The following is a 288,358-nucleotide window of genomic DNA, read 5'->3' as shown; positions in this document are numbered from 1 at the left end:
CTCTCAATTCCAGATGGTGCTTTTCTCTCCAGCTGTCTCTGCCACATCAGCCTTAATGAAGGCCAACGGCCAAATTACAGCTCTCCTTCTCCTGTCTATTTTTTGCTCTTCCTCTCTCTCGCTCGTCTCAGACTTGCGCCTTGTTATCCTCTCATATTTGACGTTTGCTAAATTTGCCTGTTAACACCTTTTACAGCAGAGAATAATACCTATTCTCTGGTCATCTCTTTAGTTCTTCTCTTTAACAATTGCTCTGCCCGTCTTTGTTTGGTACATCTTAACCTGCACTGCAAAAATCTTTATTAATCTGTATTTTTGGCTTGTTTTCTAGTTAAAAAAATACACAGTACTTAAAATAAGATTAATTAATTCAAGACGTTTATGGCAATGTTTCTAGAATTACATTTATTTGGTAACACTTCAGCTAGCATGAGCTAACAATGAACTATACTTTCACAGCATTTATTAATCTTAGTTCATGTTGATTTCAGCATTTACTGATACGTATTTATATGACAAGTTTTAACGGTTAACTATACACTGTGGCATTAAAGTGATAGTTCACCCCAAAATTAAAATTCTGTAAATTATTTACTCACCCTCTTGTCATTTCAAACCTTTATGACTCTGCAGAATACAAAAGAAGATATTTTGAGGAAAGTTGCTAACCGAACAGCACTGGACCCCATTCACCTCTATTGTATTGACACAAAACCATTGCAAGGGAATGTGGTCTAGTTAACAATAACATTCTTCAAAATATCTTATTTTGTTTTCTGTGGAAGAAAGAAAATCATACAGGTTTGAAATGACAAAGTTGAGTAAATGATGATAAACTTTTTATTTTTAGGTGAACTATCCCTATAACTAAACATTAACAAAGATGAATAAAAAAACTATAAAAATAACTATATTGTACATTGTTAGTTTATTTTAGCAAATTGCAGTTACTGTTAACAAATACAGTACAACCTTTAACTAAAGTGTTACAATTTATTATTCTTAACCTATATACTCTGTACTGTAAAAATCTTGTTTAATGCATAAATCAAATTCAACTTTGAGGGATTCTCTAAAAACTTAAATTGTAACAAAGTTTTGTGTCTCAATTATTAAATCAAATTTTCTGTTTTGTTTTGACCGCCTTTCTGTCTGGATTTCTGGATCTGTATTTATGGATTTAGTAACCAATAAGTAGCATGATGTGTTTGGAGAGTAAGGATGTTGATTGTACTGTACGCTCTTCAATTGTTGCTGGGCATGTTTCTGTTTCTATAGCTGTACAACCATGAATTATTCAAAACTAATGAACACATAAATAAATAACCTCCTAGTCTGCATTTCATAGGGATTGATTCACTAGAAGGTAAAACAATAAAACTCATCCACTATCCAATAACCCTTTATCTTTTCTCATAAACCTCTCTTTCTCTCTCTCTCTTTTCTCCACCTGGATCTTTAGAGGCACCATTTTAGAACAAGCTCATGGCTCAGAAATAGATTCTGCCCTGTTTTTATGGATTGTATGAATCGGGGGACAGCATATTAAATTTCATTTTATGTAGGACTGCTTAAAATATAAGAGGTATCGTTTAAAAAGCAGTATAGCCAGTGCTCGAGGTCGTGATCAGTTTTTTTTTGCAAATTCTACAGATTTAAATATGCTAGCATGGTATAGTTAGTTGAATAATGTATGTGAGGTTTGTTGAAATTGCAAAGAATGATTTCTCAGAAGAATCCGTTAGAATGTTTTGAAAATTAGTTTTTTTAACAAATATGTGCTTATGAATTTAAACCAAAAAGTGGCAAAAAAACAACAAAGAAATAAACAAAGACGAACTATACTGTCCAATCCAGACCACCAAAAAATGTATATTGTTGACTTCTGCAAACTATTAAATAATACAAACTGAAAATACAAGCACAAGTGTAAAGTTTTGCTTCAATGACCACGTTTACATGGACGTCAGTAATCAATTTATTTGTCTTATTCTGAGTAAGCTAATGTAACGATTAAGGTGTTTACATGAGTGGCTTTAAGAATATATCTTTTTGGTTCCTGTTTTACATGTTACATAGTTTTATTAATGGCATACATCATTATGTCCCTAAGCGACGCCGTTCAACGTTCTCTCCATAATTTCATGTATCAACAAACAGTTCGTCTTTACTATGGTACCACATTCAGTTTTTGGTGTTTCATTTATTTTCAAGAATTGTTGGCATCTTTGTTGTTTCCCGTTCGGACCAACAATGTGCTTTCTAGATCGAAGTCATGTTGTTTGCCGTAAAACAAAACTGTTCACTGCCATGTGTGTGTGTAACCTGTCGCAAATCTGAGGTATCACCATGACTCACACGTACACCACTGGGCTGGAACTTTGTAATTTCTTGAGCGTTACAGAATTTAGCTCCACCCACATTCACTGCACGCTGTGATGTCAGAGCAGACATGTAGGGTATGAAAGGTCAGAAGGTTGAATTGCTGTAAAATGTGCAGCTGCTAATAGATTATGGGGCAGCTGGCTCAAAAACAACTCTAAATCTATCAACGGAAAAAAAAATCCCATTCATTTTCTCTCTCTCTTCTCAGCTATTTGTGTACAGTACTTTTCAATACTCTGCTGCTTCTCGTGATGACAGGCCTGTAATAACTTTGGGTAAATGTTGGTAAACACTTCTGACAAATGAAATTCACCTTGCAGCGGGGCGCTTGGCCTCCTGCCGGCACAGGGGGAGGTCCCACACCCCCGGACTGAGGAAAGAAGCCGCATTTCAGTTCAATCTGAAGAAAATGCTCATTCCATCAGAAAACTATATCCCATCACAGCTATATACCGTAATAAACATTAAGTTGTCTCATTCTCTCTTCCACTCCGTCCTATAGAAAACACACACGCATCATGAGCCAGAGAGCAGTTTATCTGAATTTGATTCTGGGTAAATCGGCACGTTGGCGGTGAGGCCAGAAGAACAAGCAGCTTCCAGCCTGCTGTTTAATTTCAGTCGTACCCCCTCCTGCACTTTCTCTCCACAGGATTCCACTCACTGCTGAGCTCCTAAAGATACTCATTCTGTTTGAACCTGCTCTTGAGTGTCCCTCATTTTTAAGACCACCCCCTTAAAATTGTTGGGCAATAATCATTGTATTTTAAAGTAATCCTCCAGATCATTTCTGCAAAAGACATCCTAATCATGATGTCCAAATATATAAAGTGGTGGTGGAGACCCAATGGCTAACTATTTGGGCTGCTTACACTGAAGAGATCAATGAAGTTGTAATATCGTAATTATATCTTATTACGATTGCACCCTTGAGCAAAATACTTAATCCCGATTTACTCCATGAGAATTAACATTTCAAGCAAAATAGCTGTTTAACTGTGAATCTTGGCTAATCTGACGTGGCTTATCTCATTCTCATTCTCAATGTTTATAAAGATTAAACCTACAGTTAATAATTGAGTTAATGCTGTCTGCGTTAGTCGATCCATAGGATTAGGAAAGGTAAGATCTCACCAGGCTGAAAGCTCTAATGAAGTAGAAAAACCTGTCAAGAACTCAGGTCTGATTTATATTGGAAAGCTTCAGCACGCTCTCTCCTCCTTCCTTCCTGTCTCCCTTCTCCTCGCACTTCTCAGCACCATCAAACTCATTTAGTGGAATTCTGTCTCGCTGTTCTCCATGCATGACCATATCACTCTATTTGAATATTTGCTGCAGATATGTTGTATAGGGAGTTGGTTGGTGTGGGTGATTCTTGTGAGAGGTGATCCATCAACAATCTGCATACATGTCTGATGTTTATATTAAATAATATTCTAAATAACCTGCTAAATTTGATCAAGTGATTTATGCCTATAGTGTTGGTAGTATAGTGTTGAAAGTCGGGAAGTTATTGTAAAACAGCCAGCAAAATGCTTTTAAAGGGATAGTTCACCCAAAAATGAAAATCCGGTCATCATTTACTGGCCCTCTTGTCATTTCAAACCTCTTTGACTTTTTCTTCTCCAGAACACAAAAGAAGATATTTTGAAGAATGTTGGTAAACGAGAAACGGTTCTACCCATTCACTTCTTTTGTTTGGACACCAAACCAATGCAAATCAATGGGTACCGCCGTCCTTCTTTAAAATATCTTCTTGTGTTCTGAAGAAAAATGGCACGCAGGTTTGACAAGAGGGCGAGTAAATAATGAAAGAATTTTCATTTTTGGGTGAAATCTCTTTAATAAAATTTGCGTCAATCTCTACAAAGAAGCTTCACCCAAAACTGAACATTATGTCATCAGTAGCTCACCCCCATGTGATTTAAAACCTTTATTTTAGTCTGGAACACACTGAAATATATATTTTGAGAAATGTCTCTGTGGTTTATTCAGTGGAATATGGGAATCAATGGAGGCCAATGATGTTAAGTTATATATTTGCTCTGCAAAGGAAAGAAATTCGCAAAGGTTTTGACTAACATGAGGGTGAATAAATGATGCAATAAAAAAAATATTTGGTAAACCACCCCTTTAAGTACATAGTTAAGTAGAAGTTAATCTCACATTCAAGAAAATGTTTTAAGGTTTATTCTATTAAGACTGAACTGCTTATAGGCCAGAGTGTATACTTTTAACAAAAATGTGATGTATACAGTAAGTGTTTACAGTCGTTCTTCTGAAGGCCCTGTTCCAAAAGCTATTATTTTATCATCTCTATGTCCAATTTATAAAAGGATATGAATTACACACAGGGTCTATTAAATAAACAGTGACCGACATTACAGTAAATAAGAAATAAATAGTCTCTGGCAGAGTAATCACTGAGTTTATTTTGTCATGACTGAGTGCAGCGGCATTGCCGGATAAATCCTCCCGAGACTCAATCGTTCATGGGACTTGAATCTCAGGTTTACATTTTTAGACTCAGATAGACTACCGCTGTCTTGTATATTAGAGAGGACATCTTGCATTTTCAGAGATAACCACTTGGTAAGATTAAGCCACGGCAAGCATTTCTGCTTTTCTTTTTAAATGATTTGCTCCCGACAAATCTCCAGTGTTCCGTAGGCTGCTGCATCTAACAAGGATTTAAATGAGAGAGCTCTATTTAAATGTAATATCAATGGATGGGTCACCTGTCTGTGTGATGCAACCACCTGACAGACCTGTCTTTCTCATTACTTCAGCAGAACATGACCTAGCCGAGTTAAGGACTCGCAAAATGCTTGCAGAACAACCCTCCGACATCCCAAATCCAATTTTTATGGATTCCAGAAATGCTCCCAGAACAGCTATAACACAGTGTAACAAATTTTTGTTTCGCCCGACCTTTTTATAGTTCGGTGGTGCTTATCATCCGGTAATATTTATTTTCATGTAGCATCAATGTTTTATTGTATATTAAGCTCAAATATTGTTTTTGGTTCATTGGTATATTGCAAATAAACAAAAACTGCACAGATTTTCACATATAAAAAAAATTTTTCTACAAATGTTGCTGTCAGAAATTCTTGAATATGCCAGTACCTTATAATTTCTCCCTTCGAGTAATAATACCGAAATGTATAAATGTTTGTGAGTACCGTTGATTGTAAAAAAATAGATTGTCGTATTCAGCATGTTAAACTATAAACAGTAAACATTTAGAACTAAAAAAAATTGTTACATTATGTAATGCAATTTGCATATGTAATACAGCTACAAATTAAGTTTTGCAAATCTATGGGTGAACCTAGTTTCCCTTGTCTTAACAATGCCAAGTGTTTCAATCACACTCCATATAACATTTCAACAAAACGCCTGTTCTTCTGTAGAACAACCACCTCTGGTATAATGCTCATGTAACGTTACACCAACAATCCTGTAAAATTGCACAACATTCTTTTAACACTCCCATAATGCTCTCGAAACGCTCCCGTAATCCCGTAATCCTCGCAGAGCACTTCAGTAGCATCTGTCGAGCAGCACGGGCATATCAATCACGCCAAAATGGCCTCTCGCAGGCGGCATCCAACCGCAAAACATGGAGCTCCTGCTGAGAAACACTGACCTGAGGTCAGAGAGATAGAATCGGTGCTCAATGACATCTCTTTACTGACCGACAAAATTATGGTTTAAATTCAGTGCAGCAGAAGGCGAATATATATATTAATATTAGTTAATTTACAAATAGATGATTTGTGATATGATATGTTAATAAAAGGCTATTTCAACACTGGAGGTAAAGAATCATTTTGATACATCAAACCCAAGAAAGGACAGTCACTGATTGACGGGAGAGAGAGAGAGGCTATCTGTCATATTGTCACTCTGTTTACTCTCGGTATCCTTATGTGGCTCTTTTCTGTTTCCATTGGTGCAATTAAGGAGTGTTTCCTTCACTTACTTTTATTTGAAAGACAAGAGTTTCTTTGTCTACTGAAGTGAATCAGTCTCTGTAAACAATCAGGAGGAAGACAGAGAACAGGAGACTGATTTGTTTGTATGTGTGCATTGATATGCATTTGTTCAAATATTTAGCATTTAAATATGTGGGCTTTGCTTATGCTGACTGATGCCATATAGTGTGAGATCACTTGGATGCTGTATAAAAATTACAGGAAGTACTAAATGCTTGTATATGTGTTGGTCGCATCAGTATTCACTTCAATAGTTTCCTCATTTTTAAAGTTGAAAAAAAATAAAAATATAGTAAATTAAATGGATTTAATGAGTCGTGTCTTTACAGTTTACAACTGCAAAAATAATTCTGGAAACTGCGATGTAGATGCCTCCTGGTGTTTTTCAGGTTTGAGAGAACTTTGCCAACATTGGAGTTGCAAAAGTTGATTTCCTTAAAGAACAGCTTTAAGGGACAGTTCACCCCAAAATAAAAATTCTGTCATCATTTACTCACCCTCGAGTTGTTCCAAATCTGTATACATTTCTTTGTTCTGATGAACACCGAGAAAGATACTGTTTGGTTACAACCATTCTTTCAAATATCTTTCTCTGTGTTCGTCAGAACAAAGAAAGTTGACGGTTTTCTTCCTAGAAAAGCTCAACAAATCTATTTACGTGGTCCATGGAAAGAAGTTCATGAGAAGAAATCCTCAAGGGAAAAAAGTAAAGTAAGAACTTATGGATCCTTGAGGCAAATTTGTTCTGCTTGTGTAGAGGGACGCTGTGTGAAAATTTAGCTCCAGGGGTTAATGTTTTGAATATTGCAATTGTAAGCGCTAGTTGCTAGGCAACCATACATCCCATCCATACTAGAATTACGTAAAATGCAATTAGTCACATACTATTTTTTTATGCAAAGTTTGGTGAGTTTTTACTATAGGGATAAGATGTTAACTAGTACTGTAGCTGTTTACTGTGAGAGAATCAGTGAAAGAAACACAAAAGTATTCTGTGTATATACTTTCTTTGAGTGGTAGTATTTATAGGTCCTTTGGGCATTAATCATAAAAATCGAGTTCAGCTTCACTAGTCTAAAGGTCATGATTTATATCATGAGGTGCCAAAACCCAGTCAATGCCAGTCTCCGCCCCATACATACGGGTATAAAAGGAAGATGGCGTGCCCATTCATTCACCTTTGGGCTGAGGAAGGCTGTTCACCTTGTAAGGGAAACTCACCTATACTGGGCTTGGAATACGAGCCGCTCCGCCCGGCTTGTAGGCTCGAAAGTGCATAGTGATGGATGGAATCGTATTCTTCATCCAATGGAGGAAGTAGGGAAGCTGGAACAGCGCACTAACTCACCTGATGAAGGGGAGAAGGCGCTTCACAGGTGTACGCCTAGCTGGCCGTTGGTCTTACCTGGTGTGCAAGGCTCGGGCAGACAACGGCTCTACATTTAGTTTGTAGAATCAAGGTGATGGCGTCCACGATCCAGTGCGCCAATCTCTGTTTGGAGACAGCTTTCCCCTTCTGCTGTCCTCCAAAAATGACAAAGAGCTGCTTGGAGATTCTGAAGTTCCCAGTGCATTCCAAGTAGAGGCGCAGGGCGGATACTGGATACAACACTGAAGGGGTTGGGTCTTCTTCCCCAGGGGGGAGCTCCTGCAAGTTCACCACCTGGTCCCTAAAGGGATTGGTCGGAACTTTGGGCATGTAGGCAGGCCAGGGTCTCAGCACCACGTGGGCGTCGCCCGACCCGAACTCTATGCACTCGTTCGACACCGAGAGTGCATGCCGATCCCCTTACCCTCTTGACGGAAGTGAGCACCACTAGGAGAACCGCCTTCATCGTGAGATGAGGTAGAGCGGCTTCCACTTGAGGCTCAAACGGGGCCCCTAGGCCCACAAGGACCACATCAAGGGCCCAAGAGGGTATGGAGCATGGTTGGGGAGGATTCACCCTCCTCGCACCCCCAGGAATCTGATGACCAGGTCATGCTGCCCCAGAGTCTTACCTGCCACAAGAGTGTGATGTGCAGCAATGGCGGCGGAGACAGGTTAGGTGAGCGTAACAGAGCCTGGACGGTCCGCATCATTGCTGCGATGGGTTAACGTCAATGGGAACCCCCATATCACCGTCGCTGCTCACCGCTGCTGAGGGCTTGGCAGCCACTGCAGAATAGGAAGCAGACGATTTTGTGGCTGTGTCCAAAAAGAACACAGCCAACCGCGACCGCTTAACCTTGATTGACATGTCTCGCAATGCGACATGCCGTATCCACGAATGCTACTTCAGCATGCTGGTGACACAGACATGTGATGAAGGTATCGTGCCTGTCAGACTCAAGGACCAGGTGGTCACATCCAAGATTAAAGCAGCGAGACATGCCTGGCTATAAGTACACGCTGTGAGAAATTTTGCTCTTTTTTGGAAATTTGTTCTAATAAACACCTTCGACTTGCTACTGAAATGCCCAGGGGAAATCATGCACAACAGGACGAATCCTGCTGCTCTGCGTCATAGAATCCAGTAGATAATCAGGAGATAATGCGTTCAATAGTAATTCGCTAACCATCATCTTCCTTTTATACCCGTATGTATGGGGCGGAGACTGGCATGCCATACCATTCGTCAAGTTAGTTTTTTATTTAATTTCTTTATACCTCCTGTTTTCTCCGGGTGGTATAAGAAGCCCAATGTGAAAATGCCTTGTTAAATTGGACAGTCAGTGGTTATTGAAGACCAAACACATAGTGAGTGCTGCTCAATGGTGCTGAAAGGCATCATTTACAATATTATTAAATGTAACAATTATCAGTCCAAAAGAGCATTCACTTTCATTACCCATGATTCATTGCGGCAGTTTCAATCGGTATGAAAGGGATGTTATTGATGAGGTAATATACAGCTGATCATCATTAACCTCAGCCAGAGGCAAGGTCAAGACACACTCATACACAATACAGAAAATGCTGCAGGCCTTATTTCCAGCTCTGAATATATTGTTCAAAACATGAACATCACTGCACACACTCACAAACAATATTTTGATCCGATGAGATGTGAATTTTCTATTATAAATGTTCACTTTCTGTTTCTGAGGGTCTGAATATGACGGTCACGTGTAATTAGAAATACTCTCTTCTGTAGGATTCATACGTGCTGTACCAGGTGTCCTTGAGTCTCTCTCTATCTTTTTCTTTCTCCCTCCGTATTCATTGAATACATTTTTTATGGGGATACCTAGACAGTTATGTGGAAATTTTTTACAATTTGCTTTGTTGAAAATCTTAGAGGGATGTAAGAAGATGAGAGTGAATGCAATCATGACACGTGTGGATGATACAGAACGGTCTGTTTCCGAAACGGCTTTAGTTTGAAGGAAAACAACCTTTTCTGCCAACAGAAATGACTGTTTTTTGTTTAAATGGGATTGCCGCTATAACATAGAGTTGAAAAAAAACACATTTCAAAGGTGGTTTGCTGTTTTGGGGTACTTAAGCCACTACCAATGGGGACTCTAGAGGTACAAATACCCTTGGTCTGTGTAATTCAAAAAAGAAAGCAAGCATTTGTTCAGGATTCACTCTGTTGAGGTGATTTCTGTGGTGATTGTACAAACTGTTCAAGCCTGAGCCTGAGTTATTCCAGTTTATAATCTCCACAGCTGTCGCACAAACACACAAACACACGCACACACATCTGTGCGACTGTCTCCTCTATTATGATCAGAAAAAGGACAACAGAACACTATCACACACACAGACGGGTTTCTACATCATGATGTATTCATTATCTCAGCCCTCACTGCAGAGAAAGGAAGAACAAAGATACAAAGAATAAATAGAGGGAGTGAGGGCGAGGGAGAATAAAAATAACAAGGGGGAAATGCCAACTATTCCTAACTGTACCTAACATTAATATCTCTCTCTTTCTCATGATGAAAGAGTCCAGTTTAGAGAGAAAGACATTTTAAAATGACCTCTGTTCTTACAAAAACTACTAAGACAGGGTCATTTTTGTATAGTTTTGGGTGGTCGCCAGGGGCAGTTCTGGCTCACTCTGTGCCCCAGGCAAGATAACACATGACCAAAAATGATTTTTAACAACTGAGTTTATTATTTATGTGCGTGACATGTTAGTCTAGTGGAAAAGTTTTTGATTTGAGAGCAAGGGGACATTGTGCATCCAGGGAAAAAAGTAATATGAGCTTGCGAATATGAGTATGAAGTAATGGTGGAGAGATGACGACAGAATTGATTTTGGAAAGTGAATGGGGTACAAAATACAAGGGTTCTTCTGCAGAACACTAAAGAAGATATTTTCAAGAATTTCAGTGACCGAACAATGGTGATAACCATTTACTTCTATCTTATAGACACAAAACCAATGCATGTCAATGGGTACCGAATACCAACATTCTTCGGAATATCTTATAGTGTTTTGCAAAAGAAAGTCATACAGGTTTGAAATGACAAGAGGTTGAGGAAATCATGACACAACTTTCATTTTTGGGGGAACTATCACTTTAAAGGTTCTGTGTGTAAGTTTCAGAGGCCACTATTGGGGATGTAGGAAATTGCAACCTACAGCTCCGATATCCCCCTCTCCCTCCCATTAGAGAAGCCGTCACAGGAAAAAAGGGTTCCGTAAATGATAGCGGCCATTATCGGTGGTGTTGATAATTGCAATCTACGTCTCATAGGCGAACAACAGACCGAAGCTACGGACACAGGACAGAGATGTCGTCGTTTGAGACAGCAGAGAGTAACTTTTATAATTCAAGTGACGAGGTTTATTTACAAAGAAAAATAAATAAATTAAATTGAATTAATTCATTATTTACTCTAATCGTTATAGTGAATATTATTGTTACTTGTTTAACATTGTGTCAGTGATGTATTCGCTTATTTTGCATAGCATTTTTTGGCACGGTAACTTGGTTCGTAACTTACTGCCTATTGAAACCGCTTGCTAATGCTAAAGCCGTGTAATCTAACCGCGAAAGTCTCAGCAGACGTTTGCCATTACCTCAATTGATCAATTGTATCTTCTCAAATCTTCGTTGACACTGTATTGCTGATAAACTATGCAACTTGGAAGTTTGGATTTTCAAATTATTAAATTACACATTTGTATGCGCAGAAGCTAAGCAGTATTATACTATAATTTACACCCGATTTATGCAAATTATGATTGTAAAAATGATTTTTAACTTGATTTGCACACTGCCATGCAAAAAGGAATTATAGTACAATTACAAAGTGCTAAAAACAAGGAAAAACTCAGTTGACGCTCATGCTCATCTATTAGCTAAAGCTATCAAACAAACAGTTCACTTATACTGCGGAAATTAGACAAATTTACCGGTCCAGCAGAAAGCTGGCAACTTCGGAGTCGCTTAGCAAACCCTTGTCCTGCTTCAGTGCCCTCCATTTGGGAAACGTCACGCGGGTTTATTCAGGTTTTCTGACGTTTTTTTGTCTCGACTTCGCCTTGCTGCATCGTATTTTCTCTTTTGACCGAACAGAATGGCGCTCTATCGGCTCTTGTGCAGAGTATGTGTGTTCCGCCATTTTCGCAAATTTTGCTTCTTACTGCAACAAAGAATCGTTTATATTTCTAATAAAAAACACGACAAGTAAATGCTGTTATTGTTCTTCATCTTCTTCTGCTAATCCTTCTATGTAGTCACTTTGCAAGCTGCCTCAAAACACAGCCGAAGAAGAAGAAATAGTCCCGCATATCCTTCGTTTTACGAAACACGCTTAGTTTGTCTATGTAGTGCTACTATAGAAACATGGCTGTGCACATTGATAAATTACATGTAAGGGTGTGCCCGCGTTGTATATACATATAATGGCTCATTGTAAGGTAATATAAACATTTCGGTACATTTTGTATTTCTTCACCACTCACAACATAGTTTTGATTTATATATTACATTTTGGTGAATAAATCATTCAAAATCCTACACACTGTACCTTTAATCGTAAGACCTGTTAATAGTGTTTTATGGATGATTCCTGCCACAGCATAAAAGCAACACATTTATCTTCCTATTATGATCAATAATATAATCAAACATATCAACTGATGTTAGTCCTTAACAAAAATTCTGAGGAGAGGTGTGCCAGAACTCCCATCATGGACAGACACTCCCGCATTAAATATATACTAGCCAAACATAAACTCCAAAGGGTGGAAATGGCATCGAGAAACAGATGAGATGACAGAAACAAATGGGAGGTTTGAGATTCTCCCGTGGAGAGAACATTACTGTCAACCAGCTGTAATCTTTCAGATTACAGGAACTCACTCATGCTAACTCACACAGACACAGTCTCCAAACCACATTTTCACTCTGCGGCCTTTAATGATTCAGCAGTCGTACAAACTTCTACTGTCTGTGTGTGCGCTTCATGTATTGTGACATTAGTTAATATCCATACGATGAAGGAAAAAACAAACAAAGGCAATTATAAGTCACCCTGTCAGACACACACATGGTGCAGTCACATAACCCTACCCATAAATCTCTGCGTCTGCTCGCCAGTTAATGATTATAAATGAGAAGCTGAGGTGGTTTAATTACCGTCACGCTGACTAATTCACAAGATTAATAAAGATATCTGCATCTCAGTTTCCCGTTCGTATTTAATCAGCAAACAACTTGACTTTTCTGTTAGTGTCGCGTGTCATATTTCAAATTGGGCCACGTGTAAAATGTAGGGCTGTAAAATATCCAGTCACATGACAAATGATGTTTGGTGAAATTAGGAGTGAACCGGAGGATAAACAAGACTCCCCGTCACGCAACTATTCAGAGTGCTCCGGCAGGCTCTTGAAAAATTAAACACCATCAGTGTTTAATTCAGTATTTTGATGGAATACCTGATGATACTCGGCTTTTGAATTCTTCATAACTGTTTTTATTATGTTTTTTGCTGAAATATTTATGTTTACACACTGACTGCCTGACTTATATGTTCAGTATTCTTTTTCAAATATTCTCTTCTTAGTGACTTTAAAGGTGGACACAGAAATCAATTGGCATCGTGTCTTAGATTCTCTGTTAAAAGGCTGGGGTTGTTTTTTGTGCCTAAGACTTTGCTAAATCCAAAGGCCGAATGTCCTCATTAACGTAGTTAAATATCATGACTTGACCTATTTGTCAGGACATTTTCCTGTTCTTCCCTAAAATCATGTTTTTCTTGGAATCTTAACCCATGCACTTTTCTGAGAGGTTTGGGATTAGGGGTAAGACATAGAAAAGGGCTGATAAAAAAAATCAATGAAAGTCTATTAAAGCAAGCGTAGCGTCAATTCTGGCAGGTCACGTGAGTCGAGCTTGCATCAGCTGATCACATCAGGTGCAGCTTATCAAGGTTAACCGATAGTCATACAACACACACTTGACGCGTCCTATTTAAGTTGCCTTTCTTTGCTCCTTATCAGCTGCTTAATGGTGCCGCACTCAAAACCCACCTCCATCCCCATCTCCTCCATATCTGCCAGTATCTGTCGGATCGTTTAAATCGATTCCTGTTACGCATCATGAACAGTTCTGGTTCCCCAGGTGGGGGGAGATGTATTGCTGCACTCACGCTCTATCCATGCAAGGCTGCAAGGACAGACGGAGAGTTTGCACAGAACAGTTTCATTCTGCCAACCTTAGATATGGCTATTGTTTAAATATTGGATGACAGTGCTCCTGACAGAAATGAAATAAAAGTGTGTCTAAAACTGACTTCTCAGAATCAGAACGAGCTTTATTACCAAGCGTGTTTACTCTAACAAGGAATTTGACTTGGCGACAGGAGCTTAGTGCAGAAGAAAGTGTAAACATGGTGCAAACATACAAATATACATTAAGATAGATGAAATTAGACTTAAATAAAAACAATAATTCACTAAATACAAAAAAAGAAAAAACTATAGACAAAAGACAACATATAATTTTTAAAAGAGTGTACAGATGTGATATTTATAGGTTTAACCTATTGTTTCTAACAATCTACAGTTTGGTTCTGAGGACATTTGTAGTGATTCAGACTTGTGAATCATCCAAATGTAATTTTGATACAGTAAGCACATTTCTGTGAGGTAATGTTTTAGAGGTAGGGTATGGTGAATATTATCTTTGTATCTATTATGAAAACCATTGCATTTTGGAGCGGTCTTCACTAATATAGTTTCTAAGGCGTGTTTTTGGATGAACTGTATCGGTCCAAGTCGATGCATTTAAGATGACAATCAATAAGCTGTTCAGGATGGACTATGATTGAATAGAGTTATGGAATTGCAGTAGTGCAGTGAATCTCATTCTAATGGTCAATCCAATCCCAAATAAAACCAACTTATTGCCAAACAAGTCTACTGTATTGATTGTAAAGACACCGTTCCGTCAGTCTTTCTCATCTGCTTTGAAACAATAACTTATTTGACCATCGATTCATTATTTGCACTGATTTAATTATGACGTGCTTCATCAACAAACCAATTGACAGACCTGCTAAACTGAATAAACGCATGTGTTGTGCTGGAGATTGTGGTCGTAACAGTTCTAATAATTGTATTCTTTTGTGGCATGAAATTAGGCCGATATAAAAGAACAGAACTGTTTTTTTGTGGCAAGGCTTGGTCGGACAGTTTTATCTAAGATCTTCGATGCTGATTTACATACCATATGTCCAGCCAATCGGCCGGTGAGTCATAGCTGTTGAACACCGCCCATCCCCTAAAACCACCAATAAAGCTGATTGTGCTGTTTATGATCTGACTGAGATATGGTCTTTAATAAGCCTCAGACAAAAGGCACAGCCACGCTCTGAGTTAAGGGCGCGTGTGTTGAATCCTGGGTAGTAAAATTGTCACCAGCCTTATAGAATCGGCCACAATTTATTTGTGCTATAAGCGGAGAAACTTGAAAGTTTCCCCTGACATTTAAGAGCAGCGTCAGGGCCGGGGCGGGATGGAGACAGGATCCCCAGTCCTGGTGATCGTCTCCGTGGATTTGTTTTGAAATACATCCGTCATTTGTTTTTGCTGTTGTTGAATTTTGAGTGTTGTTTGTAAATTAGAGTTTAAATAAGAATGTTTTTTGTGTGTGTGTGAGTTTGAATGTAGCTGAATACCTTGTTTTGTTAAATGTATGGATTCAAGGTTTTGTTTTTTTATTTGTAAGTTTTTTTATTTTAAATCATGTCCTGATATTGAAGAGCCTTAAAAACGTGATCAGAATCAATAAACTGCACCTGAGTTATCACACCTCAATGTGCATCAGGCCTGTTGTCTGCTTCTTGTTGCTCTGCATGTTGTGAGCAAAACTTGCAACCGAATTCCAAAAAACAATCATATTTACCAAATCAAATTAGCCTACAACAACATGATAAAATGACAAAATAAAACTATCCACTAATAGTTTGCATATTGTATTGTGTTAACTTGGTAGAATAGTAGACACTTACACTTATATAAATTTGTAACGGTATTCAAGAAGAATAGTTATTTTATTCAATTTAAATCTGAAATGGTCTCAGTGGTAGCTGAAGAATTATACATTAAACGCAAATGTAATTGTACAGAATGTCATCAAAGTTCCTCATTTTGTGGCATTTAAAGCCTCTAAAACAAATTTGCATTGACAGTCCGTTGTTTTAATTCTCTTGTGGAAACCCGACCAGTTCAAAATTGCCAGTAAGATATTGTTTCGACCAACTCTGTTGGAGCCATTCTGTCATGTTGTCAAATTATTTAGTTTGTTTCATCTATACTGTAAAAAACAATCCACATGCCCATGGAAACACAAACCTTTCAGCAGTCTTCTATACTGCAGTGACGGGCAGAGGGAGTCTTTTAATTTTACACAGACTTTACACCCAGCTGAGAAAGCACCTCAAAACATCTGTACTAGACGAAAAAACCTATTTCTGTACTCTTATTCCATCTGTCCTGCTCTCTCTGCTTTTGGGAACTTGAATCCCCTCTAGTGCTGATTACAAACAAACCTCATTAAAAGCTTATTTTGATTGCCTGTACATTTCTGCAGATTGATTTGACTGCATGTTATTTTAAAACAGATAAGGAATCAGTCATGAGACTTCTCTCAATTCTTTTTTCAGAGAGCTTTTGCGGTTCCGAGGGTCAGTGAAGCAATTGTGCGACCAAAATGGACCCAATGAAATCTTATCAAGGGTTCACAAACACATAATTCAGTGAACACCCCTAATGGGTTATTTAAACAGATCCAGATATAGTAAAGCTAAACTTAGGTCGACGTCACTATATATGAGTAAGGACCAAAAAAGTCTGCAAGCTGTTTATGAAAACTGAGGGTTTTTTTTAGTTTTTTTTCTACTTCTGTTATTGAAACTTGACTTTTAAAACTGTTGAAACTTTTTTAAACACCAAATAAGCTTTAGTTATATCACAGCCTGAAAGCGTTGTAGTCTACTGAAATTACACTAACATTTAAATGGAAAAAGTACTAATATAGGTGTATACTTGCATGCAAAATGCCTCAAATCTAAAAGAAACGCGATAAAAGCCCCAAAACTCTTTACATTTTGATTTCACGGGGTCTATAAACAGTTCTGCTCTTGTTCCACTGCTGCGCCTGAAAGACTCAGAGACCGCTCGTGTTAACCCCCCACCTGCTCTTGCGCTGTGTTTTTCAACCGCAGTAGCCTGCAGCTGTATAGAACCTGGAGGCAAATTAATCTCAGTGAAAGAAAAATGGGCCCGTCCAAATCAATCATTTTAAAAATAGGATACCCCGAACCCCTCTCCCTCTCCTATAATCGCATGGGTCAGTGCTTAGTCACTTATTTCATGCCCCGCTGAAGCGCAGACAACAAGAGTGTGTGTCTGAGGGTTTGTGTGTGTAAGAGAGAAAGTAGGAGAGACAGCCTTATAAATTTTTCAAGACCAGTCTATTATTAGTGTGAAACAGCGGCAAAGAACAAGCACTCTAATCAGTGAGCACTGCAGGGTGATGTTTGGTGCGGTTGGGTGGTGCAGTGGATGCTGGGATGGTCTGTTATGAAAACATGGGACATATATTGTACTGAATCTTTATTAGTGCATAGTTCTGACATCAGATCTGTCATGTTCACAACTTACCCTTTCACCAAAGAAAGAACTGGTGTAACAACAGAAATGACACTTGTAATTGCCATTATAAATGAATGTGTTGCATACTTGTCTCTATTTGTGTCTCCCTGTAGCCTTTCTTTTCCTTGTGATTCTCTAGCTTTTCTTAAGATATGATTTATACCTTTCTTTCTTTTAACAGCAGGGTCTGAAAATCTCAGGCTGGGTTTTAATACCTAAGGCAGGTGTCTCACTGTCCAGCCAATAACTTCACAGCAGTATTTTGTACGAAGACACGTCTAAAGGCAACTAGTTTTAGACGAGCTTGCAAGATCTGAAAGAAATTAAAGTAAGCTTTAAAGATACCTATATATTCAGTGACTACAATCCTTATTTTGTGTTAGAAATAGCCATTAAAGGGTTAGTTTATCCAAGAATGAATATTCTTTCATCATTTACACTCCTTGTCATTTTAAACCTCTTGACTTTCTTTCTTCTGCAGAACACAATTTTATTTTTTTTAGGAATGTTGGTAACCAAACAACGGCTGTACCCATTGAATTCTATTGTATGGACACAAAAGCAATGCAGGTCGATGGGCACCGCCGTTGTTCAGTTACCAAGATTCTTCTCAATATTTTTTGTGCTCTGCGAAAGAAAGAAAGTTATACAGGTTCGAAATTACAAGAGGGAATCTTAATTTTTATGAAAAAAATATATATATTCTATCCCTATATTCTATCTAAAAATATTCTATCTCTTTTGATTAGATGCCATTTTGTGACCCATACAAATCTGGGCATGTTTGGACAAAAACTGGCTCTTGTTTTTTTTATGAGGATTTTTACATATTAATAACATATTTTAAAATAAAAAAATAAAAATGTGTAGTTAAATAAATATGCCAGTAAAGCATTCCTTAATAAAAGTACAGATTACTCATGTGCTTGAGTTAAAGACCGAAATGGACGAAACAATACAGCAGAGAGACAGAGCCCACCACTCTTAACACCTGAGACAGTCCAGCGATTTTAAAATATGACACGCTCCAAAGAGTAGAGATAATCCCTGTGTTATTGTGACTTTGAATTAGTCCCGACGCCTTGGTTTTAAAATCGCAAAGGAGCTTGTGCCATTAATAAAATCCCAATCTAAACTGGCCATCCAGAACGCGCCTCAGCCTGGGGACGAGTTATCTCCTGTAATGTTCTTGTTCAGCCGGCTTTCTTTTATGACGGATTTCCACCACCTTAACATTTTTCCCCCTCAACTCTGGCCTCACAGATTCTCCGCGAAACCACTTTCTTTGATTGACGGGTTACTTTTTAAATGTATGTTTATGTGCAGAGGATGAGGAGGCATTATAGCTGAGATCAACACAAGTCAACTGCATATATTTTACTGCTGACATGGCATCAGTTGTTCTATGCACTTATAAGTAAGTGTGAGAAAGAGAGAGAGAGAGAGAGAGAGAGAGGAGGAGCGAGAGGGAGTGAGAGGGAGCGAGACCTCAGAGGTTAATGAGGATGGACAGGTTTGGCATTTGAGTGGAGGAAGAGGAGGATACTTATCATCTTCACGCTCCTGTTGCCATGGAAACATGACCTTGTAGCCCCTGATTCTTTCTGCTTTTTCTAGAAGGTGTCTCATGTAAACGTCAGTTCATATTCAGACGACTGGAGCAATGGAGAAGCACAGTGGCATCTTCACACTTCATCCCGTTGTTTCAAACATGGTGTCAAAGGTTATTGGAGAAGCCTCCTTTTTTCTTTTGTGCAATATCTTAAACCAAAACTTCACGCACCTCAAGCATTTACATTTTTTAGATTGTGTTTAATAGGTTATTTATCTTGTAAGGGATGTTGAGTGGTCCCCACAATATCACCGATTTGACTTTTATTGTCTTTGTGAACACAACAATATAATCCAAATTTACACGTATATCCAAACAGCCCAGCATTTCTCGGATAGCAGTTCATGTAAGATTGCATCAATGTCCACCTGACCACTTATGAACTTACCATCCTTCTCATCATTTTCTCTTTCTCTCTCGAGATCCTAGTAAGCAGTCACCCAGCTTCCCAAGGAAGCGCACAAGAGTTTTCAGAATGATTTTGAGGGCGGAAGTGTGATAGCTGGATTCAGAGCAGACAGCATGTGGGAGTTCGGTTCTAGGAGAGAGTTTGACTAGTTGTAATGCGAATATCTCGCCTGGCCAGACCCTGTTTCCTGTCTTCTCATCCGGAGCTTATAAACGAGATGGTACGGCTATCTGGACAATCAGACAGTAGGCAGAAAGAGCACATCTCTCAGTAACGCACACACACACTGCTAGGAGACTGCATATCTTGGTAACTGGTTTAGGATCATTTGTTCTTGTATTTTTAGTCTCAAATTAATTGAACATTTTTGGCATATCCTCACTAAACTTATTTGGCAAAATCGTTATTTATAGCATATGTTATACACATATGTTAACATTTCCTAAACCATACATATGAGAACATATGTTATCATTTATGCATTTGGCAAGCCTTAAAAATTTATCTCAAATCCATGACCTGCACTGCTAACACAATGTTCTGCCAGTTGAGCCGTACGAACAGCTCACCTCATCCAGAAATATTTATTTTGATTTACAAAGGTAACTATAATCTTGCATCTTTTTCTATAAATTGGGGGTCAACATTTTTAACACCAACCATATTTGTTAAATATGAGCAAAATGAGCTGTAATAACACATCTGCATTTTTTTATCATTTCATGTTTTATGGAAAAAGTCACAAAATATAATAATGCTTTTCTTCAAGCGAGGGCAAAGTCACATTCTGAAATTAATGTTTTATCTTAAATCTGTTGGACCAGTTATTGCTCAATCATTCTTTCGTATATAATCTCAATATCCTCCAGTTTTCAGTGTTATGTTCGCTTTAGCTACTTTACTTGACTTTGACAGCCCTGGTCAAAGTGTTTTAATTTTGGACTGAACAAACAATTTTACCTAAATCCGATGTTTACTGTAATCTTCAAAACAGAATTCAGTTCAATAAATATTAAGTATACTGTACATAACGCAGAAATAACCCAAACTTGACAATTCTTAATAGCCTATTGTGTAATGTTACCTGGATGATTAAAACCATTCCATACTGTACATCATGTTTTGTTTTGCCTTCTCATTAATCCTCCTTAAAACACATACAAGTGTTTGGGGTCTTTCTGAAGTATTTAAGGTATCAGTACTTTGTGTCTATATATATGTGTGGAAACGTGAGCGTGGGCATTGCTGTTGATGCGATAGAAAGCTCTATGACCTTCTTACAAGGTTCAGGACATTTATCTACACACTCTCACACACAAGTACACAAACAGCAAGGTCAGTTGATGCCATCACTGATATTTCTTCATTATTGTTGAAGCTTCACGTGTCACAGCTCATGCTTAAAGCGCACACACAGAGCACACACGATACAATTATAAATGTCCTAAATGAAATCTCTGGATCACAGACTGAATGTTTGTCATTTGAGTGAAAACTAGTTTGTCACAACAATATTCAGAGGCAATGAAAGCTTTGCGTGAAGATACTCAAAAGCTGGGTTAGAGTCTGAATGTTAAAGTGTGAATTACCAAAAGACGATTAACTTTTATGTAATATAGTGATTTTAATCCGGAGCTTTAGGTTTCAATTATTAGACTTGAATCCATCGCGGTGGACAATCAAGAGTTTTCATCAGAGAGAAGATGAATGAGAGGGATCCTGCTAGGACTCTTAATGAATCAAGGAGAATGATCTGCCCAGATGAGTCTGCCGAGGACTTTGAATGTGTGTGTGCATTGTGATGTGTGTAACTTTTTAGACATCAGTGATTGTTGTTGTTTGTTGTGGCTCAGTGCACACAGAAGCCAAACTAATCAATAACAGTAAAACATCTCGGACCAAGCAGGCATAAATGAGCTTTCCACCGAGCTGTTTTTAACATCTTATTAAGATCTTTAAAAGGATCTTGGCTTTCGACTGATTGATTTCTGCTCTCTCTCTCTCTCTCTCTCTCTCTCTCTCTCTCTCTCTTTCAGCTGGCTGAGCTCTTATCAAATTATCATAAATTCCTGCAAAGGAAACTTTTTGTAGTTATCTATCACACACCATTTGCATTCCCTCTGTTCAGTTTTTTTCCAAAGGCTCTATGGTATTAGCTAACTGGGTCATTCTACTAAACGGGTGCCATTTGTGCATTTCATATATGTAAAAATGACTTTAATAATAAATGGCTTCTATCAGCCTTTAAAAGGTGTTCTCCTAAACAATTCTAAATGTATCCCCTAAATAAATTTTTTATGTATGTTTCTGGCTTTTGTTTTGCAATATTTGCAGTGTTTTGCAATAGGACACAATCTGAAAATGTCAGCCCTGTTGCTATTATTTTCTATAGAAAACAAGCAATGGTTAAAAGAAGCACCTTGTATATTCACAATCTTGAACACTAGGCTTATAATGTCAAATTCAAAACTGTGGAATATTTAAATGAGAAATATTTGAAAGCCCAGAAACTGTGCTCCGTGCATTTCATTAGTCTTCTTTACACTTTAGGACCTCCTTAGATACCTAAACAAGATACCTGCTTTAAAGTCCCATACAGACCATTTTTCAACCTGCCACCATCCCGTCTATCTCCGTCTGCTCTGATCTGAGAACACACACACATAGTCAGGACAAAGATGCAAGACCATATTCTCTGATTGAAAGTAATTTATTCATGCCAGCACACTGATTTTGGCATCTATTAATTCCCCTTTATTAAATTTCACACCTTCACCCTTGAAGTTAATTAAAAGAGTGAGAGAAGGGGGCGCTGTATCACTCTACCTGACATCTCTCTCTCTCTCTCTCTCTCTCTCTCTCTCTCTTATACATTCACCCTTCTCTTCATTCTCTTTTCTTTTAGTTTAAACAATCTCCTAATCATATTTAAACCAAACCTACACTTGCACTGAGAGAAGCTCTCATTTCTAAGTCATGTCTACGGACAAACTGTATTTCCCTGTTAGAGTTTAACCACAGGCTTTCTAAAAGACTCATTTCCATAAACCCTAATCTGTCTTTCTTTCCTCTATTCCCCAGATTGCAGTCTCGGTCTACTGTTGTGCCGTGATGTCTGAAGTCTGTTCGGGTGCTGACGTTTGCTCCACACCTGAGACAGGCTCAGAGAGGCCAAAAGAAAGTGGATTTGGGTAGAATTGTTGCGGTAATCTGCAGACAAGGACCCTCAGGTGTATTATGTTGTGAGAACTATGGCATTCACATCGACTCCTCTGGCCTGAATGTGACGGCTGTTATCCACAAAGTTCTTCTATTACAGATTAGTGCATTGTTGGTTGTTCACTTATAGCATTATCAAAAATGTAAAACAAAATCAATTGTCCCATGCAATACATTAATGTATATTATGTGTTGAAATATATTTCCTAGGAGTTCAAAAATCATCCAGTAGTGTTAAACATAATTCTATGCAGATGCCTGGGAAAATCCGATGTCAGACTTCGGTGATTTTCAGCAAGTGAATAGCATCATAACACATCTGCAAAACCAATGAAGGGGAGAATAGAGACTAAGAATAGAGACTCTTCTACCCACGATGCCCTTTTTCTGCTGCCCATCTGCCTCCAACCGGGGTAATGGAGTGTTATAGGCCAATGGTGGTCATTAATTCTGCATGGGCAATTTAACATCCAAACCGAAGCAGGCGATCTGAATGGAGAATCTGTGGAGGGATTCTGCCCTATAAAAGAAATGACAGGTGGAAAATACCTCTCAGCTCCCTTTTATGGAATTGTGTGTGCTCTTGTCTGTAAGCAAATGTGATAAAGACTGGGGCTAGTTGTCACACATCCTTTATCTCAATCAATGCAATAAAAAATCTAACTACAGGAATGTTAGCGATATATGATGTTTGATTTTGCTTGTTTTAAACATCTTTAAAACAATCTTTAATGAGACAAACTCTGTAAACCCAAAAAAACTGTTTTTTGTTTCAATTTCACAATGGCCAGTGTGACAACTTACCCCATGTAGTGTTAAACCTGCCGCTATGGGTTTTAACAGTGGAGATTCACCCATCTTGAGTTTTTATTGACAAGATCTGTGGACCCCTGATAAACTTATGTGACATTCATACACTTACACAGTGCGATTCATCAAAACCCCTCAAGAGTCCTCAAGATAACATCATCCTTTTCTCTTTCCACCTCTCTGTGTTTCTCCTGATCCAGGTGTGATAAATCATCTCTCTGATCTCTGTAACCTCTTGACTCCTGCAGTCTGGATCGTGGCAGGAGATTATGATTTAGAAAAGGTGAAAACAAGCTATTTACATACAACACACATTACACCAGAGATGCAAATGTAATCATGTGGCTAATTGATAATTACTGTGACATCTTTATGTTATCGATGTGTTTTCTCTGAGATGTTTTATTGCGGTAGGCTAACTGTCAGTGAAGACTTAGACAGCTTGATCAAACTCAGACTCTGGTATTCCAGAGAGAGCGAGCGTGAGCACCCGGGATTCTTTGATATCAGAGCTGGGTAATCCACCTTTTTTTATTCCTCTGTCATGTCTTCATCCCTCCACCAATGTGCCCTTTCATTAACCTATGACTCCCTTTGCCTTGGCGTTTGAAGTACTTGGTCTTAAGTGGGCTTATCACTGAAGTCTTTGTTTTTCTTGTCTCTCTCTCTCTTGCTCTTTCTCACCTTGTTTTTTTCTGAAAGTATCACTTTTCACGGGTCTGTTAAAGGGCACAGGTTAGAAAAATTCTCATGACTCATCTAAACCAGTGCAGTCAGAAATCTCTTATATAACTGTTCCTTTCTTTATATTATTATAGCAATGCTTAAAGGGAAAATAAGGGGTTTCTAAATCTGATGGTACAAAAAGAAAATGAATTATAAGTAATATTACCGACCACATTCATGTGAACCACAGTTACTGTAGCTGGTAATCTGAAGTATGTTATACCACAATATTGAAAAAGTTTTAAAATAACTAAAATAATTGTATTTTAGTCTCCATTAAAAGTAAATAAAAAAACGTTTATGTAATATAACTTGTTTAGAGAATTTTCCAGACATCATTTTGTGCACTGCAATATAGAATGAATTTCTTATTATTTTATTTTTTAAGTTTCTAAAATTCTTGAATCAAGATGTATTTAAATGAGAAGTTACACGACTTAATATTTAGTCTTGTTTTTCTGAAAACATTATAAAAATTAAGTTTGATGTTGAAAACAAGCAAACATTTCTTAAATTAAGTTAGTTGTTTAACCTATTTCCATATATTTTTGCTTGTTTTAACTACAAACTCACTTTAAGGGACAGTTCATTTACTTTCGCTCAAGTTGTTCCAAACCAGTATATATTTTGTTGTTTTGCTGAACATAAAGGAAGATCATTGAGAATGTCGGCAACCGATATTTCTGGGACATCATTAACCAGTAGAAAAAATTTTAATGGTAGTCAAATGGGCCGCAGAACGGTTTGCTTTCCTAAATTATTCAAAACATCAAATTAAATGTTTTCTTTTACTAGTGTACGATGTCACAAAACTGAAAATTGCTAACATTCCTAGTATCTTTGTGCTCAACCAAACAAAGAAATGTATACAGGTTTGAAACACCTTGAGTAAATGATGACAGATTTTAAATACTGGGTGAACTATCGTCTTGGTTACGTATGTAACCTCAGTTCCCTGATGGAGGGAACGAGACGTTGTGTCGAGAACGACAGATGGGGTTCGCCCTTGAGAACCAATCAACTCTGACTACTATAGAAAAGGCCAATGAAATTTGGCGAATGCAATTTGCATGCCGGGCTCCGCCCCCGGAAATCCGGTATAAAAGGAGGCCGGCGTGCAGCATTCACTTACCTTTGTTCTGAAGAGCCTGAGACCTCTCAAACTGCAGCAGAATACGATACGTGTTCGTGGCATAAGGGACACAACGTCTCGTTCCCTCCATCAGGGAACTGAGGTTACATACGTAACCAAGACGTTCCCTTTCTGTCGGTCTCTCGACGTTGTGTCGAGAACGACAGATGGGGTTGCCTATGGAAAACGCCACAACGCTGTATCGCGTCACAATCTCTAGCGAAGCGACGGTAACAAGCCTGGGCGTGTCATCTCGAAGCTTTCGTGAGACTGTAACCTTCCAGTGTGGTGGTCGGGGGGTTCCAGAGCTTTCTTGGAGAAAGATGGGTACAGCCCTGACCGGTAACTTTCACGGACGGGGCCTTAGCTCTCTATAGGCGAGAGGCCGTCCAGATCAGTTTACACCGGGTAAGCGCGACTCTTAATCAGAGAAGCGCTACAGAGGCCACCTCCTACCCGTGGGGAGGAATATGGTGGATATAGGTATGGTCTCGTCCTTGGAGGAGAACGCATGGAACGTGCGGACTGAGTAGTTAACCGCGAGGTGGAGGCCCACCTGGGGAAGCTCATGGGTTACCAGGAGTGGGAACCATTCTCATGAGGATACATCAGACGGAACAGCCCACGGAGGGGGTGTTACAGACGTCCGGTAGCACTAGGTCCGGTTAGAGCTATCTGTGATAGCTCACATGGTATCCCGGCCTAAGGGGGAAGGCTGCTCTGCCCAGCCAGCCCCCAGGGGGTGCTTGTTTGGTGATGGATGGAATGCCTATTCTTAACCAGTGTCTGGGTAAGAAGGGAGGCTGGTGAGGTACCAGTTTCTTAGCGATGTGTTCGGGTAAGAAGAAAAGGTAAATAGCACACTGACCCAACCTGTTAGAGGGTGGAAAGGTGCTTTCGCAGGCATACGCCCCCCCGGATGCCAGTCCTACATGTCGCCACGCAGGACGTGGGCTGACACCGGGTTTACGCGAAGGTTGTTAACCCTTGCGAAGGTGTTTGGGCATAGCCCAACCCGCAGCTCTACAGATGTCTGCTAGAGAGGCGCTTCTGCCAGTGTCCAGGAGGTGGCTAAACTCCGTGTGGAGTGAGCCCTCACTGCCAATGGGCATGGGAGATTCTGAGATCGGAATGCCGTCGTAACGGCGTCCACGACCCAGTGCGCCAGCCTCTGTTTGGAGACAGCCTTCCCCTTCTGCTGTCCTCCAACAGACACGGAGCTGGTCAGAGCTTCAGAGCTCTGCGTGCGGTCCAGTACGTACTGGACACAACACTAATCGGGTTGGGTCTTCCTCCCCTATGGGGAGCGCCTGCAAGTTCACCACTTGGCCCCGGAGGGAGTAGTGGGAACTTCTTGGGCACGCATCCGGGCCTGGGTCTCAAGATAACGTGAGAGTTTCCAGGGCCGAGTTTAAGGCAATCCAGGGACACGGAGGATGCTCGGTGGTCCCCTACCCTCTTGAAGGAAGTGAGCGCCGTCAGGAGGGCCGTCTTACTCTATGAGGAAGATCGGAACCTCCGAGGGGCTCTTTGGGGGGCCCTGAGGCTCCCCAGGACCACTTAGGGTCCCAAGAGGGTATGGAGCGGAGATGAGGCGGATTCCGCCCTCTCGCTGCTTAGGAACCTGGTGACCAGGTCGTGTTGCCCTAGAAACTTTCCACCGACTGAGTCGTGATGAGTGGCAATAGCGACTACATACACTTTCAGTGTGGAAGGGAGATGTTAGTCTCCAGTCTCGTGAGGAGGGGAACACAATCCTGATCAAGCACCTCAGTGGGTCTTTCTCGTTGAGAAAGACACCAGGACGAGAAGAGGCACCGTCTAGAGGCGTGTAACCGCCTAGTAGATGGGGCCCTAGCCTGGGTGATGGTCTCAGCCGTATAGGGGGAGTAGCCATCTTAGGATCTTCTCGTCCCGTCTAGAGACCAGACATGGGTGTTCCAGAGGTCTGATCTGGGATGCCAGAACGTGTCCTTCCCCTGAGAGAGCAGGTCCTCTGTCAGGGGAATGGTTCAGGGGGAGTCGCTGTCCAGAGCATCGGCTCTGAGGCCAAGTGCGGTTAGACCGGTGTGGTGTAACCAATAACACTTGGTGCTCCTGCTCCCTGACCTTGCACAGAGTCTGTACAAGAAGGCTCCTGGGGGGGGAAGGTGTGCTTCCGCCCATCCCGCGGCCAGCTGTGCGCAAGGATATCCGTGCCGAGGGCAGGGACTATCAAGCGGGCAAATGGTGGTGTTACGGGAGGTGAACAGGTTTTACCTGGGCCTACCCGAACAGCCTCCAAATGAGCTGGACTGCACGGGGGTGGAGTCGCCACTCTCCACGAGGCATAAACTGGCGAGAAAGCACGTCGGCTGTCTAGTTCAGTTTGCCCGGGGTGTGTGGCCTGCAGGGAACGAGTCACCTGTTGACTCCACCGGAGGAGGCGTCGAGCAAGTTGTGTTTAGCTGCTGTGTGCGAACGCCACCCTGACGATCTGTATTCGCTACAGCTATAGTGCTGTCCTCGGAACAGCACGTGTATGTCTCGCACGAGAGGCCGTAGCCTGCTCAGTGCAAGTAGCATAGCCCACAACTCTTGGCAATTGATATGCCAGCGCAGGCGGGGGTTCGTCCAACACCCCACCTGCGTGCCCGTTGCACACTACACCGCACCCCTGCAGGGAGACTTCAGTCGTCACCACGACCTGCCTCATAACCTGCTCAGAGGGACCTGAGTCCGTCGAAAAAGTCATAAAGACTAGGGGTTATGGTGCGTCGGCAGCAGGGCGGCATCACCATGCGCCTGCTGCCGGTGTGCCACGCTCTCCTCGGAACTCGACTCTGAAACCAGTGTTGGAGCGGTGTCATGTGCATCAACTCGAGGGGTATTAGCCCGCGAGGACGCCATGTGTCCCAGGAGCCTCTGAATTGTTTCAGGGGGACCGCTGTCTGCCTAAAATGTTCATTTCAGACAGTTCAACACTGGTTGGGCACAACTGCGGACAGGTGTGCCGACATGGTGACAGAGTTGAGTTCCATACCGAGAAAGAGGATGCTCTGCACTGGGGAGAGCTTGCCCCTCTCTTGGTTGACCTGGAGTCCCAATCGACCTAGGTGCCGGAGCACCAGGTCCCTTTGTGTACATAACAGATCTCGCGAGTGTGCCAAGATAGGCCAGTCGCTGAGATAGTTTAGTACCCGCTCGCCTTCCTCCTCTCAGGGAGAAAGGGCGGTCAGGGACAGACCGAAAGGGAGGACTCCGTACTGATATGCCCGCCTCTCGCACGCGAACCGTGGGAACGGCCGGTGTCGAGGAGGATCGAGACATGAAAGTAAGCGTCCTTCAGGTCGATTGCCACGAACCAATCCTGACACCTCATAGATGTCAGGACGCGCCTCTGTGTGAGCACCCTGAATGGCAGCTTGTGAAGGTGCTCTGTTCAGGGTACGCAGCCTTTGGGGGCAACCCGCCGTCTTTCTTGGGAACGATGAAGTGCGGGTGGTGACCCACTGAACATCTTGGTTTTGAGGGACGAACTCGATGCCTGTTTTGCCAGAAGGGTGGTGACCTCTACCCGAAGTACGGAGGCGTCCCTGCCTCTGACAGAGGGAGAGATGATGCCCCGAAACTTGGGTGAGTCTCTGGCGAACTGGATCGAGTAACCAAGACGGACCGCCCTCATTAGCCAGCGAGACAGTGTGGGCAGCTCTCGAGCTCCCAGGGACTGTGACAGGGTGACCAAGGGGACGGTCTGCTTCATCATTCCCACGGGGGGTGGTTCGTCGGCTGGCGGAGCTAACCATGTCGCGGGGAGTCCCCGGAGGGAAGGTTTTTGCTCCGCCTGCTTACCTGCCTGGCGGGACAACGGCACGCACTGTCGGTTTGAGAGTGGTGACGGCTGTCGTATGTGTACGACCTCACGCCTCGCCAGGGTGTGAGGTCGGTTCGCCGAGCACAGTCCAGTGGAGTGTGCGATCGGCTGCAAGTAAACCCGGGGAGAACAGAAAACTCAGTGAGTAAGTGGGCGCCAAGCCCTAACAAGGGCCCGGCTTTGGTGACGAGGCAGGAGTCGTCCCGTACCGACCGATCAGAGCCGTGGCTGTGAAGGTTCGGGCCCGATGTTGTTCTCCCTGGGGTCTTCCCGTCAGTGTCCCTTCTCGCGAGGAGGTTGCTGACGGGGTGGAGGTTTCCCCCTCGACCTCTGCTTCCGGGGTGCCGCCTGTGGGGGCACAGGAACCGGAGCCGATGTCGAAAGGGTCCTGGGTTGCAGGGAAGCAGACGTCACGTGAGATCTCGGAGGCCTGTAGGCGGCCGAGTCGCGGCGTGAAAAAAATGTGGTTAATTGCCACTGTCTGCTTCGCCGTCAAAAAACTGCTGAGCGCAGTCCTCGACGGTGTTACCAACAACCCACCCTGCGAGATGAGTGCATCAAGAAAGCGGACTTCCTTGCTGTCACTCTTCTGCACAAGGTATAGCCGGGGGTGTCTCTCCTGGACCACTACCGTGGACATCGTCCGACCCAGGGCCCGTGCCGCCGCCTTAGTCGCCCGTAGAGCGCTGTCAGCGGTGGCACGGAGATCCTGCATTATACCCGGGTCGGCCTTACCCTCGTGGAGCCCTCTCAACGCCCTGGCCTGGCGGACCTGCAGGATGGCCAAGGCATAGAGAGAGGAGGCAGCCTGGCCCGCAACATCGCAAGCTTTCGACACCAGTGATGCCGAAGTCTTACGTGCTTTGGACGGTAGGAGTGGTCGATCCCCCCCCAGGTGGTAGCCGTCCGCGGCACAGGTGCACCGCAGGCGGACGTTCCACCCGGGGGATCTCGACGCAGTCCTTGGCTGCCTCACCATCGAGGGAAGTAAGGGAGCCGGAGCTGGTTTCACTGGAACGGTCCGTGAGTGGAGCGTTCCAAGTTTTACACAGCTCCTCATGCACCTCCGGGAAAAACATGGCACCCGGGGTGGGCGCGGTTTGCACCGCGCACCGACCTCGGGAACCACGTATCCCCGGGTTAGCACGGATGACATCACTTCTGCTTCCTCCTGAACTCGACCGCTGGGGGTGGAGTTTGGATTCGGCAGAGTCGGATGCCAGTCTCCCTCCGATGCTGCGAGCGACATCTCATCTACGTCACACATCGTTTCCGAGTGTGTGCGTGAGGATCCGGACGGTATGCCACCGCCGGTTGGGGAACGTTCAGAAGAGCGAATCGGGGTGCGATCGGCCCGTGAGCACTTGGCTGGCGGGTTTACGTTCGCAGAGTTCCCCGTATCACTAACGCTGCTAACGTGGGTGGTCATCGGGGCCGTAGCCAAGAGAACAGATGTGTCAACGAACGCTGCTTCAGTGTGCTGGACGCCCAGACACCTAATGCAGCGATCGTGTCCATCCCCCTCCTCGATGAGGGTGCCGCACCCAAGAGAACAGCGGGACATGCCGCGCTGGAGAATGCTCAGTCAGTCCTGAAAAGGACTTTTAGAAAAAATCTCTAACACCTCCGGAACCGCCGAGACGCCCAGGGGAAGGTCGCTGCAGGAAGGGACGATCCGCTGTAACACGTCGTAGCACCAGCGTGTAGTTGTAGAGGATTGAATCCTGAGTTGTACTCATGAGCGATGGCTCTGAAGAACAAAAGGTAAGTGAATGCTGCACGCCGGCCTCCTTTTATACCGGATTTCCGGGGGCGGAGCCCGGCATGCAAATTGCATTCGCCAAATTTCATTGGCCTTTTCTATAGTAGTCAGAGTTGATTGGTTCTCAAGGGCGAACCCCATCTGTCGTTCTCGACACAACGTCGAGAGACCGACAGAAAGGGAACCCTTTAATTTTGTAGATCTTTATACTTAAAAACAAGACAAAAATACCCTTTATGTAAATATCTCTTGATTCAGATATCTTAAGGTTTGTAAAAAAAGAGAAAAATATTAAGTAAGAATTTGTTTTGTTGTTGCAGTACTTCAATAAAAAATATTCATTGTATCGCCCAGGACTCCAAACGGTTTCCTTTCAGACTGATGGTCTGTTCTTACTTGCTTTTAAATCTTAAATCCAGCCAATTCTCATAAAACTGGTGCTGGTGTTTTCTAGTTGAATGTGTCAGACTGTTAGTAAACAGATTGTGGGAGTGCTGTCTGAGGATAAAATAACCTGTACTCTATTAATCAACAATGGTGCAAGGCCAAAAGAAAATCAGATACATTAAAAACACCTTGTCAGAGTACAGAGTCATATGCACCTGCACATGAGCGCAGATTTTAATTTCAGCCCAGAAGAAAATGACCTTTTAGACATTTATTAGCAGAGCATTCATTTCTCGTGGGAGGACACGCAACTCCGTAATCACAGTACCATCAAAAAGCAGCACAGCGGAACAGAGACTATGAATAGAGAGAAGAATCTGTCAAATTGTAGAGACGAGAAGAGGCGGAGCCTTAGGTGGAGGGAGGGGCTGGATTAAGAAGGTGAAGAAAACAGGAAAGGTTCTTAAGAAAGAGATGTTTTCTGTTTGAATTTTGGGAGAAAATGCTGTTTTTGTGTGTTTGTTTAGATGTGTTTGGGTACAAGTTCACATGCATGAGACTTCTGAGATCAACACGCTTTGCCACATCATGTGAAGCATGTACACTTAGTTTGCTCAGTTGCTGTTCCTTCTCCAAATAACAAGCATTCAGTTAGATTTTATAATGGAATTATAGATGGTTTCATCTTAAAAACATAAACAAACAGTACTGCGCATGCACACTTTTGTGACCCCAACTTAACTTCCAGTACACATTCAAAAAGAATAGAGTGCCTGAGAAACCGAGAAGAACCTTTAATTGGCTAAACTTGTCTCTCCAATATTTTGAATTTAGACTCCGATACCAAGCTCAACCGCTAGATGTCAGTGTACCACACGGTTTGTTTAAAGTCCCGGTGAAATTCCATCCATCCATTTTCTACCGCTTATCCGAACTACCTCGGGTCACGGGGAGCCTGCGCCTATCTCAGGAGTCATCGGGCATCAAGGCAGGATACACCCTGGATGGAGTGCCAACCCATCGCAGGGCACACACACTCACTCACTCATTCACTCACGCACTCACTCACGCACTCACTCACACCCTACGGACAATTTTTCCAGAGATGCCAATCAACCTACCATGCATGTCTTTGGACCAGGGGAGGAAACCGGAGTACCCGGAGGAAACCCCCGAGGCACGGGGAGAACATGCAAACTCCACACACACAAGTCGGAAGTGGGAATCGAACCCCCAACCCTGGAGGTGTGAGGCGAACGTGCTAACCACTAAGCCCCCGGTGAAATTAAAAATGGGAATTCTTATTTTTTCATGAAATATTGCAGCATTTATAATAAATAGCTCATCAATGTGGGTCATTTTCTTTTTAAAATTCATGTACCCTCATAATTTTCAGTCAAAATCTGAAAATGCACTTCTGCCCTGAAATGACTTTCTATCTCAAATGACGTAAATAAGACAAAAATTTATCAAAATAAATGCAACAGCTGTTTTACACATCAAATCAATTCGCAGTGAATAACGCAACCCACGCCCACAAACTTTCTTTTTAAAATTCCTTTTCACTCGGAAATGTGTCAGAATACGGAAGTAAAAACGATGGTAACTTCCAGTTCACAGACACTTTAAATGCTACCAGACTGCAGGACCAATTCAATAAATTGTTTATTTAATCAAATGAACATAGGCCTACAACGAAATTTAACAAATTGTTTATTTAATATTTTTTTTACAATAAAATAATAGTATTAAGTAATATTAACATAAATTAAATTAAATATAAATAGGTATATTATTAGACACTAGCCAAACACAAACTAGAGGTTAACTGGGGGTCAGGCCACCACGTCCGTTGAAACGGTCTATATATTTGTAGTCATGAAATCAGGGACGTTCCTTAAATGTCTGATCATGAGTGGTCACAGGAGACGCATTTGAGATGCGAGTTGCTACCAGAGTTATACGGTTCACCCTGCCACTTGATCATCCAAGGCGGATGGTAAAACACGGTGTAAATGGGGCCACAGTGTGTGAAATATGTTACGCCTTTGGGAGACATTTGTACCCATATAACCATCGTTGATGAGCCACAGGTGTCATCTTTAAGAATTTACACCTGCCTTATGCACGTGGATCAGAGGTGAGCAGCAGAACTACATTTCATAGCATTGGTTCTACACACATTATATAACAAAGTAAATATCTGTATCAAATAAATACAGTGTGAACATAGTTTGAATGCTTGTTAGGGATCATTTCCTGTCCTCGCAAGACACGAAAATCAGACTTCAACGGGAAAAGATATTAACTGAAAATGAATTGTCGTTTCAGAATTTCGCTGCAATGTTACATTCGCTTCAAAAATAAGAGGAAAGGGACTAGAGCATGAAATGATCCATGTCTCCACACATAATAACATGATTCATTTCAGGAGATTAGCTGTGAGTGGAGGGGTAATTGTAGGCTTGTGCGTTTCCCAGCAGGTGGGGATCGGTAAAATGGTGATTCACACTCTCAGGTTCTCATAAGACCAAAAGGCTCCAAACTAAAATCCTAAACGCACTGTGTTTTTTTATCCCCCGTCTTTTTTACAGCTTTTTTTCAACAACAGTTTACACTTTTCAGTGCTTAAAGAATGTGGGGTTATTGTCAATACCTGCTCAAAAAACATCCATCCAGCAACACTTAAAGTGAGCACAAGGCTGTGTTCTCATTAAGACAGATGCAATTAGTTTTTTAGATTCGGTCATTACTTTTGATTGTTTGTGTTGTTTATCCAAGGGATTAAATTGGACCATTGTTTTCTAGGAGAATAGTACTTTGCTTCTTATAACGACATTGATTGCATCTACACATCCACTGCTTTTAAAAAACACCTGCTTTTTATCAACTCTAAAATAGTATATACACACATATTTAAGAAGTACATAAATATTTTACTAAGAAAAATGTCACTGCAAATTACATTTTTTTCAGCTCTCATAGGGTTCCTGTGAGAAATGTAATCCTGTCAGAATGCGAATGTTGGCAATATTGTGTTTCCACAATGCTTTTCCTCATGTGTTTTGGCTTCCGTGAGCATCAGTAGAAATGCTGTTGCAAGAGGTTTTAGATGTGAGGTTATTGCATCTGTTTGCATTATCTAGTTTGCTAACACCCTCACCCAGAAATATAATGCAATACTCTTCTTCGTCAAATCTGTGTTTTGCTTATTCTGCCATAGTGTAAATGTTAAAGGATAGTTCACCCAAAAATGAAAATTCTATTTCACCCTCAAGTTGATCCAAACCTGTATAAAGGTTCATATTTGATATTTGGAAGAATGTAAAAACGGACAGTTCCGAGGTACCATTGACTACCATAGTAGGATTTTGGAAAGCAAATGGTTAGCAAAATGTATGTAAAACATTCTTCCAAATATCTTTCTTTGTGTTCAACCGAACAAAGAAATGTATACAGGTTTATACAATATAATTCATAACAAATTTTCCCTTTTTGGGTGAACTAACCCTTTAATATATGCATCTTTGTAGTGCTTTGTCTTTTAACATAAGACTCACATGGACGTCAAGAATGCATTTTTTTTTGTTGAAAAACATTTATTTTATTCGTATGCACATGTAAAATGACTACACAACAGATTTGCATGAATATTATTTTATGGGTGAAGGTGACCGCAGTGAGGGGTGATTTTACAATTCCGTTGACAGGAGCAGCCCACTTTGAGTCATAGATCCAATTTTGGGACAAACAAATTCCATTCATATTCATTTGACCCCCTCCCTCACAAAAGAAATCAGTGCTTTCATTATTAACAGCACGTCACTTTAATCAATTTTAATCTGTCCTTTAAAAATATGATTCATACGTCTCCACCTCAACCTGACAGCTGTGGGTGCAGGTAGATGTAATTTAAAGTCGACCAGATTCGAAAGACGGGGCTTGCTCACCAACTCACTCAACCATCAGCCACACTTTCTCTTTATTGCCTGCCATTCTTTCTCCTTTCTGCGTTTTATTTCCATCGTTCAGTTTTTCATTTACTTCCTCATTCACGTCAACAAGAGACAGAAGGAGAACAGAGAGGGGAAAGATATAAAGAGAGATGCAAGGAAGCATGTCAGGTCTCTGCATTCTAATAACAATGATTAGATTGAGCAGCAATGATGTGCTTCACTTTTAAGTCGTGTTTTAGAATCCATGCCTTTGTGGTATTCAAACGTTGTACAGTGTGTGTGTGCTTTGTTGTGTTGCACTGGGTCTGTTAGTACACTGTCATTAATCTCTGGAAAGCTGCTCTTGATCACCCCAGCAGGTGCAGGACAGTGAGATGTATATGTATAGTCCAAAGGCAGCTCTGAGACTCTGGCTGGGAGGAAGAAGCAATGATACTGTCTTTCCATAATGCCCCTGTGCTTTCGCTGTAACATATGAACTCTGACTACAGTGCAGAAAGACGCTACTCTGCAAAAATCTGTTCACGCTATGAAAAAGTGTTGAAATAAACCCTCTTTTTCAGCAGTATATATGAAATATGGGGTCTGTTGTACAGAAAGTATAATGTCAGATTTATACAGGAGCAAAAATTGGAGGGGGAAACTTGACACTCAGTTTTCTCGCCGGTTTGTTTAGGGTCTGTGTTGGTTGTGCACACGGTTTAGACTCAAACGACACACAAACGGAGCCCCAAACACACATTCACACACCCGCAGTCTATTCACCGACCGTCTGATGCACATCTGATGAAATCACCAGTTCCAATCAGTGAGTCAGGGCACACAGATTTTTAACACTCTGCCTGGAAACAAGATCGTGTTTGCACAGATACCAGCTAAATACAACAGGCACTTTTGAGAAGCTTTCCAAATTGGTCGCATTCAATTTTTGAAATATATTCAGAGTTTAGTTTTAGGGCTTTTTGCACCGATGCCATAGACCATCATAGACATAAACAATGTGGTCTAGAAGCCCTTCCTGTCAGTTTTAACACTACACAAACTTTAGAGAAAAACACAAACAATAGAACATTTAAAGCTAAATGAAAAAAATTAACAAACATAATTAATGTGAAATAAATAAACAGCAATGGCTTTCGAACCAGCGTTGTTTACGGCTTTCAAAATGGTTTAGAAAAAAACTGTTTTGGTTCCCAAGGAATCTTTCAGAAAAAGGTTTCGTAAATGTATTTTTATAGTGTTCAAATAATTTTCCACTAGACAAAAACTTGAGTGCAACAAATGGATGTTAAATGTTCTTTATTGGCCAATACAACCCTATAAAGATTTTTATTTTACACTTTTAGTATTAAGAATGTATAGTACACATTCTAAAACAAATGCTGGGTTGTTTAAAAAATTGACAAACCCAACCGTTGGGTTGAATTTCTGTTGGGTTTTTGACCCAAGCATGGCTTGAAACTTGGGGTGTAAATCAGACAGCTCTTGATGATACGATACAATGTCGATTTCCTCCGCCAGCGATGCAATATTTGGCAATACTCAGAAATTTCTGCAATGCGAAGATCTGTTTATTAATTTACCGATTTTTACTTGTCTACAAGCAGTAACATTTTTTATAACTCACAAATGCATCCAAAATATATAAAATGATTTAAAAGTTGAATTAAACTAATGAAGCAATATTCTTAGACCAACGTTACGTGAGGAATGATGACGTGTGAAAATTAAACCAAAATAAAGTGACCTCATACCTATATTTTACATGTGGCATTGATGCAAGATGCGTATAAATTCTGTCTCTAATACAATCAGTATTTTTATTTAGATGTACAAAAATTTGGATTAGACATCATACAGTCTATACACATTTTCAGATTGCACTTTATTTGTCTATTTTCCTTTTACGCACACTTTACATAAACATAATTAACTAATAAAGCAATAACTGATGTAGCAGTTTACTTAGAGGGAACAAAGCATAGTGACCGTGAGTTGATGGCCATAAACACCATCTAAAAAGCATCTCTATAACGTTATCTTACTGCTTGACACATCATTATATGACAGGTAAACTTGTATAAATACATTTTCTGTCAAACTCATTATATTTCCTGCTAGTCTGCCAATTACATCCAGCCAGTTGAGTTTGCTCAAAATAACCATTCTGCCAGCGACGCTCACCTCAGCAACACTTCATTAATTCCAGTCTTAACACTAATAAACATGGTTTTATTAGACCAGTTTAAGCTTTAATGTGGCCTTCGAGTAATGAAGCTTTGCCAGACAAAGTGTTTTGATTAGTTCTTTAGTTTAAAAATATCTTAATTCTCTTTTTATCAGTCTCAGGCCGTGACACTGCCTCTGTAATCATACCTATAAATTTAAGGCTGTGTTTCTATTTTAAGCAGTATACAGGCTGCTCTCTATGCATTGCGGCAGGGAATGAAGACACACAATCGCTGGAGAGTAATGCATTTTAAGGGTATAGGACTGTCGTGGAGAGGTTTGCTGGAGGAGCTGGAGTCTTGTCACTGTCCGGTTCTGATGGGAATGTTGTTGTGGGGCCAGACGGCCTAGTCTGATCCTTCATTCAGTGTCTGTTTGAGGGAAACCAACAAAAACAACCGAAGCTCTTGGCCTTGTGCATGCTTTACAAAATGAGCCAGTGAAGTGTTTATCTATGTGAGGCTTCGAGTGGACCACCAGACGTGTGCTGTCATGAGTCCAGCAGTGCATGACTCTTTGGGGTGTAAGACGAAACAGGGGATCATTGTCCTTCCAGCCTGCTCTTGGCATACATCAAACAGTGCAACAATTTATGCAATTTCATTGGCTGCATGTATATCCAAACCCCAGACACTGCAGAATACAATTATTTTCTGTTTAATTGTCTGAAGAGTTTGTTTACTTTTTAACAAACTCTCACCCAAAAACATATTGCTCAGAGGTTGCTCTTTCTCCGCTCGCACTCCCAAAGTTCATTCAATGATCCACAAAACACTAAAAAGTCATAATAAAAGAATAAAAGAAGTAACTTGGGTGATTTATTGTGTAGAAATGTATGTGTAGGATGTTTTATGTTCCATTCTTTATGACCTACTGTAACATATTTTATAAAATTTGCAGGTAAAAATTGCAACAACTAAACGGTGAGTACCCAAGATAAATTTAAGTCTGTGACCTTCAACAAAACAAAACATTCAGTGGCTTCATAATTTCGTCAATAGCAAGATTTGTTTGGGATTAGCCAAAATAGAACAAACTTGTCTAAAACTTAAGTCACTTAATAACTAATTGATTTTTTATAATTATTCAATAAACCTTATCAAATCAGATGTTATCAAATAAAAAAACAAGATCTCATGCAAGGCCCTTTTTTGCAATCACATCTCGGATATTGTGGGCCTTTGTGTGTATTCATTTTGTTGATAGATTTCTTAAAGACAATTCCCCAATCTTCACTTACCAACAGTAAGAGTAACAAAAGTAACAGAAGAATAAAATACGTAACAAGTGGTGAATGCTTTAAAGCCGGAAGTTTTACATCCAATCACATAAATGATATAAACACATAAATCAGACAATGCACCAGCAATTTAGTGTTATACCCACAGTTGTGGTCTAGACCGGTCTTGAAATAAAATCCCGAGACCACTAAGTCTCAGACCAAGACAAGACCAAGACCAAAGACAGTCGATTGAAATGGTTTTGAGACCGGTCTCGAGTACGACAACACTACAATTCGTAGTCTTGGAATTAAAAGGTTCTATCTGCATTCTGAGCAGTTTTGAGAAATGAGCTTCAAAGTTTTGGCATTCCATTTGCCCCAGTGGATAGAACATAATGTAAATAAATTCTCATAGATTAAGAATATGTGAATAACTACATTTTGACAAAAAAATCAGATTGAGTTTAATAATCCCAAATCAATTGATTATTGTAATATGAAGAGTGGAGGTGTAAAATGACTTTATTTGGTCAATTTGATATGAAACGTTTGAGTTCATATAAACCAATCTACGCTCAGTTTATGACATTGTCGAGATCTCACAGGTTGCGCTGACCATGTAAGTGCTGCACAGACGTTCGGAGAGGGATGTTTGTGCGGTTAATGATCCGTGGATGACAGTTGAAGATGCTTGTGATTGAGAAGCACCTATTCCCTCATCGACCTCGGGTGAGCATCTGGACAGGTCACGCCACCTCTTCAGCTGTGGGTTTGTTTTAATGAGAATTATGAGTTTGTCTCTCTCCCATGTGCCATGAGCATTATTTATCTCAGCGTCTAAGCAAAAAAGATGCTTACAAACATTTAGTTTTTTTTTTGTTATTTGTTATAATTACTTTTTGGGGTCAGAATGAATCATGTTTTATGTATCTTGAAAGTATCGTGAACAATAACCATGTATTATGTGCTAACGTGCATTGCTTTGTGGATGAAAGCTTTACAGTAATTATAAATAGGAGCCTAATCGAGTTAGACAACATGAAATGGATAGCAATTAGCAAAAGAATCAAATCTCAAAAAAGTTGTGAGATCTGCGTGGATAAAAGCTTAGTCAGTAGGAAATGTTGTGTAAAAGCGCATCACCCAGTGAAGCGTAAATAATTTTTTTCGTGAGACAATCAACCTTCGCCATTTGTTATATGAAAATGCGATGATGCAGACGTAAACGGAGCAAATAAGTGGATAGGTTTAGTTGAGATATATTGTGATGTGTTATGCATTCAATTCTAGTGAATGAAAAGTTTTAGCAAAAAGTGAAGACCTGCATAAAACTCAACGCAGGTGTGAAAAGCTCAATTGTCGTAAGTTTGTATTTGACATGAGTGTGCATGCAGCTTTACTGTATAGCTTCCAGGCTGCCATTGGAAAGCATAGGCAATGAATATTTAAACCTAGAGGGTTCATGAATACATATCAATGCACAGAGAGTCTTAGTGAGCTCAGAAGTGTCTTGAGGTATTAGCTTCACTGCTGCACCCTTAGTTACAGTGCTTTTCCATAGCAATATACTGCAAATCAGCTTAAACAGCTTTGTATTGTATAGCAGAAATCATTAGAATGGCGCTTAGCTGTGATATCCAAATGTAAAAATAATTGCAAATCTTTTACTTTATTTTTCTGGTATTGTGTTTTTGATGTCTATTGAACCAGCTGGTTTAACACTGCAAAGATAGTGTCACATTGTAAAAGCTGTAAGCAAAAATCCTTTACCTAAAACTTTTTTTCTGTCCTGTAAGCTCTGATTTTCCTTAAGGAATTGCAAATTTAGTTTTCTTTCTAATCCGTATAAGTCTGTGTGAATGTCACTGAACATTGTGATTTAATGATGTTTTGGTGCATGTCGTTTAGAAACAGATATTGGATTTTTATTCAATATTAGCACATGCACACACACCTGGCAGGTTTTATATTTTTTACTGTGCATAGACAATGCTTTTCATACTTTACAGACTATATATCTTGTATAGCTTAACAATATTTCAGCATTTTTATTAGATATCAAATAAACATAATTTAGTTTGAGTTATAAGCTGTTGTCCTCATAGGGACCAAAAAATGTCCTTACACGGTAGGTTTAACAATATCACACATACACAAACATTGAAGTGTCTGATGGGTTCTTATAGTCCAAATCATCCATTTAACATGCATTAATGTAAAAATCTTAATATTTTATATTGTTAAGGGTGGTCTTTAAAGCTGGGACTTTTGTTTGATTATTCTGTTTAAAGTAATATATTAAAGATCGTGAATCACAGGCAGTTTCTATTATTTATAAAAGAGAGATACAGCTGTACGATTATTTCCTTAAAAGCACAAGCTGCTAGAGATGGGACTAGTGAGGAGAGTGGGATGGAACTATGGCACGAGAAAGCAACACATCAACTTTAATCCCTTCGTGTTTTGGACATTATGCACGTACACGCCGATTGCCAACAAAACACAGAAGCATTACTTAGTTTGACTTACTGCGTGCAGTTCATTACCGGCATCTTTTAGCACTGGGACCGCGCCATCTATCAGTTTCAAATTTTCTCCAAATCCTGCGTTAGATCCACCGTTTATATAACATCCATCACTGAAAGGTCGTGAACAAACAGACACACCTAAACTTCACTATCGCAAGAGGAACGAGCTGAACGAGCCCATTTTGACAAACCAGCTTGATGGTAAGTGGGTCTCGCCTGTCGGTTGGCTTGTGAACAGGCTCTTTCTTTTGCCTTGCCGTGCTTTTCCAGGAGAATGGCCAATAAAAGAAATAGGATTCCTTTGACGACATAGGGATCCAGAATTATAAAAAAAAACTTTCAGAAACAAGTTGGTGTGCTGGGGGCGCTTATCAAGTACAGAAATACTACGTCATACGTCCAACTTGTTTTTTTACAAGTTAAGCATGAGAAGCCAGCACGTTTAATAGTGTAAAGAAGTCAGAATGCATGACATAGCATGATACCCGATCTGTAAGAAATTTATAAGATGTGAACTCAGATGTTATGCATGCAACTGAACACCACAAGCACACATGCGACTTTTAACATAAACGGTGCCTGTGTTTCTCCAAGTCTGCATTTTGTTTTGGTATTCTAAAACTCTATGCATGAACCAACGACATTAAAACTTCGGACTGCCTGGTTTTGTGTGTGTGTGTGTATGGTGAAGTCACTGTAATTGTGGGTTGCTTGTCTCAGTGAGTAACTGCAACATAAAGCCGGACGTAGGCTGTTGCCTCAAGCATGAAATTACAAATGAAATTTAATTTGCTTCACATCCACTGTCTACAGAGATCATGGACAGAACAGCACCAAAGTAGTTTAAGGTGCACGTGTGTATGCACATGAGCTGGTAAAGGTGAGTTATACTTGTGAGGGCCGAACATCTGAAAATACGACAATTATAATGAACACTTAAAGCAGACTTGTGTGGACAGTCTTCAATATTGAAAAATATCAATAATTAAAACATTATCATAACAAAGTATTAGGAATGAAGGTTATGGAAGGGTAAAGAAATTATCATTTTTAGTAAAGCTTTATTTTGTAAAGATGTACGTGTGTGTCTGAAAAGTTTGACTTGAGGGTGGACTTCTTGAAAATGTGTGAGTGTGTGTTTGTGTGTTTATTTGACCACACTTGTGTTTAAAGATTATTCTCCCCTGTAGCTGTGGTGGTCTTGGCATTGCGCTCGCACAATCTTTAATGAATTAAGGGGACATTGAACCTGACATTGATTTGTTTGCTGGGGTTTAAACAGTAACGGCAGACGGACAGGGACACGGCTCCTTGTTCAATTCAATTGAATTCAATGGTTTTGTATAAAGATTTTAAATATAGCCATTGTCACAAAGCAGCTTTGTATGGTAGCAGCGTAGTGTTTAAGGATTCGGGCTTGTGACCCACATTCACACCCAATAGCGACGATTTATATCCTGAGAGTAACTGACATCGCCTGGCGCTATTGTGCCCCAAGCTATAGCGCTAACCCACAAAAAAAAACATAATGATACAATTACATAATGGCCTTAAACCCTATTGAGCAAGGAAAAAATCCCAGTTTGCAGTGAATTACTCAATGGAGGAATTGTGACTGGAGAGGAAAACAATGTACTGTGATCATCTTGTGAAGAATAAGAAAATAACTTATCATTTAGGTGCAGAATTGATGTCTAATAAGGCTACATTGAGAATTCAAATCAGATTATTGTGCTTTTTATTTATTGATGCATGTGTTTTTATAAAAATATGTTTTTACATATTATTAAGACTGTACTTTTTATTTTGCGTAAATAAATACTTTCAGATTAAAATTTTATGTCATTTTAAACTCTCGAAAGAACATCTTTTTCACATTTTTTTGTTCTGACAGAAATTTAGAGCATTGCAGCTTTGTAAAATGGTTACATGGTGCATATCTGTGGGTCTCCTCCACCCGCTGTCACATTCAAGGTGTTTTGATGACATGTCTAAATGAAACCCGGTGTACAGCAGGTGTCAGTGGAGCAATCCCGGCTTTCACATACAAGATCAATTTCACAATACGGAGGGATACAGACTAATGCCCCGCGCTGATGGGATTCAGGTCTATACCTCACTTCAAGGCTGCTTCTTGTAATGTGTAATCTGTGTGAAAATATGAGATTATTGATAATCTTGTTTTCACCGGGAGAACAGAGGTGTGACACAAAGATTAATTTCTTTGGAATTATCCCAAATGTTTTGGTAGAATGAGACATACATTTTTTAACATGGCAGGGCGGCAGATAAGGCCAAACAGCATGTTCTCATCACGCAGTGTGTGGTCAGAGGATCCCGTGAAGGTTTTTTGGGAGAGATGGAACACAGATATCCTGTCAGCGTCTTGTGTGTCCCTTATCCTGGTTTAGGGGTTGGGGAAGTTTAAACCGAGCAGTGATGCTTTGAATTAAACAGGTTTTAGCCCAAGGGACGTAGTTCAAAGATAGTAATTTATTAATTGGAATGGTAAAATCAAGCAGTATTTTCATTCTTGATAGATAGCTAAATATTTAATATATTCAGAAAAGATTAAAAGGAATAGTTCACCCAAAAATGAAAATTATTTTATTTACTAACTCTCATGTCATATGACTTTCTATGTTACCAAACAACCTGGGACCTGACTTCCATTTCCATTACATATACATTTAGTTATTTCATTTACCCAAAGCAACTTACAAGAAGAGTACAATGAAAGCAATTGGGTCAACATTAGGACAACAAAAAGAGCAATAAAACATGTCTGACAAAGCCTACTACAGTGTACAGAGAGTATATATAGATATGTATAGATATACATACATAGATAGAGTAGAAAAGATATAGAAGAAATGATCGGTCAGGTGCTGACGGAAAAGATGTGTTTTCAGCCGATTCTTAAAGATGGCCACAGAATCTGCTGGCAGATCATTCCACAAATCTGGCACCGATCCAGAGAAGGTTTGCGAGAGCGACTTCCATTGTACAGACACAAAACCATTGAGACATTTCTCCAAATATCTTCTTTTGTGTTCAAGGGTGAATGATTGATAACAGAATTTAAATTGATGGTTGACTGTCTCTATAAAATGCTTTTGTTGCAGAGATATATTATCACTTTTGATCAAATCAAATTCATATCTAACTGCTGTATTATGATCCAAATAAAAACCAGAAGAGTAGTTTTTATGCCTATTTTTAAACCCTATGCTAAAATGTTATCTCAGTCATTTACAGAAATTAATAAAAATTTAAATCTCACTGCAAAAATGTTTTTTTCGTCTTGGTTTCTAGTACAAATGTCTTTTTTTTTAAATCAATTAAGGAAAGTGATCTAAGATATTAGTCTTGTTTTATGAAAGAAAATTCAAGAATCAGGTAAGATTATGTTTAAAACAAGAAAAATAAACTTCCAAACTGAAACCTTATTTCTGACTTGTTTGTTTGCATAAATATAAATAAATCGAAAAACAATATCTTAGTTCAATTTCCTTGTCATGTAAATGTGTCTTGAATTAAGAATTATTAGATGTTTGTACTAGAAAAGAAGACAAAAAAAGTTTTTTAAAAAACTCAACAACCAAGACCACCAAAAACATACTCTTAATTGATATATCGCATACAGATGTACCTTAGACATGTCGATGTGTCTCTCTCTCTCTCTCTCCTTCAGATCTATCTCTCTCAAGGATAATCACATTGATTAACTGCCTGGCTGATGGGTTAAGAGAGGCGTGGATCTGTGTAGATGGAGCGAGAAAGGGAGCGGATCGGCCTATTCGTCAACTGTCACATTTAGCAGTTCAGTAACCTGTTAATCCTCACCATCCACAACAGTCCTAGGCAACTAATTATCACCTTGTGCGCCGCTTGTGTGCGTTTTTTACGCCGTTAGCAGCTTTCCTTTGAACTTGAACCTTCAACTTGACGGTCTTAACTGTGAATTTAAAAAATCATAATTATAACCGGTTCTTCAAAACTGATTTAAGTTAATATCTGCAAAATAAGGAACCAGCTAAGCAGTTTCACTGCTGCAAGTCCAAATTCCTCAGCAAATGTATTTGCAGTAGACGACTTGCAATCCCTAAATACGCAGAGGAAAGCAAAAATATATGAGTTGAATGAGCTCTCCCACTTAGGATAGCCAGTGTATTGGCCCCTTCAGCCATGTAGATTTAAGGTCGATAAGCTTTATCAGCACGACACTGAATAATACTTCTTCCTATATTATTATAGCGTGTTTAGCATTTGTTTTCTGCTTTTCTCTACCCGCACACACACAGTATAACAATCGCATAAGAGGCCTGCAGCTATAGTTTGATGTGTCTGAAATTCAGTCATCATACGGAGTTTAGGATAGCAGGCTGCCCTCTCAGAATGCATTTACCCCTTCCATTAAAAATGCCACACAAATTATTCCTCTCAGACCCCGCAGGTGTCCTTCTTCTTCTGGTCTTACCCAAGGGAGCGGGACCTCTGTAGAACACATTCAAGGTGAAAGAAAAGAATGTGCGGTGTGCCATGTGTGTTTGTCTTCGGAAAAGTATGGAAAGCGAGACCTTTCCAACGTGAGAAAATATGACCTGTGAGCTCTTGTGGTTCTACAGTGATATGATTCTGTTATGGATGTTAAGGGGTCAAAGGTTAGATGGAGTCTTGACAGAAATGTCACAAAAAAATCAGACACATCCATATAATCCACTCTGTGTATGTGTGCAAGAATGTTGTTGAATATTACACACTGAATATAAATTTAAAACACGTCTTCCTTGTTTATCACCGTTGTTTTTCAGGACAGACGACACAATGATGTAGTCTGTTTTATTCCGCCCATCCCTCTCTCTCAATGCTATTAAATTCACGCTTGCTTTCTCTTTCATAAGCGTGACCATCTCTCTCTGTCTGGATTTATGGATTCTGCCTCAAATTGTAAGGACAAAAATTGATTGTGCAAAAAATATACTCCTTCAGTAATATAACCTTTCCTTTCACCATTCTCTCTTTTTCCTGCAAAATAACAATACAAATATCTACACATATACAGTATGTCATGCCTCTCGGGCTAAAGAGTGATTACAGTTATAAAGTACTGTGGCAATGTTCTCATGCAGCACAAGAAAATAAGTATCTCAATGTGCATACACATTAAGCAGTTATTAGTCATTCGTGCATACTCTGCACATCCTCACTGTCTATTCTTGCTCTGTCTTTAATTGGTTTAAGCACCTGCAACCACTTGGTTTTAAGAACGTCTGTATACCTGGAGAGAGCTGTTCGTATGCTATCAAGGCTATTACTATTATAAAGTGTTATTACTTTATTGTATGGAACCCAACACCGTTATCTAACAAAATGTCCAAACTGTTTCTTGTGTACACACAATAAAAAATAGAGACTAGGGAGCTTGGGCTTTTTGCTACAGTTCTCCTATGTGTTCCAAGCACTAATGTAATACAGATTTAGATCAAAATGAGTCTGATTAAATGATAACACAAAAGTAATTTTTTAGGTGAACTATCCCTTTAACTAAAGCTCTCAGTACATATTTTGTTCTCTGCTGGAGTGCATCTCCCCCATATAATTCATAAACTCATTAGAGACCGCAGGCCTAAACTCACAGTAAATGCTGAATAGGTGCAAAACAGATCTTTCCTTTTTCAATTTCCCCACCGTCTCGTTCTTTCATCTGTTACCCTGCAGGAGAAGAATGTATGTTCTGCACCAATAAACGAAGTTGAGCTACAGGAATCAGATACATTGAACCCTTAAAAACACTGAGCCTGTATTCATGAATAGCACAGAACAGCAGCCACACATCGCGATCAGGTTACTCATTTGCCGGGAAGTCTTAATTATCGCGTGATATATCTCTTAGCATATAGAAAAGGTTATGGCCCTAAGGCCCAGGAAATCAATTTGTATGCTAAGACTAAAACATTGCAGAAATGATTTTCTTGGAAAAGAAAATGATGTATTAACAGTACACTAGTCACAAGTTTGGAAAAACTCATTATATTTATTCACCTTGTAGAATATCCGTAAACTGACACAAGAATAGTTGTAACCGTGCAAATAAAAAACATATAAAATAATCGTGACATTTTATTAAATAAATTTGTCTACAAAAGTTATTGTCTTAAAAATGGAAACTTAAACGTAGGTTTATATTGTTTATAACCCCTCTTTATATATTTATGTAAAGAACATTTTTCAAATTTACAGAAACCCCCATATATTGTTGCTGTCCTTCTGAAACCACATATGTCCTGTTTTTCAGGAAATGTAAACTTTTTCAGTGATTACAGACTATGTTACTAAAGTTGACAGGAAGTTTTTAATTATTTTTATTGGTGACAAACATAAAGGGTGACTTAAGGCTTGTCCACACCGGGACGATGGTGCATACCGGGACGGGTTTTATTGGCTGACCAATGAGATTAACGCTTTTGTTTACGTGCCTGGAGCTTCTTGAGTTACAGTAAAACACAACTTGGTGGCCAGTGTTGGATAAGTTACTCTCAAAAAGTAATTAATTTTAGTTACTAATTACATATTCAATAGTGTAATTAGATTACTGTAAAGATTACTCTCTCCAAAAAGTATTTAATTACTCATTAATAATTACTTTCTATATCCTACATAAACCTTGATTTATTAAGTGATTCAAGGATAGACATGAAACGGCTTATTTAATTCATTCAAATAACTAATGTTAAACTACATAAAGTAGTATTATAAACTGAGCAAAATATTACAAATATAAGAATTATACATTGAAGCACAGATTTTAAATTTTCAATTCCACTAATGCACACGCATATATTACACAAGAATTTTGGTTTAATTACTTAAAAAGTAACTGTAATTTAATTACAGTAAAAACAAGAGTAATCCCTTACTTTACTTTTTCAAGGGAAAAGTAATTAAATTACAGGAACTAATTACTTAGTAACTAGTTACACCCAACACTGGTGGTGGCGCTCAAGCACAAAATGGTCTTGCCGAGCACAATTTGACGAAGAGGAAGCAAGCTAAATTCTTCTTCTGTGTGACAAGCGAGTGTCAGAAGCATAAATTTGTCAGGGTGTGAATTTGCCGGTTCACTCGGCTAATCGGCAGTGAAAATCGTTTGGGTATAAACGCCTAAAAACTTCTCGAAAAACGCTGCCGATATGGGCGTGCAATAAGCGTCCTGGTGTGTACGAGATTTAATAACAATGATTTACCGCAAATCAAAATCACGAGATATGGCGATACAAGGTATCAGAAGGACAGCAGCGATATCCATCAGTCACGGCTGACTTTGCGGTGGTTTATATATCAAAGCAAAGAGATCACATTTACTGGGTACTCAAAGCGCTTTACATCGAAGGGTGGAATCTCTTTAACCACCAACAATTTGCAGCATCCACCTGGATGATATGACGGCAGCCATATTCTGCCAGAACGCCTATCACTTACCAGCTTATTGGTGGAGAGGAGACAGAGTTACGAAGCCAATTACTACATATGGAGTCCATGATGTATAGAGGTGAATTGGCGAATTTTGGATTTTTAATGACAACAGAGAGTCAGGACCTCGGTTTAACGTCTCATCCGAAGGATGATTTGTTTTTACATTATAGTGTGCCCTTCACTATACTGTGGCATTAGGACCCACACAGACCACAGGGTGAGAGCCCCCTGCTGGCTTCACTAACACCTCAACAACCTACTGTAGTTTTCCCAGGAAGTCTTCCATCCTGGTACTGACCAGGTTCAACCCAGTCTTGGGCTACACTCTGATATGGCTGCTGGCCATATCACCTTATAGGCCAAAAAAATAATTTTCTTTAAATAACTCAAGATACACAACTGTATGTAAGTTAGTTTAGCATCATTTGTCTCCAATGCACCTGCATGTGCTCTAACTGAGACATGAGAAAGGATGCTACACAATGTGCCAAATGAGTGCCTTCTGCGTGAGTCAACTTTAAGAATACATTTTGAATATCAAAGCCGCTTCTGGCCCTGAGCGTAAAGAATGACTGACTGAAAGACACAGCCCTTCACAACATTCATTATGAATTATCCTGACAGAAATTCAATTAACGCTGCACATCAAGCACATTACATTATTCTTTTGCTGAGAGTTAATGCTGAGCTTTTTTTGGCGTTGATTTTGTGAGGCATCTGTTAAAAACAGATTCACGTGCTGCTTTTCTTGTAAATTTCTGCAGCTGTTCTGTCAAATCCTGAGTGCAGAGATAGGATCTACACATACATTTACACTTGTCCAATTTCCAGATGCTTTTATTCAAAGCACCTTACATTAACTCTAGAATGTCATCCTAAGATTTGGCCTAGTACGATAAAGCTGTATTGTAAAGTGCTGAAAATGCTTTGACATGTAGCTAGTTCAGTGATGTAATTGTGACATGGTGAATAAAGTAAAGTAGCCGAAAATCATCTCCGAATATACTTTGAAAAGGCCAATGTACTTGGCGAATGGGATGGCACGCCAGTCCCCAGCCCGTACATACGGGTATAATAGTGAAGATGGCATGCTCATTTATTAACCTTTTTGTTCTTCGGAAGCTGCGAGGCTTATGCTGAGCGGTCTTCAATTCTTCCTACTGGATCTACGATGCAGAGCAGTGGAACTCGTCCTGGTGTTTGCGACTTTCCCAATGCGTTTCAGTAGCTGATCAGAGGTGTCATATTTTTAAAAGAGCAAATTCTCCTACAGTGTGCACATGTCATGCATGTCTCGCCGCTGTAGTCTTGGGTGCGACCGCCCCATCCTCGAGCCGGACAGGCACGATATCTGTGTCAAATGTTTGGGTCCCCAGCATGCTGAGGTATTCTACGTGGTAACGGTCACGGCTGGCCGTGTTCGCCCTGTCTTCCTTCGACTCTTGACCACCTAAGGGCTATGTCGGTACCCCAGGTAGTGCATGCTCTCGTGGTACAAGTCCACCTTGAGGGATCGTCCGAGGCTTCCTTCCAAAGCTCATTAGTCTATGCCATCACTGATGTCGAGTGCTTACACTGCGGCAGGTCAAGCCGCGTCCGCCCTCCAAGCCACGACCATCCTGCAGATCCACAAGGCTATGGCGTTGAAGCAGTTAGAGAGACGAGAGACCGACAAAAAGACAAACGTCTTGGTAACGGTTCTATCCTCGGTTCCGTGATGGAGGGTACGAGACGTTGTGTCCATCATGCCACAATCGCTGCGCCGGCCCTCTGCATTGAACGAGAGTGCTCAGTTTGCTCAGCCCAAAAATGTAAATGAATGATCACTGTCCCATTTGCCAAGTTCAGTGGCCTTTTCAAAGTATAATCAGAGATGATAAGTTCTCAACTCAAACCCCATTCTGTCAGTCTCGACACAACGTGTCGTTCCCTCCGTCAGGGAACCTAGGTTACATCCGTAACCAAGACGAAATACCATGCAAAGGGACATGAGGTGTTTGTAGATTGAAATAGCTCATTCTAATGGAAGAAAAACCAAACGCTGCATTATGAAATGTCTTCATACACCACTAAAGGCATAGTTATCTATATTACATTGCATTTCTTTCAATAGATCCTTCACATATTACACAATGTACCTTTGAATATATTGTATCATAAAGAGTAAGAAACATGCCACATTTGCACAATAGCCTTATTTACGGTCATCCTATTAGCGCATGTGTATAGGTAAGTCTGGCTGATAGATTCCATTCAGAAAGGCATATGATGGAAATGGTTATGAGTTATAAGGTTTAATATCTTTATTATTAACCCCTGCACACACAGTAGAACTCCAGTCTGAAAATGAATTTTCATCTGCCCCATAACCCAATCTGCTCAAAGAGGAAGTCAAAGCTTCAGGGGATTAGATGACAATTACTCTACCTGCACTTCTGAAAGAGTCTGTTTTAGCATGAACCTAATCACAGTACTATCAAACTGTAAATGGCATTAAAAAACTGCTCTCAGACCAGTTTAAATAAACCACTAGCATTCTCTGTGTCTACACCGGACATGACTGGCGTGATGCATCACAACAAAATACATTAGAAACACATTAGCACCTATTATTATTAAAAATGTTGTCCACACTGGATGTTGTGCGGCTGTAGCGCCTGGTGACACAGTGTTAGGAAGAACTGCCATTAAACACATATGTGTTTGAAAGAGAGACAGAGGAGGAGGTTCTATAGTGTGTGTATGTGTGTGTGTGTGTGTGTGTGTGTGCGTGTGTGTGTGTGTGTGTGTGTGTGTGTGTAAGCGCAATAAATGGATCAGAATGCAAACAGAAGTCTGCATGGTCCTTCAGGACCTCAGATAGTAAATATTTAAACACCCCTCTCAGGGGCTGCCATGGAGACAACCTGACACGACAACACTTCTGTGTGTGTTTAGTGTTTCAATTCTGTTCACCTGAGCTGGGGAAACACAAAGAGCTTTGAGTCACTTTCATTATTGAAGGTATCAAAAACCTTTAAGTGGAATTGTCAGAAGGTGCTCTGTGGGATCTAAAACTCAACCGGTCTGCCTAAAGAGAAAGAATTTTGACCGGAGCCCATTTAAGCAAAACTGGCATTTTCTTCAACCAGACACTGTTACAACTGTGCTAAAACCACAATATTGTGTTCTTACTACAGAAAACACTTTCTGTCCAGACTTTACCTCAACCCTCTCTGAACTCTTGCTTTTTGCAAAGCAAAAGTGGCTCAGGTGACTTTGTAGCTTCTTAGGCTTACTGTGCGTTCACACCGCCATCGTCGAGAGCGTCTAAGTGGCCGGAAGTCATTCATTTTCAATGTGAGCCGGCAGCGGGCAGCGGCACCTCGCGTCTTGGCCGTTGAGGAGAGTTGAAATCAGGTCAACTTTATGGTTATGACATTTGACACGGCTCGGCGACAACCAATCTGAAGGAAGTCCACCGCTTGAGAGGATTCAAGAGAACGCTCCCCTGTAAACTTTGGTCTACGTCAGTTTGCCCACAAAACTTTCTTAAGCGTTTCTGCAGGGTGGCCAGAGCGATTTATTGATTTTCTCAACGGCGGAGGTGCGAACGTACAGATAGTGTGAATAATATGGTAAATAGAGTTGAAAATACAAATAGTTCCTTTGTGGTTCAAACTTGGGAGTCTTTATTGGCTGGGAACCTTGAGAAACACTTTGTCTGTATTTCTCTTAGACTCATATGCTAGTTGGTCTTGGACTGAAACTCACTGTTAGGGCTGAGCAGATTTGCAGAGCTAGCTCCACACAACGTTACGTTAACGCTAACTCAGAGAGACACCGCGGAAGAGAACAGGTTGAGTGTGACTGAATCCAGTCTTAATACACCAAACTCACTCTGACAACATCAACTTAACAAAGAGCCAATCCATATATAACGTACATTAGGACTTTTTTTAAACTTTAGTAAACTGTGAGATAGAGTCGTGGCGTTTTCAACTACTTTTGCACAGAAATAGTTTAAATGAGGTCATTTTTTATATTAAGTTTATTTTAATGACTCTGTTAGAACGGCATACATTGCTTATGTTGTTTAGTACTAAGTTTATTGCTTTGCATATGTTTATAAGTCATTATTACTGAACTCTAATGCTAAGAAATGCTAATAAATATGAGCTGTTAAAGGAACAGTTTTGTTTTGATGAACGATTAAAAATAATCGCAATATTAGTCAAAAGTACCCCACAACTCTTTGCTTTCCTACATTTTTCAAAATATCCTCTACGGTATTCAACAAAACAAAGAAATTTCTAAAGCAATTTTTCCTGCCATAATAGTCAATGGGCTCCGAGAACTGTTTGGTTACAAGCATTCTTCCAAATATCTTTCTCTGTGTTCATCATTTGTACAGATTTGGAACTACTTGAGAGTGAGTACATATAGACAGAATTTTCATTGTTGGGGAAACTGTCCCTATAAATTGGCTAATATTTATGCGTTTGTACTTACATAACTTACATAAAAATAATAAAAGGCTGAATATTGGTCTTTAGTTTTATTCTATTTTTCATTCTTACTCTTTGAAAGGCTCGTAAATCAGCCAGATAATGTTGTGCTTTAAATCTAATAATGTCAACAAGTTTAAGTTAAGATACAAGTTTAAAGGCTGGGTGAAGTAAATAATATTATCTTTGCACCGTCTGTGTCTGTCATACAAATGCAATGTATATAACTCACAAGCATAACTTTGTATTTGTGTGTCTGGGAATTAATAAGTTCATTCAGGCCAATTAGGCCTCAGCTCGGTTCTCTTTACATTGATTTATGAGGACTCTTTCACTGCGCCATTTGCTATAAAGTGCCACGCGCACATGCTCGTATATAAATATACATGACTGACATGTACCACTGCGGTTCTAAATGACCACTATTGTCTTTCATATCAGTGAATGACAGACTGATGTATGTGGCCGTTCAGCTCTCTGAGGCTTCGGTGGCAGTGAGCAGAGGGCTGTACTTGATTGTATTGAATTCCCCTGGTAATCGTTACCATGAGCTGCACTTCCACTGCGCCAATTCTCAAATCACACTGACAGCCAATTCATCAGTCTGCCATCAGGACAGATCGCTGAATGTCTGCACAGCCTCACCCACATCACAGGTGGGTGACAGTGGGGGCCTTGTGCACCCATCTATTTTGAGGGGCTCCCGGTTGCAGTTTTGGACAGTGTAAGATGGGTATCATTTCAAGAAAAGGCATAAGCAAAGGATTTTTTTTTTTTTTGTTTTCTTTAATATAATAGGCCTATTTTTATATATTGAAACCTAAAATGTAATATATGATTTGTTCTTTCGTTTAATTGAATTGTTACACTAGGTAACAATTCCACTAGGTACAAATGGGAGGTAGTAAAGATCAACTAAATTGAAGAACACTACATAGGGGGATTTATTAAAGGAACAGTTCACCCAAAAATGATTTATTCACCCTCAACTTGTTCTAAATCTATATAGATTAATTTGTTCTATATAACACAGAAAAGGTCACCAATGACTACCATAGTAGTTTTTCCCACTATTAGTCAATAGTGCCCAGAACTGTTTGGTTACAAACATTCTAGGAAAAGTTGTTACTTTTCTTCTACTAAGATACGAACAAAGGTTTGTATCAAGTTGTGGTCGAGTAAATGATGACAGAATTGTACATTTTGGTTGAACTATCCCTTTAAACCTCTTCTTTATATTTCACTGTGGTAAGCCAATAGTTGTTTAAAGAATATCTGGTTTGTATTTGTATTACAGGCTCAGACAGGTCTAGGATTTACTCTGCTCCTTCACGACAAGCCTCTCAGCCAACAGCTCAGTAAACAACACGAGACCCAATAATCCATTCGCACCGTCCTCTTCAACTATTGACATGTGGCTGTGAAATGAGTTCAAACTGCTAGTGGGCTGTTAGACAGAATTACACGCATGCACACATCCATTTCTGTCAGGGCACATCTGTGCATTACCAGCATCAGAAAAAAAACGGCCTTCAAATTATCTTCAAAACATTCCTAATGCGCCGTGGTTAGATGACATAACCGTTTGCGAGATATATATGAATTCTATCTGCAATCTTCTTGCATTTATTCATAAAGTCACTTAGTGCAATTATCATATGAATTTGCTTGGTCCCCAACGCAGATTTCTGCTATACCGCACTGTGGGCAAAAAGCAGAATAATTCAGATTAAATATTTTTGCAGAGTTGAACTTTGTGTGTGTGTGTGCGCACGCTTATTAAAAGTTCTGTGTTGTGTGACAGCACTTTTGTGGGTGAGGGAAAGCAAATTTAATGTGTTTGCCCCTTTCAGTGTGTGTGCGTGTGTGCACGCAGAGAGCATGGCAGAAATCAATTACTCTCCTGCAGGTGTGAGTGAGGGACACACATTCAGTGTGTCAGTGATGTTTTTCTACTTTGAAGTCAGAAAAATTGTTTCTTTGTCTCCTTTTATTAAGGATTTAAACAAGTAGTTTGTTGACTAAAACTATTTAGACACACACTAAATTACTGCACACTTACAAGTTATTATTCATAATCAAACCAGCAGCTGTGATTATTGGAATTACTGGGACTCACTCACATACACACACATACTCAGAATGGAGGAACTGGTGGCTATTTCTCATGGTTAATGGATCTGTACCTCACAAACACACCTGAGCCACCGGACGCTCACAGGTGCTTCGTTACTCGCAATAGTTAGTGTGTGTGTGTTTGTGGGAAGGGTAACCCCTACGGTATGGGGACAAAATGTCCCCACGAAGTTGCGATATCCAAAATCCTTGTCCTATTGGGGACATTTTTGGGTCCCTATGAAGGAACAAGCTTATGAATCAAATAGAATTATGTTTATTGAAAATCTGTTAGAGCAGAAAATTTGTGTTATTGTTAGGTTTATGGGTAGGTGTAGGGAATATTATATACACTTTGTAAATCAAGAGAACCTGTATGTCAGAGCAAATGATGGCATCTGTCATATCTGTAAATTTAATTTGTAGTGTTATATTAGACCACAGCATTTTTCAAGACAACCAGATATTGTGTGTGTGTGTGTGTGTGTGTGTGCAGACAATCAGATGTGTTACATGTTCAATTAGAAATGCCTTTAACTGGGTGTCAAGTACATCCGTCATTTGAGCTATGACAGGTCAATTCGGTGTTGATGCAGGGATTAGCCGGCACGTGAGCTATAGCTTTACAGAGCGGTCACCATCATTTTCTAAAGCACCTCATTTAACCCACAGCAGAAAGCACAAACCAAGAAGGCCAAAGGTTTTCAGAGGGCAAGGCTATTGAGAAACACCGCAGCCAATAAACATTTATCTTAGAGTGATCTCATTTAGTCTCACGATAGCTCTGAAATCCACGCTCGGCAAAACTCGATTTCGAGGGATTGCGTAAGCCGTGAATTGGCGACAGATTTCAATTGACTTGAAATGCATTCCGTTTGCTTGAAACAATACGCCATAAGTGACCGTGCGGTTTGGAAGGTTTCAAGTGAAGAAACAGGTTTAACTTTAATAATAACCAACTAGATTTATTGTATCGCAATAGCTGCCATTTTACTTTATTGCATTTGCCGTTTAGAGGTCATCAGGGAGGAGGAGAAAGGAGGCAAGAAGGAGGGGATGGTGTGCGGAGGAAAAGAGTGGAGCGGACTGTAGCATCTGTTGTGCATTTTACACCATAACTGTCTATGGAAGAATCTAATATCGGCCCACTGCATCAGAGCGCATTATATTCATCTCTATAAAGCTCAGCACTGGGCTGCGGATAGCGTGCAAATTCCCATGGAGGTACTAAAGGGAACCAGCTTCGAAATCCCATAAACAGCTCACTCATAAAACACATTCTATTTTAAAAGCACCATTTCAGTAATGCACCATTAGTAAGAGCCGTAATCAGGCCACTGCATTTCCTATCTTCTGTGTGTGGGGGTAATCTACATCACGGCAACACTCTATCAAAGGCCAGATTTGTTTTTACCCACAAATCACACAGGAAGAAAGCGGTGGCTAATGCAATAACTGAATCGGAGTAGTTAGGGGGGAGCAAGAGAGAGAGAGAGAGAGAGAGAGAGAGAGAGAGAGAGAGAGAGAGAGAGAGAGAAAGGGAAAGACAGGATATTGTGTAAACGATTTTACGGCATTGAGAAGAAGAAGGACATTTTCATTAGTCATAGTTTCGTTTTTGGGTCTATTTGTCTTTTTATCTTGCTCGTACCCTTCCTCCAGTTGTGTGTTGTTGTGTGTGTAGTCTTGCACAAAATGATGCTTGAAACCTTGCCTCACAATGTTGGACACACTTTTAAAAAAATCCTGTTAAATGTACATTTTAAAAATGGTAGCTCTAGATGACAGACATGCACTGTAATGGAAATAGAGTGGAAATAAAAGCTTAAAACTGACTACTAGTTTTGAATAGTTGAAATTCCAATATTTAATTACAAAAGGCATCATTTAAACATTTGTTTACTTGAGCATTTTTGCCAAATTTTTCCATGAAACCTTTCAAAGTGTAAATTATTGAGACAGTATTTAGGTTACAAGCATTTATAGAATGTTTAGTTTAGATGTGTCATAATATACTGGAATTGACAGTTATCATGTTATTAATAATTGTGATAAATAATATTGTGTTATACACATATGAAAATATTTTATATAATTCAATGTTTAGTTGATGGTTCAACATAGTTGGTGGTGGTGTTGCACCCAATTATAAAATTGCCTTAAAGGGACGGTTCACTTAAAATAAAAATCATGTCATTGTTCCTACCATTCAGTAGTAGTCAATGGTGATCAAGAACTGTTTGGTTGCAAGTATTCTTCCAAATATATTACTCTGTGTTCAGCAGAACAATACAATTTAAACTGATTTGTGTATACTTGAGGGTGTGTACATAAATGAATTTCAGAATTTCATTTCCGTTTTTTGGGTGAACTGTTCCTTTAAGAGCCATGATTGTTACAGGCTCTCTGCCTCTCTACATTCATATTTTGAGCGATTCATTGGACAAAAAAAAGAGAAAACCAAAATTAAAAAAAATAAGAAATGAATTTGACTGATAGCACTATTAATCAATATTGGCATTACTAACCTTAGGAATATGAATTATTTCATTTAATCGGATATTGCCATCTTTTGGCCGCGTTTATCGTGTACTGAGCTTACACTTTATTTTGATAATCTACTTTATAAATACTACTGACTTTAAGTAACTTTGGAACTTCATATCAACTAAATGACAGAGTGATAATAATGGTTATTAATAAGACTCGGACTTGTTGCCCATATGTTGCCGGTTCGAGCCTCAATACCAGCAGGTGGAGGGAGTGATTGATCAGCGCAATCTCCACCTTCAAAACCTGTGGAACACAATACTTGGCCTCACTTCACATCACTTTTTTATTAGCAGACAGTTAGATTAAGGTTAGGTTTAGGGAAATGAAGGGCTTCACAGGCTGGCACTGGCATACTAAGAAACTTAGGGTTAGGGGAATCACAGATACAGGCAAGCCCTGGCGTGCTAAAAACATTACGGCTTGGATGTATAAACAAGTTTAAATATCAAAACACTTCAAAAGGAAACATGCCTCAATTTAAACTCTTCAATACTATCCTTGTCATCTAAGTTGACATATAATTGCAAGGTTTTTAAAGGACTGCCATAACAAAGTGTTAGCAGATATTAAAGAGAAAGTGTACTAACACCTTACTGATTGGTAGTTGAAAAGAAAATGTCAAAGTGTACCATATTGTAACAGCCCTTGTCTAGAGGTTTGATAGTTCATCTAAACTGTAAATTAACAGTTTTCTTATAATTTTCTTACCAGTCATTAAGCTTGTGTGAACACATAATACACCCCATAATAGCCCTTCTGTTCAGAGAAAAGACAGACAGCAGAGAGATCGCATTAAATCCCATACATAACCGGATATCGGCTGAATTTTCTCTGGGGATCTGTTGAGAGAGTGCTGCAGAGTTTCAGGGTGTGGGAAGGATATTGAAAACATTCGCCCCACTGTAGCGATGAATGGCTCAACTTTCATCATAATAAACAATTTCACATGCAAAGCTGCTGAAAAATGTTTTGGGTAAAAGCGCTGAAAAATGGATGACGTGTCAGACCCTGGGAGGTGTAATTCTTCACGGATATTAGCATTAGGATGTTTGTGCCTGAATCAGTGGAACATCAGCTGTGCGGCGTGATTGATAACTTGGCATTCAGCATTAATCCTGCGGTCCGTGTTTAAACCTCTACACTAGTGTCATGTTGCTTTTCAGTTTAATAGAAAGAGCAAACAGCAAAATACAATAGCAGCTGTCGCTTTGGACTCCTCATCGTTTTCTTTGGTCGTGTAGTTCTCTAAACAATTATTTCAACACATTCTTTGAGAAAAAAACACATCTGTGAAATAATAAAAAGGGCATTTATACAACCTGAACCAGTTTACAAACTGAGTGTAAACAGGTGCGCAGAGTAAGACAAGTTTTCTACTGTAGAATTGTCATGTATTGCAGTTTGAGTAAAAAAAAAGAAGCCAGGCCGGGACTCTAGACACACTTTGCTCCCCTAAGCCGTGTTGATTTCCCGCCTGTTCCATCCACTACGGTAACATAAACGTGGATCTGGGATCAGCCTCCCACGCTCTCACACTTCTCCAACCAACAGTAGGAGGAAATGGTACGCTGTTCTGGGACCAGCAGACAGGTGAGTGCTGAACTGAAGCGAATGCAGGGTTCAGAGGTGTGAAATAGAGATGGGCTTCTCTCACTGGGCTGGAAATTGGCTCTCGCTGCGTACACCCCAATCCCACGGTCCACTCATCTATCTCATCTCTCCTTCTTTTGTTTCGCTTTCTTCATCCTTATTTGTGTGCGGACTAGAGATCAAGGCTATTTCCCAGCAGTCATCTTGTTTTGCCTCCTTTAGATTTGGTTCCGTGTCCTCTTAAACTGTGAGCCAAACCAACCACAAAACTCAAGCTTCACTTTACAGTGGCAAAGATAAATGGATCGCAAGTAGAGAAGGAATCTGTCTAACACTGTTAATTGAGGAGATTTGTTTAGTTGCAGAAAAAACACTTCCCCTTTCTGTAGATGTCAGATGAGAAAGCGAACGAGAAAGCAGATGAAAATAACGCTCTCGTGGGTTATCAGTAGATGTGTTGGCTGTGGAGGCGCTCTGGTACGCTCGGTTATCCTGAGCGGTAATCACATTTAGTAGATTGACCTGAGGTGGAACGCAGAACTCAGGAGAACGTTCCTGAACTCAGCGCGGGGGCATCTGTCACTTTTTCTGAGTGATGTGCCATTGGCTGCCGCATAGTTGGAAGAGATATATTGGGCTTTGAGCGGGGAAGGCAGTCTGCTTTTATAAAACACTAGAAGACATTTATCCAGTGCTGCTTCCACTCGCAAACCCGCATACCAGAGCATTTCTGTGCACATCTATATTTAATAGGCATATTTGCATCATATGCCCGTTTTATTAAGTCCATTAAATAAAAACGCTGATGTGTTTGCGCTTGTCTGACAGAGTCTTTTTATTCAACAATTTCTAATGACATCTTATGACAATAACATGCTAATTCGTTCACTCATGTTATGGCCTCATATTAGCCATTCCTGAATACTCTGTGGCCATTTTGGCACTGGAAGGGATATTGAATCATTTTTCCGTGCTGAGATTATTTATTTAAACCTGCAGTTTATTTACAGCTAATTTTATTGTCATTTCAATCAATTGTCTGATATAGTTTTTTAACATCTTATATTGGATGAACATAAAAACAGATATATTGCATGCCGAAATAGCAACTTTTTCTCAAATGTATGCCATTTTTAAACCTAAAATTCAGTCTTATTGACTTTTTCCTCTGTTTACCTGTGCTCTTATTGATCGAGACTAAACCTCATGATATTCCCAGAAAATTCACAGCATAAAACTCTTTTCCTTTAAATGATAAGAGTTCATCTCTCACATTTCCCGCTCGCTGTGGACAGCAAGAGGAAAGAACATGCTCGATATAACCTCAGCCACCACACATCATTTATTACAGATATGCATGAAGCTACATAAATATATTTCATGAAAAGTCTGTGTTTTTAACCCACACGTGTACACATATATGTGCACACACCATTTATCCAACACAATCTCACCGCAAACACAATTTTCAAGGCTACTTTGCACAAATGTGAGCAATCTCGAGAAATCATGAGATTAGGCTTCATTTGTCACAGATATACAAATATCTGTGTATGTACAGTTAACCTACAGTACACTGTGAATGAAGTATTCGTATTCTCATTTGCATTAACATGCATATTGAAAAAAAACTAATATTGAGAGTTTTCTTAAATTACTTGAGACATCCGGGAGAGCTCATTTTTCCATATAGGAAATAAAAACAGTAACAGTATGTAAGAAATTTACATACATAATACATAAAGTTGATGTATTACAGCTCGTTGGCCTTGAAATAATCTTTAAATTCAGTTTGAGATATTGTCTAGAGGAGAAACATGACATAGCTGGAGTCTTTTTCTCAGGTATACCATCTCTTTGACAAAAGTTTTTATTTGCCCATTTATCTCTGTGCTGTTTAGGAGAAACAATGAGACATTAAAGAGGTCTCATTTGTGAATTTTCTATCCTACGGGTCTCCCTCCCTCTCGTGCACGCTCGAGCGTACACGTTTAAGTCGGCCTCCCTCGCACAAACACATGGGCTCTTATGAGGATGAATCTACTGCCATTCTTTTCAGTGAGTGCAGTGAAATTAGATAGTTGCCCCCCCGAGGACAAGAGTTTCTTTCAGCGTCTAAGAGTTTGTGTGGGAGTCTTGAGAGTTTTATGTTAGTGACTGAAAGTCTCTTTTTAATATCCGTGAGGGAAGAATGAAATTGGGGGGAATGAGAGAAAATAAAGCATGCAGAATGGTTTGATGGTGAGCATGGATTACATTTATATATTTGATGCTCCAACCTATCTCTCTTTGTCTGTCTAGCCTTGAGGTCAGACTTTTGTCTGCTATGTTGACCTCTTCATGCACTGGGATTCTGAGATGTGTTTTCTCCTTTCACTAATCATTTCCTCCAAGGCAGATAGAATTATAACATCCCAGCGGAGCATTTTAGACTTGTTACAAAACTTCACAGCTGGTGAAATGTTTATGTAGAAAGACAGACTTTTTGAGCTCTATAAGGGGAAATTATGAATAAAATAGCCATGCACATACATAGTATAATGCTCTAAACAATGTGTTAAACTTGAAATGATATGTTATCAGTGTTTTAGACCCTATAAATATAAAAATTGTTAGTAATATCACAATTACAGAAACAGGACCGGGTCTCTCCACATAGGTTTTCTTACTACAGCCTCTATTAAACTAAAAACTATGGGAGTGAGGCCGTTTTCATGTATTGCTCCAATGTTGTGGAATTTTCTTGTAATGCTTATTGTTTGTTATTTTATTGCTATTGTGATTATTTTCTAGGTAGTATTGTTTAATTGTGATTTTATGTTGTGTCATGTTGTAGTGCCTTGAGTGTAATAAAATAATAATATTTTTTGTTGTTGTTGAATTTGTGTGGATGTGTATTTAAAATATGTGCAAATAGATTTAAACATAATATTAATAATAACATATAAAATATGAGTGAAAAGGAACACGAGTTAAAAGGAGACGTTGTGTCATAAAGAGGGGAATAAAAAAAACTTTGTGAGAGATTATACAATGTTATTCAAAATAATTTAACCTACAGTACACTATTTTTACATAGCGCTTTTCACACTGCGCTTTACCCCGGGTAGACAAACGTTTTACACTTGTAATTTTGTTATCCCTACATTTTACCCGGGGTTATGAAACCCTGCAGTGTGAAACAGATACTGTAACCCAGGATTCTGTTTACATGGGGTTTAGAATAACCAGGGTTAATGATTTAAAGTGTGAAAAAAGTCTTAAAAATAAAGGTGCTTCAAAGGGTTCTTCAATGCCAGAGAAGAACCTTTTTTGTCTAAATGGTTCCATAAAGAACCGGCTGCTTGAACATCATCCTGCTTGTAACACAGCTACTTGCCACATGAGAAAAACACTGGACAAAAAATGTGAATTTGAAATATACATTTTTACCGAATGCAGACCTTCCACGAGGAAAAGCCGTTTAGTTTTGGTTTTAGGGTAAAAAAACAATGTTTAAACGTCACGAACAGGCAAATTGGTTTTATCATTTGTACATATAATGTTATATATATAATTAAAAGACATATTGTTGTGATCGTTCCGGAAATAGAACCCAATTGCAGGACAGTAGAGTGCAAAAAAACTCAAAACTTTAATGGTCAAAACAAAGGCCCAAAATGGAGAAAAAATAACTGAACAATGTAAAAGACAAAAACAAAAACTTCCCACAAGGGGGCAAAAAAAGGAGTCAGGATAACGAAACTAACACTACACAAGACTAGACATTGCTAGAATATACCAGGCTTCAAAACACAAGGTAAGAGTTTCAATACTGCAAGGCAGCGAAGCTAACCGAGCAAACACAGTAACAACCGCAGACACAGGGGTATTATATATGGGAACTGAGAAGGCATGATAACAATAGGCATGTGTGGGTAATGAAACACTGGGGGGAAGCTTAACGAGGAAACGAGGGGGCGGGGACAAAGACGAGAATGCATGGCCATCAAAACAAAGCAATGCCATGCTCCTCCTCTCCACATTAAACATGTGGGTCCGTCATAACCCTGCCACAAGACTCGAAAATCATGACAAGAAGAGGCAGGATCATGACACATATTTATAATACATTTTAGTGTAATATTAAACTGCCCCTTTAAAATGATTTGCAGAATCCGGGTTACAGGGTGTTTTTAGTTTTGAGCGGTTGTTAATTGAATATAACAACCCTTGGAAGATTATGAATGGCCAATCAGAATCAAGCATTCAAAGGAGCCTGGTAGAAAGGTTATTTAAAGTACTTTTGACTAAATGGTTCTTTGTGGAACCAAAAAAGGTTCTTCTATGGCATCAGGGTGAAGAACCTTCATTTAAAAGTGTAGCTGTTGAGTTTGACCCTGTTATGGATTAAAAATGACTAAATAGTAAAAAAATATTTTTTAACATACAACCTGTTGTATATTCTTTCAAATGAACAGCCAAGATGAACAATTAATTGTAATGAAAATCTGTTAATACTGATAAATCTGCGATGCCAAGCTGTCCAGTGGACTGTGCGCCGATATAATGTCCAGCATCACTTCCTGCGACCCAAGTTCGAATTCTGGCTTGTGGTCCTTTCCCGGCTTCCAACTCCCTCTCTCTCATCCCATAATTTCCTGTTTCATCCATACAAAGATGCAAAAGGGCAAAAAAATAATACTGTTAATATGTTAATTTCCACCCTTCAAGGTTAAAGCTTTTGAACAGAACTAATGAACTCTTTAACATCTATTTATGAAAGCCAATGGTGTATTTCACTCCTAATTACAGTCTGTATATGAATATGTCAAACACGTGTGACTTGTTGCCAGCTGATTGACTCTGTGTTCAGTGTTTTTCTCTGTAATGGAGATGTAAAATTCAGTGTGTGTGTGTGAGCATGCGTGCGTGTGTGTCCCATGGGTCTGCAGGTCTATTTATAAACGCTGTTCTCTTTACCTAAATAGAAATAATCATGTTTAAATCTATATTCTTCTAGATCATCTTTTTGACATTTCCAAAAATATAACTGATTTAAGTCAGATAATTATTCAATGTTTAGCTATTTTATATTATCTTATTTGAAAAAGAAAAAAATCACTGAATCAATTTTGTTTTATTGGTCCAGCCTCGGTGACTTTAAATCACTCTCTGGATTATGGCGTGATGATGATAGTAATGATCCTCCATAAATATCACACATTTAAAACCGCTTGCACACATATTGAAATGAGCTGTACTTGCTGTCACTTTTCACAGTCGTTTTTCATCATTTGGAGAGAGAGATTGTGAGAGGTGAAGCTGAGGTTATATCTATGGCTAATTTAACAGCAAATTTCTTAAAGTGGAACGTTAAATTGCAGATAAGACACGGCTGCTGATCCTCGGTACCAAATGAGAATAAAACACTTTTCTAAGCGTCCCATTATTAAGCAGCGCTGGTGTGGAGGACTTAAAATGTTTTTCCAGCTATTGCGTTTATTTAGCTCCCGTTGGAATCAACGAATTCAGAGTGACATGATTCATCTGAATAATAAATCTCTCATTTGGTGTAAAGTAATGAGACTCTGACAGGAGAAAAGAACTTCCTATTAGACTTATGAGACAGACTCAGAGTGAGAACACATATTTGAGTGGCTCTGGGCGGTTTTGCAGCCTGATTGGTCAATCGCTGGACTTTGTTGTTAGATATTTTTGTAATGATCTCTAAATTGTGAAGTTGACATCCTTTGTTCTTGTTTTTTAAAAGTAAAACACATCCAATTAAAATGTTGAGCCAAACATCTGCTTCATAATTTCCAAAACGTAACCGTCTTTACAGTGTTACTTCTGAATTATTTTTTAATTAAGGATGTGAAAGCACATTTCTCCTAAATATATATATATATATTTTAAAAAGGACAAAATATTACTTTTTAGGAACAACAAGACCCTGTTAGGTTTTAAGTCGTCCCTCATCCTGGAAGAAAGTGCTGCACCAAGAAAATAATTAGCAGCTTTAGATAGTCAACAAGCTTAACAAGAGCCTCTGCGGTTGAGTCCCACGGTTGTTTTCCTGAAGCAGAAACAGGATTATTTAGTAACATTATTAGTATGAGGGACTCTAGCATGACTGAAGATAAAACGTAATGGATTTTTCTTTCGATGGTATTGCTCAGAGGTTGCTTTTCAAAGCAAAGTAGACCTAGGCCTGGTTTCACAGACAAGGCTTAAGGCTAGTCCCTGACTAAAATGTTTTAACTGAATATAACTTGCCCATAAAGATCTTTAAATATATTGTGTCAAGATGCACAACAGTAATGTATTAAGGCATTTTCATAAAAGCGACATAAATATCAAATAAGGCATAGTCCTGGGTTAAGTTAAACTGTGTCTGTGAATCCGGGCACTAATGTTCGAAGTTCTAATATTTTACTGAAGTATCAACTATGCCTCAGATGTTTCTCCTTAAAATCCTTTCTTGGATGAAAACACTGACTTTCGTATTTTGGCAAATGTTAAAAGTTAAAAAGTGTTTTAGAAGTTCTAAATTACCAAATGGTCTTGATCGATGATTCGTCTGGATGAAGACCTGAGTGTGCGAGACAGATCGATGCAGGTGTGGATAATGTAACTGTAATTAATATAAAGCTTTGTGTGATTGCATTTGTGCTTTGCCTGTTTAAGTGACTACATTGATTATTCAGACTATGAACGATATAGACGAGTTAATAATACTCTAAATTCTAAAAGGGAAAACACAAAAGCTACAAGATACCATAAACCAGGGAAAGTCAATAAACACAGGTTAATAATGGTCCTTTTTTTAACTCAGTTGTCTTATAAAAACAAAACTTTTCATTGAGCTCAAGAAAACAGAAACCATACAGGCCTAGGACAAACATGGGGATTATTCCTTGTTGCCATGGAAATATACATCATTATATCTAATAGCTTGTTGTACAAAGGCCTACACTATGCAAGTGGAAACATATGCTTCCATAATTCATCTTTTAGTAAAGATGGGAGGTGCCTTCTAATAGTCTTAAAGAAAATTTCAGAGTGAGAGTCATCAAAACTTTCTTCACTTAATTCACTTAAACTGTTAAAACGAGGTCTTTTAATTGAAATTTGGGTTCTCATTCTGACACACTTATGTACACAAGATATGTTATTTCTATTTTTCTGTTATGGTGAGGTGTGGGGTTTAAAAAAACACCAGCAACTCTTTGCCACCTCAAACTGAGTAGCCGTTCCCTTGAGAAATGACATCCACAGGGATGTTGAAATGCTGTGTGAAACTTGCCTTTAAACTTTTCTGAGAATTTTTAAGCCACCATATGTAAACAGGTGACAGCTACTTCAATTTGGAGGCAGTAAATTATGCTGCTTCATAGGATTCCTCTTTTTTGACTAAATTTGAGGCAGCATCATGTGACTCCTGTGTGGTTAAGGTAATCCTAAAGTGTCAGCAGAAAAAAATACACCTACAGTATGTAGTGTAAAGAGGTGAGGGAAATGCTGTTTATCGATATAAGTAGTTCTATATTTAATACCGAGTCAGAAGGAAATGGTAACTGAAAGTTAATGTAAGATAACTTGTTATACTCCAAACCAATAAATTATTGGTTGGTGCAATAAAATCGTAGAAACCTTTAATGTTTCCAAAACATATTTGGGATATGAAAGCTCTTTCACGTAGTTCCATGAGTTCGGTTTAAGCTGTGAGGGAAAGAAGTTATAAGAAAAGTTATACAAATATTAGATTTTATATCATAAATTCAACATAAATGCATTTTCTCAAGAAGTTGTTATCTGCACTCTTAAAACAAGGTGCTGTATAAAAGTTTTTTCACTGTGATGTCATTTAGGAACCATTTTCATTCCCCAAAGAACATTTACCTTTAATTTTTCCTTTTTCTACTACTTTTCTGAAACAGAAAGGTTCTTCAGATGTTTAAGATTCTTCATGGAAGCATTCATACAAAAATGATTCTCCTATGGCATCATGAAGCACCTTTATTAAGAATGTACATGTTGGTTTCAACATATCTGTAGAAGAGTAGGCGGGGCGAGACCGTGGTTCGAGTCCGGTGAGTAGTTGTGAATTAGCGCCAGCTGTGCGCACACCGGGCTCAAATCACGTAGGAGATAGGGAGCATATAAAAGGAACGAGCGACCGGACAGTCGATGAGAGAGGTCCGGGCCCGAAGTTATGTTAAGTTTGTATTTATGTTCTTGTGATTTGTATTTATATTTTGTTCGCCGGCATTCGTCCGTGAGGGGCCGCCGGCTGTTTTTATTTCTTTTATTAAATGTTTTGAATGTCTTCCGGTTCCCGACTCCTTCCTTCCATTTTATGGAGATTTATTAGAATCTATCTAACAAAGCTCATTTAAAATTAATGGATAAATTGTTCAAATTGCTGTTAAATGGTTTGTTCTGTATTCATAATACTAAAGGTAAATACTATACAAACAAATAAAAGTTTTAATAAAAGGCATATTTCAGGAAAGGTTGCAATAAAGACACAATTATGGATAATATATAAAAATTTAATGAAATTCATATACTGACATTTATTGCGATCATACACCTTAACACAATTAAACCCAACAGAAAATAATATATTTGGATACTATTAAAGTTCACACAAAAATGAAAATTCTGTCATCATTTACTCATTTATGACACAAAATTAAATATTTTGATGAATGTTGTTCGAACATTGACGGCACTCATTCACTTACATTAGTTTTGTGCCCATACCATTGAACTGAATGAGGGCCGGCGGTGTTCGGTTACCAGCTTTCTTCAAAATATCTTCTTTTGTGTTCTGCAGAAGAAAGAAAGTCATACAGGCTAGAAATGACAAGAGGGCGAGTAAATGAAGTCGGAATATTTTTTGGGGGGTGAACTATCCCTTCAAGGAGTTTTTTACTTCACAACCATGATGCTCCTAAATCAGAAAAGCTGCAGGTATATAATTGGGTGTGTCTTTAGAGTGTGTCATCCAATAATGAGCCTATTGATTTAATTGACCTGCATTAGTGGATGTTACTGGATTTAAGGGTTTTATGATTAATTAGAGAGAAAATCACCTTGTGAAGCCAAAAAAAAGAGAAAGAGAGAGAGAGTAAACGAGACATTTAATGGACTTGGGACAGGATTATTGATTAACCACCCAGCAGCTAAATTAATTTTTCCAATCTAACATTAATTAACAGAAATTCCCCAGTGAGAGCAGCGTGTAAGTCGAGTGGGCGAAACGTTCAACAGAACAGTGGATTTCACATCCACAATGATTAGATAAGGTTATGCGATTCTAGTCTTCTCACCCTGCTTCAAAGCAAAGAGATTATAGATGAGTGTAAATGATGTCAGTGTACTTCGACTGTATTGCCTCTTTCATTTTATGGTTGATTATGCTGAAGTAACTGTATCACGATGTGCAAAAAGGAAATATCGATTATGAAAAGTACGTCCCCGTTAACTCTGACTAATTGAAACTTCTGTCATGAATTACTCACCCTAAAGTTGTTCCAACTCTGTTTCTGTTGAACACAAGATATTTGAAAGAATGTTAGCAACTACACTGAAAAAAGTGAGACTTTGGATCAACTTGAAAAATTACTTTTACTTTGGAAAACTTAAACAATTATGGCAACTTGTTGCAAGCATTTTATTAGTTTCTCTCAAATGATATTTATGGCTTGGTTCAAATCAAAATGTTTACATTTCAACAAACCACCACCGTGTTTGCTTTAGATGGGCTCTTGATTCTTATACTTAATAAGTTTTAATTGTCTGTTGTAACAGTGTATTAGAATACATTTGTTGAGGCAATAAAACTAAGATCCATTGGGATCAAGTTATTCGTGACTGAAATCATTGCGAGAAACCTTATGGAGGAATATAAACCCATGTGTCCACATTTATAACAATGTTTCTCTCATGGCAAGAGTTTGTTAAAAAAATTAAATTCTGTCATTATTTACTCACCCTCATTTCAAACCTGTATTACTTTCTTTCTTCCGTGTATTAAATGTATAACATTTTTTAATGTTTTAAACGTTTTTACCGTTTTTAACGTGTTTAATGTTTTTAAGATTTTTAACGTTTTTAACGTTTTTAACGTTTTTAAATGAAATGAAATTAAATGAAATTAAATTAAATTAAATTAAATAGAAATATTGAATTTATAAAGAAGCATATTTTTATTTAATAATAAAATATAAAAAATATTACAAACATTAAATATATTTAAGATAATTTTTCCAAGGTAAATAATTATATAATGTCCGACAAGAGCTTTTGGTAACAGCTCTTGCTTGTACGATAATCCTCAAATATTTATGAAATCTGCATATTATCTATTAACTAATCAAATTCCTTGTAACAAATTGACATAATTCGTTTAAGTTTTCCAAAGTAAAAGTATTTTTTTGTAAATTGATCCAAAGTCTCACTTTTTTCAGTGTACAGTTCTGGGGCACCATTCACTACCATAGTAGGAAAAATTGCAATGGTATTCAGTGGTTCCCCAGAACTGTCTGCTTTCCTACATTCTTCAAAAGATCTGCTTTTGTGTACCGCAGAAAAAAGTACACGGTCATCATTCCTCATTGGTTCCCCGGAATTGATAGTTGCCAACATTTTTCCAAATATCTTGTGTTTAACAGAAACAGGTTTGGAAAAACTTGAGGGAAAGTAATTCATGATGTTATTTAATTTTTTTGTTGAATTTTCCATTTAAAATACTTTATAAGTAAGGGTTAGTAGAGTATAATAGTGACGTGCCCTCATTGACAATAGACATGAATTGCAATCATTTACTTCATTTCTGTAAAAAGGAAGAAAATCAACTAAGGCTTTCAGTGCAGAAAAAACCCACAAGATCAATTATTTGAACCTTTAGACAGTCACGTTATTTATAACTGTTAATTTCTCCTTCATGTTTCAAAGCCCAACTGACATTGCTGTTAAAAAAAGAGCAAAATGAAGAGGAACAATAAAAGCACACTTAACACCCGAGCACAAGACACACTACAGTATTGCGATGTCATCGAGAGTTCATCTCTGTCGTCGCGGCCCAGTTACGCCCCGCACTGTGTTCATCAATAGCCTTTAATTAGTGAGAATGATTAGAATACGTCCGAGCGAGAAAGAGGGTGAAGCTACTAATTTATCACGCTAGCATACAGATCAATCACTGCGAGAGTGATTAGTGTTCCTGTCATCGTTCATTATTCTGTGGCGAATTCCTCATTAATCGATCACGGCTCCCCTAAAAAACCCTCTACAAAGGAGGTCAGATCTAACGCCTGGAGCTCGACCCGTAGAAGAGGAGGAATGGAGAGAGAAAGAGAAGAAAATGAGATAATCAGTGTGTCTTTTGTGTTTGAAATGAGATGTAACGTTCGGCTGCAGTAAGCAGGAGATTGAGTGGTGTGTGTCTGATTCAACCTGTGATTCATCGCTGCAGTGATCGGTGTGTCTCTGGAGCATCAGTGTTGACTAAAACTGATTCATTTTATTTGAAATGAGCTTTAAATGTCACCAGATATGACATAGAGTTTGTGAGGCGCTTGCTTTTATACTTATACGAACACAAACATCAACAAATAAATATTTTGGGTGCCTGGATGAGTCTTAGAATAGGTGAAATCTAACATAATGTACCTTAATAAAGGAGAATGGTTTCTGATCTGTAGCAGCCGATCTCTGTCTTGGTAGCGACTTTTGTCCATACACACAGAGCTGTTCTCTTTTACTCTGTGTCTCCACATCTTCAGAACGCTGCTCTTCAACTGCAAAATAGAATTCTGGGTAGGTGAGAAATGCAGGTCTGATTGGATATCGATCCAGCTTGGAACATCATTGTTTGACAGCAAACAGCAAATACACTGTAGCCCGACTCTCTCCCCACACGAACGCACATATACACAGTCCTAGCTACATATACGTGACATATGACATGAGATGTAGTTTCATTCTGAAACCGAGACCTTAAACTAGACAGAAATCCCTCCCCCAAAAATAAAAACCTGAAACCTATGATTTGATGTTAATCCATGTGTAAATGATTTGGGGTTAGTTTAATAATTAAAAGTGAGCGTACAGGCCTCTCAGGCTTTCTATAGAAGAGACATTTGTCTTTTTATTTCAATTGTTGTGTTTCTTTTTTTTTTAAGTGAGGTTAGTTTGACGGAGATCTGTCTATAGTCTATCAGTAGTGCTGCCCCACTATGCTATTAGTATGTTGATAGCAGCTGTCTCTGCTTATCATCAAGTGATATTTCCTTCAAACTCATTTAGATTTAATTTTTTTACGAAATAAAAATAGTTTCTTGACTAAACGCGCGTTGGCATAATAGCTCAATGTGTCTGGAGAATGTGTTATAACTGTGAGGCCACAGCTTTTGGATTCAGCGGGATCACTAAGTATTGTTTGTGTCTGCTGATAGCATATATTTGTATGCACTGTTTGGGTTGTTTTAGCACCTGAAGGAATTATGCAAATGTGATATCTACGCAAACATGGCAAAAGTGATATCTGCTGAATGGTGTAATTCTTTGATCTTCGCTGACTGTGTTAGAAAAAACACTGCGGCAGTAGTGTAGTGTGGTTTACAAATGACTAAACTGTTTTATGACACAAAAATGATTTTTTCAGAGTGGTTGCTGGATTCAGTCATGACACAGAAATCAAGCATGAAAGATTTGTGTCCTTAAAGGTCATTTTTTGGAGGATCCCCTGTTGAAAACAACAGCATATGCTGGGTTAGGTATGTTTTGATTCTGGTTTGACCAGCTTAAACCAGCTAAGGACCAGCACATGACCAGTTTAAACCAGCACATGGTTAAACCAGCACCGACCGGCAAACCACACCAACATATGCTGGTCTTTTTCAACAGGTTCCCCTTGCCCTTGCCATGTGGTTGGTACAGTAGCCCTGAAGGCACAATACGTTATCTCCTTCAGCAAAGAAGCGAAAACATATTGACATCTTAGTCCTATGTCAGCCACCGTAGTGCTTTGAAAAGGCTGTTTGTCACAATTCGCAACCTAACCACTAGATGCCGCTAAATTTCGTACACTGGTCCTTTAAACTTCATGAAAATTAAAGCAGCATTATAACTGACTGAAAACCTTTTGTGAATATGTATGATTAATTGCAGTTTTAGGAATTTTCAAAAGCATTCATTAAAACAATACAATTCTGACAGGAGGAGCAAGGGATGGCCCAGGCTGGGTCAGATGGGAGATTCCCACTGGCCATCACTTCATTAAATAAATAAAAAGATCAAAGCAATAGAAGTGCTTTTTATAGTGAAAGAAGCTTTTATGCTAATCTAATAACCCTCCTAGGATGCCTGTTGCCCACAGAGATGGGAGTATGGAGATGTGTTTCCATAGCAATTGCAAGGCATTCACATGCAGACATTTGTTGCCTTGGTATTCTCCTCAACTCACAGCCTGGAGCAAGTTTGGTCCCAAACTTACTGTGAATCAACACATAATATAAACTACCCCAATCATTAGAACTGAGCTCCTGCCAGCAGTCCTCTCTCTCTTGGTTCTCATAAGTGTGTGTGTGTATGTGTGTGGGTAAATTGTGCTCAGTGGAAGATCTTTGTCCTGATCTGTGCTGTTATTAAGAGAACATTGATCTCGGCCCGCGCCTCCGCTTCCTGCTGACATTATCCTGACTAGAAAAACGTCTTATAAATTGACCAAATTAAGCCTTACTTTAAATCTAATAATGGCAATAGGTTAGGGTTATGTTTAGAGTTAAGGGATAAAAATATGATTATACATATCATTATACATCTTTATACATTATACATCAAACATATGATCTGGTAAGCAATGGAACTGTATAGATGTTGTCATCAAGTGAAAGTGAAATGTGTGTGTGTGCGTGTCAGTAAGGGTTAAAATGTCAATTGGGACTTTGGGTCGTCTACACTCTAAAAGCGATCGTGTTAAGACAACACATCTTGTGTTATTTCACCTTTTTGGGGGCATTTTTGCCTTTATTGGACAGACAGTGATTTTAGGAGAGGACAGGAAGCGAAGTGGATGAGAGAGAGGGGGTGGGGTCAGGGAAAGGACCACGAGTCAGGATTTGAACTCGGGTCGCCCGGGACGCAACAGCACCATATGTCGGACCACGAACCACTCGGCCATCAGCTCTGTACTATTTCTGGAACTTTTAGCACAACTTGTGTTGTCCCTTTCATTAATTTCACACAAAATCAACACAAAATGTAATTGTAATTAACACATCCCTTAATGTGTGGAATGAAAGCTAGTAAGACATTTTCAACATCTTCCCTTATAGAGGGTCCTGCAATCTGGAGGAAATCTTTTTTAAATGGTTATCTTGGTTTTGCTTAAGTTAACAACTTTAGTTCAATAAAAGAAAGCAGGCTCAATGCAGTAAACTAAGAAAGAACAGTTCAGCATATTCTACTTAAGTTATTTTTAGAGATAAGTAATGCTCACTAGAGAGCTTCGAAGTGGTACAGTCACCAAGGGAATTATTTATTCTTTACCAATCTGCAGAAATACTAAAAAACATTTCCTTAACTTTCATTGTCATTCATTTTAATTTATGTTATTTAACTATAAAATATATCAGATCTCATAGTCTGTATCTAAAGTGTAGTGTATTTCTCTAGTGTGTATATTAGTGATTATTACTTGCTGTTTTAAAGATAATTGGTCAATACCACACTTACACCTTAAAACCTGGTGTAAATTAGTGTAATTTTGTGTTTCGCTTCAGATGAATGGTTCAAAAAATGGATGTGAAACTAAGCACAAGTGAGCAAAGATGGCAAATTTTAAATGATGTTGCGTTCTGCATTGGCCAAGCAACTGCCATTAAGATGAATTGGCAACTTCCAGACAGTTTTCAGTCTAAGTCTTGTCTCATTTTGTTTCTTCCTCTGTCTCTATTCTTGTCCAGCTCTCTGTATCTTTCTCTCATGGGCGATGAAAATTACTTTGCTAATCTACTGCCATAAATTACGTTCCTGATCTAATTAATATTTCACGGGTGAGATCAGTCTGACATTGCACCTTTATCAAACATTAATTATTTAATTGACTGTTAAGGAGAGATGAATGGGGAGTAATTAGCCAGCAGACTTGAGAGACCCCCTATAGAGTGATCTAAGTAGCCCTTACTAACCTGCATGAGCTAATAAGCCCCCGTTAACCCCCGTTTGCCAACAAGGCCTCAGTTTTCACAATCAGACGAAGGATTCCCTTTTTTACGAATGTCATACAGTATGCAGTTTAAGCTAGCAATAGCAAGCCAGCTTTAAAGTTTTATTCACTGCTGAGACAACAAAACAAACCAAATAAAAATAATAACTCGTTTTTTATTTTAACAACTTCTTGTTATGGCCTACAGTGATTTAATAAGCTTCTCAAACGGGGTGCGTAAAGTTATAAGTCGACAAACACATATGTAAAAAAAAATCAAATGTTTAGTATTAAAGCTATGAAGTGTTATTTTTTATGGTCCTAAAACTTCCACAGAACATTCACTTTAATTATTGTGAAAGTGAGTATGTAAAAAACGTTTAGCCAGTATAATTAAAAATAATTATGTTCATTAAATATCATGACATAATAAAAGCTTTGCCTACCTTAATACTGGCTTCAATACTGAATATTATAAAATGGTGTTATTTAAAAGTATTATGTTTCTCAATATATATGTAATTTTACACACATTAGAGCAGGGCTATCACACTGGTAGTTTTTTTATCCAAATCAATGAGCTAAATGTAGGGTCACTACCATATGTAAACCATTGCAAATTGGTTACACAATAATTAAAATCTGCCAAATTCACCTACATATATGTGAGAGAAAGTTTCCATAAATGCCCTCTGAACATTTGAGTTGTATTTGTTTTAAAAAAGTAATTTGTATCTTTAAAATCTCTTCTGTCGTGTTGTGATGCACAATTGGGTTTGTCCTGCTGTCATGCTAACTCACTAAAGGAGAAACAGATTGCTAACAGTTTAGAAGCAGACGTTTACTCAGTCAGTCACAAAGGAGTTTTAAAAAACACACACACACACCCCAACACGTCTATTTTGGTACTGAGCTGCTATTAAAGAATCTTCATCTAATGTAGACAGTCTGTTAGTGCATCTCTTTGAATGTAAAACACTGTCTGTCTGTCTATCTATCTGTCCATTAGCTTCCAAATGATGTCTAAAAATCTTTTTTAAATTACAGTTAACCATTGTAAGAATGGGGTAAGCAATGAATTATACACGCCCATTCGAGCATTTTGATTGGTTGGATTAATGAACAAGCTCCGCCTTCCATTTGTCTCTGATCATTCAGTTTCAGAGACCAAAATGGATGGAAGAGAGCCTGTATCACCGATGAGTTGTGGTTAATATTGCAGACCTCTGAGGCCACAGATAGCACTTTAAACAACGACCTGATATCCGAGATCTCACCCCCCCCACATACACTGATGATGTGAAGACAGGTCACAGGACACTTTCAGACACAGACTAAAGACAAAAATGGAGACTTAGAAATGAGGGATTGAAGGGCAGTGATGAAAAGAGATGCAATGAGATGACCGTTCTTCGTGTGACACACAAATAAGTCAATTAAACAGTCATATACTTGCAATGCACATTAATAATTTAATTAATCTATTTTAATTTAATAATCAATTTATTTATTTAGTTGTGTCAATATGTTTTCTCTTGATATAACTATACATCAAAAATATATATTTGTTTGTATTATTATAAAATTGCAGTCTTTTCTGTAATTTGACTTGAAAATCAGTAAAAAAAATAGCAAAACTAAAAAAATGTACACATGAAAATCTGTTGAAAATTGATTTTATATTTAGTTTTTAACTTGAATATTGAGAAAAAACAGAAATACAGATTACGAAATATTTTTTTTTTGGTATTATTTTAGAAAATTGCAGTCTTTTCTGTAATTTGACGTGAAAATCATTAAAAATAAAATAAAAAAAATGACACATGAAAATCTGTTGAGAAATTATTTTACATTTAGTTTTTTAACTTGAAAATTGAGAGATAACTGAAATACAGATTACGAAAATCACAGCTTTTCACTAGTCTGGACATAACTTTCACAACATGTGTGTATTGTCTGTTTGTGGTGGTGTTTTAACGCATTGCTCCTGTAACAGTGAACGTTAATAGCAATAATGTACATTTCCCCCTGCCACACGCAGCCTTAATCAGATTACAATGGTGAATTATGGAGATGAATGTAGACACTGGGCAGCTGAGCAGAACATCCCTGCTGAGAGTTTCTCTTAAATAAAATGTCATTCATTATAATTCATTATCTCTGAAATATGTTTTTGAGTCACGAGGAGCCATTTTATCAACGTCAGACAGAAACCCTCTTGCATGCTTTTATTATTTTTTTATTCAATTACACACACACACACACTCTCTCCCTTTCAAAGGTCAATTTACCTGTCTCTTTTTAGTCCTGTGATCTCCTCTCCTTCTCTCTGTTCCACACACAGACACACACGGGGTTAATTTCCTACTCTCACCTGTCTGTCTCTGTGGGGCTGCAATAATGCCCTTGTCCACTTATCTTAATTACGTGTCAGTGAGCGTATCTGTGTGACAGTGGAGAGTGTGTTTGTAAGTCTGTGTGTGCGCTTGTGTGAAATGTGTGTTGCATTTATTGAATTTGGGACCTTTAATCTCCTCATCAGGATGGACTGAGAGTCGAATATGTGGAAGAAAAGACCGTTCTGTTCCGACACACACACCCACACGTTTTTTCTATCATAATGGGGACTATTTATTGATATCTTCTGTTTTTTTAATTATACTAAGATTATTTTCCCCTATTCCTACCACTGAAGTTTATCAATCCCAACATCACCAAAAAATAAAAATAAATGTAAAATATGTACTGTATGTTCTCCATCCATTTTATACTGGCCCGTCCCGCCGGCCAATTTTTAAAAGTCATTGCCGCCCTAAACGTTAGACCTACTTCATTTTTACATATTTGTGTTTTGTTGTTTTAAAACTAATCTATACATACAGCACATTTTATTGGTACTGAAATAGTGCATGATATTGTTAAACTCATGATGTCATAAACTCATGATCAAGGCCAACTTGTCCTATGGGCATATATAACATATCTGTTATTATGTGGCGTATCTGTATTTGCCCCCATATGGAATTTTGATATGTAACAGACGTGTAGTGGAAGATTCAGCCTTTAGAGTTTCCAAATCCACTGTTATTCCAAAAGTATAAAGTAGAAAACAGGAAACAGATTGAAATAAACAGCAATATTGGAGAAAAATATTAAATGGATGATTATTTGTGCAATGAGGAAAATCTTAGTGTGTTCTCTTTCGAAAATGCAAGTGAGCTAGATTTATTTCAAGAGAAAATACTGGCCATAAATGATCAGTATATTTTATGCTAAATCCTTATTGATCTCGTAGTCAGAGAGACGAAAATGATGCTGAATTATTGCTTTTAGCATCTATCTCACAGTACTCTCTTCGCTAATCCTTATAATCTTGTCTAATCTAATCTATTCTAATCTAATCCACCATCAGATCTAAAGTCAAAACTCTGACCTGACTCTGCCAGCAGACTTGATCAGTGTTTTTATGTTGTGGTGGTGGAAAAGCGATTAGTGATGATTATTCCGAACACTCAAACTTAAAACTCAAAATTAAATTTGATATTGATTTTTAGGATAATAATGATAATGACATTAAGGTATAGTTCACATTATAAATGAATATTCCAACATCATTTACTCACCCTCTTGTCATTGCAAACCTGTATGACTTTCTTTCTTCCGCATAACACAAAAGAAGATATTTTGGAGAATGTTGTTAAAAGCCTCCCATTCACTTGCATTGGTTAGAATATAAGTAAATGGGGGGCTGTGCGGTCCTGTTGCCAATTTTTTTTTTCAAAATATATAGTTTTATGTTCTGCAGAAGAGAGAAAGTCATACAGGTTTGTAAATAATTGACAGAATTTTCATTTTGGGGTGAACTATCACTTTAATGCAACAGTGTAACATTAAACGTTACAACATGTCATATAAAAATGATGACAGAATTTTTGAAGCTGAACAACAATTGTGAGTTTTCATGCAATTCTGATTTCATAACTTGGAGCTGCAAATCTTTTTATTTTATTTAGTTTTCGAAACAGGTTTCTATGAAACACAATGCATTCAGAGAAGGGGTTGAAAATGTTAAACATGATGATGTGTAAAGATTTTTTATTTTGTTTATAGATAATATTCTTTTGCCCTGCGATGGGTTGGCACTCCATCCAGGGTGTATCCTGCCTTGATGCCCGATGACTCCTGAGATAGGCACAGGCTCCCCGTGACCCGAGGTAGTTCGGATAAGCGGTAGAAAATGGAATGGAATGGAATAATATTCTTTTCATTTTGTTCTGCCCTTCACATTAACCATGTATAACCATGTTTCCCAGAAGACAAAATAAGTACATTTTGTCTCTAATTAAAAAACTTTACCCAGCCCAGCTCTAAATGAATTATACATTTTATTTTTTCAAAAATTTTGTTCTGTTTTTGCTTTAAGATATATTGTGGAAAACTAATGTTGTTTAAAATAAAATGCAGATCCAAGTCCTGTTAGGTGATCCAATTGTGTTACGTACTGTACCTTTTCAGTATTCCAAAATACTCCAAAGTATTTGGATTAAGTTACAGAATTTGTGTAATCTCACAAAATTACTTAAAAAAATACTTTTTAAAGCATGTATTTTGTAGTCTTTGGTGAAAAACGTTTTAAAAGTAACCTTCCCAGCCCTGCAATAAAATTAGTCTGAGACTAGGCCTAATCTCAGCCCATATGTGTTTGTATGTGGAAAGGCTTTCATTGATTAGATGATTAGATTCAACTTTATTGTCATTACACATATACAAGTACAGTGTAACGAAATGTAGTTTAGGTCTAACCAGAAGTGCAATTAGCAAGTGCAGGATATACAGTGTGAATAAATACAGAATACAATATTGGGAAAATACTATACAATGGGCATGTACTATGAAAATATGACAGTCGGTATGTACTATGAACAATATAAACAGAAGGCTATATACTGTGAACATTAATGTACAGGTGGTTATGAACAGATAACAATATAGACTATACAATAGTGCAAGTGACTTGAGTGCATTAGTTACAGACATTAGCTATTAAAGTTACAGTGCAGTAGATGAGTTGATGCGGTTATTAAAGGTACAGTGCAGTACATGAGTTAATGCAGTTATTGAAGTTATAGTGCAATACATGAGTAGATGCAGTTATACATTTACAGTGCAGTAGATGAGTTGATGCGGTTATTAAAGGTACAGTGCAGTACATGAGTTATTGAAGTTATAGTGCAATACATGAGTAGATGCAGTTATACATTTACAGTGCAGTAGATGAGTTTGTGCAGTTATTGAAGTTACAGTGCAGTAGATGAGTTAATGCAGTTATTGAAGTTATAGTGCAATAGACGAGTAGATGCATCTATTGCACTATTGTACTTTCTTTCCTGATCAAAGAAGACAAAAGTGTTTGTGAAAAAGATTTGATTACTAAAATATTGTGTTGTGTTCCTTGTTCTTACGTGCTGCCCCTGAATGTATTCACACAAATTTCTTACCAACCCCAATGACTCACTTTGACCGCTAGAGGGGGCTCTTATTCTACCAAACTGGTTTGACTGTCATTCTGGATTCATTAAATCAGGTACCGAAATGATCCTGATAACCAATTTTTTTGTTTTATTTCATTACGCTTTCGTCCGATTTTAGTATACAGATTTTTGCAGAAAATTATTCAAATAAGTGGCGCATGATCAGCAAAGAAATTTTATCAATACACAAAAATTTAAAAATGATACCTCCCATGCTTGATACCAAAATAAAGAGAGAGAATGTGTGTTTGTCACTGTTGTTTAGTAAGAATATGAATCATCATCTCTCTGTGTTGCACCTGGAGTGAACACCTGATGCTGACTAATGAGTGTGAATCATTCAGAAAGAAACAGCAGCTTCAGACATTTCATGTTTTAATATTCTCTAGGGGAAAATGCACGAGGGTTTTGGCATCTGTTTACTGGCTGTCATTCTTCTCCTGGTGAGAGAACCACATGAATATATTTTATTTAAATGTGAACATGTTATTACAAGCAGTCTCTCAAAGAAATCTTCCACGAAATAGTTTATGTCCACCGTTTACGCTGCATTTTGGGAAACAAAATTGTACAACAATCGAATTGATATTGGTTATATATATAAATATCGAGTTCACTCACAGTCTTGAGCACAATCATATCTCTGCCTGCGTTACTCTTAATCTCCACTAGATGTCGCCATTGTAACATAAACCTAATCGGCGTGGTTCAGGCGATCCTGTGCTGTGTCTTCAATATATCTTTGGCAAAAGTGCATTCCTATTGTTTTGGGAACTCTGATTCACGACAACCTGCTCACTGTCATCTGTCAACCTTCCATGTTAAGTTCCACTCAGCTATTTAGATTTGGCCTAGAGAACACAATGAAATGAGATGCATTTTATTTTCTAATAGGAACCTCATATCATTTCAAACCTGTATGACTTTCTTTCTACTGCAGAACACAAAAGAGGATATTTTGAAGAACGGTGGTAGCCAAAAAATATTATCCCCATTGACTTTTAAGAATTTCATCATTCCGCTCTATACATTTATCTCAAGACAGTTCCCCGAGCAGGGTACCAGCGTATCGTTTTAGTGAAAAAGAGATAGACATGATGACTTGTGCTCTGTCTGGTTGTGCTTGTCATCATGCTGGACACATATAGAAGCTCTGCTATAATTAGCATATTAGCATCTATCAAAATGTTAAACACACATTTTTCTATCATGACTGCAGCCTGTTGGGTTTGAACTTCATTCGACCCAGTGAAAGAGTTCATACACATAAACGTGCAAATTCATAATGGACACATGATTTGTGTATATACATATAAACATTAGGCCTATTTACGGGTATATGTTAATGGAAATTATTAGAGGTAACATATAACAATTCTGAGTATGACGGGGGAGCTAAATCCTTGCTCATTTAGAGATACCATCTGAAAGTAGGCCTCAAAAATGTTCTCTCAAACCATGTCTACATATTGTGACAGAGAATTTTTGTAATATTTGTAATGAAAAGCTTGACATTTATATCTAAGAAATTGAAAAGCCATGCTTTCTCCCCAAGTCAAAGAGAACTACACACGTAGTCACACATACACGCTCACTTAAAAACACTGAAGGTCAAAGTCAGGAACTAAGCTCTCTATTTTCCTTCACTTGCTTTGTGAATAAAGAACACCCCCTATACTTCCTTTTCAACCCTCTGAAATCAAAACCAGATGGTCTCACGCCCACCACCTTTGCACCAATCACATGAGAGGTGGGCGGAGAATGCTATAGGGTGACAGGGTGCATGTGGAGATGAAACAGCTCCTCTGTGCTGTAAATGTGGCACACATGACAGTTATAACAAACATACACACCTATGCACACATTAGAGAGGTCAGCAATATGGATTCAAGTACTCACCGATACAAGAATTTTTTTGTGATATCGGTTGCATTTCCGCTACTAGTATTGGTATCGGAAAAACACACCTAAAATGACATTATTTTACTTGAAATAAATTGTGCTAGATCATTAAGACTTAACAAAAATATTTAAAAAAAAATAGAGATCATTTTCTTACCCTGTTTGGGTTGATTTTTCTTACATTTACAATTATTCTTTTAGTAAAAATTGTATCCATTTTATTTTTAAATAAAACAGCGTTTGGTATTTTATCAATGAGCAGCAATAAATCATGTCTACATGCACTAGAGTTGAGGCTAGGGAAGGATAAAGAAAAATCATAAAGAAGATAAAGATATTTTATTAGGAGTTTGTATAAACTTCACTTTAAAGGGATAGGTCACCCAAAAATGAATATTCTGTCATCATTTACTCCCTCTCTTGCCATTTCAAACCTGTATGACTTACTTTCTTCTGCAGAACACAAAAGAAGATATTTTTTAACCAATCAATGGCGGAACCCAATAACTTGCATTGATTTTGTGTCCATACAATAGAAGTGAATGGGTACCGCTGTCGTTCAGTTACTGACATTATTCAAAATATCTTATTGTGCTCTTGTGTTCTGCAGAAGAAAGAAACTCATACAGGTTTGAAATGAGAAGAGGGTGAGTAAATGATGTCAGAATGTTTGGGTGAACTATCCCTTTAAACACACCTTTCGTTAAATCTTGTTACATTTATGAAAAATATTTTCAATTTGTATATACAAATAAATGTACAGTACATATATATATACCTAACTTAACTAAAAAAATCAAGTAACTAAACTAAATTAAGTAATCAAAATTAGGAAAGAAGCTGTTGATTGTCTTGGAAGTATACACTTAGAACACAATATAATACTTCTGAAAGCTGTGAAACAAACTGAGGTTTCTTTAGACATAAAGCACACAATGAATTGCAGAGACACTCATTGCATATCACTCATGAAATGTTTAGACCCATAAAACCTGTTATTTAATCATTATTATATGTAATCCGTGTTGGAAAGCATGTGGTCATGGTTGTTTGAAAGTCATGAAGGACAAAGCTGACTTAACATGGGGGAATGTGTGAGCGCAATGAATAAGGGATTGAATGTGTGTATGCGTGTTCGTATGTGTAATACTGCATTCTGTTCTATCTAGAGAGGTACATTCTGATCACATGCTTCTCGCTCTACATGCCTTCCCTTAGTAACAGAAAAAAGAGCACAGTCTCTCTCTATACAGTATGAGGAGTCAAGTTCAAAGTTTATTCGTCACATACAAAACCATACATAAAGGACATGCAGTGAAATGCTTTTTCCACTGTCCGAATAGGATAGAATAGAGATAGGAAAGGTCTCAAACGTGAGACAGAAAGGTCAAATAGTGATCGTGCTTTACATGAAACGTCCAGCATGTCTCTGGCTATCGTCATGGTGATGGTTGATTGTCTGTGTGTTGCTGTAAATTCTTGACTTACATACTAAGTGTAAAGCACATAATGGTGTTGCTGAAATGAAGTTCTCGTGGTCCACATGTATGCGTTTCATCACTCCTGTCGATGTGTGATTTGACCTGAACTAAATGATGATGAAAACAAATCTATAATGTAAATACATAAGAGACTTTTCAATTCTAACCAATTAAACATTTGGAATAAAAACTCTCAGATGAACAGTGGAAGAGATGTTAGTGTGTAAAAATATAAATGTAACCATGGCAAATAAAACAAGAAAAAATGAAACAGAGAGTTTTTTCAGATTTATGAGCATGCCCATGGCAATTGCTTAAATTTAAGAGCCCCGAAACGACATTTTTATGGGTGAGTCCCCTCCTCCTTTGACTAATGAGTAGCTTTACTGTTGAAGGGTAATGTTGTTCATTTTAAATCATATTAACTTGTAAAAATATTGCTCGGTGCTCATCTTAGCGCTCAAGTAAATATTTGGTTTGTTTGCAGTCTTCTGTTGATCATAATGGTCAGAGAAACAGGAGCAGATGCAGGCAGCTTTCCTCGTGGTGGGAGCCGTAGGGAATGTTTTCAGAGACTTCAGCGTGAATAAACAGGCCTGCGGGCCAGTTTGCTTTTGTTGTTGGGTGTGGGTTAAAGTCCCAAACTCTGAACTGTTCAAACAGAGACAGGTCATACTACATATGCAGAGGTCGAGAATCAATACTAGAGTATGTTGTTTCTTTAGTGTAGGAATAATACAGCTTTAGGGTTGATAAACTCTCGACTTGATCGACCCGACACTGATCCACCTGCACTTGCTGTATGACTTTTACGTGCATCCAATTTCTTTAGTAAATTATTTGCATCTGTGTACTAATACAACCCTTTATTTATATCTCTATTTGATAGTGCCTTGAAACTTTTTTTTTTTAAATCAGTTCATACAGACAAAATTAGCAAGTACTGTTTTTAAAGCAAATTTAACACTTTTAACATCTTTCTTCACTTTGTTGGCACATCTAAGCTTTGACGCTTATTGTTTGCTATCACAATAAATGTGTTTAATTTCTAGCCTTTTTTGTAACAGGTGTTTTGCAAATTATTGTTAGTATAAATGTTAGACTGAGACAAATATGATGGGGCGATGGGCAAACAACTTTTACATTTACATTACATAATTACATAACTTTTCTGAGCTTTTAATGAAGATGCTGATGGGTGTATCTTTTCTGTTCATAACCAATGAACCATATGATCAGATCAGGATATATGCCAAAATTCTTTAAAATACGTTTAAGAATAATGGGTTTACATATTAATATTGCATGCAATAATGTAAACCTAAGCATTAAAGCATTTTTGAAGAGTAATTATTTCACATTTGAATTGAAGGTTTTGGGATGGATAAGGATGGATCCTTATACAATGTTTTCAGACAAATATTATGAAAAGCACATGAGCTGAGATCTAAGAGATTCCACCTATATTGATAACCGCCCTGTTTAAAGCTGTTATGCCTATGGGTGTTTCTTAGAGTTTGAACGTTTTTCCATCACTCCTGTAAATTAAAGATTCCTTCAAATGAAATGCCAATAAACACATTATAAAAATGTTTTTCATATCATAAGCAGTAAAATATGTATACAAATATGAATGACTTATCTAAGTGCAAAAAAATGTGAATACAAAATTATGAATGAATAAATATGATTTGAATATTAATAAATAAAATGAATTTGAAAAAATGTCTGAAACCAACAAATATCCTATGAAGATAGCATTTCTTAAAATAATATAACATGTTATAACCATTTTTACAAAAAAAAATATTGTATTATCTTGGACATCTTTTTTGCAATTGACCGTAAAAACGTAGTGAATGGGAACGGCAATTATGTAGAAATAACCCATCTCTGTAAACTGCAGGTCCTATTTATAAATACATATTACTATTGTAGACAGGGGCGCAGATGGGATTTTGGGATTCATGGGACAGCTATTCATCACAGGAATCAAATGGCTGTTCATTAATGTTCAACATGTTACACACCAAACATTACATTGGTTGAAAAGTGTATATTTTACTATGGTAAAATAATATTGTTAAAGGCAATGTAGCGAATGTTGCGACAGGCAGGACTCAGTTACGGCATTATCATATATTTAATAGTGATATTGGACGATGGCTTTCAGGTTTCAGCAGTTGTGAGAACTTAAACTGCAATAACTAAAACTGCATGTAGCATATGGCGATGATGCAATTATATGAAAGAAAAGGAATGTAAAATACAGTATTACATTGTATATTTTGAAAATTAAATGTTTCAATAAATACAATTGAAATGTAATGACTTGACTGTTGCGTTGATAATGATAATGACAATGCAATTTAATGTAAAATAAATAAATAAATATAAAGATACGGTTTCTCAGACTGCTAGATTTAAACAAATGCATTTCATTTACAATTATGCGGTCTAATTTAATCGATAAAGATATCAGAATAACCAACACAATCCATTTTCTTGTGCAATATTTTTTGACAATATGAACAAACAAATCCACGCAAAACTGTGCAACGTCAACTGTTACCAACTGACGTAAAACTGAACTCGGCCACTGACACAACTGCCATTATATGATTGGTTGAGGGCGCCTCACGTGATCCAGGGTAGCCATTACGCATTTTCCTATGGCAAGTATTACAGACCCTTCCATCTCCCTATGTAAGAGTATCTCTACCACAGCTCCTCATAGGACCCCAGGGGCGGGGTCAGGAGTCATAGCAGGCTAGCAGCAGCACCATCGCATGTGTTTATTGACAATAGAACAGCGTGGAGTGAGAATGTGGGTACAAAGTAATGGTGACGGGTAGAATATTATTGTGGTTTAACATTAGAAAGGTTAGACCTATCTTTCTGAGCATGCGGCACAACTCCTTGTCCAGGCCCTTGTGATCTCAAGGTTGGACTACTGCAATGCTCTCCTTGCTAGTCTTCCAGCAAAGGCTATCAAACCGCCCCAACTGGTTCAGAATGCAGCAGCACGCCTCATCTTGCAACAGCCCAAAAGGTCTCATGTGACACCCCTTTCATTTCTCTCCACTGGGTACCGGTTAAAGCCGTATCAGATTTAAGTCACTAATGCTTGCCTACAGGACCATCACTGGATCTGTCCCGTCATACTTTCACACCCTCCTACACCTCTTCAAGACCCCTGCGATCTTAAAAAAGGTGTAAATGTGCCCGACCCTATTCTGAAGCGGCAAAATACAGTATAGGAGCGGCTGGACTGTCCGCCAATAGGCTAATAGCACAAATCCTGATTAAATCCTCAATTTTATCGATGTTTGTCGCCTTACGTAGGGGCAGTGAGGGGGACGGATCCGGTCACTATGATGAGGGGGTCATGTTCCCCCGTCCCTATACCATCGGAGTGTGCGCCTGATTATAGAAAACAATCACAATGTGAAACGTTGCAGTAGTTTTTGTAACTAAATCTTGTGATATACTGTGACGAGAAAAAAATATTTTCAAATGTCATGTTAAGATAGATTGAGCCAGTGGTTACTGTGTATTTGTATGCTTGCGTTCCCAGATAAATACATATAAACACGAGAAGTGGTTTACCAAGAATAGTTGTTATATCCTTCTTTCATTTTTGTTTCGTCAGAAGAATTGTTCTTTCAGGTGTCACTTGGTGATTCAGCATTAAGGAACTTGTTCCTCGTGCCCTTTTATTTAAAGCTAATTCTTGTTAACAGAGATAATAAAAATGTTTGCTGCCACAGTTGTTTGTTTATGCTGTCAACAGACGATTTAGGGAATTGAAAGGGAAATTTCTATACAGTTCTTAGAAAAATTGGGTTTTAAAATCTGAAAGGCCTATTAACATAGACATGCAATGCTGCTTTTTTAACGATTCGGCGTATAAAATGAAATCGTAAATATTTTATTGAAGGCCTTAACATCACGGTCAAATTCTTCGAGTAAGTCGTGACGCCCTTGTAACCTTTTTTTGATGCCCTTGTAACTGGAGAGAGTTTTACAACACCGCCGTTCATCCTGCAATACTGCGCATGCGCCGTAGCCTCACTATTTCAATCGAGCTAATACAAAACTCTCACAGTAAAGCCACGAGTCCACGGAGCCATTCAGAGCCCTCGATGCTGCTCGCCGAACCGGGACCGCAAATCACAAACGGGTAGAGCATTTTTAACACCAGAGGAGACGAATGAAACGCGAAGGTAGGTGTTGAAACGACGCGCACAGCCGTATTGTGTGAACCACATGGTACCGCTGGAGGACAGAGAGAGGTCCAGTTAGCTAAGTTAGACAAAGTGAAATAAATGCAAATTTGGACAGTGTGCTAAACCTTTGTCATTCGTTTTGTTTGTTGTGTCGTTCGGTGATATCTCGGTGCGAATTGACTTGCACATCGAGAGACTGAACCCTAAACTGGTCGGTGTCAAAGCACCATGAAATCTTTTATCTGAGATCAAGAAGCTCGTGTTCATTAAAGACCCCGTTAGCTTATTTCCGCGCGCGTGTCGGGCTCTCACGTGCACAATTGAGGAGGAAACGGATTTATTTAGTATAAATCATATTCGTGATCATTTTAATAGCCAGGAAAATATTATCTTTTAATTGGACGTTATATCATCACAGGGCCTCGAGACCCCTTCCTAGACAGCATAATAGGAGATGAGTGTGCATTTAGGGCAAATGATGCTTGAAAATGAACGTGGTCTTCGAAGCCTTCCTAGGATTCTCTCCACTGAAGAGCAAGACGAATAAAGACTTTTTCTAGGTGTTCCTTTGTTGTTGGGCTGAGCTCTCATAAACATTATCTGACTTAATATATCAGGTAGAAGTTGCATTATGAGCTCATTTACACGTGCTGGTAAAACAGTGGCCTTTACTTTTATAATGAGGTTAAATGTAGGTCGCTCTGGTTCAATTAAACGGGGCTCCAGTTTGCTGGCGTGAAACGATTTGGAAGATAACTAGACATGAAAACATGGATGTTAGAAACCTGATATTTCCTTGTGTCACTTGTGTAGAAAGTGAATTCAGGCAGTGCAACACTGACAAAACAGTCATCTCTAAATCAATATCAGTAGTGACGTATTCCAGTGTGTCTCTGATGCAATTGCATCTTTGACTTCTGCTCCTACTTAAAGTTGTTATCTCCCATCATTCGTCTTTCTGTGAGTTTAGTTTGTCCTTCTTGATCTTTTAGTGTTTAATAATGTGCGAGTTGTTCTTTGCTAGAAGAGAGTTTAAAGTGGCTTATTTTGGTCTAGTTGGATAGACGTGTGATTTGGCTTAAAGGTTCAGCGATCAAAACTGATTTGTGACTGATCAAAGCTTTACAAAGGAAAATTGTGAGTTTGTGTAGTAAGGGTATTCGGGTTGATAATCCTAACGGCTGTGCTGAGGTCAATCAAGGTACTTGAATGTTTGCATAAATTAAATTTGGTTTCTTGCCAAACTGCCACCATCTAGTTACTGGTACATGGTGCTTATTAGTTTTTTACACATATTAAATGGTTTAATATCATAACAATTATAGTAAATATGGTTGGCAGGTTTATGTATACTTGCTTGTTGAGTTCTCCGTAGCCATGCCAAGTAGGTTGTGTGCTATGTTTCCATGAGGTGGTAGTTGAATTGTTGAGAGGTCATTCTATTGTTGGCTTCGTATGAATGCTAAAAGTTCATTGTTGCCTGTCTGAGATAATGACTGCGGACACTTGGATGCTGTAGTTTGGACTGTGAATATACTTCAGACTTGGGTAAAAAGTGTAAAACACGCATTGCAGACAAAAATATAAAATATGTCATTAGGGATGCACGATAATTTATCGTGATACCACTAAATCCTTTTGAAATCAAGCTTGCTGCGATATGCAATGTGTCTATATTTTTATGCATATCTTGTGTGTAAAGCACGGCTCTGGGATCAGTAGGAAATGCTGCTCGATCTAAAAGCAGTGCGGGTTTGAGTCGCTTATAATGCGTATTTGAAAAGCAACACCCGTCAAACATGATCAATATAAATATACTTTATTCTAAGTAAATATACTTTACTTCATAAAAATACCTGATGAGGCTTGAGTAACGGTGATAAAAAGATGTTCGTAGGCATTTCCTAGATTGTAGAACATGTTATGGTCTTCTTCTGCAGTTTGTTTTTGGAGTTTCCGCATGAGAGCGCCCGCTGGCTTTCGGATGCAGCAGCATTTTCCAGTACTTCACTCAAAAGCGGTGCTTGGATCACGTGACATTTATCGTCGGTTTATCGTGATAGCCCTATATGTCATCATGTACAGATTCTTATGTTTACTTCTTGAGGAAAATGGAAGACTGACTTTGTACTAGATACTCTTTTTAATGCAATTACAGTGAATGGTTTTGTCATTGAAGTTGGCATGACCTGAAACACAATGTATACAATGAATAGGTGCGGAGGTGTTCAAGCTTGAAATGGAAGAACAATGGTGGCATTTATGACGGTCTGAAGGCTTATGCTAAATTGTAGGTGTTGGTAAGCCATGATGATAGCTTTGAGGGACACTCAGACCTAAATTTGTCATTTCATCACTGCCCGATGTCCACTCTATTGTTCGTAATATCTGATTCTTTCTTTCGTGTGAGAGATTTTCAGTCAATTCAGTATTTGGTAGAAGCACTATAAAAGATTCAGCAGTCACACAGAATTTGAGAACCAGATCAACTGCTCGCTGAATTATCTTGTCATGAGTTAACAGCTCCACTGGAGGAAGGATTATAAATGATTATAGGCTAGAATTCATCAGAAGACAAAGCATGCAGCTGCAAAACTACTTTTTAATAAATAAATAAAAACTACTCCTTATGATACTTTTATTTTCTTTATGGGAGCTTTAGCCATCAGCATTTGTCTTTGTGTTTCATGGAAGAAGTCATATAATTTTACAATGACTTGAGAATGAATAAATATGGCAGGATTATCTATTCTACATTTTAAAAGGATAGATGCGAGGCATTTTATTCAGATAATCTGAATAAGAATGGAGTGTGAATTGGCCGGGGCCCGTCTGTCTGGCTCTTGACTTGTAAATATGTCCTTTATTCAATAACATCCTTTGTTATTGACATTATTCAAGTCATCCTTAACTTTGAGCTGCAGAGAAGTCTTTCACCAAGTCGTTTCTCACATGTAAGTGTTTAGCGCACATTAGTCAACGGTTTGGTCCTAAGAACCTTGAGGAAAGCTTTGTGATGCATCATTGAGAGACCAATGAGTGATGGGGGAGTGTTTGACCCACCTCTTGGGGCTTAGTTTGCACAGTTTGGCATTTGCAACTTAGTAACTTTTGGTATTGTTTGTGATGTGTATGACCATCTTAATCGTTAGGGTTATAATTACTTTCCTCTTTCTAATGGTTTTGATTACTGTTTTAGATGTTTCATCAGGTTTTGAATATGAGTTCAACCTGGAACTGAGCATAAAATGATTGCAAAAGCAAATAACTTGTTGGGTGTGTGTACTTTTGTATCGTGTGTTTGCAAGCATTGCAGTACCAGGGTTCATGCTGGGAGGGAAGGAATCCCACAGATTTGATTTATGCTTCATTGAATTAAAAACGTTATAGCTCACAGATTGGAAAATGCAAGTTAGCTTCCATCTGAAGTAAAGTTACTGACCAGTAAAGATGCTTTCATTCAGAAATTTACATGCGTGCGGTTAAGTCTGGTGCTGTGTCTTTCTCTGACACTTTAAAATGCTCCACACACACACATAGCTTTTTCATTTTCGAATAATTATTGTGGATAGAATATTCAAACATTCGTGCACAACCCTAAGTCATATGTCTGGGTTTTGTAGGCAATCAACACGTACGTGCATAATGTAAACAACACTAAGGGATAATGCAATGATATTGTGTACTCATGCTGTAATTCTGTCCCCCCTGCCTGCCTCCAGCAGCTCTTCTTTTTCCGGAAATAATCGTACAGCTTTAGCTCTCTTTTATAAATTTGATCAAACTAAATACTCTTCGAAGATATGACGTAAACAAGTCTACTCAGTGTTTCCCCCAGTCCAGTTACCAGTCCACACAGCTTATCCTTTGTTCCATCCGGACCGCAAGACATAATGAACCATTCCAAAAATCTGACTATTTTTGTGGTTTAAAGGCGCAGTTTTTGATTTCCAGCGGCCACTAGCGTTGTATTATAGATTTGCCATGTATCACCGTAGTACAAAAATATGTTGTTCTCATGTTGACGCAGGGAAGAGAGATGATCTTTAAAAAAAGATGATCTTTTTGAGTATAAAAAACCAATACATGTGATATGCATTAATATTTTAAAGACTTTCCAGCAGAGACGCGTTAGGACCCGCGGTACTACAGCTTTTAGCAAAGATACTCAAAGATATCTATGGAGATACTTACCAGCAGAGAGTTGTTGGAGAGAAAGATTGTGTTAAAACTTCCATGAGGAGGTTGCTTTGATTCGGAAACGTATGCGAGTAACTTTGGTTGTTCTGTTAGTTAGAACCAAGTGTTAGACATATGTTGTTGTTTTTGTTCGAATATCAGCTGTATGACGGAGCTGTTTTCAGCGTCATTGTTTATTTGGAACTGCGTTAATATTGTACTAGAGAGAGCGAGAGCGCATTGGGGCTTAAACTGTAGAGAGAGCACGTTTTACTCTCTGACTCATCGATGAATAAACTTTTTTCCATTTCTCTTCTATACCGAAGAGGAAAGGGAGAGGAAACGCGCGTTGTAGAGTTGTTTGTCCGTTTAGAGCTGCTGTACAAAACATGGTGGCGAATTCAATGTATGTAGGGCCGCTCTGTATGTAGATATAAACAGCTTATTCTAAGGTATTAGAAACATAACGGTTCATTATGTAAGGTCTTTATACACCTTCGAAGAAATAGCTTTGTATGTAGTGTTACATTTCTGTAAATAGATCCTCCTAAAAACCCAGTATTGTTCCTTTAAATTGAGCAGCGCGTCTACAAAACGTACACATCACGCGCACTCATGGACATTTATGTTAAATATATTTTTCCGCTATATCTTTGAATATCTTTATTCAGCTCCAAACGTGCTTCATTTGAACTCTTTCCGCTCCATGAGCGCTGCTTCTCCTGCCAAAGACATGTGACATATAAATGCCTGCAGACCCCAAGAGCAGGGTAAATAAATTGACACTTTTTCCTTCATGCTTAAGTAAATGAAAATACAGCAGTAATAAATTATTTTTAACTGTCAGTCAGTTTACTGTTTGCTATATACTGTAGGTTTGTGACAGATTATAAACCATAACGTATATCGTATAGTCGTATAGAATATAAATTAAATGGCCTGATAAAACATTAGATTGATTGATTAAACATTATTTATGTAAAAGAGTATTGTCCGGACCTCCGCCGCAGAAAATATAGAGACCATCCTCCCAAAGCCGTTAACCTGGGGAAAACACTGCTACTTTATAGGTACTCAAGATTAATATGAGATTGGCAGAAACTGCGTGTGCTATCCCACCTTTAAGAACTGAACAAGATGTAAGGCAGTGGTTTGATCCGTCACATAGATGTTGGCCAATCTCTAGTTTTCTAAGAAGTAAAATTGAGAATTTCTTAAGAGCTGTTGCAAAAGTGTCTCAAACAGGAATTATTAAATTACTGCATTGATGTCGACGTGGCTAGTATTACATTGTGATTAGGAAATATTTGAATTTATTGCAATGTTTGTCTTACCAGAGGATATTTCTGCAACTTCCTTTGAGAAAATTAAGGCCGTTTGCTTGGGTCCGATGCCGAGTGCAATTGGTTTTGGTTTGGATCCTGCTGTGTTGGTTTGATTTCACAGGTTTAACCATTTAAGGAAACTCTAAGCTGATCATTAGTTGCAAAGTTAAAAATATCATAAATATCTTTAAAAGAAAAATTCTTGTCACGCTTAAATGCAAAACGGTGCATTTTGTGTTCTCTTGCTTTTGCTGTTTAAACACCAAGGCAAGAGATGGCAGGAAACATTTATTTCCTGCTTTTGAGATGCTATGCTCTGCCATGTTTTCTGTTTCGAAATACGCTGTGTGATCTTAATCTTAGCTTTGTTGTACATTCGGTCAAAAAAGATGGATTACTGCTTAACGAATACTACACAATATGCACTTTACACCTGACGCTAAGGGAAACGGCATGTTATCATTCAGTGTTTAAATGGTAGTATGCTTCTTTGTGCTACATTTTACCTTTTCAATTTTATTGTTTCTTATGTTTCATGTTAATTTAGTAATTTTGCAATGGTTATTCTGTTGTATTGAATTGTGGCATACTTTATGCCACAGTGAATAAGAATGTTCACTGCACATCTGTGCAGATATAAACAAATGTAGCAGGGCAATAAAATGCAGAGCATACATAGATGCTAATAGTGTACGTACTAAATTTTAGGTATTTTTTTATTTTCTGTTTATTCTCATCGATATTGTAGATCATGATTTGTAGTATACTAATCTAAACTAAGAATGAATTAAAGGTTTATTTGAAACACTAGGTTTGTTTAACAACTGTTGGTGTTCATTCAGATGTCAAGTATGTTAGAAATAAAGCACACATGTAACTTTTGGTTTGATGATGGCTTACTAGGTTAACGGAAGGTCCAGTTCTGCAAAATTATATATAACTTTTGGTTATTTTGATGGTAGCTAATGTGATCTACGTGATGCATTACGGTTACATATCAGAGACAGTATAGTATATTTGTGTGCCTGATTTACTGTCATCACTTGTGTACTTTGTCTGACACCAACTTGAAAGGAAAGGTAGTAAAGGGTGTTCTAGTTAGTTGAGCAATAAAATGCATCTCTAGTGCCATAATGAATAAATTATCAGTGAATATCCAGATGGATCGTAGGGTCTGACATCTTGGCATCGGATATATATTTAGCAATGTTTGATTCCAGTCTTTTTGACTTATAGTTGCATAAATTGCTAATCTATTGTAACACACACTTGTGTCAAAAGAAAAAAAGGCAGCCAGCATCATCTTCTAACCCTGAGCTAGCTGATTTTATGCAGGCCCAGACAAATATAAGCCCGTAACCTTTACTTCTGTGAGTCTGGCTGATGCACAACCACGTTTATATTGGAGAGCAGATCATAACATCTGCACATTCTCGGGAGACTGTACCAGTAGCCTGTCAAACACTGGCTTGTTTGGGACATACTAAAGTAGGGCTGCACGATATATCGGAAAATACTGTTATCGCGATAATAGTACATGTGATATCCATATCGAGAGTTGCGATAAATTCAATTTGTTTCATGTGTCAATCATTTGTGTGTTTGTCCAAATTGGACCAATCAGAATTGGCCTTACTATCTTTATACCCGCCAAGTAGGTGCTGTTATACTATTGGCTAGATCGCAGGCCCAAGGGTGAACCTAGCGGATCAAAGCAGAGAGCAGAAAATAAAAATGGCAGGAGTAGAGACAAGCGAGGAAAATGACAGCGACGAACTTGTGGCTATGTATGTGCCAGTATGTCTGAAATATGGCAATATTTTGCAGGGCTCGACATTAACATTTGTCCGGGACACTTGTATGTTTTGTATGGGCATCAATAGTGCACTGTAACGTACGTTAACTAGATGCGGACCCGGAATCCTGTCATTTAAATAACATCTGGCTGTTCTACGTGTCTGAGTGAATTATTTGCGTAGTTTAACATTTAGGCACGGTTGATGGTCGAGGATTTATCTGCGTCAGCATTATGTGAGGATATGAACACATGAACTTCATCTCCAGAGTTGCTCTGAGAGTTTATTTTACGAGTGTTTTACTGTTTTAGGGAAGCTGTTTACAAACACGCAAAAATTTGAGTCTTCCCCAAAGAGCCGACAAAATAAATGTCCTGTTAAATTGAACACTCAAAAGTGTTACGTCTAAATGTTTGCCTTTTTTAGCCTGAATTAGATTTAATTACATCAGAAAAATTGCTATTACCTGTTAATTTCAGTATGATAATTACATATATAAATGTTTAAAAAAAAAGCGAATAAAAATAGCATTTCTCTAGGAAATGTTATATCACAAGAAATATCGTTATCGCAACATTCAACAACAAAATTGCAAATTTTCTCAATATCATGCAGAAATGAAATGACATGAGGGTGAGCAAATGATGACATAATTATAATTTTAGGTGAACTATCACTTTAATATTAGTCTGGAATCTATAGAACTGATTTCAGTGAGATGGGCATTTTGTGAACATTGTGGACACACGGTGACATAATAATTCCGTATTTTACAACACAAGTTCTTCAATAACCCGATGCATTAATCTTTAGTAATATGTTTTTGCAAGCTTGTCATTCACTTTATAAATGATTCACTAAAGAATGCACACCGGTTAATATTCAGTGTTTCTATGTGGCTAAAGCCAAAGTCAGCGGAAAACAAAAGCGCTTATTTGAGATATCTTGAGGTCAGTCCCACATGCTTTAGTTTTTCTTGTCACAGACTTCAGTTAGATTAAATGCACACATTGCAACATTATTAAAAAGGCAGCAGGGAGTAGTGCATATATGGCCCCAGTTGACCTTGTGCTTGGGTTTAGTACCTGCCCTATAGGTCCTTTTTCCAGTGTATAAGGAACGGGGTCATTGCTTTGATGTTGAGTTAATATTTGAATACCCAAAGATTCTGTCACTTCCACTATAGGCGTCCCAATTTAATGATCTACGTCCTTATTACACAGGCTGTTCCTCTGGGTTTTATAAATGTTCCTCAAGCTCTTAATATTGTTTCATCTTCAGTGATCAGTCTGATATGTCTCACAGGAAGCTGGCGTAAGTCCTACACACAATCTAAACATCCCCTAAAGAGGTGTAAGCACCTCTTTTGCTAAAAAAAATAAAGAGTTGTTGTAAAGCCTGGTTTCACAGTCACGACTTTCTGTTGCCTCATTTTTTCTGAACAGTTCAGCTAGTGTGTGTGAGCTTGTGTATTTAAGTGTGTAGTTTAGGATTTGAAAAGGCAAACAATATTGTTTATTTCACGTGTTAACTTTGGAAGTGGGATGTGATAGGATGTTATCTTGTTTGCCAGGAACTTTGTGGTCAAGTATGAGTTTTTTCCACATTGATTTCAGTATTATACGTGATGAAATGCATTTCTCAATACTTGATTTAGAGAGCCGAGGTCAAGAACGTGCAGCTGTTTAGATTTTTTAGTGTCCCTTAATTTATTATCTGTTTAGCCTTTTATGTCTGAACATAATGTTGTTGCTGTACTAAGAACAATATAGACTTTAAGCAACAGCTGCGGATGATACGGCAACAGAGTTCTGTCATTGTATTGCACGTGTCAACACGCTACTCTGTGGCGTTGTACTGTCTACAACAAGAGGATAGAGGGTTTGCCGTAGTGGTTACTACTTGACAAATTAGGCAAATAAAGGTTATGTTTAATGGCACATGACACTGTATTTTTAATAGTATATCATTCTATCATTGGTCTTTTAACTCTGACAGTTTTTAATATCTCGTGTTAATCTTGAGTATTTACAGAATAGTATCTCACCCTTCAAATATCCGTGCAGTCTTTAGTTTGATCACATTTATAAAAGACAGCGGTACGATTATTTCCTAAAACGCAAGCTAACTGTAAGAGAAAATTATGACAGGAATTTTATTTTTGGGTGAACCTTCGATAACATACAATCTTTAAAAGCAATTGAGGCACTTAAAGGAACAATTCACATAAAAGGAAAATTCTTCATTTATTCACCTTCAAGTTGTTCCAAACCTGTATACATTTCTTAGTTCAGAGAAAAATATTTGAAAGAATACCTGTAAGCATACAACTTTTGGCCACCATTGACTACCATAGTAGGATTAATTGCTTTATAAATGTCTTTGTTTTGTTGAACACAAAAGGAGATATTTACAGAAGGCAGAAATTTAATGAAATTTGGAACAACCTGAGGGGGAAGACAGAGTAAATGAAGACAGAATTTAAATTTATGGATGTACTGTCCTTTTGAGAAGCACGGAGACCGGAATTCTGATTACAAAACGCACATTATTTGAATACATGCTTCCGGAGTTGACCACTTCACATGTTTATCAGTTTCATTGATTCATAGAAATGATGTGTCGACCAGTTTAAAATGGGAACATGCCTTTAAGCAGTTTCTCTATGTTATGTAAAGATCTTTTCTGCAGTAGCAGCATTGGTGTCCGTTTATGCCACTTACACTATAAGCTCTTGACCTTTTAGCAGTTAAGTCTCTACACACCGGTTAATACTAACAGTTAGCTTGATAAATAACCTTGATAAACAACTGCCCCACCCTGCACACATCTGTACATATGTTGCTTTTGAAAACGACATTTGTGACGCTGTATGTCAACTGTTAGAGCATGGAGCTAGCAGCGTAGAAGTCATAGGTTTGCATTATCATAAATAATGGTGCACTAAGCTCTGGACACACCTTATGCACTCTTTGAATGGCAGGAATGACAAGACCGTCATGTGCATCAGCTGTGTGACTGTTGTCTGTATATTGTTATCGTTCCACGTATACAAATGACATCATATCATAAACAACATTACATGACAGAATGAAACCTTGTTGACCCAGTCTCATTCCTCTGATACATGACCCTGCTTTCACAGCGGCCCTGCAAGTGATTTAGCTTTGACCCCGCAACACGCATGTCAGCCTGAGAGCACAATCTTCACACTCGAAAAAGACTTGAAAGTTCTAGGAACTCCGGTTTACAATAACACCTCAATTACCTTGCAGATCTGAAACATCATGTTGAAAACCGGTGTCAAATGTGAGAAAAGTTTTGTTTTATATGTAAAGTTTTCTATTCCGGTTAACTTAAAGGGTACTGTATAGGGGTGTGCGATATGACGATATTTGATCGCGAGCGATTAAAATGACTGCACGATCCCCTTTTTCGGAATAATCGTTACATCGTCCTATAGTGCAAGACATATTCTATCCGTTGCTGTTCTATTGAATTCGTCAACATCCACGGTCATTCCACAGCTTTACTCCGAGTGCCGCAACAAGATGCAAAACAAAATTCAAAATGTAAAGTTTTTTTTCTAAAAGCTGATTTATGGTCTTTCACTTGCATTAAATATTAACTTGATTAAAATATTCTTCAAAATATAAATGGTAAAGGCTATATTTATATATGGGGATATAGTTTGGCTGTATTGTAGCTAGGGCTGCAAGTAACGATTATTTTAATAATCGATTAATCTATAAATTATTTTTAGATGAATCGGATAAAAACATAAACCAAGAAAAGCATTCATTTCCAACCCTTTATGCAAAAACAGAAATAAAATCTTTAGAAACTGCACAAACATGTTGCTCCTTGAACATCCCTGAGCTGTTATAATAATAATAAAATAAAAATGGACTAACATAAAAAACATAGACATGTATGTTTTACATCTGCCAAATATATAGACTTTTTTAAATAAAAGTACCACCTGAGCTGCCAGAACAATAAATAATTTATAAAAAATAAAGAACAATACAAATCAGAAAATTTGACAGGATTCGTTTGAATGTAAGAACTTGTTCTCTACACTAAACTGCAGACAGACACTCGCAGATGCACACACTCGCAGACGCACACAGTTTTGCAGACGCACACACTCACAATCTCTCACACTGACACACACACACTCTTTTAAATTCACTTGAAGCTTATTCATTAAATTATTACCATTATTGTAGTAAGTGCAAGCTTCATGTATACACCACATTTTAACAAAGCTTAAGATGACCGAGTGCTATAAAAGAACTTTAAAATTAAATTAAAAAGTACAAGACACACACATATATTTGTCACTAATAACCTATATGGGACAAAGCACAGAATATACACTGCAAAAATTGCTTTTCTAACTTAGTAGTTTTGTCCTGTTGTCAGTCCAAATAAATCTTATAAAATCTTATATCAAGATACATTTATAGACACATGAAATAGCATAAGAAATGATGTCTTGTTTTCTGAAAAAACACCTCAAAATTAAGTGATTGTTTGCTTAAAACAAGCAAAATTATCTGCCAATGGGGTACCGTAAATAATCTTAATGAGATATAATTTCAAACAGAAGTTATAAGCATCAATTAATTTTCTCATGCCATTTTTCTTGTCGAGTAATCTTGATTTTTTTTTTTAGATACTTGGACTGGAAACGAGAAATAAATTACTAAGTAAGAAAAGCTTTCTTTGCAGTGTAGCTATACATGACAACAGATTGATAAATGAATGGTTCAAAAAAGGCTAGAGAGAAAAAACATGTTTTTATTCTTGCAGTGCAAAGTAACTATACCACCCCTACTTTATACTGTTATTAAGGAGCTAATACTAACTTGTCATGCTTGTCAAGCTGGATAATGAGTACACACCCGCACCAGGGACATTACGTTCCTCACTTCAAAACGGAACAATATATGATTCTGAAATGACTTAACCTGCTGTTGAACTCCTCATCAAAGAGTCCAACATGCGTTTCAGGTGCTGGATCATTGCCGTGTTGCTCCCGTGCCATGTCGCTTTTGCATATTTTGCAGTTAACACACTTTTTCTGTTTTTTTATTATAATCAAACGTCTCCGTGTTGCGCGACACAACGAATCGATTATGAAATTCGTTGCCAACTCTTTTAGTAATCGATTTTTATCGATTAAATCGATTCGTTGTTGCAGCCCTAATTGTAGCCCCTTTAATTTGCAAAATAGTCTTAAAACCAACTTGAAGAAGAATCGGGATAAAATCGTGAATCGTGATCTATCTAGAAAAAAATCGTGATTTGAATTTTTTTCTAGATCGCCCACCCCTAGTACTGTATAGTAAATATTACTATAGTATAAAAAGCAGCTCTGAATGTGTCCGTAAGAGAACCGTATGTATAACATGTCTGTTTGTTGAATTATGGAAAGGACATTGGATTTGTTTGACATTACGTCACAAGTTGTCTGTTTGTGTTTGTGGTAGTATTATCTTGTGTTCGTGTGTTTTGACATCACATCAGTTAAAGTGTAACTGACTATAGCTGATCCGTTGAAGCTTCAAAGCGTTTACGCCATGTATTTTTGCATGCTTCACCCTTACATGCTGTACTCTGACCCATGTTGCCCTGTTTGCGTGGATAAGTTCCCAGCCAGGGCTGAAGTGTTGACCCCCGAGAGACTTGAGGCCAGATGCCAGTAATGAGGAACTACTGTGTGAATCTGTTTTTCTTTAATGGGTCTCATCATCTCTCTTTTTCTCTCCCCACAGACTGACACTTGGTGCTTGAAGCTCATCTGATCATTTTCTCCTCATCATCATCATCACTGTGTGTGTGTAGAGATGCCTCCAGCGACAGGAGGGCCGGTAGGGTACACGCCTCCGGAGGGCGGATGGGGCTGGGCGGTGGTCGTGGGGGCCTTCATCAGCATCGGGTTCTCCTACGCCTTCCCCAAGTCCATCACAGTCTTCTTCAAAGAGATTGAGGTGATCTTCAATGCTACCAGCAGTCAGGTGTCATGGATCTCATCAATCATGCTGGCTGTCATGTATGCAGGAGGTCAGTGTCATTTACTATTTTCACAACTAACTTGCGCTTTTTTGTCTGGTAAAATAACCTTAGATCCAAAACCCGGTTGTTTGGTCAAGCTCTGACCTGCTGTTCGATGTGTCTGCGCTCCTAATGAGCACAGCAGTACATCACATCGGTATGTCTGCATGTAGTTTACCTGGTTTTTGTACAGTTGGAGAAGATAGTGTTGCACCATTCAACGGTGCTAGAAAAGTACTGCGATTCCCTTCTGTTTAAACAATAACAATTTCTCATTTAGTCGGTACTTTAATGCACACATTTCAGAGAAAACGCATCCTGAGATGCATCCATTTGCATTGAAGAATGCAGATGCATTGACGTAAAAGAATTGGTATGGTGACAACACTAGTGAAGTTGTAAAGAAAAGAAAGTAGTTAACTTGTCTGAGCTAATATTCCTTCAGGCAGTTAGGAGTCATATTTTTGGAGCGCTTCCATGACCTGATGTTGAATTGTAAGTGAACTACACTGTTTTGTTTGTTTATGTTAGTAAGCATGGTAAAAGGAATGACAGTTATAAAGTACTTAAGTCAACCACCACGTCATAAAAGGTGCGTGGGTGAGGGCGGGGTTGATCATTGATGTCACTTCCTGGAGTTAAACTGGGTCTGTAGTTTCCCACACACACACTATGTATAGTATGCACACATGAACCTCTCCTCGTATTGTGAATTAATTTTATGCAGTGTTTGCATTAGTATATTTGTTCTTGTCACGCTAGGTTGAAGTTGTAGTCTGTAACATTTTGGGGTAAAATAACCTCAATCACTTATTGATCTTATTGCCTTGAAAAAAAAATCTGTATAAATATATCACCTTTCCCCATTTCACAACAGTAAGCTTATAGTAATGATTCATAATTTCAGTGCTTGGGGTGGATCTTGCGGGAAATGTCAGGTGTCCTTGAACAGGTGTGGTTAGAAGAGGAGCCGGCTTTCAGACTGTTGCCAAGTCCATGTTCTTTCCCAGCATGTTTTGAATGGCTGTTGCACTGGTTTTCTTACACAGATTTGGCAACCCGTAGGCTATTCATCCATGCCAAAGCACAACCCATATAAAGAAAACGGCATGTAACCTACAATTTTAGTTTCTAACGAAGATGGTGCAAAAGAAACAAAAGGTGGTGCAGATATTATGTATTTTTGATGGATCGTAAATTAGCGCCTCACTAGTTCCTCCACCGAAACCTATACATTTCTCCCATACGCTTTTGGACGATCGCAAAAAATAGGATCTGTGATTAGCAAGGGTTTTATGATGTTCACACGTCATAAATGTGTTCATAAATGATGTTTGCACAATCATTTAAATGACTTTAGGGCAATGGAACCAGAAGTGCTAAAATGCTAACTCGCGTCCAGGGTTTGCACACAAAAATGTGTCATCCCTGCAGTTCTCTATTACTTCCGATCTTACGGACAAAAGGCCAACAGGATATGGTGTCACAACCCACAATTGCTTTTTGAAAAACTATATATATATATATATATATAAATGGTTTATAGCGTCTGCTAAATGACTAAATGTAATAAAAATAATGAAACCTTTTTTTTCTCGTATGATTGTAATACATGTAATAGTTAACCAGCATACGTGTATTTCTGCTCTTCACTGATCAGGTGAGCATGAACACATGAGTGGAAAACAAAATCTTGTTTGGTCGACCATATCATTCTGTTACTTCTGCTAGAAGGTCAAATCTAGAGTCACATTGAGATGTCTGGTTATTTCCTACAGGGCTGTGTGCGTATGCGCACGTCATTCTCACCTGTTCCTATTGGCTGATGGTAGCACTGGTGCTCTAATATTTCTCTGTGATCTCACTGGACTGTTTCTCCAGCTCTGCCTTCAAAGAATACTTGATTATGAGTTTGACTGCTGCAGTAGTTTTACATTTCAAATTCTCTGTAAAAATACCTACTGGCTGCTCACAGACTACAAATCTGAAAGCCACTTCAGAGTCTCTAACTCTCTGTAATACTGCTTGTGTATCTGAATGACTGGTGTCTTTGTCTGGAAGCTCTGGTGCTACACAAAGCCTGTCAGAATGAACTAATCCGAGGAATTTTACAGCGAAGAGCAGATTGCGTTGAACTCTTAACTGGATGCAATATATTTCTGGGAAATTTTTGAGTCCTCTTCATGGCAGATAACAAAACAGCAGTGATGGATTGCTTATAATATTATATTGTGCAAAACTTTACTACGTCCCAACTGTTTATGTTTGAAATTCTTAGTTTGTTTGTACATTTTAAAATGCCGTGTGTCTTGCCTTGTAAGTAAAGTTATTCAGCTCACTGCCATAGTTTTAAAAAACTCAGAATGGGTCCTTTCACAAGCACAGCACAGCAGTGAAGCAGTTTTTTTATTCACCAACAAAACTTTGGCTATTTCACCGTTCAGAAAAGAAAAATCTTTTCCTTCCTGATGATTTTGGTTTGAGTTGCCTTACAATGTGATTTACACCACAGCCATGAAAATAACATGTTTAAATTAAAAGTAGCCTATTATACTGCTAATGCATTTTTGTTTGACGAAACATGGAAGTAATTCATCAAAAATCATGTTGGGATTAAGTTAAAAATGTGGTTTGCCTCACACACAATGTCAGTTCCTGTTGTGTGCTGATTCATTCTTAAGTTCTGCTGACTAAGGTTTTCTCCACATCGGGTTGACACGTCACATGTGCATATTTGTCTGTCTGTCTGTGTGTAAGTCACTCATTTCAGTTTCCTTCCTCTGAATTGTCTCCTATGTGCTTAAAACCATTTAAATTCAGGAATGGATGTGAATGCTTCTGTTATTGCTCCATCTAGTGGTGAAACAACACAGTGTAATACAGATTCTTTAATAGCATTAGCATTTTTTAACAAGTCTTTCAACAAAATTAACTCAATTAGTCAACTTGCATAACATTTTAAGGATTTTTTAATGGATAATCATACAATTGGAGCTGAGAATTGAAAAAATAAAAATGGTACAAATTATTATGTTTTTTACATACCCGTTTTCTCTTAACAGGGCCAATCAGCAGTATTCTTGTGAATAAGTTTGGTAGTCGGCCAATCATGATGGCCGGAGGCTGTCTGTCTGGCACAGGATTGGTTGCCGCATCCTTCTGTAACTCAGTGGAGGGTCTTTACTTCTGTGTGGGAGTTATAGGAGGTAAACACATTGAAAAACACTGTATAATATAACATTTATTATAAAGTCAAGAAAAGATGCCTTTATAAAACACCACAAAATCAACATGCAGTCAATATAGTTAACACCAGTTAATATAGTTCTGAATTTCGTTTTATTGTAGTTGTTTTCGTTTTTGTCTACAATTATGCAATGTCAATTTTGTCAGTTTATTATGTACTTATTTTTTATATTGCTAACTAAGTTTTTTTGTCATTTTATTTATTTTCACTTAATAATTCTAGTAGGCTAATAAAAAAAATCATCTTATTGCTGAGACAATTTTCTTTAGATTTCAAATTACATTTAGGCTTGATTTAAAAAAAGTTCAGACTATCAAACTGATTTTAAACTGTCTCAGTTTTGTAATCATGACTTGCAAGCTTTCATTCTCTTACCTTTTTTTCTAGGTCTGGGATTGGCTTTCAATCTGAACCCAGCATTGACCATGATCGGCAAATACTTCTACAATCGGCGGCCCATAGCCAATGGCATCGCGATGGCGGGCAGCCCGGTGTTCTTGTCCACACTGGCTCCGCTGAATAGCTGGCTCTTTGATCACTTCGGGTGGAGGGGCAGTTTTCTCATCCTGGGCGGAGCTTTGCTAAACTGCTGCGTAGCAGGATCATTGATGCGCCCCATTGGACCAAAACCACAACCCGCCAGTTCTAAAGAGGATGAGGGATTGAAACCCAGAGAGAAAAAGACTGTCCTGCAAACCTTAAACGGCTTCCTGGATCTGACGTTATTCACTCACAGGGGCTTCCTGCTGTACCTGCTCGGAAACTGCATCATGTTTTTCGGCCTCTTCGCGCCCCTCGTCTTTCTCAGCAATTATGCGAAGAGTAAAGACATTTCCAAGGACAAAGCTGCATTCCTGTTGTCAATCCTGGCCTTTACAGACATGATAGCTCGGCCGTCCATGGGTCTGGTGGCCAACACACGCTGGGTCCGTCCGCGTATACAGTACTTCTTCGCCGCGTCTGTGCTGTATAACGGAATCTGTCACGTGTTTGCGCCATACTCCACCGATTACATCGGCTTTTGCATTTATGCTGTGTTTTTCGGTGTGGCGTTCGGATGGCTCAGTTCTGTGTTGTTCGAGACTCTGATGGACCTCGTGGGGGCACAGAGGTTCTCCAGCGCAGTCGGGTTGGTCACTATTGTGGAATGTGCGCCTGTGCTGCTGGGACCTCCATTACTGGGTAAGGATTCATGTTTTGTAGGATTTAAGGATTGATCCCAATTCTATTATAAATTCTGCAATAAAAACTAAAATGTGTGCTTAAAATTGTTTGGATAAATTTACAAAACTGTTTTTCTGTTCGGCCCCCCCTACAGGGAGACTCAACGATATACACCATGATTATAAATACACATATTACGCATGTGGCATAGTCCTGATAGTGGCCAGTATCTTCCTGTTTGTGGGAATGGGAATAAACTACAGGCTAGTGGACAAGGAGAAGAGGGAGGAGGAGAGAAGAGCCAGGCAAGAAGGACGAGATGAAGAGACAAATGTAGACAATGCCCTGAACGTGAAGGCGAGGGAGGCTGACGGAGACATGTCGGATGCGTGAGCCTCCATTTCCAAAAGGGGTACAGACACTATATAATGTGCACACAACAACAATCCACGTCTTCCAGTTCCAGCTGTCCAAAACAACACAAATGAATGAATTCACCTTTATTGAGCCTCTTAACAGCACAAAAGACATTCGGGTGCAAAATATTTTTTCTCTTTACTGCTTTCATGGACACACCAACTCATGCCATCACAAACACACCCTATTTTATTTTTTATTGTGACGACTTGAGCCACGTTTATAGGGGAGTTTCTGTACACACCTTTGTCTGGTATCTTATGGTTTTAAAAGCATTCCTAGGTTGATTTTTATATAATTGTAGATAGCACCCATGAAAAAGCCATCAAAGTGGTTTTCATCAGTGTCAGCATCACCATGAGAACAGTACTATATTCAGAAGAACCCTTTTACTTTGTGTTCATATAAGATCAGGTCAAATGTATATCAGACTAAGTCATTATGTAAGATACACAAATGTTTTTGTGTATGTGTGAATAGTCTGCAGTTCTGATTGGCTAGTTGAGAATACTAAACGGCTTTGTGTGGTCTAGATTTCACGTCATACTGTTTTTTTGTGTGTTCACTTTGTTCTGATGTCGCCTTCACCTTGGTCTGATGTCACGATGTTGCGTTGGTTCTCAAGCACATTACTCAACGTCTCATCGCCCATCTGTGTTTCTCTGTCACCATGGAGATTTCCACTGTAACGGTTTTAGAAACCGGCAGTCAGCATACTTGTGTACTACTTTGTGCAATTCTCACCTACGGAAGAATTTACATGTCAAGTTGTATTTTTGCTTGTGTATTTCATTTGCAGTCAATCTGTTTTTTTTTATGCACTAGGAAAAATGCCACTAGGGAACATGCATATAGGAGATCATGCTGTGTGTCTTTCCATCTCCACCTTTGACCACATTATAAGCACATGTCTAACATCAGGTTTTATTATAGTTTCCTAAAAGCTCTTGTGCCTTGGAATGTGCGCCTTTTCATTTACACACAAGTATTTGTATTTAAACTTAACAAGACTAACCTCTTAACACTCTTTAACAATTGTTTGAATGACAAGAGCAAGCAACAAAAGGTTTTGCATATTATTAAAATATTAATAGGCATGTTTAAAGATCAGATCAGTGACTTTTGCCTGTAAAGGGCTGCATTTAGAAACCTTTTTTAAATGGAAAGATTAGTTTGGCAAAAGGGAGGAAACTCCACTCCCTTCTGGTGGTTGGAGGGCATTGCGCCACTGCCATCTAGCAACAATCATTTTATAGTAAACAATGTGGGGTTTCTGGGATCAGTGTGAAAGCATAGCAGGTGGATATTTTTGTGTAGCGCATAAGGTAAGTTGTATACTTACTGGGTTAATTCATACTAGAAACTGTTCTGATGTGTTTGTATGTGTTTTATTCCGGTGTAACAGAGTTGGTAATGTGATTCAATGCATTGCTAACTGGATCTCGGATAAGATGAAGATTCCTACTGAACTTCTGTAATAGAACAGCATAGTGTCATTCATGTGGGTTAATGTCAGTGTTTTCCATTTGTATACGTGTTAAGGAAAATGATGCTGTGCTTAGAAAATGGACCACCCTGAGGAAATGGTTATCGTGTCAGTAGATACATCACAAAAGTAACACTAATATTGGGGGGCTTAAAATGTTTGTCAGACAACTGACTGAGGCATAGAAAGCAAGTGTGGGTGTGTGTTTGTGCACAAATTCCTTGCAAACTGATCTTATGATTTAGCAGAATGTGTGAGGCCTGCCCTCTAGTAAACAGTATGAATAATAGTATTTTTTAGACCTTTTAAATCAGGAGTGATATTTTGTATGTGTGATGTTTTGACTAGCAAATCAATAAACGTTTTTAAAAATGCAAATGTCTTTTATTATTGTGAGTGCAATATATAAATTGTATTAAGTCAGCATTAATTGTTGAAGTATAGACATGTACATGCATATAATAATTTATTTATGCTGTCCTATGTTAGAGTGGTTAAAAACATGAAACCATAATTAATTTCACCACGAGGTGGCCCCAAATCATATATCCAGACTAATTGTCAACGCGAGTGAATTTTCTACAATATATTAAAATAAAAAGAAACAATAAAATCTTAACATGTAAAGGAAAATTGTATGTAATAAGATGTCTTTAAAATGTGTTAAAAGATCCGGAAGTCCGGGCTGAGGTTATATCCATGGTAACCATAAACACAAATACTTCATACGTAGTCGCAACACTTCGTTTTCAGACAGTTGATTTATTGCCGATTTATTACATCAAATCTATTTATAATTTGAAACGTGTTGTTATCAGTTCTTTTTCTTCCTTGTGGTCGTTTTTATTATATTTTTGTCTTAACATTGACCTTTTAAAAGTTGCGGTTTGTAAATGCATATGTCGTCAACCATCAATCCGCTCGCAAATCCGAAAGGAGTAAAGACGCTTTGCGAACTTTGCCAGAAACCTGCAAAACTGCGGTGCACAAACTGTCCAGTCACGTATTACTGGTAAGTCTGTAGCCTTACAGTTTTTGTTCTGAAATTAACTAGAAGTCTCTTTAGCACTTAAATGAAGCAAAATGAAATGCGTCATGTTATTGCGCATACGGACGCCAGGTGGTGCCATAAGCAGACGTTCACATGCGCACATTCTTGGCCGTGTTATTGCAGCGATGGAAGGGTTGAGCGAGTTCAAACAGCTGGAGGAGAAATTATGTGCTGAAGGAAAATAATAGCCCGCCATGCGTGCTTTTTACCAACCAAGAAAAAGAAATACGACTAAGACAAACCTATGTTTTGTGTGCATTTGGCTTTCTATTTAAATGCGCTACAATCCCCGCAACGTACATTGACGGTATCAATGACAACAATGCAAATGTCTGTCTTTAAGTCGATCGGTCCGGTTTGTTTTCTTTTCAGCGACAGAATGTTCTTTGACAGGCAGCTCTTAAAGGGCAAGCTACACTTATTCCGACTCCACAAGCCTTTACTACACATTTCACTTACAAAAGACTGTTCCACAAAAAAATGCATTTTACTATCCGTGTGAGTGTTTCACTTCAATCATTAAAAACATCAACATTTATGCGTGTGTTTGCATACAGTGACCCAGACCATCAGCAGGCAGACTGGACCAGTATTCATGAAAAAGTGTGTCCTCTACTGGTGTCCATTCACTCACATCCACCCCTCCACACTTTGCAGGCCGACCGGGAACGTCACCACAGAGAGACCCTGAAGAAACAGGTTCATATTCACTCATTTCAATACAAATTGAGTAATTATAACAGGGTGGACGTGTGATTGGTTTGTATTTCTTAACCAACACTAGGAGCAGCTTATAGAGATTGCACATTTAGAGGCACAGAAATGGGTGTCCAAGAAGAGTTTTCACCATGCGCTACCAGCTGCTCTTCTGTTCCTGCGGTGGGCCATGCGGCTGTACGGATCTCATTCTGTCAAACTGGTCCCAGCTTATCTTCTGCTTGCGGAGGCTAACATAGGTGAGACACACACACTCCTGTCAGCCAAGAGATGGACATTATCACACAGCCCTCCAAACAGGAGTTCTTTCTTGACATGAAGCTGGGGAGATGTCAGTACGGCACTGGCATGCAAATCTTTAAGAGTCTCTTATTTTCCCATGTCTCTGAGATATCGGCAGTCTGCACTCATTTTAAAGCTCAGAACCCATTAGATACACAGCCACAAAACGACTTCATAGTTCTCCGTCTGAACATCTGAACCTGGCAGGCATTAACTTCCTCTCAATAACTTTGCTAAAAGTGATGCTGGCATCAGGCTCTGTTTACTTTCTGCGGGACGGTCCATTGGTGCGCTGAAGGGGCGGGGCTCGGACATGAACTGAGGGAAAGCCGGCGTTATGTAATTCAGGATGTGATGGACTGTGGTGCAGATGTGCAGACCGACACAAATAAGAACTGCACGCAAGTTATTTGACTAGTTAGATTTGTGCTGTTGACGGTTTACAACTTTTAGTTGTGAGACTACAGTCGTTCTTGAGGGGACTGTCAGCTCTGTTTAAAAGAACAACTTTGCTGGTTCACTTGCCATTCTACCACTAAACCACCACTAAACCACCATAAACAACCATAGACCAGAAAGACAATTCCTGGTTATTAGGACATGTTTCGTTAAAGCAAATGACTACTGGACATCTTCAATTGACCTTCAGAGACCTTGTTGTATGGATTCAGTTCAGACCCTCTCCTTGAAGGGGTATCAAGGACCCTTTCTTCACTCCAGGTATTTTTTTGTTGTGTTTGTCTAGGTTTAGATTCTATGTCCCAGGCTCGAGAGTATCTCACTAAGGCTGAGTGGGCAGTAATGAACACACCAGACTGCAATCCCATTGTCCATCATCAGCTACATAGATCCCTGGGCCGCCTGCATGCTGCTACAGGAAAATACTCATCTGCTCTCTTTCATTTCTCCAATGACGTAAGTCCTCGCGTGTGTGGAATGTTGTGTGATCGTATGAGTGTAACGATGAACCGTTTCTGTAGGTGTATTATGCCAGTGAAGTGTTTGGGTTGGACAGCACTGTGACATTTAGAGGATATTTCCTCATGGCGGATGTGTTTCTGAAAGAAAACAAGCCTGACGTTACCTGCTCGCTCTACACAGAGGTAAACACACCTACATCTGCGTATTTACGTCTCTGTGAAACGCCGCTCATTGGGTTGTGTGTGTACAGGTGGCATGTTTCTGGCACACTCACCTGTGTAAGTTGATGGAAGGGATCAGTCAAAGTGGCAATCAAGCAGAGGACTGTTTTGGTAAGTGGCTAAGAGAAAGTAAACCTTCCTATCTGAGTTACACATCAGTAGCGTATCAATACAAACATTAAAAAAGAGGTTCCATCATGCATCCAGCTTTGTTATTCCTGCTCCATTGCAACTACACATGATAGATAGATCAAAGTAACCATGTTAGGGAGGTCAGGATAGTCATGTATTTTAATAAAATGGGATTAAAATATGTTTAAATACTGATAATAATTTATTCCGTTATATTTTATCTTTTCTGGATGTAAAAGAAACGGTTCACCCAAAAATAAAAATACCCTCAAGTTGTTACAAATCTGTATACATTCATTTGTTCTGATAAACCATAGACTGTAGAAATTATGGACGTAGTGTCCGTGACGTCACCCGTAGGTTTCTGATGAGCTGTTTTGAAGCTTTAAGTGGGCGGAGCCGGTCGTCGCCATCTTAGCAGCGCTAAGCGCTGATAATCGAAAATGGGTAAAGAGGAGGGATGTGCTTGGAGCTGAGGCGCCTGGTTGGCTGAAACCACTTGTCACTCAAGTGGCAACGCAGTTTAAGTCACTTCCATGTTGGGTTCACGAGAGCGATTGGAAGGTTGCCGCTTGTGATAAACACAGAGAAAGATATTTGAAAGAATGCTTGTAACCAAACAGTTCTGAGCCACCATTGACTACGATAGTAGGAAAACTGAGAATGGTTGGCAAAAATGCCCCAGGCCAGTTTTCCTACATTCTTTCAAATATCTTCTTTTGTGTTCATCAGAACAAATCAAGTTTTCCTACTTTTTTCCAAAGTTTTCCTACTGTGGTAGTCAATGGTGGCCAATTTAAATTTTTCGGTGAACTGTTCCTTTAAGACCAGACTGTACCCAGATGACTGTGTGTGTGTCTTTTGTGTTTTGTGTGTAGGCTATTCTAAGGTCAGGTGCATCTAAAATCACATCACCGGTTTGTGCCCCGGGGCAAAATCTGCTTTACTCTGCTAAGATCAAGCGTGACATGGGTATACGTGTGCGCGCCCCTGCCCTAGTTTTCTCTCTCTAAGCCTATTAACCTAAGTTGTGTTTTGGCTAAGTCCTTCAGTGACGTGGCTGGCTTAGCTCAGCATCCATACCAGCTGTCCAGTGGTCAGTGTGCTTGAGAATGCAGTGATCCTTCTGGTTCTCTGACTTTTTAACTACTGATCCAAGGTCAGTAGGCTGACATGGGTTCCACCCTGTGGCCAGCCACATCATGCTATAACTCCTGACCAGATGACTGTAGAGCAGGAAACAGCTCAGCCAGCCCTTCATTCCATGTCCTGGTATGTGTGTGTGTGTGACTGCACAGAGAAACAGAAGCATGACCTGATGTGATCCAGGACACTGACGAGCCACAGTTTTTTATTTTTATTCTCTCTGGAGGGCAGACAGACGTGTAGACGAGCATCACCCCAGACTCTTGTGCTCACAGTTTGGGAAATGATTTTTAAAGGCAAGGTTAACTTTCATGAGGTCGTTTCAACACAGGAATTCATTGTGAGAGCAGTGTTTGTTCCTGAATATATTTGTTCATAAATCATTGGTCACACTGTATGTCTGTGGGGTTAGCCGTTATTGAAGCAATAAAAAGTATTGGTTAATGCATTAGCTACCATGAACTGGCAACAAACAGCATTTAAATGATGAATTATACATATTTTAGCATTTAGCATTAACAAAGATTCATAAATGCTGAAAACTATATTGCTCATCCTTAGTTTACGTAAATGCATTTACTAATGTTAAAGTGATAGTTCACTCAAAAATGAAAATTCTGTCATCATCTACTCCCCCTCTTGTCATTTCAAACCTGTATGACTTTCTGTCTTCTCCAGAACACGAAAGAAGATATTTTGAAGAATGTTAGTATCCAAACAGCGCCCAGCACACATTCACTTCCAAAACGATTGCAAGCGAATTGGTGCCGGTTAGAAACATGAAATATTTGGGATATTTGTCAGAGAACAATGCACAAATGTTTAAATCATGTATTTTATTATTCACTGTTGTAAATAAAACCTCTTCAGGAGGAATTTTCTTTGCTTTCCTCCAAAAGATCGAAGACTGCAGGGTCCATATTTAGCAGCCAGTAGAGATCAAAGGACTTCATTGGATATCTAATCTCTCTGACACTTGTAGAATCCACTATAACGAGAATTGATTTCTTTTGTTTATGTGTGTGTAGCTGATGCCCAGTGTGTGGAGGTGGATGGGATGTTGAGATGTATTCTAGAGTTTGAGGAACAGTATCCGAATCCACGCTCTGATCAGTCAACCTTATTGGTTCATTCTCTGGCAATGCTGTGGTTGCTATGCAACAACTACACCAAGGTAAATAAAAACATCATACGTATGTACCAGTTTAATGATAGGCTACTTAATTAAATTCATAAATGTACTAATACGCATTTAGAGCAGAGTACATAATTCAACACACACCTTGTGACCGCATGTTACCAAATTTTAGTCACTGTTGCTAAGCAACAAAGTTCAGAACAAAAAACAAATACAAAACATATTGCAATACTGAGTCTCATCACCTTTCCTCCTCTCTCACCCCTTTACTATCATGTTAAATAAAAGTGTAAAGCCCAAAAAAGCTGTTATTATTATAGTTCACCCCAGTCTTCATTTACTCCACACATGTAATTTCAAAGATGTATGACTCTTTTTTTCCCCGAAGAACACAAAATAAGATGCTTTGAAGAATGTTGGTAACAGAAAACCGTCGGACCCCAGTGACGCATTGGTTTTGTGTCCATACAATAGATGTGAATGGAGACCAATGGTTTTTGTTTACCGACTGAATACCTTCATTTGTGGTTTGCAGAAGAAATAAAGTCATACAGGTTTGTAATGACAAAAGGGTGAGTAAATGATGACAGATTTTTAATCTAGGGATGAACTATCCCTTTTATGACTAAAGCCAAATGAACAGTCAGACTGTCCCACTATTCTCTGGTTATAATGGGATTATCCTTCAGGATTCCCTTGACCTCTGAAATCTGCAGAGTTTATATATATATATATATATATATATATATATATATATATATATATACATATACATATACATATATATACACACTCACCTAAAGGATTATTAGCAACGGCTGTTCAATTTCTCAATGCAATTATAGTGGTGGTGTAATGGTGTGGGGGATGTTTTCTTGGCACACTTTAGGCCCCTTAGTGCCAATTGGGCATCGTTTAAATGCCACGGCTTACCTGAGAATTGTTTCTGACCATGTCCATCCCTTTATGATCACCATGTACCCATCCTCTGATGGCTACTTCCAGCAGGATAATGCACCATGTCACAAAGCTCGAATCATTTCAAATTGGTTTCTTGAACATGACAATGAGTTCACTGTACTAAAATGGCCCCCACAGTCACCAGATCTCAACCCAATAGAGCATCTTTGGGATGTGGTGGAACGGGAGCTTCGTGCATCCCACAAATCTCCATCAACTGCAAGATGCTATCCTATCAATATGGGCCAACATTTCTAAAGAATGCTTTCAGCACCTTGTTGAATCAATGCCTCGTAGAATTAAGGCTGTTCTGAAGGCGAAAGGGAGTCAAACACAGTATTAGTATGGTGTTCCTAATAATCCTTTAGGTGAGTGTATATGTATGAGCTCATATATTTTGTGAGAATGATTTTGCAGGATGCACAATGGATTTGTATAATACATTAATAGGTATTGGTGTGTGTGTGTGTAGGCCCTGGAATATGGAAAAAAGGCTGAGCTGTTGATTCAGGGGTCGAGTGAGCAGAACAGTATGAGAGAATCCATCCAGAATCTTCTGCATTATGCTGAAAAACATTTGCAATAAAACTGTCATGTTATTCATTAGATATTCACAGTAGATATGCTTGTCTATTGACATGTGACATGAAAGAAATCTGAAATCAAACACATTTTCATATTCTGGACATTTTTAAAATGTCTTTATTGTTGTTGTTAATGTTATTTTTACGTCATAACACATAACATCAATGTTAGCGTTCTATCACTAAGTTCTTGTTTTAAATTATACAACATTGCTTGGTTTTTGGCATTTAGGTTCCACAAAAAAAACAAGGAAGCAATTTAATGAACACATGGATTTTCATAACATTTCCCTTTTTCATACCAGAGAGCAGAGTGGTCATGAGCAGCAACTGTTGGTTTGGTTTTACTTTGTTACCTCAATGGCCAATGAGTAAAATCGTTAATTCCAATGTGATGGTACCTTATTGATCCAAACTTTACTGTGACTATGACCACATTCGAACATTCAGTTCAGGCACAATTTCTTTTCTCATAGGAGTTTTATCTCCAACCTAAATCAATTTTGCACACAAAATGTTTTGATCACAGATTTGACATTAAACATTGGGGAGAAAAAAAATCTGTTCTACTTAAAGATTCAGAGGGTTTAAGAGTCCGACATATTGTGTGCTATACCGAACACTGCAAAGTGTCAGAATTTACAGGGACACTCGTGTTTGTGTGGGATGAGGTGAAGGGAGCACATCGCTGGTTGAATGGAACTATGAAACACATCTCACACACACTAGACAGCATATCACAACACTTGAGAGGGTGGTGAGAAGTGTGTGTGTGTGTGTGTGCACGTCTCAGGTGGTAAACATCTCTTCAATAAGACTCATTACAAACCAGTTTTTACCTTTTTCCAAGAATGCTAAAATATAAATTAGGAAAAGACAACAGAACACTAAATATAAAACAAACAAGAACAGAGTGCATGTAACCATCAGGTCCCACAGGATGCATTTCATTAAAATGTTTGTACTTTTGTTTATTGATACACATAGGCAGGACTGGATAGCATGAATGTCACATTTCCAAGGTGAGGAATTTGATCAAGGCTGCTTCCCTGAGTTAGCTGTAAATCTAAATCTAGTTTGAGTCAATGTAAACGGTTGCACATCCTATTTTGATGCAGAATTGAAACCAAAGTGTGAATCCCATTGTTATTCATCTAAAAACTGTGACTACCATTGTAAACCATTCTGAGCTGGCTTGGATCATGAGCTTGGTCCATGGTGAACATGAGGTTTATCGTTATATTCCGTCCATGTTAAGACTCAACGTGAACTTAAATGTACTCGCAAATGTGCCAAAACTGATTTAATCTGTATTTTTGGATTTCTGGTGGCATTTCCAGAAATGAATAATTCTGTTGCTTACAGATAAAGCTGCTTTTTAAAACAAGTAAACAATCGTTTTTTATTCAATAAAACGCATGACTGGTTTTAAATCCACTGGGCTGAATTAAGAGAAGTTGTAGCACCCATTCGAGTTGACACTTTAGTTTATTGTTGCAATATTGTTGTACAAACAAATCGTTGAAGACAAATACCTCATCCATCATCAGCGTTTAGTGTTGGCAAAACGTTCAGCCCTTGTGGTAAAAACATTAGTATTTAAAATCTACTTTCTCTATTGCTATGCAACTCGCCATTCAGTCTCGAAGATGTGGGAGCAATTTGCCTTTGGTGTGGCAAACATGCAGATTGACGTGGTCATTCGGAGATTTGAATACCTGACATTGGAAAATGAATTTGTACATCACATGCCTAAAGTAAGATTAATGTGAGAACACCGAGTGCTTAAACCAGTTCAAAATGGTGGACAACAGGGGGTTTTAAAATGGCCGCCCCATTTACAGAATTACAAAGCAAGAGATGCACATGACGATAGATCAGGGGCCACATCCTCACGCATATATATTAAAAAGGTCATACAAAACCGATCCCACAGTCAGTCACAGTTTTCTCGCTAGTCTGATCAGCAGTAATTCATTAACTACAGGTAGCCATTGCAACAGCCTAAAATACTCATTCATGCTTTAAAATAGATGACGGGGTCTAATTGCAATCTGGACAGAATAAATGCAGCTTTCCAGTTTCAGTTTTGCTATACCTCTTACATTTCTGTATACGGGGTGCTGCATGCCAACAGGTAGTTAAATGTGGGTCCATTTCTCACTTGCCCACATAGAAAATGCATTATACCTTTATCCGGCCTTCACCAAAAGGTTTGTAACAGACAAAATTCATTCACTCTATAATACAGATTTTAATATGTCCTTGAGCGTGTGTGTGTGTGTCCTTACCCAAAAGTATGTACATTAGAATCCAGTTGGAATGTAGAATAATTACATTTGGGAGTCTGGTCCCAATAAACCTCTCTACACTGCATGCGCCCTCATATTACAGTGGCAAACACATATTTAGCTGGTGCACTACAGCCAAGCTGGAGAGTACACGATCTTGTGCGTTTCCAAACTGCACTGTATGAATCTATAGTCTGTCAATGTTGGAGAAACATCAGGGGAGCAGCCTCAGGGGTTTACAGGGAGGGTTAATTTAATTACATGTGTGCACCTGTATTTATCATGTCCGTTTCAGTATGTGTGTGTCGCGCTCTTCAATGTATGTGTATGCGATGCTGGCATTCCAGCTCACTCAGTCAACAGTTAAATCTCACTCGCCAGAAGAGAGTTGATATTGTAGGCAGGGTCCGCAGCGACAGGGGCGGGACCCGTTTCGGTTAGATCTGCCTCGCTCTCGCTGGAGGTGGAGCTTGTGCTCATGGTGGAGACCCCGTCGGGGAGGGCACAGGTGGCGCCGGGAGGGCAGATCTCGTTGGGGATGCACACCTCTGTGGGGATTATGACCTCGGTGGGAATACACACCTCCGGCTCGCTGCTCGTTTCGCTGGTGCTGGAGACCACAGAGAGAAGGGACATCTTCCTGCTGAGCCGGCTCGGCAGCAGGGAGAGGGCGTAGTCGGCCAAGATGCCCGCCACGTCCATTCCGCACGCCTGATCGAACGCGATGAAGCCCACGTTGGCGTTGGCCTCGCACACCAGGAAGGAGCCGTCGTTTAACTGCAATAGGTCGATTCCGCACACGTCCATTCCCAAAATATTGCACACCTGGACGGCTAGCTGCTTTCCATGCTCGCTGAGGGGACACATCATTCCCACGCCACCTAGCGAAGGAGAGCAAGCGTTGAGCTGGGAAACTTTTTTGATAGTTTCCGTAGGATACCTCAGACAAGAAAGCATGTGATATGCAAGTCACTTTGCATAAATGTGCTAAATAAATATACTTGGTCTTATGAAAGTGCCACCATCTCATTTACTGTGATGAAGTTATGCAAAAAAGGCAGTTAGCTCCATTAACACATATTTCTGTTCGATATACCACATTTTCTAACTGATTTAACCTATTTTAACATTTTAAACACAACATGATTTAGTCATTTTTTAGTGTTTGGCAGTTACCAACAAAGTCGTACATTTTTCATTTAAAGTATTACTTGCATTACTAAACCATTTCAGTCACAATAAAATAACAGCTCTGACTGAGATCTCCATATAACTCTGGTACATAATTTAGTTTTATAAAACCATACCCAACGAACAATTGCTCTGCATGCGCCCGTCTGTAGAGCAACGCAGCATGGATCCGATCACTCTACCCCCCACCAGAACCACTCGCACATCTCGTCCATGGCTTTCTTTAACATACTCCTGAAACAAGTATGGGGCGTCATGACGAATCAGGTGACACAGGTCTGATAGATGATGCTTGTCCCGGGCCAAAAACACAGCTTTACCTGTTCAGATCAAAACAGAGCACAATTTTAACTTTATAAAAGTGCTGCACTTATAGCTCATGCAAAACTGGGTGCAAAGGTAATCTGGCTCAATTTTAACTTCAGAGCTGCCAGTGTTTTTTCTTTTCCAAGATCTTGCAAAATCTTCATAAAAGGAAAACGCATTAAAGGAAATATCATACAAACACTAACACCAATAGAAGGGAGCACCTTATAGAGAAAGGAATTGGGTGCATTGGTCAAGGGCTCAAAGGTCACAAAGCAGGAAAGTGCTCTTAGGCATTCGGCTACCACACCTAATTTCCCATAGGAGACCTTTCGAAACATGTCATAGCCTGACAAAGGTCAATACCGTGTGCGGGTTAACTTTCAACCATAGTTTAACTAATCGCATACCTTTTAAACTAAACTTCACTCAAACGTCCTGCTTGTCATAACCAGGGTTCTCGCACTAATAGGTTTCCATAAATCCAAGATTTGTCATATCTGGATATGGATTTTTTATAATTCAAGTCTGCAAAGGGCTGCAAATTAAACATTTTAGAGCCAGGCATAACATGCAACATTTTATTTAATTAAAAATGAATTTCAATGACGTTTCAAGGCTGGTAAATGGCAATTTTAAATTGTCATATATCAGGTTCTTCGTTTAACCCAGCAAATACAAAATCTTTACATCTTCAACAAACCAGCTCAAAATGAACACAGAAATTCAAAATACTTGAAACAGATCTTGACGCAAGCAAAAACCTGCATAACAGCAGTCTGAAACAGCTTATTGTCTGAGAGCACCTGCCAGCAGAATAATCCACGACTAATAAATCATGATATTTGCAGCATCATAATTTTGATCAGATGTTGCCGCTGCTCTTAATCTAGCCAAGTCAACAACTGCTCTGCGCAACTGAGCGCCAGTCAATTATCTAAAAACAATAGTTTTTAAACTGATGCATGCAAGCAAACACACCACATATTGCTTGAGCGCAGGCCAAAGGCCCTGTCTGAGCACAGAGCGGGAAAAAGAACGTCAGTCTTTGTTTTTGAGGTTAAAAGGGGACAGCGTTTCCAAGCTTCTCTGTTTCTTTATCCTGAGATTCATCAAGCTGTGTAACTTCTTTATTGAGGCACAACATGTGAGCCTGTAGACGTAAATTCTACATTTGGGTAAATGTGCTGCTTTCTCTCCCCCCCCCCCAAAGGACCCCTTATGAACACCAGCTGTTCAGGGATCCGTGCTTTACCTCTATGTCCACGAGCATTCTTCACCACCACAGGGTAACCCAGCGGCTCGGCTTCATCGATCATCTTGCGGAAGTTGTCATGTCCCCCTGGAGATGCACAAACAGTGTGTGAATACAGGGCTCTAGACTAACATTTCAGAGAGGTGGTGCCACTACAGCTGAGCTAAAACTACAGGACTGTGAGACTACTTGAATTACTATGGCACTTATTGCAGCACACTACACGACAACGCAGACAAAGACCTAACTACAACCCTAACCCTAACCCTAACCTTTAAAGGGACAGTTCACCCAAAAATAAATATTCTGTAAATATATTTATCGTTAGATTGTTTCAAACTTTTTTAAATGTCTTTGTGTACAGCAGAACAAAGGAAGATATTTGGCAGAATGTCAATAACCAATCACATCTCATCACCCATTTACTGCCATAGTAGGGAATATAAATACCATGGGACTCAATGGGGGATGAGCTCTGTTTGGTTATTGACATTCATCCAAATATCTTCCTTTGTGTTCAGCAGAACAAAGAAATTAGAACAACCTGAGGGTGAGTAAAAGAATTTTAATTTTTGGGTGAACTTAAAGAGAGAGTTTACGGATCTATATTGTGACATGTGTTTTGTTTCCCAACTGTTTGCCTTCATGAAACAAACCTCTTTCACACAGATCCTTGCTTATATGGGAATTTTGACGCAATGTTGTGTTTGTGTCCATTTCAGAGTAAGAAGATGTGAAAGCCTGCAAACTACTATACGCAGTTCTCTGACTCTCTGGACGCGCATTTCTGTGCACTGACTTTTTAACGCACAAAAATTATATTGATGATCAGTTCCAACCGTTTTGTCTGAAGAATAGTCGCAAAATGCAACCATTTGGTCTCAGTGAACTTAATTGTGAGATTTACTTGGTGTGAGATTCCTAAGTGAGATGCAAAACAGCTCTAATGAAACAACCAACAATGAGACATTTTATATCCACATGAGAAGAACAGCCATGCTGACAATTATTGTTGCAATGCTCGTCTCCTGTTTCCTGATCTGCAGTCAGTCCAACTACGTGACCAGATTCTGAAGGTTAATGGCTCTAAGATGTGTTAGGAAAATGTTTTTCAGATGACACATGATGGCCACATGTAACCGAATAGCAGCCAAGAAAACCAAAAGAAAGCCGTGTAAGAAACAGCATGAGAAATAAAAGGTGTAAGCACAAACCACAAAATGTGATTTTACAACGGCTAGAAATTTCTGTGCTTTGTGCTTTAACACAAATAGCATGTGATTTTCAAAAGAAAATGGCTCTTGTAATCGATGCAGTATCCGTTTGAGCGGAGCCGCAGCTTTCAGTGGGAGGGGGCACAGAGTGAGGGAGAGAGAGTGAGCGAGCGAGCAAAAGAGAGAATGCAGGGTGTGTAAAGGAGGCCTCTGCCAGGAACACGTCACTAAAGCAGCTTTAACTGCTGTTATACATCCCTAAACCATCTCTTTCTCTCTCTGATTGATCATGTTTAGCTTCTATAGACAGTCATGAGGGCTTTCCCGTTCATTCTCCAAACAGCAGCCATTTAAACTAACAACAGTCTGAATGAATGAGAAATACAGACACCTACACAGAAGTGCAGTTAAAACGAATGTGCCGGCAGCAACATTTAAGTTGAAATATAAAAACGGCATTACCAATATTTTTTCTATTGTGTTTATAATAGTGACTACCTGGGTAATTGTCGCCAATATTTTGAGGTATTATTTTAATATAAATATTTGGACAGAGGCACATTTTTTGTTATTTTAGCTGTGTACCTAAATGTTTTCATCCTAAAAGTCACAGTTTTATAATGGATATTGCCCTAAAGTGAATTCAGATTAGATGAAGGGTTTAGGAATTACAGCTCATAAAGATTCATAAAGATTGGAGGAACATCAAGAGTCACAAAATCAACAATGAGAAGAAAACAACACACTGATGAGCTCAGCAACAAAATAAAAGTGGATGATGGCATTATCCTCTCCGTGATAAAGAAATAACCCTTCATAACGTCCAGACAAGTGAGGATTAATCTGGATGCCTATGTCTTCTATAACTTCACCAAAAAACACCAGTGTCACAGTGCCTTAGGAAGCACACATGGAAGTGGAATCGCACTGCCTGAACACTATTTTACAGAAGATGTTTTCTGCCAATATCATGAGATATTTCAAGCCTTCGCCATAGTTTTTATTCTTAATATTCCTGAGCTTTTTTCCTTAGACTATTAGACTGCTCAACATCAAAACCTGATACACTCCACAAGCTTACTTCTTTTTACCATGAACTACAGTTTCATGCATTATAATGCATCATGCATTGCACCTAATGCAATAACCATCCATTACCAACCTTGCATACCTATATCTGTACTATGTGCACTATACGGTTGATCCATCATACATTCATGTGTACACCTGCATATTTAACGTGTATGTTCAACGTCTAATGTTTATATACTGTCCCTATGTATAATTTACATTGTCTTTTTTGTACAGTCGGTCTATTTATATTTGCACTGTTCGTCTCCACTACATACTGTCACTTAAGTCTGTAAAGTCATACAGTTGTTGTCCAACTGCATTCTACTTTGTATTGAGTACGCACCCGAGACTTTCACTCGCCACACGTGGTGATGTGACAATAAAAGTGAGTTGATTGAATAGTCTTATGCAGGTTGATATTAGTTTAATCCCTCCCAAAACTGCTTTTAAAGAGCTTGTTCAGCTATTTTAGAAGTCTAATCTACCCACCCTATTCTTGAGGCTTTTGTACCTTTTGTAAACACCTTGGAGTTGTCCTTGTCTTCTCTTTATTGTTTATGTATGTTCTTTATTTGTCTGGATGTTGTGAGGGGTTTTTCTTTATAATTAGAGAGAATAATGCCATCATATGTACTCCGGACCGTAATCTTATATAAACGTCCTGGATTTTTGTTGTTGTTGCCGAGCTCACCAGTGTGTCGTTTTCTTCAAATTGTTGATTTGGCCACTCTTAATGTTCCAGGGATCTTTCTGATGTATTGGTTTAGTTTTTGAAACCCAACTAAAGTGTTTCCCACAGGATTTTGACAGACAATGGCAAAGATGACGTCATGCACTAATTAGCATATTTGTGACGTCTTCATGTCCTGTTTGCATTTGGACTAGTTTTGCCACTTGAAATCTTTTCCGCTGCCTGTTTTCACATATTATCTGTTCTTATGTCAGATTTAAAGGAATATAAATTAGTGACTAATCCCACCTGAATACCTAATGTTTAATCCAACCAGTTTACTTTAACTGCTACATCGTCTGACAAAATCACCATACGTTTACATTGAAGAGAGGAAATACGAGGTGATTTTTGCTATATAACTTGTTTGACTCATGCAGCGCATATCGTTTAATTACTGCGCACACACCATAGGGAGGGTGACAGCTCGCACACATCTCACATCAATCACATAAATTAAGGGTGTGTGGAAAACTCTGCTTTCTAACCTTTCATTAATTCATGATAAACTCGATCGTCCATCTTCTCTGTCAATAACATCTGTGACTGTTGATGTTTATGCGGACAAGCAAATACACGAAGAGGGGTAGAGAGCGAGAGAGAGGGGTAGAGAGCGAGAGAGAGAGGGGTAGAGAGCGAGAGAGAGAGGGGTAGAGAGCGAGAGAGAGAGGGGTAGAGAGCGAGAGAGAGAGAGAGAGAGAGGGGGAGAGAGAGAGGGAGAGAGAGAGGGGGTTTGATACTATGGTGGAAAAAATAGAATATGGTGGACCGCCATCAACTTGCAACTCCCTGAACCGCAGGACGTTGGTTCACAGCAATAGCTTCCAAATGCAAACACCATACTTAGAATCAACTCCATTTATGTAGACTTTATATGAAGACTAAAGACAGGTATCAAAGCCCATACCTGTCCATAAAACAGCTTTTTGATTTGACAGTCCAATTACTTTTGGTCCCTTGAAAAAGGGGGGAGCTACACATTAAAGAGCTGTAATTCCTAAACCTTTCAGCAAATCTGGATGTGAACACACTCTAAATAAAGGTGTGAGTTTACACTAAGACAATATCCATTATAAACTGTAACTAGAATACATTTTGGTACACAGCTAAAAAAAAATTCTGTCCAAATATTTATGGACTCAACTAATAATTTATAAAAATATACACATACATAAATATACACAAAGTGTCAATGTTTCTTTATTAAAAGAATTAATGTATCAGTTCTCACCATACGAATACGTGTCCGGCAAAGGGACTCCGTGGCCGGCGAGCTCCTGGAAGGTCCAGAACTTATTGACGCAGTTAAGGATTGCTTGTGGCCGGTTGACCAGGCGGCAGCCCATCTTCTCCAGGTGACGCAGAACTGTGATGTCACTGTCCGACTGGACCCACGGGGTCGGAACACGCACCACAGCAACTTGCGGGAATGAGGTCACGGTCTCCTGGCCGACCCGCAGACCTGAGAGAAACAAACATGCGAGTATATCATACAGTGTTCAGTCAGTTCTGTGATAATTGTGTACAGTCAGTGCGCCATGTTTTAGTCAGTGCAGTATTATGTAGATCACACCTAGTACAATTATCCTAGTAACCAATGAGAGCCAGTCTTTTGTTTGGACAAAAGACTGGCTCAAAACACGCTTGACGGATGAACTGGCCTTGGTTCACAAAACACGCAGCATCTCCGTAATACTAAATAGCTGAGATCAAGCAGTTACGCAACACTGCAGAAGGTCTCTTGCTTCGTCTCTGTACTGCCATGTTCATGCTGACCCACTAACCTAGTTTAGACTGCTCTCTGTTTTGAATCAAGATTTCACTTAAGACATATGCTCAATTAAACACTAGCCTCAAGTCAATTAGTAAACTCTAAAACCAGTTTTTATGGCAGATGCCCTGTTATTGAATTCAAATTCTAGCATTGACTCTTTATTTACACACGAGGGGTTGCGAGAGATCGAACCCTTCACAGTTTATTTCATATAATCCTATACATGTAAATAAGCAAGCAAATTTGTTTAAATGGAACAAACAACAGAAGAAGTGGAGACAGGATTTCAGAGGTGATTGCATAACGCGGCGCACATGTTTTTTATTTTTAAAGGAATGGCAAGAGATAACAGGAAGTGCAAAAGAGAGAAGACATGAGAAGAAAGACAAAACATGAATGCGTCACATAATCTCGGGTCTCTCTCTCCATTTCTCCGCCATTTTAGGATGGAGCAAAACACACAAACCACGACTCAGCATCTTCACTAGCAACTGCTTCATCAGCACTCCCTCTTCCTCTCATGGATCAGAAAGAATGCTTCAAATGCCAAGTCAAAAGCGACTGCGAATGCAAGCAGTTAAAGCGGCACAATATTAAAGCAATTCACATGTTTTTTTTAACATTACTATTCTTTCAAGTGTGCTAACTTGATTGTATTCTGCCTGAAAAGGTACAACAATCATTTACGTTACCAACCATTTAGAGACCACAGCTCCATTCATAGAGAGCTACCTTCTATGGAACTTAAAGGGATAGTAAACATCCCAAAAAAATCTGTCTGCTTATTATGTCTCTATTCAATAAAACAAAAGATGTTTTGAGAAGTGTCCAAGCAGTTTTGCCTTCACTATAAAAGTCAATGTGGACCAAAGTTGTTCCGTTACCAACATTCTTCAAAATATTGTTCTGGCGAAAGAAGAAAGTCATACAAGTTTGGGATGACGTGAGGGAGAGAAAATGATGAACATTTCCTTTTTGGGTTGAACTGTCCCTTTAACACTATACGCAAGCAACCTCTCTTCACATACATATTACTAAGACATGAGTCCAAACAAATTACTCTATTGTCAAAATCTGATGATTTTTATGCTCAAGAATAACAGTTTAACTTTATTCTCGGTCCGATCTAAGGAAATAGTACACGGCTTTATATAAGACTGAGGGCCAACTGACATTCAATCAGGTCTAACCGATTTCCTGAGGAAATGACAGACACATTCACTGCAGTACACAGAACGGCCCAGAAAACTGTTTTTATTGTAAACACACGTGCATGTGTGTCAGAGTGCATTATTATTTGTTTTTAACCATTTGAAGTCAATGCAAACCGCAAAATGAGTAGACCAGTCAGGTTTTTCAGCTTGAACTTGCCTAAAGCAAGTAAATGAACCTACAGCCTCAGAGCAAATGCTACACATTCACCGTGTCAATTCTGCTGCAGCTGTTTCGTCTTAAGAAACATGACTGTCACGCACGCACGCACATACACACCAGCTAGATCTTTAGGGTACTCTATTGTCCTGTGTTAAACAGTGAAGTAAACTGGTTTAAGATACAAGCAGCTGATCATCGAGTTTGGCTCATATCAAATGTTTTATATCAGCAGGCTGGTAAAATGTTCTGATCTAGGATCAGCACTGTACAGATTAACACTTATGGTTATCACAAATCAAAGTGGTGTCAATTAAACAAAGAGAACCAGTAGCAGCAGGGAGGATTCGTATTATATCAGATAATGGAATGGAATCACCATACAAAGCTACTTGGCTATCATGACATGTCTCTTGTCATGATGAGCGTTCACACTTATATTTTGTATATATGTAGATCTTTGAAAACGGTTCATTAGCTGTTTATAGATGAATCTGCGGTTTCATTTACGACCGACCAAACATCAATAGATCCTAAACAGTCAGTTGAATCCAGACGTGCAACATTTGCATTTGAATTGTTCAAGCATTGCAGTTTGCGTATATGTGAGTCAGTAAATTGGTGTTCAATTTCTCATCATTTAGTGGAATAGATACTACGCTAGATGTCAAAAAGCATCAAACGCTAAACATTGATTGCTTATTGATTATTTGATTCCTGCGTGTGGTGAAAAACGCAGAGTGCGTGATACAACACGAAGTACTCCATTGAAGCACCTGTCAACACATCTACAAATAAATGTTTATGAATTTTAAATAAATCATGACAAACGCACAATAACAGTGTTTTACTGACGCAAGCTGTCTATGAAAATCTTGAGTAGATTTTCTGTCTAAACTCGTGTTGTCAGGAGGACTTCTCTCCCGCTGTCATGATTACGTGTCTCATGTTGATGATGTAACTTAGCAGAATGTTAGGATCTCAGGAGGGGGGGTTAAATCCAAGGGCTGACCAACTGTCCACCATCTAATCAGATACAGGCAAGCAGATCAAACACAACCTGCTGCTGTTGTGATGCTTGTCATTCATGTTATACACAGAGCAGTCAGTCTTTCGTTACAGTTTCTAATGTATGTATTGTAAGGCATATTTTTCTGTCATATTTACAAATTGTGGCTTGCACATTTATCCTTTTTGAAATACCTGTGCATATAGATTTAAATTGTACCAGTATACTTCAGTCTGGCTTTGCTAACCAGTTATAGGAACGTTCATCTATCATTTGCCTTTGCTGATCTTGTCTATTCTGGTTGTCCTCTCTGACTAGTTGTCTAACATGTTGCAGTCAGATCGCTAAACTTAAAGCTGCTGATTCAAAGCAGAAATGCACTGGTGCATAGCCACTCCCTTTACCTCAGGTCCATGTGAAATGCAATGTCCTACTCACCATCTGCCCCCCTTCACCTCACCCCTAAAGAAAGGCTTTCCCCCCCCAAGACAAGATCCAAAGCAGCCCCACCCACCCCAATGTCAAAATTTCTTTAGAAACTTTCATAATCTGAATTTACATTTTTTTAATTGCCTTAGCCTGCATGATTACATCAATATAAAGTAACAAACTACCTCAGGTAAAACTGTGTTTTAATTTTAAACTGTAAGGTTCAACATGAATGAATCCATGACTGCATGGCCCCGTATTCAAATGAGATGCTGAAATGTTCAAGCACGTTGGAGCACAAACATCAAGTTCATTCGACAACATAGAACGGGATCATGTCAGCATTACACAAGTGCGCTTGCTACACATGATCAAATAAACCTATTCATGACGAGACTGGTGTTTCAGAGGAGGTTAGCACGTGAATAATCGCTTATTTCGGTTAAAGCCCTTTGTGGAGTCTCGCGCGAATGCGTCACCGCGATCTCACGAATTTAATTCATTTTTTATGAAATCTCATAGACTAGGAGAATTAAAACAAAAACGGTCTAAAATGTTCACTAAATAATCGCGTGGGTAATTTTAAACAGCTCAATTGCTGCTCTTTGTGATCGTCGCGCCATCTGCCATCACTGGGCTTTATGTTGATAATGAACGCGCTCGAGCCCGCACACTCGTGACTGTTCACCCATTCGCGCGCATATGCTGCAACAATAAACGGCCATGTAATACATTAAGGGCAGATATATTGTATCATAAAACGATGAATAAATACGAGTGTGGTTGTTGGAATAGCTATAAGTGGGTTATGCGGTCACCAACACGCATGAATACACAATATACACAAAACAGTCACACAGTGATGCACATCCGCTCAATGCAAGCGCTCCAAGTAACTTATCCACGCTGACCAGTTATTTAACCAATTAAACTGTTATAAAAATCCAGCGAAGGAAGAAAAGATAAAAAAAAGAAGTAAGTTCAGTATGTGATATTTATATATATATGTGTGTGTGATACATATGTGTGTGTATGTTAATGAACGTGTGTTTGGTATTTACCAAGCTGTCCGTCCGTGATGGTCAGTACGATCTCATCCATCAGAAGATAGCGGAATTCGACATCGTCCTCGACGCAGCGCTCCTTCAAGGCTCGCAGGATCTGAACCTGCGGGTATTCCTGGCTGATCCGCCGGTCTGTCACAAACCACACCCGGGAGCACATGTCGTGGAGCTAGAAGTGCTGCACGTAGGGTCGCTGCGACGAGGACACGAAACTAAAGCCACACAAAGAGCTGCAGCAGTGTAACACCTTTTTAAAGGTCCAGTCTAACCTGATCTAAGGTCTCACAAAAAAACGACTAAATACGCCGAAGATAAAAAATTCACTAACACGCGGTGAGAGGCAACGGTTTTGCCTCCCAGATAACCCAAATGATAATACCGAGGTCCCCCGCCGAGGGGCAATAGTAACTGCCCCCAACACGGGAGATCAGAAGCCTCACTAAGGAGCTCGACTTGTACCTCTCGTCACTATTCAGACTTTAACGATATCACGGAAAACCGCATCCAAATAAATAAAAAAAAGTCGGATGAGAGGCTGGATGTTGTGACGAGTGATGCCTCTGCTGGTCTCCGGTGCTCGCGCCGCTCTCAATCCAACGCCTCGGCTTTTCCAGCACGCGCTTCGCGTTTACAACTGTTTCCCTCGCTCTAATGCACGGCTGGCACGGACCAATGGGAAGGAAGGGCTCAGCTTCACATCGACCAACAGCCGACCAGGGTCCTCGTCGAGGCAGCTCTCGGAGCCAATCCGAAGAGAGAACAAGAGGAGGCTCGAGAGGTCTGCAGGAGCCAATGGTAAATGTGGGGATGGAGGAAGAGGGGGAGGGGGTGACGTTTGCGCGCGTGCTCGTGCCCGGCTTCGATTTTTTGTGTGTGTGTGCGCGTGGCAGGAATTGCTGCAAGACAAGAAGGGGAGGGCGTCTACGAGTGCGCGCACCGCTCCCGAACCGGTTCATACCGGGCGCGGCGAGGTTTGGTTTGGTTTAGTTTGGATACCAACGCCTCTGTCTCGCTCACTCTACGTGTTGAAGCGGTCGAATTATGGTTCAGCGATCGCCCCCCCACACGCACCCTTTTGATTGAGAGTATATGCGCAACGGGGAGGTGGGCACGAGAGAGTCCGCAGTCGCATCCTTTGTGTAGCTCAACTGACGGTTTCTTACTGTCTTGGCAACACCGTAACAACAACACACTGTCGATTGTGTTCTTGGAAAGGCAGATGTCGGATATACAGTCTAGAATTTCGAGTCAATATACAACCATGCCTCAAAGCAACATTTCAACACATGATGTTTTTCTATATGAAATTGTTTAGCTGCACTGCATGTGATGCGTCAGTGATGCAATGCCATTCGCAGACTACTACATACCGTGGCAAGTGACCCACTTTGGCTTTGTTTACACTTAGAGAAACAGAGAATTATTTGAGTACTATTAGGTGTGATTTGATGAATTAACAGACAGGCTGCTCCTTATTTTACCCCTTTAAAACATCTATTTAAACACATGTAACCATAATAAATGTGTCACTAAACGAGACCATAATATAAACGTAAACAATTTGCCGTGTTAAATGAATGCTAAAGATATTCATGCTATCTATTTAACAGAAATGACACGTACTTAAATATCGTTTCGTCCTGAATAACTATTGGCATCGCGCCCAATTTCGACTCAATACGTCTATAACCCCTTTCATTGCCAATCAGTTTACTCGAAATGCTTAGGGGGCGGTACCTTCATGGTGTGGTCCTCATTTCTTTGTCCATACATTATACATCGGATCTGAATAAGCATTTAGGTAACAAATGCTTATTCTAAAGAATTATTTTTATGTGATGGATAACCTGAAGTTCTAGTTTAGTTCAAGCAATCCCAACATCGTCAAACCATAAAAACTACTAGACCCAAGTGATGTAATGGGCCACGATGACTTGATGTAAATGTCTCTGTGTGAGGTCATGCAGTGCGCTAGCGCTGCCACCCAGTGGATATTATTAGTATAGCATCAGCACACCATTTTGCAACAACGTAGTTTGTGAATAGTTTGGAGAGCTATACAGATGCAACTTAACATTGTAAATGTGCACATCTTATTGTCTTTTGTTTAACCATTTTCCAGTCCACAGATGTATGGCACATTCTGGATCCTTTTAGCTATTCAGGCCTGTAAAATCTGATTAAATCGGGAATATAAATACTCATTTTTAGTTTAATACATCAATAAAAAACTGTAAAAACAGTTTTCTCTCCATGTGCTCAGTTCTGATATCTGATTTTGTTTTTTGAAAAACTGAAAAAAGATTTTCTCTTAAAAAGTGTAGCTTCTATATATGTAAGTATGCCAAGCCTGCATCCCTCACAGTATAAAAACAGCTTAAAACGTATCATTTACCAAGCCTTAACAGAATGGGTTGAAACGAGATTGGCAAAGGCCTCGAAACATTGCACACGGAGGACACCTGCTGGTAAACGCGTGTAAATACAATGCAAAAGCTTCAAGCAAGTAGGCGATGCTATGGCAATGTGTTGTTCACACTTTAAAATCTATGCATTATGCTCATACTAATACAATACTTTGAATATGTTATGTTTCTATATGTATGGTTTCATATTAAATTAAAGGGTTCTACCTTTCAGTGAACATATAGGGCATAGGAATGTTTTTCACCCCTACAGTTTACTGATAGTAAGCAGTTAAGGTCGCAATTACACCAAACAAGCATTTTGCACAGGGTTCTTGCTTGAACATCCTATAGGCCTTCTGCAGGGCAGAATGAGGATGATATGACCAGACAGAAAAATGCAATGTAAGATGCCTGAGACAGAGCTAAAGGGACAAAAAAAAACAGCTGATCATAATTGCAATGGCAAACCAAATGTGACCATGTTAAGATGTTATGACCAGTATATGGGAGACCGGGTATGATTGTAACATGGGGAGAGTTGTAAGACCAGCAGTTCCAGCACTCAGGGATAAGAAAGCAGTCATGTGATCACTTAAGTGTACCCACCTCCTCCCAGATCCACATGGATAGTTGACAAGGCTGGAAATACCAATACACCAATTTTAGAGACACAAAACTGATTTTGAAGTAAGAATGTATTTTTTGTTTACATTTGTTTAGTACTTAAACTATTGCTGACAATCTAAGAATGAGCATCTTAGGAGAGAATAAAGGCAAGGAAAGAGCAGAGAAAGCCTACTAAGAAAATGTTGAAAACCAAGGTTAAGGAACTTAACTTCTGCGTTTTCTGTATGGAGCCCTTTTCCAACTCGAAGCCAAATAAAGTGTGGGTAAAACATGCTATAAGCAGTCTCTGGGCCCACAAAGCCTGCACTACACGATTAATAACATCCATTTGTCACCACTGTGACTCTGATTGAGAAATTAGATACACAAACTTTCACAGGTTGACAGTGTAAGATCTACATGTTTTAGTTAGATCTACATGGTCTTATCAATTATAGTTGTTTTCATTAAATGAAGACATTAGTAGTTGAGCTGAGTGCAAGTTTTTTTTAGCAGACTTGCTAAAAAAACTATGCACAAACTTGTGAGTTAGACAGAAAGTGGAACTGTTTTAATAAACAAGTTTGTGAAGCATACTGCATGGCATGGCCTATGTTTTTTTCTTCTTTTGACTAACTGTTACAACTGAACAAAAAAGTGTTAAAACCATACCTGGTCTCCCCTATTTTAAACAGCTTTAGGTCACACCAGATACATAATGTTTCTTTTAATATTGTTTATACCCCTTCCCCGTTTCAGTTTACGTCTCAGTTGTTGAATCTTAATAGAAATAGTAAATATATTATTACATTATTAATAAGATCAGTCCAACATCATTTTGTTGCTCATGAAGCTAATAGTAGTAAAACACAAGAAAGACAGAAAAGACAAGAGAGAAGTTTGAACAATTAAATATTCTTTGTGAACAGAACATACATAAACCCTGCCATTTGAGCACAGATGTTTTCAATATACTGCATATATCTGTGCTATATTGCAGAGTGTGATACACCAACACTCACACTACCATTCATACATTACACCTCTGGCATGCTACACATACAGCATGTAACAAATAAAACACAACAACACCTACAAAATCCAGTTACAATGCAGTGATATCTGTAAACTTCACTAAGACACATTTGTCTTCCCCCTAAACACTGAATATTTACATTAATAAATAATTAGTAGTAATAAATAGATTTTATTGCAGTGCATCAGACACAGATGAATATGATCTACACAGAAGGGCTATAAAATCAGCTCCAGGAGTTTAGTTTTAAAGGGATACTTCATCCAAAAATGTATATTCTGTCATTATTTACTCACCCTCGAGTTGTTCCAAATCTGTATACATTTCCTTGTTGTGATGAACACAGAGAAAGTTATTTGGAAGAATGCTTATTACCAGACAGATTTTGCCCCCGATTGACTACCATATTAGGAAAAAATACAATGGTCGTCAAAAGTGCCCCAGAACTGTTGCTGTCATACATTCTTCAAAATGTAAAGTCATTTATCCTACAATGGGAGTCAATGGGGGGCAACATATGTCTAGTCCTAAGCATTATTCCAAATATCTTTCTCTTTGTTCATCAGAACAACAACATTTTTACAGATTTGGAACAACTCAGAGGTGAGTAAATGATGACATAATTTTCATATTTTGGTGAAGTATCCCTTTAACCCTGCTTTAAAAAGAAATCCTTAAAGGCATAGTCCAACTATAAAATGAAAATTCTGTCATTATTTAGACGACCTCTTGACATTTCAAACCTGTATCAGTATCTTTCTTCTGCAGAACATAAAAGGTATTTTGAAAAATGTTGGTAACAGAACACTGGATTTGTCTGGTCCATAAACGTCAATGGGACCAATGGTTTTTGGTCACCAACATTTTTCAAAATATCTTCTTTTGTGTTTTGCAGAAGAAAATCACACAGGTTTAAAGTGACAACGGGGTGAGTAAATGATGACAATATTTTCTTTATGAAGGTGAACTATTCCTTTGAGTTCTCGATCCTTTTACGTGTAACAAAAATAAGAGACTGAAACTCAACAGTTCGGTGGCTCAACAAGAATGAAACTGAATAGCTTTGACGTATAAAGTGCAAGAGACCATCACTCTCCCAGAAATGTAAAACTATACTCTCTAAAATGACATTTGTATGTTTTTTTGTAATCTGTTAACAGAGGCCTACATTATTCGTTACATTTAAACAGGTTTTTTTCCAATCCAACGCACCGAACCTGCTTATCGCTGCTGTTGGACTGAAGGCTTGTACCTTCAAAACTGCCACCTTACAATAAATAAAAAACACACCACTTTTATGAATTAAACACTGTGTTGTCAAAGTTGATGAGCTCTTTTTAACACACAATAAATATACAAATATATGGGGGTGAGCACCCTCTACATCAGAATGAGCAAAAATATTTACACAAGACTAGTTGGTCAGATGATCACGTTCATACTATTTGACTGAAAATCCTATAGGTGTTGATTCATTAAGCTTTAAAAAATATACAGTCACAATACAATAGCTAACATCAATATTTTCTGTTCATTTCACAATTTTTATTTCTTGACTTGTAAAACCACAGGACGCACGATGATGTTGTGACTGTCCGAGTGTTTAAGGAATCCTGTTGTGGCGGTGGACTGCTGCACGCTACGAGTAACAGGTCCACCTGCTCTCTCCCTTAACCTCAGAGACAAACACTCCTCTCTTCTGGGCTGTATCTTCACATCCTCCACTCTCTGCTCCACTTTATTCCCTAAAACATGTACCCGAACAGCCGCTTCCTGAGAGTTTACCTGAGCAGAAGAGGAGAGGACTATCTGCGGTATGAAGCTGCCCTTTTTACTAGACTGAACAACAGACGTCGACAGAACAGTGGATCTTTTAAGTCTTATATTCTGAGTGGTGTCGACTGATGTGTTTGGCTTGTTGATTTGACTCTTTGTTATCATCTTTGGATCGTGGTTCGATCCATGTGGATTTGCTATCTGTCTCCGAAGGCTTCTGTTGTTCTCTTGGGCTGAAACGATGCAGTGGTTTCTTTTCTTTGGATTTCCAATGGCAGGTCTCATGGGGCAGCTAAAAGCTATGTGTTTCTTTAAGCTGGCGGTATACGTGAACTCTCTGCTGCAGTGAGGACATGCATAAACCCCCAGGTCATCTTGAGCAAAGGCCTTTCTTCCCCCTGCAGGTCTGCCCTTTTGCATCAGTCGAGATTTCCTCTTATTCAGGATATTCATTTTGACTGATGATTCATGGAAGGTTATCTTCTTTGTAAAATTTTGTCTACTATTTACAATCTTTGCAGGTGATAACACTCCATTTTGCGCTTTCGCAAACTGCTTAAGTGGTACGGGGTTCTTCTTAGGAGTGTAACGCTTTCTGTCGCTAGCGTTAGCACATGCTAATATGTGCTTGTGCAGTTCGGGCATGTTGTCAAAGCTCTTGCCACACTTTGTGCACCGAATGGCCGTGCTGAAGGTCTGAGGGATGTTGTGGGTTGTGAAGTTCGTAGCAGATGCCACTGTTGTCCCAGTTGGTGTCCGGTTATGGTACGGGAACGGAGGCGGTTTGAAACTTGGGTAATGTTGATTAATTCCCAGTCGTACATCTGGGGCTTTCGGCTTGACCCCTCCAGATGCCATGATTTTTATTGTGGTGTACAACTCTTCGGTAGAGTTCGAGCCCAAGTCACCCACCTCTGCTTTTGAGGTTGTGTTGTCAGATTTTCGTTTACCTTCTATGAGGGGAAGGTTTGCATTGATGTCAGCTTTGGGATTGTTATGATTTTCTGGCCTTAGTTTGCCATGCACAGCCTCGGTGTGTGAGCACTCCTGACCAGGATGAAGATCTCGCTGATGCTGCTCCAAGTTGCAGAGGAAAGCGAATTCCTTAGAACATGTTTTGCAGACGTAGATTTTACCGATGCCGTGATAACTGGAACGGTGCTCCAGCAAACCTGTGTCACTGTCAAACAACTGCACACAAAATTCACATTTATACGGCCACTCCTTGGAGTGCTCCCTTACATGTTGACTGAGACTCTTCATAGACTGAAAGGGCTGCTCACAAACATTGCACATGAAGTTCTTGCAAAAAGAATTCAGGGGAGATAATTCATCTTCCACTTTGTTGTCCTGTTCAGAGTAGTCAGAAGTTTGAATATTAGCATTGGCAGGGCTGACTGAGTTAAGCATCCCTTCCTCCTTGCTCTCTTCTTTCACAGCACTGATGGAAGCAGTAAGGGTTGGTGTGCCATCTGTAGACGTTGATGACATCTCTGCTGGTGTTGACTGCGTGGTTAGCAACGGAATGGTGTTTTCAAGACTGAGAGGCTGTGATTGATGCTCTTGCTGTGTTATTGTATTTACAGATATATTGTCAGAGACACACTGAACAGAATTTGCTGGAAGGGAAGGCAAAATGTTTTCAGTAGATTGCAGTGCAACAGTATATTCAATCACAACAGTGTTTGTGGGAAAGGTCAAGGGAGTGATGCCAGATTGGTCTACAGGCAGAGAGGGAGGGAACATCTGCACATCAGAAGCTAACACAGAGTCTACTACCAATGTTCTTTGGGCTAGCTCACCTAAAGCTGGATCTGAGACCCAATGAGGGCCTTGTAAATTCATTGAAGGGGCTGCAGGTATAAGGGTGTGGGTCACACCCCCAGGAGCAGAGCTCACCCAGTCAGGGATTGTCACTTTAAAATCTCCCTGTGTGAGATGTACAGGATAGTCAATACAGTCTTCCACGTTGCTTGTGGGTGGCACAGTGTCAGATACCAAGAGTGTGGAGCAAAGGGTTTGAATTTGATTGGGCTCCGCTGTAGGAGTAGGTAGAAAGGATACAAAAGGTGGAGAGGAAGAAGATACCGCTTGAGTTGGAGGGATTTGAGCAGCTGTATGGATATTGACAGGAGCAAGTAAAGACGTGGTTGAATCAAGTGATGCAGAAGGAAGAGTAAACTCAAACAAAAGTTTTTCAGGGTTCGGCAGACCTGAATCAGGCAGTGCCATGACTGCAAAGTTTGTTATGTCAGGACCACCAAAGACGTCTGCTGTAGCAGGAACATCAACAGAGGGAATGTCTACACCACTACACTCATTCATAAGAACCTTCTGAAGCATAACAGAGTTGGGTTTAGTTTTCCTAAAAGCAGGCTGAGTGAGGTAGACTCCTTCTGAGTCACAATCTATGCTCTTTCCACCAACACTTAAATCTAAAATGGACTCTGCTAAGGCCGCATTGCTCATTGAGCTGGAGAGGTCCAATGGCTGTTGATTGCAAGAGTTTCCACCAGTTATTGATACAGAGCAGTTTAGTGGCAAAACGTGTTGCATATTAACTCCATCAGAGTTCTTTGTGATCAGGTTCAAATGTCCCACTCCAGCATTGCATGGAAAACTCAACCCCGGAGATTTATGGTTATCCAACTTTGAATCCTCGGTTTCTGCAGAGTCAAGATCTGGAATGACACTTTCTACACTCAAATCAGTGCTTTGTTGTGAGGAACTGGGAGGGGATGTTGTTCGTCTCTTAAATTTTGTTGTTGGAGGTAAAACAGTTAGAGATAATGGAGCGCCCAGCTTCTGGCCTTCTGTAATTAGAGCAATTGCTGGTTTGCCATCCTGATTCTGGAGGAGCTGCTTGAGTTTGGGAGACAGATAGACAGTTCTTTCCCCGTGGAAGGCAACGGTCTCCGTAGACTCGGGCAGATGAGTTGCTACCAGTGTAGTTCCTGATGTAGAGGTCAGTGACAAAGACAGAGAAGACGATGAGGCTGTTAAGATGGATTCGGATTCCAATTCTGTTTTTATTTGTGGGAGTAGAGGTGGGGTGGAAGTTCTGCGTTTGGTTGAGGATTGCCCGGACAGGTCAGAGGTGCAAGTATTGGCTTCTATGTTAAGAGCCTGTGAGATTTGAGCAGGACTAATGATAATAGCATTCAACCCAATAACAGAGCCCTCTGAGGTCATCTGAATCATCCCACAGTTACTTACAGCGCTTGTCGATACAATTTTGCCATCTATGTAAAAGCTGAGATTCTCGGAAATGTTGCTAGAGATGTCAACCATGTACTCTCTTTCCTGACTGTTGTTCTCCATACACTGTGGGCTGGTAGTTTGAGAGTCCTGTAAGGGTTCAACAAGCTTTTCTCCCTCAGATTCTTGTGTGATTGTGACGTTCTTACAGACTCTTTTAGGAAGAAGTTGGAACTCATGGATCCTCCGTTGATGTCTCCTTAGACTCGTATTTGTCCTAAAAGCTTTTTTGCAGTACTTGCAAAGGTTTGAGGCTTTGGCATCATTGTTTTTATTGGAAGCTCCCTTCTGTTTACCATCAGATGTAGTGTACTTCACTGAATCTGGGTTTGGTAATACCTTGTCTCCTTTAGACAGGTTTACAGTGTTCACAGGTACACTACTGCCAGGCACATTCTGACTGACACCGTAGGTGGTGTTTGAGCGATGATCCGGCTTTCTGTTTCGGTTTTCGTGTCTTTTCTCGTGCCTCCGACGACTAAATAGCGTACTGAAGGTCCTTCTGCAGCGACTGCATTTATAGTGCTGTGTGTGAGCGTGTGTTTGCATGTGGCGTTCTAGGCCTTGACTACTCGTGAACCTTCTCTCACAGCGAGGACAGGGCAATTTACAGGAAGCCTGGTGTTTACCAACCGGGTTGTATATTTGTTGTATATTTGTTGCATTCTCAGTAGCATTTGCTTGAATTTGATTAGCTAGGCTATGAGATACAGGTAGGCTGGTGCTCTGGATGGACTGGACGGTCTGTTTGTCTTTACAATCCATGTTCTCATCTGTTTCTTCCTCTATACCTTCAACTATCTTTTCTTCCTCTTGCTCCATAATGCTGCAAACTGCTGCTTCGTGAGGATGTGCATGATGAAGCTCAGGTTGCTGTAGAAAATCGGCGGATGACATACTTGGTCTCTCCTCTACCAAAACTAAAACATAAAACAATAATGTGACACACTAAAGGCTTTTTACATGCAATTCTTAAATGTAATAAAGAAGTGTATAACATTAACAATCTTAGTTTATGATAAAATAACTTCTACTTTATGGTTACAACTAAGTTTTTGGAGAATAAAATGTCAAAATTTGGTTGAAATAATGTTACATTGTCATTCGGTGTAAGACCATATTTATGTACAAATTCATACAACATGCTTATTCCGACTTGTAGCCTACTTATTAAAATATATAAAAGAATAAGGGAGCATATTATTTTATTGTGCTTTAAATGAGTATAATATTCTTATACCCTGTCAACACCGGAAGCGACAGGCGCGACGCGAAACAGCAAATAATATCTCATAAATATATTTTAATATGTTATAAATAGATTTTTGTTGTAAATATGCCTTACAAAACTGAATTACTTTTCAGTGGGCATTCTCTGTAAATCAGGGCAATATGTATGATATTTACTTTTTGCTCTGAAAAACAAATTTTTCTAACAACAACAATTTAAAGCAGTATTACACTGATTTTTTTTGTGCTTAAATCCTTTTTCACCTTAACCCATACCTATATGTATATACATACATATTTACATATACATATATACTCAGACATTCTTGTACAATGTTAAAAATGTACACAATTCTGAATATAAAAATATTGCTAACTTACTGTCATTCGATCTCCACATCTCTGTTTAACTATCCTGGTCTGATGTTTCTTGCTTTGTGTTTAGGTGAGACACCCTGTTGATAGATATAAAAGTAATAAGGTAATAAACAGATACAGTAATATCTCCACTGTGAGGTAATGACAATGAAGCCCTCAAAGGCAATACTTTACAAAGTAACATACAGCGATATATTTTTGGTTATACAGTTTATTTTTACAAGTTTGTACCAGCACCAATACTTACTCCTACCAAAAGAGATTCATTAATGTTATACAGAAGATCATGGAGAGACATGGAAAGACCCCTAACTGTGTAAAATAATAGTTGAGTACAAAGAGTGCTCAAATTCTGAAAACATACTGTAGAAGCAGTGTCATTCTTATAGTAGTGACAAATGTACGCTTATACACTGTCCCATTTCTTACTATCCCTGTTAGTTCAGTAAGAACGTAATGTTATGACCCTCCCTGTCACATGCTAATAAATAAAATTTTTGAATAATGATATCAGTTCTTCTCAGGGGTGTGGCTGATCCGTATGTACTGTATATACATACTGTGATATTATATATGTTATTTTTGCTCAATAGTCGCAAACCTGAAAGCTCTGCACTTAACCATCCACTTATACACGATCCAAAATCCAAAACTATAGGCTACATTAAAATATTTATTTAAACTTACAAAATTCAGGCAGTGAAATAAAACTACATTGTGAGCATGGTGGTGGTTAGATACGTGATATTAAGTTATCCTCTGTATTTCTAAAAGGTTAATGGTGTTATGACTCACCCTGTGTTACAACACTCCCCTATTGAATGACATTTTAATTCAAATGTATTTATTGGATGAACCCCTTGAGATGCACCATCTCGTTTCAAGGGGGTCCTGATACATGTCTCAAAACAAAACATATAAGCACTTGTCAACCTGTAGAATTGTGGGATCAGAAAACCTAACCGAATATGAATGAATCTCATATTACACGTCACATGACGTTTTAATGGAGGAAACAAACAAATTATTAAGACCATGGGTACCAGAACCAGACATAGAGAACAGAGCTTTTGCCCGGGATGCTGAACAAACAACGTAATGCGCCCATAACTACCGCATTATACGTATCGATTTACAGTGAGTGTTTTTAATATCACAGATGCCTATTTAAATAAATGCATTCAACGGCACACTCAAAATGCAAAAATATATGGAAACAGCGAGTAGATTTAATTGTTTGAAGCGTGTATTGTGTTTACTCTAAGACTAAGACTGTAAAGAAAGGATCATTTGTCTGTGCACATGTTGCGGGAGTCTGACAGCCCCTTTAAATAAGACAAACCCTGTTTGACGCTGCTGCTGGACGCAGACAAGAAGGTCACTGTCAGTGAAACGCGTTTTATGTTACAGATCTTTAAAAGTCGTTTGTTGCGTAACGTTAGAGACTGGTACAACATATTGATGTGATTAAAGCTGTCTTAAATACAACATCAAACCAGAATATAATAGCAAATACAAAAGACATTAATAATAGCGATTCGAAAAGCCAGGTCATGCAACATTATTTTGATCGGGTAACGTTATGTCCTGTGGTGCCTGTGTTAAATTGCCTGTACATTGCTTACCAGCTTTGTTGTGACGCCTCGCTGCTCTAGTGTGGTGGGCACGCGCAGCACTTTCGTTGCTGCAGTCGCACGCGCGTTGATCGCTGGTAGACTGCACTGACTGCACTGCGCATGTGCGAGATTTCATGCACCTGTTTGGTAGCGCCGACTGTTTGCATTTACGCGACTGGAAATCTTTTGTTTTAAATCTTATCGAGGCCATGACAAACTTACCCGCGATTTGCTGTTTATAATTTTCTTGTTTTATTTTTACAGACTCGATTTATTTAAACCACATTTACATTGTAATGTTAACAAATGCGATATAACTGAATTAGAAACGACAAAAAAGTGTATATGCGTGAACACGTACAAGGTTACACAATAAACATCTTTAAATAAACAAATATTCTATTTAAATCCCAAATTTTAGATCATTTTAGAAATATCAATATTAGTGTGAATCCGTCCAAATCTGGAAAGCACATTCCTGTAGTTTCTACGATTGACCACTAGATGTCTCTGTGCTATACAGTACGTCTCTATTGCTGTGTTGGTGCCAGTCTATTTGAGTGTGTGTCCCATTTTTGTGTGTGGGACCGTTTGTTTGTGATGTATGTTCTGGAAATACGGGGCTGATACCAGCACATGGGTGTCAATAGGAGGTATAGATTGGTGATCTGTCATCAGCAGACCTCTGTTCTTTCCAACAAGCACCCATTATAAAGCTGTCACATTACACTTTACATTAATCTTCACCTACTCTCTCTCAGATTTATTTATTCAGCTGCACTTCTGCCTTCACAATCTCACCATCATACTGAACATTCTTTCAGATAACAATGTGTGTGTTTGTACGAGAGTGAGGCACCAACATGTGCCATCCATGTTCCTGTTGTATGCTAATGAGTGAGATCATGTGTTGTCACATCTCTCAGTAGAACATGTGGTTAGTCTTGACTCTTCGGTCAAATGACTGGACTGCCATGATTAATTAAATTCTAAACAACACACTTCTTTATCATCATCCGATCTTTAATGTTGGCTTTTACCCCAAACATATTTCTGTGTATGCAAATACACCTTTGAATGCAAATTCTTCAATTTAGATACTTTTAAAAAGACCAGCATCGCTTGACTCCCAGCATTCCTTGACCGAATCCGCTTTAACCAGCATGAACCAACCTGAAATTCACACTGGTCTAATTCACCCTGGCTTTTCAGCAGGGAAACTAACTTACTAACCTAGTTGACTAGAACATACACAAATCAGCATTAACATGTGTGCGTGTTTGAGAAAGGGTAATATCTGTGACATTTTGACTCTTGCATGTTAGTGTGAATTGTTTGAGGATGATGAATTTTTCTGAAGCGTCAGTGAAGGTTTAGATGAAATGCCATTTTTAGAAGAATTTTACCTAATTTTACCAAACAAGTACACTTAATTTTAGAATGGTTTCTTTTTTTTTAAAGAAATAAAGACGAAATAGACAGGTGCTGTGTGTAATTTTTTGGAGGATCTATTGACAGAAATGGAATATAATATACATAACTATTTGAAGCATTATGTTTTTGGTACCTTAAGGCTTGTCCACACTGGGATGATAATTGCGCGCCAAAGGTCGCCAATGTGAGTGTGTACACCGATGCACAAAACGGCAGACGTACAAGCGTCTTTTTTCTGAAGCGCCATTTGCACGAGCACACATTGACGAAGAGGAAGCAACGAGAGAATGAGCTGGATTTTTTATGAGTTCCAATAAATTAACATGATAAATACTGTACATGACAAGTGTTGTGTCAAGCAGAGTGTTTAATCCTCATCAAATCACATCAGTCCAGTCTCTCGCTGGTACTGCATACACAGCCTCCCCAGAAATATATCAACCGAGTGGGCAGCACTGAGAGTGAGTGTTTCACGGGGCCTGGGGAGTAACCAGAAAGCTGGGAGACTCTGTATGTGTGTCTGAAGTAAAAATGAGGCTGCTGCCTGGCGATATTAACTTTCCTCTCAACACTCATGCAGGCCTATTCTCATGTTTTTCTATGGTTCACGTGCAGATGAGTAACATCTTACAATTGAGTAACTCAATGGGTAGCGCATGATGCCACCCACACAAAAGTCATGGGTTTGATTGCCCAGGGGCAAATAGATTGGTATAATGAATGCCTTCAATAAATTTGCTATTGATAGAAAAAGTCTGTTAGTTAGGGACATCAAGAGTTTGTTGAAATGGGCTTTGTGTCCCATGCAGTTTGTGTTATTTAAATTTGTTCATGTGTTTAGTCTTAATTTGTTAAAGTGCTTAGCGATTTCATTTCTTTACAAGATCATGTTTGCAAAACTGTGTGTATATTTGCATTTCAGTGTATGTCTTCTCCCGACATTATCTGGTATTTTGGGGGGGCATATTCTGGCGGGTTCACGTGAGTCTACATGCGAGTATGCATGTAGACCTGTGCTGGTCAGGAAGCGTCCTCCTCATTAGGAATGTACAGGGTTCATTGTATCACAAACACACACTTACACACACTAGTGTTACAGAGCTCAGGCTTCAAGCAGGACGTCAGAGAGGGTCTCCCACTAAAAGAGTCCATTGTTCACGACTAGAGAGAGAGGGTGGCTGGGCTACTGCCTAAAACCACATTCAAACACATACTCATATGCACTCCCACACAAACACACACACTTACGTAAGAGTGAACACTATGGCCCGGTTTCATAGACAAGACTTAGCCTAAGTCAGGACTATGCCTTATTTAATTTATGCTTTTTAAGTCGCTTTTATTAAAATGCCTTAGAAACAACATTACCGTGTGCATCTTGAGACAAAACAATGGCACTGACATATTTTAAGATATGTCAGGGCAAGATATTTTAAGTAAGGAAAGATCTAAAGTTCCTTTTAGTCTGGGACTAGCCTTAAGGCTTGTCTGTGAAACCAGGGCTAAATATCTTGCATCATTACTTTCTTACACCGGACGCGACAGGCGTGACACGACATAACAACCTCTGAATGGTTTTGTCGCGTCGAATCCAGTGTGAACAAAATTTAAATGGGTTTTAATGCGTTTCTAATGTCTTTTGTGGTGTCGCGTTGCACCGGTCACGTCCGGTGTGGACACGGTGTTAGGGCTTCCAAGTAAGAGGCTGTGAGAGATTGGGCCCTTATTTTGTTCAGCTTTAATTTAACCAAAGCGGTCACTTAAGAATACATATATATGGCTTGATTCTCCTTATCTCTTGGTTACATCTCCAATTTGTCTTTCACTATCTTTATATGCTAATACACTAAGAAAGAGAATGTCTGGGTGTGTGTTTGTGTGGAAGAAAAAGAATGAGGGGGTGTGTGAAAACCTGTAATGTCAAGCAAAAAGGGCCGGAAAGTAAACAGAGATAAACAGAGACAATGTTATCTGTAATCCACTGTGGCACAACAACACAACATGGCAATGCAAAATAGCTTTTAACTTTTTTATTCAAACAGAATGAACAACAACAAAACAATATCCCACACACAGACAAAACAGTATGTTGTAAAAGGACACTGAAGTGAAGTGACATGACAGATTATGAAGAGGGATCTGGCAAAAACTATCGTAGCAAACAGTTGCAGTGTCTATAACCCTTTCTAATTACTTTTCTTTAAACAGTTCACTTGTTCCTGATCTCTTCAAGAAAAGCTCATGATAAAGCCATGCTCGAGAATATCAGTAACAAACACATTAAACGTCAATGTAAACAGCAAAATCGAAAAAATGACACAGAAAATGCGAACAACTATATGATGCAAGATGTTTGAAGCTTTTTGATGCAGAAGTCTGTACAGTATTAAAATAATGTAGGAAACACATGCAATGTGTCCGTGAGGAACTTATGTCACATTTGAAGTGACATTTATGAACAACATAGTCAAGTGACACTGTATTAATACACTTCAAAAAACAAATCTTAACCTTATGAGAGCTCTAACATGTGTTGCTAACTAAACAAATATTAAAAAAATGTGTATGTATGTATTAGAGTTTTAGGCATCAGTGTTGAGGATGCTAAACTAGAAAATGACACATAAAATGACTGTGCCTGGAACACAACTTGTCCTTAGTATCTGCTTATGACAAAATGTACATAATGCGTCATACTCCTAGGACACCATAATTAAATAAAATCATTGTTCTGGATCATGTCTTCATTTGTTTGTTTATCTGTTTCATACTCAAATACTTGGATGTGCAGTTTCTTTGTGTGATATATACACTCATTGGTATTAAAAAAACATAAGCTTTTCCTTGTATGCGCAACTGTTTGTTGTTTGTTTATTATGCCCTTCACAAATTCACAGTAGACCACATACATTCTCTTGTTAACATTTATATGCATTTTCAAAATAGGATCATCTGAATTCATGTGGCCTCCCAATGTTGGGGTAAAAATAGGCTATACAATGAAATTTGCCGAGTTTTAGGCGAGATAAATGGGGTTAAATGAGGAGGTTGTGGAAAGGTTGGGGAGGGCATCTCTCTGAATAAAAAAAGAGGATGTGAAATTTCTCATACTGCCCTTGTAGTCCTTGAAGATTAGAGTGCAGCTTTTTCTTTTAAACATCACAACCAGAATCTCTTCTTCTTCTTTTGCTGTTGTGCTGATTTTCTTTTCAGGGACTGTAGAAAAAGTGAAGAAAATATTACCAACAGACACAAGTTGTTACCCATGTAACAGACAAAAAGAGAACAGATAAGCATCAACAATATGTGTTATTAAATTAAAACAACATTTTATTCCATTTTACATTATGCATAAGGGAATAGTGTACAATTTCTACACCACAGACTAGTAAAATGTTCAATTTTTTAATGGTTGAGAAATTATTAATTTCAAACAGTTTTGACCATACCCCAGTTTTCCACTGTCCATCACACAGATATCCCCACCATTAAAGTGATAGTTCACCCAAAAAATCTGTTATCATTTACTCAGCCTCTTGGCATTTCAAACCTTTATGACTTTTTTCTGCAGACCACAAGACCACAAAAAAGATATTTAGAACAGAGTTTGTTACGGAACAGCACTGGACCCGATTCACTTCTATTGTTTGGACACAAAACCAATGCAAGTGAATGTGGTCCAGTCAACAAAAAATTTCAAAGTATCTTCTTTGGTGTTCGGTGGAAGGAGGAAACGCATAGGCCTACAGGTTCGAAATGACAAGAGCGTGAGTAAATTATGACAGAATTTTCATTTTTGAGTGACCTATCACTTTGACTCAATGTTGGATGCTCAAGTCAAACTTATCAAATGAATGCTTTATTTAGGGCTCGATACTTACATTTTGGGGGGATCAAATATCTTAACCCTCTGGTGGCTCCTTGTATAGGTACTCACTCATACTTGGAGTGTAGGAGCTATATTTTGATCAATACTATTTTTACTTAATTTTTCAGAGGTTCAGGGAAATTTATCGTTTTAAACAATATATATGCAATAATTATGATATATTTTTCATTTGAATATAATAATATATTATATAATTGTTTATTTTAAAATCCTATACCATTCCAATAAAGTATAACATTTTTTTTAGATGTAGCCTATAGAAAATCAAGCTAACCAGAGGGTTGAAATAGCATTTGCACATTAAGCTGGAATAATACAATATTGTAACATTTAAAAAATTACACACGTTAGATTTAAACAGTTTGTCTACCAATTTAAACGTAATTTGAATTAAATGGGTTATTTATTTATGTATTTATTGTTTGCTTGTTGGGAGACACTTTATTAGTAACAGAGACACAGCATGACCAGCACTATGTTGTCGCTCCATTCTAAATCAAAAAGGGTACCAGAGAATGAGATATTTCATGCACAATTGTAGTGTCTGTAGAGCATGAAGAGCAAAGCATTACATTGGAAAGAATGTCATAATCAATTATCCCATCATTTTCTCCTAAAAAACTTATATCCAACAGTACTATAGTATATTAACTTAGAGGGACAACATAGCTTTAACATGCTGTAATGTATTTATTTTTTTGTGATTAAAAATAAGCGATTGGATTAATTTCATTAACAAGGATTATGAATTAAACAATTTACAGAAATCAAGATGCCCTGATGTTTTTGAGGCTTTCGTTTCTTTGCCGTCCTACAACATAGAAAATCATGTACTGTTAACATGCAAAATTTATTGTGTCATGCTTACTACAAAAAAAGAACTTTACAACAACTACTTACGAGTACTGGCCCATTCTCCTGACCACCAAGATGATTACAGCAATGACAACAATCACTGCGATCAATGCACCGATTACAATCCCCACCAACGGTCCGGTGCCCGTAGCTAGAGAGAAGACATTTCATATCATCAACCTCTCCTCCTCCTCATAAAATCACACTCTCAATGATTCAAACTATAGTTATGCTATAAGTTTTATCATCAATTTGTACCACTATCATTTTTTATGTGTCTATATAGATATATTTAATCTAACCTTCTTCCTCATCTATCAACAGCCCATTCTTTGACGTTCCTGCCTCTGTTTGATTCAATTCATGAGATATTGCTCCTCCTTCATCAATGGTAGTAGTGTTGAATAGCTCTTCAGTTTCAGGTTGTGCTGATGTTGTTGTATCTGTTTGGATTTCTGTTTCTGTTGGCGCCTCTGATTGTACTTGTGCTTCCGTTGAAACCACTGGTGCATCCGTCGCTGTGACAGGCACCTCTGTAGTGTCCGGGAGAGGTGCTTCTGTTGAAAGTGGAGCTTGTTCCTCTCCTTTTTCTGTGACAGAAGGCTGGTTTGATTCAGTCACTGCTGGCGTATCCAGATTTGGGTGTGTTGGCACCGCTATAGTACCTGGCACAAATAAATAACAAATACAAAAATGACAATATGTTCATCCATAAATGAATCCAACTCAAGTTGTTTTAAACCAGTATGATGTACTGTCTTCCGTGCAAAACGAGATTACTTTTTTTAATGAATGTTGACATTGTTCGTTTATTTTTATGTTATGGATGTGAATGGTGACTGGGTCTGTGTACTTTTGGCAAATAAGTTTATTCGTTTTAGACCTCAAAACGTTAAAACGAATAAACAGTTAATTTATCACATAACATGAAAAGACAATGAAATATGTGATATAAACATAATTTGGAAAGAGTAGGAAGTAGATTAGTTATAACCTAAAAAAACAAAGACTTTTGACGTTTAATTTCTTAAGCAAGCACTTGAAGAAAGTGGAAAATGAGAGTACAGATTTGGACGAGGGCTCTGAAATTCCAGAAACACTGTTCGCTCTGTTTTGCTCTGGTTTCAGTTGGGTAAGCCAGTACGTTCTCATGCCCCGTCATTAATAGGGAGAACATTCCGGCCTCTCCATCAGCCAAATAACTACGCACTTAGACACGTATAGAGTCATCCAACCACCCACCTGAATTTCCCACCCTAACTACTCAGGAAGTGACGACTAATGTTGTCACTTCCTTTCTTCGTCATTCCCTCTATTAGTCTAATTGTCTCACTTCCTGGCTGGAGTCAGCATTGCCCAATAGGAAATGCACTGGACGAAAATCCTCCCTCTTAAAATGGGCAAAAACTGGCTTTTTTCCTCAGGCACTGATCTTGGATCCTTCTGCATCACTCAGGAAGTCAGACCTCAGAATGCAACCGTGAAAGGCACAGCAAAGCTGGTCTCAGAACTGTGCTATGTGTCAGAGTAAAAGCCAGATGGACTCCATATGACAGTCTTTCTCTTGGCCATCCAAGAGGAACCGCCCTTTAAAATAACATCACCTCAGCTACTGAACTAGACAGTTTCATATCAAACTGAGCCCAAGTTAACCAGATTAAAGTCAGCACATCATACACACACCATCATGTGAAGGGTGAATGTTAAATTACAATTTGTTATAAAACATTTTAATTTATACAATCTAGGAATGTAGATTTTATCTGAGGCTGACTCACTATAAGTAATGCCTTTACAGAAAAGAGTAGGAATTAATTATAGATATGCACCCAGATGGGTATTTTAATCTTAAATTATAAACAAGGTAACTGGACTTCACGAATAAAGCACAATATCCAAAAACATGCTCAAACCTCTTAACTTCGAAATACGCATATTTATTTCATTGTATCACATACTGATTTAAAACCTAAGCGCACCAGAAGTCACTATGGACAAAGGGACCAGTATAGGCCTAACTGTAGTTGTATTGCAAGACAAGAGCATCCTTTCTGTCACACAGAATTCAAAAATATTCACATATTCAATATTCATATATCACAGGAAAATTGAGCAAAAAAAGCCTGTCGAGACTTGGGCGGGGTGGGGCGGGTTCAGAGATCACAATGTCTTGTGTGTGAGAGAGAGTGTATGTTTATATTAATGCTCTTGTTGACTGCTGCTAACAATTAACTAATTATGTTTGAGACCCCAACAATTAGTTCTAAGTATGGCTCACTTCCTCTCCAACTACACAGAGAGAGAGAGAGCGAGAGAAAGAAGATGTGATGGGAGGAGCACAGTAAGGAGAAACATTTTCTCACACTTTAAGTGTGTGTGCATGGGCAGCTCTGTAACTGTATGGAAGGGTGTGGTGGCAATGCTTTCTGTCTGCATGGGCTCGAAAAAACCTACTTGCAGTTGTGCCACAGAACATAAAAATAACAAATGAAATCAATTGTGAATCTCCAATATCTTTGGGTAATATCTTAGCTCAGATATCAACAAAGACATTCAAATCTAGAGATATTTTAATGTAAACATTCCATTCCATTCCATTTTCTACCGCTTATCCGAACTACCTCGGGTCACGGGGAGCCTGCGCCTATCTCAGGAGTCATCGGGCATCAAGGCAGGATACACCCTGGATGGAGTGCCAACCCATCGCAGGGCACACACACTCACTCATTCACTCACGCACTCACACCGTACGGACAATTTTTCCAGAGATGCCAATCAACCTACCATGCATGTCTTTGGACCAGGGGAGGAAACCGGAGGACCCGGAGGAAACCCCCGAGGCACGGGGAGAACATGCAAACTCCACACACACAAGTCGGAAGCGTGAATCGAACCCCCAACCCTGGAGGTGTGAGGCGAACGTGCTAACCACTAAGCCACCATGCCCCCCTAATGTAAACATTTCTTATTGAAATATTTCAAGACCAAATTATCCATAGGCTAGGCTGCCCATGTTCATAATAAAATTCAGGATTTGTTACCATATGCTGGTATCCTCTCATATGAGCTTGTTTATTTTTTAATACAGAATAGGAAGATAAACCTCTAAACCAACGTTGATACTTAAGGGGGACGTTCACCCAAAAATGAAAATTCTGTCGTTTTTTACTCACCCTCCAGTTGTTCCAAATCTGTATGAATGTATTTATTATGATGATCACAGAGAAAGATATTTGGAAGAATGTTTGTAACCAAACAGTTCTTGGCAACCATTGACTACCATAGTAGGTAAATTGCTTTATAAATATCTTTGTTCTGTTGAATAACCAAAGAAGATATTTGGAAGAATGTAGGAAAGCAAACAGTTCTGGGGCATTTTGACTACCATTGTCGTTTCTCCTGCTACGGTAGTCAATGGGGTCCAAGAACTGTTTGGTTACAAGCATTCTTCCAAATATCTTTCTCTGCGTTCATCAGAACAAAGGAATGTATACAGATTTATAACAACTCGGGGGAAGAGTAAATGAAGGCAGAATTTTCATTTTTGGTTGAGCTGGTTAAACGAATCATGACTAAGAAAGATCTGAGACTCCTGGATAACAGAACAGCCTTTGAGCAATACAATTCTCCTCTGGGTGTACATGAAAATCCACACATCAGATGATCAAATTTATATCTATGACCAAGCCTGCAGCTTTTCTCTGAGAAAATAGAAACCATATAAGGGAAAAAGGGGGAAATTCAAATGGAAAGATAAATAAAGAAGAGGAGGGAAATTTCTCTTCAGTATTAGAAACCTTTTAAAAAAGACCAAAATACCATTTTCAGGGGTACACAAACTGAGACCACCGTCACTCTAATTTATCATTATCGCAATCTACTACTTCAGCAGTGCTTGTGTGTGTGTGTTGTGAGGGAGTGTGAAGCTGGAATGTTTTAGTAATGGGGAAAAAAGCGAGAAGATTAGAACATCTCATAAAGTCAGATTCACTCCCTCGCACGCACACATACATGTTACACGGCATGTCATGAGTGGGCAGTGGAGAACAGAGCAAGTGGAAAATCACTCTTATCATGAGAGCAGCACCCACCTGCTCTTCCACTCACAGTCTTCAGGGACAACATGTCTCAGACTAATACAAACAACCTAATCTGAGTACAATGCACAAGGTTCCAGACATGGAGACCAGAGCTCCACAGTTCCCAACAAATCGAAATGCTAACTCAAACCCGTGTGATTGTCTTTTAGAAAAAAAGATATCTTGAAAAATGTTGGAAACCAAAACCGTTGATCCCCATTGACTTCTTTTGTATGGACACAAAACCAATGCAAGTCAATGGGGACCAACGGTTTTTGGTTTCCGACATTTTTCAAAATATCTTCTTTTGTGTTCTGCAGAAGAAAGAAAGTCATACAGGTTTGAAATGAAAAGATGGCATGTAAGTAATGACAATATATTTATTTGGAAGGTGAACCATCCCTTTAAGGATCGGACGTAAATGAAGGAAATTAATTCCTATTCAACACTTTCAGTACAAAGTTAATTTACTTTGAGGTATATGGAGATGATTCAGATCAACTCTGTGAATTGGCAGAGTCTGTGGTTGCATTTGAAGGTCTTGCGGGTGGCTCAGGGTTCATATAGCTAAATTAACACCCTGTACACCCAATACTTCAATGTCTCACATGTCAGTTTACCAATATCCTTTTCATAACACATTTCACAACACATAACGAGTTGAATCCATTTGGAAAGCAAATTTTGAAAGCAATTTGATGTACGATCCATGTAAGAATAATTCTAAGTGTTAAAATGAAAAGTTTATGTAAGACACCAAACAGATGGAGGCTCGCTTTTAGAAAAGGGAGTGGCACTTCGGGGCTGGGAAAGTGGGAAGCGAGGGAGACAAGTACCAGCAGGAAAAAGAATGAGATACAGAAGTGGAGAGAGGAAGTCTGGAGAGGAAGAGTGTGCACCCATGCTGCTCCTCTGTTTGCCTGAGGACCGTGCTTTTCCAAAGTTTCAAACTTGCTGAATGGTTCAATGTAACGGTTTAGAGGGCTGTAACCGACACTGGGCAACGAGTCAGAGACGCTGCAGTTTAAAAATAACACTCATACCCTACAGCCCACCTCTAAAGGGCTTGATACCCCGCCAAAGATGGTTACAAGTATACAAGGGTGAGGGAGAAAAACAGCACAAAATAAGCGTGTGCGGGCTGGGGCGTCTCTCCTCAGTCTGCTCTGCTCTCTGATGTGACCAGCCTGTGTACTGAATGCTCATGTTGGTGCCGTTAAATATAGAGTTCGCTCTATTAATACACGTGGTTTACCCTGCCCAGAATGAATGAGGGAGTTGCTTTTATGTTTCTTTTGTCTGTTATTTGTGCTCTTCATCCTTAATATTTTCTTTAGTTTACATGTTGAAAATATCTTTACTGCTTTTCTGCAAATGCTTTGGTGCTTTGAGTTCCAGTCATGGCAATAAACGACACCAAAATTGAAAAACAAAATTGAGAGACATAAATCTGTGCTCGGTTACCGGAATAAGTGCACCATTACATCATTTTCCCAGTCCAGCGTTCAAATGAGAGAATCACTGTATCAGCACATGCTCACATGTCTGGATTACCTTCATCATAGTCTGAACATTTTTAAACCTCACAAATATCTTCTCTCTGACATAAGTATGACCAACATAACACTGATTTATGGGGAAAAAAAACATGACTATACGATTTCAATGTTGTATTCAATTCAATTAATTATTTCCTTTGTATATACCCAGATTCGAAGCCAAACCATCAGGACAACAAATCCACCTCCCACATTTGTCCAGAAACTTGAATAAAAGTGTTATGTTATTCAGAAACTACAAAGAGTGAAGTAGTGTGTTGCTCAGTCAGTGAGGATATACTGAGTATAAAATTATACTGCATTAAATATATAAAAAATATAATCACAAGGTGTAATACAAAAGTGTGATACAGCACACTTTCTATGCTGACTTACTTGCACGGGTGAAGGTACAGAACGGCCCCGTCAGGGCGACCAGCAGCAGCAGTGTGATCCTTGTCATGGTAACTGCTCAGTTCCTCCAACTGAAACTTTTTACAAACTAAGAGGCTCCCAGAAATTCACAGCAGGCTCTGGATGAAATGCTGGCTCACAAAGTCAGAAGTGTGGTTTGAAAGGAAAGGGACGGTGAGGTCTGGAGCAGCTGTCTGGACAGAGGCACTGAGAGCCAGAGTGAGAGAGTGTAAATGTGTGTGTTAAGTGTGTGTGTCTTGAGAGGGTGAGGGGGTTGGGCATTGGTGTAAGGTGGTCCTGCCCCTTGTTCCTTAAAGTCTCCGTCTGTCCTGCTCGCTCTCTCTTCTCAGAGTATGCCTACTTATTATGACTCATTAATTATATATAAGTATAACTCTATTAGTATCACACACTTTTGCATGTGTAGAGAAAGTGGTGAGACAAATAAAGATAGGTAAAATAATATTAAAATAATATACAATTATAATGATATGTCATGGCTGGCTATAAAACAAACGTATCCAAGCGGGATGAATAAAAAACAACATGAATGTTGATTGTACATTGGTGTAACAGCACATTGAAAATATGTGTTTTACAATTCTAGTTAACAATCAAGTAAATTCAGAGGTGACATACAACGTTAAAGGGATAGTCCACCCTAAATTGAAAATTCTGTTATCATTAACTCACCCTGAGATGTATCATTTTCTATGTTCTGCTAAACACAAAGGAAGATATTTGGAAGAATGTCATTATCCAAACATATCTCATAACCCGTTGACTCCCATAATATTTGTATTCCCTACTATGGCAATAAATGGGGGGAAGAGATCTGTTTGGTTACCGACTACGTACAAATATCTTCCTTTGTGCTTATCAGAACAAAGACTTTATGACTTTATACAGGTTTGGAACAACCTGAAGATGAGTAAATAATGACAGAATTTAAATTTTTGTGTCAACTATCTCTTTAAGACTACGAGTTCAACCTATTGAATAAATTGTAGGTGGTGTGTCCCTCCTATCCCAACATTGTTTCGGTTCATGTCAGATTAAATGTGTCATCAAACCCAGAATAAAGTTTGTTGACATTTTGAAGATATACTTAAAAGTATAATTAAGTATTCTAAGCATACTTGGCTAGTAATTGTACTTCAAAGTGTACTTTCATATTTAAAAAGATGAGCTACAAGTATAGAATTTTCAGTTCATCCATAATTTCACTTGTACGTATTAACTGAAAAATGTAGTTGTAAACAAGTTGTGTAGTTAACTTCTGTTACCCTTAAAGTGCACTTAAAAATCTACTTATAATTACTAAAAAGTGGACCAATGTACTCCACATTATACTACTAATACAGTGATATTATATGTACTATATAAATATAACCTAAGTAGGCCTATACTTGATAAAATTTACTTTGAATATACTTCTTTTGTGTAATGACTGAATTAACCAATAAAGCAAAAAGATGATAATGCTGAGGAATAAAAATGTCTCCTCAGCTTAAGTTTGAATCGGGGGCAGTATACCTCGCTCTCCTCAGAGGAAACTTTTTGTTTGTCACATCCTGTCTGAATGCCAAATGAATGCCTTCATTTGGTCAATTTTTAAGAGTAAAGGCACAAATGTATCCTTCACTGCCTTTGATATCCCACAATCCTGTGCATGCAATTCGGATGTTGGGGTAAAAATAAAAATGACCTCATCAAATGGCTGAAAGAGTGTTTTTTTAAATGTCAGTTTAATGTCAATGTTTGACATTTCTACTGAGATAAGAATTGTTGTAAAATATAAGCTGACTTGTATTCGTTAAAGGTTTGTTTAAGATTATTACGTTTAAATTAGTTATTTAACAGACGCTTTCATCCAAATTGACTTAAAAAAGTTGGATAAACAGTGGAAGCAATTGGGTCAACAGTATGAACATTCAGACAATAGTTTAAAAAAAACTGAAAACCCCTTGACCAACACTCTTATTGGCAAACAGTCTGAGAGTAATATGACAAAAATAAAGACATAAAATCATAGTTTTAAAAGCAATAAAAACATGTTTCACAAAACCTACTACAGTGCACAGCGCCAAGTTTAGTTTATCTAAGTTTAAGTAAGCATGCATTTTTTTGTTTGTTTATATATAGATAGAGTAGAAAAGATACAGAAATCAGAAATGACTGGTCAGGTGCTGACAGAAGAGATGTGTTTTCAGCCGATTCTTAAAGATGGCCACAGAATCTGCGGATAGCAGACAGATCATTGCACAGATGTAGAACCGATCCAGAGAAGGTTCATGAGAGCGATTTTTTATCTTTTTGGGATGGCACCACAAGACGTTGTTCTTTTGCAGAGCATAAGGTTTGGCGGGTACATAAGTCTGCATAAGTGAATGAAGATAAGGTGGTGCCGAACCAGTGGTGGTCTTGTAGGCCAGGAGCAGAGTCTTGAATTTGATGCGAGCGACTATAGGGAGCCAATGTAACTTATTGAAAAGAGGAGTGATGTGTGCTCTCTTCGGTTCATTGAAGACCTCTCTTGCCGCTGCATTCTGGATCATCTGTAGTGGTTTTGTTTTGCAAGGAGAAAGTCCAGCAAGTAGAGCATTGCAATAGTTGTTATTAGTCAGGACATGGAAGTATGTAGCATTTTCCTTACGAAGTACCTTCTCAAGCACAAAACGTTGCCTCTGTGAATGTGAACTCGTTGATTGACTAGACTGTGCGTCAACCGCTGTAGGATGCAGTCGCAGCAAGCAAGGGCCGAATGCTCCAATTTTATGCTGACATCTATTGGCAATGTAGTGTAATTGCACAGTCACAAAGTTTCTTCTGTCTGTAAGCGGCTACAACACAAAAAACGTATAGAGACGTGTAAAAATAGATCTGTTAACATCCAGATTTATATGATGGTAGATATGAATTTCAAAATGAACAGCTAAATACATTTTCAAGACATAACACATTACTAGACATTTACAACTTTCCTGTAGCTCAGTGGTAAGAGAAGGTTGTGGGTTCGATCCCAGGGGATTGCAAATACCTATGTAAAATGTATAGGATAAAACAATGTAAGTAGCTTTGGATAAAAACGTCTGCCAAATGCATAAATGTAAATGTAAATGAAACCCATTTAAGTATCCTTATCAGTTGAGGACCATATCTCTCTTCTGTGGAATTTCTTTTTTTAGAAAGCCTGCAACGAAAACAAACAACATCAGTTAAGCCAAGAAAATTAACTCACACCCACGTTTCCAAGGGCAGAGATTTTGCCATGCTTTCCCTACATAAACATTTGTGCATATGTGTGAGTGTGTGTGTGTGTGTGTGTGTGTGTGCCGGTGGGGACCTAAACCTTAATGCACTCAACAGGGGGACTATTGTCAGAACAATATTTATAAAAAAATTAAATATGCAAAACGTTTTCTGTGATCTTAAGGTTTAGGGGTATGGGATAAAATATACAGTTTGCACAGTGTGTGCGTGCGGCACAGCCTGAAAGAAAGTACACAGCAATGCTAACTTCTGGCCAACACTAATAAACTCATTCATACATTCATACAGGCACATGCCCGTAAGCACAGGATGGCAGATGCTTCACCAACTTTCTGTCTGTCAGATAGAACATCAAAGACAGACAACATACAAATGAGTGAGTATCTATTGTATTGCATCCATCTGTTAAGATCAAATACTTTATATTATAGAAGAAGTTAATAAAAACTAAAATAGTTTTTTACATGTTGTTTACAACAAAACGTCATTTTGCTGTCTTGTCTGTATAGTCCCATACTGTTAAGAATGTAATTCGGTGTCAAATGATGTATTCTTATGCTATTAAAATGTAATACATGTTTATTATATCGTTTGTTCATTCCCTATATTTAGCTTTTTAATAGTAGAAATGTTTGTAATATGGCTAATGTGTTATGGACAATTGTGTTTGATCCACGGTTAAATATGATGCCTGGATATTCAGGTTGTCAAATTCTGAGAGTTTAACCATAAACATTAACAAACATTAAGAAAATAAAACAGGAAAAAGGAGAGGAACATATTTTTTTCGTTTACTCAAAAGAAAAACTGTAGTAAGTTCATTTTCCAGTGTTTAAATCTTTTCTGTGGATGTCTTTGAATGTTGTGATTATAAATGATGAAGTACTGTAGATTATTCTGCACACACTTTGTCTATCAGAGGCTGCAGTTTGAGTAGATGTTGGGTGTCAGCACAGTCTTTTACCTCACTGCATTCAATCCTCTCGTTGACCGCCAGAGTTTTTAGCCCTCAGCTCTGTAGGAACAGTTCAGCAGAACCTCTTGGATAATTTTTCACTGCAGTGGTGACAGGCACTTCTGTCCAGAACTGCTTGTGTGGCCTGTAAACAACATAGGGGAAAGGTTAAACATGAATTTCAAGGTCTCTCACTTCACTGCAGAGCATTTGGATTCAGCACAACAGGACATTTTGATTTAGCTGATAAAAATGTCTGACCTTAGGTGTCAGTTCTCATTATATCTCACAGATGCTCACACACATACATTCCAGCATATCTCCCCATAAGGGAGGAATTATATTGAAGGCTATAAAAAGCATACCTGACAGCATCGTCAGGTTAGGTGACAAAACGTTTATTAACAATGTTTTGCTGTGGGTGTAATGTATCTCAATCTCTCACCCTGCATTTAACAGTGGGGTTGTTTTTAAAATAAACAAAGCTGGTAAAATAAATTCAGGTTTCTAATATCTGCAATGTTTTATTCACAAAATTAATTAATTTTGATTTGGAAAGAGTAAGAGCTGTATTCTATTCTATTCTATTCTAGTCTAAAATCTTTAACAGATGTTGTATGACATGTGACCATTAGATGGGGCTATACAGTCTAAATTTAACCTTCAGACCTAAACTCAAATAGAAGAACATCAATGCATATTTCCATATTCATGTTAAGAATGATAAAATGTATTGTTTTCAACAATAATTACACAATTAACAACTGGCTTTCCAGTTTATAATCACACAGGCACTATGTAATTAAATTCAAGGTTAATGGAGTAAACTTGATTCTGTGTAGGCCTAATTGATTTTACAATCAACACGCAAAGCATTTCCACAATTGACCAAATTCACTTTCCCTCAATCGCTAATAGCACAGTCACACTGAGCCAACAGTGTGTGTGTGTGGGTAGGGGACAAAGTGCCCCCACAAAGTTGGCAATATCCAAAATCCTTGTCCTTTTTGGGACACTTTTTGGTCAAAGACTTAACTTTGCAAAAAGTGCAAAAAGCTTGACTTAACCATGTTTTCACATATACAGTAATTTGACCTGACATTGTGAGAAATTTGGCTCTAACAGGTATAGCTTTTGCTGCACACACACCTTCATTTTGGTGTAATGGAAAATGAGAGATGAGTTTCAGGATTAGAATTGACACCAGAGAATTATTATCAGTCCAGCCTGTCATGCATGTCTATTTCACTTTAGATGCAGTCACAAATCTGCTATGAGTAAAAACAAATCTGTTCTGAATCATCTGCTATTTACCCATCACTGATGTTGCTAGCATTCAATACTTTCACATCTGTCTCCCCGTTACCATTTTTAAAATTAATTAACATACATCTCTTAAGCACTTCAGAAGAAGAGTGGTCTAATTTCACTCCAGTATCAATCGTCAGCTTTTTGAAATGATGTAGTGAGCTGAAGTGGTCTGCAACCCTCAGAAACAACAGAAAGTATATTTTCAGAATGAAGCCCTTTTGTTTAAATTGGTTTTGAAAGAGAAATATTTCCATAAACATGTGTTTATGTGTTTTTGGGGCTGTGTTTATATGCTGATATTTATTTCTCTGTTATTTGTATGTTGGAAAATATTTGTAACTGTCTTTGTGTAGATATTGCTTCTTGTCTTCGAGTTGTTCATTATAAACAGCCCCACACAGAATCTGCATCTGCACATTTCTGCAAAAGTGAAACAAGCTCTATAAATGTCTCAGCCCTTGCGTGTTTGTTCATTAAATATTTTGGGCTTGGCTAATAATTTCTGCGAAGATTGTGATACTCTCGGTTCATTTTAACACGCTGTACCATGTTTGAATCCATTCTAATCCATTCTTATTGAAAATCAGCTGTGGGACTGTGCAAAAGCCTCTGCAGATACCCTACTGTCAGGTCGTAATTAGAAGTGTTCCTGACTTCACATTCACAATCTTCTTCTGATGGAACCTTGGTCTGCCGATGCTGCCGCACTGCTCATTATAGTTTAACTCCATTTAAAACTCATTAAATTAAGCCGAAATGAAATTGTAATTAGAATTCAGTCGGATTGGAAAACGGTGATCACCCAGGGACTCTAAACATTACGAGTCTCATTCATTCTATTATGGCTTCTCTTTCTCATCTATAACCAATGTTAGTGCTTTATTGTTTAACTACTTTATGCATTTGTATGATTGTGCTCTTGTATTTTCTCGAAGACGATCCGTCTTTGTGCCGTCTGAATGAGAAGACGACGGCAGATGATTAAGAGCATGCAGCACTGCTTATTAAAAGATAAGCACTTTGGAGAGATACAGGTACACTCCTTCATGGGAAAAGACACGACAGACTCAACCCATAGAGAACACATAAGTAGCACACAGTGCTGGGTTGTTTTAACCCATCGAATATAAACATCCTCCTGGTTCATTTAACACAGCAACAGGGTTTATTAGTTTTTGACCCAATGCTGGGTTAAAAAATAACCTGTGCAAGGTGTAACACATTGGAGCATACTACACTAAGCCAGTACTGATGCTGTGTTGATGACAGTGTGAGTGTATTATTTTTAGACCTACTCATGAAGAATCATCATTATGACTAATTTGCCATTATTCTCTCTATGCAATTATAAAAACAAAATTCACAAATCAGGTCTGATCAGATTAGCAGCTAAAGTAATCTATTAAATACTCAAAATAGGAGGATGTTTGTATTTGTCAATGTACAAAGGAAGTCCTGGTATAGGTGGTTGATGCGTGTGGTTGGACAGACAATTTCCCTATCCCATCTGCTCCTGCTGTCCGACTCCAACCCTGATGAGTCGAACCCCCCCACCCCTTCCCCAGACCAAAGATCCATCGGCCAACCTGCCACTCAGAGCTTGGGGTGGGGGGTAGAAATGAGTATGATTTCACTTCCATCTTCCTGTCATCGCCTGTGCCATTTCTCATAAACCAAAGCACACACACCTATCTCCCACACAAAAAGCACATTTAATATAAATGAGCTTATTATAGGTTTACAAGGTTTATCTCGACTTCAGGATTAAAAAAGCTTTCCAGCTTCAATGCTCATGGTGCCATTAATGACCTGGGTTTGAATCAGCGCTAGACAGGCCTTGCAAGGACCAGACTAATCTCACACAGACACTTACCCGGGGGTCCCTGGAGAGCGGGCCGGGTCTGGGGTCTGCTAGAGTCAATTTACTATCCCCCATCAAGCCCCATCACCACACACACTCGCGTACGTACATCCACTACGGTCAGCGTGTAAAGGCCCAGCTGGATCTCAGAGGGCACATGTCACAAATGACTAACGTATCCCATAATGCCATCTGCTTCCGATATCCCAGAAGGCCTCCAACCAATCAGAAGGACATGGTCACCAAAGAAACACCTGACTGACATTAGAGGACGGGTTGTTACCATGGTGATGAGCCCAGCTAGGAGTGGGTTAAACCTACACAATACATTGTTTTAGAGGTTGATATCAGATATATGGAGCAAGAGTCGATTAGCTGTTGGGCAAGATGCTTAGCCACTTTGTCTCAATGAGTTTATGTGTGTGAGGGTCTGTCTGGTCCATTGTCTCTGGCTGTGCAGTGGCTACAATAATTGTCTCTCCTCTCCTCATTTTCCTGCTCAACAGAGCAGAGAGAGAGATCAGTGGAGAGAGGGGCCCAAAGAACAATGGAGAAAAAGATTCAGAGGGCCAATAAAGAGCAGACCAAAAAAAGAACAGAGCAAAAAGTGTAAATAAGATAAATGGTATTTATGTGGTCCTCTTTTTCTCTTAAGCCACATTAAATCTAATCATCCCTTGAGAGAAAAGCAGAAAATTTAAAACATCAGTCATGTTCTTAAATGCAATAGAGGTCACAAAAAATTGTCCTTCACAAGGGATTTTTCCACTGTTTGTCACCGACAAAAAGCACATTAAGACAGACAGCTGAATGTCACCCTTTACACACTGCTCTGCCACTGGCCTGGAGGAAGTGATGTCATAACAGAGTGTGGGAGGGGGAGGTTCATATGGCTTATAATATCAGCTGAATAGATTTGCAATATTTCAAGCAAAACAGCACAGGCTCTACCTGAAGTTATATGTTACCTTGTGACATGATGGATATGAACTGGAAACGGCCTCTGTTGTTTGTTCCTCAATGCCCCTTTTTTTCTGCTTGATTTACGAATGCATCCATGTGAAAAGCAATTATTTACAGCTGGTGGTCACCATCCTGAGAGGGGCTTGGTCAGTAAAGGCTAAAGTAGAAGAATTGACCTACTGTGGCTATTTTAAGAAGTGATGTGCGAATGAAGCAAGCGATGTTAAAAATTACAATTAATATTCCTGTTCACGCATAACATCCTCTCCAAATATACTGTTCAGCAATTTTGTAGATGACTTGAGCGGTGAATTGAAAAAAATGTAATTGCTCTCATGGACAAACAACATTCAGTCTTTGAATTCACAACACACAATTCAAAAACACAACACTTTGTCAGCTGAATGTGAGTTAATTGAGAATTCAAGAATGTCACATTTGCCTCTCATCATAACATCAGCTTTTCTGCTCTTTCCTTAATATTGATATTCTACGAAATCGTAACTGCAGACATGTTTGGCCAGAAATGACGTAATCTTACACATTTTAGAAAAGGAACTCAAAGAATGTTTCATATCAAGCTAATGATACTTGACTGATGTATGACCCCTTTAAATAATGAGGACCAGTTTTAATGAAACTTTGATTCCACTTTAGTGTGTGTATATATATATATATATATATAGAGAGAGAGAGAGAGAGAGAGAGAGAGAGAGAGAGAATATTAAACAAACAATTTAGATCTAAACACACGGCCGCTTTCGTTTTGACAGGTGCCCTCCTCTGTTTTCCTCACATGGTACAGTCCATTTAAACTATCGCTGGGAGTCTTCGCGTCAGCGCAACTCTCTCCACTAGAGCGCGCGACGGAGAGGATCGGGCGCGTTGTAAGGACGCCGACTCACATTCCTCTCCAAAGTCTCTCTCCACCTTATTTCTCTCTGACATATACACGCAGACATTACACAGCATGGGACTCTAAATATTCTCACTCATCTAGTGGAAATCGGACATTTCTGCGTGTATGCCAGAGCGGGAAAGAGACAGAATGGGATTGTAGTGTCTTCATGAAACAGATATCAATATGACTCGCTCCGTGAGTTCCGTGGATTTTACCCGCAGGCGAACATCCAGCGAATGATGGACGAGAACAAGCAGCTCGCGCGGCATATCGATGGCGCGATCCGGTGCGCGAGTCCGGAGGTGACGAGCCTGCGTGCGGAGCTGACAGCCACCGGCCGCGGACCGGCGGAACTCGGAGAGCTAGAAGAACAGGGAGAACCGCAGGAACATCAGCGGCAACAGAACCAGCACGGTAAAGAACCGCACCTGTTACTGCTCTCATGACTTACTGTACCTGTAAGACCCTTCAGTGAATAGAGAGAATACAAACTCTCTCTCTTCTTTCTCTCTCTATCTCTCTCTCATTCAAAATATGACTGGATGAACGAACCTGGCGTGGCTAAGTCATTGTTTCTGTTCTTTCACTTTATATCTATTGAAATTAGATTACATATGGCTTTACTACAGTAACCATAATTGAACCATTATATTTATGGTTTAATTATTGTGTTGTGGTGTGTTTTAATACAGTTTTCAATTTGTGCGTCTGGAAGTGTGTGTGTTTTTTAACAGTACTTGAATGTGTTTAAATAGAAAGTTCTTGTGTTTCTGTTTAGCAACATACATGCATCTTTCCTTGGTTACACAGGACTACTAAGAATCAGAGTAATGCTTTTGAACACAGGTCATATTTCAGGAAATTGCTCTTGATTTCCCATTAATACTGTCATGATGAGTGTGCAACACTATAAGAAGAATGCATACTACTCTCTGCTGTTAAAATATATGTTGCCCCGCTGTTTGTCTCTGTGTTCTATATTGTATCCTTGGATGCAGTTCATCAGCTGCTTGTTTTTGAGTCTCTTGGGTGTTGAGGGTAAAGCTGTCAGAGATCTACAGCCCCTCCCTCCAGCAGTCCACCTGCGCTCTCTGGGTGGAGTGGACACCCTGGGCCGGTTAAGGCTATATCATTTAACCTAGTATGCTCTGGTCTGAATACCCCTTATATGTGCGCCTTTCTCAAGGACACAATGGTGAGGAACCAGGATTGTGATTTCCGTAATAACTCTGCAATCTAACATAATTGTTGATGAATTGAATGTTCCCTCAAGTGACAATTAAGCTTTGATTCTACTTTCATTCATAGACACACAGGCACAGATTAATTTACACGTCTATTTTTAGAGTACAGTACATGCAGATGAGGCGGATGAGGTGTTATAAGTTGAGTATGGAAATACTCCGCGTGACCTTCACATAGACTTGCATAACTTAAATGGATAGTTCACCCAAAAATGAAAATTCAATCGTCATTTACTCCCTCTCTTGTCATTCCAAACCTGTATGACTTTCTATCTTCTACAGAACACAAAAGATAATATTTCAAAGGACATTGGTAACTGAACAGTATGGCGGTATGCAGTACCCATTCACTAGACACATTTTTAAAAATTATCTTCAGTAAAATATACAGTAAATTATGACAGAATTTCTTTGGGGCGAGTACTCTCTAGGATGCTTGATTCTGGTCAAGCACTGCATTCCGGGTTCAAACATCTTTATATTTTGTACCTCAGCACTGAATATTTGACCATTGTCCTCAGCAACTAATTTCCTGCATTCATTTATATGTGAATCATTTATAACCTATTCATATGTAAATGTGCCATTTAAATACATGCCAGTGATCATTTATGTTCACGCGATTTACACCAAAATTATTCTTGTCGCTGTTTTTTAAATAAGGCCCATTGTTGCTAAACAAATTAATCATACAAAACAGAAACAGCAACCAACAAAAAGGACGACACAAATATTTCTACTTCTCCTCATTCCTCAGTAGAAATCCGCATGACCGCAGAGCTCGGATGAATCCTGACAGTCAGAGGATGGCTGTGAGCCTCCTGTCCGCAGCTCTCTCTCGTTTCATTCAGCACTCAATAAGAGCTCAGCAGATTGTGATCTTGTGTTTAACGTCCCACATCCACTTCTCCCCCTTACTGTTCTGCCTCAGGCTTGGGTTGCCAGGTCATTCCATGCAAATCCCCCTATTTGGATTTCACTGGACAAAGCTGCTCTATCAGCTAATCAGAACCGTTGTTGATGCTTGTGTAATTTAGCAACATGTCTGAATGCAGGAAATGTGTATTGACAAAATAATCACTCAAGATGGAAACTCAAACAGACCCAGACGCTCAGACAAGGTCTGTCAGTGTAGATGAGGACAGTGCATATTTATCTGTTGGTAGTGTGAAGAGCAGTGCAGATGGTCCTACAAAGATCCGCTGCTAATGAATAAGACACATAATGCATACAAATAAACACACACGCATCTTGTCTGCTTTGTTCATTGCCTGATGGTTCTGTAGTCTGTGTGTTATCTATATGATGTCATGTGACTGTAGGTCTAAAATATGTATGTCAATTAGACGTTCGATTTGGTCAAGCCCCTCTATGCAGGTACTATTCATTTTGACACGGACAGTGATCATTTTGAGCAAAAGTGACGTTGTTAACTTTTTGGTCTGAAGCTTAATGACATCCTTCACATATATGATTTGAACATGGCAATTTAAAAAGCTTTCACTGTCACCATGTCTCTACACACAGACAGCAAATTGTGACTCTTTAGGTGATATTTTTCACTTTAGGTCAACTTGACCCAGTAACAGGATCTTTAATGATATCAGCTTGAAAAAGGTTCAAGTGATTTTATAGCCTATTTTCCCAACTGTTTCTGGAAGAGCGATGATCTAAGTGCACTTGCCCATGTTTTAGCTGACTCTGTGTGTGCTTAATATGTGTTATTGATGTTTAAATGGCCCCAATGTCTCGACTGGGTAATTGTTTTTACGGGACAGCTGTTGGTTTGGCTGCAGTTACAGAGGGGAGGTTATTTGCTTGTTAGATAATTACTGTGAAAACACATGAATGCACACAAATAAGAACCCTTAAAGTTGTTTACTTAGTGATATATGCCTTCATTGGACGCACACACCTGGACTGAATAAAACTCTTAATATTTTATTGAATTTATATTAATATTAATATTCTATTCTATTATAATAATTAAATATTAAATATATATTAAATAAGCACTTTGTTGAATTTTATGGTATATCATTTGTTTTATAAACAATTTGTTTATTGGGTTTTGTAACTTTTAAGTTTAGTCAAGTTCTGGTAACCCCCAACTTATGCTGGCTAGACATATTTTTTACTTGCTAGCTAATGTAATTTACTTGTTATTTGTTTTGCTTGTTTTCAGAATAAATCTACAGAGTCTCTATTCTTTGCGGGTGTGTAGCGGAAGTTAAGTTTGGGCCACAAAAGCACGTATGCGCAGTAATGTTTGTTTATGTTATTGCTTTGAATCCATCTATAATGCAAACAGTCATTTGATTTTCCCACTTTGATTCTTTATCAATTCACTCCATTAATTATGATATAATTTTAAACTGCAAAATACTGAAGAAACATCTGATATGCGATAACTCTCTAAATAATGCTATATGCAACGTGCCATATAATAATGCAACTTGAATTTGAAATATAAATGATAATGCTTTTAGTTTGTAAAATCAATCAAAATTACATTGAATTATAAATAAACAAATTCTGACTGTCTCCCCAGTCTCTTCACTATATGCATTGACCCAAACCAACACAATAGCCTACATACTTTTGGAAGCAATAAAATCACTGCAAGCTATTGCAAAATGCATGTGCTCATTTGGGAAAATTAAAAAATGTCTTGCCGCCCTAGTATTTTTCTGGCATCTCTAGGCAATACAAAATTGGCTTCAAACAGGTGAGTTTGCATTGACCTTAGGTTATGTCAAAGTGGCTCTTTAAGTTTGAATTCCCCATCTGTCTGTCTCCAGGCAGCAGTGTAGGTTGCTAGGCAATCTTCTCTCATTATGACATCACAAAGGAGAGCAATGATAATACAGCTGAAAGCTTTTCTCCCTCTATCCATATACACTCGCACACTCCCCAGCTGATCAATGCTTTTAGTATATCCCATTGACAATAATGAGGCCTATTAAGGGGTCATTAGCGTTATAGATTCTGATGATGTATTGTTGTATAAAAGTGGTTGTATTATTATTAAGGTGATTGTACATGTGCCTGTCTATAATTAAAATGCAAAACGGATCAAGTTGTTTATATCTCTGCAGAAGTGTGTTAAAGACAGCTGTTATATGTGTGTGTGTGTGTGTGTGAGCACACTGAAATGGGAACAGGCTGTAGACTCTCCCATTCCTTATCCCTGAGATGTGTGAACTGCCTAATTTAAATGCATGGTGGAAGATGAAACATCTGACATATATCCAGATCAAGCTGCTGGATTGAAGCAGTCAAGTGCCACACACAGCTCAGTTGACTTTTAAAGACCATTTCCATGCTTGGATCAAAGGATCATCTAAATTTAAGATGTTAGGCTTTAAATGGTACTAAAGCTGCATTAAAGGTCAGGATAAATCAGCCCCAACAAGTTAGAGACAGTTCCGGCTCACTTTTAATCTAATATTATTAGACATATGAGCGCTTTATGCTCTCAACTAATCCATGCTGCCTCTAAGTGTTCATCCAGATTCGTTTTCCCACTTTATTTAATTCTTCTTGAATTCGTTTACTTCATGATATTGCTGACTTACCTGGCCCGTGACTCTGGCTCATTCATATCTTGCGAATGATGCTACTACTCATGTCTCCGTTCATGCTGACAAACCCTGTATTCTTTTGGATCGTGCTGACTCATTCTTTTGCTAACTGATGATGGTGCCCATCTCTTTTTCAAGGTGAGGAAGGGGAGTCACTCTTTTACACATCATTTTACCTTGGTCCTTTCCCCCCCCCTTTTCTTTTTTTTAGTAAAACAACATATATGCACTGTTCTCATCACTAACATGTCTCACCCTTTCTCAACTTCTATATTTTGCTTCTCTGTTTTTAGTCATGGCATTTTTTTTTAATTGTATTTGGAGCTGCCCTCTTTTCACTGACCAGGCCTGTGAATATTTGAATGCTGAAAGTAGTTGTGTTGAGGACTTTCTGCTCTTAAGGGAATATTTCAACCAAAATGAGATTTCTTTTAGTAATTAATTCCTCTTATTAAACATACATGGCTTGCTTTATTCAGCAGAACGCAAAATAAGATATTTTGAAGAATGTTGATTCGAAATGTCTCAAAATTTCTCCTTTTTCGGTTCCTTAGAAGAGTCATTTACAGGTATTGAACAACATGAGGATGAATTAATGATGATACAATTTAGATTTTTGAGTGAACTATCCTTTTAATGTAGTGAGACACAGCAGAATTATGAACTTTATAGTCTAGACTCACCGACTCACGGAGATTTCAAAGCACTGTAGTTGAGCTCATAATTATTCATAATTATTTATTATCAGATTTTTGGCCATTTTTAGATAATTGGCATTTGACCTAGACAAATGATTCATATATGTGGTAGTTTTCCCTCTAGTATAGTACCAAAGTCTTCTGCAGAGTTGTCAGTGGATGGCATGCGATACCGGTAGTACAATTACCGGCTGTGTTAAATGAATTGTGATATAATTTATGTAGGTGTCTCATTTCTGTCTTATTGGAGTAAAATGAATATATTAACATATTCAACAGAAAAGTGAATTGCGCTGATACTCGCGAGACATCATTGAAACTCGTGAGGCTTTCCATGTTTTCATGTGATTGGCTGTTTGCCCCACGTGTCACACTTTCAGGTGCACACGCCTCACAACCTCTAGATCAAACCGTAGTTGACAGAGAACGTTTATACCAAGCGTTGTGTTACAGCTGAACCTGATCTAAACCAGGTTCGGTTTGTCTGGTTTTGTCAACTCAAAACTTGATCTCCAACTTGTGTTTTTTTCCCTCGCTTTGTGAAACAGGCCTCTGAAGAACGCAGTACGTAAATCTTTATTGCAGCTGTGTGTTGGTGACAGCGGTGATAGTCTCTGTATATTGAGGTTGGTTGGGTCAACTGATAAGTTTACGTCCTGCTGCTCCAGTGCCCTTGATGTAAGCCGTTTACTCCTCCAGCGTCAGCGTTCTTGGCATTAACTAGGTCATTCATTTATCATCGTAATAATACATAGGGATGCAATGCTGTGATAAAGGCTGTATAATTGATCATGTAACGTCCCACACAATAATTTACACAGAAGGTAAAACAACTTATACAAAATTTGTTTAAATTCTGATGAATAACATTTATAAGCACCCTGTTTACATTAAAGGAGCAATGTGGAGATTTTAGCGACATTTACCACCGGTGAGGATCCACAGCTCACTCCCTTGAAGCACTATGGTGGCTGACACAGGACTTAAATGTCATCACGTTTTAGTTTCTTTGCCTAGAGAAAAACATATTTACTAAACAGTTTGTCCGGTTACACCGTGTCTACACCGGACGCAACATGACAACCTGCTTGTTCTCAATGGGTTTGCGCGCCGCATCCAGTGTGGACAAAATTTTAAATTAAAATGGGTTCTAATGCGTTTTAAATGTGATTATTCGTGCCGTGTCGCGGCCGGTGTAGACACAGTGTTAAGGCCTGTTTATACACGAACCTGTTTCCGCTTCGCGAGCCTCCGCTGTCCGCGCGCGCAACTCCCCAAACGGACGAGACGTTTATACTTGACGCATTCGCCGTTGAGATATTCTTTGAAACGATAGGGGGCGCACAAACGAAATCGTTCTGTAAATCCGCAGGAAGTAGAAGAAAAGTAGGAATTTTACCGGAATTACGTCAGATCATTCAGAATGGCGTCTTGCGAGCAGCTGATCGACACGGAAACGTAGGAGATTTTGTGTTGTTGCTTCTATCAAAAAAAGGGCTAAAACGGAGACTGAATATTCACCCACTGCATGCCACAAAACGTGGAGATGTAGAATACATCGCTCTTTTTAAGCAGATGTTTGTGCTGGACGGGGAAATGCATTTCGAACTATTGTTTGTTGATTTAATACATTTTTATATCAAACTTTTTGTTCACTCTTTTTTTTTTGCAGACACATTTCTACGTATTGTTGGTTAGGGACCGCTAAATGTACATTGCCATAGATTAACCCATTGAATGTCTTTATGTTATATAAAATGAGAAGATATAAGAACAGTTCAAAAGAGCAATGTTTATAAATATTGTTTTATTCTGAATACAATATAAAACAGACACACTGATGATTAAAGATGTCTGTACAGGCGTACATGTTCAGCCAAAATCTCTTCAAAGCTTTCATATTGACTGCGGCACTGCGCGAACTGTTCGCTCGAGTCACAAAAAATGTTGTGCACGCCGCCACGCGAAATGAGCTCGCGCTCACCCAAAGCGAACTCCGCGAACACCACGATGACGTCATATTTGGCGCGCGCACCCAGCCGAACTAGCGACTGCGTCGAGTATAACCAACCCTTTAGGGTTACTGACTTGGTGAATTCCATGCAATGGGGCCCGCGGTGTAGAAAGAAATAGCTCATTCTAAGGTAATAAAAACATAACGCTTCATTATGTAAGATCTATATACACATTTGACGACAAAGTTATGTTTATTATATTGCATTTCTTTCAATTGATCCTCAGTAAAATTACACACAGCACCTTTCAGTTAAGTTTCAGGAACTTTAATACACATTTCACACATCTGTTGACATTGCCACAACCTTTGCTCAGCATAGCTTTAAACTCCTGAATGAACTCACTTCACACTTGTACAACACAAAAGCGCACACACACACACACACACACTCAAGAGTGTCATATTCCAACTTCTCTCTTATAGAAGATCTAGAGGAGCTGATAGGACAGTTTTTCCTCTTTCTCTCTCTCCAGTCTACCTCTGTTGGGTTATAAAGCTGCAAAAAAAGTGAGTAAATAGATATACATTTGTTTTCATGCATGCTGTCACCCTTACTAACCTGTACGGTTTTTGTCACCCATGTGTATTTCTGAGAAAGTTTATTTGAACCGTGTTTGTTTTAGGGTTAGCTGTGTTGGAACGTTGTGCATAGAGACTATATGACTTTTATAAATAAATTTGTGTATATTTCTAGGGGTAGATCGATCAAGTCTGTTGTGTATAGTTGGTTGAGATGTAAGATTTCGAGTTTTGCAGAGTACACCATAATGTTAAACACAGATGTCGGCAGCAAACTTACAGTATATCTGTTTACCGGTTGGCATCAAAATGGCTGGATGGGGTTACCAGTCAAGGAGAGAGGTAGTGAGTGTGTATTCTGCTATTTACAGTACTGAGAGATTATATATCTCCCTGAAATACACCCTGTAACCGCCCTACTAGTGAGGTTACAGCTAGACGTCAAAACAAATTTTTAAATGTCTCAAACTAAAGGTTTGTTAAAGTTATAGATGTGGCGTGGATTACAGGCACACTGGTCTGCATTTACATACAAGTCATCTTTTATTCCAATATTTAGAATGGCAAACCAAAGGTGCACTTTAATAGCTGTGCCACATGGTCATTTTTCTTGGGATTTGTAATGGAAAAGCTTGGCGCGTTCGTACAGATGATGGAAAAGCTATTGCTGCGGTAAAGCTAGACTGAGAGGTTAAAAACAGGACAAAAGCTTCATTGAAAGATTTACATTTTTACTTTCTGCACAATTCAAATTCAGTCCATAGTAGAACATTTCAGCAGCCTGATCAAGGCCCAAAGACTCGCCTGCGAGAGCAACATTGATCATTTGTCATTCGGAATATGTGCAAGGCCATCAGCAGGATCGGCTTCAGCTCGCGGCTTTAACAGATCTCTCTATCGCTGGTATTAACTTGTTTGTGTTCCGTGAACATTGCATTCGGCGGGATTAATTGGTTGCTTTTGGCGCTGCCGAGCATTTCATCTTGCGTAGCTTTAATGCTCAAAGTTTAGAGAGTCTCTTGAGCGGCGCTCTGCAGATTTAACCGTCACGCGTATTGTCATGGTTGGAACTGAATTGTTTTGTTTGTTATATTGCAGGTACTCCATTTCTTCTAAGCCTCATTTCACTTCTCCAGGCTAAAGTTAATTCATTCAAGTGTCTCTCTGCTTTCATCGTTCATCCGTGTTGTCATTCTGCGCAAGCCGATAGAGCTAGACAGAGCTGTCTATAGACCTCTGTTGTAAGTGCATAACTGTATATGCTTGAAAACTGAAATTAATTTTCATTTTGATATTCATTTGTGAGGTTGTCAAAAGCAAGCCAAAGAGGCTTTCAATAGTGTTGTATTTACTTTAAAATCTGGAATCGTTTAAGTCTAGATTTTAGTCCAGTGATGGTTTAAGCATCAGCTGTAAGCATCTTTACACATGCAGGGCCTGTTTCAGGATCCAAATTGATTTAACTTGGGAAAGTATTTTTTTCACAACTTGTGCTTTTTACATTTTGGCCCTTTTGACACCCATCTGAATGAAGCGGACGTGTGAGGTTTTGGCACTGGTACCTCAGCATAGTTGCTTAGCAACCCCGGTCATCTCCTGGCTTTGTCAGAAAGACTGGGGAGTTTTGACCTCTGAAACGGACATTTTAAACTTCAGATCCTCATAGATCACATTCAAGCATTTGAGTGTCACAATGTCAAGTCAAGCAGGACTGCCTCCGTGACATCTGGGTGTCAGGGTGGGTGAGCCCAAAATTGTACAAACATCTTGTTCTAAAATCAGACACATTGTATTTATGTTAACATGACATTAACATTTTGTAAATGCTTAAACAACAGCACAAGTCTGTTTTTTAAAATGTCAAGAGAGGCTGTTAAATACATCAAGAACGAAGCTATTTTCCATCACTGCTGCATGTTCTTTCTTAGGCTGACATGTCATTCTACGCCCTCACGTTTTTAATCTCGTTTCTGACTGTCTGCATGTGAAACAAAGCATTTTATCCATTCATCATCGATCTGTCAAACTCAGTGTGTGACAGAGAGAGATGGAGCCAGAGAGAAAGACATAGAGCTGTTTAAACCTGCACATTTTATCTGAGATATGACCTCTCAGAGACCTGTCACCTTACTCTGCGTGTATGCTTTGAGTAATAATATATTGTAGATGTCATTGTATAGAGAAACAGTCATTGATTATTTCCTGCTCAGGGACTAAATGGTGCATTTTGTGACAAATGTTTGAGACAGCGCAAGCATTTTTTTACAGGTAGTCGTGGATGTATGACCTACCGATTTGGATTTTTTCCTAGTTGTTATATCTCTTGTGAAAAGACGAGTAGATCATGAGTGCCGTGCGTGTCTGTGTGATGTTTCTCGCTGTCATCACGTCAGTCACAGATAAGCTCACCATTGACAAGTTTACAGAATGTGAGCACATTACTACAATTCGCTGTTTGTTGTGACAGATTTTTTAACGTCACAATGAAACTGAAGTTGCAATTGACTTCTTTTCCGTATGGTTACGTATATCCTTCCTCGTTTAAATGAATAGACAGGTAGTATTTTACATTTCTGTACTAATGTAAATGCATTTAAACCTGCTCCACAGAATTCTGCAGATTTTTCCCAAATTTTAGCACAGAATTAATAAAAAGTCTGCAGATTCCATATGTCCCTGGTATCGAGTAATGTCATATCCCTCTGAAATGAAAATGTATTAAAAATCTCTTTATTATCAAAGTATTTGTCAGTCATACAGCTATTTTGGGGAAAAATGTCAATAAGGTTGATTTGAGGTGTGCTACTAAATTTTCTGCTTGTGCTCCTAAAAGTTTCAGTCAGGGGCTAAAGTGCACATAGTAAAAAAAGTTAGTCTGGAGACTTCCGCTGCTCCAGAAAAAAGCTGAAGGACAGAATATGGAGAGAAGAAACAACTAAAAGTCTTAACACTTAAGTCTTAGCACTTTAATGATTTTATGTCACTCATAGTCATAAAATCAATATTTTTTCAAGCGCATGTGTGAATGTTCGAGTGCTTTTTTGAGCTGTGAGATCTTATCAGAAGGATGTTGATTCTTGACACAGTGCACCTGCAAAACAGGTTGTCAATGCTAAAACTAAAAATTGTAATTGACAGGCGAACTGAAAACATCCATCTGTTAAAGAGAGATAGAGAGCGTATTTCTCCCTGCAGAACGAAGCCGGTAATTTGTTTTAAAACTCATTTTGGTTAGGGAGAGAGGATTTCTAGGCAGTGAAATCTATCCTGAAGGCGTTATAACAAGCATCCAGTGGCTCTATGCTGTCATTGATTTGTGTGTTAAATCCTTCCAGCTCATTCTGCAGTGGGGGTGTTGTATTTCAGGCCTGAGATGCTCCCCTGCCGTTACCAGAGGTCAAAATTTTAGCTGAACTCTAGATATTTACCTCATTAAAAGAAACACTGAAGAAATGTAGAAGGCCAGCAAAAATCATGCTTGACTGTACAGTGTATGCCTATATAATGATGTTTGTGTAAGTGTGTTTTTGTGTTTCCCCTTTCAGATGCATCAGTGCTACGCCAGAAAGCGTTGAATGACCTTGGTCAAAAAAGTGACTTTGTTATCCAGGAAACATCATTAGATAAAGGTAAGATCATCGCACACACTCAGAAAAAATTTAGAGATGTAGATTGATACAGAGCACGCACATGCACATACAACTGACCAGTGCACTGAAAGTGAATCTGAATGTCAGACTGAAACTGAGTGATCTATGAGCCTTTGTTAGAGAGCTGGGATTATTAACAATGAACACACACAATCTAGTCTGGGCCACAAGACATCTATCATCACGAGCAACCAAATTTTGCATTCAAAAAGGGAGAGTTTTTGGGCTATTAAATGCTCAGATCTGATTGGCTCTGTAAGTCAGAGTCAGGATGGACTGATTTTTATGCGGAAAAATAAGATGTTATTAATATAATTAGCAATTAGAAAATTGCAAAGTGGGCTTGGGCTGGTATGAGATTTTTATGGTCTGATAACCTTAAGCAAAAATATGATGGTTTCACAGAATAGTGTTATTGCTATTACAGCTTTATAATGTTATTTTATTTTTTTATTTTTAAGCAACACAAAATATATTTTTATAAGTCACTTTTTGAAACCATGACACCCCTTTCCAGTGATTTTTTTACATGCATTTCTTGTAATTAAACACAATAAAACGTTCGGCCAAACTTTGTGTGTTAGCATTTTCCAAGAAGATTGATTGTGCCTTTAAGGTTTTCTAGTGATTTTCGTACTGCTGTCCTTACAATGTTTTGTGGAGACTGCTGTGCCATTACACTATATAAACAAGCTGCTTTTTCATTGCATTTCACACTGTTTTCTTGTGATATCATTGATTTTCCTTGTTTTACTTGTCCCTGAACATGAAATCAAATTATAACAAAGATGGGCATTTATTAACATTCCAATAAAAAGTGTGGGAGTCCATATTACAATTATCGGCCGTTTTCAACCATTAAATAGGAGAGAAAAAATTGTGAATCGCACAATGTCAACCTGGAAATCATGCCAAAAACTCTTCACACAAACACTTTCTACCAGACATATCCGCAGCATCTCATTTTCTTTGGTTTTGCAATTTTTACTTAATTTATTTTGTATCCTTTGATACAGAGGAGAGAAAGAGTGACGAAGTGTAGCATCTTATAGGGTTTTTCTCAGCCCTGACTGCAGCCGGGGTTGAAATGCCTCACCTGATTCAGGTTCTCAGATCACATGAATTATTAATTTTTTAATTCATCTTTTCCAGACAGGTTAAGACTCTAGCTCCTTTCACGTCAAGACTACATTCACACAACAAGAGATTTATTTTTATTTTTATATAAATCTTAGTGACCAACACATTTATAGAATACCTTAAATGTCAGTAAATCATCTTGGTCACGTTTTGTTCTTTACAGTAAATCTTTGTATTATACTTCATCATGATTATACTACTGTACATCATGGTGTATATTCTCCTTCTGTTACTCAAATATAGGGCAAACGTATATATTGTCAGAAAGGATTGCATACTGCATTTGTTTGCCTTTGAACACAGCAGGTGTCACAGCAGTTAGCCACACATTTCATTCCTCCATGTAAGGGAATCGTGTGTTTGTGTGTTAAGCGTGTGTTGCGATGTAGCATGTGTAAACTTTGTTGACAGGTGTAATGTTTGTGTTGACAAACCATCCAGAGGGACCTGCAAAATTTAGCACAGGTGTTGAAAAGCAACACAGCTGCAGTCAGACGCCCAGATTTCGAGTGTTTTTTTGGTGAAAGTGAGTGAACCTGAATGATGTATAAGGATTTTCGTTATACCAATTTTAAAATACAAATAAATAATAATATCTATTGCAGTTTTACAAACATTAAGAATGTGGTGTACACATAAGTGCAGATTTTTTTTATTAAGTTGTTTTAACTGTTTTTGAATTAGCCATAGCTTTAAAAATGTCATGTGGTGCGACCGTGATTTATCTTAAAATTTCCTTGACATGCTAAAAATTGTTTTACAAATCTTTAGTAATCTAAGTGTTGAGAACAAAGAATTCGCATTTCTTTCAGTTTTGGGAAGTATTTATCACATATTTTTCTTCTGTAACCCACACCTCAGACCAGGGGGGTGCTACGGTTCTTTAATTTTGTCTTGATGAAGAAAATTAACAAACTTATTTTCCTAAAGATTACATACAACTGATATAAATGTTTAAAATCATATTTCATATTTCAGCTACAAAAATTTGATATTATTTTATTTTTAATTTAATACATTTATTGATATTATTAGTCACACCACATGATAAGTGGTTGTTATACATCATTGACCCGTGCACAATTTAGTGGAGGTCTCTAGGCTGTGACACACTGAAACTTTGAAAGATTAGCAACTTGTGCAACTGCTCAACTGCTCAACTGGTGGAGCGTGATGCTAAAAATATAAATGTACAGTACAATGTGTATACACTCAGACATGATATAAAATTTGACAAATAAATGGAATTAGATTCCTGAGGCTTATTCTGAAAACAGTGTGTTGGTTGTTAACTTGAGAGTGTGTGTGTGTGAGCGTACATGCGTGTGTGTGGTTTCCTCTTACAGGAATCTGGCAAGTAAGAGTGTTTGAAAAGAGCGTCATTACCTGCTTGAAATTCTGCACCTTGACCTTAAATCCTGCCTTTCCTTTACCACTGTTTGTATGTGTTAAACAATGGTGGCAGTAGCTCCTCCTTTTTGAACCAGTGAGATAGAGAGACCTGGTTAACCTGTAGGAGTCTCTCCCGGCAGAGTTTTTTAATTCGGCGCCCTGATGTTGTGTGAAGTTGATGATATTTGATTTTTTTCTCTTTAATCTGAATTGATCATTTGACACGGCCACAGAGGGAACGAGAGGTGAATGGAGGTGAGTACACGGATGGTCATGAGTGCTTCCCTCGGGCTAGAGAGGAACAGTGAACAGTAAAAGTTTCCGCAGAGCTGGTTAGACTGAGAGACCGCGAGTGCGTGTTGACTGGATGTTTTGGTTGGAGGGATTCATGTGGTTTCCAATGTTTGTTTTATAAATGCAATGAGAAGGGACCGTTAGGTCATCGGGTGTGTTTATATTCAAACAAACACACGCTCGCACACGTGCTGCTGCACAAACACACGGCTGTTTACATTCTTGATTGAAATAGCGTTCAGCTTAACATGAGATGTATATTTGAAAGCGGGCATGCACATGCAGTGATTCAGTGTTGTGGTGCTTTGTTTGCATTGTAATTGCCCATCATCAGTACACACAGCTTCTGATGGGACTGTGGGAGTTTTTTAATCACACTGAATAGGACTGGCTTCATTTCATCCCAGTGTTTGTAAACAGAAGAGCAAGCTTTCCGGGACACAAACTATGAACCAACGTTCTTGTTATTATCTAAACTTAATGTGGGTGGTACAAATTTTAATTTCGTAACGAAATACCGCAAAATCACTCTCTATAAACAACCTGATAACCTTTGACCCTTTTTTTATTTGCTGCGAGATGCTCTGTTCATGTTAAGAGGTTGACATTAAATGCTAAGCAGTGAGTGTCAAGTGTACAATATAAATCATGTTAAACTATGTTTATTTCTTGTACAAGACCTTAAGATCTTCTTTTAGTGGGACTGCCCGATATTCACATGTCATACTGCGGAAAAAATGAAGAGACCATTTGAAAGACCATTTTCATTTTTTTCTGAATTTACTATAGCAATGTGTTTGAATAAGAACTTTTTTGTTTCATTCTGTGAACTACTAACAATACAAAATATTGTTTCTATTTGGATTTATATGCACGAAATAAAAACAGAGACAATGATTAAAATAACACAAAAGATCCTCTGTATGTCATTTAAAAAAGGAAATAATTACAAATTACAGCACAAAGAATTGGTGGAATTGTGTTAAAAATGGAGCTGAGTACTAAACACTTACGGGAAGCTGAAATCATAATTAGTTAGGCCAAATAGTTAATAAACAATTACAAGCAATGTCGAATTTGTGTCAGACCTGAAGTGTGTTTGACCCGCGGCTTTATGTATCGGAACCGTGGCTTTTTGTTGTGCCCCGTGCTTTGTGTGTTCGACCCGTGGCTTTGTGTAATACTCGATGCTTTCTGTGGAGTCTTGCATGAGTCTAATAATGACCATTAAATTCATGTAGTGATGAAAATGTCATTGTATATTATTATGCTGTTACACTTCTTGCTTTGATGTCAATGATAAGCTCTTCTTCTGGCCTTCTCCTCAAGGCACACGGACTCATTTTGTGGTTGACTGCTCTAATAGAATTAATCAAACCCTTCAGAATGTGGCTATTAGATCTCTGCCCTTTTCTGAAATGTCCTTAAAGGGTAAGACACTCAAGGCTCCTTCAGTTGCATAAAAGCCCACACATGCCCCTTTTTATATTCTTTTATCCCTTTTATGTCCCACACACACACACATGATGACGCCCATTCTGATTACATTATGCCTTGCTTTCCTAATGGAGTGCACCAACCCTAATGTTCTGTTTATAAAGGCACGGAATGGCAAGACACATAAAAGGTCCATATTAAAACATACAATACTCTTTTATATAATATTGAAAAAAAATGCCATCTGAAATGAGAGCCTTTGGTATAGATAGAGCGTTTACCCTTCTCTGAACCCAGCTAATCTAGAGTCTCATCTGCATTCTAGAGCCTCATTTTTGGATTAGTTGAAGCTGAAGTCTTGCAGCTTTAATCCAGATAATGCACCGTGCCAGATCGGCAGTGCTGTCTTATATCCGTCTCAAAGTAAACAGAGGCGGATTCTTGAGGTGCATTAGATGCCTGTGTCAAGACATCAGCCTCTTCTTACAAGAAAGAACACCAGGCGTTTAAAATTCTTCACCTGTTTTCAACCTCGCATTCAGAGATGAACTGTGCTTTGGTTATCAATTTAATGGAGGAAGTTAGCTGATTTATAGGCGCAGGCTCCCCGTGACCCGAGGTAGTTCGGATAAGCGGTAGAAAATGGATGGATGGATGGAAGTTAGCTGATTTGTGTCAAGCCAGAAATAAAACACGTATGTGTTTAGAATAAGTTGTTTAGGGTTTAATCGCCTGAACACTGTTGTTCTTAACTGGTGGGGCGCAGGTCTCACGGGGTCACGAACGGCAGAGAAAACAACAATCATAAATGCATGTATAACTAACTGTGTAATTATGCATTAGAAGAAGTAAATAAAATGGCTTATTAACCTTTAAATAAAAGAAGGCTGTTTTGCATATGTTTTGCTAACATATGTATATTTGTATTACTCGAAACTCAACCAAAAGACCGATTTTTTTCACAGCTGCTATACAGATGAAAGCTAAGTATCTGTGTTTCACCCAAAATGATCAGTATATGGGCTGACCAACAAAACAAAAGATCAGTATTTTGAATATTATCAATAATTTATTATTGTTAGGATTGGAAAGCAGTTTTGAAAAAATAATCACACGCCATAATATCCATGTGCAGATCCAGAAATCTATGCAAAGCCAAAGGCTTAGACCATGTGTATTATACCTCAATGCAGTTTGAGTTAGTAAGCAATTGAGGACTGATGTTACAGTACGAACATTCATTTTGTCTTTGCTGTCAATGCAAAAACGACTTTACATTCCAACACACCCTTTACGCACATATTTTTCTTTTTTACTCTAAAGAAATGACAAGAATGTTCTTGTATATGTGCTACAACACCTGAGTTAGTATTCTAGTTTCAGAGCCTCAAGGATTCTGTCCCTTAAGCAATATTCTGAACTATCCATGTTTAAAATAGTTTAAATGTTGCAATTTAACATTTAAGTGTCTCTCTCTCTTTCTGTGTAGTGCTGTTGCATGAGGAGGTGGTGCGTCTGCAGGAGGAGGTGTCTGTGTTAAAGCAGGTGAGGGAGATGTTGAATCGTGAGCTGGAGGAGACAGGAGGTGGCTGCTCCGTAGAGATGCTGTCGGTCTCGCAGCTCCGGGTCCAGCTGACGCAGAAAGAACAGGAGCTGGACCGAGCAAAGGAGGCATTACAAGGTGAGTTAAGATTGGAGAATGAATGCTATGAGTCTGCCCTTTCACCCTCTGTGTAGTAATGTGCTAGAAAGTGGGCAGAACCAAGCTACAACCCCAAGCTAAGAATTTGTACATAAAGCTTCGGAAAAATCTGCCTTTATTCAGCATTTCTAGATGTATTGTGGCCATTCCAGTTTAGTGTCTGATGGATTTTAACCGAAACAAACCTCAGGAATGACAAAGTCACCCAACAGCAATGTAAAAGAGAGAGAACATTGTGAAAGTCAGGCCTATTCCATCAGATATACATGTTTTAACTATTCCTGCAATATATTTAAGTATTGTGCTTCTGAAACACTTGGTGTGCCATTAGAACCCTGAAAATCTAAAGCTGTTTTAAGTCAACGGTTCTTAAACCTGCAGAGAAGGATTTAATTCCCTAAAATAATTTCAATGACATCTTGTTCTCAGACCTCCTTTATTTTGTTCTGAGATTTATTTATTGCTCCGTGGCTGTGAAATGCAGAAGAAATCAGAAAGGGATAGACCCCAAAACTGAATCTTATCCATATTGTGTTGGAATATCAAGGGATCCTCGTGTCCTTGCTGTGACTTTTGAACTAACTTTTCTCCAGTGACCCTCGTCGCCGAGTGAGAAAGTGATTAAAAGATGTAACTGCGTTTCACATCCTAAATCAGGGAGTGATAAACAGAAATCAAATACATTAATTACACCTAAACAGCTTTGCATTGTGGGCTCTGTCTTTTGTTCTTCGCTGAGAAGCAGTTTTAGTGTGTGTGTTTGCCTTCCTGAACACAAACAAAAGCCTGCTAATATCTATCCGCAGTAGATACAAACCTTCTCATTTGTAAATGAAAATAAGGAAAGGTTTTTCCGAACCAATTTTGAAACAGGCCCTTGCATTGTAAGTTTTACCATACGATCCACACCAGCAAGAGATAGATAGATAAAGAAAAATAAAATAACCAATATTGTTGTGTGAATGCTGCGAATAGGAAATCTTATCTCCTCTTTGATGGAAGAGGAACATCCAATATTTAATTAAACACACACACACAGACCACACGTGGTTGGAATTGGAGAGCTTCGCTTCGTCTCTAAGAGGAGCTATTGATCTGAACATTCTCAGCTATTCACAATCTCTCTCCACCTCCTACCAGGTGTTCCTGTGTGTTCGTGTGTGTGTGTGTGTGAGTGAGTGTAAAGGATTTTTTGTGTGCAGTTTGGCTCCTGTATAATGAGTCTTTAAGTGGTGGGTGAATGGACTCAATGTCCTTGGAAAAGATGGGCTGCAATTTGCAAGTCAGAGCAGAAGCTACAAACAACCTAAAACAGTCAATTACTGCCTGTGTTATCACACACTATTAAACACACAGCCAGCTGGAGAGAGAAGGGAAAGGTAGAGAGATTGGGGATAAGAGTGTGAAAATATCTTACCTCATAATAATATTAGAGGCAAATAGGAGAACATATAATAACTCGCATCTACATAAAACTGGATTTTGCATTCAAATTTATGTTTAGCATCTTTTGATTTTGTGGTTCATCTTTATGGTTGTCATTAACAATTCCAGCATTATGGATGTGACATTTTTAGTAAAAACTTGAAATATAAATTCTCACACAATGCATTTATTACCAATGTATTGAACCATACGTTTATATTTCCTAAACCCCTGTTGATATAGTCCAGACATCAGAAAAAAATATCAGTTTATGCACAAGTTTTCTATTTCAAAATAGGGACGAATTGATGTGTTATAGCTGTGACAATAAAATTATACACTTGTTCGAGAGACAGCATACTTAGTAGGATTTCTGTGAATTAAAATGTGCAAACAAGAAGAAAAATTGTCCAACAATTAGAGAAGGGATGGCTCTATATACAGCAAAACATATAATGGTTACTTTATTTAAATGTAATGTGTCTATTTATGAGGAATATGTATTATTACAATTCCATTATTGTTGTGACAATTCACAAACCTGACTTTAATAACTAAGAAAGAGAATTTAAACCACCAATATTGTCATCATTTTCATCAGAATGTTGAAAACCTTGGGTGATAACTTGATTTTTTCATCTTAAGGTTGACATTTACATGGAATTGCTATCCCCTTTATAGCATTTAATCAACATAACCAAATATTTTGCCAACATTATCTGCAATGGGTAACCAAGTCTTTTCGACCTGACCTTTTCGATTTAAAATGTTTTTGCATGTATAATGAAGGCAAGTACATTTCTTTCCCCCTCCAGCAATGAAAGCAGACAGGAAGCGTTTGAGGTTGGAGAGGACTGATCTTGTAAATCAGATGCAGCAGCTTTATACAACACTGGAAAGCCGAGAAGAGCAGCTACGAGACTTTATACGCAACTACGAACAACATCGAAAAGTATTTTCTGCACACTATCTTGCACTCAAGCATACATATGTACAGAACTCTCCATGCACACAACCCGACTCGCGCGCATACACAAACGTCCTCTTTGTGTTTCAGGAGAGTGAAGATGCAGTGAGAGTCTTGGCGAGGGAGAAGGATTTGTTAGAGCGCGAAAAGTGGGACCTGCGTCGACAAACCAAAGAGTCCACGGAACACGCAAGTGCACTCCGCTCTGCACTGGACCTGAAAGAGAACCGGATCAAGGAGCTGGAGGCTGAACTAGCTATGGTGAGCAACAAACAAGCCACCCATCAATAAATCCTGAAGGAATAGATAGATTCAGAGATTCAAGATGTTTTCTCGGGTTTACTGTGTCTTTAAATATTCTACCAACAGAGGAGCTCAGAAACATCAGTGTTGACTTGAATGTGTGTGTGTTTCTTTAACAGATGAGTAACTTTATGGCTCAGAAACTAGAGAGCCGCGTGTTCGTTCGCTCTCCAGAAAGACCAGCCTCACCTAAAAATGTGTCGGTAAGATCATCCAGGCCTGTCACTCAACTCCAGGTCTCTCTTTGATTGGTTTAGAGTGTTGACTTTCCCTCCTGCACAATTTAGACAATGTGATTGGTTGCACAGCCGTTTTGTTTACATTGGAATCATCCAGTGCACTTAATGCGTATATGCAATGGAAAATGCATGTGCCTGTGTATGTATTTTTGTTTTCCTTGGTGCATGTTAGAACATTAAGGAGGAGAAACTGTTTTAAACAAATGATAATGGAGATGATTGCTTTGGGTGATGATGATGGTTGCGGTGTCCTCTTGGGCTCATTTTCTGGAACGACTTTGGTGGTATATGAGTTTAAGAAAGGCCCACATGGAATCTGGAGTCTTTTTCCACAGAACTCTGCAAACTCTGTGCGGGCGTATATATAACTTTACTCCACACGTACACTGAAACATTTGGAGCAATCATTCTGCACAGTACTACGTGTTCTTTTTTCTCGCACGTTTTACACTTGTTTACAATGACACCCGCTGAGAAACCCGATTGAATGAAATCTGTTTGTGTGTTCCAGGCAAAACAGTCTTTGGCTACTCTCACCAAGGATGTTCCTAAGCGACACTCGCTGGCCATGCCGACGGAGACAGTCGTCAACGGCAACCAGGAGTGGGCGATGCATGCAGAGCTTCCACTGACTGCGGCTATACGACAGAGTCAGCAGAACCTTTACTACTCAATGGACAGGGGTACATGCCAGCACACGCCCACATTATAATGAAGCACGTATGGACAGATGAGATATAGAAAAGTGAAATTTAAATGTTTCCTGTCTGCCAGTTTTAAAAGCACCGCTGTGTGTTTGCGACACGGACAGCATCGGCATGATGTCGTCAGCTGCAGCTCGTATCAGTCCCTGTCACTCCAAACAACCGTCCGTCATCTCTGACGCCCCTATGATGGAGGGAGAAAGATGCCCAACCCCGTCAGATTCTCCACGGCACAGAACACACTCTCTCTGCAACGTAAGGCACACATAGGGTGACTCTTCATGTGTGGAAAAACATGTCTCTGTGATCGATCACTTTAACTTGCTTATTCTTTTTTATCTCTGAAGTCTCTAGAGGATTTAGAGGAACAGAGACGCAGGAAGAAGAAGGAAAGGATGGGACTGGGCTCTCTGTCGCGGGTGTTCGGTCGAGGGAAGCAAAGGAAGTCCATGGATCCAACTCTGTTTGATGGTACTAACGCACCCGACTTCTACATTGAGGAGGATGCTGACTGGTGACACAACTGGGGGCCTTTGTGTGTGTGTGTGTGTGTGTGTGTATGTTCATGTGAGGTTCTCTATACCGTATCTCTGCCATTCTTTATGAGCACAAGCCGACTGTACTGCAGTGGATCTACCCTTGGTTGTGTGTGTTTGTGTGTGTGTAATATAGCACCCACTTTAGCATCTCACTAGAAACTTGAAGAACTCCTGAATGTGTAAATAACAGTCATTGTGCACTCAGTGCTTGAAACTGTTTTTTTAATCCTGGATGCCTTTTCTGTCATTTAACTCTCATTATCACCGCTGTTTTTAACGTATTACCGAATCTCTCCTGTAGGAAGCCAGCAGGCTGCTCGCCATCTTGGTGTGTTTGAAAAACACTGTGACCTAAAGATATTTATTCATTCAAGCACAAACTGCTGCACAGTGTGGTATTTAGATGACAGATGATGAAGTGACTTAGCAGTCCACTGCAAAATCTAAAAAAGTTCTTAAATAGGGTTTTTGTCTTGTTTTGCAGTTAATGTCTAGTAAACCGTAGAGAAGTCTTTAGAAGAAAATGCATTGACTTGCATAGACTAAAATTGCATAGGATAATTAAACATGATTAATTAGTATGTTTTGTCTTTAAACCCAAATCCGAAGAGAGAAAAACGTCAATTGTGGGTCACGAAGCAAGCTTCCTTTTGCTTTTATTTAAGGATGTGTTATACTGGAAAACGAGACACGACTACATATTGAGAAAATTATTTTTGTAGTGTGGCCTCCTGCCTTTTCAACAGGAGAGTTTGTAACCATCATTACGTACTAACTCAGACAAAATCAACATGGTAACTGATTTTAGGATGCCAGTTTGGACTGTTTGAAAATGCAAAACAGGTCTCAGATCATTATGGAAACTCCAGTTTAGTGTTTAAATAGCCTTCAAAGCCATTCTTGTCAATGAAATATTACTGTAACCTTTAAGAAAGCAGGGTATGACATAATGCTTCACCGTTGTTTCCCATGATGCTTCGCAATTGGGGACTGGATTACCTTTATTATACAGGGCCTTTCGCTTTCGCCATTAAACTTTGTAATTAGTCTTTTTTTATTTTTCTGAAATTAAAGCTAGCTATCATTCAGTGGCAGATAGATTATTACCATTGTGTACATTTCAATATTGCACTGATATTAAATGAAGAAATAAAGAGTTGTTTTCGGAGCATGTAGTGTGTTCTTTATCAGCTGGAGATGGAGAGATTTTGGTTTATTGACGGCTCTCTCTTTCCCCACTGTTTTGACTCAGGCTGGTGCTGAAAAGCATGGAACTCTAAATGGCATGGAAATGAAAGTGGTGATACGTTATATAACTACAGATTATTTTGAAATAAATGCAAAACCACCGAACAGTGTGTGGCTGAGTTCTTTGCTCTTTGTAATTCTGTGGTTTGGCTTGCCAACAGTGTTTATGGCTGCTTCATTTGCCGGTTGGTGCTCAGGTAGAATACTTTGTGTAATCACAATTAACACACTCATTACTAAACATCCTTAACTACACGGGAAATGTATCTGTGTTTGTGTTGTATGTGTCTGTCTGTGTTGAGGAGGATCAAGCAGAAAATGTCATCTTAGATGTTAAATCCTTTATACACTCTGCCTTTTTCATGCTTCCTTTGAGAGGAGATATGATGCTCTTTGAAACAATATCAGTCAAACTGTGCTATCAGAGATCATCATGCTTTGCACAACACAAGACTACAAGACAAAGCAAAGATTGTGTTTAATTTCATGTTTAGTTACAAATCTGCAATTAAAGGATACTGATAAAATAATTTGCAATTACAAATTCTATTTTAAATACTAGATACTTTAAATTGAACACATTTTTTATTACATTCTTCAATGCATTTTAAATCGATATGCTCATATTTCTCACCGTCAATCATGTTAGTTAGAACCTAAACATTAGCTGGTCTTTCCGACTCCTCTTTATCTATACAGTACATTAGTACATTGTTTTTGCCTGCACTGATATGCAAACCCAGTCCTGCTAATGATGCGCTACTAAAGAGAAAAGCCAATAAGATAGACTTTAATAAGCTGTTAACCGTAATCTTAATAAGTAAACTCTTTCTGGAGACTGTCCAGACATGCTCTTTATTTCTGTGCCAACATGTACAGTACGATCTGTCAACTGTCGCAGTAACAGTCTGTTTTGTTAGTCATTAATTCTTAACCTCTGGACCCTAACAGTTTAGGCAGAGACTGAGAAAGTGTGAAGTCTGTCAAGCACTGCCAAGAGCTCGGGGTCCCTTTATATACCAATTATGGACTCATAAGTTGATTTTCATTTTTAAAGATGGAGCATTGTGCCATCTACTGGTGGAATGATGTTTTGCCTTTAGTATCTGGCCATGCAGTTATAGTGTGAGGGATATTAAAGGGATGGTTCACCCATAATTCAAAATTCTGTTATATACATTAACCCTTATTTTTTTCAAAACACGTATTACTTTTTTGCCACCGTGGAACAAAAGAGAAGATATCTTAAGAAGTGTTTTTCGTCCATACATTGGAAGTCAAAGGGGGCAATTTTGTTTGGTTCATCAAAATATATATTTTTCCATGTGTTACGCAGAAAAGTCTAGATTAGTCTTTAACTATTTTGTGTTCATTCTAATACATTATAATGTAAATTGAAAAGGTTTGACTTCCATGACACCAATCCTCTTTAAATCTCTCTTGATTTTTTGTATAAAAAGTGCTTTATGTTGGCAGTCCAACTGCATACTTTTTTCTCTTTACCTTATACAAGTGACATATACATTTAAATACAGAAAGAAGTTTTTATACGGCATTGCAATTTCGCACATTACTTTCTGAACTGATTGTTATAAGCTGTATTCTTCCATTTTCAATATGCTGATGTTAACACCAATCTAGACTCTGACAGTGCAATAAGCCCCACCCGTCTCAGCGTGAGCCTATCGGAGTGCGAGGAACAGCTGGATCGCCTGCAACAGGTGGAGCTCGCACGGACTGTGCCCATGTCTCATTGGCGCGCCGGAACCGTGCAGGCGTGGCTCGAGGTGATCATGGCCATGCCGATGTACGTCCGGGCATGTGCAGATAACGTCAAGAGTGGGAAGGTAAATGTCATCTTTTGTCATTGAGCACAAATGTATACAAAACACTTGACTACGAGACGCAGAGTGAGGTGTAAATAAAACTTTGCTTATGAAAACATGGTAAACAATGATCCCTGTGTGTTTATTTAGGTTTTATTAGTATTAACTGACGAGGACCTGGAGTTTGTTTTGGGAATAAGCAATTCAATGCACCGCAGGAAACTGCGTCTGGCTGTTGAGGACTACAGGGGTGCAGAATCAGGGCGTGGGTGAGACACACTCTCAAGAACATTAGAGGACAGGGCATGTACTTAAAATCAAATCATTCAATGTTAAACTTTTCAGTTTAGTTCTTAGTTAAGTTAAGGAATAGTTCACCCACAAATGTACATTCTGTCATCAATGATCTACCCGCATGTTATTTCAACCCGGTATGACTTGTTATTACATGTTCCTGTATGGAAAAAAAAGACGATATTTTGAGAAGATTCTTAAATAGTTTTGTGTTCATACAATGAAAGTCAAAGTCAGGCAATCTTGTTTGGTTGCTTTCTTCAGCATGCATGTAAACAACAAGAGTATTTTCATGGGGGGTTCAATATGACATTTTATGTCAGTATGTCTGTTTTTAACTACTGCAGTATATCTTCTCTTAGCCTGCTTTTCCAGCAATGCATAGCAGGAATGTCCCTACGAATCACTGCCAATAACACTGCTTGGATGATCTGTTCTCCTTCCTATCTCGCTATAGCTTTTATGCGTCTTACATTTTTGACATTGCAGTTTTGTTGCTCTGGCCACATCTGCCATCCTCATGCCTCCCTGCAGCAGGGCTATGGCATGCTAGATTAACCCTTTGCATCTTTTATAGGGTTTTTGTCAGGAGAAAGGTCCTTCTAGTGCCCAAAGTTACATTTACATTTATGCATTTGGCAGACGCTTTTATCCAATTTCAAACATTTCATTATCATATACTGTACATTTTTACATAGATATTTGCAATCCCCTGGGATCGAACCACTGAGCTACAGGAAAGCTGTTGTTATTGTAATGGTGACGCGTCGCCCAGTCTCTGTTCTCTACACTATTCGTGTCCTATAGATCAGGGGTTCTCAACCATTTTGACTTCAAGTCCTCCCATTGTTTTCATCAATACTCAAAGGCCCCCCTCCCACTCACGAAAACTCATATTTTTTACCCTATAAAATATTTTAGAGCTTTTTTTTTCATTTACTAAAAAAATGTTTATTCATTATAAAAGTGGCCAAATCATAAGATATATATATATATTTTAAATGCATTTTATTGTTCATTTTGACTAATTTTAATAATCTTGAGGTCCCCTTAGAAGTCAGCCGGGGCTCCCTTGTGGGCCCCGGCCCCCCCGTTTGGAACCACTGCTATAGACCACCCCGCAGATTTTTTAAAGCCTTTCCAGTATATATATGACGTGTTATTGTAATTTTCTTTAAATTTCAGTATTTTAAAGAAGAGACATCTCTTTTTGTTGTTGGGTATATACAGTATAAACAAATAATAAAATGAATAAAATATGTCAAAATAAACGTCAGTTGACACACTTGTGTAAAATAAGTCTCAATCTCTAACTAAGCAGTGGCTAACTTGAGCCTTTTTATTTCCATCCTGTTAGACATCCTGTCAATTTCTTTATTTCCCTCCTGTTAGGCATCCGGTTAATTTTCTTGCCATTGTGTGAATAATCAAACTATAATTAATTAAGTTTGGGTGCTTGATTGCCTGACTTTGACCTAAGCATATTTCTGAAAACCTTTATACAACACAGACGTCATGTTCATGTTTCAATGTTACAAAATGACAGACGTCACAATACATAATGCATGCAGTATATAAGCAACGACCTTTACAACCTTCAAGCAGACACTTATTACGCTGTATTCTGTTATTTTGGATTGTGTTTGTGTGTGTTTCAGGCTTTCTAAAGCAGCTGATATGGATCATCACTGGGTAGCTCAAGCCTGGCTGACAGATGTGGGTCTTCCTCAGTACTCCCAGTTCTTTCACACTCACCTGGTGGATGGACGTCTCCTAAGTACACTCACACGAACAGACTTGGATAAGCATATGCACGTGTCTAAAAAAGCCCATCAGAGCAGCCTTCTGCTGGGAATACAGCTGCTACACACTCTCAACTTGGACAAAGAGGTATAACCACGCACACATAAAACAGAAAATCCCACCGGTTTTCCTGTAACAGCATGTTGGAAATTACCAGAGACAATATAAGCCCAGAGTGAAAATACACCCAAAACATAGCAACATTGTCATAATATTTTCTTACAGATTTTGCAGTACAGGCGAGCAGAGTGTGAGAATCAGAACACAGATTCAATGGTGTGGACTTGTCACCGTGTTGTCAAATGGATAAAGGAGATTGATCTAAAGGTACCAGAGAATGAGAGCAAAATGAAAGTGCATTGGTACATGGGCAAATACCGAAGGCAAAAGTGTGTTTGTATGTTCACTTAGGAATTCGCTGACAACCTTCAGAACAGTGGGGTTCATGGAGCTGTCATGGTGTTGGATTCCTCCTTCAACTCGGATACCATGGCAACAGCTTTATGTATTCCAAGCAGCAAGCACATGGTCCGTCATCACCTGAATGAGGAAATGGAGGCTCTTCTCAGTGCAGCCAGGTAAAACAGTGGGAAAGTGTCAGAGAGATAGATAGAGAGAGATAGAGAGAGAGGGGGGGGGGGTGCTAGTATTATACAAATACTAGCATATTTGTTTAAGAACACAGCAAATTTAAACATTTCTATGTACTCATGTTTTTTTTAACATATAGAATAAATATACGCCCAGTTGAACATATAAGTCTCTACAGATGTTGGTACTGTATTCTTTCAGGGCAGGACTTGATAAAGAAGTTGAACCATTGGGAACTCCGCCCACACTACGACGGCAAAGTTCCTTAAGCAGCTCCTCGGCAAGTTGCCATGAGGATCAACAGTCTTTAAGGAGGGTGAAGGTAGACACTTTCAGAGCTGCCAAAACTGCATTCTTATTCATTTGTGTAAAAATCATTGTACTTTAAGGTAAAAAAACTAAAAGTTGAATTATTATTTAGATTGTAAGTTGTCTTTAATTTGCAAAGACATATGTCAGTGCCAAAGTCAATCTTTAAATATACTAGTTTTTAGAAAGTACTTAAAGAAGCAGGCCTAGTCCTGGCTTAAACTAAGCCCTGAGTCTGCAAAACAGGGCCTTAAAATGTTTTAAAATTACTTTAGTATTTAAATATATATAGAACACTTAAAAAAAAATACACTAGTCAAAAATGACTCCGTACCAGTGTTTACATCTTGCGAAGTGGTCTATATATTGTGGTAGTAATTCATAAAAAGTTTCTATCTAATTTTTGATAATCATTATAGTATCAATATAATCATTACAGCATGCTAACTGTAATACATATCACATTTATTGTATCAAAGTAATATCTAGTGAGAATGTGTGCATCGCAAAGGAAAAAGACATTAACATGTCAAAAAATATAACAGAGAACAGTAATCGAACAATGCAAAATGAAGTTTCTTCATGTGATGCTTTCAGTAACAATTCACCTTCACAGAGTGATAATTTCAGAAGATATAGCTTTTGAAAGTCATGGATCCAATGAATTAATCCGATGGATTTGTTTCCTTCATACAGCAGCAGCTGGGTCTCAGTCCAAAGAATCTCACTGGACGGAAGATCAGTCACCAAAATCGGTCAGGCTCATTTCCAAGGAATGGACTTCAGGAAATGTCACTACAGAAAGACCGATGCCCAGTTCGACATTTTTCTGCTGCTGAGCTCACTAATGTATGAGTTCTTTTGCTGACAAAACACATCTAAAGAATTCCAGAACTGTGTTTTTCAAATGCTGGGATTTCTTTATCAAAGCAAATCTTGACGAAATCTCAATGAAGATTCACATTTCAAAAACAGACTGTTAAGCTGTCTTTGGATATCACAGAATCAAAAGAGCACATGCAGACCAAACATTTATTTACATGTTAAGATGAAACTGACTAACAATTATGGGAACTGTATAATCACGGGTTATTTGGGAGAAAGGTTGGTATTTTTTGTGTATTTGCATTCAGTTTATGACAGATAACTCACAGTATAGTAGATGGAAAGGAAGTGCGTATGAAACCACAAGAATTTGTGGAACTCAAAGGCCTGGTTTCACAGACACAGCATAGTTTAAATCAGGACTATGCCTAAATTGAATTAAGATATTCATGTCGCCTTACTAATAATCCCTTAGAAGAATACATTACTCGTCTGGGGACAAAACAATGGCACTGATTAATTTTAAGATATTTCTGGGAAAGTTATGTTCAGTTAAGTCACACATTAATTTTGGTCAGGGACTAGCCTTAAGACTTGACTGTGAAACCGGCTCATAATGTTCGTCACTTTTAAACTGATGTTTCATTCTATAACACAAAGTATAGTTTTTCAGGCAACGTTTTTGTTTTTTGTTTGTTCATTGTTGTGTTGCTGTCGAGTTACAGTATCTGTGTATTTCTAGAACGATCTCCTGCAATGTCTACCATTTCCCACAAAGGATTAATCCATTATTTTATCGTTCTGAGAAGGATGCGTAAGAATGTGTAAAACAGACCAGCACTCCTTGTTCTGCGTACTATTAAAAAAGTTGTCTCAACTTTAACAGTCACAGTGTTGCCTAATGCCTACTGTAAATGGTGGACCTTTGTACAGTACCATTACCAGATTTCCAGCTCCCCATAAAGTGGTTAAATATTGTTGAGCGTTAGTTCTGCTCTAGGAATTAATGCATTTGAATAAATTATGACTAAAATAGTCGTGTGAGTGATTTAACATCCAACTCTCTTTACACAGTGGTGTGATTTAAACTGGGGATTCAATATACCGGTATTGTAAATATTTGTGGTATTAAAAGCCTTTTATTGTTATCATGTCACAATAGTCACAAACATTATCTCCGCCTCCATACACCTGCATTTCAAATGTGATTCATTGACTAAATTAAAGATGAATTTCACTGATGAAATCTTTTATTTCTTTAAAAAAAACATTATCACAATCGTTTGGCCACGATTACCTTGTTGTGATAAATCAGATATTTCTACAGCATATAAACACCTACAGTGCAACATTATATGGGAGGTCTGCAGGAACACAAATTTGTGTTATGACAAGTAACACATCTACAGTCTTTCTAAAACAAATCTATAATTCTGATATAGGAAGGAAGTTTTTATAAATATATTTGGATCATGTTGTCTCTGGAATTTCTTTATTAATTCTGGAAGAAAGAATTGTTTAATTAAATTGCAAAACCTGTTTCAACCATTAAGATGCGATCCTCAAGACAGCGTCGAAACTTTTACCCCTCACATGGGCGGGGCAGTTAAGAGAGCCCGAATGGGTCTGTTAAAGGGTTAAATCTGGACTGTTGAGGCAGGAAGATGTTCTTGTCTTAGTGAAATCTCAAGGCCAGTCCACTTGTGAGGAATTCGATTGGTTTCTTTAAGGAATGTACCAAACGCTGCAGTATTATCGGACTGCGTGTGATCTCTTTCATGCGGCATTTTATCGCTGTGGATCTTCAAATCAAAACTTTTCATGGTAAGACTGATCCAGCGAAGTTTGACTCGTTTTCCTGAAACGTTTGTTACTGTTTACATGATTTCGCGCTGTTATTAAACCTGCGACTCCTGTGCAACTTTTTTATAAATATTAATTCATTGTGATGTTGATGATGGATATGTTTCGAGCTGGAAGTTTCGTAGCTTTCCATTGCAAAATGTGTTTTTTTTTAGATTAATACTTCTGCTATTTCTGCCTTCGGTGTGTAACGGGGACGCATAGTTTTTTTAGACAAATGCGTTTATGTATTTAAAGTTGTTTAACGTACGTGAAGAAAATTAACTCTTTGAGTAAGAGAGACATTTCTCGAAGTTTCCGTAGACATGTTTTTTTGCGAATAGTCATAGTTTATACATTTTATAGTTGTAAGTGAGTGTACGTGTGTGGGCGTGCGTATGTGTTTGCGTGCGTGCGTGCGTGCGTGTGTACGTCCTGGTAAACCCAACTTAAGTACCTGTTGACCTTGTGGGGACATTTCCTGGTCCCCTTGAGGAAAAAAACTTCTTAAACAACTTTTCGTGCATAAATGTCCATTTACTTTTTTGGTGAGCCTTTAGTGTTAATAATAAACATAGTATACTTATTTGAAAAATATACAAACATGTTCAAAAGTGTCATAATTAGGGGAAGGAGATAAAAGAAACCCTTAGGCCTGTATAAAAACTAGAGATGCACCGAGATATCGGCCAATAATCGGTATCGGTATTACTAATCGGTATCGGTTGAAATCTTATTTTCACGTCATCTGCCGTTTTTAAATCTTCAGATTTGGTTTCGCCAGATATCGCTCTGAATAATCAGCTATCCGTTGAGAAATTTTGTAACGTTGCATCTCTAAGAAAAACAATAGATGACTGTGTACCCACAAAACCTATGTGTGTCCAGGCTTATCTATCATTGTGGGGACGTGTATGATGGTTGTTTGTATTTATACACGGTGCATAAAAACAAACGATGATTTTAAGATGCTGCTTTTTTCTCAAGTGGCTCATTTTCTCAAGTGGCTCAACTTTTCTATAAAGGAAATTCCTGCCACTCCCCAGCATCTCTTTCCATCGTGCTTAGACGTGCTCAATAAATATCTTGTTCTGTACACAATATAACCCCACATACTTTCTAAATAACATGCAAAGACATTACATTCAACAAGTAAAACCTAAAGAAACTCTAGAGTTTAAGATTTTTCTGACTACAGTAGCTGAAATTATGCCTGCCAATGTAGATATGCTTTGACAAGACACCCAGAGCGTATGTGTAACTGCCCACATTTTCCCAAACACAGTTCTGTATGAGTCACTCTAAGGAAACAGATGCCTTATTAAAGCACCTGGTTGTACAAGCGCTTTCAGGCCATTTACACTGATCTGAGACCTGGACCTGCTGTTATTGTCCTACTAAGAAATGATAAAGGCGTGGTATCCTGACCTGCATGTAGAGACACACCAATACCAGGAGCTGTGTAGGCATGACACAGCAAGGCATGATGTGTGTTTGTTTTTAATTCCTACTCAACAATAACACATTGTCAGATCAGACTGCTTTTGGGCTGCTTGCTCTTTCATGTAAAACCTGAAAGCAGATGAAATTTCACCAAACTCAGCGGTGAACTCCCTCACTTCACTCTTGAATCAAACTCTTTCATACTCATGCACCTGTAACTAAAGCTTGGCCGGATGTGCACCTGCCTAATCTCACGGCAGGACGTTGGGCAAGTCTGACACGATGTGTGTAGGCAGTAAATATGCTTTGAAAAACCTTATCACTTACGCACCTGGTGAATTTTCTCATAAGTGGAAGGAGTGACAGGTTCAAAGTCACTATAACTATTATCTTGGTCTGATGCCTTTACTGTGTTCTTCCTTCTCACAGACTTGAAAGAACGAGTCAAAAGGACTTTCATTTAAACTCGAAGAAGTATCGGCAGCTGCTGAAACCGAGAGCGTGACAGCAGGAGGTTCAAGCTGGTGAGGTTCGGAAGTATGTCCTACAGTGATCAGACTCCACCCAGCACCAGCAGAACCAGCAACACGAACTCTGGGGCTCAATATGCTACCGCCGCTCTGGGCGTAGGTCTCATTGCTCTGGGGATTGTCATGCTTGTGTGGAGCGTGGTGCCATCGGGGTCGGGAAGTAACAGCTCCAAACCGGAGTCTGGTCCATTTCGGAACACCTCGTCTGTTTCATTTGTGCTGACGGGCGGAGGCATGGTGTTACTTCTGCTGTCTGTGTGTTTGAGTTTACGGAACAAACAGCGAGCGGCCAGGGGGCAGGTCGGCAGCACACCCGCAAATGCCCAGGAGGGGGCTACGTGAGTACAAGCTTAAATACTCACCCGCGTGCATGAGCTAATATGCATTTTAAGTCCGTTTCATTTTTGATCTGGGTCTCTAGGCAGGAGCAGTTAGCTCAGAGTTACATGGTCCCCAGTTACGAGGAGGTGGTCGAGAGTGGCATGTACCCCATCACTCAATCCTCCGTGCGGCACAACAGCGCCACCCAGCTGCCAGCCTATGAGGAGCTGGTTGAAAATCAACAAGTCGAGGATGGTTCGAACCCAACGCGCAGGCACTCATCTCAAACCGAACCCAGTGCCGGAGTGGAAAGACGCAAAAACAGCCGTCCTGGTCGCAAGCTGATTCCCCTCAAGCTCAGACGCATCAAGTCTGAGAACCTGAGAAGGAAGAGTTTAAGCGATGCCCCACAGAGCTTTGTTTTCACCATCGAACCCCTCACGCCACCCCCGCAGTATGACACTGAGCCCATCCCACTACCACCAGAAACACAACAGTGACGGTTTACACTAACACGGTTTGGTGAAGTGTGTCTACCTCCTTTATGAAATCCTCCTGCACTGAGTTGCGATGTCTCAACTTCTCTAGAGTCGAGGAACAGTCAGCGATGCAAAAGATCATGGGACAGCAGTAAGGGTAACAACTCTGTGGTAATGCGTTCCCATATAACATTATGTATTCCTATTTTGGTTGTACTCTTTCTGTAAGTGAACCCAGCAGCTGAGAAAGCTGATCGAAAGAACACTGATGGCGATCCACACATTTAAACCAAACTGGATTTAAAAAAGTTTACTGAAAAACTGGTGGTATTGCCATTAAACGTGAAACTGAGCATCCAAGCTGTACAAACCTTGATTTCACTGGATGTCCTCAAACATTTTCAAAGAGACTTAACTGTGAGTCACATTAGCACTTGCGTTATTGCACAAAAGAATGTGTGTTTGTGTGTGTTCTGGGGGGATGAGTTCACATTTTTTTTGTACTTAAATTTATTGTTTGTATTGGTTTGTTTTGGCCTTAGACGTGTGTGTGTGAAAGTACGATTGTTGTTATTCTGGACCTTGTTGCCAGAGTGAAAGACTGTGAGATCATCAGAATGATTATCTCTTACGACACAGAGATGCTCTTTGACCCTGCAGCTGCGTTTTGTATCACTCTTACAAACACACATCCCTCTTTCACTAACTTCCATGCACAAACACTTGGTCTTTTCATCCCTCTGTTTTGTTGCTGAAAACATCTAGATGATTTGTATGATGAGAACTGTGTTTATTTATCCAGTATGATTCGAGCACTACATCATCTGTCTTCACTGCTCCAAACACTCCTCAATATCCACGCCCATATTAAGACACATCTGGTTATAGCTGAGAACAGAGTCTGGATTTTCTAATGAGACTGCAGGAAAAAAATATGCAAAATGTTGCTGAATCTCATGTGCAATTAATTGATCTGATGTATGTTTCTTGTGCTGATTTATTATATTTTCTAGTTTTGTATTTCCTGTTGTAATCTAGTGTTGAATAGTCAAAAAAGTTAGCAATTTAGATGTTATTTATCTCCATTATCCTAAATTATTTGCGTTAGGAGGAACGGTTATTGTATTGAAAAACCGAGAGAGGTCTATATCCAGAACATTTCGTCAATTATGTTGCTAAAAAAATGAAAATGTTAACGATCATTTTAGTAATAAAGTTTGTTGACTGATACAGTAGTTGTGCAACTCATTTCACAGATCGTGTTACAAAAGAATAATAAAATAAATACCGTACATTCTAACATTGGGATTGTACATGTGTAATGATACTTTGAATACATATTGAATGTGGTGTCTAGATCTAAACATTTTTGTATTGACATATCTTGAAATACATCACTGCAATTGTTTTATAAAACTAATTTAACAAAACTCTAGTCCTGGTTTAAACTAATCCCTTTCCAGGACACATCATGTCACATATTGGGAAAATCCGGTTGCTCCACCTAGTGGTACAACAATGTAAACGTATACAGACACCAGATGCATGACTGCACACATCAACAACAGCTGACAAAAAGTGCGGTGAGACATCATAGAAGTTGATCTATTTCACTGCAGTTTCAAGACTTAAACAAAAAATATTTAAACGATTATTTACGTTTTTCTACACATTTGTTTGAAAATGAACTCTGTAAACAAAGAAGCAGAAACTTGCCACACGTCACATGTCAACCAAGAACTGTTTACCTGCTAAGAGTTTTTCATGCAAGCTAATTTGTGTCTATACTAATCTACTGTAAATATTAGCACAAGCATATTTCACTTCTACTTTATTTGAATATGAGAGTTCACTGGTGTGTAGTACGTTGTTTTCTCTAATAATACAGAGGTCACACCAGGCCTGCACACCGGGCTCATCTTTGGTTTTACTCGTTTAATTATTTGAGTTGAGTGGCAGAAACAGGTTAAGCTAAATTGTTATCAAACGTTGAACTTATTCAAGTAAAATTCAAGAAATTGTGCAACGCCAATTCAACCAATAATATGAAATTGATTTCCATTTTCTTATAGGTCATAAGTTCAGAACAATTTCTCAAGCTGCATGTGTGATGCTTTCGATGAAACTTGCAGTAGATGCTGGTGGTTGTTAAAGAGATTGTTCATACCAGAAATACAAATTCTTTTAACATTCACTCATCCTGTTGTCATTTTCAAACCTGTATTACTTTCTCTTGAAGATCAAACAATAACGTTGACAACCAAACACAAGCAATACAAGCATAGAAAACACATTGATAGTTCACCCAAAAACGAAAATTCTGTCATCATGTACTCACCCTTGTGTAATTTCATACCTATGTGAATTATTTTGTTCTGTTCTGTTGAACTCAAAGAAAGATATTTGTAAAAATGTTAGTGAGTTCTGGGACATCATCCACTACCACAGTAGGAAAACAATATTTTGTATTCTTTGTTCTGTTGAACACAAACTGAGATAATTTGAAGAATTTGGGAAAGCTAACAGTTCCCGGGCACCTTTGACTACCATTGAATTTGGAACTATGGAAGTCATTGATGTCCCAGAACTGAAAATTGCAAACATTCTTCCAAATATCTTTCTCTGCGTTCATCAGAACACAATATTTTTTACAGGTATGAAATTACACAAGGATGAGTAGCCTAAAGGATGACATAATTTTCCTTTTTTGCTGAAATGTCCCTTTAAAGGTCCAGTGTATGAAATGTAGCGGCATCTAGCGGAGAGGTTACGAATTGTAACCAACGGCTCACTCCACCCGTCCCTTTCGTAGCACTACGGCGGCTGACACAGATATTGTCACGTTCATGCTTCTGTGATGAATAAGAATTAGTATTTATGTAACATGCTCTGTAGAGCAGTTTAGGGCTACTATAGAAACAACATGGTGAATAACATTTACATTAAGTCATTTAGCAGACACTTTTATCCAAAGCGACTTACAAGTTAGGACAACAAAAAGCAAAAGAGCAATAAAAACATGTCTCACAAATCCTACTACAGTGTACAGAGCCAAGTTTAGTTTATCTAAGCTTAAATAAGCATGCAAGGTGACCCACAGTGTATGTAGATAGAAATAGCTCATTCTAAGGTAATGTAAGGTCTTTATACACTTCTGAAGACAGTATGTTATTTTGTATTTCTGTCAATAGATTCTTCAAAAATTTCACACTGACTGGGCCTTGAAGTGGCTTCCTTGTCACACAAGTTTCTTGTTTTAAGCAACAGTGTAACAACTACCCTTGAAACATGACCCAATATACTGATTAGAAAAACATGTTTGTATGGCTTGAATGCACTGCAGTTTTCTTTAAAGACATGCGCCAGATGTCTAAAAAAAGCCTCAATATGTGATGTATCATTCATCCAGTAGATGGCAGTGCATTATTACAACAGCAATACTGCAAATGGAATTGATGTGTGGTGTGACACTGGTCACTTTTAATCCCTTTTCCTGTAAGAAACAAATGCTATTGTGTGCCTCTGTCTCCCGGCTGGGCAAAAACTTCTATAAATGAAAAAAGAAAAAAGACCGGGGGAGGAAGTGAAAGACAGTACTGCATTGTGACATGTTCAACACTGTGGGGGTAGAATGTTTTGTCCTTTTACTTGCTGTCACCCATTCTTTAGTGTTAGCTCACTTGTTTAAGTCAGTGTGTGTTTGTAAGATGGTGTGAGGTCATACTGTGTGAGATATAAGCTGCTGAGGGGAATTCAGACATACTGACCAACACTGTGGGCAGTGAAAGACTCTCTCTCCCCTCTCTCTCTCTCTCTCTCTCTCCCTTTTTAGGTCCCTAAAGAGCATAAAGAGCTGTTGTAAGTACTGTAATGTGCTCAGCATGATTGTTAGAAAGCAAAACCACACACATGCAGGGAAACTAAGTTACAGGATCAATTTAATATCTGCAGCACACATTTAAGAAACTGCAAGACATGCGATATAAAAGTAAATGTTCACATTATGTCTATTAATAACTGCGTTTATGCCCTTTACGAACAGGTGTAACACACTGCTTGTTTCTTCGGCAGATAAACAACACTAATGAACATCAACCATAGCTTATTTATGCATTTTAAACATACATTTCTTTGGCACTGATAAATGCCACTAAAACATTTTTAGCTGTCTGTAGATTTGTGTATACAGTAAGTACTTTATTGTGTGTTGTTTGTGTATTGTTTAATAAGGATTAGCTCGGCAAGTACAATTTAAGTCCAGCATGTACAAACTTTCACACTCACTTGTCCCAATTCAACCTTCATTTCGCTCGCGTGTTTACGGCTCTCCATCTTCCTCTTTGTGTGCCGAGCTTGAGAACAGAAAGACAGCACATTCACACAGACTTGAAGAGCAGTTTAGAGGGGAGGGCAGCTTTAAAAAGGCCTTTCAGCTGGGACATCCTCTGCTTTATTTTGCTCATTTTGGGCTCTCCACCTCTCTCGGTCCCTCCGTCCCTTTTCATCCTTTGAATTCGTCGTGCCTTTCTTCTCTTCCACGGGCCCTCTATCTTTTGTGTTTTCCACCAGGTGACGTACAACAAACAATATGGCTAAAGAGGAAGAAAGACAGATGACTTTTGACTGCCTCCTCCTCTTTGAATCTGTCTCGGGCAAACATTCAGTGCGGCGCACAGGGAGCTAGTGGGTGTTACTGTGTGTGTAAGTGAGGTTGAGGATTACGTGTGTTTGACTGTTTTGATTTTCTGAAAGGATTCAGTTGAAACAGGTGCACATGTGCTGCTTCACTGAATTATTGAAAGAATGACTGAACGACGGAAACATGCTGTGAAGGTGAAGAACAGAGAAGGAAAAAGAATGTTTCGGGATGGCCGGCCAACAGGGTGGGTGCATTTTGGAGTGGTGTGTGCACTGTGAAAATCATTAAAGACATCTTTTAAAAAGAGCATTAAAATCATCTTTAAAACGATCATCACAATTAAACTAAATATTCACTTTAAAATACAAAATATTACATTTCTATTTCATTATGAAAATGAAAAAGAACTTAATGAGGAATACTAGGAATTTTACCCCAGTGTCTCGACCAGCGTGTGAATCTTGTCTCGTGCTTCGATCCACTTTTTATTTTCTTGCACTTCTTTCTCACGGTTGCCACATTCTGCCAATTCGATATGGGGTATTTTATCCTTTCGTGTGCTCATCTCTCTCTCTCTTGGCAGTAAACAAAGATATACTTGATTATGCATTGATTATACACTGGATGCCAGTGTCCTGATTGGCACCAACAGTTGGTTTTGTGTTTTTACTGGTTACGTTGGTATGAAAGAGGTAATGTACTGTCATCCGGTCAATATCGCAAGATAAAAACCCTAACAGGTTGATCGTGTCTCTGACCTGAAGCTGAGAAGCAACTGTACAGGATCCTATTTATTGCTTTGCTTCTAAAAAAGTAAATGCTATTCATGAATTATTATAATTTTATGATGCCATGAGAAAAAGAATGCAGAAGGAATGAGGCTGTGACCTGTTGAATTGACCAATATGAGTCAAGTATTTCAGAAAGCAGTGTATTAAATGTAAGTTTATTGACCTTTCAGTTTTTGACCCCCCGGGTTCAATACAATACTACATAACAATATATTTTTAAGTTACTTACATATAAAGATTAGTAATTTTTAAGTTTCTTTTGGACGTTATAAACATTTGCAGACACTCAACTACCCTATTGAGCTGTAGTGTAATGATGTGGCTATTGTGTGTGTGTGTGTTGTTGTATTCAACAGTAGAAGATTTGCTTTGAAATCTGCCTGTGCTGCTGCAAGTTCAGACGTTTCATCTTGGAGATTTTAATGTGTGAGTGTATGGTGTATGGGGGGATGCGGCTTTACCCCGGCCGCCTCTATGACCTCAGCGTTCACCTGCCACCCTGGCCAGTCGCCACTCGCCATAGTTACTTACAGCCCATAATAAAGTGAGAGATGATTGAATGGCAGGTGGTAGGATGGGTGGGATTTTGGTATGTCACTGACAACTGCCCCTAGCTCTGAGAGTGTGTGATTTATTTGTTTTGAATACTGACAGGAAGGAATGTAAGAAAAATTGAGAGATTGATAAATGATAATTAATATGATGTAAAGACTGATCCGTTCATGTAAGAGCTTACAATGTCAGAGAGCGAGAGAGAATGTATTGTAATTTTTGTTTTGTGACGACATTGTTTTATGAATTATTTGCATTTTGTGTTTTTTAAGAAGGAAAGACTACTCTGCTCTTTCATTTAAAAGGCCGTATATGAGAAAAGCTTTTTAGTACACACACCCGCGTTTTGTCACCTACAGTTTATAATAGATGCTATTTTTGTGTACATACAGGTTGTCAGTGTGGTCTACTTGCGTGGTCTACGTATTTTTATTTGAGTAGAAGCACATTTGGTCATTTGTTATGCACCATCTGTCTTTGTGTCTATTTTGGCTTGTGGAATGAAAAGAGTTTGCTATTATAAAATCAAAGGGAAAGAAATGATTTACTGAAGTACACATGGTGTGACCTAACTTATCTTTTGGACTCTGCATTTCTACTCTGTCCAAATGTTTTCCCTTTTCTTTGACTGTAGATCTGTTTCGTATAACCACTCTGAGCCACACTGTAAAATCTAAAGAACCAGAACTTAGAATGATCTTACTTTATCTAAGCCACTCTGTTATGCCGAAAGTATTGGATTCAACCCACAGAGTCCATTTTCTGGCCATCATCCCATCAGATTGGTTATAATGTACTTCTCAAAGTTTCTCTTAGCTGTAAGTAATAGCTAAAATATGTGCAAAATGTGAAAAACATTTAAATATTAAGGCTCTGAAACAGAGGTTTTCAAACTGTGGGTCGAGACCCACTTGTGGGTAGCACAGTGGCATGAGGTGGGTCGTCGAAACTCACTTGGCTGTTAAATGACATTTTGTTTTTATATTTTACCATAAGATAATTTGGTATTTCATCTTAAATTAAATTTATTCTATTTAGAGAAATAAAAAATACTAAATTTCAAGACAATGACTGTATTTTCTGTATTATGTTCCCCATATATAGATTTTACCTGTCTAGGTGGGTCCTGGAATGAAAACGTTTGAATCTCTCTCTCTCTCTCAACATTTATGTTTTAAAATATTTATAATTTTTTTTTTAATATATATATCTCCAAATTAATTTAGAAACTTCACATTTCTTTAACAGCATCATTTTATGAATGAAAGCCAACATTCAAATATTGTTGGCTTTGTAACCGATGTCTTTATTGAATATATACTTTTTTTCATATTTGATTAAATAATAAGAAATTATTCAAATAAAAAATAGTAAATACCCTAACCCAAACCCTTATCTTAAACCCGGAATCAAATAAAATACGCATAAATTTTACGCATTATCACTCAGATAAAACGAGACACATGGGACATGTTCATTAACAAAAGAATTAAGGAAAAGTATAATGTAAAGTAAGAGAGCACCTTCTGCTAACATTATAAGAAATGTGTAGTTGTAGTGTGTCCTACAGTGCCACATTCTCAAAAACTGCCTGGGTCTATTAGTCAGCTGCTCTTACCTCTTTCTTCATTCCTCCCTACATCTATCTGCTCAACCATCAATCACATAGCTCCCAGCCATCCTGAGGGTACATGCAAAGACCTGTCGCAAAAAAGGCCAGGGTTATGCAAACACACACACACCCTTTCGTCCTTATCAGTCATTATCACATTAACATATTTAGTTGAACTATTTTCTATATTGTCATAGGGAAATAATTAAGATCCTGATGTAGCTTTGATAGCTCTCTTGCATACAGTATATCATTTTTTTATTCAACTGTTTGCAAAGCACACACACTCGCATCCCATACAGTATTCATTTCATCTCAGAGGCCACTTTTGTCTGAAACGGAAGGAAAATGAAGATTCTGACTGACCCACTTATACTCATCTGCTCTCGCTCTATCCCCGTCACTCTTAATAAAGACAAATCCTTGAAATTCCCTTCTAAATTCCCTTTGACATTGCAGTTGCCTCATAACTTATACGATTCGTGCTTGGCATGTGTGTGTGGCAGGCTGTGTTCGGTCTTGTCCCTTCCTCAAGAACTCTGTTTGCACTCTCTGGACCAGTGACAAACGCAGCATGCAAAGTACCATGTTTGTGTTTGTTTGTAGGTGTGAACGTGTGAACGTGAATGTGGTCTTGACTGAGGTCACACCTGTTGTGTGAACACCTGAAGGCTGTAGGTCATTAGACACTCACTATGCATTATGACCAGTACCTGTTTCATATCCACACACAATATTTTCTGTGTGTATCTGTGTGTGTCTGTGGTTGTGTGTTTGTGTGTGTGTGCGCGCGCGCCCTGATGTTTTCCCACAGATGTGACTGAGAGGCCAAATGCAAATTCCATAAATAGTAAAGAGAAAGGACGAAATGCTTTTAAAATTGACCCTGATGTTTATGTGATTTTTTCTAGCAAAAAGAAGATTTATGACCTGGTGGATGATAAAGCAGACATGACTTTTGCATTGGAGGAAGGACCTCCAGGTAGAAACAAAAGGGACTAGCAACTATACAGAAGACACCCTTTAGCAACTGTCTAATGCACCAAATACAGCAGTGGTGCAAAAATATTCTTGAGGATAATCTCTGCAATCCAGCCAGTGAAAAGTGCAACATTTGTCCAACAAAAGCTTAAACCACCAGACATCTAATACAGCCAAGTGTCCTAATACCCAATACTGCCCGAAACAAGCCGATTATCCCATTATGAGATATAAACCTTCGCTTATTGGATCAGCTGATGTTAACGCCACCTCTTTCATTCAGTCAGCTGGATAATGTAACCTTCTAGTTTAGAATAACGACTGGTATCACTTACAGTTCAGTCTCCATCTTTCTTGGCCATTTTTCTCGCTTCGTCATACGCTTTATCCAATCCTCTATGCCACCCCATTATGGTGTGATTTTCTTCATCAGTTTATCTTCTTTCATTTCTCCCTCCCTCTGTTCATTCTCACACATTTATATGGAGACAGAAGCGGAAGTGCTTGAATATACAATAATTCCAATTGTATTTTGCTGCAAATTCATAAGTTTGCAGGCTTAATTCTGGTTTGACACTGGTTGACCATGACCAGGTCTTAATCTTATTACATTTCTCCTTATTTAAATTAATGTAATTCAGATACATAGCCGTGGAAAAAAAATAACAGATCATTCCAAATTTTCATTTAATGAGCATTTCTAGAGGCATTGTGGCCAGTCCATTGTCTGTTGAATTTCAACAAAATCAAACCTCAGGAGTGACATAAAGTCATCCAACAGCAATGTGAAAGGCCGACAGCATGACAAGACACATAAGAACAGTGATAAAAATCGAGGTTATCACATATTTGATGTCTGGAAATACAAAGCATATTTTCTGTTATTTCGACCTGTTTCTCTGGTTTCCATTTTGTTTGAAATTCGAAATAAATATTGTTAGTAGTTCAGAGAACAAAGCTAAAATTATTATTTCACCTAAACACATACCTATAAATGGTAAATTCAGAAAAAATGGTCTTTGAAATGGTCTCTTAATTTTTCCCGCGGCTGTATTTTGCATCTGGCTGCATGAACTGCATGGAATTTTCATTGTTGGATTTATCTTTACACAGTAATCAAATTTTAGTGGTGGTTTGGAAAATAAAATAAGGATCTTCCTGGAGTGAAACCAGTTGAAAACCTCACATTTGGACACTTTGTGTGCTTATATCAGAGTTGTGGAGGCAGGCCCAAACAACAGGGTACCCTGAGGCTTTTTTCTCTCCATGTACTCCTTCCCTCCGTCCTCTCTCTGTCTTTTCCTCCCTCTTCCTTTTACTGATATCTTGAGTCATAGATCAGGAATGAAGAGGCAAAATGACATTGACAGAACGTGGAAGAGTTGTAGCGAAGCCATGAATAAATCAAACGTTTGAGAATGTGTCTACCGTGTAAGAATACCACTTAATTACAGGTTTTGAGTTGTTTGTCCGTAATATTCTTGGCAGTCTGGAAAGTTGTTGTTCACCCTGAAGCTTCCTTCATCGATCTTATGAAAACAACCTGACACTAAATGACATTGTTCTGATATGTGAGACGTGAACCGTCACAGAGCGAGACCATGTAAACACCTTTCGCAGTGCTTGTCCTTCATAACAAGCCCACACCTGTCCAGGTGAACAGCGGGAGAGAGAGGCCAAGGTGAATATATGAGCTTTTACTTTTCTTGCAACTGTTTCCATAAATTTCTTGCATTCTTTAGCAAGAAAATAGTAATAACCGACCACCCAGAGCACTATAGCAGCCACCTAACACTAATAACACCCTAGCAACCACTTAGCAACTGCACAGCCATGCCCTAGCAATTGCCTAGTAGTGCCCAACCTATTTATACCACAATATACCTCTACCTACTCATTCTCTCTCTTTCCCTCGCCTTATTGCTTTCTCCCTCCTTCCGCAGGGACGTCTGCCAGGTTACCTTCAAACCAATCCCCTGCCCACTGAGCACTGCAGTGCTCCATGTTATGAACTCACAATTAATCACAAACCACATTTTAATATCCTTCCTGTTGAGCAAATCACACATCCACTCTTAACTTATACTTGCACAAAAATACACGCACACACAAACACACAGTTTCGCAGATGTAATATGGGCCATTGACATTGACTGTAGGATATTTTCGATCACCTTTTCTCTGTGTTTCTCTCCATTGATAAAAGGTGTGTGTGGTGTCTCTTAATTTGGCACATTGTGTGTTATCTGCGGTTCAGCGCTCATACATAAGGTAATGTCAGAAGAGAATGCGCTCTAGCAACAAAGAAAGATTATGAAAAATGCATTCTGTATATGACAGATGTGTTTGTTTGTCTATTACAAATGTACTGTGCTGGTACCACACTGTAGTAAAGTGATGTTATCAGATGGTAAAAACTTTAGTCCTTTATGTGATTCATACTTTAGTTAAAAGTCCAGTGTATAAAATTAAGCGGCATCTAGTGGTGAGGTTGCGAATTGCAATCAACGGCTCACTCCACCCTCCATTTCGAACCACTACGGTGGCTGACACATAACTAAGATGTTGTTTTTTTGCGGAAGCAGATAACATTACGAAATGCGCTCTGTAAAGCCGTTTGTCCGTTTAGGGCTAATGTAGAAACAACTTGTCATATTCCCGCGGTGTATGTATAGAAATAGCTCACTCAAACATGTAATGTTTTAATGCACCTCTGAAGATATAGTTATGTATATTATATTGCATCCATACAATAGTTCCTCCAAAAATGACACACTGTACCTTTAATTCACAGTAGCCCCTTCAACCAAAAAGGAAAGTAATTGCATGACTATATTTGGCTAAAAGAGGACGTGACCTTTCATGCTGAATAAATACTGGAATATGTGTAAAGAAGAATTTATGTGCAGAAACATTATTTTTTTCTTGTAGTTTTTTTTTTAGATGCCATGCAAAGTTTGGGGAAGAAACTGCAAGATGACTGTGGTTGTGTTGTCCGAAGCCTTGATTCAGATTGTAGCAGAACCGTGTAGACTTAATTGTGAATCAAATGAATCTGAAACAGTGTCACGCAGTTCAAAGGCAGGTTAAACAGACAATCCATCATTCTGAACTCCCTCAGACTCTCTCAACACTTCTTTTCTTCCTTTTCTTTTCGTTTAGTGCTGCTTTCCCTCCAGTGACTCAGTCTGTCCCTTTGTGTTTAGTCCTGGAGACACAACACGTGTGTGTGTGGCCAAGGACAGTTCGCATGGAGCTCTTTGTTTTTGTCTGTGTGGCCACTTGGTCCTTGCACACCTCATTAGCTGTAACCACTGCTGGTTACCACAGAAAATGTGTGTCAGTGTGTAGGTGCTGTTCCATTCCCTGATCTTCTTAAATGAGCAGCTCTGAAGGAGAAAGTGAGAGAAGGAGAATAAAAGAAATAGAGGCCGCGACTATTCAAAAGCTCTGTTCCGTTCTCTTAAAGTTGAACCCACAAAATAACATTGTGCACATAAGCACTCTGTAGGTATTTGGTAGTGAGAGAGAAAAAGAGAGAGAGAGAGAGAAAGAGAGAGAGAGAGCAATACGAGTCTAGAAGTTCCTTTGAGCAATTCCGATCTTTTAGCCACATGACATTTACGGAAATTCAATAACCTGATGCTTAACTTTGTATTTGGATGTGTCCTGAATACTGTACTATGCAGTTGGATGCTTTAAAAACATTTTTTCAAAATTCAGTCACATTCGGTCATTTTTTCCCTTGTTTTGTGACCAAATTATGTCCAAGTCATTTAATAGCTTTTGATGGGTGTCTGACTTAAAAGACATTTATCACTGTCAATCTTCCCATTCCAATAATAATATACAGACAAACAGATCACTTTAATTATAGTTTTTAACTTTAATGATATTATTCTCTGTCCTTTTAAATGCTTGACAGCTCTTGTCCACATAACAATTGTACTTCGGACTGATCTCCAAAATTCCTGAAAAGAATGACATGACGGTAAGAGAATAAACACATCGACTTAAATAAAATAGTGTAATATAAAGATATGATAATGCCATGATGTTGAACACCTCCCTCAAGTCGGTCCCTATTCCATGCTGTATCCTTATACAATAGATTTCTTACAGATCCAACCCTAACCACACTAATGTGGTAATATTCAGTTTACACTTACCTGCAGCCTAAATCTGTCACCACTCATTCTGTTACCCAGAGTTCATTGCAGCCCCACATGTTCAATATTAAATGCTCAGTAATTTTAGTTTCCTTACACACACAGAGAGACTCTCGCTAATGGAACAGCCAGACAAGCGTCTGTTTTACCAATGAAAACAGAGAAATAAAGGAAGAGAGAGAGAAAGGATAGAAGAATAAAGTGAGTTTGGTGTCAGTGGGCAAATGGTTTAGAAACGAAATGTGTTTCAACGTTTAACAGGGATTGAAAGACAGAGGGGGATTTAAATCAGTAAAAGAGGATGAAAGACAGGAAAACTTTGACTAAGTAACCTACCACCTTCTCTCTGTGTGTGTGTGCTTGCTACTTACAAATAAGTAAAAATCTGTCCCCAGAATTGTTCCTATTCTTCAGAAAACTTTCGGTTTTCTGAGTTCTATACAGTTGCAAAAGTTATTCTATACAAAACATATTTAGGTAAGTAAATGTGAGTGTATGTGTTAGCAGACAGGTACACCAAGAGCATCTGATATCTGTTCGACAGGCTGTTTTTAATGGCTAATCTCAACGTGTGTGCAAATCTGAGTGATGTGTGCTGATTCTTCATTTTTATATACGTGGCCAACGCATCAAAGGATTTGGAAATAGATCAGAGTGAGTCAGAGATGTTTCAGACGTACAAAAATGGGATGAAAACTTAAAGAAAAAGTTAAACAGTTTAGTTTTTTGAAGCTCAAACTAAATCGAAGTATTTATTACTTTGAATACACAACCGAACACAGTAGTTTGGCAGATATGGAAAGAGTTTAAGGAACAGAAAAAAGGCACGTTCAGCCATTAAGAAAGACAAGTAAGGGTACATTCGCAGATGGTAGGATGAATGGAAGAAAAATGCTGTGAGAGAGACCACAGACTCTGATACGAAACTCTGTTCTGAGCTCTGAATTGACTGTTCAATTCATTGTGAATACAAATATAAGTATGTGTGTGCAATGAAAGAAGAATTAGCATTTCAATAGATGACAGTATGTCATATGATGTCACAGTGATGTAAAAGGTCATACTGTGTAGTCATACCACATACAGTACTATCCCACTCACCTCCCACTCATTCATTGTGATCTCTTTATTTTTAATAATTCACAGTCATTTACTTTGTCTGAGCATTTAAAGAATTGTTTTTCTATTATGCCAGATAAGATGACAAAATAGACCTTGAACAGATATACATATTGTTCACAAAATGTTCAATATCTTTCTTTTGCGTTAATGCACCAAAAATACTTGTGACTCATCTTGCATTCAGGGGAGTATAAATTAATAAAACATATCAAGCCCTTTGCTATATGTCCCTTCTAAGTTTTCTTTCGTCATAAGAAATACATAAAACAGTAAACTATTTACAATTTTACTAAATTAAAGTTATTTCTATATCAAGAGTTAAACGTTTCAGTACATTTCAGCCTAGTTCTCCGTAAGTATTGGAGGCATCTGCTAATGTTTTTTTCTTTAAATATCATTATAAGCACCAACGTTAAGTTTAGCTGCAATTACCCAGACCCTCACACGTGGCTACAGCATGTGAGTCAGTGTGTGTCAGGGAAAGCCCAAACTCTTTAAAGTGCCTGAATTACAGTGTATGAGGGAGCAGAGGGAAGTCCCGGTCTTTGCACCAACTTCTGTTAAACAGCAAATGTGTATCTTTATAACTGTAATAAAGATTAGGTACAAATCGGAGACAGACATCTGTTCAAGTGTTGCTTGAACATGAAATGTATGAATTTCTCTTTCCATTTTATCCTTGCTTTCCTATAATCTGTGGCCTCGTGTAATATCTTGCATCCTTTTTTTCACATCATTTTGGCAGTTGTTTTGTGGACGGCATACATTTATGTGTGTTATTCATGATTTTCCACTTTTGAGGAACCATGCAGATCACATTTGTGACTGGAAATAGCTCTTATGTCAAACAATTAAGGTTGTAAACCATTCCGTAGTGTTAATGTGGCCGGTAAATCTAAGAAATGGCATTTAAAACCCATTGAAAATACATCAATTCTTAAAACAGGAATTGAACAACGTAATTAGTTTTAGGTTACAACATCACACCGACAAATATGTTTTGCTTTTTGTGAAAAACACTGAATTTAACATGAAACCTTTTCATTCTTTTGTGTGCATTTGGGTTCTCAACATTATGATGTAGTCATTGCTAACATTGAGCTAGCCCGTGATTAAATGTTTCTGTTTTATCAAATTCAGGTTTGTGATATGAAGTTAATATAATTCTTCTTATCATAACCAGCTTTTAAACAGCTTTCAAAAGATGCAGGCAGTGCTGAAGTCTACATTTTTTAATACCTTGCTTAAATTGCTTAAACATTTCCGCTTAATAGTTCACATATGTTTTTTTTAAGTGTCAGTGTTCTGTTCTTTCAAACTATTTGTTGTGGTGGTTGTGAATTTTAAAGCTTGACCTCACAGCGTGATAAATATCAACAGACATGTATGCTATTGATGCACACGCACGCTCATGAAGTAAATGCACTGTATCCAACACACACACACATGCATGCATGCACTGTTCTATAGTTTTTGCCAGAAACTATGGTGTCCTTTCATTTTATTGTCATTAAGAACCCTTCCTCTCCCTCTCTCCTACTCTCTCATGTCCTATCTGAGCGAGCATTGATTGATAAACTGTTTTCAAGGCTCAGCCACACTGATAGCAAATGCACCGTAATCCTCCCAAAGACCTTGAGTAGTGTGTGTGGTGTGAACACATTCGTCAGTTTGCTAATGCGCCATGAACTGTCACATTGCGGTATTGTACTCTGCTGGCAGGTAACAATTCAAACAGGGTTTAAAGTATTCCCGCCCGACACTGCCACACACGCCGGCCTACCCAATTCCCCGGGTCTACTTGTCAAAGGTCATCCTGACAGGAACAATACTGACCAGACAGACTTCAGTAAAACAACACACACACAATATAATGATGCATTTGCTATCTGAGGTTGAGGCAGAGGTTTTAAAAGCATGGGGGCTCGGCTCTGCATTTTGAAACAACATCAGAATTCCGCTGTGCTTTTTGTGAGTGGAAGACTTTGGCCGGAATGCCTGAATTCCTCTCAGTCCGTCAGGAATGCCGGCTGAAGCGAATAACAGAGAGAGGCAGAGGGATCAAGCTGGGAACATTATGATTAGATTTTTCTGACCGGAGACTGGCACTCTGGGCTATTTATTGTCATTACTTATTAATATCATCACAGGATCTGTGAAATTAAAGATAAACTACTGTTTGGTGGGCTGTTCCCATCCCCTCCTTCCCACACTTTAGCCTCAATTGTCGTGTTTACACATATAATCTTACGTATACATAAGCAGTGTTAAATAATAGACCCATTCTTAATAATCATGATTTAGTTGCAAAGGTAAAAGCTATTACTGTAAAAGCTCTTTAATACTTGAACATTAAAGTCCTAATGTGATTTATAATGCCAGGGAATGTACTTCGATTTGATCTAACAGTGATTTGTGGCAGAGCGTTGTTTTTTTCTACATCACTTTATCTTCAAATAACATTAATAGCTGAAAACATTTCAGTGTCAAGACTATATAAATTCCAGTTGTATAACAGATCAGTGATATAAAGGATAAACAATTAGCCAGAGCATAAAGCTCTCCATTATGAGCTGAAGCCAAACTTGGCTACCACATCCCTTCTACAATTCACAAACATCTGATCTCATTTAAAACAGAATAACTTATACAATATGTCAGTTGGAATAGCTTGACACGTGTGATTCCCTCTAAAAAGCATTACAAAAACAATTTAAAATCTCATTGAATCTTTTTATCATTTTATGACTTCAATGTTGATGGACTCTTAAGTAAACTTTAATCAGTTGTCTTGTATACAACAAAATATTATTTGATAGGCACATTATTTTGAAAGGATTTAATTTAATTGTGTGTGCCAGGAATACTTTTAAAGCTTTTAAAAAGCTTTATTTAAATGAATTTAATGCCTTTTATTTGCTTGTGTTAGTTGTAAAAGATTTATTCATATAAAATATTATTCAAAACATGAAGCATTATACTTACTGTATAGTAAGGGTAGTCCAATCATACTTTTTATGCGCAAAAATAGTTGAAATAAATTATATTAATGTTAATGCTTGTGTGGTAACTGAGGTCAGAGGTTTAATCCCAGGTTGGGGCATCCCAAGCAAAAATAACATGATGCCTATCATGTTCCCTCAGGACTCTGCCCTTAAGCAAGCCTCCTAACTCAAGGTTGTACAGAAATATACGTTATAAGCATCTGTAATTACTGTAATGTAAGATAAAAGGAAGCCATTCTGAATTTAATTCAAGGCTATATCTGAATTTACTGCAAGGTTATAGCTCTTCGGATGAGTTGGGTTAAAATAACACAGGTTATGTAATTTTGTGTTTAGTTCGTGTGGGGTGGTCCTGTCCTTCATGGGTTTGACAGCATCAGTCTTGTCTTTGTTTGTGCTACTCCACCTGGGCTAGTACGCACGCACATACACCCAAACTATCGAAAGGGACAGTGTTTGTGTGTATGCGTGTTCATGCACTTTCATATATCCTATACAAAATTGAATTATACAGAAAAGAAAGAGGGAAATAGATAAATAGCAGATATAAATGTGGAGGTATAATTGTAAAATGTTATTGAGTTAATGTGTGTAAGTGTGTGTTTGTGTTTGTGTGTGCAGGTGAGGCTAATGTAAAAAAAGCATTAACAATATGGGCTGCTGAAGACATTTGGTCTCCATGACAGTTTATGGTAATGTATCATATAACATGGGTCATATCTCTCTCTCTCTCCCTCTCTCTCTCTCTCTCTCTCTCTTTATCTCTCTGCCTCTCTCTCTCTCCCTCTTTCGAGATTTTAGATACAGTTTTTGCCAAGACCTAGAAATAGACTGTCTGGTGCGTCACAAGAACTGAATGATACAGATTGAAATATGAATGTGTTTATGAACTTGGTGGAATTATATACATGCTCACTATTGCTTTCTGGAATATCTCATTGGTGCTGTAAAGATGCCGCCGAGTCGAAAGTTTGCAGCATTGCTCACACAGCTCTGTGTGTTTGCATTGAGAGCAGTTTGAGAGATGAATTTCATACCGGCACCAATATAAACAAACAGTTAATGATTTACCTCATCACAGTCCTAAGGTGAACCGAAGTCACACGGGCAGTCCAAAGGATCCCATAGTCAGGAAGCCATCCAGAGGTAATGAAAAACATAACAAAAAACACATTTGATAGTGTACATCACAATAAACCAAACGGAAAGACTTTTACCTCTGACCAGTCTCCACCCATAATAGCCTACCATCAAGAATGGGAGTGGCTGAGAGAGGGAGGGGAGCGAGAGGGAAAGCTGGAGCAGTCTGCTGTAGCAGTCACCGTAACAGCCAAAGCCGAGAGGGACTGAAAGCAAAGAGAGAGAGAAAAGCTTATAGAAAATAAAGTAAGGTAGAAAAGGTAGTAAGTACAGTAAGTAAGATAGAAAATTAAGATTAACTCAAATTAAAGAGTGAGAACAGAGCAAGGAAGCATAACTGGAAAACCACTTCAGCCCGGGATAGAAGAAACTGAAGGAGAAAAAGAGACGCATGCAATAAATTAACTCTTGGATTTGAGACACATGTTCATGCGTGGACTGTTGCTGCTGTGATCTGTCATTCCCCGGCCATTTAGCGTGTGCTTCAGAAGCTGAGGAGAGAGTGTGTGTGAGCCTGTTGTTCCTCTGGAGTCTACGGGACCATGGCACCTGTCAGAAACGGATGAACTTGAGGCTCAAAGGACTCTCAGAAAAAACAGGTGAGTGAGTTTCTTTTTATTTGAAAGTATGCTTGAATGCACTGTTAGTGTGTTTGTGAATGAACGTGAGTGCATTAAAGATGTATAGCTGCTTAATAGTGTTCAGCTCAAAGTCATCTCTATTTTAAAATATTTGATGTGTTGAGGAATATGTTTAATGGTTTTTGTTTAAAGTTCATATGAATCTGGATAAGAGAAAGTGAGTAGGAAGCCTTCCACTGCGACAAGCTGCTCGACCTCTTTGTATGTGTGTGTGTGCAACACATCGTGTGGCGTGTGAACAGATTGTAATTTTGTGTCGTTTTATAGCTATAAACATTGCAGTTTAATTTAATAGATTGTGTGTGGTTAAACTAAGGTCATGTATGTGAAACCTGGCACGTGTGGACTGACCTAACTGGACAGTGATTTTTTTGATATAGAATGATATTAAAAGATTAACAGGTCAGAGAATGAGAATGAGAAAGGGAGAGAGAGAGAGAGAGAGAGAGAGAGAGAGAGAGAGAAAGACAATGATAGAGAAAGACATGTTCATTCTGTAAGAGTGTTTCTTCTGAAATATTTACCCCCCTGCAACCCTCACAATTCTTGTGACGCATGGGATGATGTTCTCTGGTACACTCAAAGAGCAAAACACTGTTATCATCACTTAATCATAAACATTTTATGATTTTTATAGTTTAAAAACCATGAGATTGTTGAAAAGATGTAAGTGTGCGCATGCACACAGAATTTCCGTTACCTTGTATTGTTTGTCCCTCAACTTAACCCACATAGAAACTATTTAGCATTTTTTATTTTTATCAGGGGGGACCATTGGCCGGTAGCTGATTTCAGGTTTTACTGTCCTTGTGGGGACGTTCGGTCCCAATAGCATAGGCAAAACCTGACCCGCACTGCACACATACAGACACTTCATACCACGCTCTACCCAAAATAGTAATTAACCGCACAAACACACACACACACGCAGTCACACTAAAACACCGCATGCTGTGTTCTTGGTCAGCTGTGTTTTTGGTGAAGGGAAGAATGTTGTGTTGGTTTAGCGGCGACTCTGAGGGGACATTGTGTGTCAGTGACTTCGTGTGAGTGCGCTGGATGAAATCACACGCTAGGACTCACACACAACCATGAGGTCCCATGCTGTCCTCTATTGTGCATCTTCAAGTGACTTTCTCGATTTTTTTGCTGGCTCCTTGATTCTTGCTCTCAGGATTAGGGGGTGGGTCGAGAGACAGAGTAGGAGAGGAGTAGAGAGAGATTGAGAGAGCAAGAGCTTTTAGCCTGCTGTCTCAGCCGGTGTGGATCGTTAATTGAGCTGCTCCCATAGGGGGGTATCAGACCCCAGATTAATTTGGCTCCCCCTCCTCACACACACTCGCACAGAAATGCGTTTTGCCTCACACACACTTTTAGGGCCCTTTATATCAATCTATTAGAGCACAATTGTCAGATGCCTTGTCACTGCTGGAGTTTCTATTTTGATATAAGTATGTGTGTGCATGTGCGTGTGTGTGTGTGTCAATGATCTTTAGATTTAAAACACATTACATTATTTTCAAAAATCCATTCTCTATAGGAGTGCAAATATTTTTCCTTATTTTATTTCTCTTTTTTTACCTACTATGTCAATTTCTTTTTAGCATGAACAAATCATACACTTAACATTTAGTAAAATCCTGAACTGGTTAAATCCTCGTCTCCACTAGGAAAGCTATTTGACTCATTCACAGTGTCTTAATTAAATTATTTATAAATAAAATTATCATAAAATTATCAGAACTTTTAAACAGCATATAATGGTAAAGATTTGGGGCTGTGGAAGGATAGAGGACTGAGGTTAACTGCATGCTGCCATCCATGTTCCTCTCCACTCGCTGCCTCCTGAACATTTGCTAGAAACATCATGCAGATAACTGCACCAGAGCTACATTCAAAACATAAATCCAATATGTTATTCCATAGATTTTATGGAAGCATAAAAGCAGATTTTAGGTTCAAACGCTGTTCAGAAGAATTCAGTTCAGTGAGTTCTTTCTTAGTAGTGATAAACATTATAAATTAGATAACAAATGATCAATTATATTTTTGTGAGGTTAGAGCTATATCATATGCATACGATCAACCAAAAGATACCTTCTTTATATATCCTTAATATTTATTCTTCATGACAAACACTACAGCAATGAAACTTTACAATCTCAATAGTATCTTAAGAAAAAAGAAATGCATGCAAGAATCAAGTATGTTGTTTTAAATAGTTATTAAGCTATTATATTGTTTATAATAAGAACAAGTATTTAGGATATTTTAGTTTCTAGTCTAACATTTGTGAATGTGATACGATGAACTACATGTATAAGAGACATGTCTTCATACAGCAAATAGACAAAAATTACTTTAATACTAATCGGTTTGCATCTGCATCTTTAATATTTTGTTGTCTAACACAGTGAACAAGTGTACTTTTAAACCGAGTCTTCAGTATCTAAATTCTTATGGAACCCCAGAAGTTTATATAAGTTAATAATTGAAAAATATCATCTTTATCTATAATATTTTATCTCTTCCTGTTTTCATTATTAAGATATTGACTCTGCTTATGAGTGTCTCTGATACCTTTTGCCCCTCATAAGAATTCCAAGGTTGGTTGTGAAGAAACAAAACTAAGTCACCAAGTACAAAAATGTTGAATAGGTCAGTTTACCGAAGGAGGGACTCCCACAATTCACTCGAGGGAGAGACAGATAAAAGAGACGAAGAGATGGAGCGATAAGCAAAGAAACGATAGATCAGGCAGGATTAGAGAGCAGTGGAGGAGGTGTTGTTTGTAATGATACTTATATACAGGTGTGTGTGTGATGTAAGTGTGTGTGGATGTCCTGATTAAGGTTATTGTGATAGTCTTTTGTGCTCCTCTTTCCATATTACACACACGCACACAGACACACACACACAGCGAAACGTGTAATTTTTTGTTGTATTATTATGGAATCATCATACAGTTGTTGATAAACAGGGCCATTTCATCGCCATCTGTTGCTTTGAAATAATGTATTGGATGTACTGAAAATATTTGACTGCACGTGCACATTTTTTATTTAATTTAGTAAAGAGTTTTAATATGTATCTACACTTTTATGTCTATATCCTCCCCATGATTTAAATGTGACCCTCTCACTGGTTTCTCTATAGATGTATAGAGAATTGTTAATTTTGAGCTTTTCAACCCCTTCTCGTGGGAAACGATGGCTTGTGTGTGTGTATTTCGGGCGAAAGTATTTCTAAGTTGTTCCGTGTTTATATTTTGCTGAGAGCCTATGGAGGTATGATCTCATTAGGCAGTACCCGCAGAAGTGTGCGTGCTGGGGTGTTTGAGGGTGAGTGTACATATGGGTCACCAAAATGACAAAACATTGTTGGTTGATTAAAAAGAGGGAGGCACATGCTTCTCCAGTGCTTTAAAAAGGGAGTGTGTTTGTTTGTGTTGTGTATGTTTGTATGTGTTTGTATGTGGCCATGATTAAAGGAACGACAGGTAAATCAAGTTGAACTGAAAGTAGATGTGTGAGTGAAAGAGAACAGACAGAGACTCTAAACACTTCATCATCCCTCCATTCATCCCAATCGGTCTGTCATTGACTTTCAGCCTGATTCAGAGGTCACGCGCATGGATTTAACACATGCAGGTTGTAACTGGGGACAGAGTACAGCGTGACACCTTTTTTAAAAGTGGGAATGAATGTGCGACACTGATAGATTTCCTCTTTAATAGAAGTGGACTTAAGTGTGACCAGTCTAAAAGATGCCACTATGTATGTATTCAAACAGACACAGACAGTTCAAGAGAAAGATACATTAAAAAGGCATTAAGGATTATGGGTAATGGAGCAGGGCCGTCAGTGTGGATTAGCTAATGCTCATCAGAGAGTAGAAGAGTATGTGTGTAGATATGTGTGTTGAAAAGGGGGAGAATGCAGATCTATGTGCACCCCTCAATAGTAAGCTGCTCAAGTCAGCATGTGTGTGTGCTTATGTTGCATCCTGGCTCATTACACTGTAGTGGTCACCTAAAGTGTATGTTCAGCAGCAGCCTTTAAATAATGAAAGAAGATCAGACGTGCAAAAAGAGCTGTGCTGTGTTTGAGAGAGAGAAAGATTGTGTATGTGTGTGTATGTGAAAAATTTAGTCCCAGGATGAGATGAGATGTGGTTGGTTGCATCCTCTGATTTGGTGCCCACAGCCCCCCTAACAAGCTACCTGTGCGTGTGCGCGTGTGTGTGTTTGTGTGTGTGAGAGAGTGTGTGTGTGTAAAAGAGGGAATAATCCTCTCAACGTATTTAATTGAGTGTGGGACGATGTTCATTGCTGCAATGAGAATGTGTTTACAGTACATATTGTACTGCAGAAGCTCAATATGCAAGAAACTGATGAGAAACTCATGATCAACTTAAATATAATGACAGGTCTTCTTTCTCACTGTGTGTGTAGTGTTGAATGTCCATTGCCCTTTGAGATTCTGCCCACTAGCAATCTCAGCACTAGTAAATCAATACCTGTCCATCACATACACACACACACACATACGCACACACCTGGCTGCTGTACACACCCTCGATGGTTATTTGCCCCAGGGCAGCTCAGAGCAAAGAGTGGGGCAGTTTTGTCAGCGTATGTGTGTGTGAATGAGAAATGTGGGGTTCTTTGGTTTTCTTGTTCCTAGGTGGTTTATTAACAGTCTGTTTCTTTATGTAATGAATTAATTAGTGGGTAATATAAGCATTCCTACATTTTGCCATCAGCACGGAAACTTTCTGAACTGTGTAAGGTAGAACTGACCCTCTCCTGAGACCCTCTGTCACTGTGTATAGGTATGAAAGTGTGTGTTGTGTTTTATGTGTTGTGTGTAAGTGTCTAGGTTCCAAAAGAATGCAGGCAGGAATTTGGATCATTGTGTGAGCTCACGTCTCCCACACACACACATCAGCAATATCATCAACACACTTGAAAACTTTATTTATCTTTATTGTCACATTTCTTTGGTCTCGTTAACCCACAACACTTAAGGAAAGAGCAAGCAAAGTTAATTTGGTCCAAATGTTAATCTTGCATAACTTGAATATTTGGGTTTAAGAAAGAGCACGAGAAAGAAAGATTCAATGTCAATTTAATCCCGTAGGACGAATGAGTGGATTAATCTTGTTAAAGGAATCCACGACCACGTGCTTAAATGTCTGTCTAAGGATTAACAGTTTGTGTATGATGACAGACAGTGAGATATATATTCATGGCCAAGTACTTACTTTTGTTACTCTTGCAGAAAAACTGAGCAAAAATAATCAGGCATAACTATTATTTTTTGTCAGCCAGCAAACAATTTTGCATTATTGTTAAAAATAATCATTTTATCCTTCAGATTGAGATTTTTGCTATTTCCCCCTGCATATTGATAACCAAAATATTAGCGACCACATTGTAAATGAGTTAATGGTCCAACGTGTGAAATTTAGCGATATCTAGCTGTGAGGTTGTGAATTGCAACCAATGGCTTACTCCACCCCTCCCTTTCGAAGCACTATGGCAGCTGACACAGAACTAAGATGTTGTCACTTTTCATTTCTTTACCGAAGAAAATTACATATTCAAGAAACACACTCTGCAGAGCAGTTTGTCTGTTTATGGCTAACATGGCAAATTCCATGCAAGTGGACCAGCGGTGTATAAAGATAGAAATAGCTCATTCCAAGGTAATAAAAAACATAATGCTTCATTATGTAAGGTCTTTATACACCTCTGAAGACTTCGTTGTGTATATTATAGGGTTTTATGTTCCAGTTCCCAAAAAGATAAATTGTGAGTAATGCTTGCCAACTTCTTTCTTTCTTTGTCAGTTGCTCTATTTATATGGGAGCTTGTTCTGTGTGAAGCAGGGAACACTCGTTCGGTTTTTCTGCAGCTGTGCTCATTACTAGAATAAATTAAACATTCACCAAAACTAAACATAAAGTCTTAGATCTGCACACAAACACGAGACAGCCATGTGTACCAAAGGAGTTGGTCTGGTGGAATTTTGGTGTCTGTTTCCTGCATCTCTCTCAGACTCCCGTAGTCAAATTTGGTTATACATGTTTTGTCATTAACCTTTAGCCTGGCACTTGTTTCTTATTTGGTCTGTTTTATTTATACGCTGTGTGGGCCCACAAGGTTAAGATGGTTTTCATGAATGTGATAGGGAGTTCATAATGAAGTCTGCTCTGGATGTCATAAAAGATTAGTTAGATGTAGTTTTGCTGTGTATGTTGAATCTAATAATTTACATGTATTGAGTGATTATTAGAGTAGACATTGTTCCCTGATTTACACATACACAATATAACCAATTTCCTCTTTATTTAGAGATTTTATTGGTTTTCCTATTCCTACCCTAATTTTCGTGTCTGTCTCAATCATTCTGTCTTTATCGTAATGAATGGGTTTTGATTTTTTTGGCTTCAGATGTGGTGAAAAAGCTTTGGGTAGATTGAAAGTGAATCGCAAAGGACTACACACTTTTTAATGTTCATGCATTAGAGTGTGTGTGTGTGCTTTTCCTTGACCTGTAAAAGCATCTTCCTTTCTGTCTTTCCAAGGGTGATTTCCCAAGTGGGCGTTTCAGTGGAAACCATAAATGGCCCACCTGCATTGTCCAATCGCAGTTTTAACTGACACCTGAGAAACAAGGTGTGTGTGTGTGTTAAACCCATCTATCATCCTTTACTGGTCTCCCTGCCTTTCAATTACATTCTAATAGAGGGGATTTCTGCCACTTCTGAGACACTTCATCCTAAACTGTGTGTGCGAGAGATGGGAAGAGTGAGAGAGACTGACATGGGATTAAATAAAAGTATGGTCTTTCATGAGTATGTACAGTGTATGTCTGGCTCTTGGGTTAGACTAAAGATGGGAAAGGATTGTGGGTCGAAAGGCACAAACTCCAGCGGTGATCTTCCTCTCTCATCCCATCACAGTGTCTGGGGAACCAGTCAAACCACTGATAATCTCTCCTCATCCCCATCACTGCAGACGAATAACATTACTGCTGCATGTGTATGTGGGTACATCATTAGTATTACACCAGAGGCTCTGACAGCTTCTCGACAGTGTGCTGTGAGACACACACTCACTGTCTCTTTATCCCGACTCCAGAATCTGTTCTGACAGCTCTTACTGGGAACAGATCTCCAGTCTCCACAGGGAGTAAACCCAGGAAAATGTGTGTTGTGTGTGTATAGTGAGGGAAGGGATAGGAGAGGGAAAGCGTTATAATCTCCACTTTTATAAGACTTCCAGCTTTTCTGACTTTTGGGGAGACAAAAGATGCAGAGAGAAAGGGAGAAATCACAATAAGAAAAGGTTTAAAAGTCATAAAAATGTGTGTCATTTGAGTTATAAAGCGCCTGTCAATCATCCATAATCCTACCTGGGGAAAGGGCTGGGGATTGACCCTCTCTGTGTGTGTTTGCTGGATTTCCCACTGGTTTCACACTGCAGCCGTTTTAGGTCAAAGGCCTAATGGAAGTGGCCAGGGACTGATGTTAAATAAGTCTCCTGAGAAAATGTGTCTGACGAAAAAAAGCATGAACAGAACTAAACAGTTATGTGCATAGTTTTCATAGTTTACTAGTTTTAAAGATAGTTTATCTTTAAAATGAAAATTAAGTCATTATTGACATGCCCTCTTGTCATTTCAAACCTTTATGACTGACTTTCTTCTGCAGAACACAAAAGAAGATAATTTGTAAAATGTTGGTAACAGAAAACCATTGGTTCATATTTACTTGCATTGTTTTCTGTTACCAACTTTTTTTAAATATATTCTTTTCTCATTTCTTCCTATCTTGTTTTGCAGAAGTAAGAAAATTACACGGGTTTAAAATGACAAAAGGATGAGTAATGATGACAGAATTTAAATTTTGAAGGTGAACCATTCCTTTAAGATCTGTAATACGCACTTCACAGTTTAGTTCTAGTCTGAGAACAAAAGTGTAAAACTCTTGATGTAGAAAAAATATCTTAAACAAATGTGCATGCTAACTGCGATACATTCTTGCCCACTTCAAAGCAAGGAAGATTATGAGTAAAACGGTTTATCCTCATGATGGTTTCACAACTGGGGAAAAAGAGAAAAGTGTGCAGTTGAAACAACATGGCTAATATTCACTTGGAGAAGCAAATGGAATTTGCGCAGGCTTTAATCAAAGGTTCAGATGGGACGTTTCGTGAAGAAAACACAACCGTAAGGAACAAACCTTTTAAACTAGGCTTGTGTTGTGGAGGGTGTAATTTTCACCTTCTGAAAGCTGGTGTGCCTATAGCTTAAATTAGCACATTTAACTGTCAGCTGCGTGAGTTATGACGTGCTCGTCCTGTAAATTTCAGCCAATTGCAGTTGTTTGCTCCTGTCCAATCGGGTTTGAGTTTTACGGTCAGAAACAGAAGTGGGTGATACAGCGACGTTGTCCTGGTGATAATCACCCTCTTAGTTCTGGAATTTGTTTTATGTCATGATGGTGTGTCGGCCACGGTTATGGTGATTAGCTATGGGTCTTACAACTCGAGCAATATTGTCCCAGAATCCAACACGGGTTGAAATGGACTGATATCCCTGTGCTAGACACACACAAACACATGCAAACATAGATTTATGTAGTAATAAATTGTTAACATAGCAAAATTGTTTTTTTTGTTATTTAAAGAGTTGCTTCTTTTGCTTTTTTGAAGAATGTAGGGAGCAAACTGTTACAACCATCTTGTAATCTTTCCAACTAGTAGTCAATGGTGGCAAAGAACTGTTTGGTTGCAAGCATTCTTCTAACATCTTTCTCTTTATTCATCAGAACAAAGACATTTATACAGATTCGTAATAACTCGAGGGTGAGTAAATGATGTAAATTTTTTGGGGGGTAAACTGTCCCTTTAAGTCTATGAAATCAAAATACATAAATAAAGTTGACTTCATGTGTCACACAGTAGACAATCATGTGCCTTGAGTAAGGAACAGACGGATATTTACTGTAATTCTCGCTCTGACAATACTTGACCATCATTGGTCACCATTCACTTTCATCCTATGGAAAGAGCACCTTGGATCACTTACTACAAATGACTCCCTAGAAGAAATTAAAAGGGTTCCAAAAAAACACAAAGGGATGTGTGCGTGCGTGTGCGAGTGTGAGATGAATCAGCTGTTATTGACGTCAGCTGGCCACGTTGACGCAACGCTCATTTGTTCAAGTCGTGGGATGTTGTGGTGTGGGACAACAGTTTATAACTCGGAGAATTCCAGGGTGTGTGTTTTACATGTGTTTATCTGTGTGCTCTTCCAAATTTACAAGTGAAACACCCTTCGTTTATTGCAAGGCCTATTGAAACGACATCTTCCGCTGTTTTACAGGGTACTTTCTGATAAAAACCACACTAAAAGATCTCGCCACTGTATCTGCAGCCAACCAATTAAACAAACTCTGCACTAGCAACAATACATTAAGATTGTACTGTACGAGTACACACACACCTACTCTGACACACGCAACTGTTGTCTTTGAGTACAGTATCAGAGTGCCACTTGAACTCAAGGGGTTTAAAGTGTTTAATAGACTTTAAAGATTATACAGGAGTACACACATCAAAAACCCAGCGTTACCATGGTAACCACAAAATCGCACAGGGTTAAGGAGCACTATTATCTGAAACGGAGCAAAAGAGGATCCTTCTGTGTTTTCCCATTTATTCAAAGGTGTTTGCACAGTGCCTGGCAACCCTGGATCTTTGCTAAATACCCCCCACATACACGGATTACAAATGACAGACATCTCAATTATATATGCTATTACACTAATAATAATGACTATATTTCTATTTATAACGAAATGCAAGTGGTGTTTGGTTTCACAAAGGTTTATTGAGATGCTCGGGGTGGTTGCCAGGGTGTTGCTACGTGGATGCTAAGTTTTTCTGCATTTTGTGGTGCATTGCTAGGACATTTTTAGGTGTTGTAGTAGGTTCTTCTGGGTTTTTGCGTACTGACTTAAGTCAAAACTGAAGTCTTGAAAGGTGAAGTGTATGAAATTTAGCAGCATCTAGCGGTGAGGTTTCACTCCATTGGGCGCCCCTCCCTTTCTAAACACTACGGCTAACAAGGAGTAGGATGTCGTCACGTTTTTGCTTATTTGCCGAAGAAGATGAAGAAGTATTTACGCGCTCTGTAGAGCAGTTTGTCCGTTTAGCGCTTCTGTAGAAACCACATGGCGGATTCCATGTAAGGGGACTCGCTGTGTATGTATATAGAAATAGTTCATTCTAAGGTAAGAAAAACATAATGTTTCATTGTGTAAGGTCTTTATACACATCTTAAGACATAGTTATGCATATTATATTGCATTTTTTGTCATTAGATCCTCCAAAACATGACACACTGGACCTTTAAATCTATAGGTCCTGTCATAAAAGTGTAAGTTTTTTTTTTTCGACTTATTTTGTGACTGTTGGGCAAAATAATGTATCCAAGAAAAACACACAATCTTAATTTTAAGCAATAATAGCTGTGATGTCTGCCCTATAGCAAACACCCCTAATAAAATTACACACCCAAGACACACAGACTTCAGTCTAAAGAGGAGGTCAGACGGCTTTAATTTTGATGGAGTGTGAGAGAGAGTGTGTCTGTGTGAGGAAGGATTGTACTTCTGCATTATTCTAAATGGACTGAGGGCTTGCGGCTGACCTGAGAGATCACTGCAGTTACACATCCACATGCTGAAACTTGCCGTTTCGCTCGCAACGGGGCTGAGAGCCGCCAAATTCTCTCTTTGGACTCGATTTGAAAGGATTTGCATGTGTATGTGTCTTTGTTGTGTGTATACACGGTATTATCTCAGACAGCGTAGAAGTGGATCTAAAGGAAGAGAGTTTAAGGCAGTTTGATGTTGTGTCACATCTATATGTGTGAGAGATTTGCAAGGAGAGAGAGAGAGTGAGTGAGAGAGAGAGAGCTGTGGGAAAGACCGCAGAGGGGAGAGTTACTTATGGTAGTGTGCCAGAATGCCCTTGTTAGACCTGCAGAGACCAAAGTCAAGAAGAGAAGTTAGCAAGGTGGGTTGGCTTTTTACACAGACAATGCTAAAGAAAGAATAATGTTTCTCTGTCAGTATGTTTGTTCCTCTGTCTTCCTCTTTCTAGGACGAGAATCTATTGGTAACCTGCGGTTTCTCACACTGTCGAAGGATTAGTTCAGCCAAAAGTGAACATTCTTTGACTTATCTTCATGCCATTTTCAACCTGTGTGACTTTGTTGCAGCTGAACACGGAGAGCTTTGAAGTATTGGTTGCTATTTTCTCTGCAATCACAATTAATGTGGAGGACTGGAGCTGTTTCAGAAAATATTTTGTCAGTGTTACAAAGTTATTGGTTTCATAAAAACTGTAAAGAATATAGAGTAATGTTAACTTTATCATTTATTCTCTTTTGAGGCTCGAAAACGTTAGTCCATTTTCGTTGCTCTTGTTTTAAAAAAGATTTATTTTGGTTAACAGAATCATAGTCGAATCAAAGTCATGCTGGTTTATATCAACAAGAGGGCAAGTAAATAATGACAGACGTTTTGTGGATTTTTGAGTGAACTATTCCTTTAAGTGTTACTTCCCCTCGCGAAGGCCTTTCCTTACACTTTTCTTTCATTCTTTCTTTTCTGTTTCGCTCCCTTACTGGAGATTCTGACAGTTGGTCTCAGTCCAAAGGAACCGCTCAGTGGAACAATCGACTTCTTTCTCCTCCCATCTCTTTCTCTCTCTCTCTCTCTCTCTCTCTCTCTCTCTCTCTCTCTCTCTCGCTCGCAAACACCAAGTGGCATGGACTTAGAATCTTACGACGGCGTAATTATGTCCACACGCTTTTCTCCATATACCTTTTTTACTTGTTTTGTCTTGTGTTATTTGAGGTCTTAAGGTTAATTATTGTTTGTTTATTTTGGATTTAGAAGCATTTGGTTTTAGGACCTGATTCCTGTGGAGAGGCCTTCCTCTGCACGTGCGTGTGTGTGCGCGCTTGTGTTTGATTGACACATATATGCAAAATGACACGAAAAACAATGTAAACATGGTTTACGGGGACACTTTCTGTGAAAATCACTTAAAAACATACTGAATGGTGATTTTCTTAAAGAATGCAGAAGTTTTCTATGATGGGTAGGTTATACAATATACAGTTTGTACAGTATAAAAATCATTACGTCTATGGAGAGTCCTCATTAACCGCATATGCCAATGTGTATGCATTTGTGTAGGTTTGGCTTAATTTGTAAAGGCTCACAAAATGTATGAAAATAAAGTGAACATATAAATTGGCTAAATTAAGGTTTGCGTGATGGTTCGGTTTTGGGCAGTGTATTGGATCTTACTGTGAAAACCAATGTGTCTCCAAAAGAGCCCCTTATTACTAAAGCATCTATGGGTCCGTGTGTATGTGTGTTGTAGTTCAGCTATAGCCTTGACTGTAATGATGATGTATGATTTGCTGCGTTAGCACAGCCTCTTTGCTTAAAGAGACGTGAAGGACAGAGATGCACTTTTCTGCTGTAGTCTTATATAAATCTCTTAGGATTGTGGGGAAGGGGGGGGGACGAGTGAGAATCTACTTGAATGTGTGTGTGTCATACATACCGGGTCTGCAGAAGCTCATATTAACTATGTGTTTATAGTAAATTAGCACAGCTAATCAGGGTGAAAGCGCTATAGACAGAGAGAAACTGTGTGTATGTGTTTCATTATGAGACTTCTGCTGTCTGACTGTGTGAATAGATCCATTATTCGCAGGGAGAGAAACAGAAAGATGGAAAGAGTAGAAAGAACAAAGCTCATTTATGTTTGTATTGGGATGCTATTGTGTTCTAAAACTTAAATAAAAAATCATCAACTAAAATACAACTTTTTCTTTTCATAAGGAAGAAATGTAACACTAAAAGGTTCAGTCGAAGTACTCACCCATCTTTTTTTAGGGATACATTTTAGCAAGTGAACTGAAACAGATGTGTGTTTGTTTGTGTGTGTGAGTAAAATCTATATTCAGTGGAGTCAGTAGGTCGCCTTTTATCTTACTGCTGCTGCTCACTAACACTTATTAAAATTCATCACTGCAGCAAATGGGTATATAAAGTAGTTCTGTGTGTGTGTTGTGTGTTACTTTGGAGCTTTTAGACATGTGTTTTGTTTAATGCATATATCATCTTCTTTTAACGCTTTTCTGTCTCAAAACATAAATTCAGCACCTTTTTGGTGTCCTACCTGGAAAGAAAAAGAAATTGTATGATGCTTTGTTTCATAATTAACAATTGCAATATACAAAAATAAGGATACAGACAAAAGATGACCACACAAATTCCTCTTTATGTGCCTGATTTTGCTCTTATTCACACACACTCTACATTCTCACTTTACACAGGTACAGAAGTAGTGCGCTAAACAGTGCTCACATATTAAGTTTGTACTAAACATACTAAAAATATGTAAATGTAGTACTTCTAATAATGGTAAACAGCACAGTGGAGTACACTTAGATCTTCCCAAGTTTATCTTAAAAAGTCAAAAGTCTAATTGTATAAGGACAAAATTATTTTGTAAAATCACATCACTTTAATATTTTAGTGTATTTTAGTGTACTTTTTTATCTGGGTATAATAAACTATATATCTATATATTAGATAAAGGAAGAACATTAGAAGCACAAGAATGCGTCAAAGTGCATGCGTTCATCTCAATGTTTTGACTAAGAGCGGATGAGATTCCTGCTTTTAGCCTGCGTATCAAATCAGCTGTTTGTCTAGTTAGCCAGAATGATACAGTATCTTCTCCTTTCTCATCTGCTTTCCACATGATGTATATGAACGAGGGCAGTAATATTAAACAAGCGCAGGCACACTCTACAGTAATTCGATTTTGTTGTTCTGAAATGAGAGCTGGATGCTGTTCTGACCCACTTGAGCTTGGCTTTCACTTTGGCTATTCAACAAACATGGACCATTTACATTTATGCATTTGGCAAATGCTTTTTTCAAAGCGACTTACATTGCATTATACTATACATTTGTTACTAAGTATGTGCAATCCCTCGGATCGAACCCATGACCTTGGCGTTGCTAATGCCATGCTATAACCACTGAGCCATAGGAAGGCTTGTGTGAATGAATATGTGTGTGAGAGATATATTAGATCAGATTTCTCTCTGTCTTTAGACAGGACAGTAGCTTTGTACCATATGCCAGTGTTTCTGCATGTGTGTGTGTCTGTGTGTGGCTGCAGATCTGTTCTGGCTTTTACAAGACTGGTGCACTGAACAGTATTACTGTTTAAGTAAGGTTTGCAAGAAAGAAATGTATGAAATTGTGTAACATTTCTGTTGTTGTTTTTATGTTTAGCCTCCAGCATAAAGGATAAACTTTCACCGCATCACTGTCACAACAAGCAGGACACCTAAGAGCTGTCACGGCAACAGCTGCCTCGACAACCAGCATCCCGGTCAGCCATCTGTTTGGCAGCTGTCTGACGTTTTTCCTTGACTGAGAAGTTCTGGTGGTCCTCAGAAGATGATGACGACGGTGGTGATGATGTGCAGTTTGTTTGTTCTGCTTGGGCTGGTCAGCATCAGCGCTTCATCCAGTGGAAGTTCTTCATTGGCCTCACCACGTATGAAGCTGTCTTATAAAGGTAATGTATCTTGCTTAATACTAATTTGTGACTGCATGTATGGTGGTCCTAAAAACCCTATTAGACGTTTCAGATAACAAAATATCAAATCAAGTGGCAACCAAGTCTTTAAAAAGATTTTTTACAACCAACTTCTCGTTTCTGAGCTGTTTTGTTTTTTGTGTGTCTCCAGATCTTCAACAGTTTAATGGAGTTAAGCGATTTGAGTTAGAACGTTCATGTTGTTTTGGAGCACTCCTGTTGGATGAAGAGAGAGGACGTCTTTTTGTTGGCGGTCGTAACTACTTGTTATCGCTCAGTCTCGACAACATCAGCAAACAGGAACAGAAGGTACATTACATTTTCTCTCTTTTTCTTACCAAATCCTTTCCTATGTGAAATGTTAACCTTCAAATAATGTTAAAATAGTGTTTTTGACCACTCTTTGTGGCACATCACGAAACATGTTAGATCCCATCAGGGGCGGCCCTGGATTTTTCGGCCCATGTCAGCTCTTCACCAATTTTGTCGAAGGGGGGGTGGCGTGCGTTGTGTTTGATGGCATCAGTACTCCAACAAAACTGTCGGACGGGGGGTTGTGTGTATCATTTACATTTTAGGCATTTGGCAGACGCTTTTATCCGAAGCGACTTACATTGCTTTATCCTATACATTTTACATAGGTATTTGCAATCCCCTGGGATCAAACCCACAACCTTGCGCTGTTAACGCAATGCTCTTACCACTGAGCTATAGGAAATCTATCGAGTGCATTGTGTTACATGCATATGTGTCTTATGCCTTCACATTGGGTGCATTCGTAAAATATGTCCTCCCCTGGTCGTGGCCGTAGCCCGTCGGTGGGACGGCCGTTCTGGACTTTGACAGAATGTCCTACTGGTCAGTCCGCCCCTGGATCCCATTTACACTTGCATTTAGATCTCTCCACTTCATCCACTAAACTTATAAATTCTTATTATGCTTGAAAGAACGGGGAAAGCTTTATCATTTAACTTTTTAAATTAGACTTCAAACTAAATGATGGTTTGTTATGGTCCAGACCACCGTGCTGCTGACGGAATGATGGATCATTATTTCTTTAGGAAGGAAGTAATGATGGGCGAGAGTTCTCAGTCACTGTGTGCCAGGGCGAGACTCACACAAGCACACACAGGTGCTTTTAAGCTATCTTGTGTCCGGATGTATATGTGTGTTTTTTGCCCCTGGTCGTATTTTAACTGTCTCTCTGATGGGGTTCAGCGAGAATGTCCCTCAAGCTAAGGGACACGTCTAACCCTGCAGAGGTGATAACCTTTACCCAAACCTCTTCCTCACCTATGATCTCTCTCCGTCTCTTTCTTTCAGATTAACTGGCCAGCGCCTGTTGATTGGAGAGAAGAGTGCAACTGGGCGGGTAAAGACATCAATGTAAGTTTCTGCAATAGACAGATCTAGTGGTCACCAGCGCACCTGGTTTACAAGCTTATCAGTAAGATCTCCTTGAGATGTTTATATACAGAGACGCACACTCGGACAATTAGCACTGATATAACAAACAGCTCTCCCACATGACTCCTTCATTTACAGCCATAAATCACTGCAGATTGGTTTTCTGTGTTACAACCTGGGTTCCACTTTTTATTACGCTACCGCCACGGAAATAAATTAAGAGACCACAACAAAATTGTTTTCAACTTTTTATAGGTTTTAGTAGAAGCATAAATTGTTTAATTCTGTAAACTAATGACAACATTTTTTCCAAATTCCAAAGCAACAACATAAACGTTAATGCCCATGCAGGCTTTTGTGGCCCAAACGTAACTTCCGGTCCACATCCGCAAAGAATATAGAAGATTATTTCTGATAACAAGCAAAAGAAATAACAAGTAAATAACATAAGCTATAGCAAGTAAAAAGTATGTCTATCCAGTATTATTTTGTGTTACCAGTAGAAAAACCATTACATGGCTGAACTAAAAGTTACACAACCCTTTAAACAAATTGTTTGTTTAATAAAATTGATATTCAATATTTGTATTTATTTAATACAGTTATTATACAATAAATAATACATAAACATTTATATCAATTACATAAAATATGAATAGTTTTACTATCAGCCTCTAGCCAGACAGATCAACAAACACATATCAGAATTTAACATCGGGCCAGGCGTGTGCGTCTGGTACACCGTCTCTAGTTTTTTTTGTTTCCATTTATTTACAGACATTTGAAACAGGACGAACTGGTAAAATAACTATCTTTTGACATTTTAAACATTGCACTAACAAGTTCATATTCATTTTAAAATAACACAATATTATAATGTTTTACATGGATTTACATGATAAATATATTAGGGACAAAGCCTGGTTTTCCCCCAACTTTAATGTCTTGCATTCTCTCAGTCTTTCACACGACGACTTTGTGTCACTCCTGAGGTTAGTTTTAGTTGTAATTCAACAGAAATTGGAGTGAAATAGCTGCAATACAAAACTCTTTACATTTTTTTTGTAGCTGTCTGTTCAGATTCTTTGGGTGCTATTGACCATTACTGACCTGATGGTATCATAAGAATATTGTAGTACCTTTATATTAGAGTACTGAATGATAACTATGATTTTACCAAAACAAAAGCGACAAAACAAATATGGTTTTACCACCAAACTGGTAAAAACAAACGTGATAAACCATAGTACTGTTTTGTGGTATTTTTCCAATACAGTGAGACTTTCATCAGGTCACGGTCTTTATGCATTTTAGTGTGTTTGTTATATCTGGTGTGTTAAGCGGATGTGTGTGGGATGCTTTCGGGCACTTTGTGTCTCCCTGTCTTCACTGACTGTTCTCATTATTGTAGAGGGTGTGTCTAAGGTTGTGTTACTGTTGAATGTGTGTGTGGGGGGTCAGGGGTCCATCCTGCGGTGGGTAGATGACTGAGGTCAGCTGACAATGAGATCTACCACATACTCGCACAGCTTACACTGACCTGTGAATTGACCCTCATTAGATCTAGATGTGTACAGGGCGGCCGCGACAGAATCATACCTGAATAACTGAAGGATTTAAGATTTTCTCAAAGACTCTCCTTTGACCTCTCTCTCTTCATAAGTTTTAAATCTTATTTCTCACGCAACATCGCATATTCAACTAATTCTCGCACAAAGGTGTGCAAACACCTGCTTACCAGGATTATTTCCTAAACTTTTGTTGTGCATTCTATCATCATGGATTTATATGATGATGGATTTATGTGATGTTAGTCTTAGGTCGCGCACACGCCAACACACAGCCTGCATGTATGATTGTGAAAAAACAAGGATTGAATAATCAAGCTAATAAAAGGTCAAAGTTTAAAGTTCACAGCGAGCCTCTCTGCAGGAAGTTGACACATTCATAGCCTACCGCTTATTTCTCCTGAGAGACATTGTTCATTTTAAAGCTGCTTTTCTTTTGCTCTGTATCTTTCTTTCTATCTCTCTTTGTCTTTATTTCTCTCTGTCTTTCTCTCTTTGCCTCATGGGCTCACTTCAAAGACCTCATCAACGCACAGGCACACACCCCTAACACGTCCTGCCCTTATTGAGGGCTGTAAAGCTCTCGAAACAGAAGCCCCAGTGTGTGTACGAGAGTGAGAGAGAAAGGAAAGAGAGAGACCCCTTCCTGTATAAACACAGTTTGTCAGCAACTTAATTGGTCTTCGATGATTCTATTCCGCCACCCCCAACATACAACTCTCTCACACACACACACTTCACAGGGTGCGTTAAGCTCAAAGAGAGGCCTTTGTTCTCCACAAGACTTGTATGTGCGTGTGTGTGCCTGACTGTGTGTGCGTGCGTAAGTGTGTGTGTGTGCATGGTTTAGGGCATGGCAGGAGGGACTGACTATTGGGCACCAAGAAATGTCAGTCAGACCTGTAGAGGTAATGGAGAGGTTACACAAAAGACAAACTCTGATAGCTCTGATAATGTAGTGATTCTACTGAATTTCCATACCTAGACAGCTTTTCAAGATTGTTGTTTCAAAAGGTTGGCAGGAATTATCATAATTATGCTGCCTTTCAATATACTTGTTTTGGTCATATTCAGAGGCAGCATCACAGGTCCCCAGCATCCATTGCAATGAGTTCGATCAAAAAACATGACACATTAGAGAAATAGTGATTTATGTACTGTTCAAGTGTCATTTGACTGAAATGTTTGGCTAGATGGGCCACATGTGAGAATATCGTTAATAATTCAGCACCGGTAAAAAAACTGATATTTTCAGTGTTCTTCATTGGCCAAAAAAGAGAAAACACTAAATAAGCAAATTTAAAGATGATTTTGAAATCATTATTTATTATAGAATTACTTATTTATTAAAAAAAAACATTTCAAAAGATAGTGCACTAAAATCATTATGGTAAATTCCTTTGGCCACAAAAATCATGTAGCAAAAATCTTTAAATCTTTACCGCCGTCAAAAGATCTTGATACAAATATGTGACCCTGGACAACAAAACCAGTCTTATGAGTTGTAAGAAAAGGACAATATCTGGATAAGATGCAACCGTTTAAAACTCTGGAATCTGAGAGTGCAAAAGTGAGAAAATTGCCTTTGAAGTTGTTAATCAGAGGCACTGTGGCAGGCCATCCACTCATAAAAATACAGTTTTTATATATTTAAAGTAAGAAATTTATAAAATATCTTCAACTAACATGATATTTACTTAATATCCCTAATGATTTTTGCAATAATAGAAAAATCTGTCATTTTTACCCATATAATTGATTTTCGTCTTTTACTAAAAATGTTCCCGTGCTACTTAACACTGGTTTTGGGATCCAGGATCGCACATGTTTAATTATATTTGTATGTGTGAAATTGAAAAAAATGTAAATTTTGTAAAATAAATCAAATAAAATTTGGTGAATCATAGAAAATGTTAGAAATGAATTGTGCAGGGCATTCTATATTCATTTCTTCCATTAGAATTTTTATTTTATTTAAAAATAACATTTGATAGCCTACCTTTGAAACCTTTGTAAATCTTTAGAAGGTCTAATGCCCCGTTCACATTACAAGCGACATTTCAGCGGAGAGCTGGCGACAGGAGCAATAGCAACCTTTAGCAGCTGGATGGGGCGTGTCTAGAGACGCGACAAGGTTGAGAAATTGAAGATGGGAGCTTACGTGATTCTTCTCCCCTCAGCTCCTGTAGTGAGCGTCACCAGTAGTGGGACCATATAGCAACCATAACCGCCAACCCCTGCCAACTTGCAGTGACAAAGTCGCTTATAATGAATCATACTAAAACAGTAAAATAGTTTTATTTTTTTAATATATATATATATATGTAAAGAATAAGAGACCCTACACTTTTCAATGGTAGTGTACATATATGTAATTTAACACTGAAAGATATCATTTCAAATAGTATTAAAACAGAAGTTTTTTTATATTTCTGTCTACACAACAGACCGTCACATTGTGTACAGGCATAACTTATATTTTACGCTTGGGTCAGACCTCCATGAAATGATGGATCATTATCACATTATCCAAAAAATTAGAGGACAGCTGCTTAATATTTAACCGTTGCGAGTGTTTTTGAGAACATTCACACACATGTTCAGTTCAGGGTTCATTCTGTTGTTGAGCGCACATGTTAATCCGATAGAGAGAAGATGGTTTGAGACGTAATTACAGTCCATACAGCAGCAACATCTGCTACTGAAACTGAATAGACCCTGAGAGACCGTCGTCTCTCCTCCTCTTTTACATCCTGCTTTATTCTCCATCTTCCGTGGAATCCGGATGTTCCCGCTACCTCATGTTGTCGTAGCGATCATCGGCGCCCTGGGAAATGTGGCGTGCTCCAGCGAGCACACTTACAAAAGGAGGAGAGAAGCAGAGGGACTATATGAGCCCATGTGTGTATGTGTCAGTTTAACAGTTGGCCCTTTACTCTGTTGTGGTGTGTGAAAGAGAGAGTGTGAGAGATTACAGAAAGTTCCGGGATCACAGCGAGTAGGGAAAGGTCGGTGCAAGTGTCAAGCTGTTGTCAAGGATACGTAATACAATGACGTTTCACTTCTGACCGCCCTTTAAGGGGTCCCTTAAGGGACAAACAAAATGTGTGTTTTTTTGGGTCTGCTCTGGTCTACTGATAGTCAATCCAGATGGGGACAGTCTCTGTGTCTGGCAGATGAACTGGTGAAAGTATTTCAAATATGTTCATCGTAAAATAGATTTGTGTGTGTTTTTGCAGACGGACTGCGTCAACTATGTGAAAATTCTTCACCATTATAATCGTACTCACCTGTACACCTGTGGGACGGGAGCGTTCCACCCCACATGTGTGTACGTGGAGGTGGGACAGAAGTTGGAGGTACGTTCCTGTAGCTCGCATGATACTAACAATGCCAAGTTTAGATCATAAAATCTGCCAGCAGCAAAAATATAGTGTTATGCAACTTCCCTTTCTGTTTGCCAAATGCACATCTTCCTCTCTTTGTAGGATCACATATTTAGAATCGATCCCTCTATGGCAGAAGATGGAAAAGGAAAGAGTCCGTATGACCCACGGCATACATCAGCATCCGTTCTGATTGGTAAGCAGCCATTCCTCATTTCAATGATGCTGTTACATTATGACCAATCAGTAACCAGCTTTATGTCATTGAACAGGTGATGAGCTCTATGCAGGGGTTGCTACCGATCTGATGGGGCGGGACTTCACAATATTCCGCAGTATGGGACGTAGGCCCTCCATACGAACAGAACAGCACGATTCACGCTGGCTGAATGGTGTGTGTATGATAGATGTATCATGTGTTTGTTTCATCTTTGACACTGTTTTTGGATTGTGAATGAGACATGCGATATGTGCGTTTCAGAGCCAAAGTTTATAGCGGCGTTTGGTGTTCCCGAGAGTGAGAATCCAGACGATGATAAAGTCTTCTTCTTCTTTAGAGAAACTGCGGTGGAAGCTCAGGGATTCGGGAAGGTTACCTATGCTCGGATTGGTCAGCTCTGCCGGGTTAGGAGCCAGTCATTTATTTGGCACTGGAAAAAAATGAATTTCTTACTTAGTATTTATGTCTTGTTTTGCAGTACAAATATTCATTCACTTAAATGACCTAAGATATTAAATAAATAAACAAAAATAAAGTTTTTATTGTTGTATGGACACAAAACCGCATTGCATTAAGTGAATGGAACTATTTTTCTAAATATCTCCTTTCGTGTTCTGCGGAAGAAATGATGAGAAAGGGTGAGTGTATGATGACATCATTTTTATTTTAAGCATCACTTATTAAACAAATCACTTTTCTTTGAGAACAAGACTTAAAATTTTAGGTAAATTTCCCTGTCAAGTAAATGAATCTTGGTCGAATCATGTTTATATATTTGTACTGGAGACTTTAAAAAAATACAATTTTTATGATTTTTATGCAGTCCAGTGTTACGCAGTCACTTATTAGGTTCTGTTTGTTGATCATTTTGATTTGATTGCGTATTTTGTTTGTCACAGAATGATATGGGAGGGCAACGCAGTCTAGTGAACAAGTGGACGACATTTCTAAAGGCTCGTCTTGTGTGTTCTGTACCAGGCAACGATGGCACTGAAACACATTTCGATGAACTTCGTAAGAACCGTCTCATAGTGTAAACACAAACACATAAGACTGTGTTCCACAAAGCTAGCTGCCGGTTGAATTTCATTGACCTTTTGACCTTTGTCCTAACCTTTAGGGGATGTGTTCCTGCTGCAGACCCGTGACAAAAAGAATCCGCTGATCTACACGGTCTTTACCACTTCCAGGTCAGAGTTCATCAATATATCTTGCATTTTACAGTATTTAGGTCCAGGGCAGTTTTTACTTTTAGATTCAATTTAGTGACCTGGTTTAAGTGACTCCAGTGTGTGTTTTTTTCTTTCTCTTCTCTAAAATGTGTTTTGAAGCTGTCCTTTAGTTTAATGTGTTAACAGTTTGTATGTTTAAATGTTTTTCCTACAGTAGTGTATTTCAAGGCTCTGCAGTGTGTCTGTACACCATGAATGACATTCGGCGGGCATTTTTAGGGCCTTTTGCTCATAAAGAGGGACCGAATTATCAGTGGGTGCCATTTCAGGGTAAAGTGCCATACCCACGGCCTGGCATGGTGAGACTCGAATCCCTACCTACACAACACATCAATGCCTCAATGCAATTACAAATTAATGTTTTAAATGAATGTTGTATAAATGCTACAAAAGTAAAGGTAGATTTGAAGTTATTCAGACGCATCTTGCTGGTTATCAATCTGAACATGCTGACCGGAAATGAATTTTCGGATTCTACAGATATCATCTTTTTCTTCCTCAGTGTCCCAGCAAGACCTTCGGTAGTTTTGAAACCACTAAAGGTTTTCCTGATAACGTAATCCAGTTTGCAAGGCACCATCCGTTAATGTTTAATCCAGTCACTCCACTGGGGGGCCGACCGCTGTTCCTGCGTACTGGAATACCGTACAGCTTCACTCAGATTACTGTAGACCGCGTCAATGCGGCTGATGGCCACTATGATGTAATGTTCATCGGCACAGGTAGGGCAGAGGAGACAAGCGTCTGGGCGCCTGTTTGTGTGTACACTGAATGTGTCTGTTAAACGTGATGTGTCTCTCTGCAGATGTTGGCTCTGTGCTGAAGGTGATCTCTGTTCCTAGAGGAAGCTGGAGCAACACAGAGCTTCTGCTGGAGGAACTCCAGGTTTTTAAGGTGGGGGAGCGCGTGATGTGTATGTGGGGGATTACTGAGCTGGACGTGTTAGATTTGTCCCCAGAAGTTAGCAAAACACTAAATTACATTTGTACATTTTTCGTAGATAATAATAATTATATCTTGAAAAATAAAATATGTAAGAAATACGTTCTCAAAAACAATGTTACCTGAACCATAACTGACATAATTATACTGTCTTCTCTCTGCAGGATTCATCGTCTATTATTAGCATGCAGATTTCCTCTAAACGGGTAAGAGTGAGACTTTTCTAGAAAGCATCAGCCGCACATAAACAATATTATCCACACGTGCCAGAAGCATCTTACTTAATCTTGTGATGATTTTCTGTATCTCTCCACAGCAACAGCTGTATGTGGGTTCAGACACAGGTGTGGTACAGGTGCCTCTGCATCGCTGCAGTATGTATGGTAAAGCGTGTGCCGAATGCTGTCTGGCTCGAGATCCTTACTGCGCCTGGGACGGACACTCATGCACACGCTATCTGCCAAACACCAAACGGTACACAACAAGGCTTTTTGGTACATTGCGTATTTCACATGTGTTTAAAGGAACAGTTCACCCATTGATGAAAATTCTGTCATTTACTCACCTTCAAGTTATTCCCAATCTGTTTGAATATCTTTGTTCTGATGAACATATCAGAAGATTTTTGGAAGAATGCTCTTAACCAAATAGTTCTTGGCCACCATTGACTACCATAATAGGAAAATTTGCTTTATAAAATTCTTTGTTCTGTTGAACACAAAAGATATTTTTAAAGAATGTAGGAAAGCAAACAGTTTTGGGATACCTTTTGACTACCATTGTAATTGTCTTTACTATGTTAGTCCATCGTGGCCGAGAATTGTTTGGTCAAAAGCATTCTTCCAAATATCTTTCTGTGTATATCAGAACAAAGAAGTGTATACAGATGTGGAACAACTCAAAGTTGAGTAAACGATGACAGAAACTGTCCCTTTAATATGATGATAATAAATTGTTTGTTTTTGTGTGTGTAGAAGGTTCCGGCGTCAGGATGTGAGGAATGGTGATCCTAATGCTCTCTGCTCTGGAGGTAAAGCTACAGTACCACTGTAAACCGCTAGGGGGCACACCACCCTACTTAAATTTGAATTCAAGACAAGGAATTTGACACAGTGGGAGTTGACCTACATGGAATGCTGTAATTGACACTTATCGTGATTCGTTTTATCTAAAAAGTAGAATAATTGGTTTTCGGTAGCTCAGCTGGTAAAGAATGATGCTAGCAACAAAAAGGTCATGAAATTCCCAGGAAACCAACACAAACTGATTAAATGTACACCTTAAAGGCACATTTCACTCAGAAATAAAAATTCTGTCATCATCCCTCAACATTTCTTTTTGATAAACAAAGATATTTGGAAGAATGCTTCTGACCAAACAGTTCTTGGCCACCATCGACTACCATAGTAGGAAAAATTACAATGGGAGTCAAAAGTGCCCCAGAAATGTTTGCTTTCCTACATTCTTGAAAATATCTTCTTTTGTGTTCGAACATCACAAAGAAATGTACAAAGTATTTTTTCTTACAATAGCTTTGGATTTGGCCTTTAAAAAGAGAACACGGTCTCCACACATACAACGGAGTAACTGTATGTCCTCTACAGATCACCAAAAGCAGCGTATCCTAGAGAAGAGGTTATACGCTGTGGATGGAAGCAGCTCGTTCCTGGAATGTATCCCTAAATCACTGCAGGCCCAGATTACATGGACCTTTCAGAAGCACGCAGAAAACCCACGGCAGGAGGAGGTAAGAGAGATAAATAGAGAGAGACCGAGGATTATAAGAACGACTGAGGAAGGAGACATCATTGATAAGACATGATAAATATGTGTCTTTATGTAAATTAATGAGTTTGGTTCTCTCTATCAGTGCAATCGTATCTGATGCTCAATTACTTCAATGTGTAATTGCAAATGTGTGTACTTAAAGGTTCGTCTGGATGACCGCATAATGCACACAGAACGAGGTCTGTTGTTCAGACGTGCCCTGCGAAGAGATGCTGGCGTGTATCAGTGTCACGCAATGGAACACGGATTTACCCAAACCCTCCTCGCCATCACGTTGGAGATCCTGCATTCGAGTGGCTCCGCACCTGCCGCTGTCAACCCTCGAAGCCCCGGCCACTCCCACGGCCAGTCTGCTAATCAAAAGCTGTGGTACCGGGACTTCATGCAGCTGGTGGATCACCCCAACCTGAGCACGGTCGATCAGATCTGCGAGCAGGTCTGGTCCCGCAAGCACAGCCTATCGGGAAAAAGCGCTCCAGATCCAGCCAATGAGGCTCCAGGACATGACCCTTTGAACTCGAATCATAAAAAATGGAAGCACCTGAAGGAAGTGAGGAAGGGGCGAAATCGCAGAACACATGATGGAAGACCCGCCCCCCGAGCTCCTCGGAGTGCAGGAGAGTAGCGAAGGGTAGCGAGAGAGACTGAGAGACCAAAAACAAAAGAGAGATCACTGGAGACGGACAGATTCCTTCGCAGCATCTCATTTTAAGACTGTTTATCGCCTAACACACGTGTTCTGCTTTTTATTATCCCCCCTCCCCTTGACACCATCCTTCTACCCAATAAACACTACTGCCCTGTCTGCCTATTCCTAAAGCGACTGCCTGCTATCAGTCTTTATATACTCTGATGTCTTCATCTCTTGTCTACAGACCCAATCTAGTGCCCCATGACCCCAATCCCGCCTATAGCCCCAGCTTCTATTACTCCAGCCTCAGTTTACGGTGCTGTCAGTTCCTAATGATTACCCAGAAGCTCACGCTTAAGGTCATTTACCCGCACACACAAAACCAAGAAGACTTTGGCCCACTCTCCTGAATTGCAACTTGAGGACAAATGCATGCATGCACCGTGTAGATCAGTAAACGGTAAACAGACATTTAGTGAGTTCATGTGTACTTGTGTGTGTGTTTTAACTGTCTGTTGTACAACGTGTGTTGGGTAGATTAGATTCTTCTTTAACTTTGGCCTTGAAACGGAGACCGCATAGAAACTCTGACTCACCAGCTCCAGATGAAAATCCTCACCTTCTTCCACTGCTTGAAAACTTGCATACTTAAACATTTCAAGCAAGCAAAAGACTAAAAAGAAGAAAATGACAAAACGGTTGTTACTAAAAGTGTGCTTATGGGTGAAAGTTTTTCATGCCACCGTATGTACAAACCTAAAGAGGTTAGTGAGCTTTACATTTTTGGCATGGGGTCTGCTTTATTTCTGATGTTGTATGAGACTGGATTATGGATCAAATGGTCTAACACCCGAGGACGAAATCTACAAAACGTTTGTATTTAACTTAAAGCCCACCATTATCCTGCTGACCTCTGAAAAGGCAAAACGGTCATGTTGTGTTTGTAAGAGAAACGTTTCCTGATTTTATAGCGCTGTACCATGTTCAAAGAAATTCATTTTATTCACTGTTTATAAGAATATGTGTTCTTTAAACATAAAACATCCTAGTGTTTGTATATTGTATGTCGGCACATAATTTAGGAAACAATCCCAGATCGTCTCTTAAAACAAATAACAATGACATAATTTCCTCTTTCATATCCTTGATGAATATTTAATATATTTGATGTGTATCCAATGGTCCAAATTTCAAATGCTGATCCAGCAGCGTTGGATTTGTTAGTTGCCTAAATGCATGTTTACAAACGTAAGACCAGTTTTCCGAACTTAATTGAAAATGGGGCATATAGGTGCGACCTCAAAGTTCAAAAGCAAATTGTTATCGTTCTACAAATTTACATAATCTATCTATATATTTGAAAGTTAAATAGATTTGACCAGTAAAGGCACAGATGTTTGAGGAGTGGTGATGTGTTGAGGATGTCGAGGGTTAAGCACGACCTCTTCTGGTGATTGCCAAGAGTTCATCTTGGCATTGTAAAATAATCTATTCAGATTCATTTTAAACAGATAAGAATGTATCTGGGTGAAAATGGTGGATTATCATGTGGTAGTATTTATATCTGTTTTCCAAAAAGTTTTTTATTTTTGCATGACTTAGAAACGTCTTGGTGAGCGTGTTTACAATGGAAAACCCATGTTTTAAAACTAGGTTATCTGGTGTTTTCATTGTATATTTATAAGACTCGATAAGCTATGTGTTGTGGTAGTGCTAAAACTTACCTACATGTGTAATGTCCGTTTTGACAGAGAAATCATGCTTGTGTATATTTTGAAATTCTTTTCACTTCTTTTTAATACATATTTAAAACTTACACACTACGTTTGAAAGTCACTTGCCAAATAGTCTTTTAAATGTCTCTTCTCAAGAAAAAACATCCAAAGCCTTTCCAACTCTTTAATTAGACTCTTCTCAGTTTTTGAGATAGTGTAAGAGCGTATGTGTGTGTCTCAGTGTGAGAGCGATTGTGTGTGTTTATGCCATTAAATATTAGGACATCTCTAAATGGCGAACAAGAGCGAGTTTCATTTTGTTGACAGGTCGAAGGTCGAAGGCCAAAGTTGACGCGAACACTGTATTACTCCCTGAGTTTCTTCCTCTGTGGATTGTTGCATCAGACTGTAATTCATTAATACAATAAAACATGTAGTTACTTCAAAATAATTAAGTAGCAAGTGAATTTTTGATAAACAAGTCTTTCCTGTGGCTCAGTGGTTAGATCATGGCGCTAACAATGCCAAGGTCATGGGTGCTGTCCCAGGGGATTGCACATAGTCAGAAACAAATGTATAATATATTGCAATGTAAGTCGCTTTGGAAAAAAGTGTCTGCCAAAAGCATAAATGTAAATTTAAACAATTGTATAGTAGCAAAATTTCCCCACTCGAGTGCGCTGTTGTGCAAGAATATAACAGCTGGTAGAGTAGAATATCGTTTCTAAAAAATGATCAAACAGAATTACTTCAAAATAATTATGCAGCAAGTTGATTTTTTGATTAACAAATTGTGTAAACTATTGTGTAGTAGCACAATTTCACCACTCGAGTGTGCTGTTGTGCAAGCATATTATTGTTTATTATATAATTGAGTAGATTATTGTTTCCATAAATTATGAAACTCACTTTAATGCATGTAATTTGTATTTTAAAAAAGAATACTGTGTATGGGAACCCTAAAGCCTGGTATACTTAATCAAGTTTACATTTCCACTGTTTCCACAGGCTTTTCAACATCTCAAGATCTCACAAGACAGATGTTTGCTCTAAGACTGATGTTTCATCCACATTTTTTTATGTAGCGCTATACTGTAGGGCCGTAGCTAGAGATTTCTGGTCCCCTGAAAAAATTTGGGCCCCCACCGCCTTTTATATCAAGTTTTATATCATATCGCGTAGTCTATTTACATTCAACAGAAGATGGTAATGTTGTTGTAAACTCTTTTTAAAAGTTAAATGTTTATAAATGTTATATGAACTTATGAAACGTTGTCTTAAATAAATGCATGAAGATTTTTAAGAAACTAATAAACAAAACAATAAAAGACAAAACATTATTAAATAATAATAAATAAAACGGTTTTAAAAATGACCAGCAGTACTGTTTAATAGTTTTTTCAATCAGTCTGATATCAATTTAACATTAATAACTGAAAAGAATGCAGTCATGTAAATAAATAAATAGACCACTTAAATGTTTCTAAAGTCTTAATGTTGATGAAAATAATATGGTATTGCAGGATATATAATTAAATAAAGCCAATAAATGTATCATACAAAAGCCCCACGAACTAAATCATGCAGATCCCTGTTTAAACTTTTTTTTTTCTCTAAAAGTCATTTTTTCTATTTAAATTATTCTAGATGTTTTCTGGAATACTATTGTATATAGAAGGCTTAGAATGTTGTACTTATACTATACCATCACTATGATATACTACAGTACACTAATAGTAACTAATACAGATTATGCCACAGGTGTATAACTGTGTTTTTAATGTGGGGGTCATAATTTGTTCAAATTAACCAGACTTTTATTTTAAAGGGCAGCTGCAAAGACCTTTGAGTTTCAGTGATATAATAAATAAGGTTATTTATCTGACTGAACTCACAAAAGGAACATAATCATATCTGCTCTATAGATCAAGCCCATTGCAGAGCCTATAAAGTCCATTAACAATGCTTGCTCTTTGCTTGCTAAGAAAGTCATTGGCTCTTGAAAAAACATTCAGGTCTGCGAATTTCCAATCCCTGTTCTCTTCTGCTCACAGGGTGACAGTTGTAATGATAAATGAATCTAATTAGGCCTAATTAACCCTTCATTAGACTTCATTAACCTCTCAGACTCTCATTAGGGGTGTTGACTTAAGAAAACAGGGTCTTAGTGTCAACAACTCTCGCTAACCTCTCATTTCTTGCACTCATTTTAATTCTTTAATTTCTCTTTCACTGGGTCTCTCAGACCAAACCAAAAAGTTTTACTGTTACAAGCTAAAAAAACTGGATAGTTCATATTTTGTATGTTTTTCAAGATAACATTCTTGTTTAATTAACTATTACTTTGTCTGTTTTAGCTAGAGGCAAACTTAAGCCTCTTGCAGAATAATGATTCTTACCAATCCGTGTGGTCAGGATGTGATCATAGGGTGTCAGTGAAAAACCCCGGCCTCTGTACATTTCACTGTTTACGTTGGTGACATACACTTCCTCGGGCTTTAATCATGTCTAAGGATTGTAGTCAGACAACGTGATGTGGAATTTTGATACTTGAATGCAATATTTCTATCAATTAAACTTCTAGCTATTAGGGAACTTTGTAAAAAGAGGCAGAAGGGAATTGTTTGCCTCCCTTCGCCATAATGAAGTGGAAGGAATCCTTAAAGGCTATCATAATACCGGCTGTGTTAAGAAAATACATTAGAATGTTTTGCTTTCACTTTAGGCTACTGCCAAAGTAAAATGATTCCCATGCGCTTATTTCACTCACAACAAAGTAAAGAATACTCAAACTTTTAACAAACTTTGTCAACTTCAGAAGAAAACATCTTGCACAGTTTGTCACTTATGATGCAAACACTATACTGCATCACATTTAAACACACATTTCGGTTTCATTTTTCTGTTCTGGTCGTGTCTGGTTTATGAATGTCTTTGTTGATTTTTATAGCTTTTTCTGTGGTTTGTTCTCCAGCTGCTGTATATATCATAACGCCAGCATATGTTCTGAATGTCAAGCCTCAAACTGACTAATGACGCTTGCATATGACTTCACTTTGAACGGCATCATTTTTTGTATTGTACATTAAAATGTTCAGGAGTAAAAGACCTTTCCAGTCCAACATGATAAACCAGCAGAGAGTTAAACACACACCGGAGGTTTTGGTTAAAATAAACATCTGTAACACTGAACGCTCACGCCCACGGGTCGCTGTAGTTGGGGGGTCATTTTGTACTGATCCGATCTCTCTCTGTGGACAGTATGTGAAGAACAAACCCAAAAAACCTTCTGTGAAATGTTTTTATTTATGTATCACTGAACCAAACACTGGTTGGAGTTTCTCTGCATGCAAGAATCACTTTTAAATAACACATAAATACATAAGACAACCTGGTATAAAAACAGATTCTTTATGCTGTATATTTTATCTACAGAGGAAAAAACTAGAGGGCTAAAACCATCACAACCATCATGTGAAAAAATATTGAAAAGCAGTTATGTTGCACATGGTAAATTGTACAGAACTATTAAATGTTTGCTTTAATGCCTCTACACAACTATTAAGCTCTATTTTTAAAGTGTTATCAATAAACAGCTAAAGGCAAATGAGCGATACAGTAAGATGGAAAAAATGTCAGAACAGTGCTGCTGTACCCATTCACAAATAGCAAACTTTCAGTGCAATTCTATGCAGCCAGTCCCGTCAGGGCACAGAAAATGTTATATTAAACAGTTGTGTTTCTTTTGCTTGATCTGGTCCAGCAACATAAAGGGTATTCCCTGACGTTCAGAAAAGATGTCAGAAGGTTTGGGAGTCGGACAATTTCTCCATCTCTCTTTGAGAGATTTTTACAAACCACAATGTTTTTAAAGAAAGCAGTCAATGTTTCCACATTTTTATGACTAATAATAAATAAACATAGTTCAAGTGATGCAGGACAGTCTAGTTTAAATAAAAGGGAGCCAAAAAGTCTGGGCAAAAAATATAGTAAATAGCTAGAAAAAAGATTATTTCACATTAATGCTACGAAAGCCTCTGAGTATGTAGCTTTACACAGTGTCTTAACCAGACACATTGCAATGAAATTCCAACAACAAGCACTTTATCTATTGACACTAAACGTCACAGCATTGTACGTATAATCTCGCTGTTTGGAGTAGGATTCGGACAGATTAGATTTCACTATGGGCGGGGCTTCCCAGCACAACAACACAGGAATAGACACCAAAATGTTAAAACGTCTGGTTAAAACATGAATGAATCACAAACCCTGTTTTGAAAGAATTCTTTCAAATTAAGCTGGAAAAAAAATATGCCTATACGAATCATGATTGCCAAAAGCTCTTCAGTTCTGTTGAAGTCTCAACAGTCGTCAGCCTATGATCTAGTTACCAAAATGTCTTATTTTAAAATGTCATTTTCTTACAGCTTAATGCACTGGCAAGCTAAGTTTTGCTAAACACTGTGGCATGGTTTCACAGACAAGGCGAAAGGCTAGTCCCAGACTAAAATGAATGTGTGACCTGTCTTAACTGAAAATAACTTGCGCAGAATCATCTTAAAATGTATCTGTGCCATTGTTTTGTATCGAGATGCACGCCAGCAATGTTTTCTTCGAAGGCATTTGTATAAAAGCGAGATAAATATCTTAATTCAACTAAGGCAAAGCCCTGGCTTAAGATAAACAGTGTCTATGAAACCGGGCCTATGACTTAATTCAACATTGAGAAAAAGTCTGAATATTATGCCCAGCTGTATGAGAGCCAGATGTGTTCAGAATGAATGTGTTTTTTGGCACCTGTTTTTGCAGTGGCAGTTCTCCAATTTACTACTGAAGTCAATGTGTCCATCCTGCCTCCCTCATCTGTTCCAGTGAAAAGGTTTTGCAGCTGCTTAATACTAAGTAAGACACTAAAAACTATATCCACGGCCTGCTTTGAGGTGATGAGGTGTTGTTTCTGTGGTCATAAGAACTGTTGTAGGCCAACAACCCGAAGTTGGACTTATAAACCTAAAATTATATTTATCATCACTATGAACAAAAATGGTTGCGTGCTGCTATCAAAAAAAGTCCTTTGTCCACTTTCCATTGAAAGTCCATACCTTCCCTTCACTATGTGATGTGCGCACATAAATTTTACTCTGCTGTGCGGAGGTCCCGTGGAGAGCGTATCCGTTCCCCTGTACTTTTCTGGATCCGCGCTTTCCTCGCTGAGTCCTGCGCTTGCCGATATTTGTCCATCATGGTCTTGTGTTTCCTTCTCAGCTTTTCATTACACCAAACACGCTCACAGTATTGCTCCACCTGCGGCAGGTTTGACGGACCTATCAGCTGCAAGACGTCCTTAAACCACGCCCTTGCTGGGCTGCGATTGGCAGGGGACACGTGGGCAGGGCACGGTGACCACACCTTATATTTGCTATCACGTGATAAGAGGTCCGACAGGGTGTCGGCATGTAAAATGTCCAACCAGAAGCGTGAGAGGGTTTGAGTAAATCCATGTTCCCGAGATCGACACACATAGATGCCTTCGTCCTGACGGAGTACACGGCGAAACAACAAACCATCGTCTGTCTTGATCATACGTTCATCTAATACCACCTACAAGAGAGGAAGATAGAGTAAAAGGAGAGCATTATTTTAAAAGATTGCATTATCTCTCATTAAAGTATATAAACACTTAAATGATCAAATATAAATTATATTACATTAGATTACAAATTAAAGCAATTTGCTTTTGCAATTGTACTTCTGCTGACAAAAAATGCACAAATACTTTTAGTGTTTTAAGAGTAAACAGGCGGTTTGATCATTTATTAAACTTTATTACAAAATGGTTTAGTTAACATGTTCATATCTTCTTTATCTTAGTTTGATATTTATCTAATGATGTAACATGGATCGTTTCTCACCTCTTCTAAGTGGTCGTCTCTCTGTATGTGCCAGGTGACAGTGGCCTGTGGTGATCGAGGGACACACTCCAGAAATGTGCTGTTGTTTTCAGTGCCATAAACCACCTGCTCTTCAGTCAGATCCAAATCTTCTACTACACACATACAGCAGACACACACGATTGTTAAGACAGACACTTTAAAAACTGTGTTTAAGGGACCCAGATCTGGATATAAATCCCCGGGAAGTTTTATCTTAAAACCACATGTAGAGATCTGTCACCTCCCATTATTCTCAAAAAAGCCTCACAAAACACAAAATATACTGTACCTTGAATATGGATATTTTTCCATGGAAAAACTCTTCGTTATGTTTCTTATATTTTTTTATATTATTTGATATTATTATTTAAAGCGGCATGCAACGGTGTTTCATGAGTTATTTTCAATGTTAAACGTGCTGTCTTATGCTTGATATGGTCAACCTGTCAAAAAATTTGTTGGATGTATGGCGAAGTATTTCTGTGTTCGATAATCCCCCCCAGCGTTCGTTTCGTAACAACTTTTCTTAGTTCCTTATTGGACAATTCTCCAGTAAACAAGGAGAGCGGGAGAATGAGAATACGCACAAGTCACTTTCACTTGTGTGTAGGAGAGAGAGAGAGAGAGAGAGAGAGAGGGCTCTCCTTTTTTTGCCAAGTGGTTGATATCCTTAGGACAACATCATGTTTACCCTGGGACACCATTTAAATCGAACAATCAGATTTCAGAAATAAGTTTACGATTAAGTTTAATCTTCCAACCAGCATTAGGTGCTTCTAGACCGTTGTTTTTAACTTATCATTTCCCTCTTATTTTAGGGTTAAGCTATGGTTAGGGTAGGGTTTTGGTGTAGGTTTAGGTTTTATTTATAAAAATGTTGTCCTTAGGTCAACAAAAGATGTTGTCCTGAGGAGATCAACCACTTGACAAAATCTGGTTGAGCTATACGAGAGCCGTATATGTGTAAACAACTTTGAATTCAATTGAGAATTACAAAGAACATAGAACAAAAGTGCATTACTTTTTAAAGTTAACACCACCCCAGCTGTTATGCTTATATATATATATATATATATATATATTTGATCTAAAGTGACAAATATTTTATCATGTATGCTGTGTGAATTAAACCCATGATAATGGCATTACTAGTACTTTAATAATAAAGCTACAGGTTCATATTACTTTAAATAATAAACCTTCACAGAATTCAGTTCATTTTTATTAGTCCTCTTTGACTTTTTGACACTGCTCTCTATATAATCAGGTTTTATCAGCATTATCCTCACGTTCAAGTATACAAACACTCAAGCACATCTCATCTCTCTGTCGTCTGTGATGATAAGACATGGACAGTGATCCGTCTCCTCATCTCTCATTCTTTCACTTGGTGAACACAGTTTAAAGGCTTTTGACAGTTTTTAAAGCTCAGTGGAGTGGTTCAGGTGACAGATTGTCCTTCAAACCCCATTAATCACGTCATAAGTGAGCTCAGAGGGTATTTTATCTCCAACTTGAAATGGTTAGACAATTTTACTTTAGAAATTGTCTGTTTCACTATGATGTCCAGAGTGCTTTGACCTATAAATGGATTTCAAGTTCTCAGAGGACTCTGCATTTAACACACGTCACTATCAGCCTCTCTCTCTTACCACTGAGGTTTTGATCCATGCACTGCACCGCAGGGTTTGCATGTTTGATGTCCTGTCTACGGTATCGGCGTTTGGTGTTTGGCAGGTATCGTGTGCATGAGTGTCCATCCCAGGCGCAGTAAGGATCTCGAGCCAGGCAGCACTCGGCACACGCTTTACCATACAAACTGCAGCGATGCAGAGGCACCTGGACCACACCTGTGTCTGAACCCACGAACAGAGTTTGCTAGATGGGAGAGAAAAAATACATTTTAATTAACAACAAATTTTTGACTCATGAAACAGAGATAGTTCTCCCCAAAAAAAGGTTTTGTCATCACCACAAATGCTCTCATTTTGTGCCAACATGTGTGTGAAAGAAAAAATTATACAGGTTTGTTTGTAATGATTTTCATTTTGTAACCAAATACGGAAAGTTGGCAAAAAAATGAAATGTTGTCATAATTTTCGTACTCACATCTTGGTCCAACAGAAGAAAATCATAAAAGTTTGGAATGATATAAATAAGAAAGACAGAATTTTATTGTTAGGTGAACTATTCGTTTACTCCCTGGGTAAGAAACAACTGGCTGTTTTAAATAAATGTTTCATTGCTTTGAACTCAACATTATGTACACACAAATTGGACTCCCTACATAGTAAAAGTCCCTTTAAACATTTAAATGTAAAATGAAATTTTGTTGCTGCTTATGTTCTAAATTTACACTTATATAAGATTGCATGACTGTAAACTCACCCTCTTCACAGATATATCCATAGAGGTTATGGGTGTGGGAACCTGCAGAAGGAAAACATAACGAATAACAAAAAACTTATTTTCAGAAAACAAAATAGTTCCCATTCTGTTCAGACATGTACATGTACTCACACACCTTAAACACTTGCAGTTCCTCCAGTGTGATTTCCTCAGTGGTGTGTAAATGACCATTTCCCAGTACGATAACCTTTAGCACCGTGCCGATGTCTAATGGGGTCAAAGGTCACCATTATTTTACCAGTCACTGAAGGATACAAATACACTCAAGTGTTAAGTGACGCTTTGAAACACACTCCCTCTCACCAGTGCCAATGAACATGACATCATAGTATCCGTCCTCGGCCTGCGTGCGGTCTACAGTGATCTGTGTGAGTTTGTACGGGGCGCCTGTGCGGAGCAGAAGCGGCTGACGCTGCGATGGGTAAACGGGGCGCCACATCAGCGGGTGTGTCCGGGCAAACTGCAGCACTGCATCTGGAAACTCCAGCGTGCTGCGGAACGCACGGCCGGGCTGAGCTGTAATCTTACTAGGGCACTGAGATATAAAGAGATATGCATACATTTACAAATCATTATTATAAGACATCCTTTCTAATGTAGGTGTGTCTATGCGTTATCTCACCACTCCTGGTCGTGGATAAGGAACTCGTCCTTCATAAGGTCCCCACTGATAGTCCGGACCCTCTTTATGAGCAAAAGGCCCATTAAACGCCTCACGGATATCGGCCATACTATACACACACACTGCGTAGCCCTGAAACACATTACTGGAGAGAAAGAAAACATCTGTTAAACTTGCTTTTTCACATGAACCTAAAATACTTATGGACAGTAGACAGACCTGATAGTGCTAAATATCGCATAGATCTCTGGATTTGTTTCATCTTTGGTCCGTAACAAGAACACATCCTCTGCATACACAAGCACACAGTCAGATATTAAAAAGATGCCCTAAGCTTATACAACACATTATATACAGAGAGGAGTGTGTGGGGGGTTTTAATGCATTACCCAGTTGATGAAAGTGTGTTTGGATGCCGTGAGGTCCGGGAACAGAACACACCAGCCGGGCTTTAATAAATGTGCTCCACTTATTCACCAGAGCCCTCTGGCCACCCACATCATTCTGAAACCACATAGACGGTAAATGATGAGCCACTCATGTGTGTTGAATTTTCTGTTGAACGCTTACAGATACGCAAAAAGACAAATCCTAGCGCCAATTACCCTCAGACCACACACAATGAACTCTGGGTAGAGACAATCCATGTGTCCCAATTCATGTGTTATATATCATAAACATAGAGGATGATTAGAAATATAGTTAAACACAAGTAGTTTGACGTAATGTGACGTTTAGGTGCAAAAGTACATACTTTCCATCCCTAGAGAAGTATATACTTTTGCTGCAAATGAACCTTTATCTATCTCATACATACAGTACAGTATAGGTAATGAGAGAAGATGGAAAGAGAAGAGGAGACACAGGAAGACTTTACATGACTCACTGAACACCTTGAAAATGTCTATTTATACATAAACTGCCAGCGTTACTGTAACTCTTCTCTTGGGAACAAAGAAATCTAGGATACCTCATGATATTTCAGAGCATCTCACTTACGGAGATTACTGCAGATCCAAGGAAGCATAACAGCTGGAGTTAATGTATCAGACACAGACATAAAAAGGCCTTACATCTGTGTAATTGGTATATGTGGAGATATCACTCTCTCTGTGTAATTGGGGAACGGGATAGAGGTTATTCAATAGGAGTCAATCTGAGTGTAGTTTGTGATTGACCTTAGGTTCTTTGAACACTGACCTCTGAATGACAGAGAGATTCCACTGCTCCTCTTAAACTAGAGACTCTGTATGTGTGCTTTTTGGTTTATGGATACTAGGTTAATTGCTCAGTCTGTGTGTGATTCAGAGGAATGCAAACCATCCGACAGCTGTGCGAGTATGAGCATAAAAAAGCAGGATCAGTATGCTGGTGCCTGCATGTGTGAGTTTGCACTTGTGGGAAAAGGCATTTATGTAGAAGGCATTGTGGTTTATCTCACCGCACACACTCGTCCAATGCGTGTGTATATAGATCCTTCATCATCTCTCTCTGACGTCTCTGCTGCTCTCTCAGTGAAGAAGAAATAAATTTTATCATCGTCTCGGTCCGCGCTGTCAGGAATGAGGTGAGTCGCAACAAACCTGGGCTCTGCACACACACGCACACACATGTTGGGTTTCCATGTTTAATGGGGACATTCCATAGACGAAATGGTTTTTATACTGTCATATATCATATTCCCTACCCCTAAACCTAACAATCGCACAAAACTTTCTGCTCTTTTAGATTTTCTAAAAAAGTAATTCTGTATGATATATAAGCTTGTTTCCTTAAGGGACCAAAAATGTCCCCACAAGGACAAGGATTTTGGATATTGCCTTCTTTGGACAATTTTTCCCCATAACATATGGTTTACCAGGTACACACACATACTATTATTATAATGATTATAGTCACAAAAAATGCTTTAATTTAAAGTATGTCAATTGTATGTGAGGAGATCACGTGTGATTTACCACGCAGATTTTTCTGATCTGTCTCTGTCCTCATGGGTGAACGAGACCCTAAACTTCTGGAAATCACAGAGTCTCTTCCCAGAAAGTCAGCAGTCAGGCCTGTATATAGCTCTCCACCTGAGAGAGAGAGAGAGAGAGAGAGAGAGGGGAGAAAGAGAGAAAATAGTAAACCATCTCAAATCCAGATGAAAGAAAGAAAAATGTACTACAGGATGTCTGCTGTAATTTTCTCCAAAATCATGTTATCAGTAATGGAAAACAGAGACTTTTACACACACATGTATCTGTATTTATCAGGTGAGACATCAAGCACTGTCAACAGACTTTCAATTCACTCAACACATACAATCTCTCAGAATAAAATGCTTGTGAATGATGTACCAGCCTTCAATCTAAAAAATATATCTTTTATATGACTTATGCTTTAAATACACACTCACTTCATCTTTTTGCCCTATAAATGATCAGAAACAAATCTGTGTGTGTCAGTGTGTGAAAGTATGTCCAAGTACGCAATCTTACAAATCTGTCCCAAAACTGACTGCATTGGCAAACCGACACAGAATGAGATCCAAGGCTGTACAGTGTTGTTGCACACGAACACACTAGGAGATGTTTCTATGCCCCAGAAGGCTGTAACACACAGTACTGTATGCATAACCCCCCATACACACAAAAGCACACACAACCTGGCCCAAAGAGGACCTAAATTTTCCCCCATCAGAGCAGTCAATCTACAGCGGCCCATAAACTCAATGACCACTGACAAGCCGAAACCTCCACCCTGCACACAAAAGAGCCAAAATACACAACTAACCAAATCTTACACATGAACTACTTTTACAAACTCACCCTGACATTCTCGTAAACACACAACACAAACATGTCAGGGCATGAATTTTGACACAATATACAAAACTAAACAAGAAATTTCACAATGGCGAAGAGTATTTTCCATCCAAAAGTACCTGTGAAGGTGCTTGAAAAGGGTAGTTTGGGGTCATGGGGACACTTTCCCCTCCCATTCTGCACTGTGGAACGATCCAGACTGAACACATGCTGGAAAAAAGTAAGAAAATCTGATGAATTTTACAACTCAGCAGTAACCTGGTGCATTGTGATAGTATTAGGGCGGACAGTCTGTTTGGGTCTACTGTTTTTATTATTTGTAGTATTATACACGTATAATAGACAGTAATTTACAACGTGTACTAATCTAATAAAATAATCTAAAAATCGTTCCTAATAAATCATACTTAAAAAATAAACAATAAAATACATTTCTATATGTAAAACAGAAATACTTGCAAATATCAAGCGTGAAACATGTCAAATGTTTTTGCTGGGACCAAATTGACCCGAAAGAACATTATGGCCCGGTTTCACAGACAGGGTTTAGCTTAAGCCAGGACTAACCCTTAGTTTAATTATGATATTAAAGTAGCTTTTAAAGAAATATGTAAAAAACATTACAGGTGTGCATTTAGAGACATTTAAGGCATAAGATATTTCAAGGCACGCTATTTTCAGTAAAGACAGCTCAAAATTTCAGTTAAGTATGAGACTAGCCTTAAACCTTGTCTGTGAAACTGGGCATAAGTTACAAAAAAAAATTAAAAAATACAAAAGCATATTGTGTGTGCACACGGATGTGGTTTCGATGTTTCATCTACAATGTAAGCCTAATATTAACAGTAGCATTGAACCTTTAATGTAATTGATGTTAGATAGTATGTGTGTATGGGTGTGCCCACTGTAAGACAAATAAGACCCTTGCGGAACTGTGCCAGTTCCTACAACACACAATGTAGTATTGTGTATCTGACAGCCATCTTTGACGCCCTGAGACTCCCTATGGGGTAGCAAATCACACACACCCTAAAGGAAACAAGACCAGCTCACTAATGCCAGCGCAGACGTATCAAACACATCACTCCTCCTCTACTGACTTAGTGTGTGTCTGTGTCTATTTGCTGTGACTTTTCTCTCATGATCTAGTCTTGACCTTCAGGGTCAACCTGTTGGTGGTTTGACCTTTGACCATCAACCCTTTGGTCTCTGATCTGCATAAGCAAATTAGATCTTCCTGGTGTGAGCACAAAAACACTCAAAGTGTGGGAGGGAGTGAGCTTGTAGGGGTCCGTATGTGTGTTTGCTACCTCTCCACGGTGTCCGACGTACACATATGCGCAGACAGGTTGGAACGCACCCGTTCCGCAGGCCAGGAGATGAGTGCGGTTAAACGGCTGCAACAACCGCACAAAGTTTGCACACTCCGTCTGTAACACATACGAAAGAGAACAAATAAAAAAATGTAATATTACAGTGTAAAATGCAAATGATACATGTGCTGAAGGCTTTGAAATACTGCAATGTATTTAAGTCAATACTAGATTATAATGGAGCAAACGCACCTACTTTTTATGCAAATAGTGTTTTGGATGAAAATAATATGTTACACACTCAGATAAGCCACACTCATGCACTCACTTATCAAGTGTGGTTTCTTTTAAGTGTGACTCATATTCCCCTCGAGTATTTAGACAGAGAGCTGCAACGTTTTAGGGATCAGAGGAAGAGAGATAGCGAACTACAGGAAAGTGATCTCCACTTTATACCCTTTCCTGAGACCAATCAGAGCTTTCCTCATGGAAAACATCCCATGGTTCAAATACTAAAGCACACATGTACAAACACAGTCAATATGTACATACTAACTATGGCCACCTGTGTACAGCCTCATTGACAGCATAGGGTCAAAATCAGTGAGGCATAAATGAACGCAAGGTCAAGAGTCATAAAAGATGCAGGCAGATGCTCAAACTGTGACCAGATGTGAGGCGGCAGGGCAAAGGGTGAGATCCAGCACATCAATGTACCAGGCACGTTCGACAAATAGGGTTCAAAAAAGGGCATGAAAATGTCAAGTCAAACAAAAAATATGAAGTGTGTTATTTTCAATTAATTTGATATGAGGTTTGTATTCATATTTGTTTGAGGCAATGCAATGCGATCATTTACCATGCTGTGGAATATTGTAATGTCATTTTAATGTATCATAATATTTTAATGTTTATATAATAAATCAAATCGTAATATGGGGTCTATGCTACAAAATAATGGGATACAAAAGTTTATTTCATATTTGTGAAAAACATCACCAGTGTTTTGTTTTTTTAATAATTGAACAGAAGGTGAGCTTTGTGTGAATGAACAGTTGAGTTCATAACTCTGTTGTCACAATATTACACCAACTAGAGCTTCAATAAAAAACAAATATCCTGTTCAATTCCCTGACACACACTTACACAATGAGCAGAGTTATTAAAACACCGCTGTCAAATCACACTCACCTGTCACATCAAACGATGCTGCCGGGACAGTCACCATGTTACCATGGAGACACCTCACATCTCCACTTTATGAGTAAAACACTAACAGATGCAGACTGCATTTCACTGAGTGTGTGTGTGCCCCATTTGTGACAGGAAAAAAATGGATCTAAGAACAAAATTAAAGTTTTCATGATGGTAAAAGAAAAGAAAAGGAACGGGGAAATAGTCCAAAAAAGTAAGGATGATTGAAGGAATGAAAGGGTACATGTGGTCTGTGTATTGGGGCAGCTCTCTTCGCTCATTACTGTAGGTTTTAAAAGACCCATGAGTCTTACATACACATGGTTGGAATCAGGACAAAAAATAAGTGAGTGGATCAGTTCTCCTTTACAGGCGTTCGGCTTTTTTGCTCTGGCCAAAAGCAGCACTTTCAATACATAGCTGAAGATGGACAGATGTTTTCATTCGAAACACTGTGAAATGAAATGTGTTACAAATCACACTTAACAAATTTCCATAATACACATAATGTCAGGGATTTTACGGATTTCTGCGATCATTCACCAGATTTAGGATAATCAGGGAATGAATTAAATTTGAAATATAACTGCTTTACAGAAAAATATGGCAACGGTGACACATGCCCCTAGATTTTGAGTTTGTTGTTGAGTTGTCTTTTAACTTGCTGTTTGGTTTATGGTTTTCAAAAATGAAGTGTAACTTGTCTATGTTAGCATCATGCCTTTGCTGTAGATTCTAAGTGGAAGATAAAGCCCAAAACACTATAGAGTGCTTGTGAATGCCAAGCATGTACAGGGACAGTTACCCAAAATAAATATTCTGTCATCATTTACCCTCGAGTTGTAATAGAGAAATACAAAAATGGTAGTGCCCCAGAACTGTTTGCATTCCTACATTCTTAAAAAAATATTTGTATGTGTTTAACATGCCAAATAAATTTACAAATATGTTTTTTATTACTACTGTATGGTAATCAATGGGGTCCAAGAACTGCTTGGTTTAAAGCATTCTACCAAGTTTTTTTTTTCAATAAATTTGATTATGAAAAGTTGATAATCCTATTTATGAAGTGAAAGTGACCTGTTTGTCAGATATGGTGACCCATACCCGAAATGTGACCTCTGCATTTAACCCATCCAGTCAGCCGTGAACACACGTACACCCGGAGCAGTGGGCAGCTATCGCTGCAGTGCCCGGGGAGCAAGTAGGGGTGAGGTGCCTTGCTCAAGGGCACCTCAGATGTTACCCGACGGCCCTGAGAATCGAACCGTCAACATTCTGGTCACGAACCCGACTCTCTAACCATTAGGCCACGACTGCCCTTATGTAGTTACTCCAACTGTACATGATAATCTACTTATACTAGTTGCATTTTATCATTTGCCCTATCTACTACAATAGATCTGCAAATCCATTTTACTGAACCATGTAGTAATCTACAGTAGTAAAAGGAGGAACAGAATGGTTAGTCGCTCACCTCAGGATCTTTTCCTTTGAGAATACAGTCATCACGGTTACCAGGCAACGAAGGCCAATGGATCTACGGAAAAAGAGAAAGAAATAACAAAATTTACCATTTCATTATTTTAAAACATATGCCACAGCATTGTGACTCTTTTAATTGCTACTGTAGGACTAATAACATTTTCACAAGCCCAGACAACGACACAATTAGACAACAGAGGAGGAAGAGAGAGTGTGTCACATGTGGGTGTGTGGGAGTGTTTGCTTCGCCCACAAGTGTTAACAATTAAACCGCAGATTTAGGAAACAATAGATTTATGAAAACAATAAATCTGAGCGTGTGCAAGTCGACAAAAACTCATGATGATGCTGTGAATGATTGAAAAACAATCTACCACATTTATACTTCACAGAGATTTTCAATTTTGTTTGGACAGGTCTGCATACATTTACAAATGATACTTCCTTCCATAGATTATTGAAGATCAAATTGCATGCAGCATAACAATAAGATGAATTCATTTATTTTATTTGGCCATTCTGTGTGGGACTGTTTCTAATATTGTTTAATTACAGTTTAATGGGTTACTTGTACAACACAAACGTAACTTCATTTGGTTGTTTCGTTTTAAAATTTGGCAAAGTCACTTGTTTCCTTTTTAACAAGTCTCTAGACATTCTTGTTTCTCACATTGCAAAACACATTTTTGCAATAACATTTTATTATAACAGTACTTTTTTAAATACGAGTGCCTTTTATGCAGTTTGAGCTGGTTATAATATAAATCAGTTGTGTCAGATTTTCTCTGGAAATGACATCTGTTCAATATAAATATAAAATATCAAGATTTGTTGATTGTTTTGACCTACTTTTGGTCATGTGGAGGATTTGCAGTGATTTCTGAAGCATATAAAATATCAGATATCCCAACACAATGTTGTTTATGAAATAAGCCAGTGCACGTCAGATCTTTTCCAGTCTTCACATGATTAAATCATTATGAGTCACTGAATTGTATTTAGCCTTTGAATCTTGAATAACATATGACATTGTCCAAATCCGGAACATGCAATCAACTACATTACCCAGCATCCTTCCTATGCCTTAAGCTATTTCCTGTTTCTTTAATTAGTCATCTTCTTTATTTAAAGAAACAATTTGGTACTGGAATCTATAGGCCATGTGACTGTCATTGTTTCATGTTTCTCATGTTCTTTCAATATTTGCTTAAACTTGCTGATTTTAATACCATTTTTATTATATGCGCTTGCTCTAGATATACACTGTTAGGTTATTATCCATTTTCCATTTTTCATTACCCATAAAAAACACAACTGCTTTGATTTTAAAGCTGTCATGCTGACCAGAATGAGTACTTACTGCCAGCTTTCTGATATTAACATGTGAACGTAATTTCTCACTGAGCCTACAAAAGTTTAGATAAAGTCTGTCAGTGATGGGGATGAACATTAACATGCGCAAGAAGGAAGGTTGGTCAGGGTTAAGTCCACTCAAGAGGTCAAGGGTCATACCCTCTAAAGGTGGCAACCACTCCCCTGTGTCCATCACTATGGCAATACACTTCCTGTTCATATAATTTAACAAGGCCACACACAATATTAAGGGCTTCAGAGACTTGGAGTGTGATCTTACAAACACACACATACATACAAAAGTAACCTTGCTTGTGGCTCCAGTGACTCGGGTCATAACATATTCCCACTCACAGAAGTTTTAATTACGCTTGGCCCACACATACACACACAAACACGCATTCACACGCACGCACACACACCCACACACATAATACGTGTGTTGTAATCTCAAGAAGCAGTACCAATAAAAGCAATTCTGCCTTTATAGTCAATTTAACTCAGTATCTATAACACAATGAGACAACTTTTTTTATGAATTACACAGCGACACCAAACAAAAGCATTAAAGGACAGCAAAACATACAGCTTGTATAATCAAGCCAGACCATTTATGTGTTTATATGTCTTACTGTGGTCTAAACAGATCTTTTTCACAAGTGAGGCCAGTTTATAGGAGTTTATATGTTTTTGAAAAGTTGTTATTATTAAAACTTGTGACGCATGGGAAAACACTCCAACTCAAAGAGAAAGACAAGAAAAAACAATTTGACAACATAAACACAAACTTGTGTTTGCAAATTTAGAGTTTGGTTCCAAAACACTATGTGAGGGTTTTGCCCTGGACTCTATACTATGAAGGCACTGATCAAGACCTGTGATTAGCGTCATTGTTTGCACCTGTTTTCCCCATTAGGTGGACTATTTAAGAGACTCTGTTTCTGTCTGTCTTTGCTTGGTTATTGTAAATGTTAGTCATCTCTAGCCTTAAGCTCTGTTTAGCTCTATGTACTCCTTGTGGTTTTTTCGAGATTTTTGTCTTTATGGATTACTTTTGTTATTCTCTCTGTGGATGCTGCTTTTTGCCTTGAGGATTATTATTTTCTTGTGGATAATAAACCTACTAATTTCTTCACGTGAGTGCCTCTGCTTGTTGGATTCCATCTACACCCTTTGGCTCTGTGGTAGTTGGTCTGATCGCTATCCCAACGACCCGAGTTCGGGCCTCAGCCTGACACACTATAAACCATTTAGATTAATTTGAGTAAAAAAATGTAAAAAGAAAGTGGCAAGATGAAAAACACTATTTTCTGTTTCAAAGTGTTGAATGTTTACAATGCGTGGAATGCTGTGCTATGATTGGTTGAGCGGATAAATCGCATTCTGCAGAGAAGTGAGACTGGCGTATATTGTAGTTAAGAAAGAAAGGGAGAAAACATCACAGATTTATACGGCGGATATCGCAATTTGTGTAAAATTAAAAAGTGATTTTTCAATACCGAACTGATACAATACTGATTTTGGCGTTTATCTCGTTTTGGAACCAAACTCTTCAAATATATGTTTAACTTTAGGATTACACAAACAATTAAGTGGTACTTAAACTACTTTAAGTCAAGTCAATTACAAGCACCTTTTACAATTTGAATTGCATCAAAGCAGCGTCTGTGTTCAAAAGATTGAACACAGACGGACTAGTTATTATAATATCATATAGCATACAGTATTATTTTATACCTCACTTCAGAAGAAAGTGGTGTTAATACAGTAAAGCATTGCTGTGAGATTTATTAATGTAGGCTATATCCTAAACCTTTCTGAGGTACAGTAGTTGTAAGGATTAGATGACACAAAGCTTTCTCACATTCTCTCTTTGTAATCATGTGTAAAATGTGTCCGCACATGTAAGTGTCTGCTGATATTATCTGTGTCTGTTGATAAACGTCTCCAGTAGAGCAGACAGAATAACATGACACCTCTCTCTAACACACACCAACATCATCACTTGCACTTTTCACAACCTTATCACAACAAGACTTAAATGTAAGACCGTGTTTTATGTTCCTTTAGTTCCGATTTCAGGTTCTCCTTCACTGGCCCAAAAAAGTATTCAAAAAGTATTAAAAATCTGGTAATACATGCTATTATGTAACTTTTTGACAGTAACAGTACATTCAGAAACAACCTTGCTGAAAAATGTTGGCATACGATAATAAACATCACTGATTGGTTTGGAATTTTCAAATAAACGTTCCTGATGCTTCAAAAACTGTCACAAGTACATCTTATAGTTTCAACAAAATTCCTTCATGTTACCCAGCCAAAATTCATAATAGAAATGCTCAATACATCAAAGAAAACCAAATGTTTACATTCGCAAGACATAAAAACACATGTAGAAGATAAATGAATTTGCACTGCCCCGACAGTTCTGTCAGCTGGCCCTGGGTATGTATGTCTGTGTGTGTGTGTGTGTGTGTGCGTGTGTGTGTGTGTGTGTGCGTGTGTGTGTGTGTGTGTGTGCGTGAGTGTAGGTGTTTGTGTGTGTGTGTTACTGTACCTCTTTAGCATCATGTGTGTGATCCAATCTCAGTGAATACAGAACATCCTTTCCTCCAAGGAAAAGCCTGTCGTGATATTCATCCAAAAACACAGCCGACAAGTGCAAATCACCACGGAAACCACCGAAGAATGAGGTACGGTTTGTGGCCAAAAGATCTGTGGGAAAAGAGAGAGAGAGAGATACAGAGACAGAAAGATTTGAATTATAAATGACCTGACAACCAAAACCACATTTCAACAGGAAAAATTGCAGTCAATCTTTCTCTCTCTGTCAAAGTAGACATAGAGAATGTTAGGGGCAGTGATGAAATGCAGAAAATACACTTTTCTCTAAATCAGCTCAAAAACAGCACAAAAAACTGGGACACTTGTAACCTGCTCCTGCTCCTTTTTCAATTTTATTTAGCCTTTAACTGGCCTATTACTCATTATATTTGTTGAGCTATTTTCTTCGAGGAAAATCACACATTTCTGCCTTCCCACACACACATTCTCTTGCTATCTTTCTAATATTTCCTTAAGTACAACTCAACACTCCCTCCACATTCCCTCATATAACATGTGATTGGACAGACATGAGAAGCATCTGAGGAGGGAATGAGGCCTCGATGATAGGGCGGCACGCTTCTGGACCCGCTAATGGGGCGCCACTGAAAAGACCACGAGAAGCCAGATAATAAAGCCAAGTGTTAAACCACAATTATAAACACATACACACACGTGCAACAACCACAATATTCTCCCAAACAAATCAATTAAACTCCCTCCCTTATTTAGGGAGTTTAACAAAAACCTTTAGATTTTTACAATCATTGGAAAGGAGGTTGAAAACACACTCCTTTTGTTTCCAAAGCTGGAAAACTAGAAAGAGAGAAAGATTTGTTCTTTCTTTGTTAGTGTAAGTGATGTTGCATGCAAGTTTCTCAACATAATGAAATGAAAAGCTTTAAAGGGTTTAGTATATGTGACCCTGGACAACAAAACCATTCTTATCGGTAAATTTTTCCAAATTGAGATTTTTAAATAATCTGAAAGCTCAATAAATAGGATTTCTACTGATGTATGAGTTGTTAGAATATGACAATATCTGGTTGAGATACAACCATTTAAAACTCTGGAATCTGAGAGTGCAGAAAAATCTAAATATTGAGAAAATGGCCTTTGAAATTGTAAATCAGAGGCACTGTGGCAGGCAATCCATTTACAAAAATAAAGTTTTTATATATTTAAGGTAGGAAATTTACAAAACATCTTCGTGGAACATGATCTTTCCTTGATATCCTAATGATTTTTGACATAAAGGAAAAATCGATAATTTTGACCCATACAATGTATTTTTGTTTTTTACTTAAAAAAATTCCTGTGCTACTTAAGACTGGTTTTATGACCCAGGGTCACATATATAGTGTCAAAACAGAATTACATAATGTCAACAACAGACACTTACACACAAATCCCAAATATACACAAAGTTAGAAATCACCTGTTATTTATCATTAAGCAGATACTATTTATCCAGTAGGTACATACAGTAAAGTGTTTACAGGGCATCTCTGAAATAACCTGTGGTACAATGCCCTGCTTTAAGAGCTCATTGGTGGCATATGATTAATAACTTCCCCATATGAATCAAAGACATAGACATCTAAAGAAATGAAGAGCTCTGCAATGTTCTCTTTCTCTATTCTGTAGAAATGTGTTAATTGACATTATAAGGGGAAGAAGACTGACACAAAATAAAGTAGAAGATTCAAAAAACAGGTCCCACTTTTAAGCAAAAAGAGCCAATTGTTGTTGAGCGACTTTTTGAATGTAATTCAGACATAATTATTGGTAAATTCAGTGTTTCTCTTTTTTTTAAAGGATGAAAATAGTGGCCCAGGGGCACGATGATGTGTGAGTAAGACAGGTTGTCTGGTCTCTCTTAAAGCTGTGTCCATAAACTGCCTTCTTAAAAATAACATCTCACAACCACCGGTTTAATGAAATTAAACCTGATAAAATTATAACTTGACATTGCACAGAGGTTTACGTTGGAATACACACTGTGTCTAACACACACACACTTGTCCCCCCCCCCAGTGTGACGGTAAGACCCTGTAAGTGTGCCAGTAGATGAGTAACACTTTGGAAACGGAACTTAAAATGTAATGTTAGAATGAAGTGGTTACGACACACATCTTCCACACATCTTTCAAGACATGTTTCCTTACTTACTTAGTTCATAATAACATCTGTGTGTACGTCATTAAGAGGAAGAGAGAGAAGGGGGCTATGACAAATGTGAAGTTAAGTGAACATTTTCTCATCATCTCTCTATCTATCTCTCTCTCTCTCTATCAACTCTCTTGCATCAGCAGGCTTTCCACACAGTGGCACTCCACCAACTTTCTAAACAAGCGTTAATAGCACACACATGCATGCTGGCGTCTGTTCTACCTTTTAGATTTTCGCTCTTGGGTAATAAAGTGTTTGCAAGTTGAAGGTTTTGCATTAGATCTGTTTGGGCCATTTGCCTTATGGATCGCATTTATTCTGGATTTTGTCTGTGTGCCTGTTTGTGATTAAGACAGATAAATGAAAGGCGATAGAAAATGTGATATAAATATGTTACGTATAAATATAACCCTCTGAAGGCTTGTCTGTAATGTAAGTGAATCATGTTTAATGTAGACTGTACATTAGTACATGACTTAGATGTATTTTATCATGCACTTGTGTGTGTTTCTGTTTATTCTTGTGAGTGAGTTTTGTACGGGTTCAGGCTTTTGGCTGGTTCTGTCAGCAGTTGCATGGTGGAACTAATTAATTACTGGCTGGTTCAGCAAGCAGTAGGGGAGATTGAAATTGAACATGGACAGGAAGATCTCACGGTGTCTTCCCCAGGCACTAAGAATACACAACACTCCTCTCATACACACTCGTACACAATAAGTTGCAAAAAAAAGTGTTTTTCTCCTCCAAATCTCCACCAAATCTAATTTGAAGTATGTCGACAATTAAAAGATGCTAACACACAACACATACTGTAATCACTGTACTTTTGTGCTCTTACTAAAAGTCAAAATAAAAACTTGGTTAAATGAATGATTTTTTTTTATCAAATTACAAATTATTATTTGTAACTTTTTATCTAAAACCTTATTCTAAATATGTTGTTCAAATTAATCTTGCAGGCAAAAATAAACTGTGCCAGTGCATACATTTTAATTATATGCAACAGTGCAACACTTGTCCAACGTTGGACAATGTTGAAATCTTTGCCTTTTATTTAAACATATGTGGACGACAAAACCAATCTTAAGGGTACATCTTCCGAAATTTAGATTTTTACATCATTTGAAAGCTGAAGAAATAAGCTTTCTATTGATATATGGTTCATTAGGATAGTAGACTATCTGGCGGAACAACAACTGTTTACATAGATGGATTCTGAGGGTGCAAAAAATCTAAATATTGAGAAAATCGCCTTTGAAGTTGTTAATCTGAGGCACTGCAGCAGGACATCCACTCACAGAAATAGAGTTTTTGTACATATATGGTAGGAAATTTATTAAATAGCTTCACGGAACACGATCGTTACTTAATATCCTCATGGTTTTTTGCATTAAAGAAATATTTATAAATTTGACCCATACCTTGTATTTTTGGCGATTACTAAAAAGGTTCCTGTGCTATTTACGACTGGTTTTGTTGTCCAGAGTGACATATTATTAAAGATTAAAAGGTTTGCATGTGTGTGATGAGAATTTAATGAGGGTTTATAATGAATGCAATACATGCACAAATCTTATTGAGTCAACCCACTTTAATATCCGCTGTGGCCAACACAAAAATTACAATAAAATATTAAAGGCTGAAAAAACTGTAGTCAATTGGAATGCATTTTTGTATATTAAAATATAAACTATATTCCCTTATTTATTAGATGAGTTTGCCCACACTCCATCAATAATTAAAACATCCCAGGTCCACAAAGAATTATTCTATATTCAATTTTAACATTTATTTAATACTAAGTATTTAAATATTATTCTTAAATGATTTCAAAGTTTTGACTGGTACTCAATACATGTGGATTTCTACAGCCCAGCATTCTAGAGCAAAAAAGTAGCCAATTTTCCATAAAATCACTGTATATATTCCATTTCCTCCAATTCTCTCTCTTTCTGTCTGTCTCAATTCGTCACACATGCTGACATTACTGCAGGGCAAATCTGGCTTTATCTTACTGGTAAACTCATAAAAGCTCTGAAATGTAACCTCTCTCTCTTTCAGCCTCCCTCTCCACTTCAATCCCACTTTTCCCTGGTTGTTTTCTCAACATTTCTTTTGTCAGTCTCATTCTTTACGTCCCTCGGTCTTCTCCTGCACCCTGGCCTCTCCTGATCCCCCCTCTCCCCGGAGCGAGAATCAGAACGTGAGGGTTTAGATGGACCCCTCTGGACAGCTGCCATGAGAGTCACTGCCTTCCCCTCTGTACACACACAAACACAATGAGACTCCAGCAGCTATAGACAAAACGGTGTGTTATGGCTACACACACAGACTTATAGACGTGTTTGCGCATTTCATCCGCAAAAGAAAGAAAACGAAAGAAAGAAATATTCTTCTCCCACATGGCTAATCTAAGTGACAATGGGTGAAATGCATTTCACTGGCTCTCCCTCTCCCGTCAACACTTTAGCTCCACAATCAAGTCATTTCTCCTTTCATTCACTCGTTTCTGACACTTCTTTTCTTTGTCCTTTATTAGACTGAATTCTTTTAGCAGCCATATCGGTGTATGTTTTCTCGTGTGAGGTTTGTGTGTAATGGGATTTGTGCACCAAAGCATAAGGCTGCAATAAAGTGTGCATATGTCCGTGTGACGGCTCCCAGGATGGTCATCAGCTCTGGGGATAAAAAATAAAATTACAGTTTAAGTGACCAGCAGCTGTTCTGCTTGTAATCAGTGCGTGTGATCGACTCAAGAGCTTGTGACCTAATTGCGGTAAGCTGCAAACTCCCCTCAGCTCAGAAGGAAACTGCTACAATACAGCATTGTTCTGCAACATTAGACCAGATCCTCTTGACTAATGCCACATGGATGGAGGGAATGTTTTCATTCACATTACACCTGCACCCATTTTCCACAGTGAAACCACAGTATTCCCGTCTACTGTGTGTGTATGTACCTGTGTGTATATGGATTATCTGTATGTGCCATGAACATTATGTTTGAAATGAATTTTCTCAATAGCCGTGGCATGTGAACATAAAACTGCCATTGCAGGCATGTGTAAGGTCTTGTCTTTCTTTTCTCGTCCATTAAACACTGGTATTTTTGCTGGCGCTGAATTTGCCCGCACAGCATTTAAAAGTTTAAAAGATAAGGAGGGAGATACAGACACGAAGGGGCTGTGTCCACCAAGGCTCTTCTGCCAGTGTACGGCGTGTTTCCAAACGTTGCGTTTTTTTGTGCTCAGCACTGGTGCTATGCGTATGGTATTCTATAAAAGTCCTTTTTATATGATAAATCAATCCGACAACATTAGGGTACATCTACAAAAGTTTCTAAGGCTTAGATAAGGTAATAACAATGGCTTTTACTGAACCTAAAACAAACTACATTACTCCATTGCCAAGCCAACATCTGTAGTGTCAAACATAAATTTAAGCATTCTGTACAGAAACATCAATCTCCTGTTAGAGTTTCAGTATATTCCCTTTACCGACACTAAATTGTGTGGCCTTCCCTCTCAAGCTTTGGCTTGTATTTAGATTGGTTCAGCTGGATCTCCTTTATTAAATAAACCGTTTCCAAATGGTTTCAGAAAGAATATTTAGAGTGTGAGAAAGTGAAAGAACGTGAAAAAAGGGAGAAACAAAGAATCGCCTAAAATTCCTCTGGTGACAGATTCTTTAGCCAGACCTCATCAAACTCTGCACAAACATCTGGGCAACTCTACAAAAACAGTCTCATTCATTCGTTCATGTAAACTAAAACAAACACACATCTGCCAGCCGATGTGCCTGTGTGTTCAACCGTAAAATGGACTGTGCCATGTGAGGGTATGAATGCATGTGGGTGTGAAGGTGTAGGAGGGAGGAAAACTGCTTTTCAGCACTCACTTGGAGTGTTTGTGCGTGCGTGCGTGCGTGCGTGCGTGCGTGTCTCCCAACGCAGCACACATTTCAAATTGACCAGGGGTCAGAGCTGACCTGGCAAAGGACCCCACAGATCCACACACACACATCCATGCTGTTGGCATTTACAGGTTGTCGTTCATTTCCCATTCAAAACATAACATGCTCCCTCCAGACCAATCCATACAATTTTGACAGCTTGATGAGTGCATGCGTGCGTGCTTTGCGTGCGTACCAAAGCATTTTTAATATTCATGCGCGTAATGACGAACAGGCATTCGAAGATCTGTTCAAATTCTTGACAATTTAAGTACATATAGTCCAAGGCAGGGAACTACAGCCGGATCGTTATCGAGGTTAATAACGCGTCCACGGAGAAGAACACAGGGCGATTACATGCAATCATAGCTCCACGCAGGGACTGGCTGTGCAATAGATGACCGCACTAAACTCTACACAGATGCGCCCTTGTCACGCACACACTGCTGGAGGGAAATCGGACACCCGACAGTTTATAATCATCAATAACTAGCGAAACATCAATAAACAATTAATAGCTTCTTCTTAACATACCTGTAATCACATTAAGCCTCATTTCTGGTTTTATAAGAGTAACTTTATGATAAGCAAAGTTTATCTTAATTATTTTAAAGTGTACAGCAGCAAGGTCTAACAAGGCAGTTAAATAATCGCAAACTCCCTCAACACACTGCAACATTTGTCTTGCACACTATAAATGATGTAGGGGTAACGGGATAAAACAATAAACATCAACTCAACGCAATATAGGTTTGGAGGCGTGCGTGACTCAGAATAGCTCGAGGGTCCCTTGGAAAGGAACTAGCTGAAACAGTAACCTACACTGCTACATTTTGTTGTAGCTTTTCCCACAGTGTAAAAAAAGACCAGCTGCAGCACCAGTTGAAATAGAGAAGCACACGGCCGTGCGTAATTGCGCGCAACAGGGCGCTCAGATTTATATTTGACAAAATCACCAAGGGAGAAGTTCACTGAAGATTTCAAAATTGTCAAAAGCGGCATGTGTTGAAAGTAAAATAAATGTGGTGGTAAAGGGCCTGCAAACATTGTTTGTGCCCTGCCAAGTTAAGGTAGCCGATTGCACCTGTGCTAGGAAATATGCGCAACGCGATAAACAGAGGAATCGCAACATCAACCGTCATATAGTGTTAAAACATGCCATCATTAATTCTATTTAAGCACTTATCTTCCCTGTAGCCATCATTTTACATTCATTAAATAGTAGCGTTATATTCCATATTATCAAATATAGATCCAAGTTATCTAAGCAGTTTACCTTTATAAGAAAGTCGAAGGCGCGGAACATTCACTTTAGTGCTGGATCCAAAGGACAGGACCACCGCCGCTAAAACCAGAACCGGCAATTCCATAGCTGTTGCCTGGACCGCAATAATTGGGATCTTTCCTTGGGGTTTTCTTTAATTTATCTCAATCGGTTTTAGACTTTTACAGAGACAGACTTTTACTTTTTTTATCTTAAAGCACGAGCCGCTCGCCTGTGTCCGTGTGCGCTACTTTCCCACAGCCCGACCCAAGTGCGCAAGTCTCTCTCTTTCGGCTCTCACTCTCTCATATTCTCGTATCTCAGACTGTCCAGTAGTCCTGTCTTGAGACCCTCCCCGTCTTTAAGAGCCTCGCAGATGAGCCAGAGATCGAATCGAGCTTCTCACTCATTTGATAATAAATCAATGAATAAATATAACTTAAATATAAACATAAAATGTTTCAAAGTGGATATTGAAGCTAACTGGTATTAGAGTATTATACTGATAGGCTACTCGAAAGGATTTTGAGACGAATTTTTTTTATTAAAAACAGAATTCATTTTCTAACATTTTCGAAATATTTAAACCACTTTTTTAAATGAGCATTATTCAGCCCAAAGTGTTAAGATCGGAGTAGAAATAGTAATGTTTTGTTTGCCCTCAGATGGTGCATGTATGCTTGATACTATTCTGATTATTTTGACTTCAAAATATATAGCCTATGGCAAAAATCAGCCTCTCCATCTGCCATTACGACGGTGCTTGTGTAGCGTTTTGAAGATTTTCATTAACTTATAGTTTGCGTTGGCAAGGAGGCACAAAATGTGTCTTTTGTAAAAACTTTTTTTTCTGCCAGGGGGGGCTGAAGTGGTCCCGATATCATGTGAGCACTGCAGGATCTTTTGATCAGAAAAAAATCAAACGCCGAAAAGGTGACGTCATTATTATATGAGGTCAGAATGACATTTTCAGGGCAATTACTGTCATAGCAACGAAATATTGAATATTACCAGAGTGAGAGAGAGAGAGAGAGAGAGAGAGAGAGAGAGAGAGAGAGAGAAGTGTACTACTTAGGGAGCAATTTCTGACACAGCATGAATGTTTGCCAAGTGCAAACTGTCTGAAGTAGTAAAAAACCTATTTTAACACCTTTTAATATATTATCTCAGACATTTTGGAGTTAAACTATGTGCTGGGTACTAAGTCATTCCATGTCCAAACACAGCAGCTCACGTCTAAATATACAGAAGGATTCAGGCAATGATTTAGACTGACAGCCATTATGTAGGTGGGCTGCTAGAACAAATTTGAGATGGTGAGTGTGTGCTTGTACGTGTTTGTCTGACTTGATTTAGCCCCTCAAAATCTTTCTTAGCCTTCTCACTATAGACCATTTGCTTTTATTGGTTTGGACAACTATCCCATTTGAATTTGCAAACAAAATTCGGACCCATTTCAGATGTTGGTCAATATTTAACATTGGAAAAAATATATAATCTGAAAGTTACTGGTTATTTAGCTCTCATAAAACATTTACATTTTTGCATCAAAAAGTGTGTTTGAAACACCTGCTAAACATGTGCAATGGCGAGGTTACCCCAAAACCCTGCTGGGGCTTGACCTCTGATCCCAGAAGAGGAAAGGGGTCATTTGAAATCGAAAGTCTCGTTTATATTGTGACCCTTGACACGACGCTCATTTCCCTCTCATCTTTTTCTCTTTTTCTCATTAGTCTTCTATTTGCTCTTTGAGGATATTCATGCATCTGTAATGAAAACAGCTCTCCCACCCCTTCCCCTCTACGAGTTAATTCAATCAGTCTAAAAACAGCTACAACGGAGAGTATACACATGGAAATAAGTTTGATACATAAACAAAGTTTTTACACACTGTCCAATAGTGCAGCTGTGACTTTACTAGTTTGCTAAGAGAAAGAAAGAAAATGGTGATGCATGTGTTTACAGGAAGTCTACTTGAAACGTTGTCGACTGGAGATCTCAAGCGAGCTCGACACACTCAGGGGCCTTTGTGTGTATGTTTCTAGCGTGGGACCTGATGACAGATAGATTATTGGGGGAAGTCTCTAGAATAGGGTGTATTTATGGCTTATAGCCAATTGCACATCGCCTTGACCAACAATTTAAGAGTGAGCTCGACACAGCATTACACAGGAAGATTAATGAACACATCCCAACCGCAAAAATTTTAAGCCTTGCTATTATTTCTTAATATTTTTATGTTCAGCCTCTATGTGGAATGTATTTGTGAAAGAGACATGTTATGAATCAGTGCGAGTTCTTATCTTCCTTCGCTGTTTTCTGAATGTAAGGAGGTAATTTGACCACATGAAACTGCGATAAAGTCTTTTAATAAATGTTATAGGAAATTATTACTGATAGAGCTCTAATAACATTCACACAAATGGTCTTGCCCTAGTTTGCAGTTTGAAAAGGGCGTGACGGTTCGCGGTGATCGGTCAAGCACGTTAGGGTCGTGACCCTGACACTGATGATCACAGTGACATTGACCGTGACTCGTAACCTTTTACCTCCCGAGCATTCTGACTGCATTTATTTATTTACCCTTGCAACTCAAATGCTCATTCATCATAACTGTCAAAACATTGTGTGTGTTCGAAGGTAATTTTCTGTCTTTGAGTGGCCTGTCTGTCTGTTTTTATGTACGCAGGTGTGTGTAGGAGCAAAAACGTGCTTTGCATAAATATTTGTAAACATAGGAAGGTTGTGTGTTTAGTCTGTCAAATTGTGAATGTGTGTGTGGTTTGAGAGTGTGTTTAATGTATATTTACTGTGATCACAGTTGTTAAGTGATTTGTGTTTACAGCAGTTCTACAAGCCAGTTACTCACCAAAAAGTTACCACAGCCTGTACATATACACAAACACAAACACAGTTACAGTTTAAAGCACTTGTGTATTGCAAATCGAATATCCTTCATATCTGTGTAAGTGTCTATTACATGGTTTCCTTGACTTAATATAACTAATTCTATAAATATTACTTTCCTGTAGTTTATTGGTAAGAGCAAGGCGCTAGCATGCCATGGTCATGGGTTCGATCCCAGGGAATGCACATACTAAGCTACAAATGTATAGTATAATGCATTGTAAATCGCTTTGGCTAAAATCATCTCCCAAATGTAAATATAAAATCAATTTTAATAATTTATTTGGTTACAAACTCACCTGCACGTATAATCAGTTGTTCATGTTTTTTTCCTGCCATTCATGAATGTAGTACTGTGATGTAGACCTTACTGTGATGTAAATATCTGGTATTTCCATCAACATTTAAAGAGACTGCTTAGCACCATTTCCTCTTGACCTCTGTTTCCTCTCAGTCAGACTGAAGTTTTCATTAAAGCATCTCTATCACTCGCAATATTTTCTTTCTCCTCTCTGGTTACACTACAAGTATGAACTCTTTGAGGGAGATTGAGAGAGCGAGAAAGAGTGAGAGAATAAATCAAAGTAGAAAAACTATCCGTCACCAAATACAAAGCTGACTGTATGCTTTTAAGCGTATGAGGCATTTGCGAGATGACGTTTAAGAAAAGTGTTTTATTCATTCATATCACCAGTGTTACTCTATCCGCTGGATTAATGTTGACATAACAAAACATAAAATAATATTTTTTATTTGTGTCGATGTGTTGGTTTCAACTCCTTCTCGATCTTCGTTTACACAGTGTTTGTTCATACGTGCCTGTATATGCTCAAGCCTCCACACCTGTGAGACCAGCTTTGAACCTTTTTCCTATTCATCTTTCATTCTGTTTTTCTGTCTTTTGCTATAACCATGCATGGAACAAAGTCCAGAATATGTCCCTGAAATTGGCACGATGAAAAGATTGCCCTTGCCTTCTCCCTACCCTGTTTAATCTCTTGTGCTCTCTACACATCTTTTTTCCTGTCTCCGTCTCTTTAAATCTTTCTCTGGTTTTATTTGATTGCTGTTATATGATTGATCTTGTTTCTGCTTTTTGGGCCTCCAGAGTCTGTAGTTTAACTGCAATTCTGCTGTCGATAACCTTAACACAGCTGAGGTTTGTGTGTAAAGGTTTTAGATGATGTTTGAAATTAATGTTTTCACTGAATTTTTTTTTATACAACATTACTGATCGCACAAAGCAATCGTTTCAAAGTTTAAAGTGTGTTTTTTTTACTTGCGGTCTAGTACTATAATATATTGCGGTGTCCAAAAATCCATGTCATAATGCCAAATGTTTTAAAAACTGGAAGCTTTTGATTGGAAGGTTTCTAATCAAATGTGCAACAATTTTCTGACAGAAATGATGATTAGAGTTTTTTGCTTTCATTGAAGTATACAACTTGTTGACCCCACAGCAGCAAAAGGGGGACAATAAACTAAAGTAAGAAAAAATATTTTAAAAAAAGTATAACACAAAGGTATGGGTAGTTGAAAATTAACTGCACACGTATTTGTTTTCTTAATGACCGCTGTCCCACCATAGGTCATATGGTATGGTTTATTTGTCAACTGCCCAAATATATTACACTGAGTGATCTGCTGGTCTTTTACTACAAATGAATGCACTTTAAGTTAAAAACAAACTTTGTGTGTTTTTATCAGTATAAGCATTTCATGGGTAATTCAAGCAATTCATCTGCTGACCATACACATACAAACCTCAGCACTATAACAAATACATCACATTGATTTACAATGCTACTAAAAGCCATTGCCTGTGTCCATGGATATGATGTTTGTGGGGTTTTTTTTACGGAAATGGCACATACATTTGATATATACGTCTTAATGTGCAGATGTATTTAGCGCCCCAATGCTGTACTAAAGGATTATGAGATTATTTTTAAAATATTATGAAGAAAACATATGTATGTGTTTGTTTGTGTTGATCTACATATGAGGAAATTAAGGTGTTAGAAGAGCTTACAAACAATCATGAAGGTTTTTTAAGGCTCTGGTGTTCTGTCTGGACCCAATGAAGACCAGACCTTATCTTAAACCTACTTTTATTTTATACAAATTCCTTACTCTCTACCTCCCTCTCTTTAAAACATAGGGATTTACTTTAGATAAGTGTCAGACTCCCAAACCTCCTCTAAACAGACCCAACATGCCCCCAATGAACCTCTAAACCTCCAGAAATCTCTACGAGACCCTTGATAATATTCCAAATTTCAGACGTGCCTGACTCACAAGCTGCCAGAACTATCTGCTATAGAACTCCAAACCAACTCTTTTATCACCGAATTATATTTTTTTCATTTATTTTTCTACTTTATTGACTTTGATAACATTTCATGTTTTGTTTTTCCTGCTAATTGGCAAGTGCCCCACAAATTATGGACGCATGACAATTAACAGTAGACACACATGCTACAAATATGGTCAATGGAGATTACAATAATTATCAACGGTATTTTACTAGCTTTAAACATAAGGAAACCATCCTGTCTGTTCCCAACATACACACAGTCACTCCCTAACCTAGGTGCACAAGACCACAATAAGTCTGCTTCCTGTCAAGAATCTGGGCTCTTGCCTTGCGTCTCAATGGAAATACCAGCGTACGTTCTACAAAAGCCTTCTGGACACACACACGCAGCCTCGGGCTAATTTCCCATTTCCATATGGCGCCTGGTCCTAATCCTTCAGTGTGACTTTAATGCAACAGCTCCCATAGGCAAACACACACACACATATAGGCCCATGTCATACATACACAACCTACTAAACCTACAAAAAGAGCTATTTATATGTTGAACACAGTTAAAGTATTGGCAGTTTTGTTTATGGATAATATTTGAAATGGTCTTTGGGCCTTCTGGACTTTTACTATCAATTACCACCAATTACCCTCTCAAACCAGCCACAGCAGGGACTTTACAGCCAGACAAACACACACACATGCATGCACACACAAACACATGCACGCACTTCTGCATGGACACACACAACCACATGTTCAGGAGTCTATGGCTGCTATCCAAAATACACAGGCTCCTCAAAATCAACATATTATGACGATAGTACCTATTATTAATGCTTAACATTCAATAACATAACTAAACCTATATGACCACGTAAAAAGGAGATCTACACTATGTACAAAAGTACACACAAATTTGAGCACACACAGTTATCAAGAACAGACATTGGTCACACACGTGCACACAGAGTCATGAAACCAGACTCCCAAGAGACGAACGGATTAGTTTGAGCCAAACCACTAATCCACACATACACAATATATACACAACACATTTGCACTTCTTGAAATAATCTCAACAACTATTTTTGCTTAAAGCTAGCAAAACATTCTGATTGGTCTAGTCGCTGGAGTGCGATCTCCATCAGCATCCCAGAAATCCACTAACCACAAACACCCAATCGTTTCACATCTTGCCGAGCGGCCACTAACAAGGGTCATGGGGTGAAAGGTTAAAACCACATAACCTTCTCAATGGGAATTGTGTTACCTGTGGACAAAGGCAGGAGTGAAAACAAAGAGAACCTGTTCCATTAATGTGTGATATATGGAAGCAGATGGTTTGTAGATTTTTCAAAGGCCGAAACCGTGACAATTCTGTTTTGCTGCCAAGGCTACACAAATTAATCCAATCTACTATTCACAACCAATTTATCATAATTTAGCATTGAGAGAAACATTAACAGTCCGCAGCCACAGTTGGAAATCGGTTGCAATTTAATGATCATTTTTATGTCCAAACCCATATACAGTAGGTTCTTTTTTTTTTCTGAAAAGAAGAATTTTGGTAGATCTTGTTCATGCTTAGACAATGAGAACTGAAGGTTTCAAGCATTGAGAAAACCCAATAAAAAGTATTAAATTAATACTTACAATGTGTTTGCAATTTAGCCTTTTGAAAATCACATGAATGTAGGTGATAAAATATTTTTATTTATGAGTGAACAAATGCCCCATGTTATATCTTATACACACCTTACCATCCACATTCACACACACATTGACTTTGGCGTGGACCCAAACAAAATCTGATCTTTCCAAAGCAATCTTTCACATGGCAATGGCCCTGAAATCACTGAGCTCCCTGGCCATGATCCAGCAAGATTCCTGCAATCATCTGGCAAACCACCAAGAAGCATCAGGAGGTTGGTGTGGCATCACTGGCGTTCACCTTGCAGCCAATGACCTTTTAAACTTTTACCCTGCAAATATGAAGCCAAAACTTTAAAAAATGCAGCAATTTCTAGAGTCATAGTCAGTGAAGTGAGAACAAAAGAGAGATGGATAACACACAAACTGTATTCATCTCCAAGCGTATGTACTTTGACTTTTTCTTATGAAAGTCATTCTTCATTCATATGATATGGATTTTATATCTATATCATTTTCTCACACATACACACACTAGTCACTCCACATGAGGCCTGGGGCCCCTGTCTTTCATCTGTTTAAACAGCTCACCCCTTTGTGAAGACAAATCTGTCTGTCAGCTCTAAAGCCTCTCTACGAAGTTACACAAATGCCGGACCATCATTCACCTGGAGCTTTACCGCGAGACATCCTTTGAGTCCAACCCAAGTCTGAGTTAACAGCAGAGTTACGAGATAAGTTCGAGTTAAACTTCACATAAACACCTCAGCACTGCTTATTTAACCAGTGCACTAAAATGTGTTTTATTGTTGTCTCTCCTGGGTTGTTTGACCTCTCTATTATTTTTCCAGTTAGATTTACAAGTATATTACAGATTATTCACTGCTCACTAAAGATTAGCGTTGTCAGAAAGGGTTTAACATAATCTGGCCGAATTCATCTTCAATTGATCTTATAGTTTTAACAAAACTCGTTCATACATATGCATGCATGTCTGTCATTGTTTATAACAATGTATTTCCTTATAAATAACCATTTGTTTTTGCTGACTCTGGTAAAAAGTGAATTTAACATTTATGCATTTAAAGGTCCAGTGTATGAAATATAGCGGCATCTAGCGGTGATTTTTTGAATGACGACCAACGGCTCATTCCATCCTCCCCCCTCTCTTACGAAGCACTAAGGCGGCTGACACAGGGCTAAGATTGTCACGTTTTCGCTTCCTCATCGAAGGAGATAATGTGCACCAAATGCACTCTGTGAAGCAAATTGTCAATTTAGGGCTACATCATGGTGAATTCCATGCAAGGGGACACGCAGTGTATAGAAATAGCTCATTCTAAGCTAATAAAAACAAAACGCTTCATTATGTAAGATCTTTATTCAACCTCTCAAGACATCGTTGTGTATATTATATTGCATTTCTGTCAATAGATCATCATTAAACAAGGCGCCTTTAAAGAAACAGTACACCCAAAATGAACAAAAATTAATTGAGTGAATTGAATGATAGCCCTGAAGCTTCATTTCTCATACATGAGAATTGCTACAAAAAGTAACCAAGATTTCTTTAGTACTTTTATGTTGCACAAGAAAGTTAGCATATGGGTTTGGAAACGCATGCGGGTAAATTATGTGAATCATATAATTATAACACAAAGACTATAAGTGGAAGGCAGTGAGCATGAGTGTTTGTGTGTATAAAGGGTGAATTAGTTATATGATGGATGACTGGGGCAGACACTAACCATCACCCCCTCAGTCTAGGGAGTGTGAATGTGTGCGGGTACCCATTCATTCCACAAAACAACAAAACCTAGAAGAACAGACGTGGGAATATTTCAAACAAACCCCACAACACACACACCACAGGTATGTCTAATGTTCTGGAACTAATTTTCTGCTGTTGCAAAGCGTGGTAATCTACGATGTTTCCACATCCATAATCAACGCAAATCACCACAACGATAGGAGCCTCATTCCCAGAGTGAATATGAGATAGAGTGTCAATTCAACATTCCCAGATGCAAGTTCTTAAGGGCACAAACACGCTTCTCTCTTGCATTTGATCTCCCAGTATTGTAGAATCAATTTTTCAATATAAACACTTCTATTTTCTTTACATCATTACTATTACTCAAGCCTAACTACACTGGTCACATGTGAAGGGCAGCACATCACCTCCTTCCGCTTACAGCGCTCCGACTGTACAAAAGTCAAGTTTGTATTGTCAATTGCCAATGTCTGTGAGAGTAGATATTTCCTGACCACGTAAAGTATTGTTTAACAGAAGAACGACATACCCTTGCGGGAAACTTCAACATTCAACAGTGTGACTGACAGTGAGCAACGCTTTGGGATTTCAACACATAAAACAGAACGATGTATTCCAGTTTCATAAGCTTCATATTAAAGGACAAGACCCCCCTCAGAATGTGAACCTCGCTGAGGAATAGATCAACTAGAAAATAATCTGATCTGTATGAACTAATAAAAAATGATGAATGGTCAATAAGCTTTTCTAATCTTTTGTGACTATCATTTTGAGAAAGAAAGAAAACATTTTCTTGCAATACTTTAGTGATATACACCATCGTGCCAATAAAGCAAACTACATTGGAAGACAGACTTCAGGATTCCTGCATTATTCATAAAAATATGGTGATAAAGATGTTAATCTATGTTTACACTGATAGTTGCTGCCCGGATTATTATTTTTTGTAATGATAAATGATATCTAAGCATTGTCCCTGGATGTTTCCTGAATGTTGCTGCAGGGTTTGGCAGGGAGATATGGGTGTGGGTTTATATGACCACACAGTAGGAGAGTGTGGACGTTCGAAGATGCAGACGGGCTGCCTGCGTGTTTACTTTGCGGTTTCATTTCTGTTTTTGTACATGGTCAAGTTCTAAGACTCTTCACACACACACAGAGAGATACACACGCATGCAGTATCAGAGCAGATCCCTGCAGGAGCCTGCTGCGTGTGCTCAAGCATCTCTTTGTTTCTCAGACATCTCACACACACGCTCATACTTATTTGCTGGTCTCTCTGGAGATCACTGGTGTGTCACTCATCTGAATGTTGAAAGAGAGAAAGTGTGGTGGTATGGCACCGTGAAGAAATCTGTTGGTCATTTTATATTTAATCCTCGCTACTCTGTATTAATTACAAAAGCACTTTGCTAGTACCACACATCCGTAACACTATAAAGCTATAGTGGCACCATTATACTTTTTGCTATTTTTCGATACGTGGACAAAGGGTTTCATATGAGTAAGTGAGGAGGAGGAGATTACTGAGGATGAAGGGATGAGGGAGAGCAGGACAGACTGTAATTAAACAAATCACGATGAGAAACGAGTCCTGTCATTCACTCAGCACTCCCTATTCAGAGCACACAAACACAGCCATCATCACACACACACACAACCATGCTCACACATACTCCCTTCAGCAATCACGTCTCAAAGAATGCATTACACACATTCTTACACTCGTGCATGTATTGTGCACACTTGCACAGAAATAGTCCATAAAAATTAAAGACTGTAACACATAATCTGACGGCCTCATAATTCTGTCTCTTTTGTGCTTGAGGACAATGGTCTGTCCGTATAACTCTCTGCTCTCTTACTTTATTCAAGATGAAATTTTTCTCTTCTGGAAGGTTTTTTCTCTTTTAAATTTGATACCAAAGTCGCTAAACCAGGAGTTATGATTATTTTATTTTTGCGTTGTGATTTTTATGAAATCACAACATGTTAAATTCTCAATCCAATTATTCAACAGTTTTTGTTCAATCCTCTAATCGGATTTGTGCTTCAAGAAAGTGACAAAATTTAACAAAAACACTTTATAATAAGTTTGTATTTTGCAACATTAGTTGTGTTGGTTAAAGGAGCAATGTTGAGATTTTAGCAGCATTTATTGGCAAAGTTGCGAACCAACAACTCACTCCACCCCTTCCCCTCCCTTTCGAAGCACTATAGCAACTAACACGTTTCCACACTGGACGCGACTGGTACTACACAATATGACACACTGCTTTTTCTAATGGGATTGTCACGTCGTGCCGCATCCAGTGTAGACAAAATGTTAAAATGTTCGTTTCTCATGCGTTATATTGTCTATATTGTCGCGTCTGGCGTAGACAGTGTGTAACAGAGGACAAAAATGTTGTCGAAGGAGATAAAATACGCTCTGTAGAGCAGTTTGTGTGTTTAGGGCTACTATAAAAACAACATGGCGAATTCCTTCCAAGTGAACCTACAGTTTATGTAGATAGAAATGGTTCATTCTAAGGTAATAAAAACATAACACTTCATTATGTAAGGTCTTTATACACCTCTATTGTGTAGTTATGTATATAATATTGCATTTGTGTCAAAAAACCCTCCAAAAAAATACACACTGGACCTTTAATGCATTTATTATTGTTAACAAATACAACCTTAAGTGTTACGATCTAAATATGCCTGCTTTGAAGCAATACTCCAACTCACCAAAAAAGCACAAATGCATTTAATTATTGTGTTAAAAATATTGATGACTCATCAGGGACTACACAGATGTTTGTCCAATCATGAGAACGTCCCTCCTGCTACCACCTGCCACTAGCAATAACAAAGTAGCTATATTGAGATGAACTATGAGGTGACACCCTATCGCATACTAAAATGAGCTTGATAGGCATATGTCTCGCTCAATCTACAGTTTTAATAAGAAAAATGTCAAGACAGGAAAGAAAACTGTCAGTTTCAAACAAAGCTATTTGCTGGTTGTACTGTATCTCCAGGGCTGTGGTTTGGGCTACTACTGCTAACATGTCATCTGATTTAAACTCCTCACAGCTGTGAGGATTTTCGTCTACATGACTCTTTCTGAACACAGCCAAATCAGATTGGAACGAATCAAGCACACACAATGAAAATTATGAATAACTTCATTCAGCTTCAACAATCTCTCCACACAGCCTACCCCCCACCTGCCGCCATTCACCTCTTCAACCTAAAGAGAGGAGAAATAGATCCAATGTTTCCTACAGCCCAGAGTGTGTGTGTCCGATTACATTTCCATCTGCTGACTCTCGCGCACACACGCTTCTGATTATAATCAAACCCTTTGGACACGCCAACACACACACACACACACACACACACAAGCATGTAGGTGAACACGCACATGCACTTGTGTAAACAAAGCCCTTTGCGGAAAAAACAACACTTCCGTGCAAACAAACATACAAAAATAGATTTAGCAGGCTTGAAAACAGGAAACTTTTCCAAGACCGAGCCAACAAATGTAATGACTGCTAAGGAGGTCACCCTTTGGTCATTAGTTATTTTGTCGACATTTATACAGATCTGCATCCTAAATACAGAGGTCATCTTAACATTACTAGCCCCGTAGCTTTATGATTCTCTGAAACCAAGTGTTTATTCGAGACACAGCTCTGTGTTCTTAGGCATGAGAGAACGGCATTAAGGTAGAGAGAGAAAGCAGGTGAAGTTAGGCCTCTGAGGTGTAAAGGTCTGGCCTCTCTCAGGACCTTCCAAAATCTCCCACAGGCCTGTCAGAAGCCTGGAGCTGGAGTGTAGAAGATGCCCCAGGGACAGAGTCTGACCCTGGACTGCCCTTCTGCCCCGAGCGAGGGGGGTTAGCGGGGCGCTTTTGTGTATGTGAACCTACAGCCTTTATCTACTATGTGCCCTCAGCACCTTCTCCTTTATGGCTTCTACTGGGCTCTAAATTTAATTAAACATTCTTAGTACACATTCGTAGTGGTTCTCTATTTTTAAACTACTTACTTTTGATTCATTAAAAAAACTATAAAGAAGGTTTGGAATAAGAAGGTTTTTTAAATATTTACGATGAAGTACAAGTGACCTGGATTGAGCTGGTTTAAACTGGTCATGTGCTGGTCCTTAGCTGGTCCCAAGCAGCTAGCTCCTAGCTCAGGACCAGCTCCAAACCAGCTAAGGACCAGCTCAAACCAGCTGAGGACCAACACACGACCAGCTTTAAAACATACCTAACCAGCATATGCTGATTTTTTTCAAAAGGGTCAGTCATATATCGCCTGACACCATTACTGTACCATAGGCGTACTTTGTTTACAAGGCAGTCTTTGCGGTCTCTGAATAAGTTTTGTCCCTCTCTTCTGTGATCTTCCATACGCACACATAAAAGAAGAGTCACATCAAAGAGAATCTGAATGAAGTAATACCATCGTGCTAGAGAAAACCAGAACAGTTTTGGACAACTCATTGTTTCGAACATACCAAGGGAGCAAAATGATACTGTGTGCACACGTGTGTGTATGTGCTCAATTTAATGCCTATACAGATGGTTTCATATTCTCAAAAATACAAAGCACATAATCAAACCCCTGAGCAACTATCAGTGCACTCACACACACAATCAGAGCCAGATGCTATTCACGAGTGTATGTGGTGAACGAAAGCTGGTCATTATGATTATGGGTTATTTAAGACCCATATCAGAGCATAATGGTATGGTGAACATAAACTTGCCGACAGAAGAGAAATGGGGTTAAGTGAGTCATTTCACTGTTTCCTTAAAAATCTATGTGGCGTGAAATGGCTGAAAACACATTTCACAACCTTTCATCAAATTATGGCACAATAGTGCATACTCATTTATGCAATCCAACCTACACCCCTATTTATACAAACAAATTTTTACATTTTCACGATCTTGATGCAAATTGAGGTTATTAAAATGGTGCAGCCTTATAAAAAAAAACAAGTTTTAAGGCAGCAAAACGCTGCTATTAATCTTGCATCTTCATATTTTTACATTTAATTTTTTGCAATAAATCATTATTATTAGTCAGCATTTATTTTTCTCACTGGATTTCACAAATGTCTAACCAAAACAACACTGCATGTAATCATTTATAAAGTACAGTATTTTCTCCATTTCTTGAAAAACAGCAAATCACGATATCCAAGGTTTCTTAAGGACAGGGATGGAAGGAAATGTGTCTTATGGAAAAGAAAATGCCACCTTAGAGTAAACAAAAAGTCTCAAAATTAAAATCACATTAGACAGGACAACTGTAAATACTAAATACAATCTGTACTGAAAATAAATGTATAAATATGCAATATTTGTGTATGTATATTTCTGTACATTACACTGTAAAAATTGATGTTTTGTTTCAACTTAAAAAATTAAATCACCTGGCTGCCTTTAAGATTTTTTACGTTGAATTAACATTTTTTTTTTGTAATTCAATGAATTTGGTGCAAAATTGTTAACATTTATATTTAAGTTGAATTAACTTAAAATTTAAAGGCAGCCAGGTAACTTAATTTTTTTAAGTTGAAACAACAAACAATTTGAACTGTGTTAAATTTAAAGTTGTTTGTTATTAGTTCACCTCCAAATTAAGTACAGATGATTTTCTTATTCAGATCACTATTTGTGCGGAATGCCGAACAAAGAGTTGCTGCCTTTCTTAAGCGTTCCAAATTAGAGGTTTAGCAACAGATTGGGTTTTGGAACAGATCTTCTCTAATTGCTGGAGCCTTTGCGGTAAGTGTGGTGAAAGCAAACTGCCAAGCCAAAATAAATCTACAAAGTCAGTTAAAGTATGTTAAACACATGGACACATGCACTTAAAAGTCATGCATTTTAGCTAATTTCATCTTGACAATGTGGAAAGATAGAGAGAGAGGGAGGGTGTGAGAAAAAGAGAATGTGCGTGCACATAGGGGGCAAAAAGACAGATGTCAAATTAAATGTTTTAAATAAAAGGTTTCTTCCCTTAGTAATTGTGACTTATCCTGTGTGACTGCACCCATTCTGGAGACCTGCTGTGCTTGAACTATGAATTACAGCATGTGTGCGTGCGCAAGTGTTGTAATTCAATCTGGCATGATCTATGTGGTTTCCTTACAGGGGGTTAACAAGCAGGTTTATTCACGAGGCAGATAGTGTCCCATTAATCTGACCCCTCCGATTTAGCCCAGGATAATTATTGAGGTCTGGAGGATGATCTTAATAGCACTGCCATTGTCATGGTGACAGGACTGATGTTATCATGACATCACACAAAGAACAGAAGTGCATTCTGGGAGAGGCACCTGCAATGACAGCACGCGGCATTCCACAGCCATCATGTCTCCAATCTCTCTCTCGCACATCACTCACTGAAATGAACAGAGTTTCATATAAACACATTAGAGAGCGTTCCATCTTAATATATCCCTGTAGAACTCCATCTCTCTCCCAAACACATACATACACACATGTGATTTTTGCACATGATAAATCCCTCTCTTTCTAAATTCTTTCTTTTTAATCTCTTTTGAAGAGCATTTTTATTGTATTCTGCAGGCCATTAGTGTTACAGTATATACAAACAGTGGGGTTCAAAGTCTATGACCGCATTGAAAACTGAGAATGTTTTTCATTTAAATCTGGGAATAAACAAAGTTTGGGGGATTTTGAGAAAAGGAATTCAAACAAAGTAAAGCAAAGAAAAAATATTTAGGTTTGCAAAAGCATTGCAAAGTCACAAGATAATTGTAAGTGATTTGTGACCATAACTTTACGTCTCTCATTTAAACGCATGAAATGGAACACATACCATAACACTTTGTACAAACTTGTGGAGTCCATGCTAACTTGAATGTATGCTGTCATTAAAGCTATCATGAAATTCATGTGTTTTTTTTTCGTTCAGCCCTTTACAAACATTGCTATGCCAATAAAATAATTGTTGATATACAACTTGCATTTAAAAAGTTGCATAATAAAAGCAGTTTCGATAATAGTCTCAGACTTCTGGAACGCCCTGTATTATAGCAGATGAGGGCCCTATTTGAAAGATAAGAGGGTTATTTCTTATGTTTCTGTCATTTTATATGTCATCTTACTGTTCACACATGGCACACATATGAATGACCCCAAGCATCTTTTTCTCCTCTCCTCCTCAACCTTCTCCCATCAGTTTTTCACTTCGATTGAACTACCTCTCACTCCCATAGCTCTTCAGTGTTTCCACAGCAGGTTGCTCATCAAACAGCGCGCGCTCAATTGAGTGTCAGGTTGACCCCAATGACCTGCTCTCTTGTAAGCCAAAACCACCAATCACATCTTTCTTGTAACCTCTGTGAAGCTGTCATCTTGTTCCCGTTTTTCCCTGTTGTCCTGATGATGACACCTTGAACTGAGGTGTGATGACCTTTGAAGACCTGAACTTTACTGCAGTTTCCAGTGAGGGGCCTCACAACTCTCCTTGCTATTATCAAACACACAGACACATACATATGACACAAGAAACTAAGTTAGTGAGGATTTGTCATAGAGCAGGGGTCTTCAACCAGGGGTCCGTGGTGGAACTGCAAGGGCTCCGCTAATTATGGTTTACTCACAGGCAACTTTTAGTTAAAAATGTAAAGAATGGGTACAGAAATATTTCAACCAATGTTGTCAGCATGAGAGTATTCTCTGTCTCCCTTCACATAAATTCATAGTACGCATGAAATAAAGTGCATTCTCATAATTTGTTAAAACTGTAAAGCGCTTATTTGACAGCCAAATAACATCACACCACTTCTGCATTGTAAACTCAAACTTTCGTACGTGTTTAAATATATGAAACGCGCATTGTGTACTAATTGTGTACCTCAAACAAGTTGCCCCAAAAATATCGCAGACTCGTTGCATGTTGCTCTCCGATGTGATGCTCTGCACAAAACACTCTCTCATTGATGCCTTAATAAAAACTAGGTTCAATTAAATGTTTAATTGTCCATTTCACAGTAAATGAAAATGTTTGATGCTGCAAATCCCGTAAAATAATGAAGCAGTATATATTAAAACAAAATGTATACACAGAAAAGTATTTAGCCTATGTGCAACACTAACATAGTAGTGCAAATGTAACATTTTAACATAATTTTGCTGTGACAATGAGTTGTTTCTATTTAAATAGTCCTTGTTCCGATAAACGTTGAAGACCCCTGTCACAACGCATTAAGCTTTCATCTAAGATGATTTATTACACCTTTCCCCTAATTTTGTCAAATAACGTGGTTTGACTAAGCAAAACTACATTTTGAGCATTTAAATGAACGCAGACTATTTTATATGTTATAGTAAGTCGATATTCACCATATAAGTTTGGCCTTGCAAATTTAGCTAATCTTGACACACACATACTGATGATTTACACAAAAATCCAATACAAAATAAAGAAAATAAAGTTATAAAGCTTGAATAAACATATAAAGCTTGACCTTAAAGAACTCACAAAGAAACACAATGAAGTGGGTAAATGTTTGTGTAAAGAAACACAGAAAGACATCAAAAGAGAAAGAGAAAGAGTCATTTCACATAGAGCCAGAAGTCCGTGTTTGTTTCCAGGAAAATACTTTATGTGATAACACTGGGAAACAATGTATACGCTCAAAACACAGTCAACAAATGGAAACTTTTATCACTATTAAAAACATTTTCACATGTTTTCTATGGCATGCTTATTTTAAATAGAGGCCAAATCTCTTTCCGTTAACTAACTCTATTGTATTGACGGATATTGACTTTACACAATCTCTTAAATGCACAAAGCTGGTATCAACTTGTCGTTCAGAAAAAAAGAGAGAGAGAAGCCTTAAGAGCCCAAAGACAAGCAGAGAAAACAAAAAAGGTCTATTAAGATAAGACAAAGAACAGACCGAATCCAAACAATCCCGTCCCCTACAACACACCAAATCCAAACCACTGTCACCAAATTTAAATATGAACATATTACAAACAGGTGTTTAGCACAGAGAAAGACACTTTGTGGGTGTGTGTGCAGGCTTTAGAATGGGGGCCCCTATATAAAGCTCAGTGGACCCTGAAATACTCAGTGGCCCCAAAGCAATCATATTAAAGGACCCCCTAACTTTACATCCAACCCAGTAACCTTTAGCAGAGCCACAGGCTATAGGACCTCCATGAAGGGGCCAGGCATCTCCCTACAGCCAGGCCAAACATAGAGAAGGGGCGAGGGGGGCGGCTGGGTAAAAAGAAAGTGAAGAAAATACTAAATGGATCCCAAATTAAAGGTGAAGGAAAAGAGTGGATGATAGATGGGGAGATGAAGGGAAAGTCAGGAAGAGTGATGAGTGAGCCGAGAGCCATGGGATGTGGTTTTAAGTGTCTGAATGAGAGAAAGACAGAGAAAGTGATATTAAGAAAAGTAAGAAAGCGTGACATGAACTTCAGACTAGCAACGCAGTCCAGCTTTATCTTTCTAACACCTTCCATCTGCCAACATTTAATTTTTCTCTCTCTGTGTAATTAGTTTCATACTAGGAGAACTTTTCTTTCGCTACCACTACAATTTGGCATGAAGATCAGATCTCATGCACTAGTTAAAATGCAGCAGGATTGTGGAAGGTTGCCAAGCGCCAGGTCTGTGATGTGGTCACGCACGGCTTATCTGAAAACCCTAACAAAAACAAACTCATAACTTATATTTCGTTTGTGCTAAGCAGCGTTTGAAGCTTATCTACAGCAATGATTGTACACTAACAAGCATAAAATGGAGAACCGTGCACATTCATCCAAGGATTGTTCTCCCACATCAACACCTCTGCATACATGTTAGCATTCGGTTTCTATCACAAGCCTCACAATCAGTCACACTTTAGATCAGACAAACAGAACCAACAGGTGCAACCCTTACGAAACAACATTATATGGGAAAATACTGCAAGATATAAAGCAATATATTAAATATTACTTTATAATATATTGAAAACAAGTGCTTTTATTTTTTTAACATATGAAAGGAAGCTGTTCCTTGTATATAATTTAACATATTGTTATTTAACGAATTAATCGATATATATTTGATGATTTAACATATTAACATTTAAGATTTAGGAAAACGTATTTCTTGTGAAAGGAAAGACCTAAAATCCTAAAACAGGTAATCTAATCTTTCCATATATTTCAGTGTAAGAAATCAAATACTTATAAATAAAATTAACAAATGTTACAAAAAATGTATTTGAGGTTTGTGTGTGTCATTATTACGATTTATTGGTGTGGACATTTAGAATTTAGGGGATGTTTCTTTACTTTAGAGATCTAAAAAGATGAACCTGGGTACGGCGTATACAGTATGTGTACAGGTTTCTATACATACCGAATGTCCCCACAATGTTGGGAGAAGTCTTATCCACTTCATTTTTAGGGACCACTTCAAGCTGATTTTGAAACCAACTAAAAGATGTTTATCTGAAAATGTAAAAAGGATTCTGTGAGGGTTATGTTTAGGGGAAGGGTGAGGGTTATGGGATAGAATGTACATTCTGTAGTATAAAAGTGATAATGTATATGGAAAGTCCCTACTATGTATAGAAACAAACTATGTGAGAGAAAGTTGGTTCGTGGTCCACCTTTTTGCATAGGGATGAGACGACATCCTGGAAAGATCCAAGGTCAAGGGTTGTGACCTCCGTGCATGAACTGCCTGATTTTCAATACTCTGTGGCCCTCACATT

At 38.6% G+C, this 288,358-nt stretch overlaps 9 protein-coding genes and 1 long non-coding RNA gene across 14 annotated transcripts; 5 read left to right on the top strand and 5 right to left on the bottom strand.

The window, feature by feature from the left end:
* The first annotated feature begins 87,736 nt into the window (after nt 1-87,736).
* slc16a1b (solute carrier family 16 member 1b) lies at nt 87,737-107,954 on the top strand. The gene is made up of 5 exons (XM_056772637.1): nt 87,737-87,896; nt 100,983-101,271; nt 104,325-104,468; nt 104,897-105,691; nt 105,828-107,954. Exons 2-5 carry the CDS (start codon nt 101,055-101,057, stop codon nt 106,064-106,066), a joined length of 1,395 nt encoding a protein of 464 aa, XP_056628615.1. The 5' UTR covers nt 87,737-87,896; nt 100,983-101,054; the 3' UTR covers nt 106,067-107,954.
* Nucleotides 107,955-108,297: 343 nt separating this feature from the next.
* Nucleotides 108,298-114,752, top strand: zmynd12 (zinc finger, MYND-type containing 12). Of its 2 annotated transcripts, XR_008909511.1 has the most exons (9): nt 108,298-108,588; nt 109,185-109,326; nt 109,412-109,583; nt 110,372-110,541; nt 110,607-110,729; nt 110,798-110,879; nt 113,075-113,220; nt 113,659-113,738; nt 114,617-114,752. XR_008909511.1 is itself a non-coding variant. In XM_056772654.1 (8 exons), exons 1-8 carry the CDS (start codon nt 108,470-108,472, stop codon nt 114,728-114,730), a joined length of 1,068 nt encoding a protein of 355 aa, XP_056628632.1. In that variant the 5' UTR covers nt 108,298-108,469; the 3' UTR covers nt 114,731-114,752. The 2 variants fall into 2 exon arrangements, 1 of the variants encoding a protein (XP_056628632.1); XM_056772654.1 differs by lacking the exon at nt 113,659-113,738.
* A 78-nt stretch (nt 114,753-114,830) lies between these two features.
* Nucleotides 114,831-129,072, bottom strand: rimkla (ribosomal modification protein rimK-like family member A). The gene is made up of 5 exons (XM_056772651.1): nt 128,434-129,072; nt 124,021-124,251; nt 119,772-119,858; nt 118,327-118,530; nt 114,831-117,900 (listed from the first exon to the last, which is right to left on the bottom strand). Exons 1-5 carry the CDS (start codon nt 128,594-128,596, stop codon nt 117,383-117,385), a joined length of 1,203 nt encoding a protein of 400 aa, XP_056628629.1. The 5' UTR covers nt 128,597-129,072; the 3' UTR covers nt 114,831-117,382.
* A 3,273-nt stretch (nt 129,073-132,345) lies between these two features.
* prdm2a (PR domain containing 2, with ZNF domain a) lies at nt 132,346-140,939 on the bottom strand. Of its 2 annotated transcripts, XM_056772608.1 has the most exons (4): nt 140,754-140,939; nt 139,132-139,205; nt 136,065-138,440; nt 132,346-135,881 (listed from the first exon to the last, which is right to left on the bottom strand). In XM_056772608.1, exons 2-4 carry the CDS (start codon nt 139,148-139,150, stop codon nt 134,032-134,034), a joined length of 4,245 nt encoding a protein of 1,414 aa, XP_056628586.1. In that variant the 5' UTR covers nt 139,151-139,205; nt 140,754-140,939; the 3' UTR covers nt 132,346-134,031. The 2 variants fall into 2 exon arrangements, with proteins under 2 accessions (XP_056628586.1, XP_056628585.1); XM_056772607.1 differs by having other exon boundaries at nt 132,346-138,440.
* A 3,254-nt stretch (nt 140,940-144,193) lies between these two features.
* si:ch211-156j16.1 (uncharacterized protein LOC564557 homolog) lies at nt 144,194-153,187 on the bottom strand. Its single transcript, XM_056772665.1, has 4 exons — nt 152,936-153,187; nt 147,225-147,587; nt 146,968-147,073; nt 144,194-145,394 (listed from the first exon to the last, which is right to left on the bottom strand). The coding sequence occupies exons 1-4, from the start codon at nt 153,000-153,002 to the stop codon at nt 145,388-145,390; spliced, it is 543 nt and encodes a 180-aa protein (XP_056628643.1). The 5' UTR covers nt 153,003-153,187; the 3' UTR covers nt 144,194-145,387.
* Nucleotides 153,188-154,944: 1,757 nt separating this feature from the next.
* Nucleotides 154,945-160,503, bottom strand: LOC130439967 (uncharacterized). The gene is made up of 3 exons (XR_008909513.1): nt 160,366-160,503; nt 157,191-157,326; nt 154,945-156,146 (listed from the first exon to the last, which is right to left on the bottom strand). It is a non-coding gene; the product is annotated as an uncharacterized LOC130439967 (long non-coding RNA).
* Nucleotides 160,504-162,184: 1,681 nt separating this feature from the next.
* Nucleotides 162,185-192,143, top strand: kazna (kazrin, periplakin interacting protein a). 3 transcript variants are annotated; one of them, XM_056772618.1, is made up of 16 exons: nt 162,185-162,631; nt 173,825-173,908; nt 179,682-179,873; nt 182,135-182,271; nt 182,377-182,547; nt 182,709-182,792; nt 183,340-183,511; nt 183,603-183,787; nt 183,880-184,003; nt 186,961-187,166; nt 187,296-187,414; nt 189,098-189,329; nt 189,468-189,569; nt 189,654-189,820; nt 190,035-190,155; nt 190,842-192,143. In XM_056772618.1, the coding sequence occupies exons 1-16, from the start codon at nt 162,454-162,456 to the stop codon at nt 190,995-190,997; spliced, it is 2,430 nt and encodes an 809-aa protein (XP_056628596.1). In that variant the 5' UTR covers nt 162,185-162,453; the 3' UTR covers nt 190,998-192,143. The 3 variants fall into 3 exon arrangements, with proteins under 3 accessions (XP_056628596.1, XP_056628595.1, XP_056628597.1); XM_056772617.1 differs by having other exon boundaries at nt 190,839-192,143; XM_056772619.1 differs by lacking the exons at nt 162,185-162,631; nt 173,825-173,908 and adding an exon at nt 176,535-176,716 and having other exon boundaries at nt 190,839-192,143.
* Nucleotides 192,144-192,631: 488 nt separating this feature from the next.
* tmem51a (transmembrane protein 51a) lies at nt 192,632-196,812 on the top strand. The gene is made up of 3 exons (XM_056772659.1): nt 192,632-192,791; nt 194,682-195,120; nt 195,204-196,812. The coding sequence occupies exons 2-3, from the start codon at nt 194,792-194,794 to the stop codon at nt 195,601-195,603; spliced, it is 729 nt and encodes a 242-aa protein (XP_056628637.1). The 5' UTR covers nt 192,632-192,791; nt 194,682-194,791; the 3' UTR covers nt 195,604-196,812.
* Nucleotides 196,813-213,598: 16,786 nt separating this feature from the next.
* On the top strand, nt 213,599-242,293 carry sema3b (sema domain, immunoglobulin domain (Ig), short basic domain, secreted, (semaphorin) 3B). Its single transcript, XM_056772621.1, has 18 exons — nt 213,599-214,192; nt 228,644-228,932; nt 229,105-229,262; nt 230,277-230,339; nt 235,168-235,287; nt 235,417-235,510; nt 235,587-235,706; nt 235,796-235,938; nt 236,434-236,548; nt 236,655-236,724; nt 236,921-237,065; nt 237,269-237,488; nt 237,572-237,660; nt 237,873-237,914; nt 238,025-238,182; nt 238,683-238,738; nt 239,313-239,455; nt 239,639-242,293. Exons 2-18 carry the CDS (start codon nt 228,812-228,814, stop codon nt 240,119-240,121), a joined length of 2,340 nt encoding a protein of 779 aa, XP_056628599.1. The 5' UTR covers nt 213,599-214,192; nt 228,644-228,811; the 3' UTR covers nt 240,122-242,293.
* Nucleotides 242,294-245,116: 2,823 nt separating this feature from the next.
* sema3bl (sema domain, immunoglobulin domain (Ig), short basic domain, secreted, (semaphorin) 3bl) lies at nt 245,117-269,241 on the bottom strand. Its single transcript, XM_056772622.1, has 16 exons — nt 268,968-269,241; nt 261,522-261,679; nt 257,601-257,663; nt 254,927-255,046; nt 253,736-253,826; nt 252,768-252,884; nt 252,251-252,399; nt 251,199-251,313; nt 251,029-251,098; nt 250,810-250,954; nt 250,491-250,722; nt 250,303-250,394; nt 250,167-250,208; nt 249,431-249,656; nt 247,758-247,891; nt 245,117-247,446 (listed from the first exon to the last, which is right to left on the bottom strand). The coding sequence occupies exons 1-16, from the start codon at nt 269,059-269,061 to the stop codon at nt 246,982-246,984; spliced, it is 2,313 nt and encodes a 770-aa protein (XP_056628600.1). The 5' UTR covers nt 269,062-269,241; the 3' UTR covers nt 245,117-246,981.
* Nucleotides 269,242-288,358: the final 19,117 nt, after the last annotated feature.

Source organism: Triplophysa dalaica, chromosome 18 (genome assembly GCF_015846415.1).
Source record: "Triplophysa dalaica isolate WHDGS20190420 chromosome 18, ASM1584641v1, whole genome shotgun sequence".
Taxonomy (NCBI): Eukaryota; Metazoa; Chordata; class Actinopteri; order Cypriniformes; family Nemacheilidae; genus Triplophysa; species Triplophysa dalaica.
The sequence above is the reverse complement of the archived record's forward strand: the minus strand, read 5'-3'. Positions and strand labels throughout refer to the sequence as shown.

Excerpts from the sequence above, each read along its gene's own strand:
- slc16a1b (XM_056772637.1), top strand. The coding sequence starts at position 101,055 with ATGCCTCCAGCGACAGGAGGGCCGGTAGGGTACACGCCTCCGGAGGGC. Across the intron at positions 101,272-104,324 it reads GGCTGTCATGTATGCAGGAG|GGCCAATCAGCAGTATTCTT; the intron begins GTCAGTGTCATT and ends TTCTCTTAACAG. Across the intron at positions 105,692-105,827 it reads GCTGGGACCTCCATTACTGG|GGAGACTCAACGATATACAC; the intron begins GTAAGGATTCAT and ends CCCCCCCTACAG.
- zmynd12 (XM_056772654.1), top strand. The coding sequence starts at position 108,470 with ATGCATATGTCGTCAACCATCAATCCGCTCGCAAATCCGAAAGGAGTA. Across the intron at positions 109,327-109,411 it reads GAGAGACCCTGAAGAAACAG|GAGCAGCTTATAGAGATTGC; the intron begins GTTCATATTCAC and ends AACCAACACTAG. Across the intron at positions 109,584-110,371 it reads GCTTGCGGAGGCTAACATAG|GTTTAGATTCTATGTCCCAG; the intron begins GTGAGACACACA and ends GTGTTTGTCTAG.
- rimkla (XM_056772651.1), bottom strand. The coding sequence starts at position 128,596 with ATGTGCTCCCGGGTGTGGTTTGTGACAGACCGGCGGATCAGCCAGGAA. Across the intron at positions 124,252-128,433 it reads CATCACGGACGGACAGCTTG|GTCTGCGGGTCGGCCAGGAG; the intron begins GTAAATACCAAA and ends TGTTTCTCTCAG. Across the intron at positions 118,531-119,771 it reads GAATGCTCGTGGACATAGAG|GTAAAGCTGTGTTTTTGGCC; the intron begins GTAAAGCACGGA and ends TGATCTGAACAG.
- si:ch211-156j16.1 (XM_056772665.1), bottom strand. The coding sequence starts at position 153,002 with ATGACAAGGATCACACTGCTGCTGCTGGTCGCCCTGACGGGGCCGTTC. Across the intron at positions 147,588-152,935 it reads CTGTACCTTCACCCGTGCAA|GTACTATAGCGGTGCCAACA; the intron begins GTAAGTCAGCAT and ends TATTTGTGCCAG. Across the intron at positions 147,074-147,224 it reads GTTGATAGATGAGGAAGAAG|CTACGGGCACCGGACCGTTG; the intron begins GTTAGATTAAAT and ends TCTTCTCTCTAG.
- kazna (XM_056772617.1), top strand. The coding sequence starts at position 162,454 with ATGATGGACGAGAACAAGCAGCTCGCGCGGCATATCGATGGCGCGATC. Across the intron at positions 183,512-183,602 it reads TTACTACTCAATGGACAGGG|TTTTAAAAGCACCGCTGTGT; the intron begins GTACATGCCAGC and ends CCTGTCTGCCAG. Across the intron at positions 189,330-189,467 it reads CTCTCAACTTGGACAAAGAG|ATTTTGCAGTACAGGCGAGC; the intron begins GTATAACCACGC and ends ATTTTCTTACAG.
- tmem51a (XM_056772659.1), top strand. The coding sequence starts at position 194,792 with ATGTCCTACAGTGATCAGACTCCACCCAGCACCAGCAGAACCAGCAAC. Across the intron at positions 195,121-195,203 it reads AATGCCCAGGAGGGGGCTAC|GCAGGAGCAGTTAGCTCAGA; the intron begins GTGAGTACAAGC and ends CTGGGTCTCTAG.
- sema3b (XM_056772621.1), top strand. The coding sequence starts at position 228,812 with ATGATGACGACGGTGGTGATGATGTGCAGTTTGTTTGTTCTGCTTGGG. Across the intron at positions 237,066-237,268 it reads CATACCCACGGCCTGGCATG|TGTCCCAGCAAGACCTTCGG; the intron begins GTGAGACTCGAA and ends TTTCTTCCTCAG. Across the intron at positions 237,489-237,571 it reads TGTAATGTTCATCGGCACAG|ATGTTGGCTCTGTGCTGAAG; the intron begins GTAGGGCAGAGG and ends GTCTCTCTGCAG.
- sema3bl (XM_056772622.1), bottom strand. The coding sequence starts at position 269,061 with ATGGAATTGCCGGTTCTGGTTTTAGCGGCGGTGGTCCTGTCCTTTGGA. Across the intron at positions 255,047-257,600 it reads TCAAAGGAAAAGATCCTGAG|ACGGAGTGTGCAAACTTTGT; the intron begins GTGAGCGACTAA and ends TATGTGTTACAG. Across the intron at positions 250,723-250,809 it reads CTTATCCACGACCAGGAGTG|TGCCCTAGTAAGATTACAGC; the intron begins GTGAGATAACGC and ends TTTATATCTCAG.